General features: G+C 40.6%; 14 protein-coding genes and 1 non-coding gene across 28 annotated transcripts; 7 read left to right on the forward strand and 8 right to left on the reverse strand.

The window, feature by feature from the left end:
* Positions 1 to 2,756: 2,756 nt before the first annotated feature.
* On the forward strand, positions 2,757 to 2,828 carry trnaq-cug (transfer RNA glutamine (anticodon CUG)). The gene has a single exon. It is a non-coding gene; the product is annotated as a tRNA-Gln (tRNA).
* An 11,092-nt stretch (positions 2,829 to 13,920) lies between these two features.
* Positions 13,921 to 33,641, forward strand: hnf1ba (HNF1 homeobox Ba). The gene is made up of 10 exons (XM_068317432.1): positions 13,921 to 14,595; positions 16,478 to 16,677; positions 16,964 to 17,225; positions 17,324 to 17,538; positions 24,775 to 24,929; positions 27,068 to 27,194; positions 27,275 to 27,457; positions 28,367 to 28,485; positions 28,938 to 28,982; positions 31,641 to 33,641. The coding sequence occupies exons 1-10, from the start codon at positions 14,216 to 14,218 to the stop codon at positions 31,659 to 31,661; spliced, it is 1,707 nt and encodes a 568-aa protein (XP_068173533.1). The 5' UTR covers positions 13,921 to 14,215; the 3' UTR covers positions 31,662 to 33,641.
* A 7,575-nt stretch (positions 33,642 to 41,216) lies between these two features.
* On the forward strand, positions 41,217 to 77,827 carry synrg (synergin, gamma). Of its 7 annotated transcripts, none has more exons than XM_068317040.1 (24): positions 41,217 to 41,256; positions 45,473 to 45,513; positions 46,933 to 47,060; positions 47,462 to 47,589; positions 48,743 to 48,848; positions 48,931 to 49,042; positions 49,876 to 50,280; positions 51,614 to 51,880; positions 53,116 to 53,193; positions 53,348 to 53,544; positions 54,216 to 54,461; positions 54,554 to 54,693; positions 56,472 to 56,596; positions 57,278 to 57,340; positions 58,680 to 59,639; positions 65,289 to 65,840; positions 67,078 to 67,241; positions 67,408 to 67,461; positions 67,961 to 68,057; positions 68,253 to 68,401; positions 68,958 to 69,068; positions 69,197 to 69,235; positions 72,839 to 72,871; positions 76,721 to 77,827. In XM_068317040.1, exons 1-24 carry the CDS (start codon positions 41,222 to 41,224, stop codon positions 76,850 to 76,852), a joined length of 4,362 nt encoding a protein of 1,453 aa, XP_068173141.1. In that variant the 5' UTR covers positions 41,217 to 41,221; the 3' UTR covers positions 76,853 to 77,827. The 7 variants fall into 7 exon arrangements, with proteins under 7 accessions (XP_068173141.1, XP_068173144.1, XP_068173142.1 ...); XM_068317043.1 differs by having other exon boundaries at positions 51,809 to 51,880; XM_068317041.1 differs by lacking the exon at positions 72,839 to 72,871.
* Positions 77,828 to 82,157: 4,330 nt separating this feature from the next.
* Positions 82,158 to 89,207, reverse strand: dusp14 (dual specificity phosphatase 14). 4 transcript variants are annotated; one of them, XR_011035571.1, is made up of 4 exons: positions 88,964 to 89,207; positions 84,221 to 85,006; positions 83,174 to 83,222; positions 82,158 to 82,497 (listed from the first exon to the last, which is right to left on the reverse strand). XR_011035571.1 is itself a non-coding variant. In XM_068317382.1 (2 exons), the coding sequence occupies exon 2, from the start codon at positions 84,934 to 84,936 to the stop codon at positions 84,301 to 84,303; it is 636 nt and encodes a 211-aa protein (XP_068173483.1). In that variant the 5' UTR covers positions 84,937 to 85,006; positions 88,964 to 89,207; the 3' UTR covers positions 82,158 to 84,300. The 4 variants fall into 4 exon arrangements, 1 of the variants encoding a protein (XP_068173483.1); XR_011035569.1 differs by having other exon boundaries at positions 84,205 to 85,006; XR_011035570.1 differs by having other exon boundaries at positions 82,158 to 83,222.
* A 9,279-nt stretch (positions 89,208 to 98,486) lies between these two features.
* Positions 98,487 to 106,786, reverse strand: tada2a (transcriptional adaptor 2A). 2 transcript variants are annotated; one of them, XM_068317404.1, is made up of 15 exons: positions 106,674 to 106,786; positions 106,112 to 106,218; positions 105,966 to 106,025; positions 105,746 to 105,837; positions 105,197 to 105,354; positions 104,624 to 104,712; positions 104,301 to 104,373; positions 104,146 to 104,209; positions 102,814 to 102,857; positions 101,064 to 101,174; positions 100,729 to 100,800; positions 100,209 to 100,341; positions 99,749 to 99,792; positions 99,392 to 99,471; positions 98,487 to 99,199 (listed from the first exon to the last, which is right to left on the reverse strand). In XM_068317404.1, exons 1-15 carry the CDS (start codon positions 106,696 to 106,698, stop codon positions 99,014 to 99,016), a joined length of 1,338 nt encoding a protein of 445 aa, XP_068173505.1. In that variant the 5' UTR covers positions 106,699 to 106,786; the 3' UTR covers positions 98,487 to 99,013. The 2 variants fall into 2 exon arrangements, 1 of the variants encoding a protein (XP_068173505.1); XR_011035572.1 differs by having other exon boundaries at positions 99,062 to 99,199; positions 99,284 to 99,471.
* Positions 106,787 to 139,076: 32,290 nt separating this feature from the next.
* On the reverse strand, positions 139,077 to 170,082 carry traf4a (tnf receptor-associated factor 4a). Its single transcript, XM_068318130.1, has 7 exons — positions 169,604 to 170,082; positions 148,423 to 148,474; positions 145,774 to 145,878; positions 145,391 to 145,552; positions 144,242 to 144,403; positions 143,656 to 143,811; positions 139,077 to 141,730 (listed from the first exon to the last, which is right to left on the reverse strand). The coding sequence occupies exons 1-7, from the start codon at positions 169,744 to 169,746 to the stop codon at positions 141,098 to 141,100; spliced, it is 1,413 nt and encodes a 470-aa protein (XP_068174231.1). The 5' UTR covers positions 169,747 to 170,082; the 3' UTR covers positions 139,077 to 141,097.
* Positions 170,083 to 170,522: 440 nt separating this feature from the next.
* Positions 170,523 to 180,946, reverse strand: nek8 (NIMA-related kinase 8). Of its 2 annotated transcripts, none has more exons than XM_068317467.1 (15): positions 180,870 to 180,946; positions 179,846 to 180,051; positions 178,861 to 179,093; positions 178,612 to 178,743; positions 177,968 to 178,176; positions 177,765 to 177,844; positions 177,469 to 177,653; positions 177,001 to 177,148; positions 176,740 to 176,816; positions 176,026 to 176,143; positions 175,682 to 175,832; positions 175,069 to 175,232; positions 174,699 to 174,851; positions 174,075 to 174,233; positions 170,523 to 172,504 (listed from the first exon to the last, which is right to left on the reverse strand). In XM_068317467.1, exons 1-15 carry the CDS (start codon positions 180,914 to 180,916, stop codon positions 172,476 to 172,478), a joined length of 2,091 nt encoding a protein of 696 aa, XP_068173568.1. In that variant the 5' UTR covers positions 180,917 to 180,946; the 3' UTR covers positions 170,523 to 172,475. The 2 variants fall into 2 exon arrangements, with proteins under 2 accessions (XP_068173568.1, XP_068173567.1); XM_068317466.1 differs by having other exon boundaries at positions 177,469 to 177,659.
* A 6,929-nt stretch (positions 180,947 to 187,875) lies between these two features.
* tlcd1 (TLC domain containing 1) lies at positions 187,876 to 197,963 on the forward strand. Its single transcript, XM_068317226.1, has 4 exons — positions 187,876 to 188,480; positions 190,049 to 190,131; positions 191,681 to 191,763; positions 195,109 to 197,963. The coding sequence occupies exons 1-4, from the start codon at positions 188,275 to 188,277 to the stop codon at positions 195,508 to 195,510; spliced, it is 774 nt and encodes a 257-aa protein (XP_068173327.1). The 5' UTR covers positions 187,876 to 188,274; the 3' UTR covers positions 195,511 to 197,963.
* A 1,683-nt stretch (positions 197,964 to 199,646) lies between these two features.
* rab34a (RAB34, member RAS oncogene family a) lies at positions 199,647 to 206,108 on the forward strand. 2 transcript variants are annotated; one of them, XM_068317645.1, is made up of 12 exons: positions 199,647 to 199,790; positions 200,040 to 200,179; positions 201,027 to 201,105; positions 201,192 to 201,283; positions 202,154 to 202,222; positions 202,938 to 203,039; positions 203,139 to 203,203; positions 203,293 to 203,344; positions 203,515 to 203,596; positions 205,560 to 205,650; positions 205,786 to 205,893; positions 205,970 to 206,108. In XM_068317645.1, the coding sequence occupies exons 3-12, from the start codon at positions 201,031 to 201,033 to the stop codon at positions 206,035 to 206,037; spliced, it is 804 nt and encodes a 267-aa protein (XP_068173746.1). In that variant the 5' UTR covers positions 199,647 to 199,790; positions 200,040 to 200,179; positions 201,027 to 201,030; the 3' UTR covers positions 206,038 to 206,108. The 2 variants fall into 2 exon arrangements, with proteins under 2 accessions (XP_068173746.1, XP_068173747.1); XM_068317646.1 differs by having other exon boundaries at positions 202,157 to 202,222.
* Positions 206,109 to 206,748: 640 nt separating this feature from the next.
* zgc:174895 lies at positions 206,749 to 212,029 on the reverse strand. 2 transcript variants are annotated; one of them, XM_068317648.1, is made up of 5 exons: positions 208,457 to 212,021; positions 208,225 to 208,318; positions 207,840 to 207,986; positions 206,966 to 207,061; positions 206,749 to 206,884 (listed from the first exon to the last, which is right to left on the reverse strand). In XM_068317648.1, exons 1-5 carry the CDS (start codon positions 208,637 to 208,639, stop codon positions 206,751 to 206,753), a joined length of 654 nt encoding a protein of 217 aa, XP_068173749.1. In that variant the 5' UTR covers positions 208,640 to 212,021; the 3' UTR covers positions 206,749 to 206,750. The 2 variants fall into 2 exon arrangements, with proteins under 2 accessions (XP_068173749.1, XP_068173748.1); XM_068317647.1 differs by having other exon boundaries at positions 206,749 to 207,061; positions 208,457 to 212,029.
* Positions 212,030 to 218,676: 6,647 nt separating this feature from the next.
* Positions 218,677 to 222,397, forward strand: proca1 (protein interacting with cyclin A1). Its single transcript, XM_068317960.1, has 4 exons — positions 218,677 to 219,220; positions 219,305 to 219,437; positions 220,145 to 220,279; positions 220,383 to 222,397. Exons 1-4 carry the CDS (start codon positions 218,695 to 218,697, stop codon positions 222,112 to 222,114), a joined length of 2,526 nt encoding a protein of 841 aa, XP_068174061.1. The 5' UTR covers positions 218,677 to 218,694; the 3' UTR covers positions 222,115 to 222,397.
* A 10,590-nt stretch (positions 222,398 to 232,987) lies between these two features.
* Positions 232,988 to 236,803, reverse strand: LOC137596491 (dehydrogenase/reductase SDR family member 11-like). The gene is made up of 7 exons (XM_068317083.1): positions 236,538 to 236,803; positions 236,114 to 236,323; positions 235,452 to 235,546; positions 234,955 to 235,084; positions 234,487 to 234,579; positions 234,313 to 234,378; positions 232,988 to 233,688 (listed from the first exon to the last, which is right to left on the reverse strand). The coding sequence occupies exons 1-7, from the start codon at positions 236,667 to 236,669 to the stop codon at positions 233,647 to 233,649; spliced, it is 768 nt and encodes a 255-aa protein (XP_068173184.1). The 5' UTR covers positions 236,670 to 236,803; the 3' UTR covers positions 232,988 to 233,646.
* Positions 236,804 to 237,814: 1,011 nt separating this feature from the next.
* LOC137596492 (dehydrogenase/reductase SDR family member 11-like) lies at positions 237,815 to 240,937 on the reverse strand. Its single transcript, XM_068317084.1, has 7 exons — positions 240,756 to 240,937; positions 240,328 to 240,537; positions 239,794 to 239,888; positions 238,441 to 238,570; positions 238,289 to 238,369; positions 238,122 to 238,187; positions 237,815 to 237,976 (listed from the first exon to the last, which is right to left on the reverse strand). Exons 1-7 carry the CDS (start codon positions 240,885 to 240,887, stop codon positions 237,941 to 237,943), a joined length of 750 nt encoding a protein of 249 aa, XP_068173185.1. The 5' UTR covers positions 240,888 to 240,937; the 3' UTR covers positions 237,815 to 237,940.
* Positions 240,938 to 252,499: 11,562 nt separating this feature from the next.
* si:ch211-105f12.2 (RIMS-binding protein 2-like) lies at positions 252,500 to 254,531 on the reverse strand. Its single transcript, XM_068317323.1, has 5 exons — positions 254,254 to 254,531; positions 253,659 to 253,815; positions 252,887 to 253,020; positions 252,711 to 252,782; positions 252,500 to 252,631 (listed from the first exon to the last, which is right to left on the reverse strand). Exons 1-5 carry the CDS (start codon positions 254,473 to 254,475, stop codon positions 252,566 to 252,568), a joined length of 651 nt encoding a protein of 216 aa, XP_068173424.1. The 5' UTR covers positions 254,476 to 254,531; the 3' UTR covers positions 252,500 to 252,565.
* Positions 254,532 to 256,711: 2,180 nt separating this feature from the next.
* ywhag2 (3-monooxygenase/tryptophan 5-monooxygenase activation protein, gamma polypeptide 2) lies at positions 256,712 to 263,631 on the forward strand. The gene is made up of 2 exons (XM_068317322.1): positions 256,712 to 257,212; positions 260,320 to 263,631. The coding sequence occupies exons 1-2, from the start codon at positions 257,126 to 257,128 to the stop codon at positions 260,974 to 260,976; spliced, it is 744 nt and encodes a 247-aa protein (XP_068173423.1). The 5' UTR covers positions 256,712 to 257,125; the 3' UTR covers positions 260,977 to 263,631.
* The last annotated feature ends 7,190 nt before the right edge of the window (positions 263,632 to 270,821 follow it).

The following is a 270,821-nucleotide window of genomic DNA, read 5'->3' on the forward strand; positions in this document are numbered from 1 at the left end:
CTGCATCCCAAATGGGAGAGAGTCAAAAAAGATGTAGTTGATGTCATATAATCCTGTACGTACATGCTTCAAGTCACTCGCTGCTTAAACCAAAACAAGCTGGATTTTGAATTGCAGGAAGTACTTTGATAATGTAGAGCTGCTTGCTACTGCTTTTGCTTGGGTTAAGTGTCATAATAATTCACCCACTTCTTCAGCAGTAATTTTTCAGTCCAGATTGAATTTTACTGAATAATATTTGTGTCTTTGTTTGGCAACTTTACCAAATAACAAAATTAAAAAAACCCAAAAACAAAACAAGAAATCGAACTCCAAAAATACAACGGTTAGACAGATTTTTATCAAATGACTCAAGTCCAGTGATATTGAATCCAACTTATCTAATATTATGAGTGCATTGTTGCTTAACAACTCAAGGCCGCAGCAGCACATGATGTAAGGAACACATATGATGCAAATGTGAGTCAGTGTTGTGTCAACGTCCTCTGGATGTCACAAAAGTAAGAAGCATCCTCAGTGTATTTACTAATGATGAGATTCACAAGTACTTCCTATAATTAAAGTGTTGTTTAAAACGCATATATGCACATATACATAAATATGTGCATAGATATACAGTATATACAATGTAACATTGAGTTACATTTGTTGATGGGTATATATATGTAAGTACTGCTAAAACCTTTGCTTGCAGCATTTCAGCATGTTGTGTGATTGCAGATACTTCAGGGGTCACGAACCAAAAAGCATGGGAAACGGTCCCAGTCTGTTGGTACCTTACTGCATAAATCACCTCATGATTGTTTCCTTGCAAAGCACAACAAAGGGTCCACACAGCATTTGGATGTTAACGAGAACAAAGCAAATATCTGATAACTGCATTCCAGCCTCATTTCCAAATAAAGAGACTTCTTATCATGGTCTAATTTGTCACAAACTCTTCCCTGTAGGCGTGTGTTTGACTTCCCGGTGACTGCAGCAGCTAACAGCTACGATCTGATTCACTCATGTTCTTTTCTCAGGAGATTTATTGCATGGCGACACACCCTACCTGGACCTGGCAGAGTTTGTCTGCTCAAAATAAGGTCAGAGGTGATACTGTGTGTGTGGTTTTGTGTGTGTGTGTGTGTGTGTGTGTGTATGTGTGTGTGAGTGTGTGATTGTGTGCGTGTTTTTGTGTGTGTTGTTGTGTGTGTTTTATCTTTGTTATAGGTACACACCGTATCGCCAGTGTAGTAAAGCACTGAAAAACAAATTAAATCTCATAAAATAGACAAAATACGACAAAACATACACACACACACACACACACACACACACACACACACACACACACACACACACACACACACACACACACACACACACACACACACACACACACACACACACACACAGTTTAGCAGATGCACGTAAAAAAAGTGTGTATGATTTCCAGTCTCACACATATGATGCACAGGGAGCTGTTTGTCCAGTCTTTCACCAGGTGACAGCAGTGAGTCCAGCAAAATGTTCAGTGGATACCCCAGCTTCACATCCTGTATATAAAGTTTAGCTCTTTGTCCTTTAACAAAAGATGTTCTGTGTTCCTAAGTCTCAACCACAGAAATATGCAAAATAAAATACTGCTTTGGAGCTGTGGGCCGAACTCAAATTGTGTGGAGCTCATGGGTCGGTGCCTGGTTCATGCAAATTTACAGCTGGTCAGTTTAACAGTCGCTAATGGATAGCTAGGGGTTGTGGAACGTCTTCACATTTTGCAGTGTTTCAAGACGGCTGTGATCCCAGGAAGGACTGTGGACACTAGGTAACGGCATAACAAGTCTTTTTCTGAGAAGAGAAATGAACAAACCTTTTGGGACCCATTGACAAAGATGAGACAAGATGTGTCCGGGGACTAACATTGATGACACCACATCTACTTTAACCCCCAAAGCAATCAACTCTTTGTCCGGTTGTCATGCAGCACTTTTATTTTCATCACTCGATCTAATTTCTAGTTCATTTGCTTTCAATGACTTTCAAGGGTCAAGAAACCTCATACTGAAGGTTCTTTGGATAGTGAACAATGTTTTGTAATTTAAATTAATAAAGCTGAAAGTAATTCAAAGATGTTTAACACTTAGCTGCTATAATATCTGCTATTCAATAATAATGAACATTAGACAGAGGTCAAAGTTGTTGTTTTTTGCTTAAGCTTACTTCTTATGCGTTTCTTTTCATATTCACAATAATTTAAAAAGATAGACAGGTTTTATTTTACATGAACATCATGGTCATACTGGAAAAACTACATGCAGTGTTTTAGCACAATTTTTGAAAGAATAAATAAATATAATACAAAGTATAAATAAACATATAAATTAATACATGCATAAATAACCGTTACAAGGAGAATATATTGACGATTTAAAATTTACCTCAGCTCTAGACCAACGGAAACAATAATAATAAATGGACAGTAAGTTGTGAGGCTGTTGTGTTGTTCTGACTGGAGCATTGTCCAATCAGAACAGTCCCCAGTTAAAAACATCACTATTGGTCGTTAGTTTTAAATTAATAGTTAAAGAGTTCAGAACCAAAACAGTTCCCCATCCAGAACAGGTCAAGACAATTGGGCTAGACCAGGCATGGGCCATTTACGGCCCATTTGGTTTTGTAATCCGAACCGCAAAACTTGTTTAACCTACATAATTATTTTAATGAAATAAATGCAGTTGTAAAATATTTTTTACAGTAAGCCTTGAGACAGTTGTGGTTCCATGGTGTAATGGTTAGCACTCTGGACTCTGAATCCAGTGATCTGAGTTCAAATCTCAGTGGAACCTGAGTATTCCTGGGTATGACCTTAAACTGCATCCAGCCTGGGGGCAAATGAGAGCTGCCAAGTTCAGTTGCCCAAGACACAGCATTTTAACAACCGCAGGTCGTCTGTGATGCCCCGACAACCCTCCAGGGTTATGGCATAGACTAGGCTAGTCTTTAATATGTATGCTTTGGTGCCTGTAAAAGAACAAAACCTTTTATAGAATGTTTTTTACATGTCACTTGCATTAGTAAAAATAAACACTCCATCCATCTGCTCCTCAGCTGACAGATAGATAGTCTCCCTCTATGATGACTGGTGCAATTGCCTTATGTGAACTCTGACACCTAAAGGCTAACTTAGAAAACAGTGACAACGCCTGATTCTTCATCTAAACAGTATAAGATCCCTAAGATTCATAAAATTGTCAAAGCTATAACGATTGTCTTTATGCACTAACAAGACTGGGTTTTTTTGTGTTCTCAAGTTGCGCCTCACTGTTAGAGAAGAACTTTTTCTATGATGAATCAAAGACCTTGTTGTTACTTTACATCCCTGATAAGAGCGATCAGATCCCAACGTGATGAGCAGTCGTTTTCTGTTTTCACATGATGCCATAGAGATGGCAGGTTTACCCCCGTGCACCCTGACAGTGGCTGTTGCTTTAGCCCTTGAGTCAATATTGACACCAGCCAACAGTGGAGAGGAAGAAGAAGGGGGGGGGGGTTAGCCACCATATTATCATCAGCCACACATTCAGGCAGACTTCTGAAATGTTAAAAATGAAATTAATTAAATATGAAGGTAAGGACTGTTGATCCTCCCTTTAGTTTTTAATGCAGTCAGGACTTTAAGTGAATAATAAAAATACAGAAAAGTTATGATGCAGGACTCGCTCACCAGTGCAATGTCTCCAAGCATCCAAGGACGGGTTTTAGTTTACTGAACCTTCCGTTTGATTAATTTTCAGATAATTTTGGGAAGTTAAAGAAGAAAAAACACACCCTAGCTGGTTTTTACTTTGTGTCTTGAAAAAAACATTAAAGATGTGATGAATCCATGGGCAGCAATGTCCCTACATGTTCTGAACTGAACTGCAGAGGGTTCATGGCCTTTGCCATCAAATATCTCCCTCCCGTCTTTCCAGATGAAGGGAGTTGTAAAGGCTTTAAATCACAGCCATAATGTTTTTGCCACTGGAGTAAATGTAAGAAGAAGACTTGAGCTGACATCAGACATATCTGGATGCATCTTGGCTCAGTTACAGCAGAAGTGAGGGCGTATTGGCCTGTTGGGAGGGGGGGGGTACGTACATGACGCAAGGGGTCACGCTGCCCTGACGAACAAAATACTGCATCGCAGTATTCTCTCTAATGTCTGAGCGTTTGCAACTTGACGGGATGGAAAATCCCAAATCTGTTATGCCTGTTTGGTGTTTCTTATCAACTGCTTTGTCAGAGCAAAAAAAAAAAAAAAAAAAAAACCACTTAAGAGAGAAGTAAAGGCATAACCAAACAACGCTGAGACAGAAACCAATTTGCTGTGACTTGACGAAGAGCCAAACCTCAAAGCTGCTCTGATCTGACGTGAATTAACAAAAGAAAAGAGGAGGAAAAGCTCAATCTCTGGCTACACATACACCTCGTGCATGGAAAGCAAACACATTCGAGAGACTTAAAAGTCTCGGGCTTGATTCAATCCCACAGAATCACTTTGTCACACACACACACCCTGCTGCAGACCTTGTTGACAGAGCCAACACTGTGTCTGTGACACACACCACCAATGCTGCAAACTTGCTGCCACAGGCCATCCCAGCTCTCCCAGCACAGGATCACACACAGGTCATGTTTATGATTTGGGAGGAGTGGATGGATGCCAGCGTCTTCCATCACTTTCCTCTTCCTTAAGCTCACTTGTATCAGTGTGCTGCAAACAGAAATGTTCTGTCCTGGTCTTTGTGCCTCTGGGCCACAATTCAGCCATCCTCCAGTGATTCATGAGCGTATTGATGAAACCTGATTGGGCTGAAAGGGGTCAAAACTGATGCTTCATCTAATGAGGAGGAGCTCTGACACAATCAAAGGACGTGTGGACAAAACTGATCACTGATGGACTTATAACAGCTAATCGTATGAGGGACTATTATCATAAAATACACAAATAATTTGCATGATTAATGAGGGTTTGTGTGTGTGTGTGTGTGTGTGTGTGTGTGTGTGTGTGTGTGTGTGTGTGTGTGTGTGTGTGTCACAAACTACAATTTACCATACAAGTTACCGTACATTTTTCTTTCAGCCGTCCTGGTTGATTTGCATAGTTAGTTTAGCTACAGACAGTCTGGTTTTTTCCGAGACGAAAAATATTCTAACTGGCTGCTGAAGGATACTATTTAAATAAAATCTGTGTTCTTATTGAACACACAATAAGATGACACTCGTGTCTTTACTCCATGTTCCATGAATATAAAGCAAGAAGTTAGCTTAGCATATTTTTATTTAGACTTAAGAAGAAAAAACCCCCCAAAGTCTGATGATCCCGGTCCTCTGAAGCTCAACATGTTTAATCAGCGAATAAATCCAGAAGACATCAATTTTAAAATCAAACTCGATTATCACTATTTGTTATATTTCATGAGTAATTGTTGTTATTACTACTCATTTTTAGTAGCATGATTTTCTAACTATAATAGTTACTGTCACTTCATGAAAGACCTCTATGTGTGCAGCTTGCATTTAACATCAACAGTAAAATTAAGCTAGATTTCCCTAAAGATTGTTATCTTCGCAACATTCGCTGTTGAAGACCTTGGGTAAAATATGAATCAAGGAGCCTTTTCACACAACTGGAAAAAACATGGCCTCAACTTTTGTTGACAAAAATATTTCCTGGTCGGTGTCGGGATCTCAGACCTCAGTCTCGGACCTCAGTACAGGAAGATTCTTAATTTACTGGACATCTTACGTTTTTAGTTGAACACAATTCTGCAAGAGTGTGATGTACTTTTTAATAGAAAGCTTACTCCCACACAGCATATGAGAAATCAGGTGATGCAGCATTAAGAGAGACAAAGTCCAGAGAGAGTAGATTGAGGTAGACAAGAGGAGTGGATTATACACACCCGATTTACACCCGGAAGGCCAGGGTTCATGTTCTATTTAGAGGAAATCTGACATTACTTTCATGTTACAATTTTATATTTTGTTTCAAAAATATTTTTCAAGCATGTTTGGTTAGGTTTAGGGTAGAATTAGAACCTATTTGGTCAAGTTTGGAAAAGATATGGTGTGAGTTAAACCAGAACAGCAGACTCCAAGTTAAAATCACAACACTCGTATACAGATCAGGTAATCACGAAACAGCAGGGCGGGGCCAGGCAAAACTGTCTCAGGTAAAAAAAACAACAACAATGCGTTGCAAACATGTCATTGTTGCACTTTGGTTTGAAACTGATAAAACAAGTGGTTATAACCTGCTTATTATGCTACAGTGCTTTACAGTTGCTAGTTGGCAGATAAAACAAAACTTGAGGCAAGTTTGCAGTGCTAAACCAAGCTTATCAAAGTCTTCTCATTCTTGACATCAAACAAATAAAACTTATGTCCCAGAATGTAAAACTTCTCATGTCTAAACTTTATAACAACGGATGGCATTTAGGAAGGATCTTTAAACTTCTTCCTCAACTTAGATGCAAATAGCAGCAGGATTTGACAGCAAACACTCATCACCTCTCTCTGAGGCGAGGAGATGAGCAGTTGGGGGCTTACGACCGAGGTTAAGGTCCAGCTCAGCCGGTGGAACGGTACATGGCTGTTGGTTCCTGAACCACACGCACACACCATATAGCCCTTGCCCTCTCCATTTGTCACTTTCCAAATGTTCCACTCTGTGCACAGGCCAGGATGTGGGGGCGAGGATCAAGAGATCACGGGAGGTGACTGAAGACATTGAAAGCAGCCAAGTATGCATTGAGATAACTTAGTGTGTGTGTTGGAAGCTTCAATAAAAGGTATAAAACAGGTATACTCTGGCTGGATCTAGATGGCAAACCGACCATTCAGACCAAGGGATTAGATATAAGTGGCAGCAAATAAGATAACTAACCACCAAAATTAAAGGTGTTTAATATTAAACAGATATAACTTTGTGTTTTCACCTTATAAACACGTAGTGTATAAAGGCAAATCCCTTATATAAGATCTTGTACGTTTAACAAACTGCATCTGTGCATTTGATTCAATTCAAAAAACTAAATGAATGGGGGAATTTCAGAAAAATGGAAAACTTAAATAAATGCATACATGAAGGAAACAAAGACAAAAAATAATACAGATTGTCATAACTCCAAGATACACTTTTGGAAACTGAAATGCAACAAACAAAAAGCCTAACCTTGTTGGTTTACAACTGAAGGCACAGTTCCAAAACTAAGGGCATGAATCAAACATGGATTGACCTTTTCAGCGATTTGGGTGCAATTTGGCAAATTCCTCCTGTTTCACTTAGCTCACACGAACCACAAAACAAACATTTATTCAAAAGTTGATGGTTGTATCTTGTATCAAAACTACAGTGTTCTTAAACATCATCATATAAATTGACTTTGCATCTGCTGGACTGTTCTGTGCTAATGAGGACAGACAGGTAGAGACAATAGCCGGCAGATTGTCCCGGCCCGGATGGTCCCTGTCCTTGGTTGGTCAACCTGATCTGTGTGAAAGCGTAATGGCCAGTGCATGTTTCACGCTGCGCTTCAGTGCACATGCTGCTTTCACAAGAGGTGATGGTCTGTGTACTGGATAAACTGTTTTTGCTGGTTGTTATTATTTGTCGTTAATGGTTCACAGATTGAAATAGAGACATGTGAAAGAGCAAAAAAATTTATGCTGAACGGTTGTCACACAAAGGTAGCGGGAGCTTTTCCGTGAGTTTTGTATTTTTGTATTAAATTTATCAAAAAATCCTTCCCAAAGTGTATTTTGTTTGATAATGTTGGCATGAAATAGCTTTTTCACTCAAGCTATACATGCATATACTGTATATGTGTTAGACATGCATTTTTTAACATTGTGCTCAGGCCCCTGAAACAAAAACACAGCTCACTAGGGGCCTGTATGCATGCAAATTAGTACAGTACGGGGGAGGCAGAGTGACAGGTAGGGACTTCGAGGCGCGTCCCAAATGAGCAGCTTGTAAGGGGGACAGCGCCTTGCTCAAGGGCATCTCGGCAGTGATCGGGAGGTGGGCTGTCACCTCCCACTGCCAGCTCACACTCCGAAGATGGCTTGGTGGGCTCTATGAGCCACTGTCTTCCCAACAAAATGTCATATACTTCATATCATATCATTCATACCTGCATATCATTTCATATCCTTCTGTCATTTACCCACCCGTCTGTTTAAAACTCAACTCTATCTTGTTGCCGTTGTGTGATATGGTTTTATCACTCAGTTTCTCCCGCGGTGCACTGGCATCGTGCCCGGAGTGTCCCCCGCCTCACGCCCTATGCCACCGAGAAAGGCTCCGGCTCCCCGTGACCCGCTGCGGCAGATATAGCGGTGGTAATCTGAAGATGACTGACTGACTGACTCGGTTTCTCTGGTTCTTAAAAGTGACATTCCAGTCATTAACTTGTCACCACAGATGATGGAGCTGAAAGTCAGACTGTAATTTATCTGTTTTCTACCGGGTTATTAACTTCACCCACATAACACAGCGGCTGGTGCTTGACTCAACAGAACGAGGGGCAGCTTCAGGTGTATATCAGGGCAACTTTATGGTAGCACGAGATAACAGAGCAGAGCGGTGACTATAAAGACAACATAAGCCACAGTAAGGCTTTCAATACCAACATCTACAGGGGCAGGGAACAAAAAGTGCATTTAATAAAACACAAGTGTAATAAAATCATCCGCATTCCTGTTGAGGCCTTAAATATGTCTGCAGGACTCCACAGCAGGTTATGAACAACCTCCCTGAAACTTCTGGTGCTTTTTATTTCCTCTTGCATCATTAATTATATTTATAAAAGTTATATCAGTTTTTTATGTCTGTCTATAAAGCAGCATATCCATTAAAAAAACTCTTACTCATATGTATACAGCAATATTGCATATTAGTAATGATCAACCACACTGATACTACACTAAGTGTTTGTATGTCTAAGAAATAATTGGCTTGCTGTAAACCATCATACATACACACACACACACACACACACACACACACACACACACACACACACACACACACACACACAAACAAAAACTCTGTGGCTTCTGTGGCATTTGGTTCTAAGACAAGGTCTAACAAAGGTTATGTCAGTGAAAAAAGAACATCTATAGAGAAAATGATGTCTCTCTCTTACACTTTGTGGCAGAGAAAAGTTTTGACAATGTTTTATGAAATAAACAAATCCTATATCTGTCTGGCATTTTAATCAGATTCAAGATTATCTAATTAGGCTTCAGGACCATTGATAAGAGCCGATTACAAGATCATGGCAAGAGGATTTATTGTAATGCTAACTGTCTGTAAAACGTAACATTAACACCCCATAGATTAAGATTTCACACATCATGTCAAAATAACTCAGTAAATATCAAACTAAGCACACACAATGTATTTATGTGCATGGGGACGTTCATGAACATCGAGACTGCAGAAGTAAGGTCAGGTTGAAAGTTGTGCCAGCGATGTAGACTATAGACTTCCCTTAAGAGAAATCGCCCCTGTTGATGTGCATAATAATAAAAGATTTTCAGGTATGTATACTGTGCAAACTGGAAAAATGTTTACCAGCAATATCTCAATAATTCATAATTTTTCATCACTGACACGTTTGAAATGCAATGCAGACTAAATTGTGAATGAAAGTAAAAGGATTGGAGGGTTAGGATTAGGGTTAGGATTAGGATTTAGGGTCAGGGTTAGAACTAAATTTAAGGTTAGGTTTTAGAGTTAGTGTTAGGATTAAAGTTGGGTTAAGGGGTTAGGGTTAGGGTAAGCCTTAAATTTAAGGTTCAGGGTTAGGTTTTGGGTTAGAATTACGGTTTAGTTTAAGGGTCAGAGTTAAATCAGGGCTAGGTTTTAGGGGTTAGGGTTAGATTTAAGGGTTAGGTTTACGGGTTAGAGTTTGGATTAAGGTGATGGTTAAGTTAAAGAGTTAATTTATATACTTGAATGCATGGTGGCGCAGTGGGTTGCAGTGTTGCCTCATAACATGGCGGGTCTGGGTTCGAGTCCCGTTCTGTGCGGAGTTTGCATGCTCTCCCCGTGTCTGCGTGGGTTCTCTCTGGGTTCTCCGGCTTCCTCCCACCTCCAAAAGCATGCGCTTCAGGTTGATTGGCCAGTCCCTGATTGTCTGTAGGTACGAGTGTGTGTGTGTGCGTAGGTTGTCTGTCTTTGTATGTGGTTCCGCGGTGCTCTGGCGTCATACCCGGAGTGTCCCCCGCCTCACCCCCTATGTCAGCTGGGATAGGCTCCAGCTCCCCGTGATACAGCGGCAGAAAATGGATGGATGGATGGATGATCCCCACGGTAAAATGAGTAGCACACTTTAGTGTTAGTAACATGCATATACATAGATTAGTGTGTACAGGCCCTGAACACTCATACACACACAAGGGGCCTGTACGCATGCAGGGGGAGGTAGAATGGCAGGCAGCTCCTGCTTGGTGCTTGTAGGGGGGGACAGTGCCTTGCTCAAGGGCACCTCAGCAGTGCTCCAGAGCTGAACTTACATCTCCCACTGTCAGTTCACACTCTGGGTGTTTTTGGATGGGAGCGGAAATCGAACTGCCGATCTTAGAACATTGGAAGACCTGCTCTACCACTGAGCCACTGCCGCCCCTAAAGAGTTTGAGTTAGATTTCCACATCTGGAATCACAGGATTCTGGAGTGACTTTTAAAGTTACCTTTTCATTTTGATTTTCTATTTAATCTACACATTCTCATATAAAGCCAAGAAACAGGTGCGACTATAATAAGTAACACCATGAACAGGATCAGCAGCTCCAAACTTTTTGGATTTTGTAATATATTCCAAATATTCCCAGTTATTGTTATTCGGTTTTATTCCAAAAAACGGAATAATAGCTAAAAAACTGAATAATCGCCAGCCTCCTTCAAATCAACAGCTAGTGTTTTCAGCCAAAATATTTTCTGAAAAATTTACAAACTAAAATTTAATTGGGTTTCCTTAAACTGTCACACTGAGCATTCTTACATGGATGGGTTCAGCTATCCTTTTATCAGACACAGCTCACACCTGCATAAAAAAATTACAAAAAGTCAAATTAGACTTTTTATTTATAGAATAATTGTACAAGTGAAGGCAGAACGCCACCCTAATAAATGTGTTCTGAGCAAATATCTCCAAGTTTTATTTAAATCTTCATTACGCTGCCAAATAAGATCAACCTGAGGCTTTTATTTTGCGTAACTGGTCCAATATCATCATATTGTGATGACACAATTATTCAACTGTTTTTTGCTATGATTTCAAGATTATCACATTAACATGTTTAATATACACCACTTTGGTAACGTGATTCAGTAGACCTCAAACCAGTGAGATTATTTATCCTTTATCTTATTTTTTCATCAAAGGAAACAACATCAACTGAGGGTAGAAAAAACACGTCATTAACAACAGCTTAAAAAGTAGGTCAGTAAGCTAAATGCAGAATACATGCCTATCTATATATGTGTATGTGTGTGTGTGTGTGTGTGTGTGTGTGTGTGTATATGTATATATATATATATATATATATATATATATATATATATATATATATATATGGGGTCATATATACACACACATACACACACATATACTGTATATATGTATATATGTGTGTGGGAGTATGTATATACAGTGTGTATATATATGTATGTGTATATATATATGTGTGTGTGTGTATATATATATTCTTTTCGTTTTGGCTTTTCCCTTCAGGGGTCGCCAAAGCGAATCACTTGCCTCCATCTAACCCTGTCTTCTGCATCCTCTTCTCTCACACCAACTACCTTCATGTCCTCTTTCACTACATCCATAAACCTCCTCTTTGGTCTTCCTCTAGGCCTCCTGCCTGGCAGTTCAAAACTCAGCATCCTTCTACCAATATATTCACTATCTCTCCTCTGGACATGTCCAAACCATCTCAGTCTGGAATCTCTGACTTAAAACCTCTAACATGTGCTGTCCCTCTGATGTACTCATTCCTGATCCTATCCTTCCTGGTCACTCCCAAAGAGAACTTTGGCATCTTCATCTCTGCTACCTCCAGCTCTGTTTCCTGTCTTTTCCTCAGTGACACTGTCTCTAGACCAAACAACACCGCTGGTCTCACCACAGTTTTGTACACCTTTTCTTTCATTTTAGCTGAAACTCTTCCATCACACATCACACCTGACACTTTTCTCCACCTGTTCCACCCTGCCTGTACACGCTTCTTCACCTCTTTTCTACACTCTCCATTGCTCTGGGCTGTTGACCATAAGTACTTAAAATCCTCCACCTTCTTGATCTCTTCTCCCTGTAACCTCACTCTTCCACTTGGGTCCCTCTCATTCACACACATGTACTCTGTCTTACTGCGGCTAACCTTCATTCCTCTCCTTTCCAGGACAAACCTCCACCTCTCTAGCTTCTCCTCCACCTGTTCCCTGCTCTCACTGCAGATCTCAATGTCATCTGCAAACATCATAGTCCATGGAGAGTCCTGTCTAACCTCATCTGTCAGCCTGTCCATCACCATAGAGAACAAGAAGGGGCTCAGAGCTGATCCCTGATGCAGTCCCTCCTCCACCTTGAACTCCTCTGTCACACCTACAGCACACCTCACCACTGTCTTACAGTCCTCATACATGTCCTGCACGGCTCTAACATACTTCTCTGCCACTCCAGACTTCCTCATACAATACCACAGTTCCTCTCTGGGCACCCTGTCATAAGCTTTCTCCAGATCTACAAAAACACAATGCAGCTCCATTTGGCCTTCTCTGTACTTCTCTATCAACATCCTCAAAGCAAATACTGCATCTGTAGTACTCTTTTTTGGCATGAAACCATACTGCTGCTCACAAATGCTCACTTCTGCCCTTAGTCTAGCTTCCACTACTCTCTCCCATAACTTCATTGTATGGCTCTGTATTCCTCTGTAGTTGCCACAACTCTGCACATCTTCCTTGTTGGGCACCAGCACACTTCTCCTCCATTCCTCAGGCATCTTCTCACTATCTAAGATCCCGTTGAACAACCCAGTCAGAAACTCTACCGCCACCTCTCCTAGACACTTCCATACCTCTACAGGTATATCATCAGGACCGACTGCCTTTCCACTCTTTATCCTCTTCAATGCCCTCCTCACTTCCTCCTGACTAATCTTTGGTACAATCTGGTCCTCAACAGTCACCTCTTCTAGTCTTTGCTCTCTCTCATTTTCCACGTTCATCAACTCTTCAAAGTACTCTTTCTATCTTCCCATCACACTACTGGCACCTCTCAATAGGCTTCCATCCCTATCCTTAATCACCCTAACCTGATCATATATATATATATATATATATATATATATATATATATATATATATATATATATATATATATATATATATATATATATATATATATATATATATATATATATATATATATATATATATATATGTCAAATGTCAGTTAATAAGTGTCCAAGAGTACTAAATTAAATCGTTAGGATGTAGTTCAGGGTTGAATGAAATTCTGTAAAGTGGATTTGAGGTAAAAATATTGTCCCACTGTCGTCCGGTTTGTACACTACACACAAACGTATCGCCTACCACTGCGCATTCCATGTTGGCGCAAGTTGTCTATAAAATCAATATGTTATTTAAAGTTTCAGTTTGAGCTAAAACATGTGCTACACAGACACACACTCCTGCACACACTGCTTCTACAAGGTGTCGAAGAGAACGCGGAGAGACTGTGATCCGGCGATGTGCGCAGCTCGCCTTTCTTAAAAAGTCTTTAAGAAAAGCGCACACAAGAGTCCAAGGTCCATGAAAGTTCTGCTGATAAGCGGAGCCAATAAAAGCAGCCGTGCAGCAGTGTAAACACATGTCTACCTCGGCCCGAGAGGCCCGTATTCTGGATTTACATAAGGCTGCCATCAGCCGGCCCACTCATTATCATGTTTTATATCCCCCTGCGCTCAGAAAGCATCATGGCAAAGTTGCTCCATCCTCCCCTCCAACAGGGAAGTGAAGCAGCGTCCCGGAGCAGGTGTCACCGGCTGTAAACTCCCCACCGCGCAGGACCAGAGAGCAAGACAGGAACTTTACTTTGAATCTTTTATCGTTCAACCTGTAAGCCTGACTTTTCCTCTGCTGCAGCGCGCACCGAGCAGGCTTATGTTGTGTTTTTGATGTTCTCAAAAATGGTATCCAAGCTGACATCCTTGCAGCAGGAGCTCCTCAGCGCCTTGCTGGACTCTGGAGTTACCAAAGATGTCCTGATCCAGGCCCTGGATGATATGGACCCCAGCCCACCGAGCTTCGGAGTGAAACTGGAGAGCTTACCCATGTCGCCCGCCCCACCTCAGAGCGGCAAAATGAACGGAGGGGACGCCGATTCGAAGCCCGTCTTCCACACGCTCACCAACGGCCACGGCAAAGGCAAGCTGTCCGGGGACGAGGGCTCCGAGGACGGGGACGACTACGACACGCCGCCGATCCTGAAGGAGCTCCAGTCGCTCAACACGGAGGAAGCGGCGGAGCAGAGGGCGGAGGTCGAGCGCATGTTGGCGTAAGTGGAATAAAATCATATTATTTAAAGTTTAAAATGGAGATAAAACCTGTGCTTTAGTAGAATTAAACGACAAAGCTAAATCGGCCTCCCGACTCTCGTACAATTTACTCCAAATCCTCATGTTTATGGTTTTAAAAAAAAAAAATCATAGGCCTACAAATAATTTGCCCACTTATTTTTCTTTAAATCTTTCTTTTCCTTCTTTGTTTACAATTTTAAAATAACCCGCCATGGTTCAGTTTTGACATGCTGGTTACTAATTATCTAGATGGATTATTATTTCTTTACCTTCGCAAAATGACAACTGAACCGAGATCTATTTATTATTAACTATCGGCCACTCCACCTCTCAATGATAAAATACGGCGAGACGCATCACAGCAGAAAGTGAAAGCTCGGAATTTTAGAAAAGTTAAAAAACAACAACAGCAATATTAATAATAGCTATTATAATAATAATTATTATTACTATAATTATTAATATTATTATTATTGTTATTAATATTGACCAACCGTTTTATGATTTGATTACTTTGCCTTACATTATTATAAATTGTACATTCTTTTGTATAAATTTAACAATATGTCGATAAACCCATCGTGATAAAAAAACAAACAAACTTGTCATCATTTGACGCTCTTGTCTCAAATTAATTTTTCTCCCCTCGAAACACTTATTTTCACTTCATCCTTACACCTGAGGCTTTAACGAGACCGGAAGAAAATCAAAACTAACCCACGTGTAGTTAAGTTATTATTAATTTAATTCTATAAATCATCAACTGAAAGATACACAGTGGCGTGTGATTAGAGTGAATGGAGATCTGGTTATTCATTGTCAAAAGTTATAAACTAACATCTCCCACTTAACCCGCAGACTTATGCAGGCCTCCACATTCTCCAAAACAAACAGTCGTGTGTAGATTTGCTATAATTACCGATGTCAGTCTGGCTGGACCTGCTGGAGTCTGATAGTAGGCCTTCATTGTACATCCGATTATGTTTTACCACGCTGTCGCTCAGCCGTAGAAGAACAGGACGCCTAATGGATTATGTGAACGGATAATTTCACAGGTAGGATTCCGTACGTTTTAAAATAAATACAGGTAAACGAAAATTACTTTCAACAAGCTACATTATTACAAATTCATTTTTATTCATTTGTTTGTTTGTTTGTTTTTTTTAAATTGTACAGATAAATAAATGACTCCTCACAGTATTCTGACCTCAGATTTCAAATTATCCTCTCAGCATTGTACTTTAAAAATAAACGTTTAAGTGAGAAACTTTTGTTTAATGTTACACACATTTAACAAAATCTCTCTAACTTCACAGATGAAACAAAGTTGTTGTTTTTTTTAGTTTAGTTTTTTTTTTTTTTTTTACAATTTTTGCTTTATTTGGATTTTTGTTTCGCAGTTTTGTGATCCTTCGAATTTTTACTACACAAATTGACTTCAAATTTGTATAAACCTGTTTCTAATTAAATCATATAATAGGAACCGAATATCAGTTCCAACTTTCCAAGTTTGTAGGGTCAACTTGAATTAACCTTTAAAAATATTTACAGTGAATTGAACAGTGACAAATTGGTCTCCTGTGAGACATCTTGTAACATTACAACACATTTAAACTTACTGCCTTAAACCTGCAAGGCCAAAAAAAAAAAAAAGAATTTCATGAGTGTCTCAATAGAATATTTAAATATTTATACAACTAATACACCGTTTTTATTAAAAACTAATTAAATATTTTAAAGCTGTTTCCCTCTACAGGAATCATTTTAAATTTTACAATATTAAATTAGCAACATTAATTTTTTTTAAGTCTTCTTGGTGGTGACATTGCTGTGTTTTGTCTGTGTTTCATTGGAACCCAGAGAGGATCCATGGCGCGCTGCCCGCATGATCAAAGGTTACATGCAGCAGCACAACATCCCCCAACGGGAGGTGGTGGACATCACAGGGCTGAACCAGTCTCACCTCTCCCAGCACCTCAACAAAGGCACGCCCATGAAAACACAGAAGCGAGCGGCCCTCTACACCTGGTATGTCAGGAAACAGCGGGAAATTCTCAGACGTAAGTTAATATTTGAGTTTCTCACAGCTCGGCCCCAGCATGTAAAGAGCAGTTGGCCACTGCGCTGCATTTTGTTTGGCTTTCAAACTTGTTAGTATATTGGATTGTACAGTTCCTCATTACCCTGGATGATATATACATTCACCATCACTTGCGTTAGATCCTCCTAATATTGCTAAAAAGAAAAAAAATGATAGAAAAAAAACTGTTATTATATGTCAATAAGCTTTCTTCTCATGTTGTGATTTCAAATATTTTATTGAGTGCAACTTGTCTTATTTTACAGAGTTCAACCAGGCAGCTCATGGTTCTGGCAACAATATGACAGACAAAGGCAATCAGGATCCGGTGTTTTTTTTCCCAGAATTCAACACGTCTGGTCAGGGTCAGCAAGGTGACGAGATGGGCAGCGAACCCTCCAATAAAAAAATGAGACGTAATCGTTTCAAATGGGGGCCTGCGTCCCAGCAAATTCTCTATCAGGCCTATGAGCGGCAGAAAAACCCCAGCAAGGAGGAGCGGGAGACGCTGGTCGAGGAATGCAACAGGTACAAAATGATGACACATTCCTGCAGCTACCTAGAAAGAAAACATCACATATGAAATATCCATACAGATTTTTCACCTCGTATGCGTGTGTCCACAGAGCCGAGTGTATTCAGAGAGGCGTCTCCCCCTCCAAAGCTCAAGGCCTCGGCTCTAATCTCGTCACCGAGGTGAGAGTCTATAACTGGTTTGCCAACCGGCGGAAAGAGGAAGCCTTCAGGCAGAAGTTGGCTATGGATGCCATTACAACTCAGCCCCACAGCATCAACCCTCTGCTGTCGCCACATCATCCCCAGAACAGCGCTTCTCCTCCCAGTAAGACATGAACAGCACACAGATTGTCTCATCATGACACACTTTATTATATCATAAGTATGCCAGGACAAGTCTAAACACGGCTACAGTAGAATATCTATATTGCCTCTTTTTGTCCTTGAATGTTTATTCATTATGAAAAACTCATACATAAATTATCCACAATGCATTTTGAGTTTGGCAGTTATCACAACTAATACAGATGAGCAGCAGAGTAAGACAGATTTATCTGTCTCTAATGGAACGTCCCAATTTCATCTTCAAACTGAGACTCTCGGTTGTCCTACTGCTTTGTTCTGAGCCGCAGAAGGCTTCAAACAACAGTATCCGTCAAATGCTGAATTCAACCCAGGCGTTAAATAATAGGTGTTAACTAATTTACATACAATAGAGCAAAAATTGTGTAATATCAATTTTCTGAGGTGTGAAAATGCTGTCAGAATTGGTTAGAAACACGGCTGATGTGATCAGAGCGGCGGAGAAAGAGGGGATGAGTGATAAATGAGCGTGAGTGAGTGAGCTGAGCAAATGCCATTGTTATTCTGATCTTTGAAAACACACTGAGAACAATCCACATTGTACCTGCAATCTCCACTCCAAAGTCAGCACGGAGAAGCATGACACAAAGGGCAGCAGTCCTGTGACAGTCCAGGGTCAGGCCAGGGTCAGGGAGGGGGGAACACCCTCGACCCGATTACCTTGCCATAACGCCGTCATTTCCACGTTTCCTCCTCCCATGCAGGTTGCTAATGACTCTGCTCAGAGAGTTGCCAAAACAAGGAAATGCAGAATGTTATTGCTGTCACCATTTCACCCCGACCTGATGTTTGCATTTGAAGTAATTAGTATTGACTGAGTCTACCTGGTGTATAGGACATAAAACAAAGCTGATAGGCCTCATGGACCATTATCCTCCATGCCATCACTCACCCTCCATAAAGTGATTTGAGAGACTCACTCAGAGTCTATTGTTGTCCTCTTGTGTTCGAACACGAGGCACACTTTGAAGGGAAAACAAACTGTTTGCCTTGGCTTGCTCTTTTACCTTTGGATAAACTGGTCTCACTTGTGGATTGCCTGTTTGCTCGAGGATTTTTTTTTCTTCTTGTTGCTCAGAACACCTGACCAGACATTGACCTCGGGTTACAAAGGTTGGTGGAAGGGTCGAAGTTTGGCAGGAAAAAAAAAAAACCTGAGCTGGCTGCTTACAAGGTGTCCTGCTGGCATCCTTCTGACAACATCAGCTGGTTTTCAGTGTCAGCCCCTGGCCTGACAATAATATCCCAGCAGGGCGTCTCATTGCGTTGCTAGGGCATGGCCTGTATTATGCATGCTTAATGGACAATTAAAATCCTTTGCTACTACATCTCCCAGGCCTTTGATAAGGAGCTCTTCTGACTCCTACTCCCTATACTCTACCTCGGTAGGAGGTCCCATTGTCTGTGGTGTATTAGAAGACTGCAGTGACTGTAACCGAGGTTCATTTATCTCTGCTGGGCCTTCAGGAGGACTGATTTTAGAGCCTCCCCCATCACATTTATGGGCAGCGGTTTAGATGCTGAGGCTGGGTGCAGACTTGAATCAGCAGGAGCTGTCCACTGAGGTATGGGCTCTTTTCTGGCCAGACAGGACTGATGGCCTCTTCTTTGCTCACAGAGAAAGCCAGGCAACCCCCTCCTTAAGTTGCTACCACACCTTTGGTCATCAAGAGAGGTCACTGCGTGGTCAGATTAAAGAAACTCCTCTTACTTTGGGAGTTTTTATTGATTTTGTTACAGTTCGCTGGCTGGTTGGTTACAACCGGGTAAACCGTCAAACGGTGTGGCGGGCAGTTTTGGTCGTGGCCTCTTTGCTTTCAGAAATTAAGATTCCATAATGTGAGCCGGAATATGTGAGCACCTACGTGTGTTCTCTATGCAATGTTTAGATGTTGTTTATCTGCCAATTCTTCATCTATTTTATTTGACATATTTTTGCTTCAAATAATGAGTGTAAATATCAAGGTACTAAATATCATAACAAAATATCATCGTGTTGGAAAGGACAGCAAATGAAATTAAATGAAAGTACTATTTTTAAACAATAATATATTGAGGTAATTGTACGTGAGTACACTTGTACTGTGTTTGATTATTTATTTATTACTACATACCGTTTTATTTTAAACTATTTTTATCAAATATTTTCTTCACTGCTGAGAACATTTCAGATTAAAATGAGCATATTCTGTATTATTAAGAATATGTAGCATTCAGCATATACTGTATGTATGGAATATATTTTAATAATCAAATACAAACTCAAAAAGTAAATACAATGTGACAGTTTATGCAGATATTAAAGACATCTAACGCTCCAGTTATCTGGTGAAGCCAGCAGGCTAACAAGCTGGCCCCAGTCGTCCTGTCTCATAACCCTGTGACGGTCTGACTGTACACACATTTGCATTTTCAGTTGTTGAGATGAGTGTGAAAAAAGAGTTAAAAGAGAATGCAGTGTTTGCTTCCCACCCACAAACTTGTGTAGTTTCCTAAGCAAGTGTTTCTGAGCATCTTGTGTCTTCTATTTTATTGCCCACTTCTCAACGCTTTGCTCACATCAAATTAGGCCTATATTATACTTTTTATGGTTTTCGCAGTGTCTCAACTTTATTGGAATCTGACTGTTCAGAGTAGTTGCTCTAAACTCTAATAGCTTCTTAGACTGTTTAGTCACGTCCATTTCCTGTTGATCTGTAGCTCCAAATTCATGATCCATAAAGACTCAATAGACTAAGGAGACACTACATGGGCTGATAACTGAGCAAATAGCTGCTCCTAGCTAAAGCCAAAAACCTGTCAAAAAGAGCAATTTGAAGTTACTGTGGTGATTCTGACCTCATTTGATTCAACAGGTGTGAAATATGTACACCTTGAAATCGATGCTTCCAATTTGTTTTACTCACAGAAATCTTTCTGTTTGTTGCCTCTCATCAATTTTCTGATGTTTGACTTATTAGTTTCACAAAAAAGAGACTGTCTTTGATAACCACTGGAGATTTTGTATTAGAATTTGAGTGAGAAGTATTACATTATTAAAGAGTTCAGAAAACAAATTTAGTTTTCTCCAACAAAACTTGAACTGTTTTCCTTCATTATGAATAAGCATATGGCCTCTTAGATTAAAATTGTAACCGACTGCAGGGAATTACTGAAATTTCTCAAAATATAAATGAAGCATCATCAACCAACATTAAGGTTTGAACAAAAAAACAAAAGATTTATAATATTTACGTAATTGTATTGTTTTTACATGACAAGCCTTAGTGATTATTTTGTACCCTGTGATATTATTCTTTTCTGGATTTGATTTGATACATCCCTGGGGAGTAACACTGAAATTTTTTTTGTGTTGTTTGAAATAGTTGTTTGTACAACAACTATGTCAAATTAATTTTCATGCAGACATGGTAGCAAAAAATTTAAATTACTGTCAATTTCCCATTTAGGGACTAATAAAGTATGCTTCTTCTTCTAAATGTTTGCCAGACCAATTGATGGTACTGTTTTAAAATATAGTTAGATAACGATAATGGATAATTAAATTATAGTTCAGGTTGATTGGCCGGTCCCAAATTGCCCGTAGGGGTGAGTGTGTGTGTGTGTGTGTGCATGGTTGTGTCTTTGTGTGTGGCTCCGCGGTGCACTGACTACGTGCGCGGAGTGTCCCCCGCCTCATGCCCTATGCCAGCTGAGTTAGGCTCCAGCTCCCCATGACCCGCTACGGCAGATAAAGCGGCAGAAGATGAATGAATGAGTATGGTATTACTCAGTAATTTTTTCCTTCCAACAGCCATGCATAAAGCAGGTTCATATTGTCAGCTGTATTGTCAAAACAGTTTCAAACATAAGCATTTTTATGTCCCCAAAAGATGTTGACACGAAAAAAATAAAAAAGGTTATGATTGCATGCAAAGACAAAGCGTTTAATTAGTAAATACTTGCATGGGAAATTGACTGCAGAACCGGAAAATAGATGTTTGCTGCATAAGTAAGAAATTGGAATACTTTCACCCCCACAGTGAATTTTACTGCTGAGATCCCCAAATAACTGAGTCAATTTCTGTGTAGGCTAAACTTCATTGTTCTGCAAGTTGCAAAAATAGCAGACTCAGAAGTTCCAGATCAGATACAGTGGGGGGGGTGTTATTGGTGGAGTGCACTGCTTTCCTTCACCTCAGGCTAGCTAAAAAAAAAGGCAAACACATAGAAAAGATGGCCTAGCTCTGCACTTTCCTCTGTTCTGTCTCTCCCAGAGTCACAAAGAGTAGCCTGGATACGTCCTGCAGAGACCCAGGAGGTCTGTCATATGCAGGGGCACCACAATGAGCGCTGCCTGGGGTTGGGGAGGCAGGCTTTGATACTACATGTGTCACACAGGGATCTAGAGCCTTTAAAACAGCTCAAGATCTTACTGCCACTCCCCTTCTGAAGTTCCTGCCCTCCCCCCAGTTCTCTCATCCTACAGGACAATTCTCATTTCTGACGGTATATCCAAATAAAATGATCTTTACACACAAAGTCGGTTTTGACTTGGAGTTTGTCTCTAGAATATCTCCTGATTATGCTTGGATAGAATGTGGCATAGAATGTAGAAATCTTTTTTACGTAAGCCAAGGTTCCCTGCAGTTAGAGTTATTACCTGTCCCAAAGAAACAAAACTGTCCTGAATAGCATCCTTTTCTCCCTCTGACACTTAAAGAGGTCACCCAGCACAGAGATAACTGCCTTTTTATGAGCCCTCTTCTATGGGGGTCATGAGTCCAATGGACTCCTTTATTGTTCTGCGGCAATGTTTACAAGGCAGGCTTAACTGTTGTCAGGTTGCTACTATGTTTTAGAAGACAATATGAAGTCTGTGGTCTGAACAAAATGGAGGACAGGTACTTCAGAGACTGAGCTATGGGTCTGTGTCTTTGCCTCAGACATTGCAGCAGCAGTTGTATTTCAAGAAGGAGTCTGACAACATGTATTTTAGCTTAACATAAGGATTTTTAGTAGATGGGAACAGATTGCCTAGCTCTGTCCGAAAGTTAAGTTAAAAAAAAAATCACTTTATCAACACCTTATAAGGCAAAAGAAAATAGGCCTGTGCTTGTTTGAGTTCAGCGATTTTCTTAAAATCTATATTAACTTATGTGTCTTACTGAATTTTGGCATAAAAAATATGTGACATGTTGTGTACATACTCAAACAAATATCTGGACAAACATCTGAAAAGTTCCATTGATTAAATCACCGCTGCACAACGGCTACCTCGAAAACCTTTCTGGACTGTATGCCAGTAAAGCAGTGGTGATTGGACTGAAAAGGCAGTGTCTCTGGGCTTGATGTCAAGTTGTAGTTATAAACATACTGTACTGATGCACGTTAACATTTTGTCTGAGGCTCTAGAGCAAACTTTCATTCTACAGGAGTGATGCAAAGTCAATGACCCTTTGTCTTCTCTAAAGACCAAAACGGTGACAGAATGTTAAAATTTCACAAAGGTCAAAACATATTAGTAAAAAGTCTGATGTGAAAAAGTCTGATGTGAAAAAGTGAGGACAAGTAAATTTCTTTGTGTTTTATTTTCAGTGGAATCTCTATCATTGCCTTTTATTTGTTCTGATGCTAATACAGGCTTAAATGTTTAACCTTCTTTTACGGGAAACATTTTGTTATAATGACCATTTTTTCTGCCAAAATTCACCATTACTGTTCTCATACCATCTGCTACTGCTGTAATATGGCACAGATGTGATTATAATCATAATAATACAAATAACAAAAAGGATAAATTCTGTAAGAACTTCTCTATCAAAAATAAAGCTCCTGTGATTTTCTTGCCCTGACGTCTCGGGTAAACGTTCTGATCTGTAAACACATCCTGGTCCAGTTTCCACTGCTGACAAGAAATCAATGCCCCCCTTCATTGGTCACATTTGGTGTCAGTGCCTCCGCCTCTTTTATCTCAGTAGCTGTATATATATCACTGCATCCTGTCATGTCTGACTGACTTTAGCAGGGCGTCTGAGCTGACACGCCTGGGTCAGGGACGCGGGCCTTGGCAAAGAGGAGAGATCTGAGTGTAAACAGAGTCTGTCTCTACACTGTCCCTGAGGTGGGGGGGGGGTGTGCTCTCACTGTCAGTATGAGGCTGAGACCACACGACAAGAATCTGTTGGACATTGTTAGCAATTGTGTAATAGATACTCAAATGGGAGGAGGGGGGGGGGGTCAGTAAACGTGAATGAAGGTCCTGGGGGAGTGAAGAATGTCTTTTGGGCTCCTAATTAGAGACAATCAGCTTAGACACAGGATTGAGTGATGATGCTACAATAAAGATTTCCTTTCTGCCCCTTCATTATGCTCATGACAAACATAACTACATTTTCTCAAGTGCTGTTCTCGTTAAATAGTTGTCATCTCACTTTTGTGAGTTTTTTTAAAACCCAACATCATTCATATGAACACTTCATATGAATATCATCCATTAAGCACAGTGGTAGTCACCCAAAATGCCAAAGCAATGAAACCTAAGTAAATGAAACTAAATTAATTTAATAGATTTGAAAATGATCGAGGTTGGTGAATGATATAGCACAGGATTTCGCTGGATTGTAGTTATTTTAAATATTTCATAATATAGCTTTATGCAGGCACAAACAGATTAAATTTAACAAAAATATAAAATTGATCTGGCAAAGACCGTCCTAATTATCTTTTGTCCTGTCATCAATAATGTTCTTCTCAAAATTATTATTGACCCTCTGGAGGAAGTTCTACCCACATGTTGAGAAGCACAGGTCGGGATTACTGTATATGAAACGTCAACTACCTGGAGCGGAAAAGTCCTTCTAATATGTTTATCAGTATTACTAATGGGACAATGTCGTATCCACATGTCATGCTGGAGTAATTGTGGACATTGTCAGTGGTGTTCTTGTGCATGTTCAAGATTGTGATGGGAGTTTTTGCGGTGCGTGTACACAGTTCATGGCCTTGGCTGAGCTATGCAGATAGCCAGCGGGTCAGTGTGTTTGTTTGCACTGTTCTCCGCTGTCAGAGAGTCAAAAAAACAGGTGGTTAGTTGGAGAAACAGCAGTGTCGCTCAGCGCAAATTACGTGGACGCTTTACGTCTCTAACCTGTAAAACTGGTACGGTTACAGGACGTAGCAGCTGTAAAGTGAAACTAAATGTGTGTGTCTGTGGCAGTGCGTTACAGCCAGGGCCCCGGTGAGGTCACCTCCTCCACGACCATCAGTCACCACAGTAGCAACGCCATGCCATCCAGCCAATCGGTGCTCCAGCAGGTGTCTCCGGGAGGATTGGACCACAGCCACAGTCTGCTGTCACCTGACGCCAAGATGGTGAGTGAACACACCTGGTCCCTGGTGGCCTCAGATTAGATAAGACCCAGTCGGTGCTTAGCATAAACGAACAAAGCAGGTTCCTGAACCTCATGCATAGACCCACTGGCAAGAGCCAACAATTAGTATATTGTGCTGCTCTGTTTGAAAGGTGGAGCCGAGGTGGCAGGCCATGGCTGGTGTAGCACGAAAGCCTTCACCAGAGTGCACCAGAGATATTCATTGCTCAGCCAATAAACCTGACAAAGAAACATTCAGTTCTTATTGATTAAATGCCTCACAGAGAGGACCCACAGGTGGAGCGCTGCTTGTTCTGCCAGAGAAATGACGCCAACATTTGATTATAGGCCAAGCATTTTTTTTTTCTGCTTCACAGTTTCTCCCTTCTGCCCTAGTCCAATATTTGATCAGTGACAAGAAAAGCTGCAGATGGCCTTACAGCCTTCGAGTAGAGGTGCCACAGTACTTTTGATATATGATGCGAGATTTGTCAAAATATTTTGCTTGGAATCGAATTAAAACCTTCACGAACAAACAATCCAACCACTTACAGTGCATCTGTAAGTGCTTCACTTATTCCATATTTTGCTATATTACAGTCTCATTTCAAAACGGAATTTCTTTTTTCAATCATTAAAAGATCATAAAAAATAAACTAAGAAATCAGTTGTATATAAGTATTCACAGCTAAATACTTTGTTGATGCACCTTTGACCACAATTACTCTTTTTGAATAAATTGCCATAAGCTTGGCAAACAAATCTGCCCATTCCTCTCTCCAGAGATGTTCGATCAGATTCAAGTCTGGGCTCTGGCTGTTCCGCACAAGGACAATCACAGAGTTGTTCTGAAGCCACTCCTTTGATATCTTGGTTGTGTGCTTAAGGTCGATGTCCTGCTGAAAGATGAACCATCGCCCCAGTCTGAGGCCTTCCAGTTCCAGCCCCTGAAAAACATCCAAAGAGTGTGATGCTGTGCAGAAAGCAGCAGAAATCTTACTGTAACCACCTCCATACATGTGCCTAGAGAAAACCGTGTCTTGAAGGTCTATAGACAATTCTTTTGCCTTCATGCTTGGTTTGTACTTTTACATGCACCATCACCTGTGGGGCCTTAAGTAGACATGTTTGTGTGCCTTTCCAAATCTATGTCCAAATCTGAATTTACCACAGGTGGACTCCAGTTAATCTGTAGGAACATCTCAAACATGATCAGTAGAAACAGGACGTCCCTGAGCTCAAGTTTGAGCTTTGTGGCAAAGACTGTACTTACATAGGTGATGTCTTAGTGTTCCTATTTTTAATACATTTGGAAAAATTTGAAAAATTTTTTAAATCACATTATTTATTATATGAAGTTTTTTGTCATTATAAATCTGTAGAATTTTGAGGAAAAAATTAATTTGTTCCATTTTGTAATGAGGCTGTAACAGGAGGAAATATGGAAAAAATGAAGCCCTGTGAACACTGAAAGGATGCACATTATCTTGTTCAGGGTAATGCCCAAAACTGTTTGCAAACATCCCTATCAGACTAAAAGACTTCTACATTTTGGGAGATTATTTGAAATGACCACAGTGTGGGTTGTGTAGCCAGTGGTTTGTATTTACAGATGTGTCACCCGCCCATGTGTGCTCTGTGGGCAGCTGGTAGTCAGTTAAAATCAGCATCTGGGCTGCTACATCTGGGTGTAGCAGCCCAGATCAATAATGTACATCCATCACCGTACACACAGGTGTTGTTTTGTAGACTTGGATTGGATAAACATCATTTTAAAAAACTAACACGCCGGTACAAACATTTTCAGTATCCCACGCAAACACTCAGTCATCTGTGCTGACATTTCTTGTATGATTTGTTTCTCCGCCTCGTCTCTCTTATCAGTATTTTCTTATTTGTATGTATGTCTCTGAATGTACAAGTGGAGTTACACAAGCAACGTGTTGTTCAGAAAAGTCTGATCTAAGTCAACATTTATGTCTGTTGTTTGTTTAGCAGCAACATCTTTTTTGCTGTAAAATACATTAATGGGATTTAGCAGAGGAGAAGTTCAAACACTCATAACTTTGAAGGGAAAAGTCTGCTGGTAAAGGTGTCAACAATAAAATAATGCTGTTGTTTTATTTGCTCCTTTCCCAGATTTCAGGTTCAGGTGGAGGACTTCCTCCAGTCAGCACGCTGACAAACATCCACAGTTCACATCACAGCCATCAGCAGACACAGAACCTCATCATGCCTCTGTCTGGAGTCATGGCCATAGCACAGAGTGAGTTCTCTCTCCCTTCCCAAGACAAATCTTTATTCATCACGATATGGTTTAACAGAAGTTTTACTGTTCCTCCCCAGGTCTGAACACGTCGCAGTCTCAGACGGTACCAGTGATCAACAGCGTAGCAGGCAGCCTCGCTGCGCTGCAGCCGGTGCAGTTTTCCCAGCAACTCCACAGCCCCCACCAGCAGAGCCTGATGCAGCAGTCCCCCAGCCACATGAGCCAGCAGCCGTTCATGGCTACTGTTACACACTCACACAGTGAGTAACACTCAGCTCTGCACTGCTCATCTCTGGACGCAGGTGTGCTCTCTAAATCAGCCGGTACACCTACGTGTGAACTTTAGCTACCGGTTTAACGTCATGACCTCAACTGAAAGAATAAAGAAAAAAGATAAAATAAAAAAAGAATCATGGAAATGCCAGCAAAAATATGCAAGCATTTGTGGAGAGGGATTTTGGGACCTATGCGACCTGTTATTGTGTATTAGCTATGACTCTCTTACTTAAGTTCAATTTTGGTGTCCTTCATGGAAGCATCTCTACTAACATGACAAGAGAAAAAGAATGTTCTGCCAAGTTCCCCAAACTGTTTCTTTGTGCTAAAATTTGAAATGAAGCGTGAATTTCCACTTTTTTGACTTTGGATCAGATTTTACCTTTATTGGTATGTCCAGGAAATACTGACTTTCTTGCTCAAACATTGTGTTTTTTCCTTTGAGCTTTAAAATACGACCTTTTTCAGAGAAAATCCAGCCTCAACCCCGACTTCAACCTAGTGAAAGTAGTCCCCAACATACTGTACAAACACAATTGGTTTCCGAGGGGTTATTCATAAGTTGAATTGGTTATAGGTCATTATTATTTGAATTTCAAACTGTAATCACCATTTGAGGTCATTTCAGTGTAATTACTACTCCAAATAAAAAAATACTATTCCCTAAGCATGTAGCATGTAGCTTACCTTTAGAGTGAAGGGAGAGGAGGACAATGGAGGAATTATTGTGAGACAGAGTCAGAGTTGTCATCAGAGAGATGGTCACCAATACCACTATCTTTACTAGCCTTTGTTTTATCATCCATGATAAATAGTAAAGTATCCAAAAAGTATTTAGAAAAAAAAAATTGCAATGTTGAAACTGTGATTGCCTGTCTGAATTTTCTCTGCAGTGTATCCTCACAAGCAGGAGCCCCCCCAATATTCTCATCCGTCACGTTTCCCCTCGGCCATGGTGGTCACAGACGCCAACAGCATCAGCACCCTCAGCTCCATGTCCTCAAGCAAGACGGTTAGTCATATACCCACATTACATCCCATAATATCACAGTTAGATGCATGTTCTCACCTCTGTGTGGATGCCGTTGTCAGATTTAGACTGAAAAAGTCAATGTACTGTATAATCAGGAGCAGATGCACGGAAATCAACAGTATGTGTGAGATGTTTTTTGCAGTAATTCTTACCCTGTGCCACAAGTAGTCCTGTTCTGTCATCAGACTTAAAAAGTTCTGTAACTGTACTCATGTCCCCTGTTGGCACAGACATATCACCCTCAGCATGCTCTGATTGAAACAAACAACACAATCAAAGCACACACTAACAGCAGTACAGCACTACAATAAGTGTGTGTGTGTGTGTGTGTGTGTGTGTGTGTGTGTGTGTGTGTGTGTGTGTGTGTGTGTGTGTGTGTGTGTGTGTGTGTTATGATTGTGCGTTGACTTGTGTAATTCCTGTCACATTAGGATGCTCCTGTAAACAAGATGGTGCAACTTGGGGGTCTCTCCTGGGTAAATACAATTTCATCAGTTCAGTCATGCACTACAAATGTGTGAAATCACCAAAACTGCACACATATCAAATAATTTAAGCTCTTTTATTTAACAAAGGTTTTGTGTGGGGGTTCTTACTGATGTGTGAATGCATTCACACCACTCAAATCTGACAGAAGAGGCAGATACATGCATATGACCTCCTCAAAATTGTTAATTCTTCTTAAAGATCCATGTGATCAATCGCCTCTCCCCTCACCCTGAACACCTCTTCATTAACACTGCCTCCTTTCATTTTCCTCTCCCTGGTGAGAGTTACCTCTGCCATCAGGAAATGAGCCTTGCTGTTAATCAAAGTCCTCAAGCCTCATGTCCTGCTACTTTCCTCCATGCTACACTGAAGCTGGAGATGAGATCGCTAGGCTTGTGGGGGTAGAGGTTTTTTTTTTTTTGAGTAATTACACCTCTTCCTCTTTCCTACTTCTCCCTTCTCTCGGTGATCGCTCTAGCCTGAAATGTTGTCCCCTGTGCTTTCACACGCTCAATTTCCCACGCTGAGGTAGGACACTCATACCGCCAGGGTGACACCGACAGACTGGACTGCCTCCTGCGCCAGAGCAAATCTATATGAGGCTTACAAATAAAGATAAATGTTGGACCCACAGTGGAAAAATTCCCGGTAGTCAAAATACAAAACCACAATGTAAAATTACTGTAGATTAAATTTGTTCAGAATTCCCAGTCTAATCATGGATAAACACCTAAGTTCAAACTAGTACGTTGTTGATTAATTATAATAACTTCATTTTGCAGTTTCATTAAATCAAATCAAATCAAACTTTTATTTATACAGCACCATATCATAACAGAAGTCGTCTCATGGCACTTTAATCCTTGTCAAACTTCTAATTCTGTGTCTGTGAACCATCTTGTGGGTTTGATAAAATTGGATTTTTATGATTTCACACAGCATAATACACACAATGTTTAGAACCATGCTTCCACGACAACTAATAAGAAAACAGTGGCGTGTCTTACATTAACGTAGATAACAGAGACAACAGAGATAACAATGTACTTTAATACTATAATTAATGTGAGGAAACAGATCAATACAATTAAGCAGCCAAAATTTGCTGGTTGGCTGTGAACACACCTCTTAAAGTTAAGTTGCAGGTGAGACAGAAAGACACAGCTAAAGCAGCATCGATCAAATGAGAGAGTGAGAGAGACTCATATTTAAAAACAAAGCAAAATAAATTTTAAGTTTTCCAATGGGAATGTTGTCCAGACTGCTTAGTTTGTACAGCTTCATTTGAAAGAGTCACAAAGAGAAAGTAATCTTATTATAATTTGCATTATAGCCCTGATCTCTCTTTCTGTTATTGTCTGTATTCCACTGCAGAAAGGTTGACACCGGGAAACATCCAGAACACAGCAACACAAAACACAGAAATACAGATGGCAAACAGGGTGTCTGCAGAAACAGACATTTGTAGTGAGTCAGAAGAGATGATTTTTTTGTACAAAGCTATAGGTTATTATTTTAGTAAAGTTCTTTGTATTACGCATATAGCAAAAATAGTGAAAGGTGAACATGCAAACTCGAAAGAAAGAGCTGATAAGGCTGATCACAGAGGGACGTGCGGCCCAACAATTTATTCTCTGCAATAGAAGAAAATACCCAAAGTAGCATCAGCACGTTTGTTTTTACCCAATCCTCCAATCACTTTTCACAACTAATTTTTCCTCAGCTTACTAATCAATTAATCCAAACTTCCTGTCTGTTTATGTATGATACACATCTTTACAATCATGTCTTAATTTTTTAGAACTGTAAAGCAGCGTTCGATAGAGTAAATGTTATACAGTAAAAATATCAAATAGAACTGAATAAATGTACTCAAGAAAAGCAGGAACACCTCAAACCTTTTCTCAATCAAGGACTTCATTAATTGTGTTTCTGTGTTATTCTCCACCGGCAGCATCGCCTTGTCCATCTCCCAAACAAATTTTATTTAGAGAGCAATTAGCCAACAGACTGTCCCAGGTATTTCCTTATCAGGACTTTATTTGGATGGGGCAGATTTCTTCTCATGACACGACCGACATGCTCAGGCTTTATAACACTCATTGTTTGCCTCGAACCCTCCATTATACCTGGGTCTGTTTGAGACTCACCTTTGCTAAGAGCCCGACGTCTAATGGCTGAAGTCTTTGCTGCGGGTCAGCTTTATCAGGTGAAGCTGTTTGCTGCCCACAGGGTCACACCAGGGTCACCTGCCTCCACCCTAGAAGAGGGAGGAGAAAAATAAATTCTACAAACAATCCAAAAAAAGGGAGCATTTCAATGGAACTAAGGCTTCGGGAGAAGAGGGATGAGGAATGTGTTTGGTCAGGTGTGTTGCATGAAGGTGCAGGAGGGATGTATTTACCAGATGGGGAAGTATTAGTATAATTTGCCGATGTAAAATTTGCAATTCCACATTATAATAATACTGAAAATTAAAAAAATACCAACAGCAAGTGCCACTGTACTTAAGAATAATACATACCTCACTAAATTCACTTCCAGCTTTAGTAAATGTGTAAATTACAGATTATATACCTGTGTTACTGGACAGATTGTATTTATTGTTTTATGTAACACAGACCTCCCTCTCCTCCTCCTTTCAGTGTCCACTTCAAGCCTGGTGAGAGTGTCCACCTGACTTCCTTGCTGCCCAGCAACTGGAGCACATTTTTCCACCCTCTCACAGCGGTAGCCATGACACTTCTCTTAATAACTGGCAACGGCGTAGCTGGATGATGAGTCAGTCAACAAACCAGAGCAGTGACGACGATGGGCTAGGCAGTGAATGATGAGAAATGGGGACAAGGATGGAAAAAAAAAAAAAAAAAAAGACAAACTTGCTGCACCTGAAAGCGAGGAGACTGTCGGTCGCACACAAATGATCAACAAGGCTGTATGATTTAACACAATTTTTGTCAACACAGTATTCACTTTTTTTATGACCTTTTTCAAAGGAACAAAAACCAGGCACTCAAAACTGCGAGGACCTGAAGGCTCTGGTGTATGACACTGTGATTTAAGGAAACATGAAGACACACTGAAACTAACAGTTAAGCAGCTTCTGATGCTGAAAGACTCAACAGAGGCTGAAGTTCCTTGACAACGTTGAAGGCAAAACAAACTGCCTTGCACATCTGCAGAATTGTATGACAATCACAATAATCTGTATTGATCTTAATGGGCTTTAAAGGAGTCTTCCATGTTATTCTTTCATACTCAGTTTTCTGCACTTGCGTTAGTGCAGGTGATTAATCCCCTCTGACACTGGAGGGATTCATCATGTGGAGTTGTTCAATATGTATACTGTGATTGAAAAGACTTCGACAATCTTGAAAGGACTATGCAATGCGTCTATAGAGGTATGCAATTCTTTGTATAACTGGATTCTGCACAGAACTCAACAAATATGCACTATCAGAGTCACCAATAATTATTTTATACTGGAGCTGCCTGTAAACTAACACAAACGAAGACGTGTGTGGAAAAAAAACGCCAAAGAGTGTAGTTGTAGTGTAGATACAGCTTTATTTGTCACCCCGTCTCAAATGTTAGCCTGCAGTATCTACAACCCTGGTTTGCCTTGGATGGACTGACTCACACTCTTTAAATGTGGCCCTTCCCCTTCATGCTGTTTGCACACAGGTTCAGGTGAATTTCAGGAATGAAACTCACCCTTCCTCTTCCACTTCCTGCTCTATGACGAGGTAGACCAGCAGGATAAACATTGTCAATAACTCCTCATCACAAATGATGCTGTGGGAACTCCTGCAGTGACAAAATGAAAATATTCTGAAGTATTGAGACAGAAAACAGGTGCATTTGTCTGGTATATGGTGAAGGAGAGAGGCATAGTTTTAATCATATAGGAATCCACCGAGGAAGCTGCTGTGGAAAGAGGCTCCCACACTAGAACCATCAGGATGAGTTTAGATAGACATGGAAGCAAAGTGATGTCTCATGTCATTCACACAAGGTTGAACACCATTGGGTTGTTTGGGTTCATTTGCAACAACGGTGAAGTAATAAGACACTAGCTGCAAGGTAGCTAAATGATGAAGCAGTCGTGTCTGTGAGAGCTGGGTGTTTCTGTTCAGTTTAGTCAGAGAATGCACAGTTATATTCCTCCCATCTCCCTCCATTTGGCTTCACAAGTTTATGAAGCAGATTCACAGACTAAAACACGTGAATGTTTATGTCCATGTCAACTACCAAACACAACATGCTGGTTTAGCTGGTTGCATCAGGATGCGAAAGGTTGGCATTGGGTTGAAATCCATCAGAAAAAAAGTTTTATATTGATCAGCCAATGTTTTTATGTAACAAAATGCCATATCAACCAAACCCTGAATATTTTAAGTGTTGAAGATCCAGTCTCATGTTCAATATTAGGTCATTACATTGTTATTACTATGTTGGTTTGTGACTGTTATGGACACATCACCTGCCATCTGATCAGAGGGCACCCATACTTGTGTGACAGGGCATGATTTTTTTCCTCATAATGTATTATTTTTGTATAAAATTGAAATCAATCATAAATCATTATTTATACTTTCTGAGAAAATATTGATATTTCAAGTAAAGTTTTTTTTTTTCGAAAATGATTTCATGGTTCTGTTTATTTTTTGTGGAAAAACGATGACAGGATCTATCTATCTATCTGTCTATCTATCTCTCTGTCTGGGTGTCTGTCTGTCTGTCTGTCTGTCTGTCTATCATTCCATTTATCGATCTGACATATGAGTATAGCTGGCTGAGAAAAATAAATAGACTCTGAAGTTTATAAATCTAAAGTGCACTTTTCATCTCAGGTTCACTCTAACCCTAACCCAACATAATATTATGGCAGAGGTGAATTGATTATTCTCATCAAAAAAGTTTTACATGTAAGAGTTGACTACAAATTGAAATCTGATTTCAGGGAAACCAGGAAAAACTCTTTCGTGAAAACAAAACGTGACGACATTTGAAGTTGAATAGAAAATTACTTGGACACTGCAAGATGGAGATCTGGAAACCGCCTTGGTCTGTTTGGGCACATTATATCAAGATTACACAATAATTACTAAATTTTTAAGTAATATATTGAGATAATTTAGGGTCAATCTGAACTATAGTCAATCTGAACTATAGTATTTCAATATATACATTCAGCCGCCATAGAGCAAAATTATACTTCATTTATTGAGCCCTGATTTTGATCTCCACTACCTCCTTTGAGAAAAATCTTTAACCGTTTTTTATTATCACTTGTGTGTTGGGCTTTTAAGCTTGTTGCTGAAGGTTGCTTTGTGGTTCAATAGAAAATGGCATTGCTGGACAATGGGAGTGAACTCTGCAAGCTCAGATAACAATTTCATGTAGCTTCACACGGTAATGTAAAGCATTAAACACCTAATATCCAGGAGGTCTTCTCCATTTTTTCTATCCCTGTGTTGACCTGCAGCCATCAGGGACCCTGCTGAGGGAAGCCTTGTAAACCACTGATGTTGCTCTATTTGGTTCTCAATGGAGCCTTTGATTTTCAGACCCAGGAAGCCTTTAAAGGTTCGACCATGTCCCCTTTACTCTTTTCTCTAAAAAACTGAAATACCATGAGGCTCATTAGCATCTGTTAGAGTTTGAAATACAACACAGAATTCTTTAAAGGACAGATTTATTTATGCTGTGAATTAGGATTGGAACCACAATTGCCCATATGCTGGGTAGGTTTCTGGCCATACATAATTTATATTTGCTAACAGCTCAGTACTATTATTATAAGGTTGCTTAGTGCTGATTCAGAGAAGTACTGATTTTAGAGAAGTACAGAGAAGGCCAAATGGAGCTGCATTGCGTTTATGTAGATCTGGAGAAAGCTTATGACAAGGTGCCCAGAGAGGAACTGTGGTATTGTATGAGGAAGTCTGGAGTGGCAGAGAAGTATGTTAGAGCGGTGCAGGACATGTATGAGGACTGTAAGACAGTGGTGAGGTGTGCTGTAGGTGTGACAGAGGAGTTCATGGTGGAGGTGGGACTGCATCAGGGATCAGCTCTGAGCCCCTTTTTGTTCGCTATGGTGATGGACAGGCTGACAGACGAGGTTAGACAGGAATCTCCATGGACTATAATGTTTGCAGATGACATTGTGATCTGTAGTGAGAGCAGGGAACAGGTGGAGGAGAAAAGCTAGAGAGGTGGAGGTTTGTCCTGGAAAGGAGAGGAATGAAGGTTAGTCGCTGTAAGACAGAGTACATGTGTGTGAATGAGAGGAACGCAAGTGGAAGAGTGAGGTTACAGGGAGAAGAGATCAAGAAGGTGGAGGATTTTAAGTACTTATGGTCAACAGCCCAGAGCACTGAAGAGTGTGGAAAAGAGGTGAAGAAGCGTGTACAGGCAGGATAGAATGGGTGGAGAAAAGTGTCAGGTGTGATGTGTGATAGAAGAGTTTCAGCTAAAATGAGAGGAAAGGTGTACAAAACTGTGATGAGACCAGCGATGTTGTTTGGTCTAGAGACAGTGTCACTGAAGAAAAGACAGGAGACAGAGCTGGAGGTAGCAGAGATGAAGATGCTGAGGTTCTCTCTGGGAGTGACCAGGAAGGATAGGATCAGGAATGAGTACATCAGAGGGACAGCACATGTTAGAGGTCTTGGAGATAAAGTCAGAGATTCCAGACTGAGATGGTTTGGACATGTCCAGAGGAGAGATAGTGAATATATTGGTAGAAGGATGCTGAGTTTTGAACTGCCAGGCAGGAGGCCTAGAGGAAGACCAAAGAGGAGGTTTATGGATGTAGTGAAAGAGGACATGAAGGTAGTTGGTGTGAGAGAAGAGGATGTAGAAGACAGGGTTAGATGGAGACAACTGATTCGCTGTGGCGACCCCTGAAGGGAAAAGCCGAAAGGAAAAGAAGAAGAAGCTTAGAGCTGATTCAGATTTACAAGATAAACATCTCCTCTTTGAAGAAAGAAAGGATCGCCAGCTCTTCTTCACCTTCAGCCTGAAGGGAAATAATGACTGTAGAAGCAGATTGACATTATTATTATTATTGCATCCCGCTTCAAAGCGTTGATGTATTGTAATTGTCAGTGTTCGTGTATTTGTCTGTCCGTCCGTCTGTCGGTTGGTCTATCTGTTCGTTAGGATATCCACCAAATATCTTCGCAACCGTTGCAGATAGAAAGATGAAACGAAAAGCACATTACTCGGGCGGCAAAGGGGATGAAAATGAGATGATGACGTTGACCTTGAGAAAACGAGGTCAAGGTCATATTTCAACTTTTGTACACTCAGGATCCGGATAAGATAAAAAGGCGAGGGAGAAGGCCAGTGTCAGTGTAAGACCATAGATCAAAGCTTTTGCTTTGATCTATGGTCTTACACTAGCTGGCATAGGGTGTGAGGCCTACGGGCAATTTGGGACCGGTCAATCAACCTGAAGCGCATGCTTTTGGAGGTGGGAGGAAGCCGGAGAATCCAGAGAGAACCCAAGCAGACACGGGGAGAGCATGCAAACTCCACACAGAACGGGACTCGAACTCGGACCCGCCGTGTTGTGAGGCGACAGTGCTACCCACTGCGCCACCGTGCTGCCCTAATATTATTAATATTATTAATATTATTAATATTATTAATATTATTAATATTATTAATATTATTAATATTATTAATATTATTAATATTATTAATATTATTAATTGTTCAAACTAGTGAAACTGAAACTTATTACTGCAAATTATGTCACCTGTGTCATTATCATTAAGAAAGAAAATTTGCTCATACAAGCCACACACACACACACACACACACACACACACACACACACACACACACACACACACACACACACACACACACACACACACACACACACACACACACACACACACAAGGACCTATACAACATTAAGAGAGAGGGGTGCAGTGAAGGGCAGCCACGTAGTGCCCGAAGAGCAGCTTGTGGGTTTCGGTGCCTTGCTCAAGTGCACTTTGGCAGTGCTCAGGAGGTGAACTAGCACCTCACCATCCATCACACTCCATACTGAATAATAATATTTACATTATACGTGTATTAATAATGTATTTTATAAATTTCCTCAGTGGTGTGTTTGCGTTTTATTTCATCTGATTGTCGTTAAAGAAATATTGCTGTATCATAAATGTGACATTTCTGCTTCATATTATTATTATATTTCTGCTTTGTATTGTTTTATATTTAATTTTTACATTTTCTAATTTACACCTAAACATTGTATTTGTTATCTTTGAAGTAAAAATGAACTCTTAATGCCCTTTTTAAAAAAAATTAAAATTTATGAAAAGTTGATAATAAAAGATAATGTTGACTTGACAGGAATTCTGTGTATCTACAAGTCTATATTTACAACACAGTAGTGACTTTGTTTCCTTTGTCGTGTACATTGTGTCCTCAGTATAGTACATACACAAACATAAAGTGCAACCATCAGAGGTTATGAGGTTATAAATGATAAGAGTAAAGACGACACCATGAACACAACAGAGATATTGGACTCCATCCAAGGCTGGAGAGGTCAACCTGGGTAGTGAGATGTCACCCCGAGAAGAGAGGACAGGGACAAAGAGGCAGAAAGTGGAAGCTGCAGGTTGAATGTGGCCGTGTGTTTAGCAGAGCCAAAAGAAAGGACACTACATCAACTCCAGCTGAGGACCAAGACTACCCGGCAGGGGTTAAGGGTCAGGAGGCCACCCTCTGCCGAGGATAATTGGTCACTGCAGCCAGAGTCACCGTCGAACTCTCTACAGAGAAATACATGCACATGTATGGAGCTGTTCCGACAGGAGTCTTCCATCAACGCCCCCCAATCAAGGAGGCCTCTGTTGTGCTCTTGCACAGTCATGGAGATCAGTCGGGCTTCCGTAGTAACAATTAGCAGCCTTCGCCGTACATCGCCACCAGCACCACCTACAGTGACAGCTAGCCTGGACCCGGGAAAAGATTTGTGGCTTTTGATCCCAAGTTAATTCATTCAGTTCAATACAACTCATTAGCATTCACTGTTTTATGTTTAATGATGAATGTCTTCATTCAGTCTTCATCAAACACCATAAAGTCACTCATATACAGTAGAACACAAGTACTATGCAAAGTATAGCATTTTTAGTCTGGCAAAGAAAATATAACTTAATGAGGGTATTGATGACAATAATAACGTTTGATGTAGTCTTTATAAATCTTCTCAGGAAGCTCTCATATTTCATTATCACCTTGTGCAGCTTTAAGAAATCTTTTTTCAGGACAGAAGACTGTGATGCTTTCCCCTGAATCATGTAGGACTGATCATTGATATCAATATCAGAGATACATGAGCTGGTTCAGATGAATCTCTGCAGATGAAAGTGCGAGTCTGTTTCCGCCACAATGAGTCTAAATTCAAATAATTTGCATCTGAGACTGAAAAACTGTAAGAAGCCCTGGTCTGGAGGAATCCTGACAGATTGATGTTGTCATGCAGATGCTGTCAAAGGCTGGATTCTGGATGGTTAATGATTTATGAGGTCTGTTGGGATGCCCAGAATGGGACTTGGGTTAATATTCACCTTTTCCCGCCGGACCTCCTCTCTTGGGGGGCTGCCCACAGCCAGTCTGGATCGAGGGGACGCGACAGACTGACTCAGCTGTCCTCCAGCTAAACCCGGGACACACAGCAGGGAGGGAGCTCACGCTCTGCTCCGGGGGGGCCTGTGAATGGACCCAGAGAAGAGGAGGTGATGGAGGACTTGACGAGGCCTCGTCACCTTTTAATGGGTTTCCAATAGGAGCAATAAAGAGCATCAGAAATCATCCAAATTGCTGAAATGAGCTCACATGGGCAAACCAACCACACAGGTGATAAGTGAATTCCTCTCCACACTCATTTCAGTGGCTTGATTTGCTGAGGAGCTTGACATTAAATGTTGTCTGCTCAAGAGAGAAAGTTTTCCTGTGCTCACCTTAAACAATCTGTATCACAACTTGTTTACAAACCAGCCCTGGTCTGATATTCAGATCACACTAGAGTAATGAAGCAATTTAAAATCCATGAGTATCAGGTCCTTTGCTCTAACAGGAGGCATATTCTGTTTGGTAAAAACACTTAGAATTACAAAAACAGTTACACACACACACATATATAAATATAATTATTACAATAATAACATAATTAAAATAAATATTGAGAATTATAATAAATGTAATATGTAATTCCAATGATACTAATGATACTACTCTACTACTACTACTACTACTACTAATATTGATAATATAATAATAAAATAAAATAAAAATAAAAAATCAATAGGAAAACAATCACATCACTGCTTCCATCACCTGCATATAGAATCCTATAAAAACAATTTGTTACTGTTTAAGAGCTTAAATGTGTGTTCAAATTGAAACACCAGTTTTTTCTTTAGTTTTTGAGTTTTTAATTGTGTCAGTCTGAAGCCTAAATGGTTGCGTTAGCCCCTCTGTCATGTATAGTGACCCTGAATCATCGCTGCTGAATAGACCTGACTATAGAAAAGGTTGAGGGCAGAGCAGGTGATGGATAAGAACAGGGTTTGTCATCCGCTGCCTTACACTGCACTCATTAAGCTGTAAATCTTTCACAACACTCTCTAAGACAATGCTGGAGAAGCTTTTCTTGTCGATTCACCTTGTCAGTGGTGTAACAATGCAACTACAAACTGAAGCACTGTCAGTATGCACAAAAGCAGCACCACTTTAAACAGCCAGTAAAAATGTTTTACAAGACATCAGTGGAGAGATTCAGGTGAAATCAATACATGAAACATAAAATATCACCTTAACATACATCATCTTAACATACATCTTAACATACATCAAAATATCACCTTAACGTACATCAGAGTAATGTGTGACACATTTGAAAGCAATTAGGTAGACTAACAGAATGGTAGTTTGAGAGCATTTACATCTGCTAAGGCTGCAAAACATTTCCTTGATCTGCACCCTAAAATGATTCCAACTTAATACACACCTCATTCCCATTCAGGTCCACCTCTTTAAAAAAATCTCAATGAAATCTGTTTTGGTACTGAGAAGACAAGACAGATCAGAATCAGAATACTGTCTTGCTTATTAAATCCTAGACCCACTAAAGTCCTAAGGTGGAATGACATGTTTTGCCCACAGGTAAAATTATTGCATTTATATATACATAGATTTATCATCAGAATATTACTTTGGTGTATAAGGCAAGGTACTCTTAAGACATTTATTCAATTCATGAGTCACTTTTATACAGTATCAGTTTTATAAAACTTTATTTATGCATTCATTTATTTACTTACTTACTTAGTAATTACTTACTCAATGGCTTCGGTTCGGTAGACTAATAGTTGTAGTTTAGTATATAAGTCCTGTTAATGCTGCATGTGTCTGTTAGTGTAGTGTATGTCTTATGTCCTGTGATGTCAGTGTTTCTTTTTCTCCTGGTGTTTATCGAGTATTTATTCATTATGTAATGGCTGAGCAGTGGATATGTACAATTTCCTCCGGGATTAATAAAGTATCTATCTATCTATGTATCTGTCTGTCTGTCTGTCTGTCTGTCTGTCTGTCTGTCTGTCTGCCTGCCTGCCTACCTGCCTACCTCCCTACAGTGTACTGTACAGTGGACTGTGCTGTGCACTCCTTCGCAAGCCTTGTAAGTAAACAAGCTTAACACTGACATCTGTAGGTAAAAATTAGTCACTGCAGCCAGTGGTATTTTGTTATTAAGTGTTTTATTCCCTACGTTGTGTCTCTCGGGCAGTTCTACGTTCTCAGACAATGTACTTTTAATCTTGACAGTGGCGTTTAAATAATTCACGTTTTACCTGACACACGTGCCTTAGAATGTAAACTTTTCTAATTTAAAAAATACATTTTTTCAGTGTCTGCATTTTCCACATGAATCACAGAGTTCCAATCGTTTTTTCGAAGTAGCTTTGCTTTAAAGGTAAAGTGTGTTGAAAGGAGAAAATTGATATAACGGAAGTAGTTAATTCACGTAAGGTGAACAACGTGTTCTACAGTGAGAACATTTCTTTTTCGATATGCCACGTGGTTCAGGCGGACCTGCCTGAAAACTGTCTTGTGCCTGAAAGACAAAATTTAGGGATAAAAACATTTCTCTTTGATGACGTCATCCGCTTACTGCTGACTGCTTATATCAAGATGGCGCTGCGACCTGGATCTGGGGGAGGCAGCAGGTATTTTACCCCTTTAAAATCAAGCCTGTCGTTGAAGTGTGAAGAATTTGTGAAATGTCCGCCTCTGCGTGCCGGTTATCAACACGTTAACCACACAGGAGCTTAGGACCAGCAGCTGCAACTGGTTTAAGTTGTCGGGGAGGGCTGATGAGATGAGATGGCTGGTTGTCAGGTGTCACAGCTAGCTTTATGCTAGTCAGTGGGAAGCTAGCATGTCCCTGCTGTCTGTCAGTGAACTGGGTGGAGACAAACATGCATATACAGTATACTAACTACTTACATTGCAATATATTATTGATTGGTTATTATACCTGAAGCTCGTAGAATCATTGTTATACATATAATTATTGCAAATGAATGGACACACATCACTCCTTTAGCTACTCCTTTAGCATTGTTACTGAGTAGCTAGTACCTGTGTAGACAGGCCTTTTTTGACGCCTGATAGTGTTTATATCTGCTTTGACTTTCTGACTAATACATTTTCTAACGTGACGTGACGGATGGGAAGAAGTAAAGATAGCTAGGTGTCTTCTAACACACCAGCTACAGAAGCTTAATAATCCATCTCTTCAGCAGCCAGCATACGATACACTATATTTAATTACGAAGTATTTACTAATAATTCAACCTTGTCACACATACGTAACCCATCTCTCGAGTAAATAGTGTCACATACTATGGCTATGCATGAGTATCTCATCACAGCCGTATGAAGATGGGTTGCCAAGGAGATGAAGCAGCCAGACTCATGATTCATTCATAAACTGAACTCAATTAGCCTGAATAATGAATGTGATCCTGGTCCAAGGATCTCAGCTATCCAGATGATACTGATCTGACAGATGTAACTGAAGCCATTGAGATGACAGTAGAAGGCTGTGAGCAGGAGAAAAAAGGATGTAATGTAAAAACCTGGGGGTGAGCTGTGGGCAGCCATTGGATTGCGACTTGAGTCCAGTTCTGGTAACTTGGGTGTTGTCCACTTGATGTCAGCATATAGTCATATAGTCATTCATTCATCCATTGTCTAGACCCGCTTCCTCCACTATTGTGGGTCTTGGGGTGCTGGAGCCTATCCCAGTTGACTGGGGGCATGAGGCAGGGTACACTCTGGGTGTGACGCCAGTGCTTTGCGAAGCCACACATAAACAGATAGCCATGTACGCACACCAACGGGCAATTTGGTATCACCAATACACCTCAAGTGCATGTTTTTGGAGGTGGGATGAAGCCAGAGAGGAAATAATGACTCAATTATTACTAACAGGAACCTGCTAATGCTTGTTTTTCACTCCATCAAGACATTAGAATTTTAGTCTGTTGTAAATATTGCGGGTACTAATGAGGTGATAATAAACCTTGAATAAAATGAAATCTGTCAGGAGTGGAAATGTAGCCAGTGGAGCAGTGGAGGTTTATTTTATTTTATTTTTTGCAAAATAAACTATCAACTATGTACAGTATTTGGAAACCAAATCTTACAAGAACAGTTTTAGTACAAAAGCTTAAAAAAAATTTCCCCCAAATATAACAAAAAGGATATATACAAACTGCTAAAACCTAAGCATTTTAACATCAAGCATCTTTTGTGTTTTCTAGAGCTCACTTTTGCTCCTATGAACAGACAGCAGCTGCTGACAGCTTTTCTGGGGAATCTCGTCACAATCCTATCAGTATGAAGGCCTTTTGAACAAATATATCATTCCTCCTCCATCAAGAGGATCTGTTTGTCTCAAAGGTCACGGTTTTGTTTCATTGGTTCACAGAACAGCATCCAGAAACTTTTTAGGCCTGTCTGGATGGTATTCTGTGAAGTGCTTTAGGTCAGCAGAGCTTTTAGATAAATTTAGGCCTGAACAGAAATAACTTGGTCCCCCAGTAGCTGACTTTAATATTTTTGTTTGACAGTGGTTCTGTGTGAGGTTGGTGGGGGTTGTGTCAACCACTGATTAGGACCTCTGATTTCGTTTGTCTACACAGCGACAGCGATGCATCGCATCAATCCAGTGAGGTGATTGTGACTTCATACAGTCTTCAACTGGGACTGCTGACATTTCAAGTTGTAAATGTCAATATTTTATTACTATTTTTTCATCAACATTGTTTTCATTGCTCTGTTTAAATGATTAATTTAATGAAATTTAGGACAGCCTGAGATGAATGAGTTCATATGTTCAGAGTGAATTGATTTGTCTTAGTGTATGGTGGGACAGAGGCCTCGAGGTACGGTCCCTGTGGACATCTTAAGAAAGCCACACACTCAAGCTGATGTCCCTGGATTTCTTTTGATCACATTATGTGAGAAACATGAACAAACTCAGATATTGTGAAGAGCTTCAGATATAATTTTTTATGTTGTTTTATATTTTGAGATTAATTTTTATTGTCAATTGTTTGTGATACAACTGTTTACAGTTTCAGTGATGATCACCTTTAAACTCTTTCCTCAGTGATGTTTTTCTAAGGGATTTTCCCAGTATTTTCTTTGAAAGAAAAAATAATTTCAGCTGTATCTTCATCAGTGATGATGACTTAAACTCCTCTCCCCGAAATCTCCTTCTCTTTCTTTTAATAGAGTAATAACGTTTCTTTTTTACAGTTCATCCCGCTTCAAAGCGGTGATGTTTTATAATCGTCAGTGTTTGTGTGTTTGTCTGTTCCTTTGTCCGTTTGTTTGTTATTCCACCAAATATATTTGCAACTGTTGCAGATAGAAAGATGAAACAGAAAGCACATTACTCAGGCGATAAAGGGGATGAAAATGAAATGATCACCTTGACCTTGAGAAAAAACAGTTGGGCTTTCTAGGCTTGCACCAGGAGCTAGTATGACTGAGGCACTGTGGCTCTTTGTAAACGAATTGAGTAAGCCACAAAAAGCCACATTTTGTGTCCAAGACAGCGGCTTGCTATAATAGCAAGTAAAACTTACAAGTAAACATTGAGTAATATTTTGTATGACTGTATCTTCACATAGTGAGTGCAAGTTTTCAATTGTTGGGGGGTGTAAAACCACGCTCGTTGTGGGGATGTGTGTGGGGGGGGTACACCTGACAGGGGGGGTCCGGGGGGCCCCCCCACGAGAAATTTTTTAGAAAATGGGTTTGTTTTCCTGCATTCTGGTGCATTGTGAGGGCAAAATATTCTGTTCAGTTTACTTACAAGAATACACTGAAGTCAGCAGTTCAAGCTTAACTATCTTTATTTCTATCCTACTTTATACAGGTATAAATGTGAGATTGAACAATTGAAAACTTGCATTCACTATGTGAAGATACAGTTATACAAAATATTACTCAATGTTTACTTGTAAGTTTTACTTGGACTAGAAGACATTTTAACTTTGACTTACACCAGTGGTTCTTAACCTGGTTTCGATCAAACCCGAGGTGTTCGGTGAGTCGGTATCGGGTTCAGCGGAGACGGAGGTCAAGACAAAACAAACATACACAAATCACTTTGTACGTTTGAGACATCGTGTCAATTCGTGATGAAGTTGTTTGGGAACTGATGTTGAAAAGGTTGAAACTTTTTCTTTGCATAAGGCTTATTATTAGGTTTACTCCGTTCTTGTAGCATTTTCTTATCAGTGGATATCAGAGGGTATGTGGTGTTACACTTGTCGGTTTGCAGATAAAGGGACTTGGTTTCTCTTCTCAAAACCACTGGACAGATTTAAGTTTCACACATACCTCGTAGAGGCCCTAAAGTTGTGCATCTCATGTTTATGTATATTTCATCTTATATGATGTCGTTTGTCAGGTTGGTCACAAATAAAGTGAGGACATCTGTGTTCTTTGACACATATATTTGACATTTGTTTGGACAGATTTGGTGATTTCATTTTTATTCTTTAACATAAAGGTAATGTGGGAACATAGCCATCAGTTCTGTTTTTTTTAGATGGTCCATTTATCTAATTACTTTTTTCTCAGAAACATGTCTTGCAAACTGCAAATCAACCTGTACTCATAGATTAACCATGACAAGAAGTTGTGCACTTTGACATCTTGAATGTCCTACTCATTTAATTTCTGTAGTCTCCATGGGAATATGAATGTGAAACTTTATGTGAACTTATGCAAATGCTCGTGATGCAATTTCTTTTTCTCGTGGAAAGAGTTCCTCACAGATGCCCTAAAGTATCACCTTGTGTGTGTTTTACACTTAAGTATTACTGTCATAACCTATATTTCTTCTTTTTATCCATTTAGCTTTCTGTATCCTGTTGGAGGGGCTTTGGGTCCTCCTCAAGGTCAGTCTATCTGAAGTGAATATTACTGTTATCACAGAAAGTGTGTGTTTTTAATAGATTTGATTTGTTTTAATTCACAAGCTGATTTACTTTTTTTTTTTGCTGTGTTTTCATTTTGTGAGTTAGAGATGCAGTCCTTGCTGCAGGGCTGTAACAACACCAAAAACTTACAATGCAATAATGGCAACAATAAAAATCCATTAAGATAACAAATATACAGAGAATTTCAGTACCAGTCTGTGCATCAATTGGTACCGGGCTGCACAGAAAATTTGTGTGACTTACATTATTTCAATTTTATTCATTATCTGATTCTGAATGATGTTTTGTTTTGGAAAATTATCTGATTTTCTCCTTCACATATGTCAATGTTCCACTCGACGCTTGTCCATATGCTTACCTCAGTCACATGACTTCCCGTCTTACAGGGGCTGCTGCTGCCAGTAACACAGATTTTAGATTTTCCTGAGAATGTGGTTAATATCAGGAAAGCTCAACAATGTCTTTAACATTTATAAAGTTCAGCTACAACTAAGTTAAGTCTTTCGCGCATACACCAGATGAGTTAGGTGATCACTGAAGTATGTTTCAAAAGGCCAGACACTCCGGGGATCCAGCTCTTTTTGATGGAAGGAGCTATTTTCCCTGTCATGTAGCATCCTGCTTTTGCTCTTAGCGCTGAGATTGCTTTTAACTGACTGATGTCTTCAGAGTTCACTCTCAGCACTCCTCAAGCGGTTGCTTGCGGTCTGTCTCTGGGTCATTCAGTGTGATTGCTTCTTCAGCTCAGTTTGTCCATAACTGTGCCTGAGTAGAATGACCCATGCCCTTTCTGGTTTAATGTATCGTGAGGTACGTGGATTGTGTATTTCCTGGAGATGGATCTCACATGTCATCAAATTTCTATTTGTATGATTCGTAACAGCCTGCAACACTCCTGATAAACCATACACATACCACTGGGATAAGCATCTCAGAGGGGTCATTACATTCTCCCATTACCCATCTCATTCTAGGCAAAGTAGATTGTGTGTAGCCTCCTAAACAAGCCACTTACAATGTGTGGCTGCCCAAGCTCTGCCTGTCAGCTCACACAGTATGTGTGAAAACAAACACACTTTTCCATTTTATTCCCTCACTTCCCTTGTTTTGCTCCAAGCTGTCACAGTAATCACCAGAAAAACAGATTTGGTTGTTGCTTAGCCTCTGTCTTTTTCCAGCTGTCATGGAAATTGATTCGCAATTGTGAATCATGTCCAGACTCTGGAGGCTTTCTTTTTTTTTTAACTTCAGACTTTTATTGAGTTTTCTTCAGTGTACTTGAAAATGGGTTTTCTTTCATGTTTCAAATACAAATTAAGTGAACTGTTCTTTGTCGTTTCTGCAGTACATTGTAACTGTTTATATTTGTGTCTGCAGGCATGGTACCAATGCAGCAACAACAACAGCAGGCCTTCCCTATGGTTCCTGTAATGCAGCCAAACATGCAAGGGATGATGGGAATGAACTTTGGTGGGCAAATGCCCCCAGGAGCAATGCCCATGCAGGTAATCTTGAGAATCTGTATGGCAATGCACACCAGAGGTTTCATTGATCTATTTTAAATTGTCCGTTTATATTTGCTTTTGTTTTTTAACAAAATTTTCCTTTTAGTGTTTTTCTGACCGAGGCTATTACAGTATTTAAATTTGCACTACATGGGTTCTAATTTGTGAATCCATAACAATAAACAGGAGCCCTCTTGTATGGTATCCAAAGGTCCTCCCGGTCTAATCAGGCTGATCACAAACTTTCAAATGTCAACACATTAACAGACATTTAGTGTAGCGGGGGAATTTTTCGTAGTGGCATTGCTGCACTTATGTGAGCTTTTATAATAGTTTGACAGTAGCAATCCTTGTGAGAGCATTGAGCTGCTGTTTACATGCTTTCCTCATGTGTCCGACAGGGTGGAATGGCTATTGGGATGCAGACCCCTGGGATGCAGTTCCTTGGTCAGCCACAGTTTATGGGTATGAGACCTGCTGGACCCCAGTACACTGCTGACATGCAAAAACAAATGGCTGAAGAGCACCAGTAAGACATCTCTATGCTAATATGGTTCATGTTTGTGTGTAGTCTGTAAAAGCATGGTGGTCAATATCTGCACTTGTGCAATAGAACAACTGAGTAACTCCACAGTGAAGTTTGGAAGGAGAAAATGCCAAGTGTAGCACCTGCCTGTCACCACATCCAGTACCATAAAGCAGTACTGGTGCACTGAGTGTGGTGGAAGCGTCCTGGTTCTTTCACATGTAAATAATAATAAACATGGCACACTTTCTCTTCTTTTAAAGTTGGTCTTTGGGATGTCGTCCCTTCTCTCTTGTGACCTCAGTCAACTCTTAACATAACTATGTCAAACAGACACTAAAATACTGAAAATACCTGATTTGTCGTATGAGAATGAATTGAGATTTCTTAAACTTGTGTAATAATCTGTGGGGTGGCAGTAGCTCAGGCCACTGGGTCATGGGCTGGGGACAGGAGGGTGGCTAGCTCAAGGCCCATGTGGGTCAAAAACAGTTGACCACTGCCGAGGTGCCCTTGAGCAAGGCATCGTCCCCTTACAAGTTGCTCATTGGGTGCACCAAAAAGGGGTTACCTGCTGCTCTATGTCCCATTATTTACATGCTAACAGACCCCTCCTCCTCCTTCTCTTCCTCCTCCTCCTCCTCCTCCTCCTCCTCCCCCAAATAATGTCCTCAAAGATTATACAGTATATGGATAACTAAATGATAACATTTATTCTTATGAAACACTAGACGTAAACTCTCCAAACAATATTGTTGAAATGTCTTTCCGCATGAAGTTTAGAATTTTGATTTCTTCTCACACATGTACTGTATATACCCAACCTTACTTTGATACAACTGAATATATTTAAACAAACAAGAAAAGCACAAATCTCTACCAACAGAAATGACCTGATGCAAATTTAGATAAGTGTAGTCTGTGACAAAGAAATGATGATCTGTATTTTACTGTCACCTTCTGAAACACTTTCTTTTGAATTGTTGGTTAGTGCTTGTGTACATTTACTTTCAGTATTTAACCAATAAGTGGCAATGACTGTGATGATTGAATTATGATTATTCATGATTGATTGATAGTTTGCATTGAGATTGTAGTGTATATCAATATATTTATTTATGTGGCACTTCATATAATGTTTGCTGACTTCTTTCAGGAAGCGTCTTGAGCACCAGCAGAAGATGCTGGAGGAGGACCGGAAAAGAAGACAGTTTGAAGAACAAAAACAGAAGCTGAGGCTGCTCAGCAGTGTCAAGCCGAAGGTGAGTTTATTTTACTATTTTTCAAATCCTGCTGCCAATCTCAGCAAACAGTGATCTCCTGAAACTATTTATATGCCTTCAGACAGGGGAAAAGAGCCGTGATGATGCCTTGGAGGCAATCAAAGGTAACCTGGATGGCTTCAGCAGGGACGCGAAGATGCACCCCACACCGTCATCACAGACTAAGAAGCCAGGTACCTGCACATCACGGCTTTAGATGTAATCACTGGGTTATTCTGTGGTGCCTCCATCAAAACACCTTTTATCTATAGCTCTGTTTAAATGCTCCCGTCCGAGAATAATAGCTGGTTCAGATGCAGGTTAGTGTGACAACTGCGAAGCTGAAAACCAGACGAAAAACTGGGACTTTCCTGTCTGAGTATAAGACATGAAGCAAAGAGCAACACATGTTCCTGATCACACGTCTTTTAAAGCATTGTTTTCCCTTCTGCTTCCTTGTAGTAGTATCACTTTATATTTGCGGGTTGGTGTTTACCATAGAACCTGTCAGCACTTTGTACGAAGATTAATGCTTCACTCATTGAATCTTTTTCTTCATATTTAAGAAAAATAGCATTTTAAAGTGTTTCTATACATTAGAAGTTCAGAATTAACCTTTTCATCAGCATTAGGTCCAACATTATTTATGTCTGCGGGTTGTGAGCAGTTTCATTAAAGATTGATTTTTAACCTTTAAACTTGTAAAGTGTTGCAATTGAATTATTTACTTAATAATAATTGCAATAAATCAAGCAAAAATTACTCAATATTAAAGGCAAACATTAGAGACAAGTCAGAAAGAAACAAAAACTAATATCATTAAACTTTTTATATGAAGACCTCATATGTTTATCTTGCAGATTTCTAAGTTTTCATTGTTTTTATTTAGAATTTATTGTTGATATCTGGACAGAATTTGCTTTTGTACTTCTTCTAGTCCCCTTTGCAATTTACAGGCCATGGTTCATTTTCTATTGTAGAGTGTTTTATGTGTTGTGCCATCATCATTATTTTTTCACTTTTGCAGACTCATCGCCATCACACCCATCTGTCTCCACTCACTCCCCCCCTTCTGCTTTGTTGGAGGACAGTGATGATTTTACTGACTTTCAGGGGCCTTTAGACACCCCTTCCTCCTTCCCTCTGTCCTCCATCTCCGACCTTTCCACTCAGGCCCACGTCCAGCCTTCGTACGTTGCCCCAAAAACAGGTTTCTCTGAGGATGATGATGAATTTAGTGATTTTGTTCAGGGTCCTGTAAATACTTTCTCCACCTCCAACCTCCACCTGTCCACACAGGCCCAAGTCCAACCTTCACTCCCCCCATCTTCTTCTTCCTCCTCCCTCCCTCAGTCCCTCCCAGCCTCTGTGTCCATCCCCACTGTCACCCATCACTCTGCTGTCAACACAAGCTCCCAATCTACATTTCAAGGTAACTCTTCTTTTGCTTTAACGCCTCCCATCCAATCCTCCTAGGTCATACTGTACTTCATCATTTTCATTGGGAATGAACCTTGAGATTTTTATTTTACTGGTGTCGTATTTTGTTGCTGATAATGAACATTTGCACTGGTGTGTTTGGGTTTTCTGCTGGCTTTGGCTTGTGTTGCAGTGAAAGCATGCAGCCAGCACAGCAGATGGCCTGGCCTTGTTGCCTAAACCTTATAAGCCACCTAACATCCCAAACCAGGCAAATAAGGATGCAGAAATATTATTAATAATTTCAGTTTGCTGTTTTTTTAAGAACGATTGTTGTTAACCATTTAGCGTTTGACACTCGATCTACTGATGCTTTGTCTACTGATAAACGACCGACTGCAATGTTTCATCTGTAGTCTAATCTCTCGGTGTGCACAGTTGCTGCGTGACAGCTCTCAGCCTCTAGACTATAAATGATGGGACAGAGATCGCCTTCTGTCCAGTAAAATGCAACAGCTAGGCCGTCAAGTACCCTGCACCCACCTACCCCCTCATATATTTTTGACCCAGTTGTTTAGTACGTGCAATGAGCAGATTAGATGGCAGTTCTGCTTAGTTCTAGAGGATAAGAGAGATTATGAGGATATACTTTGCATCTTGATTTGGAAAAAAGAAAATTCTCTTGTTCAGATAATGTAGAAGTTATTCTTAATGACATCTGGCATGGCTTATTAATAGAATGTTATTCCATATGTGCAGAAAGTTAATGGACAGTGCAGAAAATACAAACATTAAGGGCAGTTTTCAGAAAGCCTGTCACAGATTCCATCAGGAACCCACAGTTTTTCGTCACTGCAGATTTTCCATCTAGTAGTACTTACTAAAGATAGAGACCACAGATGCAAATGAGACAGCTGCAGTTAATCTGATTTCCATCATATAATAAGATTTGATTCCAGAATGTTTTTATGCTAATGATGTGCAGTTCTTTTTTAAAAACTTCAAAACTTTCAGAGCCCACATTAAATAGTATTTTTGTTCCAGTGTCTCTCACTCCTCAGTTTAATCTGACCACAATCTCCCTTTCATAGGCTTTTAATTTTTAAAAAGAAGAAAATGAAACAAGAACAAAAATGTATTCGTGCATCTAATCTCCCATTTTACCTCAGTGGGATTCTTCACTAAATCACTGTTGTGTCTCTCACATTTCCTCACAGATTCTCTGTAAATACCCTTGAATATAGTAATGAGCAATTAAAATAAACTGTAATTGTCAATTTAGCCTCAAAATTGCAAACTTTATTGAAAAAGTGTGTTATCAAGAAACCTTTTCCTCGTTCACCTAGGCCCATCCCTGGAAGAGAAGCTATTCTCCTCATGTGATCTTACTGCTGATAAGATGGCCCACGTTAACTTTAAGTCCAGGACCTCTTTGGCTAGCATGGGTCCTAGAGCTAGAGTCTCAACCCAGTTTCAATCCAGCTCTAAATCCAGGAACTGGACTGTAGCCTCTGAGGACTTGAGCTCTGTCTTCATCACAGAAAAGCTACCTCAGGCAACCTGTGTCGCACCCTCAGCTGCTGACCCACCTCCTCAAACCAGTAGAAGCAGTGGTGAGAGAAGTGTCTGTTTTGTTGTTTTTTTTAGCCCTTACAGCTTCTTCTTCTCTTCCCTGCTTTGCTGCGATATTAAAACAAATAATGCAGTAGTTTTCTCTCTGTGCCAGGGTCACATTTTTACAACTAATCTATTATAAAATCTTGATCTATTCTGTCTCTTTGCTCATCATGATTTATAAGATATTGTACTGGGAATCGCACTGTTGAAGCCTGTATATCACCAGATGAAAACCACATTTATTTCTTCACTAAAATTGTGGTGGAGTAGCGCCATCTTGGACTTGCTTTCCCCGGTGTCTTTGCCTCTTTATAAGTGTCTGTTGTCTTATTTCTGACCGCTTCATACCTCTGACTTGGGGTGAAATCTCATTAGCGGGGCCTTCTCATGTTGGAGTTCTCTGCTTACATTGTGGAAATGGACTGTGTCTGTCGCGGTCCTGGTGTAATACCTGCTGACTCAATAAGCTGCTGTCTGTTGCCTCACTGTGTAACACCCTCTCAGCGAATGACCTCTGGTGCATGCTGACTGCTTTGGTTTCCCAGGGATGCAAATGTATTGGCAGGCGCCTCTGGGGTCCAAGCATAATGCAAGGCTGATTGTGCATGCCATTCGGCTTCTTCTTCTTCTTGCTGTTATTTGTTTGTCCGTGTGTGTTTTCTTGAGGGAAATCTAGAGGCTCTTCATGGAGGCCGGAGAGATAAGATTCATTTAACTGCCCTAGACTGATGCCAGTATTATTTGTGGCTGCCTGAATAAACAAAAAATGAGCCACTGCTTTTTTCTTTTTTCTTTTTATTCCTATAATGTTTGTTAGTCTATTTTCAGAAAATACATGTTTATTTAGGTCATTGACAGCTGTTACAGCCTTGTCTCCTCTCTCTCTCCTCTCCTTGAAGCAAGAAATGGCTCAGACACTGATTATAGATGTCTGAGTTAGGTGTTAGGTTAGGTTAGGTTTGATACAAGCAGGGCTCAGCTACCAAGAAGCTTAGCAAATCATATGACAGGATAAGGCTTTGTTAAATCATTGTCTTTGTGTGTGTGTGTGTGTGTGTGTGTGTGTGTGTGTGTGTGTGTGTGTGTGTGTGTGTGTGTGTGTGTGTGTGTGTGTGTGTGTGTGTGTGTGTGTGTGTGTGTGTGTGTGTGTGTGTGTGTGTGTGTGTGTGTGTGTGTGTGTGTGTGTGTGTGTGTGTGTGTGTGTGTGTGTGTGTGTGTTGTGTGACATCAGGTGTTGGCGTGTACCCACAACAAGAGCACATCCAACCCATGCTGCCAGCCTGGATTTACAATGACAGCCTGGTCCCAGGTAAACATTTTCACAGGAACAAATCCATTGTATTTCAGATTTTTATATTTTATATTGTGCACTTTGTTTTATCAAAACAAATAAAAATGCACTGCACAAATTCACAGCTATTTCTACTCCTCTCAATAATAATGCTTTGTTTTTCTTCTTTTAGAAATGTTCAAGAAAGTACTTGAATTTACGATGACTCCTGCCGGAATAGACACAGCCAAGCTCTACCCAATACTAATGTCATCAGGTCTTCCCAGGGAAGCGCTCGGGCAAATCTGGGCTTCAGCCAACCGCACAACACCTGGCATGTTGACCAAGGAGGAGCTCTATACTGTACTTGCACTAATTGGTGTTGCACAGGTAAACACAAATTATAGGCTTAGAATAAATTCACTATTCTGTATAATCTCCACAGTCTCTTGATAAAATCCTTACTCAAATTAGATGCAACTAGGAATGGGGAGCAGGAGGCGATTTGTGAGTTAGGTCAGGGTGTGTGAAGCATTTTACAATAAATGAATGTCTGCGTCCCCTCCAGCCAAGCTTGGCAAGACACTTCTTACCATTCTTAGCCTCAGCCTGTAACCATCACCCCTGGGATGATGACAATCTGCAGGCAGCTCACGAAACACCGCGTGCCATTGCTTCAATGTGAGGAATAATAAAACATCTTTAGTGATGTAAATCTTCTGGAGCCTTAGAACTGGGCATGACAAGGTGGATACTCTTTCGTGGAAAAAATATTAATCTGTTTGAAAGAAACTTTAAACTTAATATGCAAGAAACCCTTTTTCTTATAGTAGGTGCAGGGAAGTCGGTGTAACCTAACACCTGCAACTGTAACACTCCATGCTGTCACGAGAAGCCATCTTTAGACACCAGTTGAGCTCTATGGGATAGAGGAAAAAAGCTACAGTAAAACAGCTGATTTGTTTTGTTGAATTTGAATTTGTTCAAAAGAAGAAAATAGAAAGTATTTGTACAATTAAACTATATAGTTTTTCATTTAAAATCAATTTCCATTGTTTCAGAATGGCCTCCCAGCAATGAATGTGGAAATCCTCAGTCAGTTCCCTTCTCCACCTGTGCCCAATTTACCGGCCTTAGCTATGGCTATTGCCCCTGCCCTGCCCCAGCACCAGCAGCCCATGATGACCAAACCCCAGGTTTCAATTTCTATGCCTACACCTACACCACCAGTCATGTCCATGACACCTGCTGCCCCTCCTCAAGCACCCACAAACCCTGGCTTCATTGCCAGTTTCCCTCCGGCACAGGTAAAGGTGCCTTTAGTTCTTTGGGGGGTTTTGTTTGTCATAATCCCTGATCCACCATAATTCACCTCTTAATCACTAACGTATTCATTCAGGCAGCCAAAGTGGACGATGATGACTTTCAGGACTTCCAGGAAGCTCCAAGGGCTGGAGCAGCAGACAAAACCTTCACTGAGTTCCAGGGAGAGTTGGTTGGAAGTTTCTCCTCAAACCTTACACCTCAGCAGCAAAAGAGGTACAATGAAGCATGAACTGGATCATACTGAAATAGATTCTTGAATAATATGTTTTAAAATACAGTTTTGAATCTACAGTACATGGAATTGTATAGATGAAACCTTCACACAGTGCCGATTAACCCTATCACTGCCAGACAAATCTGGCTGTATTTCATAGTGTAACACAGTTGTTTTAGCCAGAAGACGTTTGACCAGCAGGATACGCTCAACAATAATAATAATAATAATAATAATAATAATAATAATGATAATGTGCTTAAAAAGCCAAAAATGTAATAAAAAATAAAAATATTTTTTCAGGGTTTCAATGTTTTCAGAAGTTTAACTGCCTCTGAAGAACTATTTACAGTGATATTGTTCCATCAAGAACCCTTCTGATTGAATCTCAATGCTTTGCATTGCCTATCATGGAAGCCATACAGTCAGAAACACTGTCCTAATGTCTTGTAATAACTTCCCCAGAATAACAATCAGTTTGGGTCACATTTTAATGAATCCATTTCAGTGGACACAAGATAAGCTCTTTTCTTTATATTACTTTTCAAACCCATATGAGAGAAGAGAGAAAGCTGAAAGGCAATTATCTGTTGAAAGACAAAGAGAAAGGAGAACTGAAGTATTGCATATCTATCGCTCTATAGGCGTTCTGTAATTCCCTCCGGTTTCTCCCCTAAAAATATACCCCTCTGTTCTGTTTCTCAAAAGAATTCCCCACAGTCTGAGATCACTGTCTGATTAAATGAGAGGCTGAGAACCATATGTTGGTTTGCCAGCTTGATCTGGCAAGAATAACTTACTGTCAGATGCCTTGCAGAGAAATGCTCTGAGGAAACTTAATATTTGCTGGAAAGCGAGCTTACTGATTTCCTTTTGCGCTCATTTTCAGCTTGGCATCAGAGAAGTTATGTCTGCAAAGAAAAGTAGGGATTTTTTTTCGCAAGTGCAGTTTTGTTTTTGTACCTAACAAGCAAATCAAAACAATGGAGTATTTTCATGTTATTGTATGTGTACATATGCATTGAAAAACATGCACTGTTTGAGACTTATAAGAATATAAGAATATTGATACAAGCTCTATTTATGGAAATTATGAAGCTACTTCCATCAGCCTTATAGATTAGCAAAGAGTAACTGGGATCCTTGCTCTGTGTAAAGGAAGTAAAATCTTCCTACTAGCACCTCTGAAAGTCAGTAATTAGGGGTTGGGTGTTGTGTTGAACTATTTCGTTGCGGAACCCCCTTCAGTCTTCAATTCAGGCAAGATAAAGCATATTGAACAGTGATGGTCATCTGTGTCATCTGTGGATAAATTAGAAGAGCCTTGGTTTGACAAACAGATGTTGGATATGTGAATGAGATTGTTCTTGAAATCAGAATAACACAATGACCAGCCTGTGATGGTATTTGGACGAGATGTCAATGAGATCTAACAGATGTATTCATAGAATATTAAAATAGACAAACACCTCTGTGACCCTCCTCTTTAGCATTCTGTGCATGTATGATATTATCTTTCTTAGCAATAGCATGAACAAACCAAAACATATTTAACAAGTTCAAGTTGAATCAGCTGCAGCTGATTCAACTTGAATCAGCTGCAGCATTAACTGGCTTGGACTTCATGAAAAGAAAAAGGTTTTTAAAAAGCCTCAGTTGGTCTCCAGACTCTTTGAGCCCTGGGCTAAAGCTCAGCTCAGGTAGCTCATGGAGATTAAACTTTACAATTGCACCTCATGCTTCCTGATTTCTGACTATAGCTATTGTGTCCCTGCAGTGCTCCTACCATCCTGACCCCAGTCACTGGTTCCTCCTCCACCTCTGTATCGTCCTCTGATAAGTATGCTGTGTTCAAGCAGCTGTCTGTGGATCAGCCTGCAGAGCCCTCAAACCCAGCCACAGGTAGCTTTTTGTCCTTCACACAGGGTCATGGTATGTCAGAAATATGGTATGCTGTCCATGAAATGCTTCACCCGGAGTAAACAGTTGTATTACAAATGTAGAGAAGGAAATAGAAAACTGCTAAGATGTTTAAAGATACACAGATAACGACACAGCTTCCCTTTCTGTCTTGACATCATAAGCTCACAAAGAAAAATTGTTTGTGTTACCAAAACAAGAACACATTTATTCCCCTGGTAGCTATCTTTGGGTTAACAGGAGTACAAGTAGGAATATCTGTGGAAAAGTGTTACCTCATCAATGTGTATATCCCTTCACCCCTGGGACAATGGTTGAAAGCTAACATTGAATCGACATCATTATGCCTCCACCATACGTTACATACGTCAACAGGAATGAATCTGTCTGCATATCCTCATTAACTGAAATAGAACTTAAATGACTTCCCTTTTGCTCAGTAGAAGGCATAAAGATGTGCATTTCAAAATTGATTGCTTCACGTTGCGTGCTATTTTCTTTTTTATTTTAGCCACATTTGAAAGTAAATTATTTTCATGATCATGTGCGGTTTATCCACATTAGCACCAAATTGCATGACTACAATAGCCAACTGCATTAAGACTTATTTAATATCTTATATTTGCTCTTCATGCTGTTGATTCTTTTCTTGTTCCAATCCAGATACTGGAGACAAATACAGTGTGTTCAGACAGCTGGAGCAACCTGCTGACAAGAAAACAGTTGGTAAGAAACTCAGCCACCCTTTAGTGCACATTCCAGTCTCTCTTCGTGTCTGTAAGAGAGCCACATATTCATATTATCAGTTTTCTGGTCAGATGCCGTTAGCCTCAGCTGGTCTCTGCAGCAACATGAAGAAGGGAGAGGAGAACTTTCAAAAGCAAAATGACTTCATCCTTTAAAAAAGAGATTTTAGTGATAGATTCCTTCTAATTAATTGTTACTTGGGGTAAATCTGCCAGGTCATTACAACGTCATGTCACCATTGTGCCATGTTTATACTGTTCCCTGTTTTGCTAGCCTGTAGCGATGATACTAGTATGTTTCCCGTCCCTGTTTCATTAGAACAGTTTCCGATGGGGACCGCTCTAACAACTCCAGTAAGTCATGCTTTGCAGTGACCTTTCCTTGGCATTGTCAGGCTCCATCTCCTTAATGAGCCCATTAGTTATCTCTTCTTCACCATACAAGCAGTTCTCCTTTCAGTCTATGCATATAAAATACCGCAGTGGATTAACAAGCGCTGAAACACAAGAACTCATCCTGACGGTTCGTCTGTGGGATTTACAAAAGTAACATGTTTTTAAGGGAAAGGTTGTCTTCTAAAAAATTTCTTTTGTTCTTTTTTAAAATGTCAGAAATTATTCATTTCAAAAATATCAAATGAACATTTTTTTTTGTGTTGATTTTTGAAAATGTCTCACTTGAGAAGAACCATTATCCTACATATATCGCAGGTCGACAAACACATTCTGTTGAACACTGTCAGCTAATATTTACTGTACACAGGATAAATTTAACTCTACAGTGGTAGACTTTTAACATACATGTTCCTGGGTGATTTATTCAAACCACTGTTTGGTTGTATCTGATGTAAATCTTAATAATTAAATTTACACTTGTTCCTGATAGTTATAGATGATAATACAGTATCATCAGCGCTTTAATGGCATAGTCAACAAGTTGGCTTTGCTTGCCTCACTGGGAGAATCTTTACAAGCAAATGTCAGGGATTTTTTTTTTGGTGTTTAGGAAACAAACTAATTTCAGTTTTGAGGATTGCTTTGTCGTTTCCTCATTCCATGGTAATGTGTCTTTAGATCACAGAACTTGTTTATGCAGTGATGTGTGCTGTTTTTTGGACACTGCAGTCCTTATTTCATCAAAAGCGTGGAACTTCAACATTCACATTGAGACAAAAGTAATACTTTTCCTTTCTTTCTTGAATTTGAAGTGACAATCATGGCTGATGAATCTGAGTCTCTATTGATTCAGTTTTGTGTTGCGTTTTTGCTTTGATTAAATTTTTTTTGATGATTGTAAATTGTTCTTTTTTTGTTCACAGGAGAAGGATTTGCAGATTTCAAGTCTGTCAGTGCTGATGATGGCTTCACAGACTTTAAAACGGCAGACAGCGTCTCTCCCCTAGACCCTTCAGAACAGACCAAGATCCTTCAGCCTGCCTTTCCTTCTGCTTTTCCAAGTTCTCAGTCTCTACAACATCTCCCGCAGCAGCAACAGCCAACAGTGTCTCTTCCTCAGCCCAAAAATGCTCTCAACATGGCTGACCTGGACCTTTTCTCTTCTATAGCTCCCTCTGTCCCTGCCCCTCCTGAGGCAAAAGCCAGTACATTCCCCTCGGTGCCTGTGCCACCCTCTCTAGTCCTTCTGCCAGGTGGAGCCAAACCTCCAGGGGGTGGTGCAGATGATTTTGGTGATTTTGCCCTCTTTGGCTCCTCCTCTGATGCTGCTCCAGCATCAGCAGCAGGAGGAGCCATGGCAGCACCTCAGGATGACTTTGCAGACTTCATGGCATTTGGCAGTTCTGGTGGGGAGCCTAAAGGTGAGAGCAGTGTGAGGGTTAAAGGGGAGTCGTCCTCTCAGCAGCCAACTCAGCAAACCTCAGACAAGTATGACGTATTCAAACAGCTGTCTCTGGAGGGAGGCCTGGCCTACGATGACACTAAAGAGAGTGGCGGTGGCTCCTTCTCTTCTCTTAAAAGTGACACGGACGATTTTGCTGACTTTCAGTCCTCCAAGTTCTGCACAGCACTGGGGGCCTCGGAAAAGACTCTAGTCGACAAGGTGGCCGCGTTCAAACAGGCCAAAGAGGACTCCGCCTCTGTGAAGTCCCTTGACCTTCCATCCATAGGGGGCAGCAGTGTGGGAAAGGACGACTCCGAGGACGCACTATCAGTACAGCTAGACATGAAGCTGTCGGACATGGGCGGAGACCTGAAACATGTGATGTCTGACAGCTCTCTGGATTTGCCGGGTCTCTCGGCCCATCAGCCCCCCGCTACAGGTGAGGAACTAGTGCGATTGCTGTGGTGAGGCACATAATTAGTTCCAAGGCCAGCAGTGGCCTTGTAACCACAAATCAAGGGGTCAAAGGGCAGAGCAATGAGGTCAAGTGAATTGAATATGCTCAAATACTGATGACACTACTTGAGTAACATATCGGATTAGATGTGTCACATCTTTCATTCTGCATTTCATCTTTCGTCTCATTTACATTCTTTTTGTTTTGTATTATCGCATCACCCCTTCCTTTTTAAATTCCACTCGTTGCTCCCTTCATTTATTATAGTAATGACAGAAAGGTCCTGGCCCATATCTCTATTTATTTTTGACAAAAATGATGATGAGTGCCTGGTTGTGATGTGTTGACGGTCATTCATCAGCGACGTTTCAGGCTGCGGTCTGCACGATTCAGATAAGGTCCCTGTTTCTTGCGTCCACACTGCAGTGGTGCGGTGTTCCCCTTGTGTCCTCAGGCTGAACAGTGTGCTGGTGTATGTGAGTGCGTGTGTGTTGTTGCTGTGTTGTACAATGTGAACAGATACGTTGATTGGTGACAGGTTTAGTGCAGGAGGTTGTTATGGTGGTGATCCTTTTGTTTCTTCTCGTTTATTTTATTACTGACAGCAATTTACCTCAGACATAATCTGAAAGCTATCATTCACCTTTTTAATTGCTGGCATTTGGGCTGCACTGAATAAATACCCCATAATAGCATTTTGCCTAGCTGCACACAACCGCAGCAGGTTATTTTGAAATCGAACAGCAATGAAGTGGTTCACAACAGCAGTGATATACAGCACGTCATTCCTGGAGGATAAAAAAAGTTTATGAATATGAGTGTGTATTTATATAGTTTCTATATGCCCGCTATTGTGTTACAATGCAGTATTTAAGACTTTACATGCAGTATTATTTGGGTTTCATGAGATGTCCGGATGACCTCACATCTATGAAACCGGAGTTAAAGTTTACCTATAACCTGTTGTCAGATCTTGTAGGTATATTCTGTAATAATCACGTTTCTCGCTTGGCAGGGCTTCATTTCCTCCTCCTTTTCAATGCTCATCATTTATTCATTCAACATCTCACCTTTCACATCATGACTCATGTTTCATAAGAAATGTAACCCAAGATGGTGTTTAATCATTGTCAAGTGAAATCAACAAATAATTTTTGTAATTTTTTTGTTTTTTAATTGAAAGCTTTGATTATTTGAGAACTTTGAAAGAATTTTCACCTCACAACAATGAACCCTTTTCACTCACATTCACTTTTTTGCACTGTCAGTAAATATTAAGTTTTGCATCATGTCTACTATATCATTTTCTCCAAGGGATACATAATTCCTCTTCCAGAGTGGACAAAAAAATGTACATATCCCCTTTGCCTTGTTTCAGTTTAGTGCAGTGGTCAGATTTTGGTTTGACCTGAAACAGACCCCTCAGAGAAAGATGATGTGTTCTAGCAACTGTCTATAGGGAAGCAGCTAAACAGTAACAGCACGATCCTTAGAAGCATTTACACAACTGTAACATGTCATGATCCTTCAGTCATTCATCCTGCATACTTGTTCTTGGAGAGACTGAGTTGTTGTTCATGTGCAGCAGGCCAAGCAGCTTGAGAACCTCACCATGCTCTCCACTGTGTTTCTAGACATGTACGGAATCTTAAAGAGACAGTATTTCTTTTACAAGTTTCCTTTTGAATCTGGAGCACAAAAGGAATCTGATTTTCCTGATTTATCGCTGTTATTTATGATATTTCAGCATGAATTACCATGTCTGGCTCTGCGGTCTGGCTCTCTGAGAACATAATGAAGTTAGTATTGCCCTTCCTGCCTTGCTTTTTTGCTGCAGTGTGCCTGCTTTCTCAATTTGTGAAATTGACAAGAAAATAAACCAACATATCTTTTTATGCATAGCAGTATTACAAGTTGTTTTTATCCAAGAGAAGAATGTATAGATAAAGATTTAATAGTGTATTTTTACTACTGGAATATTTGTTCTTAATATAGACAACTTCTTGATGTTGTTGTGATTTGACAACGGTCCATTAAATGTAGCTAACAGTATTAAGTAATACAAAAATAATAATTTCAATGTTTTAGGTTTACAATCTAAAGCAAGTATTTCATCAGTAATGGTGTGTTTTTATTTGGGGATCATACAGTTTGTGCACATTAGCCTGTTTTCACCAAACAATCACTGTCACGAGAGAAAAAGGATACTGTCTCTTTAAATCTGTTTCTGCAGCTGTGATTGGATGTAAATTACAGCCCTTTGTGGGATGTCAGCTATAAGGATGGCCCTCTTTGTTTCTGTAACCCTTTGAGTGCTTGAATGAAAATCACATTTTGTTTTGACAGTCAGTTTAATGCAGATGTGATCATACCAAATTATATGCTCTAGTTTGCAGTTAGAACAAACACCACCACAATTAAATTTCATTGCTGTAAAAAGAGCATAAAGATGGCAGCCTCTTTAAATCGGGCTTTTAACTCTTCACTGTTCCTTGAGTGCAGTTTGTAAACAGTCTTTCCTAAAAAGCATATTATCCCTCAGGTCCTCAAAGGGTTAATACTTCCTATCTTGTTTATCCAATTACTTTTTTAACCTGAATTTTCAAAAGCTCTGTATTCAAATCTTTTCCAAAACCACTTGTTGCTTTTCATCCTGATAGTAAAACAAAGGTTAATCTCCCCAGAAGTACTGATTTTAGTCTGTGCCTTCTCATTCTGGTTTTTGCTTCTATATCCTTGGATTATCTTTGTTTTACCCTCACTGTTTTCTACCTTTACTCCTGACTCTGCATGCACTTGTATTCTAAATGACTGAAACCTAATTTTGCTGTTAGTTTGACAAACCTCTTGTAATGATAGACTTCTTTCTCAGTATTTTGTGACCTTTCTCTTCCTCTCTCATGTTGTCGTAATAAATGTTACTGTTGGTATTGCTGAAATGCGTACCGTCTTATTTTTTCCTTTCCTTTCTTGAGAAGTCGTGAAGTGATCTAATGACACGAGGCTCAAAGCTGTAGGTCCTTGTCAATTTCACAAATTGCTTTTGTTTCTCATTGTTCTGTCTTGCAAATTAGGAAGGGTTTGAATATTTGATCTGTGTGCTTGTGAGTGTGTGTGAGAAGCAGACTTGAATACTTAGGTGGAAAGTGTGTGTAAGCCAAATAGCTCTGGAGTTTGAATACATTGTAAGGCAAATGGTGATATGTGAGCACAACATACTGTAGCAAACAGAGTAGATGCGGTGGTAGGAAATACCATTATTGGTGTTTGTCACCAATAACGACAACACGGAGTCCTACAGGAGGAATAACTGACCATTATTTAAAATCATAATCTTTTAATCATGATTCAGCTCTGACATTAAAATAAATGGTTTAGTCTTTGCAGTGTATTATTACAGGGTATGTATTACAGTATAATTAGGTAAAATATAGATGGGAGAATGCATTACAACAATAGAGTAATATCACCAAGGACATATTCTTATTGCAGATATATAGTGCAGATTGCGATGAAGGATCATTTTACTGTAATTGTGATCTCATTATTTTAGTAGTAACTCTGCAGCATAATATTAAAACTGTTATATCCAATAGCAAATCTCAAATTGTCCCCTCATAGGTTAAATTTGATCATTTCATGAGATATCTGAGAATTTGGCTTCCATTGTCGCACAATGGTGTTGAATAGTGGTGGTTAATGGTGGAGGTTAGTGGTCTTACTTGTGATACTTTTTGTGTGAAAGGTTGAATAAAGTTATCAGAAATATCTCAGTCTGATGACAATGCCCATGATCATCCTGGATAATTAACTTCTTTCTCTGTGGCATTTTTATTACAAAAACTGAATCAAACAAAAAGGGTCCTCTGTTGTTTTGTATATTATTTGGAGTGACACTGGAACTTTTTTTGAATGAAGAGGAATCATCAAATTTAATCTTTCAATCCTGTAGGTGCCACAATTTAAGATGCATTCACCTCCATTGAAAAGGATTGAAGACAGCAATGTCAAATAGATACTATATTTTAAAAAAAGAGAAATTCAAGTAAAACCAACTGCATGGCTAAATACTACCACAGGTAGAACTGATGTCAAACCTTTGCATAAACCTTTTGCAAACTATTTTATCATACTTCCTGATTATTTTAAAAATAAAATAACATTTCTATTCTTTGGCAAGTTAGGATCAGTACTTTAATTTCAGAATGTGAAACGTCAGACAAACAGAACACAGAACGATTACTCTGATTGCTTCCACTTTTATTTCTTTCATTCATTCCCATTGGGTCAGACTTTATGTTTAAATAAGGCATAGCTTTTATCTTGTTCAGTTTCAGTCAAATGGTATTTCACAAGCTTTTCACAATGTTTTTTTAAATTTGGACCATTATTTCCATTCCAGCAATGATGTAGCTGAAGCAGGTCCATAGAGGTACCAGATATTGTTCGGTAATTTGATTTTCACTTCAGACATACTGTATATATCAAAGTAATTAAAATAATTAAAATTACTAGAAAACATAAATTAACAAGGGTACATTTTTGTCATTTTTGAGAGACTGTTGTCATCTGGCTCCTTGACAAGAGAGAGAAAAATAAGGTGACTGGTTCCTGACCAGCAGACTACTTTTTTTTATATCTGTTCCTGAAATGAAAATCAAATTAAGAAACAGTATTTGGACTGTAAATATATTTGTACTTTTTTACTTCCCCACAACATCTCTCGATTGAGGACAGATTATTGAAAATGGTCACTCCAGCACCATGACTTTGTGGTGCTCAAAGCAATTTAAAAGACCACTTTTGGATGATATTTGAATTTCCTAGCTACATTGTTTAGATTTTTTTCAGCTAATTTCATTAATTTTCCTTCTTCACGCCAGTCAGTCTGCTGCTAGAAACATGATGCAGTGACCCCTATACTTCTTGCTAGCCTCCTCCTTTTTCTCAAAGCATAATGATAGTCTTTATGACCGAACAGTTCCATCTTTGTGTTGTGAGACCAAAGCACCTATTTTTAAAAACAGACAGTAATCACAGTGTGCAGTTTCAAATGGCTTTTGAACGATGGATTTGAAGCGGTGGTTTCTTTGTAAAGTGGCCTTCAACATTATACTGTAATTTGTCTGGTTTAAATGTGGAAAAAGATGCTTTCTACCTGCTTCCTCCAACCTTTACTATTGTCCTTTACTGTTATGCTGAGATTGATTCCCACTTCGTTCATTTCTAGGAAACAGAATGTGTCTCCCTCCTTATGGAATCATGAATTCATGGTCTTTTGGCGATTATACTTGAATACTATTTTTGCAAAGATGAATGGGATGTGCTATTTAGAAAGTGCTCCTAAAAGTGCTCCGGATTGCAATTTCCCATGATGACAAACGAAAGGGAAGTGGCTTTGAAGGTATAGCTTAAAGTGCATCCATTGGTTGACCTCAGATTAAATGCTTCCAAAGCCATGACCAGCAGGCAGGTTTAACTCATTGTATTTAAACTTCTGACCCACTGGAATTGTTTGACACACAATTGTGAATTTCTTGTTCCATGCTCCAAAGTGTCATCTTACCACATATCATGAGAGCATCTATGCTATTCCGAGGAACCACTGGTATATCTGTGTTGTCATTACAGAAGGAGACGACATTAAATTTGACCCTTTTGGGACGTCGGACCTCAGCACCCTGACCAACTATGACTGGTCAGACCGGGAGGAATGTATGCCGGGTGAGGTCAGACAGTCGCGGGCCTTGGAAGACGCTTCCTTTCCAACATTTGTGCCAATACAGAGAAAGGAGCAGACCTTTGGCAGTGCGGAAAACATCACAAACAGTTCCACAGAAAAGCCCACCACCTCCTTCCCTATTCAGGATAACTCATTGACAGATGAGAAGTTTCAAGCCTTTGCTGATTTTGGCTCCAGTGACCAGGGTGGTGTCAAAGCTGAGGATGATTTTGGGGACTTTGCAAGTACTGTTTCTGAAAAGTCAGACTCGCCCACTGCCACCGCTCCAGTGGGCCTAGATGGAAACCTGAGTGAAGCCCCTGATGAGTTTGGATCCTTCCAGGGGGACAAGCCCAAGTTTGGCAAGTCTGACTTCCTCAAAGCCAGCACTCAGGCCAACGTCAAGTCCAGTGAAGAGATGATCAAGAATGAATTGGCGACCTTTGACTTGTCTGTTCAAGGTGAGTAAAAGTCATCAGGTCCATCACACTTCTGATAGAAACTGAACTTTCATTCTTTAATCTGTCATTCATTAGATTGTAGAAACATTTTTGCAATGATCTGGTAGTATTTAATGAATCAAATCAAATTGGTGTCAAATCAAATGAATTCACATTTGCATCAAATATAATTCTTTTTCTTCAGATGGTTATTAAATTCTCAGCTCCAGTTATCAAACAGCTTAAAAAAGCATTTAAAAGGCAGAAAAAAGAAATATTGTAGATTTTAATTTTGTTAATTTATTATCAAAACATTAAATAATCAGTTGATTAAAATGTATTTTAGTAGCTTGCTATAGTTTTAATGCATAAATTACCAGAGCTGACATTATTTAAAATAAGACTGTATTCTCACTGTAAGTCAGCCCTTGAACCAAAAATGGTGCACCTACATTCAAGTGTCAAAAAGTGTCTTCTTCCACCCAACCCCCATTTATTACCCCCTCCTGATCTGCAATAAGGTTGTCAGACATTAGATGGCAGTGTTGAGATGACAGTCTGCTCTAATGACTGGTGAGATAGATTAGCAGGGGCCAGCAAATCAAGGATTTAAAATTAACTGAATTAAGGGTGTTGGTTTTCTGACTACTGTTTGCTGGTGTCATGTTTCACAAATAGTTTATTAGGGTTTGCCGAACTGTGATAAAAGCCTGTTTGCTGCATACATTTATCTCCTTGTGTCAGATTTAATTACTGGTGTGAAGAGGAGGCTTTACCTTACTCCTCATCGCCGAGTGGAAACCTAATCACGTTAGAGCTTCTGGGATGTGGGGAGGATGACGCATGTCTCTGTGGGTGGTGAAAGAGTTGGGGGGGGGTGGATTACCTGTGTCTAGACAACACACACACATATATGCACACATTCAATCCGGATGGTATAGTCTGGGTTTAGCTTGTGTTTGTTATGGTAACCTGCCAGGATTTGTCCATCTTTGAGTCCTTATAAATAATTCATGCCTGCATATTTGTGCCTCCTTTGTATGTAATTATTGTATGTCAAAAGTCAAGTATTTACTCATGCTGACCTTGTCTGGATAAAATTTGCTCCAAGTGAATGTAGAAAAAAGGAGGCAAACACACAGTTGCATAGCTCAACATGAGTTAATGCCGTAGATTACTGAATTTATAGAGTAAAATGTGAAAATATGTTTTGCGCTTGTTCCTAACATCATTCTCCTTCCTCTCCTCTTTGACTCAGGCTCACACAAACGCAGTCACAGTTTAGGAGACAAGGAAATTGGCCGTTCTCCTCCATCTCCAGCTCCAGAGCAGCCCTTCAGAGACCGCTCTAACACTCTGAATGAGAAGCCCACCCTGCCTGTCATCAGGGACAAGTACAAGGACCTGACTGGGGAGGTGGAGGTGAGGAGGCCCCTGGTGGAAACGCCACCACATATCATGTCGTTCATAAACACCAGATTTCCGCTAAATACTCAGAACCATGAAAAGCCACAGAATATAGATAATTGCCTCTCTTCTGTTTTGCCTGTGTGTTTGCTGGAGATAATTTTGTTGGTTGTTGTTGCAGGAGAGTGAGCGCTATGCATACGAGTGGCAGAGATGTCTGGAAAACGCTCTTGAGGTTTGTATTTGTTTTCTGTTTATAACCTTGACTTAACTGTTTGATTGATTGAATTGATGAAGTGTTTTCCAGCCTACTCACATTTTGTTTATGTAACTTTTGGGACTAATTATTTTCTTTATGTCTGCTAGCATGAATATTTAAATATTTAAGTTGTTCCCCAATAGGAGCCATAAGTCCCTCCTCACCTTAGCGTCAGAGGGAAATGCAACCTGAATCATAATGAGAACCGATGTATAGTTCCAATGTTTCAGTCGGTTTTACGCAGCGAGAGACTGAGAAATAAGTGTTTTAATGTTGTCACTGTCATTTCCGTTATATTAATGTTTTTTTAAATCACTTTAAGCCATATTAAACCCAGATAAAGTGTGCAGTTGTCTGCTGAAGTATAAAATTATTGACTTGTGACAAAAATTACGTCTAATTGTTACTTGATAATTGTGATGATGATGAGCAACATTACATAATTGACAACAGTCATCTGTCTTCCCACATTAAGGTCATCACTAAAGCCAACAACATCCTGAACGGCATCAGCAGCTCCTCCGTCTGCACCGAGGTCATCCAGTCTGCTCAGGGCATGGAGTACCTGCTGGGTGAGGAGGCCCAAACCAGACATACTCAGTTGCACACTATAAACAAGCCATGACAGCTGGAAGGAGCCTGTGTGCATCTTTACTTCCTGTGAAGGACAGACAGAGGACAAGCTGAAAACATGTTCAGTGTGATGGCTGATGTCTGCCAGCTCCGTTTCTAATTTACTGAATCTGTTTGTGTTTTCAATCCATCAGGTGTTGTGGAAGTGTATCGCATCACCAGGCGCGTGGAGCTTGGCATCAAGGCAACAGCCGTGTGCTCTGAGAAGCTGCAGCAGCTGCTGAAGGACATCAGTCGTGTGTGGAACAACCTCATGGGCTTCATGTCACTGGCCAAGCTCGCTGTATGAGCCTCTATTTAGAACTATTTATTAGCCACACGCAGGTATCCAGCAAAGAGATTTTTTGTGACACATGGGACAAAGGCACGTTACAACAGAGCACTGTGCTTCAATTCACAATAAAATGGCTGAACAATGAAATCCCAGTGAATCCAGTATTATAGGCCCGTTAGGTTTGAATCAATGATTCATTGATTAAGTTTCCGGAGCCTTTTGGTAAACTGGTGTGCAGATCAGCAGCGATGACAAGACTATAGATTTATTTAGCCAGCTGTCTGCTTTTGTCAGCCGAGCAGGGATGTTGTTTTTTCTTTTTCATGCTGCACAGAGCTGACACAGTAGCTCAAGGATGGAGAGAAAAAACAAATTGAAAGTAGTGTTTAATTGACGAAAGCATTTCGATGTAAATTCTTATTTTTTCCTTGTATATAAAGTTGATGATGCTTGGAGATGTTGCCTGTAAGCAAACTTATCAGAGCCGTTATGATAAGAATAGAAATGAGTGCATTTTGGCCTGCAGCAGGAAGTTAAATGTGTCTGTGTGTTTTTGTCTCTGTAGCCTGATGAGAGCTCCATGGATTTCTCCTCCTGTATTCTGAGGCACGGCATCAAGAATGCGAAGGAGTTGGCTTGTGGGGTGTGTTTGCTCAACGTTGATGCTCGGAGCAAGGTTTGCATACACGCGCCGACTCACACGCACACACACCCAATTACTATTGGTGGGAACATGTGTAAATGAATTTTGTACTTCATCACAGTGGATAATTGACATTTCTTTGACTTTGAAACGTTTTGCAGAGCAAAGAAGAAAGTGGTATTGGACGCCTCTTTAAAAGAGTATGAGTCAGCTATTTAACAAATCTCATTCCACTCTTAAAAATGGTGTTGTGGGGTTCTATTCTCTTCTTTTAAACCCAACTGGGGGCCAAAGTGACTGGATCACTTCTCTCCACTGTTTTTTATTTTGCAGATTGTCATGCAAAACCCAACCAATGAAATCATGTTCGCTAAACCCTTCCTCTTGCAGCTCCTGCTGCTCTTACTTAATTTTGAGGCAGCGGATCTGATTCAGACCAAAACAGGCTTCCCATTTCAAGCTGTTGACTATTGATTAGTAGAAATAGTTATTAGCCAAATTTAATCTGCCATAGCTCGCTCATCAATCAAATTAACTCTCTATGAGTTTATGGAAAAGGTTCGGGTACATCCTTCCGCTGACTTTTAATTGTTTTCTGTGTCGATGTGATAAAGCTGTAAAATTCAACTCCCAGACAAAACACTTTGGAATGTGCAAATTAACAGGTTTTTGGGGGGTTTTCCTTGCACAAAAAATCAGGTAGTCTTGCATAATTATGTTTGACTGGGAAAGTAAAAGATAAAGTGATCATTGTCCAACATGACAGTATGTAGCTGACAGAATTGTGGAGTTACTTAAGTGTAAACAAATACAAACAAATACAATAATGATGATACGATAATGATCAGGAAAGAAAGTCAATTATTATTTTAAATTTGTATAGTATTCTCCATTAGTCTCCACATATTCGGAAAATGACCTGTCACACATTGTTGTAGTCATGAAGTTTATGTGTAGAAATTAGTTTCATGTGATGCTCTTTGGTTTACTAATGCTAGGTTACAGGTGTAGATAGTAAGGAAGTTAGCCTGTTATGCTACGAAGCATTTTACGAAGTAAAAGAAAATCTTTACATATTTTCTCCTTTCTTTATATTTGGCAAAAAAGGCACCCTCTTCAACACTCTTTCAATTTTGGGTGTAGTACACCTCACTGAACATGAGCAGAAATCCAGAAGTCGACAGACCTGTCATACATTGTTAAGGTGACTAAGCCACGATTGGACAAACACTGTTGGGTTTTAGGGAATGGTCACTGTGTTATTTTTATCTCCCAGCCTTTTGGCAGAAAAAAAACGTCTTATGATAAGACTGTGCAGAGGAGGGCTGTCACTTTGGCACCCCGGGGTGCATTCTGGGATTGGTTCTTCAAGGTCACAAATGTCACACTCTATCTTGGAAGGGGTTCAATTTCTATTTTGTCACCTTTGTCGGGGTTAACTGCTCACCTCATCCACCTTCATCTAACAAACATTGGCATTTCTGATAACTGTTCAATTATTAACTCTGAGTTGGGCACTGTATGCAGAATTTCTCACCTCTACCTCCTGTCCTAGGGCGGTCTTGATTTGCAATGATGTGGGCTATTAAAGGCGCTCTGACCCTGTGGTTTAGAGGGCAGGATGGTTTTACTGATTGTTTTTCACATTCCCTCTGCTGCTCAGCCAGAGCCAGATGGATTGTCCAGGAAGGATATAGCTGGCTGAAGCATCTGAGACGTGAGCAGATGTGGCTTACACATTAGTCACAAGCAGGAAGTATAGCAGATAGACCTGCACAATCTGTCAGTGGTGTGCACAGAGGCAGACAGAAAATAATGCTCTCTTATTTATTCTCTGTGCCACAAGCATGAGATTAATAAGCCATCTTTTAATTACATTTTTGGCAGACTCACACTAGTAAGATTGCATAAATGCCAAGTGGAGAATAGCATTCCCTCAGAGTATAATGGAGTGAAAGATTGTCTTTAGCAACAGCAGACGGCACTGATTGTTGCATTTTCCTCTCATGAAGAGACATTGATTTGTTTTCCAACCAAAGATACAGAAGGGGGAAGATGTGGCTTCAAGGAAAGGATACCTAACAGTACCTGAGTTTAGTGGCTCCTGCTTAATTATTCCCTGAAATTTAAAAATGAAAAGTATCTCATTTAGTGCTACTAGTATGGCCAGAAATAATCCTCTTCACTAATGACGTCATTAACTAGAACCAAGACAGTCATAGACTGCAACATCCCGCGACACCCCTGACTTCTAAATTTTACCTTGACCTACTTGCATAGGTCAAAGATCAATGCTAGTGCTCTGACCTACTTTCATAGATCAAAGCAAAGCACATTGATCTATGGTGTTACTCACACTGGCCTTCTCCCTTGTCTTTCTATCTTATCCGGTTCCTGAGTGTACAAAAGTTGAAATTTGACCCTGACCTAGTTTTCTCAAAGGTCATCATCTCATTTTCATCCCGTTTGCTGCCCGAGTAATTTTGGTTTCATCTTTCTATCTGCGAAGATATTTGGTGGACTAATGAACGGACGAACGAACGGACTTACACTGACAATTACAATACATCACCGCTTTCAAGCGGGATGTAATTAAGGGATGCCACAGTTGTGTCATGCTCTTGTTTTCTGCTCAGGAGACGGGGATGGTCTTCAGCCACTTTATCTCATCTAGCTTGTCAGCAAGAAGCAGCGGCTTTTATGACATCTGAGCTCATGATGCTCCAGCATTTACGTCATGTTTATGTAATGATAAATGCTAATTTAGTCAATTACAAGGAGAAGTTTTAAGATGAATAATTTAGCATTTCTGGCTATTTAAATGAATGCGTCCTTCTGGAGTGCACACATTTGGACTGATTATTTGGAACAGTTTTTACCCAAGTAAAGTTTTGCAGCAGGGCTTACAGAAGTTTAGATCCACCATGCATCCTCAAATGTTCCCTTTTCCTCAACCATTACAGTATTTCTAAATCTTTTCTTGTTTACCATCTCTGTATCTGCGTGACTTAGTATGGTTCGGTTTAGCAAGGATCCTCGACGGTTTGTTGAAGTCAGAGAAATCAGTTGAATAACAGCAGGAAAAATTGGGAATCAATTAAGGAACAACTATTTATAGATCCTTCTTCTGTTATTGACATTTCTTTGCTACAGACTGATCTGTGCTGTTAAGCACAGCCACCATTACTGCTGTGGACTTAAATACATTTTTGATTGCAATTAAAAATAATGTATTTCGTTAAACCAAAAATATGATCGTATAAAAGTGGATTTTATAGTTGTAGCTATTCGGGTCACTTTGCCATCAGGCAGATTCTGCAGACAGTCAAGTTTGAGCCACCACTTTTTTACAAAGGCTCTAAGAGTACAATTGAAACTAAAGTAAAAGTAATGTCATAGGCGAGAGGCCTGTAATTTCAGTCTGTCCCCCCGTATCTTAGCTTGTGTTGGAGAGTGAGGTAACAATGACAGCCCAGAGAAGTCGAGCTCAAATTGGACTCAGTGTGTCTGAAGTTTGAGCTATATTCACAGGTTCGCAGGTAAAGGGCCATTGTAGTGATGGGGTGATGAAAACTTCAATCAAATCAGTTCACCAATCAAGACAGATTCTCATGAGGTCTTAAATGTGGAAAAGGTTGATTTGTGGGTTTCCTTCACATTTCCTCTCTGATGCTCTGGGGGTGGGAAGCTCTGTTTTGGTGAAACAGCTTATCTGAATGTTGGCTTTCTGCTCATTTTGTGAACACTTTGCTTTGGGCAATGCATGAGTTTGCCTCAACATGCCAACTCCTCTTTGCTTACAGGCACTGACTAAAGACAATGACAACAAGTTAAGGGTAATTATGCTTCTTTATTTGTTTCAAAGTATAGAAAGGCAGTGAGAAGGTTCAGAGTAGATGTTTATGTCACCCTGATAACAGTAACAACTCTGTAAAGGTCAGTGTTTTTTCTGTCAGCTCCAGCTTGAAAGTAGGAATACTAGTTAGAAATGGCTGCGTGGTGGCTTCAATCACAAACACGTCTGTTGTGTTTAAAGAGGTCAAATTGTACAGCGTTTGCTGCTGTGTAAGTGAGTCCATGGAGGAGTTTACGTTTAGAGGAGTGTATGGAATGGAAAAGGTTTTAGAGCGAGAGGCTCTGAAGGAAGGGAGGAGGTGTTTTAGTGTGTACTTTGTTCGACCACCCCATTTGGTTTTCATCGTCTCGCTCCAAAATTCTGGCAGTAGTGAGTGCAGGTTTGTAGAAACAAGTGGGCCAAAGCACAAAGGAGTCTGAAAGGAAATTGTTCAGGTTTGTGAAATGTGAGTATGTGAGAAAAGGCAGCCAGGAGAAATGTCTCATTCAGGTTGTGTTAGATGGTCTGTGCTGGAGACTGTGGGCAGGTAGAGATGCATCAGACTTAATGGTGTGTTGCTGTGGTGTACTTTATGTGCAGTTGTTGCTTTCTGCATGCTGCATCTCCCCTCTCTCTCTGCGTGGGAGGCAATGATTCACAGCACATGACTCATTCCTCTCTCTTGCTTCAGCTCACAGTTTTTCACCAGGGATGCAAACTCTTAAAGTGCACATCGCACACATGCACACATTAGCATCTCCTGATGGTACACAGTGCTACAGCTGAACTTTCCAGTGGGGGTCGTTTTGCCACATTGCAACTGATTTGAAATGCAACATGTTGAAGCAACTGACCACAGCCCTTCTGCATGCAGCCTGTTCATTCCCAGTTCATTCATTTGGACCCAAATCAGCTGCAGTTCAGCTACAGGTGCTCATAAAAGAGTTCCAACTTCAGCTAAAATAATCATTTTTACCTTAGTGAAAGTCTAGCATTGATAATGTGGGTTTCTATAGCATTCTGCTAATCGATAACTAAGGACTTAAACCTACTGTGACTCAACATTTTCATGGAAGTCGCCTGGAGAATACAGGTTTTTTTTTTTTTTTTATGAAATTGAATGAATATCTAAAGGAGGACCAAGAGGAAACATTTCTGACGGACAATCTAAACACTTCTAATGTATTAACAGGAATATTCCACAACTATTGAGGCTGTAAGGTGAGAGTGGACTACCTCTATACTATTAGACTCTGTCATATTGCAGTCATCACAGCAACCAAACTACTGTTACGTCATTTTCTACTCAACAGAATACACACTTGTCAAGATCGTACAGTTTATTCACATCACTTTTTAATGACTGCTCAGCTATTTTGGAACTTCAACAGAGGTAAAGCCAAAAACGTAAAAACGTATGTACCAGCCTTCTATTTACAAAAAAAAAGAAAAACTTTTTTTTTTGTGCTATTATTTTTATGTGCTCAAAATAACTGGTTGGTTTTTGTCAGGATTCTCTTTCCGTATGAGTCCAGAAGCTTTGGTGTTACACATGCTCATCCAAGTTAAAATGGATTCAGAGAAACCAACAACAGCACTGACTCCAACTCATTGGTGCACATTCACCCCAGTGGCTTTACCAGTTGCCCCTTTTCTTGACTAATGTCGGCACGCCCATCAGTTGCGGTGGTTGATTCTCAGTTGTGGCAGCTTCTTCATCCTCCCTGCTGTGATTCTTTTGTATTTTTGGTCATATAAGGCTGCTTCCAGCATTACTTTCATTATAATCGCCCTTCTCTTGATCCAGCTGCACATTTACAATCTGCTGTTCAAACATCTGCCCTAGATTGTAAATCAGTAGGGAGCTCTGGGTGCAGGCGACGCGGAAAGAAGTTGAGCATTGCTTATTTGCATACACTATCACGTCGTAACGATACAAAGCAGGTTAAAAATGTGCAAAGTTTGCTTATAAATTCTAAGCAAAACTTTAGAGCCAATCTTAGACACAAGATGGCTCAACAACTTGAGTCTTTGTTGTATAAGTAAAGCTTTATGCAAAGGTTCTTTGGTTAAGATGAATTTGTTAATTCAAAGACGGCATCGCTGACTGACCAATCAAAATGGATAAACTATTACACAAAAGCTGCTATTGTCCCCTTCACCTCAACTGCTCAATTAAAAAGACAGAGTGGCTCATTAAATATCAAATGAGTCGGATATAAAACCACCATCCAACATTTTAGGTTTGTTTTTGTTTTGTTTTTTGCTTCGTATCCATACTTTACACGAGTGGTTCTTAACCTTGGAGGTGCCAAACCCTGCCAGTTTCATATGCTCACTCACCAAACCCTTCTTTAGTAAAAAAATAAATAAAAATCAAATTTAAGACAATTGTGCATTAATGTCACCTTTTTCAAAGAACAAAACCAAGACAGTGCATGAACTCACATGAAATGACCTACCTGCAAATCAGTGTGACTTCTGCTGTTGTTATTGAGAGACCAGTTCAGATATGTGTGGCTTCAACTTCGCAAGTGCTACTATTATGTCATTTTTACAGCAAAGTCTGTTTCTGTTGTTTTCCATGCAGCTTATGGAAGTGTTCCTTTATTCTTGCCAGTGCGAGACTAGTGTTGCTCAACTTGACATTGCAAATCATGCAGAACGCTGACTCCCATCACGTTCCGTTATATAGCACATGTAAATTCACGTTGCACATATTTGTCTAATCACTTTCTTTTTTTGCTCAACATAGTTACTATGAATTAAAATATTGAGAAAGCAATCAGATGACACACCATCATGACAATAGAGTAAGATCTTAAGCCCGAGTCCAAGCCCGACCCGGCCCGAAATTCAGCTGGGTCGGGCCCAAAATGTCAATAATTACGTTCAGGTGGGGTCGGGCTGGATTTTTTAAGCCCAATCTTATGCTTGTCTACATGACAGGCATAAATTGACTACTGAATGCGCAAAATCCCATGTAGCACAGGTAGGCTAGTCGATATAGCGTGATCACCTGCAGCCAGTGATGGCTAAGGGGGGCGTGTCATCACGATTTGACAAGATGTGTCAAACGTACACAGTGATTCGTGTATGTTCGACAAAACACCCGACACATCATGTCAGGTGACCTACATCTCCGCCGAACCCCTGAGACCGACTCACCGAACCCCTAGGGTTCGATCGAACCCAGGTTAAGAACCACTGCTTTACACCAATCCTACAATGTTTAATTCTGTGATGATTTAACTTTGCCAGCAGAGCTCAGTCTCTTGTCAATGCAAGCTGTTTATGTGAGACGTGCAAGTGTGAATATTTTCCCAGAAAATTACTCCAATTTTTTTCTTTTCCCAGTTACAATAAAAACTGCAGCTCTAACTAGATAGAGCACCTCAAAGCAGTGCTCGTATGAGCCTGTATGCATTGATTGACAGAGTCAAAGAGGTGAGAAAGGAACACAAATAAAGTTGTGATGAAAGATATGATTTTTAATTTCAGGTTAGAACACCTGCATCTTCATGTATGAGGCAAATTAAGTAATTTATCAGATCATATTTCAAAAAGAAACGTGAGACTGACGTGACTCTGGGTGCAGATGCCTCACCTCAGTGCTTCACCCCACTTCAGCTGTAAAGGCTGAGATGCCTCGCACCTCGGCAGCATTGCTGTTTGGCTCTTGAATCTGTAGACACATATTGGCTCTTTCCAGTTCTTATAATCTGAGGTTATGCATTAATTTAATTCTCTCCTCCGATGAGTGGCTGGTATCTACCCCTCTTCATCCTTGTGCACAGATGGTCTATGGTCTCACTCAGGGCTGTAATATTTAACCCTTTCACTTTGCCAGGCCTTCAATTCGGAGACGGACAACTTCAAGCTGCTGTACGGGGGCCACCAGTACCACGCCAGCTGTGCTAATTTCTGGATCAACTGCGTGGAGCCCAAACCCCCGGGCCTCATACTGCCTGACCTGCTCTGAGCTGCGGTTGTGGCTGCCATGGTAGCGGCGTACCAGCCTAACCATCATCCAACAGGCGGAGCAGTGATTCATTTCTCACTGCATGGACGGACTGAGTGAAGGTTTAGGTCACAGGTTTTTAGATTTTTTCTTCACCATTGTGATTTGAGATCTGCAGGTCTGCTATTTTATATCTGCAAATGTCTTTTCTGTAAAGACGTAGCACCTACAGTGTTACTGTTACTCTATTTTACTTGCACAATAATTACCTAAATGAGCATAGATCAGTTTCTGTGGTCATATTTATCATTTACTTTGACTTTAAGATGATTTCCACTGATTCTCACTGTTCAGAATTCCTATTCTAAATGATATTTAAATTATTAGGTGTGCAATAGAATGAAAAACACTGGCTGAAGACATCTATAAGTATTTGAGTTTTTAAATGCCTCTTGTTGCTTTGTTTCTGTTTGAGAGGATGTGTATTCATGTCTTCCCCATTGTTCCCACTGAATCACAGCTGTGGAATCATGAGCTTATTTTTGGGACTTGAATTACATTTTTTGGGGCGGGTCTTTTTGATGGCACTCTGTGGCTGTTGTGGTTTTAATGTCTTTATGAAACATTTTATAAAATATTCAAACCATCTACATTAAAGCAGGCATCTTTTTCTTGAATGTGTTTAATGAACTGCTTTGGATGTTTTCTGCACTGTTTGAGATCTTTTTACACATCTTGGGGTATTTAAATTATGTATTTTGGAGGAGCAAAAAGTTTAACATTGGGTTGTTGAGGCGAAATAAATGAAATGTTTTGTTTTTATGTGTTCGTGGAACTGGAACTGGAAGACTTTTGCTGTGATACTGAACTTAAACTGCTGCAGTAACTTTTTGTACATTGCAGTGTACTGCGGTAGCACTGGAACTACAACTAACTGTAACGTGAATGTGATGTAAATAAATAAAAATGCATTCGGTTTATTTAATGTGTCAGATTATTATAAACCTTAAATATTTCTCCAAAACTAAAAACACAAGCGCGCGACCCACACAAGAGATAAAGCGGTTAGAGAAAATGAATGAATAAAACACAAGATCTTACCTGTACAGAATGGATTTCATTATTTCACAGCTGCCAAGCATTAGCATGCCTGGTTAACTAGCTCACTAACAAAAGTAAAATCCTTCAACATAGTAAGTGCTGTAGTAAAATCGTGATCTCTCTAGGTGAGGGAAATGATATTACATGAGAGAAATGACTGAGAGACTAGAACTCCTACTTTTTCGTCGGACAGATTAAGCTCATATTTACAAAATTTGACATCAATATCACACATTTCTCAGGAAATAATGTACGGGTCTTGGTGAAATGATTTCCAGAGAGGACGGGATTACTCAGTGTGGAAATAAAACTTCTGATTCTGCAGATTTGTGAAGTTCTTAATAATCCAATTATTATTTTTACAATCAGTGGGTTTGATTTTGACCTTTACATTGCATTGAAGGTGGTTGTCAGGCCTTAGTGGAGGTGTGTGCTCGACTGACTTTAAAGCGGAATTTTGAAATTTAAACTGAAGTCAAGTCGAACTCTTATTTCTCATGTCGCTTTTCTCAAATAACTCAGTTAGAAAACAAGAAAATTAAATCTCAACACTGCCGGTGCATGTTTCTGTACCACCAGCTGGTGGTCTGTGGGAGGCTTCCATCTGGACCACGAAGTCTGTTGTCAGAGCAGAAAAAGATCAGCCCGTTATTAGATCTATTTTCAACTTCTGTCCTGAAAGGACTGGATACTGGGTTTGAATGAGGTAAATGTAGAAAACAAAATACTATTTTATTGTACCGTGAACTGACATGGTGTTCATGTTGGCCAGTCCTCATCCAGACAACCTACGGTCTAAATGTATTTTTAATGTATTTTTAATATTATCTTTGCTGCTAGAATTTCAGTCTGAGAACTTAGCAAGAATGAAATCACTGGACCTCTTGCAAATTTAGTTGATTACCTGTCTACAACAACCAAAAACAGTAGAACTTCACATTTGTCTGTAGTCTAACTTTTTGACATACTGTCAAAACCAATGTGTAAATAGATAGATTGCACTGTTAGTTTGAAAAGCAATCTGATGTCCTTTTATTAAATTGCTTCATCATGTATAAACCTATTTCTGGTCACCATGCTAAGCTAACAGACTTGTCTTATTTTCTGTAATGAACAGTAGTAATATTGGTTATGAATTTACATTTTAACATGGGAACATTACAGATTTGAAATGAAAAATATTTAATCCATGTAGTTTTTGATTTAAATTGGGCCTCTTCCTCCAGATTCATGAACAGTGATGCACATTTTCCCTCTGTCATTTCACTCAATAATGTACTTCCTCTTCGGCCAGATAGGCTTCATCTCCATCACTTTGCAACATAATGGAATAAATTGTCTTTCAACAAGTCTGCCACGTTGAGCATTGACCAATCAAGTAAAATGTGTGGGGGCTCTGAATCCAGTCTGATTGTCGTTCTCACACTTGTGATCAGGTGTTCTCCGACATCCATTTTATCTCGGACACTACTGTTACCATCAGAAAATGAATTCCTCTCCTTGAATGGTGAACACAGAGATTACAGAAAATTACAAGCACCAAATTCAATTCCAGAATATAACTGTCTTTTTAAAGCAGAGTCCCTCTGTCTTTCCTGTGCCTGTCATCCTCATTCCTGTTTTTTGTGATGCTGAAATGACTGTTTTCACAGTATGACCTGATACTCTGCTGTATTTAGTTCTGCTCTATGGTAATTCATGTCCATAGTTGACCACATTATTGAAAACAGTGTGTAAATTCAATGTCACCTTTATCCAAGTGAGGAAATGCTTTTCCATTTTTAAACAGAGACTCTTAAAAAGCTGAAAAAGCTCCTGTGTTAAAAATACACAGGATTCTGCATACAGGTTGATGGGAGGTCAGGAAAGTATTTATATCCCTGTGTTCATGGTGAGGACCTTCATTCCAATGCATGATTTTTGAGGCAAATTGTGAAAATGACATTTGAATTTTTCAAAGTGATCAGTGTTAATGGTGGGCAGTGCGGTGGCGCAGCGGCTAGCGCTGTTGCCTCACACCAAGAATGTTCTCGGTTCGATTCCCTTTGTGGGGTTTGTATGTTCTCCCTGTGTCTGCAAGGGTTCTCCAGCCTCCTCCAAAAGCATGAAGCTTTAAGGTGAAAGCTGAATTGATCACTCCAAATTGTCAGTAGGTGTGAGTGTTTATCTTTTGTGTGAACTTTGATAACACAAGATTACCCAAAGACTGGGTAACAAAATAAAATATATGAAAATAATTGTAAATCATTACTTTCAAACATTAACAAAATTTAACCACTGAAATGTGACCAGACTGAATTATTTGAAAATTAATTTAGAAAAATTAATTGTTTGATTAATTGATAATAAACATGTTCATTGCAGAATCCCTAAAAGAATTTTACTAGCAGTCCATTTATAATTTATGGACTTTTACCATGAATGACCTTCAGACAGATGTGAGTCATTCTCACACCTGAGATGTTCATAACACTTGAATGAAACTGTGGCTTATATTCTTTACACAATGAGTCACACGAGATGCTGATTCAGCTACTCACTTGTTTCAATGCAGACCGAACTGCATCAGCCAAGTTGTGAATTCCTTGCAGTACGTGATGACCGTATTACCTGAAAAGCTGTTTTCACTGAAGCTGTGGTGAAAACAGTGGGTTGGGAACTGGCCTTGCGCATATCCTTGTTAAATTTCAAATGCAAGGTTTACTCTTATTGATATGGGAGTGATACTGTAGCTGGAGCAGATTATAGTGAATTATTAAAAGCGATATAATTTGAAGCCCAGTGGAGCCATGTTGTAATTAATTGCGGCTACAGCAAATGTTCACACCACATTTTGTGGTAAAAATAAAACCTGCACTGACATTAATTGAGCAGTGGTAATGTAAAGGAGTTGGCAATCAATCTGGCCAAAAAAATAGTATCATAATGACTTTAATGTTAATCATGATATGATAAATTACAATTGTTTTCAAAATTTGAAATGCCCCATGTGCCATAGCCGAATCTGAAACAGTTTATGAATTAATCCAGTTCAAGATGAAAACCAATATTGCATCCAAAATAGTTCTTTTGGCATTTAGCTCCTCATCCACCATGTCTTCAAGATTAATCACAATCTAACACTTTCATCTTGTCCACGATTAGACAAAAGAAACAGATAATTATTAACCCCATTGTTTCCAAAAGAAATATATTTTGCATATTTGCATTTACAATTTCTAATGGTCATACATTTTTTTCTGTGTCAGCATTTCCAATAAATGAGTGATGAATGATGACAACACTGACTCTTTAGTGTCCGTGTTACTGTTGCTTAGCAGCAGGGCTCCCATGGCTTGAATGAAAATGCCTTTGCAAGTTCAGTTTAGCATCACAAGAAACATGCAAACTGGGTCACGTGATGCATCATGTTTACCGTGTTACCATTAACTGCCATTAGAAACATGTTGTTTGAATGTCAACGTCTATTGGAGCTGTCACCCTGTGCATGTTGTGAGCGGCCCTTTTTGACTGGTTTATGAAATTTATAATGTAAACAACTGATTTAAAGAAAAAAAGGAGAAAAAAAGTCTAATTAAAATATTATGAAAATAATAACATCCCAGTTATTTGCTTAGTTGATATAATGTGACCCCCCTGCTGAACTTCAATGTTGTTGCTGATGCTGCTCTGCTGGTCTTTCTCTGACACCCAGGGTGATGAAAATGGCTTCTTTTCCCTGTCTTACATTCAGACGATGATGGTCTATTACTGGTGAAAGATGCATTTAAGCACTTACTGTCCAGAGTTTATATGCTTACATAACACAGCAAAAACAGAGGTGGTAGCAATGTGAGAAATTATATATTTCAAATTATATAAAATGTGTTTGCTGTATATAATTTGGGTATGACCTGTGCAGTTCCACTTTTGGCCAGCTTGTCATCAAAAGGCCATTTCTCTGCGGGCAATCATCTCTGGAAATTGTGGAGGGGAAGACAGATCGTACTCGTCAATATTTGCCTGCTGCTCTGTAATCCTGACAAATGAAAATGTACGGCAAACATTTCTTTGGCATCTGAAGATGTCTCTTGAGGAAAATGGATGGAGAAGGATGTGCTGCATCCCATTCATGTGAAAACATCTCAGAGATGTATGAGAGTAAAGAACAGGAACAACACTGACTCCAGTAGACTCAACACTTGGTTGTGTTTAAGAATTACTTCTTCAAATAAACACACAAGCATGAATTTAATTATTTTAATATAACTTTCTTAGGGCATGACATATTCAGGTCAGATTACAGAGTACACATCGTTGTATTGCTGATGATTATTTCCCCCTTGAGCTTTAGTTCATTTTTTGGAATCTCTATTAACATGATGTCGTGCTGCTGAAAAAGCCTCCGTTCTTCTGACCTCTGGGAGTTTTAAAATGCCAAATCTAAATGACCAAATTCAGCAACACTGCTGCTGTGGCTCATTCAACACCACCAGTATATTGTACTACTAGTACAGTAGACTACTGGTGTTGAAGGCTGCATTTAAAGCCCAGGATGATGATGAATTATCACAGGGTGGATGACTCTATAAGACATGAGAAAACCGTTACAATTATGAATGACTTTGATCATGAATTTTACTATTAAAGTGTATTATTATAATTATCCTTATATCTTAATATATTTTTGTACAACATAAACACTTAAAGACATGAATTCAAACGCAACTGGCGCTGAGACCACTTCACATTGTATTGCATCATCTGGGACTTCTATTCTAGACAGCAACAAAAATTATTGTTGCTGTCATTGTATGGCAGCCCAGAAGTGTCAAATCTAGGAATCTGATTGCATTCTCTCTGATTATTGTCCACATGACTGAAATGTTCTAACCAACAGAGCTGATCTGCTGCTGGTTTACAGGTTTACCTAGAAAGAGGCAGCAGGTTTTATTGAATGTCAGCTTATATCTGCGTATATTTTCTACTGTTTCAAAGAATCAATTAATGTTTGGCGTCAATAAATACGACATATCAACCTGCAGGTGGAAATAACAGGCCAAGAAAGAAAGTAAAGCACCAGTAAAGAAAATGAATGAAAGCATGACTGTCATGTAAACATAGATCTAAACAAAAAAGGATTCACAATCCTGAATCAATATGTACGTATTTAATGAGGGAGGACATTAATTTAAAGTGTTTGTCAGACCTTATGGGTACACACAGTGCCTTTACGGGGATAAAATGCAATGTAAATATTACCTTTGCTTGCGAAAACTCCACTTAGTGCCTTCCAGACAAAGACACACCACTGTAAAAAGAAGAAAATGATCACGTGTTCGCTACAGTTAACTGACTTACTTTTTCTTCATGGTGTTTAATGCAATATCATTTTTTTCTCACAATGTTTTTTTTGTGCAAAACCATACATTTTGACAGCGGAGAGAATATGCGGCAAAGTAGAATCGAACCACAAAGTGGGCTGGTTCACAAACTGAAATGTTTGCGCTTTTTGTCTTTTTTTCGGCAATCTCACTGGAACATGGAAACGAGACGATGCAAATAGAAAAGGATGAAAAATATTCTCTCAAACATCTATCATAGATCTACCAGTTCCCATAAGGTGGTAGATATTTTTAATACAGCATCCAAAAGCACTACAATAACATAGTGTGGTCACGGGATGGAACAGTCGACCCTGTGGTACACAGGAACTTTCCCTAAAACCTTTCACTTTTAACTTACATCTAGATTTTCACCTTTAAAAAAATGACAACCTAACATCTTCAAATTTTAAGTTAAACTGTGTCTTAAATATTTTTGCTCACTCTAAGTACATTTCAATAAAATACTTTATTAATATATTTTTTTATGTACACTTATCTTTAATGCTACCATAAATTGAGAGCATGCTGCTGCCCTTCACACAAAGGACGACTGTAGAACTGGCACAAAACCACCACACGACATCACGTCAGGAGAACAACTTCAGTCAAATCAGCGCCGGTCCTCCCTGGAGCTGGACGCACAGACCAGGACATAGATGGCACCCACTCAACACTCTGAATGCTTCATCTTGTTCTGGAGTCTGACATCATCGTAGTCCAAATCAATCTCCGATTGCTCCTGCCAGTTCTTGACTTGAAGTTGCGTTGCTCCTGCTTCACGATTAAACGGAGGAAATTGGTTGGACGAAAAGCAGCACCACCTACAACCAGTGATTGGTTTGACTCCTCCCCCTGTCCAAACGCACCAGTATACATTAAATAAGCTTCACACGGATGTACACTCACACTGATCTCACTTCACCTGTCCTGAACCTGTAGTCCAGGAGGCCAAGGAGGCTCATCTTTCCTCCATCGCCGTGGAGACGGTTGGCACAGCTTCTCTCAAAGGCCCCAGTATGGAGCCAGGCTCCTGCGGTCCCTCTCGTAAACATCAGGTATAACTCCGTACGGCGTCTGCACCATCTTAACAGAATTTCTACCAAACAGCTTCCTCTCATACTCAATGAGCTGGCGCCAGAAGCCGCCGTTGGGCCTGATGACAGGGCGGCGAGCTTTAACCCAGGCGTGAGCCTCAGCCAGAGACACGCGGTGATACTTCATGAGGTAAGCCAAACAGAGAGAAGCCGAGCGGCTCACGCCCGCCGCGCAATGCACCAGCACTGCCCCTCGCTTTCGTCCCACGCTGTGGATCTTATCGGCCACGCTGTCGAAGTACAAGGAGATGGGGGAGTGGGGCATGTCCGCCAGAGGGACCTTTACGTACTCCATGTGCGGCCAGTTGAAGTTGGGGAGCTCGATGGTGGCATTGACGACACAGGTGATGCCTTTGGACAACAGCAGGCTGCGGTTGGACGCCACGTTCCCCCTGCTGAGGAAGAGGTTGGGCGTTATTTGAGCGATGCCGCCCAGCAGGCTGCCGTTCTCAGGCAGCAGCCTGGGCACGGCGGTGGGAACCATCGAGCTGCGGTGGTGGTGGTGGTGATGGTGATGGAAGAAGCCTTGGCTGCGGGAACCCATTGAGGAATGAAGTGGATCGTAATCTTAAAAGAAGCTGAATCTTCAGGCGCTCATAGTAGTGAAATAGACCCTGGAACACACAAAAAGATTTCACCTATAATCTAAATGAAACATTTTTCTGTTTTAGAAACAGACCAACAATCATAGAAAGACCTCACATGTGGAGGTAATAAAACGCTTCTGTTTGGAAAGAAACCACAAGATGACTACAATCCTTTTTTTTTTGGATGAGTTTCCTCTCAAGCATGAAATGATCGTAAATCCCAGTCTTAAATTTTTTAGAACACCAGACAAGGGAACCGTTGAGAGATCAGCCACAACAGCTGATGAATTGAACGGGCTCTGACACTGATCCTTCTCTTTACTATGACATCACATCTATATATATCTACAGGATCGGTCTCTCTGGACAGCGTGAGGTTGAATGGCCTCACACTGAGATGCGCCTCCCTCTGCTGTGTGAGCATGGACACCCTGGAGACAGACCCTCACCTCATCTCACATTCACCCATCCATAGCCCTCATATACAGATTACATCTCTCATCTCGCTGCTACTGCCGTTAATGTTGTTCGGGATTGCACCGAGCAGCAGGATGGAAAATAATCATGTACTACATAATCACACCTAAATGTACTCCAGCTATGATATTTTCAAAAAAGTTTCTTAATCCAAACCCATTTTCTTTCTTGAAAATGTCTGATTAAAATGATATACAGTTCATGAGCTGCAACACGAACATGGAAAAAGCTAACCGTGCTGTAATTTGACATTTCTGCCTGTGTTACATGTGATGGAAATCGAGTGTGTTCACACTGCCGCCATCAGACAGCCTTCAGCTTCAGGCGTTGCTGCTCATGCTGTTGCACTTGTCGTGCATCCTCCACACCATGTGCACCGGTTTATCTGCCAGGTCTTTTCATTTTCTGCTAGTGTGGTTAACAAGACATGTGGGTCGACCGTTTTCAACCCGCAGAAGAGAAAGTTACCTGTTGCACAGATTCTTATTTACGCTGTAATCAAAAACATAATTGGAAAGACGAGCATCAACACGGTCTGCCTCACTGACGATGAAACTGTGGCGGAGGCTTTGTGAACCAACACAAATTGGTTCCTGCCCTCGGGACACACAAGAGGTTGTGTTTCATTTACCACGCTAGGAACCAGAAAAAAAAAAGGAACATCAGACAGTCACAGCTTCCTCATGTCAGTCATGTATTTAAACTAGAACCACGGCAGTCACAGACTGCATCATCCCCTGAATTCAAATTTTTACCTGACCTACTTGCATAGGTCAAAGATCAAATCTAGTGCTCTGACCTACTTTTCATAGATCAAATCACTATGATCTTTGATCTATGGTCTCACACTGGCCTTCTCCCTCGTTCTTCTGTCTTTATCCGGTTCCTGAGTGTACAAAAGTTTAAATTTGACCTTGACCTACTTTTCTCAAGGTCAAGGTCATCATCTCATTTTCATCCCCTTTGCCACCCGAGTAATGTGCTTTTTGTTTTGTCTTTCTGTCTGAAACGGTTGCGAAGATATTTGGTGGACTAACGGACGGACGAACACACGAACGCTGACAATCACAACACATCACCGCTTTGAAGCGGGATGTAAAAAAACAGAAGTACTGCTTTTGTAAGTTAAGCCTGAAAGGTCTGGTGCTGCCTTGCCTGATCGTTACTTTCTGTATGTTTATCACCGATCTTCCCGTCATAGTCTGGAAAAAAGGGTCAAATCTAAAAAATGGCACCTCCTGTCGAGGTGCCATTTGTCACCCTGTGCACCACTTTGTGTGATAGTTGCCGTGATCACACTGTGGTGTGACTTGTCCTGCCTTCTGATCCCCGCTGGTGATCCTGGTAAGCCAGTTACCATCAAACATGGATTTGTTTGGTAAAACATAGATTAGAGTGGAACAAAACTACACATTTCCTGCAAAAAAAAATCTCACTCACATCATTCATCATTCATCACAATCTTGACGCTGAAACAATATGTTGTGTAGCCTAAATAATAAATTCAACAAAACCCCCAACAAAAAAACTCAGCTTGGATGTTTTTACAGTCAGTGAGACAAACAACAGACATATCTGAATGACTGGAGACAAAATCTGGAAGGACGCATTTGGAAGAAGTCTCCAATAATTGTGGTATCTCGCTAAAACTGAAAACTAAGATCTGCCTCAGTGTGTAGCAGAAACAGAAGCAGCCACATCGATGGAGAGATGAGGAAGATAAAAGCATCAAATAATCCCTTGCCCTCTCCAAAGTGCTGATGTACCACAGCGCCAGGCTTTTCTGAGATTTGCTCCATCCACATGGTTATTTATACCCCAGGCAGGGCAGGAGTGAGGCTGCACAGAGCAGAGGAAGAAGAATTATGCAGAGGTTCTCACCACAGAGAAATGTACTGTACTGTTGTGGATAGTAGGGATACTGCAGCCAGCCGCCAATCAAATATAACTTTGGAATTAAAATCTAGATGCTGAGAAAGGTCAGTGGGGGACGTTCTGACTCAGTCACTCATCACCCTCACTCTTCTTGTAGCAAATCAAATCAAACTGCTATACTGTATATTTCTTCCATCAAAAAAAAAACCCCCAGCCCCCTCTTAATCATTCAAAGGGAGTCTGTCAACAGGTGGTCCTGCCTCACAAATCTCCTTATGCACATTTCCCAGCAGGGAGATTCCTCAGGAGTCCAATTCCACCTCCGTTAACACAAATTGGAAACGCGACACACCTGCAGGAAACCTAGAACGACAAAAACCTCAGAGCAGCACGCTCTCACCACACCTCAGCGACACGAGAATCTGAACTGGTATTTGGACTTGGTAAACATCAGATTCCTGCTTGACGCTCCCTCACACTGCAGAATGGGATGAATGAAAAGACTGAGAAAAGAAAAGTGGGAAGGGAGAGCGCAGACAGTCAGCATCTCCGTCAGAGGAGAACCGTTTATTCAGTCTGATCTATGAACGTCAATCTGCTGCCGTCAGTCTGGATGAACCTCATGAAGAAACAGCAACGTCAACAAAGGTTGTTGAGTTTTACATCCTGTTCCTGACACAATACAAATGACTCCTGTTTCCTTTCAGTTCTCCAGATACACACCAGGAAACCTGTTGCTGTCGTGGGATTTTCTTTTTGTTCCAACAGCCGAGCTTCAGGACAAATATAATAAATGAAGTGACTCTACTTTATTCTTAAACATCGACAGAATGACTCACTAGTCAAAAATCTCTAGAGACGGACTCATTACCTGTAATTGCAGCTGCAAGTAGTGAATGTGAAATAGAGCTGAATGATTAGTACATTTTGAAAATTAATATGCAAAGTACACAAAGGGCCTATTTAAAACCAAAAAGCCCTTTAAGCTCCTTTGAAAATAATATGACTCTGAAAAATCTGGTCACCAATGACTGATTAGTTTGATTAAGAATACAGTATAACATCTTTAATTCATTATTCAACGATTCGATCAGTTATATACAGAAACCTGAGATGAATCATGTGATGACAAAGCATTACTACAAAAACACTGAAAATCTAAACACAACTATAAAAAATTGAAGAATTCATCACGGAAAACTAAAAAAAAAAACAAACAAACACTTGCTGCCACTGTTTGGAACTGTAAACTTGAGGACTCCACAAGTTTAATCATTTATGATCGAGTCCTGAATGGGGGGGGGTGGGGTGGGGGACAGGTGCGTCTGCGCACGCGCACCTTGCCCTCGTGCGCGTGACAGGACACCTTCTCAAGTTCAGGTGTCGGAGGTGGAGAGAAGTGTAAGAACTATAATGAAAAAAAACAACAGCCGGATGCTTGTGTCACATCCAGCGCTGAGTCTAAAATCCCTTTTTCCCACTAGAATTAAAGTGATTTGATCAAACCCCCACCTGACACCCCCAACCTGAAGGGAAAACATCCAAACAGCCTCTGGTGTGAGTCTTTAAATGTAACTGACGCGGATGTTGTGGGGGTGAAGCCGCCTCCATCGCACCGACAACTCAACTTACCAGTCGACTCTCAGGCGGTCGGAGATGAAGGATTTCACCGCAGCGCGGATTCACGCGTTCACCTTCAGGCGCTCCGATCGCACAGACGGTCAGGGGGACGCCGGGAGTCTGGGCGGTGGGAGACGAGCCGAGACGCTCCGACGCATAACGTGGAAGTCCACTGAAAGACGAGGCAGCATGGGCGCATCCGCCTCTTCCTCCGTGCGGCAGGAGCGGCGCGTCCAGTGCGGTGCGGCGCGGCTCCGGGAGCTATGAGGAGCGATTAGTGCCGCGCGGACGAGGGGGCGGGAGGAGCGCGCCGCACGGGAGAGTCCAGGCTCTCCTATTGGAGGATGCAAGTTCACGATTAATCAAGCGCAACCCGATTTGTCTGAAGATGGGATTGAAGTGTAACAATAAATGTGAATATAAATAAATACCATTATAATAAATATAATTATTAATATCATAAATATCATTTATGGTGTGAAGATGAAGTGTTGACTGCTGACACAAAAATATATGTTTGGTAATCACAATCTGGGTATTTCTGACCTCTGAAACGATACCTAAACTCTGATGATTAGTCAGATCAATAAAATCCCACTAGACTAATGGGAATCAATACAGGTAAACGTAAAGAAAAATGTTTGTTTGGTAGATTTTGTGGAGAACTCTTTCTGTATTGAGTTGTTGGCACAACACTTTTCACACTCTTTTTTTTTGCCCCACCACCCATCAGTGGTTAGGAAAGAAAAAAAAAGCAAAACTTGCAGCTCTGTGCAAGAAGCTGACGACAGCTGACCGAATTTCTGTCATGTCAGACCATCTGACGGCTGGTTGGAGAGCTGATAAAGCTGAGACTGCTCATCATTACTGCTGCACGCTGCACAACAAACAAGGCCTGACAAATGTGGAATTCCAGCCAACACTGAAAATGATGAGGATCAAAACCTGGATGAAAAACCTGCCTGGTGGATGACCAGTTTAGGTCATTCAAGTAGGCCTGGATGGTTCCTGCAGAAGGTAGTAGGACCTTCTTCTATCAGACATTGGTAGGTATTCAAACCCAAACCTAACCATAGTTGGGTTACTTTAGATGCTGGCAATTGGTAATCTTGGTCAAGGTCCAGTCACCGCAGCGAATCAGCAGCACTCCTGCTCCGACGGGAGTTACATGATGTAAACCAAAGATGTGATAGATAGTCTCTCCCACCACATACTTCCAGCTGCTGTTACTTTTCACTTCTCTGTGAAGGTAATGGAAGTTAATTCAAACATCCGAGTAAACACCTTTCATATAGAACGTGTAGGCAGTGCTCCTCCTCTCTTGCTGGCATCAGTTACTCCTCATACTGGCTGTGTGAGGATTAAGCGCCTCCCTGGAGCACCAAGCTGAAAACTACTGATGGGAAGTGACTAGAAAACAATCACACTTCTTGTGTGGTGGTAGAATAATCAAAACTGACTGCTTTGCATTTCTGTTGGCCTTCATAATTCTGAATCTTTAAACGAATGATTTTGTTGAGTTTTAGATGTCATTAAAGTTGATAAATTCTCCTCAATGTTTCTGAAACTCCATTTCGACTAAGACAAAAATGTTTCCGTGTGAGGTTGATTTTTTTTTAGATTTATTTATGTCATATGTAGGTGTACCAGAGAATGTCCTTCATCAGTCTCTGACTCTCTCAGAAATGATTTTGAATAAAACTATGAACTTCAGGAGAAACTAATGGTGACAGTAAACAGGACTGTTTAATAACTTTGGTGTCAGAAAATCTTTGTTGCTTAGTCTCTAAAGGGAGACTGAGATCAAAAAGTGTCTGAGCTGAAAAGCATCAAGATATACAGTATATCCCCCACTGGAATCCAGCGGTGGTGGTGGTGATGGTGGTGGTGGCTGATTAACCTGCAGAACCTGATGAATGTGTGAAAACTGGGCAATGATGGAGTAGTGTAGGCTGCACATTACATCAGCATGAAAGAACTAGATGAGCAGATTTAAATCTGAGAATCACAGTCAATCTTTACAAATGTGACATATGGTGGTTTAAAGCCTTCTCTACTCTGATTGGTCAGTATACCCCCCCCCCCCCTCACTCCAGCCACTTCCTCAAGATCTTGTAAGGGGACACATTCCCAAACTAGCAGAGAAATATAATCCCACCAGTGCATCCTGGGTCTACCCCAGTGGGACATGCCCAGAATACCTTCCCACAGAGGCGACCTGGGGGCTTCTTATCCACGTGCCCCAATCTCCTGCTCCATTCTTCCTTCATTCCTGAACAAGACCCCAAGGCAATTAAACTCCTCCACTTGGAGCAGAAACTCATCCCTGACCTGAAGAGAGCAATCTCAGTCTGAAAAATAGATTAACACAGGTGATTAAATAAGTATGAAACCGAGTCATTGGACACAGGTACTGCGACAATACATTTCTACTGTGGTCAGATCCTCCAGGAGATGTTTCTGACTGTTCTTTCCTAGAATTATCACACTGGACAAGATCTTAGTGTTCTTACAGCACTTCTGGTCAGATTAGATTAGGAAAAAATGCACACAGCATTTGTAGTATGACCAATAAATCAACTCTGATAGACTGATAGATCAATATCTGGACAGAATGAAGTTCATAAAGGTCTTCTTAGCAGAGCAGCTCTACAACTCACAGACACGTGAGCGTGGCAGCGACATCACGAGCGGCGTTGTGTTTTATCTGCTAATAGAATCTGAAGGTTAACAGCCTCTACACAGACATCTGCACCACACAGCCAGAGCAGAGGAACACCTGATACAGTAAGTGAAACATTCAATATCGGCTGAACGCCTGCTGAGACCTGCGTGATCCTCTTTGAGGTCTTGAACTTGTAAAACCCACAGCGTTGCAATAAACAATGTGGGATCACGCTCCACGTGGGTGCAGGCAGTGTGCTTCCATTCCAACATGCTCCTGACTAGAAATCTAATTTTGTGTACTTGTGCTGCACACACACACACACACACACACACACACACACTCAAATGGGCGCATTACAAATTTAAATGTTTCACTGATATGGTGGGCTACAGACATGTATGGAAAACAAATATACCGTCCGGGTTTTTTTAGATCTGTTATTTCAAATCTCATTATGCCACGCCCTGGAGGAAACAGCTTGATGTCCTCACCGAGACAAAGGCGGTTCGACCATCGACTCTGAGACCTTCAAGACTGTTTTTGGATGTATTCAGTAAGGGACTGAATACATCCGTGTACAAAATCATAATTAGACATGCCTTCCAAAGTCAATCCTATTTCAAGGGCTCCTGGGGGAGATATTACTCTAACCGTAAACCCACGGCCTCTGCTAAAGAGTCACTCCTAATTATATTCCAAATTCAATCAACTAGAAACAAACAGCAGCGGTAACAGGAGGTGGACTCACAAATACTGCTGCAGAGGTGACTGATTCTGCACCACAAGGTAACAATGACGGCAGTCGTCGACAGTGATTTTCACATGAATTGAAACGCGAGGTATTGTTTTGTAGTATGGAGATGAGACAAGAGTTCATCCTGACTGAGTGTGTGTGTGTGTGTGTGTGTGTGTGTGTGTTTGTGTGTGTGTGTGTGTGCGTGTGTGAATGTAACGAATGAGAAGAGAAAAAAAGGAGTTGATAGATGTTTAATAAGGGTCTAACCTTGAATTAGAACAGTGTAAAGAAAGACACAGATGGATCGAGATAGAGAGGGAGAAAAATAGAGCTGCGGGCTGGAGAGACTGACTGGGGTTCACGCTGAAATGTCAGATGAGTCAGAGGCATTCTGGGTAGACGCTACTGTTTAATGTGACTCCACAGTCTGCTGTGGAAGGCTTAAAAATTTACAGTGACACCATCAACGTAATAACAAGCACCTGCAGCAACGTTCTGAAGGAGCTGTCTGCTCTGAATGAGCAGTCGGCGACATTGATTAACCCTGAACGCCTGTAACACCAGATAACTGATGGGCTCGGCTGTGCAGAAGGAGCCACGGCGATCTGAGCATAAAAAAATCCTTTGCACGTCTTCACATTCATAGAGGCTCGGTAACCTGGGATGCTGGTGACTTGTGTATTATGATCATAGAGATGCAGGGGAGGGTGATGGGCTGCTGATGCCACAGGTACCACCATCACGGCAGCTGTGGTGGCTGTAAATAGACACGGATACAGAGTATTGGCAGCATGGAGCGCCTCGTCGCTGTGATCACTGCTGCTCTGACATCACACACATTCACAGCCGTGTGAAAGTCAGACACACAACCTGTTAGCATCCGTCCACACGGAGAGAAAAAAACATACAGCAGGGGTTATCAAGTCTTTCCCCCAGCGATGGATCTTATTGAGGCTGAACTGATTGTATGGACTGGCTGCTTCTCCTAGTGGAAGTGAGTCAGTGAGGAGAGGCACGTACACAGATGAGGGGTGGGCGGCGGGGGTGAGGGTGGCGTCCCAGTTAGTCACGACTCTTCTGCCCAGAGGAAACGAGCGCGAGCAACAGGGCAAGTGTGTGTGTGTGTGTGTGTGTGTGTGTGTGTGTGTGTGTGTGTGTTTGTGTGCCTCTGCTCCCAGCTGCCCCACACCCCCTCCTATCCACCCCAGCTCCTCCAGTGTGCCACAGACCTGGTTGCCAAGGTTACCTCTTGTGTTGATGGGTTCATCTCCATGTTAATCACTATAGACCAACAATGGCTGAAGCAGTGTGTCTGTGCGTGTGTGCGTGTGTGTGTGTGCGTGTGTGCGTGTGTGTGTGAGTTTGTCCTTTAAGGGGGGGTTACAACAACACAGAGACATGCATCATTTCCCTTTTCCCTGAATTAAGTTCAAAGTTAATGAAGTTAAAAATCAATGAGACTCCAGCAGAAGAGAAGCTTTAAAACCAATGCTCTGATTTTTCTCAAGAGAACTGGATCCAAACACAGAAGCATCCCAGTTTTGTCGTCCTAATGATGAGAACATGTCTGTCTTAACCATGCACATAATTACATGGAGATATAATTGACAGCAGATTATCTCACATTTTAGTGGAGATTGTATCGTTTCCTCTTTATCTTGTGCACATTTTTCCTCCCCACATTCTTCACTATAAAGAAATTATAATGAAACGATTGAAAATGTTTATCCTCATATGGATAACCATTAACTTGTAGCATCTTATTTTTATTATTAAAAAACAGCAGACATCTACAGCTCACAAAGTCTAACAAAACACACGCATACACACACACACACACACACACACACACACACACACACACACACACACACACACACACACACACACACACACACACACACAAGCAATAACAGTTAAAAACCCAATAAAAAGAAGACATTTAGACTTTTTATTCTCATAATAATTTATCTTCTCCTGACAATACGCAATTATGTCCTCTAGAATAAACCACATAAGACAATATTTCTTTGATATTCTCATTAAAATTAAAATTTTATCTATCAGTGTGATGTTTATGAACGAAGGCATTCCTCTGTTTACATCTTTATTGCTTGTTGCGTATATGTGAGGTAACAGAATACAAAACGGGCTTCGGTTCATGTCTTCATCAGAAATCCTTCTGACCATCACAACAAAAACACCTTCAAGGTTGTAAGAACCTTAAATTCCTCCCAGATGTCCAGTGTGTCAAAAGCATTAAATTCTTTAATGAAGATGAAGCATTGGTTGGAATGAATTCCTGCCTCATAAACTTGGTCACCTCTTCCACCTCCCTTGCTTGGCAACTTTAATACTTTTGTTAAAACAAAATAATGCAGTCAAAATAAATTATATGTGCAACTTCTTTTTTTATGCAAACTTAATATTAACTGCTCCAGATTACTTCAAGTGTGTTCTTTAGGTGGAGCTGAATTCCCGATTTCTCCCCCATAATTTTGATAATATTATTTTAAGACAAAGTCTTTACATTTGTTTGGATTCTTGTCTTCTTAGTGTAAGACCGTCAGTTATGTTTTATGGAGGTAGTGTTGGAATAAATTAAAACGCCCTCTTAAACAATTCTTTGTCTTAAAGTTCATCTTCACTTTAAGAAAAGAAGGTCAGTCAAACTGGAAATGCATGACAAATTTTTCCTCCAGTGCAGCTGTCAAAACCTGACCCACATGACCACCGTATCTGTGAGATGCAGAAAAGTGGGAATCTATGTGTGCGTGTGTGTGTGTGTGTGTGGTTCCCACTAGGAGGCAGTGGGAGGAGGTGTGACGGTGTGAGCGTTCTGTTGGGGACACTGCTGACCATGAAGGTGACTTCACCTGCATGGCTGCACAGAACTCTCCAGTGACACACCATCACATCATCTCCATTTCAACGTGATGATGCACCTCAATGGTTTTGCGACATTTAATCAAAGAGGAGAATGAGGGCGTCCAAACTTAGATGATTTGAGATGAGCTGGACAACAGAGTGACACAAATGCAGCCCAAGTACTCAACATATATGGAAACTTCACAATCACATCGTGATGCTGGTTGTGAGAATGCAAGAGCTGGAGACAAATAGTGTGTGTGTGTGTGTATGTGAAGAGGCTGTGCGCGCGTGGGTTGAGAAATGCTGCATCTCTCCACGTCGACACTAACATCTGCTCCATCTGTTGCTCCTGCTTCTACGGCAACAAAGTAAGACCGGGATTAAACACACGCTGGAGATGAGTGTGCAGAGGAACATGCATCCTTCACAGTGAGACAGTACGGTTCTATAAATATAGAAAGGGTGACTATCCTGCATCTTGATCAGGCTACACTATTTATTCTGCCGCATGTGCTGAATCACAAACTTTGTGTAACACATTTTGTCATCTGCTAATGTTGTCTTGACTCAGTCAGCCAGAAGAAAAACAGAAGAGACTCACAGAGACACACACGTCCTCGGAGAAAGAAATAAAGCTGGTTGTGGAGACCAATTCAACTGCCAGCTCATCTCGAGACTAACTAGGTCTCTGCAGCAGAAGAGGCTGATCGAAATGAAAATAAATAAATAAAACTAATATATGAAACTGATCCTAAGTCACACTATGCAACACAAAACTGAATTTTCAGAAATTTAGATATATGCATTTAAAAAGTTTTACTAGTTTATTTTCCATTCTTTCCTTGACAGTAACTAACTTGTGAATTACCTCCATCCTGGCCCAGTATCCCAGAAATTTTTACATCGACACATTTTTTGCAGTAGTTGAGTGACTGAATATTCTATGATATATGATGTTCTTATTGATAAATATGTGGCTTGAGGTATTTGGTCCATTTTGCAGTCACGACTGAATCTGTTCAGTTTATCACTGCAGCATCACAGCGTGACGGATGGAGTGCTTCTAAACTCACCCCAAACGTCTTTCCATCCATCCATCCATCCATCCATCCATCCATCCATCCATCCATCCATCCATCCATCCATCCATCCAATCCAATCCACACTGTTGGATGCTGGTTTGCTGGACAACCAGTGTCCCCTGTGTCAGCTGGTTATGGACAAAAGGCAGGGTATATCCCAGACAAGACGCCAGTTCATCACAAGCAATTATTACCTTAATTATATGTTAATTGTTTTTGGTGAATTTACATGAAAGGAAATCCATCAAACATAACCTAAATATCATTCTATCCATGTTTGTGAGTTAGTTTCATATCCGTCGGGCTACAAATGAACTTTAGGTTGTAGCTTTGTCGCTAAAGCAGCTGTCTCTCTGAGGTCGGCGTTTGCTGAATATTTTGAAAATGTCTGTGTTTGTTTGCTTTCTGCACTTGTTGCACAGAGTGGTGGCTGTGGATGATTGCTTCCCTGCTATTTAATTCACTTCTATCTGCAGGATCTCCTGGTTTTCGATGTGAGTCACTCTGCACCAAGCGTTGTGCCTGGTGGTTCTGGTCTGTGTGCCTATCAGCTCACAGGGGGCTGCCTTCCCCTTTGCTCTGCTCCTCCTTGCTGGACCATTACAGAAGGTAACCTTCATCTCCTCTTCCTCACAGCGGCCAACTTTATTTGCTCTCAGGCTTCATTCCTTCAAGGTAAATGCTAAATATTCCATTGTGCTCGTCAGATGGTGTGCATTTGCAGTTTGGAGGTTATGAAGCCTTGAACATGACGCAGCAGCTGGTCATGTTTGAAGATCATAGCAAAGTCAATCAGTACTGATGCCACACGCTAATAAATCAAGGAGTGGTTATAATACAGTAATTGCTTCAAGTTCTAGCAAACGAGTAAGCTCATGCAGCATTTAAAGAAACAGAAGGTAATCGGCAGATTATTACACACTTATTACAAGGGTTAGACGATTGAGCCCTAAATTGGACTTCTGACCAAAGACTTGAGAAAGGACCCAGACATGCAAAACATGACTTGTGAGCTGACATTCAGACTCGTGTGACATCACCAGTGGTTTTTTTCCCTCCATACCCACAGATAAAGATATTCTGCTGCTGTTTATTGAAGCAAAGCGTTCAGGCAACCACCGTCACAGCTGATCTCACCGCCACCGTCGCTGTCTGGTTTTCAAGCAGTTTCAAAATTTCAAAGTTTTTTTTATTTCTTACTCAATATTAGTGATGGAATTAGGAATGGAAGGTTTCTTCATAAAATATGCACTGGGTTCACAGAATGCACATGAAGTGTGTCAGCAGGGTCTTTGTCTTTCCTCTTTTTCTTGAGAAGGGATGAGCTGCTGTCCATAATCGAGCAAGATGAAGCAATCGTGTGACTGTTGATTAAAAAAAACAAAAAAACTGTGGTTGCTTCATGCAAATACTGTAAGTAGAATGAAAAAATTCTCAATCGGTGTGGTGTTTGTTCTGATTCCTGTGACTCTGATTCCAGAGAGTTCATGTCGCATTTATTCATCAGCTCCCACCGAGCATCAAGGGACACTACCGTGATAGAAAAAGAAAATGAAAGGGAGGCGATCAAAGACTAGTTTGCAGAGGATGATTGGAGGCAAAGGTGTGACATGAGGAAAACTGTTTCCTGTGAAATGAGCTCCTTGTTTCATGTGAAATCCTGATGTCATCAGACACACTGAGGTGTGAGACTCATAATCTCGAATCCCTACATTTCAGCATTTTTGTTCAGACAATACTGTTCCCTGTGGTTCTTATCGTGAAAGCTGGATCTACCGTAATGATACGGCTGTTAGCTGAGGCTGATGTGACAACTGTTCTCTGGCCGACAGGCTGCTGCCTGTTCTGTTCATCACGGATCTCCCTCTCAGATTGACGAGGACAGCCAGGCCTGATCCGTGTCGCACATCCAGGATAAGTGTGCCACTGAATTTCAATGTCCTTTTTGACATTGGAGTTTAAAGCTGACGTGAAATAAATTAGGATAATTCTTGGGATCTTTGAGGTACTGCGCATAAAAGCACATTTTTAAGTTAACTATTTGAGACAAAGATGATTTTGTTGTAGGATATCTATTCATTATTGAATCTTTATTTAATTACGGTTCACTATTTAAAAACCATTTCAGATGTTTTGGAACTAAACCCTCCCCAGCTTATACACAAACTTCACTGAGCAGCGCCTTAAAGATTTAATTTATTGAAATTAAACATTGTTAAATACACCATTTCCATAATAATGTACAAAATTGTTGTGATTTCAACAAAATGTCCTACAAATCTAAAGTTAAATGGATTTAATTGGATCAGGAGGCACACCGATCCCACTACCTGACATAAATTCAAGTTGGTTTGATTCCCGGCTCCGGCAGCTTAATGTGTCTGAACCTGGCTGTTCCTTTGGGGGGTGAGACGTTGTCCTCCCCCACCACCATGTGTTTGAATGGGTAAAGGCTGAGTCATGTCAGGAAAAGATTCAAACAGCTGATCAGACACCAAAAACTACATCATCCACAAAACAGGGTGAAATATAACATACACACATCTTTTCAGAAACATTTTATGACAGAAGAAATAAATACATCCACCACATTTATATTTATTTTAAGAGTCAAAAACTTTCAACTTTCAAAATGTTACAATATTTTAAAGGAGCAGCAACAATATGAAGTTCTCAGAGAGCCAGTCCAGTCACATCAACTGATCCTAAGCTTTCGTGATGTGACCCTCTTTGATGAGGAAATCGTAGATTTTGCGCGTCTTGTTGACGTCGATCTTGATCAGCGCTCTGGCTTGCGCGAGTCGCAGCCCTCCCTGCCGCCTGCACTCGTTCAACAGGGCCTGCTTGTACTCCAGGTAGGCCCCCGGCACCAGCCGCACCACCTGGCACAGCTGCAAGCCCAAACACACCGGGGTCAGTAAGGAAAACAGAGCCTACGTTTAAGCCTCCATATTCCAACAAGCGTCTGAACTGACCTTTAGCAAAACACTTCGACACATTCCAACTACCGACTTCTTTTGAAGCATACTGATCTCTTCGTGTTTCTGAATGACCCTTCAGTGACGGGTTAGAAAAATGTGTACCTCTTTCTCACGCTCGTTGAGTTTTTCTGTCCCCGGCAGCCCCGTCAGGTTGAGAGGAGGAGCGCTTCGCCTGCCTGTTGCTGTGGAAAAGTAATTAAAACAGTGGTTCAAGCATCATGCAATCATGTTGGTCTACATTCACTAACAGTATCAGCCAGCTGATTCTTCACTTAGAAGAGATACAGGAAAATTTACAGATTGCATCTACAGAAAAGCAGTGAGATAAATATCCACGCCGGGTCACTTTTTTCCAAGAGTATTTATGGAGCGTGTGCATTAATGTGCCTGAGCCTCGGGCCATACAGACACAACAGACACGAGGGAGCACTGACGGAAAGGTGGAAAGAAGCTTCCTACCTGACACCGTGATTGTTGTGACAGCTGGAGTGATGCCAGCATCTCTGGAAACGGACAGAAATGCGTTAGCATCTATCTCAACAGTGTTACTTACACAGACACACGCACACACACACACGCTCTAAGCCTTATTTGTTATTCCCACTGTGAGTTTTCCATCCAAAAGAGATGAATCATCGCATTAAAGACCTTTTTTTAAAAAGGTAGAATAATTAAAAGAACTTGAATTCTATTAAAAAAAAACCTTGGATGAAAAAACAAGCAGCAGCTCTTAAAAAAAAAAAAAAGGCTAAAAATACCAAAAGAGGTTGAAGTGGATTGCACGAAAATATCAGCATCTGCTTTATTCATCTCAGCACGCCTGGCGCAGCAATGAAAGAGGTCAGCGTCTCCAGGGAGCGCGGCTTTACCAGCCCCTCTATTACACACTGGGTAACAAGCAGGAAGTTTGAAGTCTCACAGTGCAGCTTGTTTAGTGAGCCACTGCTGGCAGGCCCTCCCGTCCTGGATGTACTGAAGCACGTCACACAACATGGTCCGCTTCCTCCTCTCATCCTCCCGCATTCGATTCGCCCGCTCGTACACTTTGGCGCCTGAGAGCATTTGCAGAGAGAAAAGGAAAATGGAGACATCACCAGAAAGTACAGAAACCAAACCCTGCCTTTACCACGTGAAGGCAGGGTTTGGTTTTAATGTATTAATGTAAGGCTTACTGATATAATTTAGTTGTAAATCTGATTCTGTTCCAGGAGCAGCTGAATAAAAATATCCAGTCAACATTCCTGTTATGAGCTGTGCGTCAACAAACTAGCCAAACATTATAATCCCAAAAGCCGCTGTGTCATCACTCCAAATAATCACTGAAAGAAACTATAAAAGAAAAAGGAAAGAAGGCTATGAAACACGTTTTTCCTGCCGAGCCACACAAGGGTGAAAATAAGTTATGCTGAACAGGAGTGCAAAGGTCGAACTAGACTCACTGCAGAAAGACTTGATCCCTGCTCTTCTGTACTCCTGCAGCCGGCGGATCTCCCTCCTCAGCTCAAACTCCACTGGTGGAGAGGAGACAAAGGTGAATGCGTGCAAAGCGTGTCAAAGGAAGAGCTTCTCCATGTTTCTCACACAAAGCTAAAGATTCACACGTCTGAACACGTCATCCCACGCAAACAAGAAAGTTTAGTAAAAAATTCAGGCCGAATCAGATTCACATTCGTTTTGCTGCTGCTGACGACAGCCTAGACAGTCTTTATGCTAAACTAGAATAACTGAGTTAATTCTGTGTGTTTTCGTCGTGTGCAGTCAGGTAGATACTAACAAGCGTGGCTTTCAATGAATTTGTCGTGTTCAATCGGTCCGATCACTCGGGCAAATCGTCTCATGACATCATACAGCTCCTGCACCTCCTTGGGGTAGCATCGCTCCAGCACTGAAAGTAAGAGAGGACAGGAGTGAGTGGGCGGAGGATCCCAACAAATATAATACCAATGAGGAATAGGAAGAAACATCCATCCCCGGAGACACTTTCACACATCAACAGTTTATGATTTTTAGTGGTTCAAGGGGAACTGCAGCTGTACTTCTTGCTCAGATTTCGATAAAAACGCGTTATTACCATCGTGATCTCTTGAGCTCGCTGTTTGGGGCAATAATGAAGTTGTGACATCATGTGTCGAGTTAATCTACCTGATCTGACATCATGACATCACTTCTACATCATGGAACGCGACTGTTCCTCAGCGTCAGGATGCTGATATGATAGATTGTGCAACTTAAACTGTCATCCTCTGGTTCAAACCATTTTGTGTGTCTTCTACACATAATGAATCTAACATTAATTTCTTACTTGTATTCCTATAATCATATATTTCTGCATTTCGCTGTGCCAACTGCGACAAAGCTCATCTTCCTGTTGTTGTGTTCGTCATTTAGTTTTTAAACTCTTCAAGTAATCTGAGTCAGGAAAATTTTATTCAACTGTCAGAGCCGTCAGCCTTGTAACGCCCCCACCTTCCACTGATTGATCACACACTGACATGTGTGTGTGTGTGTGTGTGTTCACCGCCGCTCAGCTCCTACATCGGGCACCTGGAAGTGAGCTCTCGCTAGCAGTTTGGCACGACAAGTGAGGTCATACTCTAAACAAGGCAGTGGACGCACAACAATGTTGACTGCATCTCCAGGGAGTCATCAGCATTGGATTTCTCCATGGCTGCACACACACACCAACAAGAACAAAGGCCGCCTCCAATCAATTCATCCAAGATGCTCTTTCAGGACTTCAGATGGCCCGCTGCTCCAGAACAACAACGCTGGTCAACCTGCCTCCAGCAGTTACTGAGACGTGATACTGTGAGCCTCCAGGGCTTGGATACTGCCTCCATTATTGCATGTGACACACACACACACACACACACACACACACGAAACACAATCTTTGACAGTCTCCATGACAACCAGTCTGCAGCTCTACAGCTACTCTGAGTTCTCTTTTGTCTTGAGAGACTGGGGAGATAAGGGAGGGAGGGGGGGAGAGGGCTAACTGGAGGCAAACAAATGAAATAAAACATGACGGGAGAACTCTTAAAACAAATTTCACCGAGCAACGTGAGGATCTACGACGACAGGCTGGGCGGTCGAAGTGGGTCTTTATTTAGAAAATGGATTTAACAGGAAAATCCATTCACCGCAGCGCCTCAGCTTCTGTCGGAGCTCTCACGTAAAAATCTCAAGAGATGCAAAGAAAGACATTATGGAGTTCAGCGAAACCCACTCGCTGGCAGGCTGATCGATAAATGCTAGTTATTATAGGAGCAGTGGTCATCATATGCGAAGCAATTATGCAGTGGAGATATGTCCAACCCTGGTCGTAAATATGAGCTCTGTCAGTCGCCACACTCCTGCTTCCCGAGGGGTTGGAGAGGTTAACGGTGGTTATTAAGCCCGTTGTTTGCCTGCATCCATAGAAACGCTGAACAGCATTCTGGCTGGTAGACATTAGATGCCTCCCTGAGCTGCTATGAATACCTTTGCGGCCAAGCTTGTGTTACTTTCATGTGAGCACTTACTCTGGAATTTCCTCAGGTTGATTAGTCCATGATCTCGGACGACCCTAGCAGAAAGAGAGAAATTGAAATGTATAATTATCCTGGCTGCGTCTGAAAACAGAGAACATACAAATATCTTCTACACAGCAGTTGGACAATATTTTAAATCTGATACTAAAGTGTGATTGGTTGAAAGGCTGGCTTCCTGTGAAGGTTGGAGTTCAGGGTTTGTGTCGCCATCCTGAAGTCTCCCTGACAAGCTCTAACTTAACAGAAATAAAAAAAGAGTCATGGCCCCACATGCCTCCCTAGCCACACATGCCATTCCTCCCTTCATAGAGTGCAGACTCGTTGGAGTTGATTTAGTGATGGATGAATTACAGCAGCGACCGACTGTGGCTAAACATGAGGCTGAAGGTGGGGAGGCTTATCTAGAAAGCAAACAAACCATCAAAAGGAAGAAGGCAAACAAATGCTAATTCCATATCTTATGGAAGACAGCCAATCGGATGGCAGCCGGTCTATCACATGACAACAAACAGGGAAAAACACCATTTACTTCAATGTAAAATGACAGACCATGAATGTGATGCACAAACAATTGAAACAACAAACCCATCATAAACAGGCTCAACAGACACAGAATTTGTTTCAGAGCTATGTGATAATTAATCAGGTGAAAACTAATGCACTCATTATTACATTAAGAAAAAGTGGCAAATTCTCAAAAAACAAACAAGATGAAGAATGAGAAACAATTGGATGTTTATAATATTTGTTCTCTCCCTGTAATGACATTTCAATTGTGTTTGTCCTATTAAATCACTAACTGAGCATTTCAGTTCAACTTTAAATGTCTCCTTAGTTTATTGTTGTATAGTCAGACACATTTTATCTGTGAAGTCCAAAGATGTACATGTTCTATATACAGTATTTACGTTCCATCTCTTTTTATGTGTTCTGCAGTGTGTGTGAGATGCTCTATGTTCACCGGGAGAGAAGATCATTTTTACAATTTTGACAAATACTCAAGGTTGAATTTAAGTTTCAGTCATAAGTTACATGAAACGATAATTACTGTATGTTCGTGACTTTCAAACAATCCCAGTCTTAAAAGACCCATCTGCACAGAGCTATTGACAAAAATTTGATAATGACAAATTATAGCTTAATATTTAGAACAGAAAATGTATTAGCATCAAGAAATCACCAATTTCACAAAACTGCAGAGAACATTGAGACATTTAATCTCACAGGAGCTTCTAGCGCTCTCTACTGCCAGACAGTGGTCATTACATTTTGTTAGATAATTAAACTGTACAACGATGTCATTTTAATAAATTAAGGACCTACTTTTTCCTCCTTTGTCTCTCCTTTAATCTTGAATGATATATATCCACAACTGAAAGCTTGAGTGCTGAAACAAAACAAAGCACATAACACAATTTGTTTATTGTAAAAATGCTGTGGTTCAAAACATTACATTCTATTGACTGGTTAAGTCTCACCATGGAGGATGTCTGAGTCATCATCCACAAATTCGATGTCTTTCAAATCCCATTCTGCATAGTTGTCAAACTCCTAAAGGGACAATGAAAATTGATTTTCATCTGCTTGGGTTGATCGATGTTCACGCGAAGCAGATCAATAATCCCAGGTCAGTGTTAGATTTTTTTAGTAAAACGTAATAACAGGATGAGTCACTCACCGTGAGTCAACAATAAACAATAAGTCATTGTGTGAAAGAAATCAACACAGAACTGTTGACCGTGTGTGTGTGGGGTTTTTTTTGTGGACATACGGTAAATGTAGGACAAATGCATCCCCTGACCTCCATAAAGTCTGCTCTGGCTGGCATGTATCCAGCCATGTCCCGGGACAGCACCGAGTCAAATGTGGGCCTTGGAGGGTCATCAGTGGCTGCAGAGTTAAGAAAGCACAAAATACGTTCAAACCGAGTGTTGATTTGAGCACGAAAAAAAAACAAACTGCCACCTTCAAACTTTGTTCAACATTTGTTTTTATAAATTACTTACAATCTGGAGAACTGCAAAATGCAATGATTAAATTTAATGAGTTTCTCTCATTTTAGCAGTGGAGTCGACAAACTGCAGCACGAACATGACTCGGAAACTTTTGTTCTACACTGCGACAGATGGTGACCACAAAGTTCTTGACCGACCGCATGCTTTAATCCAACTGCTCTATCAGTTTTGCGTAAAATGTTAGTCTTACTTATTGGTATAATACAGTTCTAAAATCATTATAGATACAATCTCAAAACTGAATATGAATACTGCTTAACTGTGGCAACACATACCCAAAAAACTAACATTAAATTCTGTCTTTCCTGAGACATCAGAATTACAAAACCAATAATGAAGACAAGCATACATATACTGACGTTTGAAAGGAACAGCGCCCTCAGCAATGTGAGAGTCTTTCGTTTTTCCAAGGCTGAGCAAAGTAGAGGAGAAGAGAGGGTTGTTGATGAAGTTCTTCATATAATGGCTCTCACATTCCTCTTTGGTTTTAGTGCGCATCTGATACGCCACATCCTGCCTGGAAGAGAGGAGGGAAGGGGAAATCAGACAAATAAAGTTGCTAGGATGTATTGTAATTTGTTGTAAAAGGCAAATATTTTTAACATTACGAATTTTAAAAAATGGACACTTGAATCACCACAAATGAAGAGATTTCTACTTCTTTTGGTTTGAATTTTTCTGAAATTCAAACCAAAGTAACTCAAATGATTTATCAGTATTATAGCTAACAGTAAAAAAAAACCACAGCTTTAATTTTGTGTTATGATTTCGTCCCTACACAGAATCAGCCTCACAGTCCCCCCATTGGAATATTAAACTTTTGACAAAATTGTGTTAATTTTTAATTTCTGATACCAGCAGAGAGACACAAGACAGAAAGGGAAGCAAGAAAGTGACAAAAATCTCACCAGTTTCCAAAACCACAGTCCATGACCGCCTCAAGCAGAGCCATTTCTTCTTGTGCCGTCCATCCAGGTTCGAGTACAGGGAAGTCTGATGTCTGCATTGACAGAGGAGACATGAGCAAGGACAGATGATGAGTGGACAACCAGTGTCTGTGTGTGTGTGTGTGTGTGTGTGTGTGTGTGTGTGTGTAAGGTTACTGACGCCCATGTTTATTTAACTTACCATAATTTCATATTTGTGGTCACTCTCATGCTTCTTGTATTCAAATCCTCTGGTGAAACACTGAAAGTGATGTCAAGTTTAATTACAAACGTGCTCTGAGAATAAACGAGCTGAAAGCTTGTCATGTGGTTTTGTCACGTGCTCACCTGGAGGCAGAGTAGAAAAGGTGAGGGACCACATTCCGCACATTTGATGTACGGCTCGCTTAGATAAGACGAGCAACCTCTGCATGGTGGTTTATCAAAAGGATCACCTGAAAGGTACAATCATGTTCAGTGTCCATCCACCAATAAACACCGAGTCAACATTAATCTGTTAATCTGATGTGTTAATTCAGTGTGAACTAGCTACATTACTAGCAGGCTACATCGCTGCAGCCAACTGTAAACAAACCCACAGCATGCAACGATAGCCTTTGGGCTAGCTATGCTAACATCGCTTATAATGGAAAAAAAAAGTCAAGTCAAGCTCTGTTGCGGAAGACTATGACCGATAATCCAACAATTGACTGCACAAAGGGCTGTTTGCAGTGACAAATATTCAAAAGTAAATATTAGCTTAGGTGTAAACATTGCTCGAGTTTATGCTAACACGGCCAAACCAACGCTAGCTTGAGCTGTGTTCCTGCGTCTATCTTTCGGAAACTCTTGGAAATATGGGGACGGTTAGTTTCAAAAAGTTGCGGTCACATTTAATGTCAAAACTTACTTCCAATAGATGCAAGTCGGTCCATATGATAATGTTTAACGTGAATTAATACCAGAATGGTACGATGACCACGTCTTCTTCGCACCTTTGAAGTTTTCGTTTACGCAGCTAGCATACCCAGAATGCATTACTGCCACCTTGTGGACATTATGATGTTCGGCATTTGATATACCGGTAGTCCTGTATTCTGCTAAATAGAGATCACTAGATTGGTACAGTTTTAAAGCAGGGTGATTTGTGATTGTTTGATTGAGAGTTTTTCCAGCATGGAGTTCTCTTTAAAAAGCTCTAATGAAGTATGGCGTACTCTTAAACTAACGCATGCTGCCACTGCCAACATGATTAGGAGGTTCAGCGCTGACACACAGCTTTAAATCACAGTTTATCCTAATGAACAGTGCCTTTTCTTTCTGATAATAAAAAAGAAATGGCGAAAAATGTTCTACAGCTTAACAAGTACAAAACAGAGCTCCTAATGATTGGTAATGAAGCTAACAGATTGAAACTACAGTAATTGTGAAAAAAAATGGGGCTAAATTATTGTCACCAGGTAAAAAGACTGGCTACCTGTCTGCTTCAGAATCAATTTTTAGATCTCTGATTTAAATGGTTCATAAAACTGTCTGGTCTTAATTTATACCTAAAGTCAGAACACAAAGACATGGGGAAGCTGCTTTTTGATCATCACGATTCACATCTGTGGAACAGCCTCCAAGAGGACCGGATGTTTAAAAGCAAATATGATATGAATCCTTTTAATCCAACTTTTGATTAAATCCATTAATTCATTCATTTATTTTCATTTATTTGTTCTTTGTTTCACTTTTATATCTTGTGTTTGTCTTCAGTTTCAACTTTCAAATTCAACATTTTCATATTTTAATCATTTCTATAACCATAACTTTCTCGAGGACATGTCCTATATATCTGTCAGACAAGCTGTGTCCTGGTTCAAACGTTTTTGCTCATTATTTTGTCCAATTCAGAACACACCAAAATAAATAAATAAAAATCCAGAAATGACTTTCAAAAAGACAGTTTTTAATAACTGAAAGAACTTCTAGAACACCTTAAGGAAGACATGACTGCAGCTATTCTCCATCCTACCACATGGTGCTGATCTCACTCCATTTCTGTAAGAAAAATGGAAGAATAAATTGCATGTCTCCCTTTGTCTTCCTCTGAACCCCTATCCCCACTTCTGCCTAGTTGACTGTATGTCGGTCTGCAGCTGATCGAATAACAGCTGATGGATTCTGAACTGCGCAGTGTTTCACTCCCATGCTGTTTTTTTCCCTCCATAAAGTCTTCCATACTGCTGCGTCTTTTCTAATAGCAGTGCTTTCCTCAATATGGTTTGAAAAGAGCTTATTCAGTTTCCATTCTTGGCCCCCGAATCAACACAGCTCCTGCTCAAGGACCCCGTTGGTGACGGGCCGTTCAAGGCCCTGGAAAAACAAAGATATCAGAAACTTGATTCATAAAACTGAAAAAACTAAAACCGCATTCCTCTGAACCACGAGAAGTATGTGCAAATGTAGGTTTTCTTTTGATTTGGGTAAAAGGACCTTTTGATTCAGTGCAGATGTGACATCTACAAGGGGCGGCAGTGGCTCAGCGGTAAAGCGGGCGGTAGAGCGGGTCGTCCAATGATTTAAGATCGGCGGTGCTACAGAGGTGAGCTGACAGTGTCAGCTCACCTCTGTAGCACTGCCAGGGCACCCTTGAGCAAAGTGCCGTCCCCTTTACAAATTGCTCATTTGAGGTGCACCAAGAAGGAGCTGCCTGCCACTCTACCTCCCCTGCATGCCTACAGGCCCCCTTGTGTGTGTGTGATACAGGGGCCTGTACTCACAAATATATATGTATGCATGCGTTTGAATCATTAGCTAAAGTGTGTGTTCTTAATTTCCCTACGGGGATCAAACCAGTATATTAAATTAAAAAAAACAACAACAAAAACAAATAAATGGAAACACTTGATTCTCACATGAAGAGTGCGAGATCAGCAAAAATAGTAAATCCAAGTCTATAAATTTAGAACCAAAGGTAAAACATTTATCACTCTCGCATTTAAATTTTATCATATTCAATGCCCGACATTTAATGGTTTAATCTACGTGCCAAATGGTCTTCATTCAGGTTGTAAACCCAACTGCATACTGGGTTCACTCTGAGTTCTCTCCTTCCCTCTTTTTAGCCAGTGCCGTCTCCGTGAGGACGATCCACAGTGACAAGCGTGTGCAATGGAAGCCTACCACGGGTCCCATCTTCTGACCCTGTGGGGCTGCCTTAGACCTCTGGGGAGAAACTCAGTCAGCATGAGAGCACAGAGCAACACAGATCCTTGAGTAATAACAACAAAGTGGCCTCTGAAAAGACTGTACTATAAAGGGACACTTGTACCTCCCTCTCAGTGGAATTTCCAGCTTACTGCCAGAGCATTGTTTGTTTAACAACCCTGTGAGTGTGTTGAGAGTTAATTATCCATTATTGAGAACTGTGAAAATATAATGCGGAGTGTGTTGAGTTTTATTCTGACTTACTCAACTCTGAGATGCAACTACATTCGATTATTGAAGTTTTATAATGTCATGTTGGCTCCATGACATTAAAATATAATATTTATAAAGACACTGATGATGGATCCAACCTGAGGCTCTGGTGTGATTTGACTGATAGTAAAGGCACAAGAAAGCAGTGTCTTTATAGGTCTAGTTTTGTCACTTTACAGGAGTGTTGTTTAAGATATTACAGGCACTCAAGATTTCCCTGAATCGCAACTACATTATATAAAACAAAGGCAGAGAAGAGGGTATCTATTTATTCCTGGCCTGTTTTTCTAATGGGTTTTCCTACAGAGAGCTTAGTGGATTTATTGTTTGCCAGGATGATGACAGCTTGTGCACCAGTAGTTCACAAAAAACTTTTGTTTCCACGCTTTTCGTCATTCCCTCCTGCATATGGTGGAATGAAGACATAAATGAACAAAGATAATCATACAATTGCATCAGGAAGCTGATGCTTTCTGGAGCCCAGTGTCGGTGAGACTGGCACTAAGAGCCGGAGTCAGCATATGTGGCAGCATAGTGTATAAAATCACATCTTGGCAGTGAATGCAAGCAGAGGCCATTATCCACACGGAGACTAACAAAGAAAATAATGACAGCCTCGGACTGACATGTGTGCTCCCCTACGACGGCCCCCGCTGCAGCATCACTGCCTGTGGGCAGACAACCTGCTGTCTGCTTCAGCCACATGCCACCCCCGCCTACTCTCCTCTCACTTCTCTCCCTGCGCTGCCGATGCGTTCACACTCGGAGCAAAAAGGCCCGAAAGATTAAGAGCCGGGCTTCCCGGCCCCTCGCTCATCAAAGACCGAGAGCTTTGGGGTTTGCCTGCTTTAAGTGCGTGGCAGATTACAAGCACAAAATGCACACCCTGACCCTCATTACGTCTTTAAAAACTCCCCCTTTCCCTGTCCACTCCTTCGCCTTCACCCAGGCACTTCACAGCTGCTGTGATTTGAATATGAGCGCCCAGTAGAAGAAAAGAGGGCATCTGGCACACGCCTTAGAGGCAAAGAAAAGAGTTAAACTGCTCCTGTCATGGAAATGTTCTGAAACAAGATTAAGCCTCTTTAAAAAGTAAATAGGTAAAATGGACACAAGGCCTTGAATGGGTTTATACAGAAAACAACAAGGAGACACCTGGATGGTATTGATGTCCTCACAATAAATGACTGCAGGACTGCAGAAGCATAGCTTTTAGGACTGGCTTCATAAAGCTGTTTGGTACTTCTATTTTTAAGTTACAGACACTTGGAAGAATAATGTACTAATAGTGAATGAACATGCAAATGTTTGGGCAATTACAACTGAAAGGAAAATGTTCTTGGCACAACAGAACAAAAAATTGTGTGGTTTTTGGAAGGGACAATTGGCTTGACATCACAATTAAATAAAATACAGGGTGAAAATTAAACTGCATGACTTGGTAGCGGTCCAGTGTTTCCAGAGCAAAATAGGCATTTTTAAAATTGATCTCCAAAAACTGCACATGTTTTTCCCAGCAGTTACACACATTCATGGTGGCAGAGATGTTTTCTGTTGTGTTGTGTCTGATTAGAAACTTCTGGAGTCATTCTGATTCTCGGGTGGCTAAACTAATCTATACGTGGGGAGGATCTCTATAGATACTGGATCTCTACAGAGACTAGACATTCAGAGATAAATGTATATTTCTGGAAGGAGAGACATTAAATGTGACTAAACATATGAATGTGAATTGTGTTTCCTTGTTTAAGAATGTGTTTCAATGTTGAAGTGGTTGTTCATCAAGAGCAGTTTATCTGCTTTGAGAAGATTTTATGGACTGAACATAATGTATTTTCAATGCAATATTAGAGAAGAAGAGATTATTCTGCTGTTTAAAATGTGTTTTAGTTTTTAAAAAAAAAAAAAAAAAAGCTGTGAGGACCCCAGATGGGGAGGAGGGTTGACTTGCTGGATCGCTTGCAAATTTAATTGACGACCCATTTTCTAAAGGAAGCTTTCAGCTCAGATTTATTAGGCTACCTGCCCCCATCTGAGCGTCACTGCTAAATAATATACAGTTGCTGTTTTTTCAAGGCTGTTGTCATTGTGGTGAAAGCAGTTAATTCACTGCACACAGAGGAGAAGCAAGTCTCTTTTGGGATATGTACCATAGAATACATTTTATTTGGCCTGTTTTTATAGCTCTCATTGCTGCTGTAAATGTATTTCATGTAAATTAAAAGAGTTTCAGGAGAAAGGAATTCACAATTAGGGGAGGAGAGGTATTTGGAGGAGGGGGTTTTGAACTCAAGACATGGAAAGCAGAATAAATAAAATTCTGAGGCCATGCAGGTTTTAAATTATAGATATAATTTTGCATTACTATGTGATGTTCATTCTTTGTTATTATACAAAATTTTGAATTTGCTTTGACCTCAACTAAAGTTGTGTAGTTTATGATTTGGTGTGACATTATCGGACAAGCTTATTTACATTTTTAAAAAATGGCCCTTTAATGGTATCACAGTGGTGACAAAACAGACATTAATCAGGTTCAGTGAGACTGAACCCAAAGAATATTTAAACAAAATAGAACTGCAGGGATTTTGGAGCTTAACCTAAACTAGAGACTGGAAATCGGGATCCCTGGACCTTTCTTAATGTCTGAGTTGAAAATCTTCCAGCCTTATGGAAATGTGATACTAAATCATTGAAGTGCATCTTTAATAAATGAAATTAGACCCTTGACTTTTGACTTGCTTTGGCAAGCCTCATGTCCTAAACCTCTGAAACGGAATGACGAAAACTGTGTGAAGACATTTTATGACCACTCATTTAATCATAGAGGGTACAGAAGGTTTACTGACTCTCTGCTGTTAATCATAAACTAATCTTTGCTGAGTGAGAAGGTTTCTTTTGAAACACACAAAATGTAAGTGAGAAGACATTCAGAGAGTTTGACATACTGTCAGTGACCTTTAATCCTCAAAGGGAGTGTGCTGTTGCTTTCAAGAGATCCTCACGTGGTCCAAGTGACTCAAGGCAGAAATATGTGTCTTTAAACACAGAGTGTTGAAGAAACTAGATAAGAATCACATTTGTGTCATCGTGAGAACAGCTGTTAAACATCATTTTCCTGTTCTAAGAGTTTGTTTTCATCTGGACTTCCTGTTAAGAAAAGTTTCGAGTGGGAATCAAATGGCTTTTGACATGCAGTGTTGACACGGCTGATTTATAATCAAGCCAAGACCATAAGGTGAAAAGCATTAAGGCTGGTTTGAATTCAGTTTTATGTAAAAGTCAATAATGATGCCGAGCAACCTGACTTTCTTATCTCTAAAGTATCTAAGATGTGTTGGGTGTGAATAAATTAATGAAAATAGATGACTCCTACACAAATGTGTCATGGGATGTTCCCCCTACATATGTTCCTCCTCCCTGTGAGCTTGGTAGACATCCTCTCCTCACGGCCAAGGTAACACCGAGGAATCAGCATACTGAGAGTTTAAGGAGGTCAACAAATGGGTGTGGAGTGTCAGCGTTTCCCACGCGGCCTGCCTCGACTCACAAGCCCTGAGAAAACATGTGTCCGACCGTAGCATGGCAAATTCCATGAGGTTTGCTTGGAGGTTTTATCCAAAATGCACAGAGTCAGAGGAGGTTAATTAGAACATTCTGGGGAGCAGGACGACCCTGGTGGAGGAAGTATCCCGATTCTTTAGTGTGGGAAATACCAAACAGTTTTCTTTTTACAAAGAAAACTGCTGCATTCAAAACTACACATGAAGTAATATCAAAGTAAAATAGCTAAATATGTTCTAAAGTGGTTTCCTGTGAATAAAGTTTGGGTTTGAATGAAGTATCACCGTCAATGCTCCATTTTCTTTTACTATCACTGTGTGGCAACAACATTACCCAGAATGCCTCTCATCCTTTGACAATTCGGTAGCTGTGTTGAGCTTGTTGTGGCTAATGTAGCCTCAACCCACAAACCTTAATCAGAGATGAGGCGCGGCCTTTACAAGTCAACTAGCGTGATAAATCCTTTTTCCAGACACGCAGACTCTCTTCAAACACGTCTTAGTAAAGTTGAAGCGCATGAGGTGATCTGTCAGACTTCATGCAACTTTTGTCACATGATGTGTAAAACCGGCTGTTTCTAATAGTTATTGGCTGACCAGTACGTTTAGGGTCACATGATGACGTGATAATAAAATTGGGCTTATAAAAAATAAAATTCAGCTGTCTTAACCTGACACTGTTTTTGAACTATGGTAATGTCAGTCGAAATATTTTCTGATCAGTCTGGGTCAGATTAGCAATCTGCATGGATTTTAGTGAGATGTCTAACAACATTTATATTTATTTGTAATTAAATTTGGTGGAGATAATCATATCCCCCTCAGGATGCCTTCTAATAATTTTGATAATCCATGTGTATCGTTACTGCCTAGTACCATATCTCTCATATCTGTTTAATGAAAATTAGCAAGTATTAGCTCCCTCACTGTGGGCTTTTCTACATCCTTATATTTTGGTGTGCGGGGTCACAATCCAAAGAGGTGTAAACCTCATTTTAATTTCTAGCACTCGCCTCATAGCATGAAGGTTGTGGGTTCAAATCCAGACATGCATCTTTTCTGACTGAAGTTTGAATGTTCTTCCTGTGTGTGTGTGTGTGTGGGGGGGGGGTCCCCTCCAGAACACTGTCCAAAGGTATGTGATTTTGGGGAATCAGAGACTCAGAATTGCCTGTACGTGTGGATGCCATTTGTCTGTTGATGTGTCCGTCCTGATGACCCGTCTAGAGTGAACTCTGTTTCCATATCAACTGGAATATTGTCCAGGGTCTCACTGACCTTGTGATAAGTAAATGGAATGGCTGTCTTCTATTGACTTTAAGCCTTTAATGAACATTTTAAAACTGGAATAATGAGCAAAGAGCATTAGTAAAGCTAAAAACTATCCTGGTAACCTCGATTGAAATGCTCAGGTAAAGCATGAACAACTCAAAGCTCAACTTTAGTACGTACATTACTGTATTCCGTTATTTTCCACTACTTCAAGAAAACTGGTGAATAGAACAGGAACAGTGTTGCGAGAGCCGAGAGAAAAGATTTCTGTGGCTGGAGTGCGGAAATGTTGCCTTACCCACACAAAAACAGAAATGATGGACCCCACTGAGGCCAAGCCGTAGATGGAAAAAGCTCCCCATGTGAACCACACCGTATTTCCTATGTACCTCTTACGGCAGAGAAAATCTACCACAACACTGTCAGGACACATCAGCCTCTGGAACAGTGATAGTTTCCATGCATGGATTCTTCCAGTGGCGTCCTGGGCAGACACCACAGGCCTGTTGCTTTAGTCTCACTCCCTGCAGCCAACTCCCATTGGACGGGGCTCTGAAGACAATATCAGCTTAATCTGGGAGAAGAATGATGATGTGCATTCTTTGTTATCTATGGTGGTGTTTGGGATAATATGTAGAAATAACAGAGTGGGATCACGTGAGACAATGCAAAAGTTTACACATTTATTTTGAATGAACTGCTGTAGTGAGGGTGAGCTCATTGGACACTTTGCTTCATTTTAAATAACAAATAACATTAAAATTCAAAAAAGAAATTGTTGTGAATGTCTGTTTACAAAAACCTAGAAACAGGAGACATATTCTTTTCATCTTTTCATTTTTCATTAATACATTAATAAATACTGTTAATTACAAAAATGACAAAAAATCTAATTGTATTACTTACCGTATAAACTGAAAATGATACTTACTTTCCTGATGCAGTACAAAAGAAAGGTTTAGCTAATTTTTAATTTCACTATGTTGCTGTTTGTATTATTTAAAAAGTTTATGACTGACAAATGCGTTTTACATCTTAAAATTACGGAACATGTTGTGAAAATCTCTTTCTGCACTATGATACCATTACTGTGTCAGCTGATCCCAGATCTTGATGTCTGTGGTTTATAATAGTGTATACAACTTCACAGAATGTTGTTATCAACAAACTAAATAACGTCTGTCGGGGTGATATCCTCTGCAATTGTTTAATTTTTTTCTATGTTGAAAACATATTTTGTTGACATGACTGTTAGATATTCACTTTCAATCACATTACTCTACACCGTGAATAAATCTGAAGTAACTGGGTACATTGTAAAAGTGACATTGATCATAATCCTGACCTGCTAGACTACAACACAGACAGGCTGCGAGGTGGTTAATGTGTCATCACTATATTCTCTCTTTGCAGCGGTGAACGGAGTGAAAGTATTCTGGGGCATCACCTGCTCTTTAGAAGTGAATGTGTGATGAACTGAGCAGTGATTGGCTGCCAGGGTCAGAGCAGGAATGCGATGACAACAGCTAAAGAGAGAGACACCCAGTGAGAGACGATAAAGATGCATGCATACCCAGACATCACCAGTGTTCCCAAACAGCCACCAGTTCAGGGTCACGACCTGCAGCTTTGTCACTTTCTGCCACACAGCAGAGATGTATCAGACCGACCTCAGCATGGGTGTGCACAGCATCACTGGGGGGGGGGATTAACCAGCTGTTGAATACTGGAAAAAAGTTTAAATGACAGAGTGTGCTATTAAGGTAATCTGCTAATGGTTTATCGATGCACAGTAATATCACCAAAAAGTGCAGAGACATAGATGACATGCTTTTACCAATATGTAGACGTCACAGGGGCAAATGGGGCAAATTGACAAGTTCATCCCAGTGAGACAGTTTGTGAGAAGGAGAGATGAGTCAGGCGTTAAGCTTTAATCAGTCAGTCGGTGAAAAAAGTATGGCTTTTAAAAATTCCAGTGACAAATTCACAGTACTTGAAGTTGTTTTACCGTCATTGGAAATAATAGATCACAAATAACTGAATATAGCATTGAATTTAATTAACCAAATGATTGTAAATTGTTCTGATATTGTAATCTAGAAGAGGAATAATATAATAATGATATCCGTTTGACATCTGTATTACCCTAGAATGCTCTTAAGTTGGAAAAATTAAGTTAAACTAGACTGCTTATCAGACAGTTAAGTGTGTTCTGTCAGCTTATTGCTTGTTTTTTTATTAAATCTAAATGGCGTTACACTGGTGTAAATATCAAAACCAGCAGCCCATTTGTGATCAAACCATTCCATGAAATAGAAATAAGGTAGTCCTCAAGATACGATCATTCGACTTACGAATATTTGTAGATACAAACAACTGCGTGGGTTCCCCTTTCTACCACAACCAACGCCGTGATGCGTAACACCCCATAGATTAACATTTCATGTCATGTCAAATAACTGCAAATATCAGACTAAGTGAACAGTTTGCTCTGATGTTAGACTTCATGTGGCCTTTCTGGCTTTTCTGCTGACACAGTCGTCTGCATTGTTTCGTCCTTCTTTTATTCACATCTCTGTGAACTTCTAAACAGGAAACGAACACACAATGTATTTAATAACATGGGAGCACTCATGAACATTGAGACTGCAGACAATTCAGGTCAGGTTGAAAGTTTGGGTCAGCAATGCAGACTACAAACTTCTTTTATGTCACAGGTCATGATGGGCGAAAAATTTAATGGGACATTTTTAGACTCCCGGACATTTTTCCAGATATTAAAGTCGATAAAGGAACAATTTTGTTACCACATTCTAGGAGTCAGTAGGTCAGGGAAGACCGCTATGTGCATGTAGAGACCTGAAAAATGTGTTTTTCATTTTAAGACAGCTTTAAGAGGACCAAAATTATCATTAATTTGAGACTGAAACCTATGCATTTGAAAGAAGTAAGCAGTGACTTCATGATATTGATTGATGTGTGAGGAGCAGAATGCCAGTCAGACTCCAGTGTGTCTGGTCTTGCATTACCTGTATAAAAACAGTCCCACAGACAATTTGCACAGTTATCCGACTCAAAAAATGAGCTTGCACCCCAACAGTTGATCACACAATATAAAGAAATACGTTAAGGAGGAGACGTCCATAGCCTGCTTTAAAAAACATGAATACAGAGCCATTGTTTGTAAGTTTGGGAAAAGGGTTCCCACGGGACAAGACTTGACTCAAGACAGGGACTGTTATCAGGGCATTTGGGTTTGATCTGGCATGTGGTTCTCGTTGCTGCAGAATAGTGAGTGATGATTGTGTGCTGGTGCTTTAACTGGCCCTGGTCTTGCACGTGAGCAGATCAAAACCAAATGTTCCAGAGCAATTGTGTCTATGGGCTCGTAAAGTTGGAGCTGTGGCTGAAGAGCTGCCCCTGGCTCACACAGCTCCACAGAGTCCTCTATGGATATTAAAAACATTTACCCCGCCTCTTCCCTAAGCTGATGCAACATCGTAAAACTTCCACATGGAGAGTATTTTCTCTGATTAAGGGGTTGGGGAATTGTTGTTGAAATGGATCTACATGGATTTTTCTTAAAAAGCCCCTCTTTGAGTTAGTACAACAGAAGTCAGACAAGATTGGACATTAATGAATGTACAGAGACAACACTACTGCACGTCACTTTTAAAATAAAACTCTTATCTTTTCAATTCAGTGAGCTTCTTCCCTCCTTTCTCTGCAGAACTGCAGAAGCGTCCTGTAAGACATCTCTGGTTGTGAATCACTGACCTGCAGTGTGTGATGGATAATGACAGTGGAGAAGCAAAATACCGTCTGGGTATCTTTGCCAGCAGAAGTCTATGGTGTTGCTTCTGGGGGAAGCTTTCGCCTGGGGTCTCCTGGAAGAAGACCAGCTGCAGCCTACACACAGTACTGCTGAGCCTTATCTTCAGAAGCCATGGCTGTGATGACAGGCTGGCACATACAACCTGCTTTGTGTCAGAGACAGACATGGATGTGCATCTGCCTCCTCAGGACAGAAATATAATATTATTCGATGTTTACTGCTTTCGTAAGGACATCATGCGAGCAACACTTCCCATGAATCTGACTCTCTTGATCCTATAAATAGCATATTTAGTTATTGTTGATTTAAATTTTGATTGCAAAAAGAAAGGTAATAGGACATTAACATAACAGGATAGATCAAACTTTTTGAGCAGGCACTGGTGCATTTCAGGAGCAGCTGCATCGGGATTTAAGGGGTCTGGCGTTCTCGTGAGTCGTCAGCATGTTGTTAGACTAGGACGACTATTTCTGAACCTCTGCAGCTGTAGATGAGAAGTGTCCAGAAAGTCCATCTTTTGTGTCAGCTATATCTATTTCAGGGAAATGTGACACCAGAGACAGACAAGTGAAAAAGAGGTACGGATCTGACCTCTGAACTCCTGTCTGAGAGTAAAGAGACACAGTCAACACCAGAGTTTGTCAGCATGGACAAAAGGCTCCCACGCAGGTGTCTACCCGTAGGCTTAAGAGAATGTCAGACTTGACTGTTCAGTTCGTGTCTGTCTTCCACACAGATCAGCGGCGCAAACTTACAAATGCATTTACATAATGGATGTCAAGGGATGAAGAAGTGTGTACAAATACAATGCGTACATCCAACAGTAGACAGGATGACAGCTGCTGTTATCAACAGCCTCCAGCCACCTCCACGGTTTCTGTTTGTCTCATCAGTGGGTTTGCCTACATTGCTGATCCACTGAAACCTTATGAAGTTACACTTTCAAGCCCTGATAGTAAAATAAAAACACCTTCAATTCAGTCTCCTGCTTTTCATTCAGGCTGATTGAAACAAATCTCAATTGGATCCTGAATTAATCTCAACACTGAGATTCTTTTTACGGTAGGGAAGCCGATCGACACGCACATGAAACTATTTAGGGTTCAGTCTATGTTGAGTAAAAAAAAGCGGACAAATTTCATTTATATTTTGTTCATTCCGCAACATCAAAGAAGGAACTGCTTAGTTTTTTGTTGAATTCAAGTAAAGCATTATTATACAACGTTATGTACGACGAGAGATCAGATTCTACAAGTTAAAACCATTGGCGAGAAACTTTTATTCCTGAGGTGAGCATGAGTGAAAACTGTCGGTCGTAAAATCAGGCAGTTGCATAAATTAGAGGATGAAATATCTGCAACAGATGCAGTGAGATGATGAAAATGTGGCACCACATGTCTCTGCTGCAGAAGAAAGGTCATGACCCTAAGACCACCAGGAGCTGCAAACATTACTGAGAGGATTGGAATACAAGAGTCTGTCCCGTAAGCACATAGTTCTTAATACCTTATTGTTAACAGCATTGGCAGCTACAAAGATTTTGTGATCAGAGCGAAGTCGTTGGCTCTTTGTGGACGTCTGAGTGTTTCCATATTTTATAAAAGTGTGAACTACTCTGTGTGTAATTTTATGATACAACAAGCTATGGAATCAATTTTGTGTGGCGCTCGTCTTCCAAAAAGACCCCAGAGAGCAGTATCAAGAGAAACACATATGTCCTATTCCATGCATACGTCATTATTAGTTCTCCGTTCTAGAAAAAAGACCATCAAATGAAGGACATTTTCTGTCAGTACAGTGCTTTACAAAATGAATTTCATGATTTAAAAGACATGAGTGATAATGAAAATAAAAATGCAAAAATAAGAAAGATTTGTATGATGGGACCTTTTGACCGCTAACTCAAACTCAGAAAACATTTTTTCCTGCATTAGAACGGCTGAACAGCTTCCTGAAAGCTCAACTACATGCTGAGAGATTGAGGAACTCTGAAGTGTTTCTGCTCTCAACGGCAGCCAACTTTGAAATCCATCACTCACTTCCTGTTTATATTCAAGCTCAGTTTACGTGCTTCCTGTATGACCCAAGGGACTTCCTTCACAGCCGACTGGATGCAAGGGCTCGCTCAGCAGTCTTGCTTATCTGCTCGGCACACAGTGACACACGTTCACATAAAACACATTCCAGCTGTCGAGATTTTTGCAAATGATTAATAAAATGAATTTATTCCAGTTCCTGCTGCTGCTGACGCTAACGTATTACCACCGTAAAAAAAAGAGCTCTCCTGGTTTTTGATGTAGTGTAGCTGTTTGTTTATTTCTATTCTTCAGCCTCACAGGGATCGTTAACTATTATTAGGACCCATCAGGAAAGGCTGCAGGACTACCAGGACCACCAGCGACACCTCCACCCGGAGTCTGTCACGCTCTGTGCTAAAACAAAGATAGAAAGAAAAGGGTTCCATGAGTTATTGTGCGGCATGAAAGTGCTGATGAAGGCGCTAGAAGTGCTGAGGCTGCCCATAAAGTCAAACATTTCAAATCAGCCTCAGGAACTAATACAACTAGTAAAAAAATACTAAGTTGGTCAGGTGATGCAACTAAACGCTGCAGTCTGATTTTAAAGTTCTGAGACTCTTGTGGAGAAAAACTCAGCTGGTTTTCTTCTGTAACATTCCCCCCGGGCTCTGATAGCACAATGTTTAATTCAAGCTTTAACACTCAAGTTAAATGTACCAACTCCTTTACTATACAATAACCTGCAAAACAGGCACACTTCAGTTTCTCAACAGAACAGGTTGGCGACACAAGTGTAAAACAAAACAAGCATTAAGACAAACCACACAAGTCAGGTTTTATTTGAAAAGGTGAAGAGATTTAACACTTGGTCACATTTTTTGCTGTCATTCATGAATATTGATCTTGTCTAGACAAAGCTGGTGCACTTAGCCTGAGTGCCTGTGGAGTGGTACTTTCTTTCAAAGAGGTAGGCATGCAGCTTCGGCTCCTCATAAACAAACAAACCAAAATACAGCTTGAAGTGGAGACAGAATCCATCTGTGAATACCTGGATTCATTATTAATGAACTATCATGACAATATAGAAACTTTAGCGAGCAGGAATCATTTGTGTATAATGTATTTCTAATGTTCATATTATTTCTTTGGATTAATTGTTCACATATTATGCTGCACAGTGGGTAGCGTTGTCTCCTCGAAGCAAGACGGTTCTGGGTTTGAGTCCTGTTCTGTGCGTAGTTTAAATGTTCTCCCAGTTTTCCATGCCTTAAGTCCGCTGGGACAGGCTCCAGCAACCCCCCGTGACCCGCGAAAGTGGAGGAAACGATATGAAAAATGAATGAATGAATGTTCACATATTTTCTCATAATAATAAGCCACTAAATATTACGTTCTGTGGTAATGTGTGTTGCTAAAACAAATTCTAGTTTGGTAATACATGTAAATAATGTTAAAGATTGTTATCTATCTGCATCTATCTGTCTAGTATGAATGACCTCTAAAAGCTTCAACACATACCTGTAGTTGAAACTATGTGAACACACAGGAAACACGTTTGGTTGAAGAGGTCGTTGTGGCTTCCTATAAAACAAACGTTTCACAGCTTGAGAAACTCACACTGAACCATTGGAACCATTCAGGACTGTAACTTGTTCCTTGTAATTATTAAAATCAGTATAAAGTGGCAAAAAGTAAGAAGTTTTGTGTAATAAAAATAGACATGACAATATGTCAGTGGCAGGGATGTCACAATATTTTCAATTTGTCATTTCCAATTTCTAAACAGCAGCTGTTTCAAAAACCAAATAATACATAAAGTCATAGTTAATCAGTAGCTAAGAACATATTGTAACGTCCAGCAGTTTATAAACCGCTGTCTCCTGTAATACACAAATAAATTATTTAAAGGTCAGAACTGGATATTGTACAGTTGACGTTTTGGTCTACGCCATTTGTCTTTAGCATTATAAAATTCTTAAGTATTAAGGTGATTTCAAAATCACAGGTGGAGATTTTGGGATTATCTCCTCAATCCCAGCCCTGGTCGTTCATATTTTGCCTGTAGATTACAAGGAAACACTACCTGCCTGGCTATTTCTGAGGAATGTTTTTGTCAGCAGAGATCTGCCCATTAAATCTTCATTTGACATGCGATGTAAATCTGTTCAGAGAAAATCAATGCTGTCCTCCCTCCAGCAGATGAACGCTTGAGATGTTTCCAGATTTTAAAGACATATGTCCGTTTCTCCTCGTGAAGGGCATTTCCTTTTTGTTGTCAAAACAGCAGTAACTCCCCTACAAGAATAGGCATCCAGCTGGGGTCAAAGGTCACTGCCCTCGCTGCCCATCAGATGAAAGCTCCATCTGCAAACCTGCAGCTTCTGTTCAGACTCTTCATCCTCCCTCTGTTACTTCTGTCAAGATGAAGGTTTCCACGTGTTAAGCGTGTTCTCGTCATCTGTTTTGATGAATGTGACAGAAGATGGATTGAATCTCAACCGGAGGAGTGAATCAAATAATCAATCTTTAATCTGTCACCAATGAGGTCATTATGATAGTTCACGACCCTCCAGCTTCAGCATCTACTTTCTCAGCCGTCTCAAAACGATGACTCCCCTGAGATTTATACACTCCACCAGGACATTATGTGGAATTGTGACATTTTCTCACCACATGTTGACATATAACACAATAAACTTAGTTTGATCATTGAATTGCTAGTCATCCTAAGGCAGGAGCCATTATTTAAAACATTATCTTACTCTGTGAGATTTACAGTGGATTTCCAATCTCAGTGGAATAATTTTTCTTGTGGATTTAATATTGAATATCTGACCGAGAAGATATTTATTTTTGAGGACTAGTAACTGTTTCTAGATATTTAAACCTAGATAACATTTGTATGAGAAACTACAGTGGGACAGTTTTTGTGGAGTCTCAATATGAGGGATTTGTATATTCGTTAATATTCACTATATCTGATTGAAGACACAACTATACTGTACCTTGTATAAGAATTTCTTCTATTACATAAGAATTACATTACATGAATACATTACATCAATAGAAATGAACCCAAATAAATTCTACTTTTCGGTCTGTAATATTGAGGTTTTGTAATTGATGTAATTATGAGGTAAGAGGTGAACATAGATTTCTGAGCTTTTTTTTGTAAACTTAGAATTCATAGCGGAACTATTGCTGTCTTTTGGATTCCTATTAAATAACCCCTAAAAAAAGTATTTAGCTGGTTATCTGTGACTCTTCCATTCTACAATGCAGTACGTACTTTACTGTGTTTGTCGTATGAATTGTATCAACTCCATTGTGTCTGTTCTGTAAAAGAAGCTTTTTGAGATCTTAAAATAATTGGCAGAAACAAGATAAATGGTTCCAGAAATGAATGGCAGGGTCACTTCATGTCAGTTTTGATTAAAAAAAAAAAAAAAGTAGTCATTAATAAATGTAACTTTCACTATTTCACATGAGGTGAACAAGCAAGTCCTCAGCCCATAGAAGCTTAGATGCATCTCTGATCACATTTAACATCATTGACATAATTTGGAAAGTTTGTAATAACTTGCTAATAATAACTGTTTATGATCTTAGAGATCATATATGGAACGAATAAATATATATTTAGATGATCTATGTATATGGCATGTAACATGAAATATGTTGTCAAATGCGTCACTTATCCGGCCTGTTAGGATGTGATGCATCTGTTACCGCCTCCTGCCAGGCTGTGCTGATCAAAAAGGATTTAAATATTTACCAGCTGTAACTTTTTTATGTGGATTATCCAGATTAATCAGGACATTGTATGTGGACAGAAAAATTGTTGAATTTTACTGTTGTAGGCCTATTTTAAGCATCTTCATATGCAAAAGGCAGAAGTCCAAATCTAAAAATGACACTTTTTGTTGTTCAGGGTGGTGCTGAGAATCCTTCAAAGCCTCATGTACCACAAGATTCACTGTGGCAGAAAAAAGAATCTGAGATGTGAATGACCTCATCCTCATGTTTCCTTCCCTGAGAAAAACAGCAACTACAGATAACCATCTTTGACATTTCAAAGATCTCACGCCAACCCGTGTTAGCTGTGCTCTCCTTCACATGTACATCCTGTCACTGCGACATTGTTACGGACATGTATGACGTGATGCATCTATGCTAATATTACCAGAACTAAGTGTAGCTGCATTAAGAACATGATGGGAATGTGACACATCCTTGCTGACGCTCTCTTCAGGGGACTGGCAGCGTTGCACACTGTACAGCCACAGTGACTGGCTGTGATAACACATCATTATCTATTTTCAGCTGCCTTTTTTGAGTCCAGCCTGTTATTATGTATTCAGTGTGGAGACATGGAGAAGAGGGGTTATAGATAGGAAAGTGCTAAGGCACAGAACGTGAAGATTTCAGTGTTGATTGATAATTTCCCTCTTTGTCATTGATTATTGAAGATATGCTGGATTGTGATCTGGCTGCAAATTGTTCCTTTACTTTCGGGACATTGCTTTCTTGTTCTTTGTTTCAGATTCAATTGTGCCCTTTTTTTCTGTGAGTAAAAACATTCCAGATCCCATTAGGTGACAGAAGTCAGAGGTAAGAAGTTTTTAAAAAATTAATATATTGTCTGAATAAATATCTAAAAGAAAACCACGTGGTCCTATTTGTGTTCCATTCAGTTTTTCATTCAGATAACTCTTTAAAATGTTTGGACAGCATATTGTCCTGTTTAACTTTATATAACAGCTCAATCTTTCCAACTCAAGAAAGCAAAGATTATGTTAAGTTACAACCTGAGCATACCTTGAAACAGGACATCCAACAGTACACTGTCTCCTCACCAACCCTTGAAGGACCATCACCTCCCCGTCTTCAAAGGAGGTTTATAGAGACGTTGTTTTATCTAGTTTGACTTTAAAATGACTGTAAAATGACTTTAAACTTTAAAATGTTTTGACGGCAATCAAACACCTTTCAACTATAAGACGATGTGTCCAGGCTCTGGGACTGTTAGCGTTCTATTAAAGGGAGAATTTGACAGATGTTGTACAAATGAATGGGCCCAGAGGTTTACCCTTGGTAGGACAATGCAGACTACAATCCCTTAGTCGTAGGACTATTGAATGTGGATTAATCTTTTACTCTTTTTCCTGCAGTAAAAGTAAGTGCGTATGTAAATGGAATGTGTGATTCATGCCGAAGCAATTTCCTCCTTGGCGATCAATAAAGTATTCTGATTCTGAGTTAACTTTTATAGTGACACAATGGATGATGGAGTCACTACAGTGCGTTAAAAACAGGCATGCTTAATAAGGTATGAACTAGAGTAAGTTCTGGAAAGTTGAAGATGAGATAACCATGCAACTTACAAAAATGCAAAATAGACTTTATCTGGAGATCTCAAGTGTCATTCAGTAAAGCACACTGTCTGAAGTTGACACTGCACTTTAATCCCTCTGGTACATTTCCCTTTAGACGGATCAATAGATAAGAAGGGGTGACACGGTGGCACAGTGGGTAACACTGTCGCCTCACAACGTTCGCATGCTCTCCCCTTGTCTGCGTGGGTTCTCTCCAGGTTCTCCGGCTTCCTCCCACCTCCAAAAGCATACGCTTCAGGTTGATTGGCCGGTTCCAAATTGCCTGTAGGAGTGAGTGAGTGTGTGTGTGCATGGTTGTCCGTCTTTGTGTTGGGCTCTGTGGTGCACTGGCATCGTGCCCGGAGTGTTCCCCGCCTCGCGCCCTATGCCAGCTGAGTTAGGCTCCAGCTCCCCGTGCCCTGCTACAGCGGATGAAGCAGCAGAAGATGAATGAATGAATGAATGAATGAATAGATAAGAAAATAACAGAGTGATCCTGAAATTGCTACAAAAGAGCTTGGAGTAGCTGATTGTCTCAAAAACAATTGTTTTCCTTTCAAAAATGCCCTTTGTAATATTTCATATTAATGGATGAAATGTTAACATGGATTAACAGGGGTTAACTTTAGGTTTTAACACATTTATGAAGGGTTTTACTCAAATTATCCTCTAATTATGCATTCACTCTCAGCTCATTTTCACATCTTTCATTGTATTGCTATGCTTTAAATCCCATAACTTCATTAATTTTTTCAGGTTCATTTCACTTTTTGCTCCGAAGATAGCCACACAACCAACCACTGCAGTGTTTTTACAGAAAAACAGTCTCTAGTAAAAGACTATAAATGGTGTTACCTGTTTAGCAACAAATTACAGACACTATTAGCAATGTGCTGATGAATACTGGATTTACCTTTGCTTTGCCAGATTAGCATCTCCAAATACATGCAAATTTATGTCATGATTTCTAGATAGATAAATACCCAAGACTCCGACAGCTACCACAGGAAGCAAGTGGACACCGTTGGATGTAACTGAGCAAGCAAAGGCAGCACTAAAACACGGGGGCATTGTGGGCCAAATTCAGGAGGGGAAGAGTAGTCTTGGTATCGAGGCCAATTCACCGGCTTGGAACAAAGCCAATCCTGGGAGACGCAAGCTGGTGATCCAGGAGGTATGACAGGAAGAGGAAGCAGGAAGGCGCTCACTAGCTGTGGCACAGGCACAGCAAAGCCAGTGAATGCATGGGAAGGAATGGAGAAGAGAAGATTTCCTGGAAAGACCTGTGGGAGATGGAGGCATTCAGGGCAAGCTTTGCGTTGAACTCTCCAGCAAACCTAAGCCACTGATATGGAGAAGACCCCACGTGCCCACTATGTCCAAGTACAGCAACACTGAAGCCTTACCCAAGACACACCTTACCAAAGCTGTTCCAGCACTGATGCAAGACACTTTAACACCTGGCCTCCAGGTGTTAAAGTGTCTTGCATCAATGCTGGAAAGCCAACAGACAAGCATGAATGCCCTTCCTCCCCTTTCATCCCCTGTCGTTGGCAGGCAGCACCATTTATTTGAGAGATTCAAGGCAGCCTTGCCACTATGAGAACTGACACTGGACAGCTGGACAGAGCACGGGACTGGAAGATACTGGCAGACCTGGGCATGAAGCTCTGCTTCCCAACTGAAGTCGCATCAACCAATCTGCGACCAGACTTTGTTTTGGGGTCAACCTCACTCAAGCTTGTTAAAAGTGTAGAGCTCGCGGTGCCCTGGGAAGTGCAGTAGAGGAGGCCTATGAGTGGAAGAAGCTGGGGTACGCAGAGCTCATTGCAGATACCCAAAAAACAAGGCTGGAGAGCGATGGTACGTCCAGTGGAAGTACCTGCAGAGGATTTGTAACCACCTCGACATCCAGGCTAGTCAGGGAGATGGGAGTATAAGGGAATGCCCACAGGTAGGCGGTCAGGGACCTCTCCAGGGCTGTTGAGAGGGGGAGCAAGTGGAAAAAAGAAAGGGTCTGACCCGGGCCTTCAAATCACCTGATGGCACCTAAGGAGTGAATCTGTGATGCTGGGACTCACTGCTGAACCCTCTGGAGGTGACGTGGGCTGATCAACGAAATATCCATGAAAGAGGGCGTCATCACTCATTTGAACTTCACAAAGTCTCATCAGTGCAGTATTAATCTACTGAGGGATATGAACATCCAGTCCTACACAACTGCTCAGGTAATTCTGTCAATACATATACAATACACTTTAAATGGTGATAACATTTCTCTTCAGTTTATCTGTTTTAGTTATTTATATTTCTTTCCTTTAGGCGGGACGTTGCCTTTACGTAAGTAATGCTTAACTCAGGGTAAAATTCCGTTTTACAGCGAGTAAAAAATCCAGCAGCATTCCTCAGTCTGCTTTACAACAGCGACCAGCAGCAGTAAATGAGCACCATGCTGCAACAACAAGTCTTAAATATGCATTTTGTTTGCAGAGAAAACAAAGAAGGGTTTCCTAACAGACCAGTTGCTGCTTTTGTTGGGGTGTGGAGGACATTGCCCTGATAAAGTGTCGCTCGGAGCTAATTTACCTCATGTGCCTGAAACCCGACACGCCAACTGAGAGTGGAGGCACCGTGGACGGCTTGTCAGAGATGGAGAGGTCCCCAGTGACCCATCAATACACAACAGTCCAGCCTAATGATCATATTATTCATCTTCCATCACCCAGCGTCCTTAAAATCCAAAACCTCATCTGCTCCAGCACGCGGGCCACAAACAGGGGCCAGTAAACCAGAGGCCACAGGGGCCACATCTATAGATGTAAATTTGAAGGACCTTGAATCCAGTCTTCCCAGTTTCTTACCATATAGGCTGTCAGTTTCTTACCATTTATTTGGTGAGGATCAGTTAGAAATGGATGTGTTGTGTTGAAATACTTTTTTCAGTGTCAAACAGAAGTTTATACATGAATGGATTAAATCTGACAATGAGTCCTCAAAGTTGTGACAGGTTTTAACTTTTTTTGATGTGTCAATGCAGTTTTTTTTTCAGTTCTGACATAATAATCTCAGCTCAGATATTCAGTGTACTTTACTATTTCAAAGCTTTCAGCTCCATCTGAGAATCATTGTATGGTGAACAGTTCTGAGCTACTACTACTTCATACCCTGAAATAAAGGAGTAATCAACACAGAGGAACCCCATCTCCTGCTTTTTCTGCAGATAGCTGTACAGTTCCTACAGTAACTACACAACTGGTGGAAGAACAAAAATCACAACAATGAGCAAGACAGGAAAATCTCAGCTAGCTAATCACTCAGCTGGCCAATTTTAAATCATGTAAACCTAGAAAAATGTACTGCAGATCCTTCTCTCAGCACCCCCCCGCCCCACGCGGTTCCATCTTAATCAGAAACAGGCAAACTGGACGAGGTCCCAGATGTGGAAGACTGGATTATAAAAGCTGTTAACAATTAACATGCATGAGGGTCTGCCCTGCCTCAGTGAGAAGGGAATAGTATCTGCTTATGTTAATTTCTCGGGATTAATTTAAGAAGCTTTTGAGGGCACTTCAGTGGGAAGGATTTTTAAAGCAGAGTGACTCTTTTCCTGCTTTGTCAAACCAAGTGAAAACTGTCCCTTGCCTCCCTGAAACAAGTGTGCACTGGTATTGACGATCTGGGTTGTGAGCACTAAGCTCCTGTGAGCCTCCACACAACTGTACTTTTGCAGCATGCAAAGATGAATGTTTTTGTGAGTGTGTTTCTGGAGCTGTTTTGGGCCTCCCGCTGCTCACCAGATGTGATATTTCTGAGAGAAGAACTGCTCAACAAATGAGTATGAAGACGCAGCATTGAGAGGGAGGAGAGACCAGTGCAGGGAGACTGAAACGTGACCTCCTCCTTCCCCACCGCCCCGCTGTCCTCATTGCTCTCTGCTCCAGTCTGTGTGACACATAACTCACTCTGAGGAGTCTGAGCCTTCAAGGGGCCGTGTGGAAATTACTGGTGTGGGGAGGGGGGGAACTTTATGCCAATTCATTTCAATAGATTTTGTTGAGATTTATTTTCTCTTTAGTTCAGCTCATTAGATATGACATAAAATTTTAGGGACATTATTATCTGTTTAATAGTCCATCTCTTCCTTTTACCCAGGCCTACCATGGCCGTCTTCTTGCTTTTTTTTGTTTTTGTTTGATCCACTCAATTATAATGCCCCTTCTCTGTGCTGTCATTGTTCATTTAAATAAACCAATAGCAGCACAACATTGTTCCTGTGTGTAATTTTTATATAACATTCGGGAATTTCACCAGCAGAAGTATGATCTGTGAAAGCTCATTTAAAAGCTCTCTATGTATGAAAAGAAATACATCTGTTTAAAAAATGCACCCGTCAACACCCATTGGAATTGATGTGTCCTTGAGAGTCCAAAAAGAAGAGACAACAAAAAGTATTAATAGTGAAAGTAGCATGTTATTGTCCTGAATGGATTACGGCTACACCGCCAACACCACTTTTAGGTCTTACTGCTCCCTTGTTTTTGCATTTTGTGTGAATGTAAGCTTCCAGAAAACTTGTGCAGATACAAATTAAATTAATAGTGCAGAAGAAAAAATTATGTTCATACGATCCCCAAAGCAGAGCCAAACTATTGGGTCTTCTAATTGAATCAGTTTGTGTAATCAGTAATCAAATAGAGTTTGAAAACATCCCTGCAGTCATTCAACCTCTACCTGCTCAGATCTGCGACACCCTTAATTTTCAGTGGGTGAATTTCTTTATCATAGTAACTCTCTCCTCTTGTTAGGGGCCAAATATTGCTGATTTACATATGCAATTACTAGTGCTGAAGGGGTAAATTTCAGTCTGACAATAGTTGTCATGGTCCAAGAGGAATGCAATTAGTGGCAATTGTTTAAGCATGCCAGCCCGATTCAATTACTCGTGTGCAGCTGACAATTACTGGCTGGCTGTTTGAGATGCACGACTAATGAATGGCATGGACCACCATGCACTACTACATGCCTCTCTGTAGACAGACTCGCCAAAATAACAACCAATTTATTTAAGTAACACTTAGAATATCTGTGGTGTGACTGTAATTTATTCTTCTGAATGTAAAAGTGTAAGTGAGGACAGAAGCAACCAAGTTTATGTTGTTTGAATCACAATTAAGGCGTCATTCCAAATATGTATTAGGGGCAGAATCTGCTTAAATTGCACAGGCTTGGGATGGTTCATGTTTCCCAGCTTCATCTAGCCTGGAGACTGGATGATTTACTAGAGGTGGGAAAAATCTCCCAATGGAATGTTCAGGTTTAATAAAATCTGAACATAAATAAATTGTTAAGCAACTAAAGGTTGACATATTCAGTAGACTTTAAAGGTTATAATTTTAAAATGGAAAATGAATCTGTGGAGTTCAAATGAGGACGGCTCATCTCTGATTGAGAGAGGTGGTGTGAATGTTACATTAGATGCTCCCAGGAAATGCCTAAAGTTGACAATTTTTGAACGATTGATTGATCCTTACTCGCTGTACCATTAACTGGTCGTGTTCCTGAGGTTTCTTTAGCTGCGATTGATCTCTGTGTTTAGTTATAAAAGATCAGATGTAACATTAAACACACCCAAACCTTTTTTCAGAAGCAGTTTCTTTATTTTCTGGAAGATGGAATTATTCAACACTGTCTTCAATTTTTTCTGTTCTACTTTTTGATGACTTGTTCTCATTGTCTAAACGTCTGAATGGCTATATGTACAGTATATGTAACAGACGCTGTCGGACAGTTTCAATGATTGTCCACTATTGTTTGCTGGTGTTGAAGCAGGTTGTAAGAGTTGGTGATCTAGGTGGGGACAGAGTATTTGAAGAGGAAACAGATGCATTACAGGCTTGCATTGTTTTCATCTGATGCTGTGGCTGAGTTGCAGATAAGAAGTAAGTTTCAGTGAAATGAACACGGATGTTGGCAGCAATCAGCTTGATTTTCTACATTTTGGATCAGGATTGATACATCATATACCATTACGTCAAATGTTTTCTGCTGACATTTGAAGCTGGACCAGTGGTAAAGATTATTATTACTATTAGTGTTAAAATACTACTACTACTACTACTACTACTACTACTACTACTACTACTACTACTACTACTACTACTACTACTACTACTACTACTACTAATACTACTAATAATAATACTAATAATACTAATAATAACAATCATAATAATAGTAGTAATAATAGTAATAGTAATAATAATAATATTTTTTATTCTTTATAATTATTATTATCATTGTTGTTGTATGTAGTCCAATCTTTCCACTATTTTACCAGTTGTTGTTTCTCCTGTCTCTCTTTCAACCCAACCAGACAAAGCAGGGGAACCCATATACTGTACTTGATTCTGAATCTACTCGAGGTTTCTGCCTGTTAAAGGTTTATTATTTCTTGCCACTGTCACCAAATGATTGCCTGAGTGGGATCTCTGTTGTATAATATAGACCTGTGTCTATAATGAAGTGTTTTCAGATTACTTCTGTTGTGATCTGATGCTGTATAGATGAAGCTGACTCCACTTGATCATACTTGTAATAGAATACTTTATAACATTCTACCATTGAAATCGGATTGTCTGTCATTTTGTCAGATAAAAAAAAGACTGTCTGCACACCACTGCCCGTATTTCCGAGACTTCTTTTTTCTTTAAATTCTTCCTCTTTCAAACCTTAGGGGCAATCTTTTTGCCATTAAATGTCAGCTGTGTGTCAGGACAGCTTGGCCTGGCAACAAAACATCAATTGTTTCCAATTGGCAGAATTTCCTTCCCTCAGCCTTGGCTTCAGCCAATCAAAAGCCAGCATGGTAGAACGGAGCACATTCACACTGTGGCAACCACTCCACTCTCCACTCACAAACACTCCTCACACTGTCCTCTGTGTCTCAGTCAAATGGCTAAAATAACACCTAAACGTGAAGTGAAACTGGCCGTTCCTGCTGCTCAGGTTTAGGGTAGTCCTCCCTGACCAGGAGAGGAGGATTGCATGTGTTTTATAGTTTAATCTGGGTTTAGAGAGGCCATTTCCCCACAAATAACTAGGGCTTAGGGGTCAATATTTCACTTCAGGAGCTAAGGTTATCTCAGGGGTTGAGGGTGACGATTGAATGAATGAGACCTGAGACAATATGAAATCAGAAGCTTGTGCAAGGCACCATCCTCTGCCTATAATATGCTTTTTGGGGATGCTGTGATATTTGAGTTAAAGCACAGATGTGGGGATGAACCTCAGGAGAAGAGTGGGTGGTGCTGTGTCTTTTAATGCAGCTGGGTCCTAAGACAAACTACACTTATTTGAGTAACCCTTCCCTGACCAAACAAGCACACATCTGCACAGAGGAATAAATAGAGATAGTAAACATGTGCACGCCCCTTGGACATACCAGCTTGACACATTGTTCCATGTGTTTATTCCTCTTCTCTTTTGAAATGTCAGTGTTACTACTGGGGGCACCGAGGCTGTGAAGACGGGTTTAGAGGATAATCTTAACCAGACCATATGGTCAAGTCTTTCCTCTCTTTTTCCCACAAAAAAATTTCAAAAGAACTTTTTGGAGCCTTTAGATGGAACAGAAAAGTCACGTGGATCTGATTTTTTTTTTTCTTCAAATTTGTATTTGAATGGTATCTGTATCAGAGACGGCTGCTTGTGTAGCATCTTGAGGAAGTGGCGAACTGTATAATCCATACTTACACTATTACTGATCACTTCCAGTTGCTTCTGTCCATCTGGAGGCTTCAGCAATCCCATTGGCCACCAAGTCTAATCGCTGTTGACACAGGAAATTTAATCTAGATATCTTGGTGATGATGAAAGTGGTTGTAATAGGATTAAACTGGGCCTGACAGGAGTATGACATCGCTACTGGAAGGCATTTCTCTATGAGTATGGCACAGAATTATACTGCAGATAGGATGCAACCTGCTGGAATGGGAAGTTACATATTCATGTCATGACAGTAATGAAATATTTGTCACTACACTTCATAGACAAAGATTATGTTTGGATAGAGTTTGTGTCGGGGTTTTTATTTATTTATATGTATTAATCCACAATACATAAAATACAGTCATATTCTAGTCTCCTCTTTTACATCTGCTTTAGTCACTTACGCTGCTGTTTGGATGCATAAAATAAAGCATTATTGACACTGAAAAAGGTGCAAAAAATATCCAAATGTGTTCACTGTGTAGCAGATATGCAGTGCCAGAGAGGGACTTTAATATGTTAATCTTTGAATTTACCTCAATAAACATTAACCCATTTTATATAATTTGTAATTTTCAGTGGATTTTCTTTCTTATTTAAACACAATAAAAAATGTGTTTAAATTTTGTATTTTTCTTTAATGATATTATGAAATGAAAACTAAGTATCTTAAGATTAGCTGTATTGCTGCCTTTGTGTAGACAATGTTATGTTTTGCACTGTTACTGTTAATAATATGAATATCTCAGACATTCTGTCATATATTTACATTCAAACTGAACACATAAAAGTTATTAGAATTAAGTTTTAATTACCTAATCCGACTAATGCCTCATCTGTGGGATAAGAGGTTTAGGATAAATGGATGAACAAGACAGCAGCGTCATCATGTTCAAAATTCCACTTTCAGCTGTTGCCAATACCAATACAGTAGGGAGGGAGATTAAAAACTGCCAAAATAACCGATAACATTCCTATTTTGGTGAGATTATGGGTTTCATGGTTGGGGCCACAGAAAGTCATTACTTATGGGCTGCAGGCAAGGTTAAGATTATTGGCAGGTCTTCAGGCCAAAGAGATTAGTTTCAACAAACACATGACTGTGTTTGGTAGTGAGAGAATCCTGGGAAGTCACCTAGTGAACTGGGACTTCTGGGTGATTTTATTTAACTTATGCAGAAACACCTGTAAACTGTGAGGTTGAAACAAAAACACTGGGAAGAACATAATTCAGGCAGAATCAGTCAAACCAGAGACATGACAGCAGCTTGAAACTTATCCAAAAAGGGAGATAAAGACACAAATGTAAGCAGCATAAGGTTTTGTTTGGTAGTTTTTTTTCCAGCTTTTCAGGAAAAAACTTTTTATAACATTTACAGGTCTCCAAGGTTTTGTGTCTTTTCTGTCTAAACAAGGTGAGTAACACACACTTTGTTTCACTAGGTGTGACATTTCAGGGCCTGGTCGCCAACTATATTTCTTCCTTACTGTATGCTGCAGGTATTCATTTAAATTAACAGCATGCTAGTTGAGACTTTAACTTCATCACAGTCATAGAAGAGGAAAATAGAATTTGTGACCAATTGCAAGGCAACCATTCAGTATGAGAATTACTTTTCTATGCTATTTTCTCCATGTGAGAATAAAACTCACAGCCAGGATTTGACCCTCAAACAGACACCATCTGAGATAAAACAGTGCATGTTTAACTTTCATGGTCAATTGCACACAGTGGGCACAGGAGGTTGCTGGTTTGAGCCGGTGTGTCTGTAAAGGCCCTTCAGTGGCCACTGCTTACAGGAGGCGATGTTCATGATGACAAATCACTCCAGCTATGTGTGAACCTCTGGAGGCTTCCTGGTCATCCACATAAAACATTCAAATAAAGAATGTCACTCTGACTGTACTGTGTGTCCCTGTTGCTTAATGTCCTCAACATTATTCCCACATCCTTTACTTCTCCAGCAGATCTTCGATTTCAGGACAGTCAAAGAGAAACAGAAACCCTGCTATTGTAACTGAAGCTAAGTTGAAGCTAATATTAACTCTATCTTTGCAATTTTGGTAATGTTTCAGCTCTACTGCTCTAAAAATGAACATCATGCTACCTGCTCGGCCCTGGATGACTCCAGATGGAAGTTTATTTATTTTATATAGATAGAATTAGAAGAAGAAGAAGAAGAAGAAGAAGAAGCAGTATACTTTATTTATCCCCGCAGGGAAATTACACAGAATTACAGATATATGAAGAGGCTAATGTGCCCCTGAAGCTGATGAGACATAGATGATTCAGCAAAGAACCACCTCTGTAGAAATGTTTGCCATTTTGACGTAAAGTTCTATTTCTGTGCAAACATTAGAAACGTTCTCCATCGAGCTACTTCTATGATGTAACAGATTTCAGACGCTGTTTCCACCCGGTTTAAAGCTCCGTCCTGTGATAAGATGTACAAGGACAGCTTTAACTGTGAATGCATTGAGATGATCAGATCATACTTCTGAATGCAAGCCAAGCTTTGGGCTCTTCTATCTCTGTCTTTGGCGTCTTAATGCTCTACTTAATCAACTGATCGAGATGTGAGTGGCTGGTGGAGTACAGCTGTTTTTGGAGCTGCAAAATCCACTGAACAAAGCACATCTGAGATTTCTTAATCTGTGGTTTCATTGCAACCAACAACATGTTTCATCTACAAGTAAACATGACATAATTACTACTAAGATCAGTGTTTATAGCAAACATAGATTCTTGGAGTCATCTCTAAAAAAAAATAAATCATTATCTACAAACAACGATACTCACCACACGTCATGTTCCTGCGTAGCATAATGAAGAGAACGTGACTGAAACCAGTGTTGGACTACAAATATGCCATTGTTTTGGGAGTATTCTGGGATTCTTGTGATTTCAATGCATGTGACTCAATAATACATAAATAATTGTGAAAACATTCACTAGAATTAACCCAACAGTGTTAGTAACACATTTTTTGGTCAATCAGAGATTATGTTTGTGTTTTTGGGTTCATCTCGTCCAGCTCCTTCAGGTGCTTTCCTCTAGGGATGATGTGGTATCCGAGTAATGCAGGTCAGTAATTGATCCATTCCCTGCAGCACCGGGCTGCTGGCAGGTACCACATCGACTGACTGACCTCTGGCCTCGGGTCACTGTTTCTGGTCTTGCTCAGCTGGTTTTCAAAAAGGAGATCAAAACTATCAGTGACTGGCTGGATGGCTGAACATCAGAAGAAATCCATAAATCAATACGTGGGGGAGGCTGTCTTTCCTGTTCAAACGACAGAAAAAAAAAAATCCAGCTATATTTTTCTGGTTTGTCAGATTACGTGCTGTTAAGATGTTGATCCAGAGAAACAGGCTCGTTTGGTGAAGTCAGATGACCTCATGGTGACCACTGGGATCTATAACGCTATGCCATCCAGACTGCGAACTAAGAGACACGTTGAACTGAACTCTGATGCGGAATTGTAATAAAAATAATCTTTTAATAAGATATACAAGATCATCATATCCTGCAGCAGGAGATGCAACGTCAATGCTGGCCTCAACCCTACAACCCTCTGTAGACAAGCTACGAGGGGTTGTAGTGTTGGTTGGCTTGGTTGGTTTACGCGCACCACTGTGTCATCCTAGGTAACACTAGGTAACATTCTTGGTGCCAATCTGGGCAAGCAGACAGACCAAAGACTTTTTAAAAAATTTCTTTTAAAAAGCACATATTCTTGTAGCTCTAATAAGATTTTAGATCATAGCTACAGTGTATGTACAGTATATGGTTTTTTCAGATTCATCTAGACTCGAATCCCTATCCTTACCTTCTTTTATGTTTGAATGAAACCTGAAGCAATCAGTTTTTCTGGTGGAGACTGAGGGCTTCAATCTAAGGCTTTACTGAAAACTTTCCCCTTAAAAAGCATCCATGAGTCTGACAGGAGAATCTTAACTCTATGCTTTTCCAGTGCAGTCAACCACCTATCAGAGTCTTTTTCAGTCAGTCATCTTCAGATTACCACCACTGTACCCACCGCAGCGGGTCACAGGGAGCCGGAGCCTATCTCGACGGCACACGGCGTGAGGCAGGGGACACTACGGGCACGACGCCAGTGCACCTCGGGGCCACACACAAAGACATACAACCATGCACACACACTCATTCCTACGAGCAATTTGGAACGGCCAACCAACCTGAAGCGCATGCTTTTAGAGGTGGGAGGAAGCCGAAGAACCCGGAGAGAACCCACGCAGACACGGGCAGAGCATGCGAACTCCGCACAGAGCGGGACTCGAACCCGTGTCTTTTTCAATCAACCTTTATATAAGACTATTTTTGCTCACCCAGTGAATTTTCGTGTGAAGTTATGAGAAAATCTCTTACTTTTTGACTTTTTTTCCCTGCCATATGACACAGATGCCGCGAGGCAGAATTGCATGCATTCAGTATGAGGGACGACAGCATGGTACCGCTTCACAAACCACAGCTCCTCTTTGATGTGCTATTTTTTATGGATGAGGAAAACCTCATGGGTTGGGCCTTTCTCTGCCTTCAATACCACCACCTCCTCTTTCTCCTCCTTTGACCCAGCTAGCATCTGACTTTCAGCATATGTTGACCAAAGGTTGGGTGAGCTCACCAAGCAGGAATTACGCTGATGTGTGTGCAGTTTATGAAAACACGGCTGTATCTGCAAATCATTTACCAAGTAAATGTACAGTCACTTGAAAGAGAGGGAAGTCAAAGGCCAGTACTGTATACAGAGCTGCACGTGACTGCACTCCGTATGGGAAATGTGGAGCTAACATGTAATTAGCTGTTACTATTTTCATTCTGCATTAGCCTGAAGCAGAACAAGGTTAGTTTTTTTTTTTTGCACTATGTGCCAGGAAAGTTTGAGGCTGTCAGGCAGCCTCTTCAACTTCAACTGTGAGCTTTCAGTATTAATCTGAGAACAGTCAGAGGGATCTATCCAGGCTAAAGAACCCCTCCCTGAAATAAAAGAATGATTCCTCTCAACGTGGTACAGCTATTCTTCACAAATACTTTGGCAAAATCCTCAAAAAGTCATGGTATATGCTAAGAAAACAGATGTTGCTTTCACTTTAAATGGAAAAAGTCTAGTTGAGGTTACATGATGTAGGAAGAGTTTGGCCCAGTGATTTCACAGTAAGTGAAAAACAGGACTGTCCTCCTGGGGGAACTTTCACATTAAAAGCTCATTTTCCTCTTCCCTAAATCCTGCTGCACTGAACATCACTCAAACAGCAAGCTGATGCAAACTCCTGGCATCGCTTCAAAGTAGGGCTGGAGTCTGCCCACTTTCTTCTGGGATTTTACCTCCCTACATCTCGAACAGTAATGGCATAGAGACGACAAAAACATTGTGATCGAATGTGCATTTCACATTCGATGTTGAGATAGAAATTCAACTGACTGGATTCTGTAGTAAACTTAAGTACTTAATATATCTGAGAGGAAGACCACACACGACAAGCACACACTTGTATAACTAGTTTTCAATATTAATTAGTAGAGAAGATTTTAAAGAAAGACATTCAGTGCTTTGCGGTGGTTAGCACTGTCGCTAAGGAATAATGTTTATGCTCCCTAAGTCCAGGTAAGTGCCAGAAATCCTTCCTACTCATTATTTCACACGCCAGATGTTTCTCTATGCAACACTAAAAAGTGAAATTATACCCAAAGTTTAAGGTCCTCTTCAACTGCCACAATGGCTGGTGGTAAAGAGAGGTAAGGGCAGTTTGCAATAGATCAGAGAATTGTATGAACTACTTCAGCAGCACAAATTTTTTCATGAAGAAGCACTATAATAGCAAAACAGCAAGCCGATGGGAGTATTTTTTTTTTTTCTGAATGGAATGCAGGGATTAAAAGTCCTCAAACGAAAGGGATGGGATCCAGCCTAGTTAGAGCTGAAAATCAACAATCTGCTGACATTTTTGCTTTTCCAAAATCTATACAGTACAAAATACTACTCAGGAAAACACTGATAATATATGGTATTTTATTTCAATTAAGAAAAATTGACAAGCACTCATCAATCAACATATTAAAACATGTGTGCCACCCGTAAAAATGCACATGATGGCTCCCTAAAATAAATACTTTTAAGAGGAAATAATACAGACAGAATATGTGAGGCTCAAACCACAAGTACAAAGAAAGTATCCAAATGTCCAAGAGACGAAAGGGTCTGAAAATTTCTAAAGTCAACCCCGACTCGCCAACGAATAGTGTTTGTATAAAACAGCCAAGTATTTTTAAAAATACAGAATCTTACAAAAGAGTTTTATCTTCCCACTTCTTTAAATCACTGGAAAATATCAGCTGGTATTATGACAAGTAAACATGAACTTCTCCATGTATAATAATAAAAAGACAGAATGTGCTTCTGCATTTTTACACTAGTATTCACATACATCATAAGCGTACTGGTCCATCAGCCCTCCACCCCTTTGCCCAGGCTGTGATGCGGACAGGTGTTTCCTAAAGGGCTGAGACGCTCCAAACACACGTCGTCGTCACATTGTGTGAAAACACTGCTGACCATGTTGACAACAAATTCACCTCATCGATAACTACACCCTCCATGGTCAGGCCTTAAAATTCCCCTTCAGAGCCAAGGGTTCCTTGTGTTTATAGGTTATATTACCAACAGTGTTCACATTATCTGTATTAGAAAAAAAAACAATTTAAAACATTTTATTTTCTAACGGTCCAAAAAAGAGAATTAGCCATCAACGGGAGAAGATTTCAAGAATACAGGTTACAGTATAAAAACGTAGTCCAGGTGGCGACACATGAAGCATGCGTGTTGCCCCGTTCACCTCCAGAATCCTCATGCGAAGACATACTGTATAAAAAGGCCACATGGCTTTTTCTTCACTACTGAATGCAGGTTAGCTCCAACAGCTGGCCTCTTTGTCTGCTCTGCTCTTCAGAAGACCATGGAAAGGTGCTTTTTTTTCCTCCCTACTCATAGACTCACAGGGTCACTGTGAGGTGTGTTTGGTACATCTGCAAGCTACCAATGCTTTTTACGACGAGGTTGAATCACTGATAAAAGTCACAGACGGCTCCTGTGATGGGCTCAGTTCGCCAGAGACAGATCATCAATGTTTTTAGCACGTTTTTCAAAAAAATCCAAAAGTAGATGAACAGTAAACGTTGGCTGCTTAGCTTAGCCAAAAGTCACTTTTACTCGTTTTTAAATAAAACGTTGCTGTTTCCCTCTTTACTAGTCTTTGTTCTGAGCTAAGGTAACTAGTTGCTTTGGGTAGCATCATACGGAAAGAACAGACACGGCTGAAATGACCGCTGCTCATTCAACCGATACACATCAAAATGCTTCCTTAAAACATGAAAGGCCGAATCTGCCAATTCCTCACTGGAAAACACTGACTAGACAGTTGTGTACACACAATCCTCATGAGGTGTCTCTTACCGGGGGTTCTGTGTTTGCTCAGGGATCAGTGGGAGTTTTCTGTATGACTGTGTAAACAAAAGGTCGTTGGGCTTGAGCTTGAGTCTGCTGAGCTCCTTCTACTTCAGATGCCTTCAACAGGACCTGTCATACCAGTTTCTAATGATCTCTCCATGTGCGGAGGCTTTGTGAAGCCCTTCACCCCTTTCTTTATGCTTTCCATAATCTTTAGCATTTCTACTGCGGAAATAACAACAAAATATAACTTAAAATAAACTCTCTAGGCACTGTTTGATTTCAAAGGCTTTTTTGTTGTAGATTTTGAGAAAAGTTCAGAAAACATATTAAAAAATAAAATAAAATAAACACCAGAGAGTGATGGTTCATCAGACCAAACACTTTCTCCTCTGCGATACATCTAGGTCCTCCAAATCAGCTCACTAAGCCAAACAGACTCGCCTCAAGCTCTGTGGTGGAGAGGCTGTAAGGACAGAAAGCATCTAAAGGGTACGTTTTCAAGGTTAAGAGTCAATTCCAGTCATGAGTCTCTTTTTCCTTCATAAAAAACAAACAACGATGGGGATCTCAAGCCATTATCTTCTGGGGAATTTCTATTGAAGCCTTGACGAAGATGCAGTTGTCTCGGATGTAGTTCCTCTTCTTGATCTCCTCGTGAGAGATGAACTTTGGGTAGCCGAACCCCAGGGTGCTCTCGTCCAGTGAGTTCCGGCTGCTGCAGGGCTTCTGGAAGTTCTTCCAGTTGGGATCGGGATTGAAGGTCTCGGTGATGTGCTGGGGTTTGGAAAGCGATGGGTCACTCTGGTCGAGGATGGAGAAAGTCACCTTGTAGGAGAAGGGCCACTCCAGCAGGCTGTCGTACTCTCCGGGTAACACACGGATGTAGACGGAGAGGTGGGAGCCTTCGCCGCTGCCGTTACCGTTAAGGAAGGCCGACACCTGCAGCTTGTAGCCATAGCGGTGAGTGTAGAAGGGTGGGCTGAAGAACTCGTGGTTGCTTCGGAGTTTGGCCTCCTGGAGTTTACGTGAGTAGTCGTTGAGCTTCCAGATGAGAATGCCATCATGACTCACAGACAGCTCCTCCATCTCCCGCCGCAGCTCCAGGATCTCCTGCCGCTGGCGCCCCACCAGGTTACACATCATAGTCAAGTGAGACTTAGTCGTGTCTTCCAGGTGACGCCCGATCGCCAGTTTGGGGCACTGCAAGAGAAACAGCAGATTAACAAATTAACAAAGAAGAGATTAAGCATAAACTGCTGGAACATCAGATTTTTCACACATAAAGATAAACTGCCATCTGTAACCATTAGAACTCACAAAGCATCACACATCCAGTGATTCGAGATGGTTTTTACTGTATGTGTGAAATTGTTTTTTACCCTAGATAGATAGATAGATACTTTATTATTCCCGGAGGAAATTGCACATATCCACTGCTCAGGCATTACATAATATATATATATATTTTTCTCATGTCAAAATGCGTATGTTTACCTGACAACTAAATATGTCATATGTTAAACCTAAATTAATTCGGACTCATTCTTCCTTCACACGCCACCTTTGTGTCAGAAGGTATTAGTTTACTCAGCACCCCCCTGTGAGCCTTGACACAAGTGTTTTTTACATCCCTCTTCAAAGCAGTGATTTATTGTAATTATCAGTGTTCGTGTGTTCGTCCGTTCGTCCGTTAGTTAGTCCACCAAATATCTTCTCAACCATTGTAGATAGAAAGATGAAGCATAAAGCATGTTACTCGGGCAGCAAAGGGGATGAAAATGAGATGATGACCTTGACCTTAAAAAAATCATGTCAAGGTCAGTTACGACTTTTGTACATTCAGGGATAGAAATACGAGAAGGCCAGTGTCAGTGTAAGACCATAGATCAATGCTACTGCTTTGATCTACCTATGCACTATCTTTGATCTATGGTCAAAGACCTACCCTGGAAGTAGGTCAGGGTAAGTCGCGGGATGTTGCCGTCTCTGACTGCCTTCTTATTTAATGTAATACATCCATATGGTTGTAAATACCATCTACAATCTATTTTACTTCATCTTCTTGCTATAACTCCTGAATGACCCCTTAGAGATTTATAAAATAAAACTTCATCAGTAACAGATCGTCTGAAAGATGGCTAGGAGTCTAGGTGAAAAGAAACCTGGCAAACAAAAAATGTTTCCCATATTTAAGTTTTACATATTGTAAAACACAATATAAAATGGAATTGCAGCATTTGGTATGTTTTCTTTGTGACATTTAAAAAAAACCTCGATGTCCATATGTAATCAAAAGCCCTGAGGAATTTAAAACACACTTTCGTGGTCCCAATAAACAGAGTGCCACAGCTAGTATTAAGGTGATCACAGTGTCAGTCAGAAATACTGTAAGAGATAAAAATAACACCTGAGAACAGCAGTTTCAATATTCATAAGCTTCTTTACACAGAACTCAGTAAAGTCTGAATATAATGATCACATTCAAGGCTTTGTGTGTGGTATGTTTTTGCTTGGTGTTGTACATCAAGCTGTACAGATGCTTTGTGAGTTTTAGCAGAGAGGAGGAGGAGAATGAGGCTCATCCGCTACTCCTCCACCAGTGTGTCCACACATTCTCAAAATGATGGCAGTTTTAAAAATAGACAGTGTGCTGAAAATATAGAAGTGTCGCTCTCATTAAAAGAGACCTTACAGGCAGCGCCGTATGACTGTAAATCATTACTTTGCAAGACACAGGGAGGATAGATAGATAGATAGATAGATAGATAGATAGATAGATAGATAGATAGATAGATAGATAGATAGATAGATAGATAGATAGATAGATAGATAGATAGATAGATAGATAGATAGATAGATAGATACAAAAGAAAAACAAGCAGAGGCACTGCAGATTGTTCTGTAATGGACAGAATTAGAAAATCTTCAACCTGGAAAAATGAGATTAATCTTGTTTTTAAAATTATTTCCTTATTTATGTTTTCCTACTCATTTCCCGACTAAACAACCTCGTCTTGCTGACACATTTCCTTCAATTTAACGATCATCTCCTTAAATATTGTGTTTATTTTTGTATCTTAGCAACAAATTTCAAGATCACTTTAGATGATGCAGGTAAAGCCTACCCTGTGTTTGCAGCCGGCGTCTTTGAATGGGCACAGAACGAGTGCACTGCCACAGTTGTCTTTCACATGGTTAGCCAGATCCTCCCGGGCGATGTTGGGTGTGCCACACTGGTTTGGGCACTGGACAGGAAACCGAGGGCAGTGGTACTGGTGGTTCTGCAGCAACAGTCAGTGAGAGTGTTAAATCATCGCTGCCATAGTGTGAGTAATAAAAATTTATTCTATACTCCTGGGGTCAAAATTAAATGGCTGCAAATAAACAAACATCAACAGATTTATCCTAGTTTGTCTTAGTTCAAGGATGTACTTGTTTGTTTTCTTTGATCAATCCAATAAATATTCAGTGTAAAAATATAAGTAAAAGAAAAGTTATATCTCAATAGACCATAAGTGGCAGGATGGAATCCTCCAGTGAGCCACATTCAGATTGGTTTATGGGTACGATAGTGGCAAGAGTCACAGTTCAATAGAAAACTACATTTTGCCAGCTCAATATTGCCAAATATGAGGAAATTGTTGAACAACTTAGATAGACGTCAAGCATTTGGAAAGAAACAAAACATTCCAAGGATGAATGTAAACCGACCTGGATGGTATCGAAGACGAACTCCTTTCCGCAGTACTTGCAGGGTTGTGTGCGTTTGGGGCACTCGGCCATGCCATGCTGGGACAGCAGGCGACGCATCATCCTCGCCCCACACTTGTTCTCACAGTAGACGCTCTCCTGTGGACACACACCCTGGTGGTTCTGGGAGAGAAAGGAAACACATGTTTACAATTTGGACAAAGTTCACTTGAATATACTGCTGATAGAGAAGTAGTTCCTGTTTAATGAAATGGGGTTTATATCCTACAGTCTTCATAACTCAAATGAACAAAATATATAAATCTTGAACCTGTAGGTCGACACACATATGAGGTAAACAGTAAGGCAGGAAACACGTTTAAAAAAGTACTGTTATGTATTTTAGGAAACGATCTTCATCTCAATACAGATGTTTAATGTCACCAGTGCTTAATGTATAATAAAACAAACTGCTGCAGTTCTTATGTTTGAAGAGATTCATGACTTTTTTTCTTATTTTTATTGCATTTTCAAAAATTAATATAAAAATAAAGACAATGCTATATAAGCCCAAATGTCAAATATTACATAACCCCTTTAATAAAGAAATAGTCATTACTTTTCCACTTATTAAAATGACTGATTTTGGCAACCACTTGCATTCTACATAAAATTATACTAATCAGACTAAATACACATTCCACATCTATCAACATCTTTAATCATAAACTAATTATTAGGTTGCAGGAATTGTCGATGGTTTTGAATCGTTTGTTAACTAAACTGTACTACCAGTGTAAGAGTTAAAGGTGGATGAATGCTCAGGTAGCTGTGTGCAAACAGGAGGCCATGTGGGCCAGAGCAAACAGGGGAGGGAGCAGCACGGTGGAGCTGACAGAGGTGTTAGTGAGGAGGCGCTGAGGTCCTTCAGCCACTCGCTTAGGAAAACACATTCATTATGAAAGGCCCAGTCAGAGCTCATTTTCCATCCGCCAACACACATGTTATTTCAAAACAGCCCAGCACTCTCTGAAGGCAGCGACACGTGTGCATTACTCTCTCCTGCTGCTTCTCACAAAGACGTCTTTTATATTCCGATGGAAATTATGCCTTGTTTACATCGAGCTGTCTGTGGTGGAGAACAAAATCACATTTGGAGATGTTGTTTACCTCGTAGGCTTCACCCGTGAACTCGCTGCCACAAAACTCGCACTTGACCTTGCGCTTGGGGCAGTCGTGCTGCAGGTGGTCGGGCAAGTCTCGGCGCGTCAGCTTGACGGAGCAGCGATTGGGGCACGGTATCACGTTGAAGGCGCAGGTGGAGAAGTGGCCCTGAGGGAAACACAATGACAGAGGTATTAGACAGGAGTCATTAGACAAACACGCCCGACCACATGTTGGGCATTCAGCCAGGGCAGTGCCAGGAAAGGAGAGACGAGAATGAGTGAGGGCAGCAACAGGTGACATGCTAGCCAGTTTCTGATGAGGCAGCAGTGGAACACAAAACAGGACGGGTGTGAAACAGATCAGGGGAAGGGATCCACGCTTTTCACCTGCAGCTGCTTCATCTGTCCGGTCCAGCGGCAGCCCTCCTCGCTGTGGATGCAGCGGATGGGCAGCGCCAGGATCTGCTGCTCCAGTTCTGGATCCGGGTAGATCTGAAGAGGGAAAGGAGGCCAGATGGCGTCAGAGGAGGCGACCGATAGTGATGTAGAACTAACAGCGTTTCCTTATATCATAGGCGTCTATAACATGAGTGTTTTTCTTTATTTTTTTCAGGAGGATTTAAGTTTTATTTTATGTTAAAAGTGAATGTGTTGAAAAAAAGTTATGGAGATGCATTGTTTTAAGAGAACAGCCTTCAGAGGTATTAGATCAATCATGAGTCTTATGTCACAAATAATAATTGTCTTATCAATAACTTTTTTAAATTATTATATTATTAGTGTCTGCTGAAACTACAATATTTGGATTTCAACTGAACCAGGTGAGCTCTCCCCTTCTCCTTCCGCTCTTTATGCTAAGCTAGGCAAAAGTAGCTTTCTTTTTTGGATATTTCTGTTGTGCAAATCCAAAATAATTTCTACAACGACACAAACCTGCTGATTTCTACTCTCGTATGAAACAAGACATTCATTCATTCATTCGTTCATTGTCTACTGCTATCTCCGCTGTTGCGGGTCGCGGGGACCTGGAGCCTATCACAGCTAACTGAGGGCGTGAGGCGGTGTAAACTCCAGGCGCGATGCCAGTGCACCGCAACAAATCAAACAAGACGCTTGAGCTAAATGAGGGATGTTGGTAATGAGTTATATTGAAGTTAATGGGAGAGCGAAGGAAACGTTCCATCTTTGCTGGATCATTGGATGATGGGGACGAGTTAGTTTCCTGGCAAACAACCCAAATCCTCCTCTAGAGCACGCAGTCGTGAGATTTACAGCCCTGCTCTGCATCTCAATCCCTCACGCTGTTGTAGGAGCGCAGCACCGGGCAAACAAGAAAAGCCACTTTCTCAAAGTGACACAACAGCCCTATAAACAAACAAAAGCTCAACAACAGTCCAACTGTGCTTGGAACCAAGGGAGGCATTTGGAAAATCATTTATAATAAAACACTTCCCCTTGCCTCCCTCAATGTGATTAGATTAAATAAGTTTTAATTGGATAAATGCGCTCCATAGAAATGACACCGCTGAAAAAGTGAAAACTTTTTTGGTCGCAATAATCACATTCTTTCAGGGGAAGCAAATAAGGGGGAAATTGGGGCAAAACGGAACACACTCTCATTGTTTCAGTCATGGAATCTGCAGGGAGATGGCAATGATGACCTTTTAATAAGTTGGTCTCGGACAGATCGGGGGGTTAAGCTCTTTGGAGCTCCAACTTGGGGGTTTACGCTGTCTGCTTTAGCCATTGTTAATCCTACTGCGACCGGCGAAGCACGACGCTTTAACAACTGCAACGCTTTTGTTCTGTCATGTTTGTGCACGTCGTTGAAGGACAGTCTGCTCCCGCCAGCGTTACCACAACCCTGACAGCAGACCACCAGGGTGAGGTCCTCTGCAGGCGACTGGGAGCCCGCGAGGATAAATCACCAAATCTGACAGGTGGGACATGAGCACCCCCTTCCTATGGGGGTCCATGCTATTACAGGCGCCTTCATCACTCTTTGCACAGCAAATACACCTGCACTGGTGCTCCGCTGGAGCTCTGGGTTAATGGTTCCAGGACTGATTCAGGCTAACGCTACACAGCCGAATGGAAAAATTACAGCAGTCGATCTTTAATTGATGCCAAAAGCTGCTCAGAAACAGGGACAGTCCTTTACTCTCTATTGATGGGTCTCTCATATGTAGATCACACGAGAGCCCCTATCTTTGTGTTGCACCCCTTTCAGTGTTCAATAGAGAGACGTCCTGTGTGAAGGAGGTCTCCTCTCTGAATAAAGACAGGCACTACCCCCCCCCCTCAAAAAATAGGGTACAATCTGATTAACCGTCTTTAAATAGAGCTCATTTGAAATTTACACAGTGATCTTTCTATGGACAGTGGGAGTTAGTTAGGAATGTATAGTGGTTTAATTGAACAGTCTGCTTTCCCTTAATTTTCGAAAAATTCTGACTCTGGTTTACAGAACTGTGCGTCCAGGATAAATAAGCTTCCAAAAACTTACATAGAAATTCATTTTTTATTGCAGAATTTTAATGAAAACATCACCATCAATTTATTTTCTCTTCAAACATAGAAATTTATATTTTTTGGATTGCAATTGAACAAAATTAGATTCATCATTACATTTGTGTTGTTTGTCCTTTGGTATTCTAATTATTTTATCACTAAATTAGAGGATGTAAAGAGGCCACATCATGTTGTTGGTCTGACCAATTCTACTCTGTACACTTCCAAGATGATCTAATATCAGTATTTTGAAGACATGCGTGTTCTCCAGAGGATGAGTCCTGCATGATTCTTTAACTTCTTCTGCTGCCATTACAGGTCTAACGCTTGGTGGTTTTAACATCTCAGCCTGTTGGATGATTGCCTTGACATTTGGTGTGTGCTCAGATATTTACTCAACCATGAAACTAGCTTCAATATTTTTTTCTAATGTTAACTGTTATGACCTTTGAGGAAAGGGTTGTACATGAGTGACATACAATGATCAGAATGTTTGATGAGTGATGTATGATGTGTGATTCATACCTTGGCATAGTCCAGTGGAAGCTGATCCTCTGGACACTTGAAGACTCCCTCACTGCAAGAAGCAACACAAAAGTTTTGTTGTTATTATTAGGATCAAAATCTAAGACGCTTGCAGACAAAAAACAGTTTTGCAATCCATACTGACAATCAAGGCGAGGCCAGAATGATGCATTCTGGGACAGCCTGGAACACACATCATATTTTCTAAAAGTCACTGGCACAACACATTCCAGACATGCACAAGCACATTACTCAGCATCAGTGACAGGCAGCCATCAAAAACTGGAGGAACATGGACGTCAGGACAGAATTTTCATTTACCCTATGGGATGATTTCCATCACATGTTCACCAGCAGATGTGCAAAGTATAATTTGAGTTTAAGTCTGACCCTGACTGAGAATACCCGAGCTACAAGAGCATTCTTTTGACAGTCGGTAGGAGCTACGCGACAAAACCTATACTTATGTTTTATTTCATCTCTTCAATCTCTCATCACTCTCCACAGCACACAGACACACACACACACACACACACACACACACACACACACACACACACACACACACACACACTTATGCAAACTGCACAATGAATCACGGATTTGAAACACCGGCTTTAACGACTTTGGCTCTATCATTTTGTACCGCTTTGAGGATTTATGGACACAGATTTTTATTTACTACAGAGGAGAGTATGAAAAAATGGAGCCTGATTGGTTTATCTGTGATACATAAAGTGATGACTGATGATCCCAGCCACTTTTACAGTTTCTTTCACAGTTTAACAGTGTTCTACTTTAAACAGACTTCTGAATTGCTGAGAATAAACTGCTGCAAATGTTGCCATTTTGCTGAAGAGAGTGCTTCTCAGGAAATAAAAGACTATTTGCGGGTTTACTAGGACACAAATAAGAAGAGTTCTTTTTGTTTATTTCCTCCCCCTTTTAGTTTAACCCAAAATAAGACTTGAAGTCTTTTTACTACATGCACCCACATAGTTTTGGTGGCGCCACAGAGGAGCCCTCGCTGGCCTGTTTTATGGCCAGATGAGCGGGTAACACAGCTCATTAAGCAGACCCTCTCACAACATCCCAACCCTGATATTATCATGAAATATTCACACATGTAAATAATGGAAGCAGTAACGGCTGCCACAGAGTACACTTGCAGCTGCACAGTAAACCTGTCCAGAAGCACAAAGGTTATTAAAAATAGGCAGTCAGCAGCTGATCCGTTTAGACGTCTCTATCTGAGTCTCAAGCCGGCCTGATGTTTCTGGATCAGACGAAAGTTTTCATTTCCAGGACGACGACTTTGACTATTAATTATTTGTTTATGCAGCATTGATTTACTGCAGCTTTTCAGATGTGTGTGCAGCAGTTGTTTTTTTTTGCATAATCAATAAAATTATCTGCAGTTTGATAATGAAAATGATCTCTTCCTGCAGCGCTATGTTCTATGATGTTTCATTACGAAAACTGGGTATAGGGAATCTAAAGGCAATGAGGTCGCACAAAAATGTGTTTTGTTCAGGAGTCACATGCCCTGGGGCTTGATGTGACCTCCCATACAATGAGCCCCCTCCTGCCCCCCTGGCCATGTCTAAATCATGCTTAAACTAATTAAAGGACATCAGTGTGTGAACGTTAAGAGTTTGCTGCTTATTGCATTCATTTGGTTGGCTACGGTGTCACCTGACTGTGGCGCCCAGAGGAACATGTGACAGGATGGGAGACCATGTGCACTTTGCCCCATCTACCCAGCTGCTGTGAAACCAGGGAGTGTGTGCCGAAGGGGGGGATGGGAGTAGAAGTTAGGCCTGGGAGGGAGGGAGGGTTGATGAAAGGGGGATAGAGGAGGGAGGTTAATGCATGACAAGACAGCAATAATTCTCTTCCATTAGGGTCACTGTGTCAGCGGGGAGATGGAGATCTATTAAAAAGCCACAACGGGCAGTAAAACAGGGTCAATCGATTAGAGGCTACAAGGAGCCGCTCGGCATCTCGTGTGTGTGAAGTCATTTACAGAAGTCGTCCCCTCCACACAGGACTCATCCCATACTACAAGTAAAGAGAGCAATGCCTGTCCTCAAACCAGGCTGTGAGAGGAGATGCGAAGCGACAGGCCCTCAGCTCCATACAGGGGACAGCCAGAGGCCCCCTTCCAGTTCGGGGGGGTGGGGGGTGGGGGGCTGTATCTGACACGCAGAGAGGCAGACAGGAGAACAGAGTGTGGACACAGACTGTCAGGATGATTCCTCTCCTGGTCGCAGAGAAGCTCCAGCGACCACGCAGTCATGGGTTCGACTCGACTCTCACTGGACAGCGCTTAGTGACGGCGCATTAGCACTTGAAGGTGGAGCCCATGTGGAACGCAGCTCAACTTCACCTTCATTAAAAAAACTGGTCAAAAATAACAATATTACTATTAGTCTAAGGATCCAAAATGTGAACATTCAGGCTTTTAATGAGATCAAAACTGTTGTTGAGCTGTTTTGGTAGTTGGAAAGACACACACATTTCTGACAATCCTGCCTTAGGCCATAGATAAATCATAACAATAAAGGAGATGTTAATCAGCAAGACGTTAATCATCCGTTGCAGTCTAGGTCTCTAAAGATAAACATAACTGTCAAGGCGAGCCCAAAGGAAAAACTCCTTTTTGTGCAACTCTGCAAGTTGGAACTCATAACGAATGTAATGTACAATGAGTGTAACACAAACACTTGTGTAACACTGAATTGCCATAAAGGTGAGGGGCTGATAAACATGTGTTTTAGATTTGCGTAGAAAAGTTACAGTGGAATCAGCTTAAGACTAAATGGTATGTATTAATGACTTCATCAAACTTTCATCACCTCCTTCTGTCGGCTCGTTCTGGAGGCTCTGCAGCTGTTCAGCTGGAGAGACGCTCACGCTCGTGTTTAAATCAAATCCCCAAACCTCTCACACTGTTACCTCGACTGAAACACACTCGCCTCCCTCTGCGTGCACACTTGTCAAACTCGTCCCCCACCATCGGACCGTCTCCCTTTACGGACCGCTCTCTTCAACCAGCCTGAAATCTTCTTTCCAGGCACAGATTAAAGCGCCGCTCCTTCACGCCGCTGACACCAGGACAGCCCTCACAACGTTCTTTGTCATTCTGCACACGGCTCCTGACAAGCAGACGGTGAGATGTGCAAATCCCTCAGGTTTAATCTGAACGGAGAGGACGGATGTTTTTTTAAGCCGCGGTGACCGGCCTGCAGGCCGCACAGAGGTGACAGGTCGGCGACGGAGACCAGAGGCTAACCCTGAAACCTGCTCTGTATTAACAGACAGACTCCACCACAACCCCCCACCCCCCACCCCCCTCAGTGTTTGCAATTGTGGCAGGAAGGATTGTTTGAGACACACTAAACAAACGAATGAACACAGTCTGTGGCACGTTAACCCTTAAAACAGACTCAGATGGGATGGGGAGCTTTGTTTGAACCAGTCTCATGCTGCCAGCTTTTATGTTCATCCTTGCACTAAACCCTTTTGTCGTTTCAAGATTAGATTTTATATACACAAACAAAACTTTAAATTGTGCCATTGCCCTTGATGTAGCTGAAACAAAACTTCTCCTCTAAAGAGGTGAGGGGGGGGGGGGGCGACTCTCAGACAGAGTTGCTATAATCTCCCAAATCCATCTGGTTCTGAGTTTGTGCATGAGAAGTCATGACGTCTTTCAACAGAGACTCCCATTGTCAATCATGATGACCACAGATACTAAAGAGACACAATAGTGAGTAACTGATCTTCTTCCAAGTGGCATCATTCTGTCAAATATTCCAGGAGTTCTCTTTACATTTCAGAAAGCTGACTGTCTTCAGCTGACCTGAGTATTTTTGGGTTTTGGATCATTGTTTGGACAAAAAAACATCTGAAAAATGTTTATTTGAAAAGAAATTTAGGCTATGTCTCAGAAACCAAACAATAATCTATCGTGATTTCTGAATTTAAGCGTCGCAAATTTTATCCTGGGACAGATTCAGGCCAAATGTTTCCCTACTCTCACTATTTATACTAAACTAAGCTAATAGCCCACTGACTTTGGTGTTGGTATTTACAATATACATTTTAAAGACAGTCAGTTGGAAATTTAATTATAGATAATAGAGGGATTCAGTGCTGTAGCTCAATTGTTTAATACATGATATAAGATGAGGAGCCAAAGCTAATGAAATCAACTTTAATGCCACTTGAAGTGTGGAAAAACAGCCTTCAGACCTCTCGATCTTTTTCCACACATTCACAATTGATGTTTCACATAGATATAGATACTTCACACTATTGTGCAGTTCTGTATTACATGCCTTTGGACAGTTTAAGCTTTTCTGTTACAGAAACTTCACACATGAATTTAATTGATTTGTATGTTTTTCCAGTTGTCTCATTATAATCATTGTTTAGTTTCAATTTCTTCCACAAAAGAAAATTGAGAAACTGATTTTGAGCAGCTACGAGTGACACTGTCTGTTGCACCAGAACTCTGGAACAATTGTGTGTATTCACTCCAGAATAAAACCATTTTTGGGGTATTATATGTAACAACCTCTCCAACAGGTTGCGACGCCAATCCTCCTCATCCTACTAGCAGTATTAAAGGTCTTTATGAGCAGCCACAGTTCTAAATGGTCTCTAAATGAGGTGAAGTGGCTGAGGCTGGGCGTCTTCCACCTGTGGAACCTGATACTGTGTGAGCAGGGCTCCCTTCACCCATGGCTGGTTTGGCGTTGAGCCCAGCTCTCTGCAGTCCTTTTGTTCATCTGAAAAGGGAGGAGCAGCTTCGACTTTCACAGGAGTGTGATGACAGCCCACAGGTGGACAGAGTGCTCCGTCACAGGCCTTCTGTGTGGTGCAGCCACACGAAATGATGCTCTGACGGCTTTAATAAGGACAAAATAAACTGACCGTACCTTAATGTCTAATACTGGCTTAAGTTAGCATTTAGCTTGAAGTAGATGTGAATGTCCAAATTGTGATGAGAGAACATTATGAGTGATTTTTGGGGTGAGAATGTTTTTGTCAAATTTTATAAGACAGCAATTCACATTTTTGGCTGCTACTGCCATCTGTGGATCTAGAAAACAAATAAGTAAATAAAGCAAATTACATTAAAAAGTCTTGGGAGGACAACAGATTTCATTTTTACTTCTCTCCTTGCTGCATTTATAAATCCAGTTATGCTGTTTGTAACGTCTTATTCCTGACACTGGGATGACCCGCAGCCCTCCTGTAATTTTATAAAATTAATTAAAGTTCATCTGGGTTCTTAATCTTGTTCCAATCTGCCCTGATGTAACTTTGGAAAGAATAAACGTGGTCATTAATTACAGATCATTTTTCACCAGATAAAAGGTTATCTGATCCAACCTGATTTTGTATTTCTCTAGTTTGTGGGACTTTTCCCCCACACAGGGCACAGAGCTATTACTTAGAAAAAGACCTAAGAGAAAGCCAGTGAACACAGACATTATTTATTATACAGGTTCGCCACAAAGCACGGAGAAACAGGGAGGAATCCTAAAATTACATAGTAATTCTTGTCTGGTGCATGCACAGCTTTAGCCCCGTAAACATATTTGTAAAATAAGGAGTTAGGATTTGAGAGACCTGCTTGCTGAGTGTGGCAGAAGCCTAATATGACACCTGTAAAATCCCATTGGACATCCTCTTCTCATTACTAACAGCCACTGGCAGCTGCTTCACATGAAGTAACAATGGTTGACAGGCTGCAGGTCATGGTTATCAACAACACCAAAATAAATTACAGCTGAATCACTGTCAGACAAGCAGAAAAAGACTACGGGAAAATGGAGCTGCTTCCTATAGTGATAATTACACATAAGCATACAAATCAAGCAATGTTTTACTTTTACTTTGGCTCTATTATCTGCTTCCTTACCTACACAAATACTATTTTTATTGTGTTACTTTGCAAAAGCAGGAAGAAAAAAAATGTTGCAAGTGGAAGAAAGGCAATAGTGGTGCATGTGTGTGTGGGAGGATGTCTGGCCTTTTTCCCTGTCTTCCTCTCCAGCACCCAGTGAAACACAAACTGGGACCGTTTGTGGAACAGCTTTGGATGGTGCTGGGATTTTAAACTCTTCTTTGTGATCCTCCTGCACAGACGATTGTATGACCGTACAAACTCAGACTGTGTATCCTGACCGTCAGGACTCCTGAGGGCCTGCTTGCTCATGCCATCATTGCTTGTATAATGATATTCACTCCTCTTTGCAGTTCACCTCACTGTGCTGACATTTGTAAGCAGAAGCCATCTGTGAGGAAGTTCACACAGCTATAAAACCTCCAAAGGTTAACAATTCTCAGTTTGTTTTTGTAAATGTCATATTTGCAAGAGCACTGGCTATAGAGGCTGCTGAATATTATTTATATTATATTTTTGTGCTCATTTATTAATTTTAAACCCGGGTTAAAAAAGTTCTTATAATCTTTTTGCACGTTGGACATGAGACAGAAGGGATGGAAGGTTCTCCGTGTTTTAAGATCATAAATTACTCATATTAATGTATTAATCATCTAATTTTTTAACAAGGTTTTCTATATAGATAGGCTTGCTCTATTACACTTGCCCGAAAGCAGTTCTATAATTCCTGGACAGAAATATTTGCTTGTGTGATCATAAAAGCAGCTCTGAAAAAAAGCTGCTAAAAATCCATCCGTTTGAATTTTGTAAGCTGTTGGACAGAAACTCGTCAAACTGCTGGAGGTCTGGCCTGGACAAGAGGCATTAAAATGACATTAACATGAAAGTAAAGACGCCACCTCACAGAGGAGAAGCACAGGAAACGGGATGGGAGTGATAGAAGGAGGTAGAGAGGGCAGGTCAGAAGGAGGAGCAGACATACTGTATGTAGGCTGGCCCCCACCCTGTTAGATGCTATAATCCATCCTTAAGTATGTGAGTTGGGGAAACAGCTCACAAGTATGATAATCCCCCTCACACTGCCCCCCCCCCCACATACCCCCACCGAATCCCACCCTCCCATCAGTGTGATCAGGCTGTGACATGAAGCGCTCACCCAGCTCTTCAGTTTGTTTCTGCTGACTTCGTGAATTTACTGCCTTCATCAAAACTTATTTGGGACTTTCTTCTGACATGCACTTAAGATATTAGGAACAGAAGATTGGGTTGACATTTGAGGGAATAATTATAATTTGCTGCTTGACACCAAGTTAGATGAGGATTAATACCACAGCCAGTGAGGAGAAGAAAGGTGATAGACAGACTTTGTTGGGTGGGAATAATGTGACAGACAACCCTCTTAACCTGTTTGTTTGTTTCCGACTTCGAGTTTAGTACAAGTTAAAGAAAAGCTTTCATGTGTGAATTACATAACTCTGATCGCTGGATGCTTGCTGTTCCCTCAAGACATTGTGCTAAGCTAAACTAAATGGCTACCGTCTGCTTTAGGAACAAAGACACAAGAATCCATTTTCTCGTGTAACCTTTTGAAAGAATGTTAATAACTTATTCTATAATTATAGACGTCTTTTTAATTTTGTCTTGGAAGAGCAGCTTCTAATAATATTGGCTCAGGCTCAGTTCTGCCCTTTCATGTGGTACACATATAGCCTACAGATTATTTTTATCCTCTACTGCAGGGAATCAAATGAATAAACAACAAATGTAATATAATGCTGTCGGATCTTTTGTTTTATGGTCAATTTCATCACCCAGATTACAGGCTGTATGCAGGAGGCACAGGAAAATCAATCCACTTTCATTAACTGCTGCTGATCTGGGTGCTGGAGGGGGGCGGGGGGTCACTATAGCCGAGGTGCACGCTCGTGCACAAAGGCTTGCATTGCATTAAATGAAAGAAGGGCTGGACAGGACGTTCTGTATTTCTGATCTGGTTGGGGAGACGGTGTGTGAAGAGGTGGGGATGGTGGAGGCATTGCTCTTGGAGATCAGTCAAAGTCCTGAGCTCTAACATGTCACACACATGACAAGGACCTACCGGTCTAGGTGCTAAAAACAGCTGTCAGGCTTTCTGTAGGTGCGACATACCTCACTCTCCATTTTTATTTCCCTCTGTCACACATTTACAAGATTCAAATGATACAAAGAAAACACACACACAAACACACACAAGAATGCTTGACGGTTATTCATGAACCGAGCTCAAACTGAAGTAGTAAGATGCTATAAATTTCCCCAGACGGAGCTGTTTTAATCGGCTGATCTAATTTTTGTCTCAGCCTCGGAGGGCAGATTGCTGCTCCAAAGGGTGATCTGCAGCGGAGGCGGCTGGCTCTGGGTAGCCGTGGCGCTGCCACACTAATCTAGTGGAATGCCTTCACAGGACGGAGGCGCTCTGAGAGTGCCAAGTCATCTCCTGGCCTATTAAAAGGAGAGCTGTTTGGTGAATGTATCCATATGGCAGTGGAGGAGCAGTACTAGACGCGGCGCCTTCAAAAAGCATTTGTAAATCAGCTGCTAGAGCCGCAGTCATCAAGAAACACAGCATGAAATCTCAGAGCAAAAACAGATTAACTGTGGATGCACCAACACATTTAGGGTTATTGTAAATTAAAAAAAGGGGGAAATTAATGCTATGTATTGTCAATGAATTCTGCAATAATTAAGTATTGCCATCCAGGGGCAATTTCTGTAATCCTCAGGTCAAAATTAGCACAAACCCTTAAGACTTAATTTAATGATTATTCTGAATAGAATATTTGTTTAAAGCAACAGCTTGATTTTATTTCACTCTCTTTCTTGTTAAGATTCAAATGAAGAGATTGACAGGTTATGAGTGTCTGCTAAATATGAACCGCGGTAAGTCTTTTTTTTAGCTTAGCATTAAGGCTGGGTTCAGGTGGGAAAACTGAAACATTAGTTCAGATCATTGATTATTATATCGTCCTATTTAATCCATCCAACCTGTTTCCTGCTACAAGCTGACATGTTAGCTGTAGAATAGGCATGAAAAATGACTTCCTAAAACATAAAACTATTCCCGTAAGTTTCCAGAGGTATTTTAAATTTCTCTCTCACCTTCTGACTGAGCTAACATGTGGATGATGATCAGATTATCTGACAGATGCTTGGGATGTTAATGCCCTGTAAATCCACAGAACACCATATCACACATCATATAGCATCTGATTAACAGTTTACGTTGGACAGACGCACATAAGTCTGTCCTTCATGTAGGAGATTCACACGGGATTTAAATGCCATGGAAAGTCGCAGCGCCAGCATCCACTTCAGTCAATCAGGAAAGGAAAAAGAGTGCAGTCTCAGTTTCTATCCCAATTTAGTATCGATATACTTTAACTACATCAATCCTGACAACAAACCCATGAAGGTGTCATTTCTATTCAAAAAAAGATCCATGAAGCAGTCTGCATTTCAGCGTGAATGAATCATCTGCTTTCATATATTAAATCTCTGTTGCCCTCCATTAGCTGTGTTTTCTATTCCTCATTAAATGGACAGCAATGAAAGGACGGGAGACAAATGTCTCGTATGTGTGAACATACTAGGACAATAAAACAGATTCTCAGTCAGGGTTGAAGAATGAGGAGGAATGTCACCGGCTTGTTAGTTGGTCCTAACAGCTCATTTAATCCTTTGTAAAGACCTCCATGTGTTTTCTTGGCGGGGTTTGTTTCACCACTTTCAAAAATACAAAGGTCTGAATCTCTTGGTCCTTGGTCATCCAGAGGTTTACTTTCAACCACTAGAAGAAAGCCATGAATCAGAAAAAACTTATAGGTAAAGGTTCAAAATTTAGCAACACGGCCAGAAATATGAGCTCCTGGCACACGGAGACACAGAGGCATTGAAAGATTTAATCATGGATCAATTTTGTTGCAACTCCTAACAAGACTCACTTCATTTGTTTGACTCAGTGCCAAAGAGAGTAGTAGACACAGCCGACACGTGTTTACTGCATACAGAACTAGCGTGATACCCTGAGGGAAGCTCAGCAGCAAACTTCAATTAGAACTTTTCATTTAGTGCTGAGTGATTGTCACTCCTTTCAATATGAGCGCGTGTGATTTATTAACAAGCAGGAAATGAAAATAACACGTTATCAGCAACCAGAGAGAAACAACAGACACCATAACTTCTTATATATGAGAAGGGACTGTAAAGATTATAATTCTATTAAATGATGGCGTTTTATTTCACCTGAAATGAAACACACAAGTCTGCAAACCTGTATACAATTGACCCCTTTTGATTGGTTTGAAAGCAGTTCTGGCCTTAAGGCTTTCCTTGTATGTAAAACGGTTTTCACGAATCATTGTGGGTCCAAATCAAATTTAAATCCAGTATAAACTGGATTAAAATTTACACTAGAAATATGACACGCATGTGCTGCATGTGGAAGTCTGGAGAGTCCACGTCTCATCAGTAGGTCACTGCCAACGCAGAAAGAACGGCTTTACAGTCATTAACCAGCTGTCTTTACTGTTCTCCATAGATAAGTACTCCACCACCCCAATACACACACACACACACACACACACACACACACACACACACACACACACACACACACACACACACACACACACACACAAACTATTATGTGATAGCAGGTGTGGGCAAACCATTATCAGCTTGGCTCTGCAAGGGAGTTATTTTAGTCCGATCCCACAAGAACACCTTTGGAGTAAAATACGCCGTGCCCTCAGTGATGCATCCCCTTTAATTAGCTAGAGGTGGAGGAGTCCACTCCTACGTATTATTAACATCACAAACAGAAAATGTTTTAAAGTGACGACACGATGACTCAACCTCGTCGATTGTTTGATGCAAAACGTCGTGAAACGGATAAACGCACGACTTTTCTGCATCATTTAAACTCTGCCGGAGAGACTCGGAGGTCACAACGAACTGGAGACGGTGCAGAATAAAGATAATGATTTGGATTTTCCCTTGTCGATGTGTGTGATTCACCATTATCACGGCGGGGGAGCAAAAAAGCACAGCCGTGGGTCTGATGTATGACTCATTCATTTTCCTCTCATACATAAAAAAAAAAAAGTTTTATTACTCTCAGCCCAGTTTTAACTTCCTTCTGGGATGCAGCTCACCTCCAGAAAGTCAAGAAATGTGTCTCACTTCATAAAATAAACATGGCTTTTGATTAATTATGTTACATTTGAAGATCACTGTGATGGACAGTTTCATCTCCTGCGCTTGTATGTCCATGTTTGTGAGGCAGCAGTCTGCAGAGGGATGCATTGATTCACCAGATATGAACAATAACGCTCAATGCTTCTGCTATCCGCCCGTATGATCACATGTCAAACACGTTCTGGCAACGGCGTTTTCTTATCGGTCTGGATCTGTGAAGAGCACCCCCAGATTAAACACCCCCACCCGCCAAACCCCCTGCCTGCACTTCCCCTTCTACGGCTGAGCCACCTGCAGTCGTCCACTTCTCTGTTGTGTGGATGCAATTTCTTTCTTCAGCAAGGAGGGGTGCTGACGTCAAATCCTTTGTTTCATGATGCCTCGGTTGTATTGTTCTTTGAGCATGAATCTTTCAACCTGCTGCTGTTGCCGGGAGCAACAATGGAATGAATTACTATATTTTTTCAATCACTGCATTAAAAAGCAGCAGAGGAGCCAAGAAGAAATAGAAGAGCAAGCAAAAAAAGTGATTAAACATTCAAGAGAAGACATCCAAAAATCCAATTTATTTTCATTGCAGTTACGTTACATAAATGGGAATAAGTTATTTGTATCTTATAGGGAGGGGCGTACTGAAAAACAAGTAAACAAAGAGTGGAGGCGTTGCTGGGCTGCATTTGAACACATTTCCATTCCATTTACTTAATTTTTTTTTGAATAATCAGTGACAATTAATTGGCTGTGTCTCCTCAGTTGAGCACATTTTCTAGTTGTCTTTGTCCTGTGTTTTACTTCTATTTGGATTTAGCCACAAAAAAATCCCCAGAAGATGTGTATTTGTACTTTGGAAAATTGGATAAGCTCTTATGAAAACTTTCATAGACCAAACAAGGAGAAAACTAATCAAAAGTAATTGGAAATGAATAATGCAAACAATCATTTCTTTCCACGGGAGCTAATCTACCACCACATTCAAAGATGTGTCATTTGACTGGTAGATGAGCTATGGAAGTTGAGAAAACAAGCGCTCCTTCATCCTGAGCGAGCTGACTGAATGATCCATCTGGACGAGCGCCTGACGGATGACTTCCTGCGTGACCGGTGCTCGTGGGATCAATAGTTGGCACGCGTAGACGACGGAAGAAGACTAAACTTTCAGAGCATTAATGTGTTGACATATCTGAAAATGAGCTGCGAGGAGGAGTGTGAGACGCGACACAAGGGAGTTAGTGTACTTGACGTGGCCATTGAGCTGTTTGGTTAAAGGACCGCCCCAGCAAACACACCAGCTGAGGAGAGGAAGACAGAAGAGCCTTGGCAGGAAGGAAGGACTCATCGAGGGGAAGAAAGGCCAGGAAGGCTGAAGGGCAACTGAGCACTGACCTTAACATTGATGTGGCCTCTGGATAAATGAGTCCCATTTAGAGTGGGTTCGCTTCAAGTGAGGGGCTTAACCGCTTGACCGACACCTGTTGGGCTCCACAGAGGAGCCTTTCACTGAGGACAGGTGTCCCGGCCACCGGTCTCCTGCCTCGCTGTGCTCTGTCCTCCTCTGCCAGCTGCTCTCCTCTCTCCTCTTGGACCTCAGACACAGATTCCTCTCATACCTCAAGAGAACGCCGCAGCGATCACGCTGCCATAAAGACCTCCCCAGAGAGCGACAGGATGTTCATGACAAACCACGGCATCAGTCGGTGCTGCAGCCGATGCTTCCCTGTACTGTATGTGTAAGATTCTGATTCACCCAGAGGTTTCACTCAGATTCAAACGGCATCAACTGGAGAACACGACCAGTCATTTCCTGACTTCATACATTCAGTTCATCTCCAAACTGGGATTTGATAATAGCGGGTGAGGCTGAAACAGACTGAAAAATAACGTAACATCCTAAAAGTTCAAAGTGACATCTTGTCCGAAGATGGCGTGACAATACAAAGGAAAGTCTATAAATCAAATCAAATTTTAATTTATAATCTTTTAATTGGCTCCGTTGAAGGTTTGCTATCTCTGCAGCATGTTTAACACTCAGTTATCCACACAAAGCGTCCACCTGGAATCATTTCTATGGGAGTTTGAACATGTGTGTGTGTGTGTGTTGCTGTAGGCATGTGCCTGAGCACACTGGCGTGTTCAGTGACCTGTGCTCAAGATAAACAGATGGGGGGGGGGGGGCAGGCAAAAGAGGCTATAATTTTGAACTGAAACCTACAAATATCTGCTCTTTACAGACACAGAACTTTCTTGCAAAAGTCTCCAGGCGCTTATATCACAGTTTGCAGGGCGGCAGCATGAACAGGCACGAGGGCATGCACGTACTTATGATAAATATACCTTTAACTTTCTCACATTGCACACATACCGCACCACGTGTACGCTCTAGCCATGCTGTTCAGATATGGGCCAACTGGCTGCTGTCCAGCAGCAGCGGGGTTTGGTGACTGGGTCCCAGCATGCTCACTGTATGAAGTACTTCCCTGCATAGCTGGAATTTTTTCCATCTTTGTTTTGTCCAAAAGGCTGGCAGATTCATTTTAGAGGAGCCATAATAAAGGAGACAAGTTTAGACATGTCTACTGGCCCTTCACGGGGAAGCTGCACACACTACTTATCATCTACAGTACATCTACTACATAATTATTATTATTATTATTATTAATAATAATAATAAATTATTTTATATATTGTTATAAAATAAAAAAAAATATATAAAAATAAAAATATATAAATAAATAAATATGCAGTAGATGTAGATAATATTATTATCCCCTTCAGGGATTATTGTTAAAATTCCCAAAGGGAAATTAAGAATGCATTATTATTTGGTTTGGGAATATAAATATAGATATAAATCCCATTAATCCCAGTAGGTTACCAGTAGAGTTATCAAACCAGGCTAAAGTTTAAATCAGAAACCTATAAAGTGAATCTTGAATGTAAATGTCTGAACTCAGTCTGAGTTCATCATCCTGGATACCAGAGTAGGAGTTCAAACCACCAAAGAAACTCTTTAACCATTTTTTCCTTCCTGTGTGTCGACTAAAAAACAATGTGAATCAGCACATAAAACATTCATTCACAAACCCTCACAAGGATGAGTTTAGCTCTTTGTGTAAAATGAGTTTGAATGGTAATAACAGTAATTTGAAGTTATTCTCAGTGTGAGGTCGGGTTGATGGAATCTGAGTCACAGCTGAAAAACTTCCTACAACTGCAAATTGTATTTGTGTAAAACCTTCACAGTGTTCTTGGCTCCACATGAATGAAATGAGAGGACGACACGTGTTACTGGGTCCTCAGTGAAGTCAACCAGATTCCTTTTAAACTAACAAATCAGAGTATTTAAGGTGGATTTTTTTCTTTAGTTGCAGGTCTTTCAAAAGCGATGAATTACACTTGGACTGCCCATCACTAATACGCGTCCTCGTGGCAGACAGATGTCCTGAAAGTGACACGAGGAGAGCTGCTGCGTCACAACGGGGCACCAAAACCTCTCGTTGAGGAAAAAATCCACCTAGGATTCATCCACCAAGACCTTCATCCTGACACAAGTGCCTGCTCTTGTTTCTTTGTGTTTGCACACATAATACCATCTGTCACAATACAGCATCTCACAATAACATGTCTTTTCTGAGCTGGGGCCTCTGCAGCTGTGTGAAATGGTTGAGGCACTTTCTCTGTGCTCCATCACCATCACAGCTGCATCTCCAAGCATTCCAGCTTCCTCCCTGGAGAATCCCCACGACTTAGCCTGAAATGGACCTGCTAGCGTCTATCTGTCTGCAGAAACACAAACATCTCAGAACAGGCTCACAAACAAAGATGGTATTAAGTTAAGACATTGCTTCTTCTAGTTATTTCGTGAAAAAGGAAGCGGAAGGCAGCACTTAGCTTGACTTGATTTGAAATTAGAAGGAAATCAGAAGCATTAAATTCGCACAAGCTCAAGTTTTATTTTTCATTTTGTTTGTGTTTGTGTTCGTAAACTAAATTATTTGAATGTGCATGATTATTTAACATATCCAGTTTTGCAAATGCAGACTCATTCTAAACTAAACTATGGGTCAAAACTGCTGTTTGAGATTTTTTTGTGCTTCTTCAAACATACATAATTACTGACTATTGAATGTCAACATCCATTTCCGTACATGAATAAAACACTGTGATTTGACATGGCTTCCTGTTGTTTGGATGACATCTTCAGGCTTTCATTTTCAGCTTAGTGCAGTCCCTTTAATGTCAATCCAGGAACAAATGTCATTCTTCCCACAAGAATGTAGCTTTTTTAGATAGCAGATTTATGGTTCCAGTCATTTTTGACACATTGATCAACTGTTTCAAGGGGAAAACGGGCAAATTAATCAGCAATAAAATAGAGAAACTGAGCCAGCCTCTAGAGTAAAAGTTCACATTTTAAACAAATATCGTCAAAGAGGCTTTTTCACGTGACATGTCTGCAGCAGCTGCAGGTAAACACCCGTATTCGGGTTTAGAGATCAGTGACTACTCACATGATCAAAGTCCAAATGTGTGAGGAAATGTAAACCATTGGAACATTTAGTGAGGAGTTAGGAGTCACTCCTGCTGGAACAAGAGGTAAGGTGTCTACCTCTTGACTTCTGAGGTGCTGCACATTATGGGAGTGTGGATGCTCTTCTCCCAGCTCAACATTTCCTTTCCTCTATATGCATCTGGGCTCTTTCCATCACCACATACACATCAGTGGAACGAAGGCTCTGAGCACAGCTCTGAGACGCCTTCACAGACCCTGAAGGGCAGGACGAAGACTGAGGGCTTTCACTCAGTTGCACACAGCATCTGTAATGTGCAGCTCACTGACCACCATTGTGACCAGAGAAGGATGGGGCAGCAGTGAGGCCCCGAACTCTCCGGATACGGACCCAGGATGCTGGTGCAGACTCCTGGACACCTGCAGGGGACTGTGAATGTCTCTGTGATGAGGCTGAGGGACGGAGATGGTAAAGAACACACAGCCATTCATCAGCCATCCCTGGCATGGCTCCCATTCAGATACAGATACCTACTGAGACACAAAGCCCCAGCTGCTTCAAGTGGCAGACTTGGACTCCAATGAGACACAGCTCCATTTAGGCCTTTAAGAAAAACCCTGTCACAACCACTGAAGTGCCTTTCTATACATCCGTCTGCACAGTTACACACTCACTGGATGGAGAAATGGTCTTTATCACCACATGTTGACAAAGTGTGTGTCTGCTCTAATGTTTGATTTTAAATCACTTTGTATGCCTTTGCAGTCAGTCATCAGCCATTAATCACAACAACTTTGGTCTGCAAGGTGGTGATGGATTCACCAAAACATCTTTCAGTTAGAGATTTTATAGCTTTGGAGGTCCAGATTGATTAGAAATACATAGAATTAGTTTTCTTCTTAGATTCAAATTCACTAGTTATTACAATTTGCTTAACTTCGGATAAATAGTAGAAAAGGGGTAAACAACTAATAATGATAATACAAATAAACAAAAATACAATAAATTAAGAAAAAATACAAGTGATCTATGATCATATTCATTTTGTCTTCAGCTACTCATACACCTTAGGAGTTACGGGCTATTCTGGAACCTATCCCTGCTGGCTACAGGTGAGAGGCAGGGTACACCCTGGATGTGTCGCCAGCACATTACAGGGCCTCAAACCACTCACGCACACACTCACACCTAGGGTCAATTTGGAGTCAAAAATTCAGCTAAGCTGTATGTTTTTGGAGGTGGGAGGAAGCCGCAGAACCCAGAGAGAACCCATGCAGACATGGGGAGAACATGCAGACTCTGCACAGAAACGATTCAAACCCAGAACCTTCTTGCTGTGAGGAGACAACTCTACCCACTGTGCCACCTGGATTTTGTTCCGTTTGGGAAAAAAATCAATGTTGCTATTTCAGTTTTTTTGGCTCCTGAATGTTACTTCATGTTTATTTCCTGCTCTAAATCTGGCAACACTACAGTTGAGAATTAGAACCAATCCACTCTTACCAGTGCTTCATAGGTAGCTCTTAAATGTTTAAATTCATTATTTTGTGTTGCAATTAATGCCTACTTTTATTATCAACCTACTGCGTAATGGTTCCATCTATCAAGTGTCAGAAATACACTTTTTACCCTAACAAATGACTGTACAATAATTTAACACAAAGACAGCTAAGTGCCAAGTTGGTGTAGCTGCAGTCAAGTATTGTTATAAGATAGACTTTATAAAAGTGTCAAAAACCAGAAGAGAACTCATGAAGAGCCGTTCAACTGTAGTGTTTATAATGTGGCTGATTGTACATCAGGGCATTCAGGCTGTAAACACGTGGGCGCAGCCCGACAAGTGAGTATCACCTACATCACTTATGAGAGCAAACATTGCACAACATGCAAAAGATGTGCCAAAATTACAATGACTCACCACCCATTCAAAAAAAACAAACAAAAAAAACCCAAAAAGCCAAAAACAAAAACAGGGGAATAACAGCTACGAGAAATACTTCTATTGGCTCATTTGGAAGTTCCTTCTTTCTGGGGTCAGTCAGGAGTTGCTGTACTACGCGACTACATGGAGACCTGAAGAAAGAAGTTCCAGAGCCGGCCGAACCGATTACCCTCCTGTCAAAACTGTGACATAGTGAACTGTGTGGTCCCCACAGAGGTACGGCACTGTTGAGACTCACCAGAACCAGAACCAATGAGCAGCGAGGCCTGGTACTTGTGGTGTGGCCACAAGCCCTCGACTCTCCCTTATTAGAAGTAGTGTTGCAGAAACTAAACCGGTCAGCACACACTGAGGCGTTGAAGCACGACAGTGAAATGTGATTGCAGTGAGCTTTAGAGCTGCAGGGCTGGGCTGAGTTCGCCCCGTGACTCTACCTCTCTCTCAGCTGAGACTCCTCTCAAACATTCAGACGCTCCTCCTGTGGTGAGAACGCAGCCTATTAGCATCACAGGCTAAAACGCATACGTACACAGGAAGTGGAAGGAAGACGCAGCTTTTATCAGCTTGATGACACAGAAAAACAAAACCTTTTAAAGTGTTCCACAAAAATGTGATCTTTAAAGTGTAAGAGTACAGTATTTTCTGCACCATAAGGCGCACTGGACTGTCAGGCGCACCTTCAATGAATGGCATATTCGAAAACCTTTTCATATATAAGGCGCACTGTCGGTTTTTGAGAAAATTAAAGTCTTTTAGGTGAGCCTTATAGTGTGGAACATACTGTAGATATTCTCATTGGTCAGACAGACAGAGAACTGGGTATTAATGTTATGTAATAATAATAACTCGTATTATCATAGAACTGATGACTAAAACCAGTAAAGAAACACTTATCAATATTTAGAGCTGGAAACATGTTGACATGACAAACACCTATATCTGTTTGAATGTATTGTACTGCCTTAAATATAAGCATAAGTTAGAAATGAACTGTTTATAAACAGATAGGTAGAGAGGAGTTTCAGGATTAGTGTTGAGAGAAGATGATTAACCGTGAAGCAATGCCATGCAGCAGCATTCTTGGGCGGCGCGTTGAAACCGATCGGTGGACTCTGGAGGAAGTGATGGAGCTGTCAGGGCAAACAGGGCAGATTCTGCTGGCAAGCCCGGACTGGATGCCACACAGCCTTCAATAATTACCCAAAAAGGATCAACCCAGTGGCACAGCGGGCAAAGCACTAGCTAACTATTCTCTGTCAGCTTCAATAAACTCCAGCTCCCTTCACAAAAGATCCGAGCACTCAATGGCTGAGAGCTGGAAGTGGTCTCAACCGGCACACTTCTTTAATTAAAGAGGTGAATAAGCAGCTGGTCTCCTCAGAAGCTTCTGAAATGTCATCTGCTCTTCAAAGAAAACTTTATTTAACTTATTCAACCTGACAAATGAAGCAGGAACTCTTTTTTTTCATTCACAGAGACATTTCCACCTCTTATTTGGAAGGGAGGGATGGATAGATGGATGGATGGACGGACGGATGGATGGAGTTCATTGGGTTCACAGCCTGCATTTCCATCTGTAGATCACAGGGATCTCAGATAGGAATCGTCCCTCTCTTCACTAACATCTGGATTAGACAGAAAATGTTACTCAACAAAAACTCTGAAGTTGTGAAACCGTGGTTGGATTCACTCCGTTTGCATGTGGGAGTAGAAAAACAGCTTAAACCAGAGGGCGAAGGCAGAGGCAAGGAAGGATGATGCAGACAAACCGGCGGCAAACTCATTGATCAGCAGCGAACGCCGTCCCTCCCTCGCTTTTTAATTCATCTCAGTTCCTTCTTTTCTACCAGACGCAATTTGCTGCTGTTTTACGAGCCACAGGAGGTTTCTTGATGACTCAAGGTGAAAATTGGGAACTGACGACAGAGCTGTTCGTGTATTCAAGCATGAGTTCACTTCCCCATATTCCTTCTGTCAACCTGCAGACTCTATTTCTGACAGAAAAATCATTCAATATTCACAACTGTGATTAAATATGAATATATAACATTAATCATTGGAAAATCCTGTCTTACTTGGGTGTTTTAGCAATACAACTGTGCGCTGGATGAAGTTAAGATCGGTTTTTGAATTGACATAAAACTTTAGACCAGTCAAATCAAGTTGTCACTGAGTGTCTTTTATGGGCTGTAAAACCGGCTCTAACCATTAAAATGCTGTATTTATCTTCATTTGTGAGGCTTTCAGGATTTAACTTCTCGACTGAAAGTCAAACAAAAAAAAAAAAGCGCGAGACCGAGTTTCTGTTCTCTTTTTCTCTGTTTATCTTTCATTCAGCTCAACGTGCCAACATCAAGAGTTTGTCATCGGCTCCTCCATCACAGACATACAGTATATGAATGACTGGAAAGACGAGAACACAGCTGTTCTGTCTGAACACAAAACGTCAGCTTTCATTAATAGTACATGAATGTGGTTTCATCCAACCAACAGTCCAAGAAACAAAGACATCCACTTTATGACGACACCTCGATCCACAGGCGTATTTTATTGATTTTATAGACAATATAACAATGGGCAGAATCACCCATAGTGACAGTCATCTTTAGCTGCAGTTGTAGCACGGACTGTAAGTTAATGGACAAGTCACACGTTTTCCTCAGCTCTCATCCGTGCACCTAGATCTGTTTCTTCCACACAAACGAGACACGAGATCAGAGTCATTTTTTTCTGTGAACTCAATGAAAGCACAAACACACACCCATCCATACCTCAGCGTGTGCGGCTCCACTAGATGCCACACACTAAAAATAAATCACTAGGTTCCATCTAGCAGAAGTTTATTTCATGACAAAGTCCTTCTTTGCATGCAGGTTGTGCTGTAACACCGAGATCCGTCTTGAGTGTGTGTGTGTGTGTGTGTGTGTGTGTGTGTGTGTGTGTGTGTGTGTGTGTGTGTGTGTGTGTGTGTGTGTGTGTGTGTGTGTGTGTGTGTGTGTATGTGTGTGTGTGTGTGTGTGTGGTGGAGAGGGGGCAGAATGCCAAACACACATTCATAACAAGAGACCCATTTGGACTCAGCCACCCTGGTGTGTGTGTCTGTGTGTGTGTGTGGGGGGGGTGAAGATGCATGGGCCGGCTGCAGAACCTCAACATGAAACCATCTTTACCCTAAACACACACCTAGTAATAAAAAAAAGCACCAACTGATTAATAATTTCACAAAAAATTTCTATCTCATGGATGTTACAGCCACAACAACAACAACAACAACAACAACAACAACAACAACAACACATTTTTCCAGAACAATGACAACATCCAGATGAGGACAGCTTCATGTTGTGGGTTCCATCCCTTCTACATGGAGGTGAACCACCACCCCTCCAGCCCAGACGGACTCCTCGCCCCCATGTCCGCCTGAACACACTGCTGTGATCCCGGGGGAGGGAAGGTGAGCAGGACACACCTACACATCCTTTATTTGCTGTCGTCGCTCGGCCGAAGCCCGACAGGCAGTGATCGCCTGTGGAGAGGTGGATCTCTCCTCTGCAGACACACAACCACACGACCTACCTTAGGAATTCTTGCAGACAGGTGTCACAGAACCGATGTCCACAGGTAGACACCTGGACCGGCTCCCGCATCGCCTTGCTGCAGAGCGGACACTGGAAGCGTCTCTTCGGCTTCTCCAGGAACTTGTAATCAAATCCGGGCATGTCTGCTGGTTCTGTGGAGCCCCGTTGTGGGCCTGGAGCTGCAGGTTTACCGGTACAGATGTCCTCTACTGTCCCTCCAGTCGACCCCCGCACACACACCCCCCCCCCGTTCAGCTGCACTGCCGTTTATTATGGAGCCGATGAGGGGTTCATGTCACGTCTCGACTGATCGCGTCCGTCCCTCCTGACCGACGTCGACGAGGTGCTGGCCCCGGTACCGGGAGGCTGACGATCCGATGCGGATGCGTTGTTCCGTCCGTCCGTGAATGTGTGTGTGTGAGTGTGTGTGTGTGTGTGCGGGATTCGCTCTGCGGGCCTCGGTGCGGTCTGTCTTCAGCGGATGACACTCTGATCACAATAAATTAGCCCTCGTCTGTTTAGGTGCACCGAGTCCCGCCTCCTCCTCCACGCAGGAGGAGTCAAGAAGCTGAATCACACCGTTTTCTCTGTGATCTCACCCCACGGATCTCCAGGGGGCTTTGTGTCTGCAGACGGTCCGCCCGGTCACATGTATTACTTGTTTTTATAATTATATGAACTATGTTTTTTGTGTTTTTTTTTAATAAACACATAATGAGCGCAAACAAACCAGTCGCGACTGATGGATTTATGGAAAGAAATAGAAAATTTTACTAACGAGAGAGATAGGAAAGCTTTGTTAATTATAAGTTTTAAGTGTAATATAATTGTAAGAAATGATTAGCAAAACAAAAGCCTAGTCACAGGTGAGAGGCGCCCCCTGGTGGTAGAATACACGCACACGCACACACACCAAATGAAATAATGAGGGTTTATTTCTCGATGTAAAATAATGCATCAACACATGGGAATAAAATCCGTAAAATTTACAATGATGTCGGTAACAAATGTAAATGAATAAAAAAAAAAAAAAAAAAGCGTCCCGTCCTACAGAAACACGGAGCGCATCATCCGTGGATCAGTTTTCACCTGGCGTGTTGCCACCGGATTACATCATCATTACATCATCATACGAGACAACAATGTTAAAGCAGCATGTCCTCAGGAGAGGAGAGAAAACATCCTCACCCAACAGAGGTTATTTAAAAATACGTGACTTTTTAAAACCATTTTATTAGGAGATTGATGACAATATTCATGATTATTTACAGTCCCGGGAAATACATTAGATGGATTATTTACAATAATCATATCAATTCATAACAAGTCTGTGGAAACGATGGATTAAAGTGGGAATTAAGTTGACTGTGCGGACAGGATAAGACAAAATATAACCAGAAACATGTCAGTATTATATTATAGGCTAATTTTTCATCTAAAGATGTTGATGCTTTAAGGTCATAGTTCAATTTAAGTCACATCATGTATTCACAAATATCCAAACCAATAGTTGTTTCAGTACCTCTTGTCCCTTCCTATGCAAATAAGAAGTAAAAAGAAGTAAAACTATATTTTAAAAAAAGTTTTAACACCTCATCTGGATCTAGTCACATGCATTATATGCTGCACTGAATTTTACTGTATTTTAAATATATGAAGTTTGAGCTCATTTTATTGTTACAATAAAAAGCTCTGACATATCAAAGCAGTTAGATAAGATAAAATGTCAACTGGACTTAAATACAATATATACAGCACAAAATGACAACATGACACCCAGCTGTGCATCAACAAATGAATGTGATCTCCTCATTTAGCAGATGTAACATCAGCTGTGCCGACACACTAATGCACCCTTATAATCCCTTGTAATCACATTATTATACGTTCGATGAAGCGTTCCTGCCGACTCAGGACATTTACTTCACACACTTGAAGTAAATCTGAATGCTGTTGCTGTTTGAATGCTGGACGCGAACCTAAGTACTTGTCACACCTCGCCTAAGGTCGGTCTGGGGTCATGTAGATATCATCACTGGGAGGTACATAACTGGCTGGGATCAAAACTATGACATGTTGCATGTTATAGATATGATACAGTAGGTATAATTGATACCTTTCCTAAGTCTTCTTTTGGTTATAGTTTTCTATAACCCTGCTGCTGTTGTTATGCAGGCACCAGATGAGTGATTTACGACATAGGCATTAAGCGCCATGGACGATGTTCAGCCGGATCCTTAAGAAAACATCGTTATCTGGTTTGAACTCAACTGTTGAGGTGCAAATGTATGGAGAGCTAATCCGATAAGGCACAATGTGACCACTGGCTATGTGAGATTTACATGTTCGGTTCATTTCACTGATGAGTCACTAAACCTTCAAAAGGTTTGCACTCTTTTCATTTCTTTGTATTGTATCATTGTCCATCAGTGGCTGAAGGGCAGACCAGTTTGACTTTTACTGGTCTTTATCATGAAAATCGTAACTGAGAAAAGACAATGGTTCACAGCGTGAAAGCAGCATAATGACTTCCTGTAATCCTGCTTCAGAAACAGTGTTACAGCATTCCTTTAGCGAGTTTCTTGTGACATATACCTGCTGCAGAAAACTGGTTCTGTCCTTTTCCTCAGCTTCTCTCCACAATAGTGGAACCATCACATGAAACAAGGATTCATTAGTGGCGGAGAATAAATATAAATAAAGACAGGAAGACTGAGTGAAAGTCTGAGGCCACAGCTGCACTATGAAAGGAAATCTTTCAACTCCAGCACAGACAGGCCTCTGGGATGAGATGCTCAGAGGAAGCTGTTCTCCACCTCACACTGCCGCTGGGCTTCATCATCAATGCTGAGTGGACTTCTAGGACAAAATCATCTCGGGACAGGATCCTCCAGCAAAGCTGGAAAAACAGGACGAAAAGGGTAAGGATGAAATCAGCAGTCAATAAATCAGTTCCTCTATCAACAACAACACAAACTAGAACCAAGGCAGTCACAGACTGCAACACCCAGCGATACCCCTGAATTCTAAGTTTCACCCTGACCTACTTGCGTAGGTCAAAGATCAAAGCTAGTGCTCTATCCTACTGTCATAGATCAAAGCACTAGCTTTGATCTATAGTCTTACACTGGCCTTCTCCCTCGTCTTTCCATCTTATTCAGTTCCTGAGTGTACAAAAGTCGAAATTTGACCTTAACCCTAGTTTTCTCAAGGTCAAGGTCATCATCTCATTCTCATCCCCTTTGCTGCCCGAGTAATGTGCTTTTTGTTCCATCTTTCTATCTGCAACGGTTGCGAAGATATTTGGTGGACCAACTAACGGACAAATGAACGACGAACACACGAACACTGACATTCACAATACATCACCACTTTGAAGCTGGATGTAAAAAAACCGGGAACTCCTTGCTGATAGTTATTTTTAGGTAAATGACAACTTTTGTGGTTCAATCTTTGTAATTGTGAGAATATTTAATGAATTTAAATTACGCGCTGACGATTAGATAAAACAAGGAATGTGAGGATAGATAGATAGATAGATAGATAGATAGATAGATAGATAGATAGATAGATAGATAGATAGATAGATAGATAGATAGATAGAAGTCTGCAAAAAACAGACAAAACATTTATAAGATGAATCAATAATAAAAATAGTTGTTAGACTGCAGCACGTGAATTGATTTACCAAACAATAACGGCAGAATCAGACATCAATATAAGTTTATCCTGTTTGATAATATAGAGCAGGATTTTCACCAATTCCACAGCTGTATGGTTAATCTTGCCTGCAGAGGAAAGGATTAAATCCTGACGGTTCACTACTATCGTTTCTATTTTTCAAACAAAAATACAAATTTTCTTTAGTCTTTAATGAATCACTGTGATTGTGGGATTAAAACTGTCATCTTTATACACACACACACAGAGATACACACACACATATGGCCACTCTGCTGTATGTGACATGACATCAGGTATCATCTGGACTGTTGTAATGAAATGTTGCTGCTTTGGTCTAACTAGTATCACTGAACCTGATTTTTTTTGGAGCATCTGCTCATGTTAGTCCATGTTGGTCTAGATGTGATTTTGCAGGTCAAAGAGATGTGAGTTGTGTCAAGGTGTTAGTCTGGAATCTAAGTCCCAAATATAATATTGGACCAAATAAAAGACTGGCATGAAGATAAATGTTCTGCTCAACCAAAGCTAAAAAGTATATTTTATTGTATTGTATATAAATATGTGAACAGATTACACACACTGTGTACAAGTCTATGAACAGCGCTTTTGTTGTGTCTTTCAGTCTTCCGACTACATTTCTTCCAAACTGTGAAAGGAAAAACAGGCAATCTAGTGTCAGGTTCAGCCTGCCTTTTCTGTGGGGATTAATCCTCTCCAGTTTGATTTCACCTCGTCTCAGCATCTCATAGTGTTTGCTAACAAATAGATAATAAGTGAAATATTACGTTTCACTGCCAGCAGACTGTTGCCATGACAACAAGCCACTGATGTCACCACAAATGGGTGACTCTCATCGAGCTGGACTGCCTTTGGTATCCCAGAATCCTCTTCCTTCCTTCCGAGGCGGCCGCGGGCCCCCTTTCCCCAGGTGTACACCTCCCCATCTGTTGAGAGAAGTAGAGGAAGGAAGGAGGCTGGTCACAGTTTCTTCACAGGACAAACCTCAAAACCAATTTATCCACACACGTCTTTTAGTGACAGCTCTGGCTTTTCCTACGGCGGGAGCAAAACGATCCAATCAGTCAGAAGTCAAGGCTGAACAAAGACGAGCAAACAAAGAAAACCTACAAAACTGACTGCGTCCTCTACTGTTCTCCCCAGGGAGCCGACTGCTGGCACAATGCTCCTCTTTACTACAAGTACACACACACACACACACACGCACACACACGCACTGAACATGTGAAAACTGTGCTTAAGTGACATTCCCCTAATTTTAAATGATAAAAACCTTCATCATTCTTTGTAGCTGAAGATGTCACAGAGGCTCCTGTTCTAAAAACGCATTCAGACACAGAGAAGGCACACAGTCATCACATGCTACATCACATGTAGTCCTTTCTGCGTACCGGATCCAATCGCTAAGGTGAAAGCATCTCCACAGGCAGCCATGGTGATGCCCCGCAGCCCCGGCACCAGGTAGGGAGTCCGGCTGCTACGACGTGAACTACAGCCGATCTGACCGTGTTGGTTGCTTCCAAACGTAAAACACTGACCCCTCTCTGGACAAGGAGAACGTGGACAGGACTACATTCATATTTTTATATGTTAAATTCAACACTTTGGCTTCACTGAGGTTTAACATGCTGGAAGTGTTCTTAGAGAGCAGAACATCTTCACATTTGCTGCTGCCATAATAGAGACCAGTTTTAATTGCACTAAATAAAACAGAGCACTAGAAAAATGGGCTTTGACTGAAAGATATTGTAAATACTTTACCTGTAACAGCAACAGAATGGGCTGTTCCAATGTCGGTGTAAACTATCTTCTCAGTGTTGAGGGGGGCTGATTGGACGTGAGTGTAAAGATTAACTTCTTCCACCTGGTTTAAAGGGTTTGGTTCCTCTCCGGCTGTAATCTTATCCAGCCCTAACTTGTTGAACCTGATCCCAAAAACAGCAACAACAAAAATGGAAATAAAAAAACTGTGTTTATGCTTATATTTATTCTATAAAATGTACATTTATCACAGAGTTCTTGAAAATTCATATTCCTCTTTTATTGTTGCAGGTGTCTGCTTCACTGATTCTGCTCTAGCCTGAAAGAACTGCTGATGTGTCTGCTGTTGCTTCGTTTCACTTCATGTCAAAAACCTCAGACATAGAAGGAATAACCACCAAAATGAAGGTGTTATTCATTTTAAGAGAATATGGCCTCGCAGGTTGTGTGTAATAAAAGTGTATCAGTAGTGTGTGTAACCTTGTAGTACACATATACATGATGAAGTCATGAAGTCTATGGGAGGTAAAATAGAAATGAAATGATTTGTTGATGATGATTAGTCATGCTTACAGAAACTGTAGGTCAGAGGGAAAAATTATAGAACAATTACCGGTTGCTTCCACATGCCATGATGCTGCACTGGGTGCTGATAATCATGGAGCAGTCGACTCCACACACAACCCTCTGGGCCTCAAACTCAACAGGTAAAGTAACCTGCTGGGGTGAGTTGAAGGTATCTTGGGTGCCTAACCCGAGGCGACCTTCAACACATTAGAACGAAGACCCAAAAGTGAAGCTGTGTACTGAGATGCTGCTGTATTATACATATATGTCACCTTTAAATACTTTTATGAATCAGTCACGTACAAAAAAACATTTTAAAAAAAACACAACAATGAATGGATACTAAGAAAGCTTGAGCATGCTTTAAAACACCCAGTTGGTTTATATTACCATTGTCTCCTCTTCCCCAGGCAAACACTTCTCTCTCATTGGTCACAGCGAGTACGTGGGAAGCACCGCATGAAACCTGAACCAGCTCATAGCCGAGGAGTGCCTCAACTATTTTGGGCTGAGCAGCAAAATAGAAGAATAAAAGATATGTCAGCATTGTAGTGAACAAGAGTTTAATCCTAAATCTGTATGGAGGCACTGGCCCCCGTGGACAGTGTTTAATAGTTGTATGTACATTTAAATCATTGATTAAAACTATGAACCGTTGTTGCATGACCAACCAAAAACTACAGAATTCAGAAAATGTCTTTTGTAAGAAAAGTGTTTTTTTCTATAATTTCGATCCATCTATCCATTTTCTTGTAGATGAGACGATTCCAAGAATTTCTTGCACAGCTGTTTTGTTCGCATCACGAGTCACGAGTCTTTAGGAGTCTCTCCCAGCTCATTAAGGGGCTCTACAATTTCATTAACTGGATATTTTTGTCAGAATTATCCTTATATAGTTTAAAGTTTTAATTTCACATCATTGAATGTAAATAAAGGCGATAACTTTTGGGAGTTTTAATGAGTTGTGCGTAAAATATGTCTCACATTTAAACTCTTCAGGGTAAAGAAGGTAAAGTATTTTGTTTATTAGCTGAGAGTTTTTCTAAACAATTCAAAGGTAACACAACTTTAACATGAAACTATTTTCCTTGGAATTATTTTTACCTGTGTTACATCATTGAAGTTACCGTGTCCTAAACAGCCGTTGCTTCCACTTCCAAATGTCATGATGATGCCCCTGTCTGCAAATTCAAATTCAGAAGAAAAACAGCTGTAAGAAAAACCCATCAATCCATACATAAGAGCATTGAAATGCTGTCTTCTTGTGTGACAGCAGAGTCAAGGTAGGAAAGAGATTAATCATAGATATGCTGACCACATAGTCTCTAAATGGCTGTACTGAACGACAAGGGATGGCCCACCAACCTGTCATGCAGGTAGTAAACAGATCCCCACAGGAAACCGACTTGATGGTGACTCCAGACTGACCCTCAAGGAAACGTGAAATGAACTGAGGCTGTATCGGCTCCACGACTCCAGGCAGACTGGCCTCACCGGACCCCACCGATGGAGCCTGTGATCACAAACTGTTATTAGAACTTAGAATGTGAATCTAACTCTTTCCTGTGCAAGAAACTGAAAGATGTTGAAAGAGATCCCTCTGATCAACAGTGAGGGATTTAATTTAAGTGCCAATCACTGAACTGTTTAGCTAGTTGGATATTTAGCTACATACAAAACAGATAAATATGTATCCTGATAAATATTGGATAAAAACACATTCACATCAACATGTTGATCTAAGGCAGCAGGGTACTATAGCTTTCAGTGTATGATGGATCAATCACTACTTAAAAGCTTTATAAACAGGTTACAAATTCAACTCGCTCACACCTCCCATGTAATCAGGCGGCCCGACTTGGTCACCCCCATCCTCTGAGTGCGTCCCAGAGACACCTGCAGCACCTCAGTGTTTAGCATTGGCAGGCGGAGAGGAGCTGAGATTCCACTTCCCCAGGTGTACACTGAGGACAACGGGAGAGAATGCACCTTCCCTGATCCTGAACAAACTGATCCATCTGTTTCTGACCAGGAAAATTCACAATTATCATTACAGTCACAATAAGAACTCTCAACTTTTTGCAATTACAAATTGTTCTGCTGTCAAGTAGCAGTTCTGTGTGTCTGACCTCTGGACCTGTTGGTAGGAACCCTTCCTCCTGGTCTACCTTGTGGACCAGCTTGCACAGTAGACAGTGGTTTCTCAATCCTGAAAGAGGCAGGGTAGGTGATTTTTTTTTCAGACTACAAAGCAAGAAAGAGCAAATAAGAATACGCACTAAAACATAATCTTAAATTATTTTCATTGAAAAGATTGAGTATCATGCATTACCTGCGCATCTTGACATTTCCTATGTCTGTGTAGAGATTAAGCAGGGGCCTAATGCAGATGGGAAGAGCCATTATTTCATTGAGTTGAGGTCGTTTGGACGGATCCAGATTGAGCATGTTGAGGATGAGCTGACGAAGTTCTGTGCTGTACCGGTCCGAAAGTGGGGCAAATGTCCCACTCATGATCTTCAGCACGAGAGCAGGTAAATTCTGAAAGCCAAATAAAAGAGTCGCAAATAATAAAATTGCATTATACATTAAATATGTCAAAGAAATTCTCAATCCCCGTCAAAAGAAGAAGTATTCCACCTTAGAACCCCACTGGACGAACTGTTTGTGCAAACAGACATGGTTTCTGTTTCAAATGCAAACATACTCCATGTGAAAGTAATAATTGAACTCTGTTAAAATCAAACTGCTTTCAAGCATTATATGAAATAACCTGAAGTTTTCAAATTACGTTCTTTGAGAAATTGTAAGAATTTATCAAAGATGGTCTCAATACTGTTGGTCTGTTGAATGGTAGCTTTAATTTTCATTGTAAGCATTATGCATGGCATGTTAAACTTAAACGGGTAGCAAAAACACATATTATTTGAATCACTTCATTCACATGAGTGACAGATAAATGAATATTTTACGTACAGCAGCCTCAAAGGCTCTCTTAAGGCTCGCCAGCTCATAGAGCACACAGCCCAAAGCCCAGATGTCACTCTTCTGGTTATAAGGCTTTCCCTCACACAGCTCAGGGGATATGTAGCATGGGGTCCCAACCACCTGCAGAGGGACAAAAAACGAGCCTTTGATTTGTGCTTTCAATAAGATTAAACATACCAGGAAATATACCAGGAAATGAATCAGTCACAGCTCCAAACCAGAAGGAACTCAACTTACCGTGTAAGCTTTGCTCTTGCTGACAAGGATTTTGGAAATTCCAAAATCTCCAACTTTTACAATCATCTGATGCTTGTCAAGAAGAATATTCTGGGTCTTAAGGTCTCTGTGTAAGATAAGCTTGTTGTGGACGTGGTAGAGAGCGAGTAAAATCTGCACAAAGAAGTGAAGGATGGTGTCCTCATCCAGCAGAGAGTTGCATCGCTTCTGAATATAATCAGCCAAGGTTCCACCTGCATGAAAAGAGCACAGAGAAGAGAAGTGAAACGATTCTGATTATTACAATAAACTGACTGATAATTGATCAGTATACTCAGATATGTGCCCAGTAAGGCAACATCAAAACCTGAGAATTCAATAGGCTTTTAAAACAGAGTTACTTGTTTTATATGCTGCATGTGAATGTAAAAAGAATTACATTCAAAATATTAGTGTAGTGTAGTATTATTGGATTGTTTTTTTAATCCGTTACGAAGAATCAGTATGCAGTTTAGATCAAAAATGATTTAAAAAAGGCTTCAAGGTCAGAACTGAAGCCAGTTGAGTCGTTACAACAGAAAAGAAGATCCTATTAAGTAGTTTTCATGAAAGCAAGGCACATAACACAATATACTTTTATGTAATAATAATAAATATAAATATGCAGAGTTTACCTGTCAAACTTGAATTGAGTTTATTGTAGTTTAGGTAGCAGAAAGCCTTTAGATAACAGTTCAATTCAAGATCACCAAAACAAACTAAACTACTAGAAAGACAACAGGATAATGAAGAAGCTATGGGAGTATAATTAGGAGACACATTTGTGTTTCACTTTCATATATCAAATGTCAATATATCACCGACAGACTGCCACCAGATCTTCTGTTTGGTTTGACATGTGAACAAGACAAGGTGTAGATTCCAACTTCTCCAACAAATGACAAAGGGAACCATGAAACTGAACAAAAAGGTGACTTAATGTAACAAGATATTACTATAATCTTACCTGGTGCATACTCCATGGCTATCATGAGGGCCTTGTCTTCCAGGAAGTTCTCATAGTACTCTATGATATTTGGATGGCTGAGTAGTTTCAGAACTTGACACTCATTCTGAGCCGCCAGGCGCTCATCGCGGGACATCTGCTCCACCGGGATCTCCTTCAGAATGACAAAGGCGCCATCGCTGCGTCGACGGCACAGGTGAACAATCCTGACAGGAGCAGAAAAAGAAGGGATATTAAATGTGTGTTTTTCATTTTAAGTACATTTTCTGTATATGATATTTAGTAGTTGGGACCTGGTTACTGAAAAGTTACTGAATATTTTGAGCGATTTCAGCAAAGAATATATTAATAAAAATTGACAAGTTAATTGAAGAATTGGGGCTGAAAACGAGCTAGTGCTCTTTATTTATCCATTTTTACTTGGTAAAACTTTACTTACTAGCTATGGTAATTTTTTTACTTTTATTTTTACTGAATAAAGACCTACTTGACTTTGATGATGAATGAAACCTGATAATTTCACACATAACCTACCCTAACTCACACCCTGACTCATTTGAACACGTGTGAAAGCCACAAGATTATGTTTTTACAGTATTTTTGTCAACAGAAAAAAAATATTTTTTTTAAATAGTATTGAAAAGTAAATTAAAGTTTTAGATTTTTTGTTTTGTTTGAATGTCATGTCTCATTTGCAGAAATGTATCAGCACCAAATTTTTTTAAAATTAAACTAAAACACTAATTTTAAAAGGTGAGAATAAGGCATCGGTACCAAGGTCATATGAACCAATAGAAACTAAAATACAGCGTTAACACGTGTAGAAGGCTCACAGCCTCATCCTGCTTTCCTTCCGGTGTTCAGAATGACGCACATTTGACGCCTCCGTTAGTTTGGTGGGACAAACTGGGGCCTTTATGGATTTCTACACTTACGATTTCACGCTTCGACAACGTTTTCTTTTCCAAACACACAGTAAAAACAACAAGCGTTTATGTCAAACTACAAAGAATCCAGAGTTTACCCGAAAGCTCCTCTTCCGACAACTTTAATTTTCTCATACTTCTCCATCGCTGCCGCCGATCGTCTCCGTCGTCTCCTGGCAACCCGACCCACAGCTACAGGAAGCAGCGAGGGCAAAAAAGGACGAAGCGCAATACAGTTTTGTGTTGTTCATACAATGTGTGCATTTATCCTCTCAGAGGTCTGATGAACAACTGGTAAAGAATGTTATTTCGACATAGTGCACAAACTATTTTCTGGTTATAGTTTTAGTGACAATGACATTAAGGAGGTTCATTTTATCTGAGTGCTGTCCAGTTTCTGTGTAAAGACAACTATACTGAGAGAAGAGCAAAGATTATATTTCACAGTAGAGACACAAGTACAAGTATTTGTTGATGGTTTGATTGTTGTGATCATGACATGGAACCAGCTAAATGTTATTCAACCATCGCTGGTTAAATCATTTACTTCTACATCAGTGACAAATCCAAAGCATCAAAATCCATCTATCTGTCTGTCTGTCTGTCTGTCTGTCTGTCTGTCTGTCTGTCTGTCTGTCTGTCTGTCTGTCTGTCTGTCTGTCTGTCTGTCTGTCTGTCTGTCTGTCTGTCTGTCTGTCTGTCTGTCTGTCTGTCTGTCTATCTATCTACCTATCTATCTACCTATCTATCTATCTTTATGTATGTGTATATATATGCTGCATATACAGTACATTTTAATTTATCTTTATATATATGCATATATATAATCAAAGTCATAATAAAGGAAATATCTCCTCCAATGATTTATTTTTTCTACAGTACGACCCAAATCCCCAAAATACACACAAAAAATAACAACAGCAGTTTGTTAAAACCAAGACTTAGGTTGTTTCCAGAGAACAAGGGCGACTGGGGTAATCAGAGTAGCAGCTTGAGCATGGCCATCAGTCTGTCTTACAGTCAGACGCCCAGTGATTATAAAGTACCTTCCCCTTGTCTGAGATAGCAGGAAGGAGGCTGCATGAGCACTATTTCTCTGTAACAATGAAGATAATAAATGCTTTGTGCTGCGACAAAGCATTCTCTGTTTTGTGCCGAAGTGCATGCCTCCACTATTATCATCAATCTGAAATAATAGTATTTCACCACAAACAGTGATCTTCTAGTAATTGAACCCTTTCTCTACAATTTACAGATTTTAAAATGAAGATAGGCACAGGGAAGAGGGATGAGACAGTAGTTTCACAAACAGTGGTTTGTTCTTTCTCAGGGGTATAATATCTCCACAGAGCAGCGCCTGAAGGAGCCTCGTGGTACGCTACTCCTCAGACCAGCTTAGTTACATATTTGCCTTGTTGCCTGTCAAGAACAGATCTGCCTGAAGACAAAACAGTCAGTGAATAGGAATGCACTGTTTACGATACTGGTGCTGAGCCATAAGACTCTCGACTCAGGGAACTGGTACTACTTGGATATTTCTTCAGCAATGACAGGGAGTGGTGGGTGACACAAGCTTTCCTCTCTCTCACCTTTGAAAGGACATGTTTATGTCTCATTTAAGGCGTCACGATGGGAGAGAAACCGCTATAAATATAATAATAAACTGAACCATTAATATTCTATGACTATCTTTGCCTTATTTGTTGACCAAATAATGAACTCATAATTAAATTCTTATGACAATCCACTCAATAGATTTGTAATAACTTATGGTAATTTTCTCATTACCATCTCTGGTGTTTAGGCACCATATAAATTAACTGAATTGTTAACATTAGATATTTGGGGAGAAAATAGTCTTTTCTCTTGTTATGTATTAAAGTCATTAACATTTCCTATGCTTATGGGTCATACCAAGTAATCCAAAACATTTATGGATACACAATAGATGTAATAAATGAATCAATCCAATAAAAACATATATTTTAAAAATGCATTTAATAAATTCACCACTAAACCAGGCTGCTGTAACCTCCAATAAATGTGTGCCATTTGACCCCCTGACAATGAAATAGAATCTACTCTTGACCAGGACAGACATATTTTTGCCTATTTATTAATGATGTTCTCCCTGGAAATCAATTAACCCCTTGTGTATTTACTCTTTATTGACTCTTTGAAGTCAGTAGCTCTTCTCAACAAGCCTCAGGGGGAAAAAAAAATCCCCCAAAGATCACTGTGGTTCGCTGCTGAACGAGACGCACAGATTCTTGATCGACACAAATACATAATATTGGGAGACCTTAACATCCACATTGGAAAAAAAACCCCAAAACAACAGCAGCTACCAAAGTATGGTGTCTATGCTTTGGCAATTAGAAATTCTGAGCTGTTTCTTCAGGAATCTGAAGCCGTAAGGAAGTTCAAGTTTGTCAGTCTCTCAGTCTCTCACAATAAAACAAAACAACCATAAGGTAAACAGGGAACATAAAAAATTGTATTAGGTTACGTTTGTCTCTTTAACCACAGGGTGTTTGTGTTACTGATAAGTTTGTGCTGAACAAGATGCCTTATAGAGTTCATGTTTCATGCTTTAGGTCATATAAAGAACCATATAGACACATTAACAATGATGACTGATATCCAGTCCTCTCTCAATTCTGTTTTGCTCATGGCAAAACATGACTTTCAATAAATACATATTTATTTTGCCTAGAGAGTTTCTTACTTGATACTTACCTCCCCGCCCACATTGTTTTTATTGTACTTTCATAATGGACTGGACCAGAGTTTGTTGAAGACGTTTTTTCTTCAGATGATGTTTTGCTGCCATCTGGCTGCTTGTTTTTAAACTGTAGATCATGTCCTGGGACAATTTTTCTTTGGGACAGTAGCCAAAAACCATCAACATTGGTAGTGGTAAACCTGATCAGAAGGAAACTTAACAAACACAACACCAGATGCAGCTTTGCAGTGAACTGGTTTTTCCAAAAGTCATTGCTTGACTGCTGTAGGTACACATAGTCAGTATCACAGAGGAACATCTCTGCTTTCAAATGTGGAACTCCATAAACTCACATGACTGCTTCATGAGTTTTTGATTTTGGTTCTTTAGAAAGATGTTATGAGTGACTATCATCTTATAAACTTTTGATGAATTCCTGTCCTGCCCTAGCAGGAGGAGAGGTGAGAAGAAGGGAAGTCTGGAGAGTAGGGAAGCAGAAGACAGCAGAAGGTACCTGACAGCTGAGGATGTGTTGATATCAATACTGTGCAAGAGATAGAAGGGGAAGTTAAGATGGGAAATTACTATGGTCAGATCAACACCAGATGGCAGAATGTACCTGTAGGTGTCATAAATGCATTAATTAAGTTAAGGAATTAGGGCAAAAAGAAATGCAAAGCCTTGTGCAACAATAAAAGTGTTTACTGATTTAAAGCTTCAATTACTTAACATTAACTCACCTATTTCTGATTTAGGGACAGTATTTTTATTGATCTGTATTTCTTTGTAACACAAGGAACCAATTAATAAATGTGGAACAGATGTGAGAAAGGAACCTATGGGCCTTCACCTTTAAAGGAAAGAAGGAAAACATGAATCCTGGGTGTGTAAGAAAGAAAAGGATAAATGGCATAATTAGAGAAACATATTAGTCAGAAATTTTGGCAAATGTTTGAGCAATATAAGAAAAGTAAGTTCCTTTTGTGTGGGGTTATCTCTCATGCAGACTAGTGGTAATGGCAGATTTTTACTGCTGGCCTCTCTTCCTGGCTGTGAAACAAGGAGGCCAGCTTGGGGGGGGGGGGGGGGGGGTGTGAGAGTCACTTTGTGTTTATGCAGAGTTATGTCCAAAGAAGGAGGGAGTTACTCTTAGACTCCCCATATAACATATCATATATATTGTTGTGCAGCAAACATAAAAGATGGGCATTATTACACTATAATCATGTCTGCACATAAAACAACAGCCTTTAATGCTGATATTGCAAACAATATTTGATTCAGCTGATGTCTGTAGTCCACTATGAACTAAAGGGAAACAATGGTTTGATATTCCATTAAAGAAATGCATATCATCAAGTGAGAACACAATGAATATGATGAGGCTAAATAAAACAATAAGTTAATCATTGTAATAATAAGAGAATTGTAGTAAAGCATACAGAAGAAGAAAATTATATTGAACATAATATTAGTGGTTTTATATTATATTTGATTAAAATCCAAGTTGCAGAATTTAGGATAGGTTGAACAAAGTTACTGTTTACCATGTCAAATAATATTAGATACTATATTTAGAGTGCTGTTAAAAAATAATTTACCTCCTCAGCAGGAAGGTCCTATATGATTGTTTGTAAAAAAAAAATAAAAAAATTCCAGAATGTTAAACAAATGTCTGCTAATCTGGGAGTAAAATAAGCACAATCATCAGCACAAACATGGGAAATTAGGCAACGACTGAGAAATGTGGCTTTGCTGCACCTTTTATTAGTTCATTTTGTGTAACTGCTTACTCTGTGAAGTGGGGGAGGGCGGGTTGCTGGAGCCTATACCAGATGACTTTGGGCAGGAGGCTGGGAGCACCCTGGACAAGTGGCCCGTTCAGCCGGGCCATTCAATTCACGTTAACCATTCATTCATTCATTCATTCATTCATTCATCGTCTACCGCTTGTTCCGCTTACGGTGGGTACTCTAACCATGTGTGTCAGTGACGTGCGGTGAGGTTCATGGCTGGTGAGGCACTGACTTCATCATAATCAGATTTACAAACATATGAACCTACAGTGTTCACCATTTACGGTACTTAGCAACAGTAAGTGGGTTATGTTCAAAGCCTTGTAGCAGAATTATTTACACATACAAACTGTAACACACAAATAAGCACATTTAATTTAAAAAATGTTATGTTGTTAACTACATGTTTATATATATTATGTTTACTTATAAATTAAGTCTATGCTCAGCTCCTTCTGAACAAAAGCATCAAAAAATGTTGAGTTGAGATATGTAATCTTCCATTTTTATAGTAAGGCAAGGTGAACGGAAAAAAACAAATGAATGACTGCACTTGACTTGCTGCATAGAGTTTTCTGTCACATATTTTGCGGCCCAGGAGTCCCACGAAGAATCCCTGGGATCACCAGCGCCCCCTACCATGAGGCAGGAGAACTGCGTGCCTCACTTGGTGCCTTTTCACAGCAGTTTCAGGAGCGCTCAACTCAAGAAAGACGTTACACACATAAGGTTGTTGACAAAAAAAACACTGCACATTATATACATTACCTAAACTGTAGAAATTAAGTTCATATAGCAAACGTGTTATAACATGTTAATAGCAACATGAAGAGCAACATTACGGTCTCACTGTATGGCATGCCAGCACAGCTAGCCGAGCCATTGCGCAATTAATGGTGAGGCTTGACTGGCTGGTGCCTCACCACAGGTTCCGTCTCAGTATTTCAACGGTAAATGTGAAAATTCGGGCAGCACGGTGGCACAGTGGGTAGCGCTGTCGCTGCACAGCAAGACGGTTCCGGGTTCAAATCCCACTCTCTGCAGGGTTTGCACATCCTCCCCGTGTCAGTGTGGCTTCTTTCCGGGTTCTCTGGCTTCCTCCCACCTCCAAAAACATGCGCTTCTGGTTAATTAGCCGGTCCCAAATTACCTGTACAGTAGTGTGTGAATGTGTGCATGCGTGTTTGTCTGTCTGTGTGGCTCCACGGTGCACTGGCATCATGCTCAGACTTTCCCCCGCCTCACACCCTATGCCAGCTGTGATAGGCTCCAGCTTCCCCAGTCCCACTACAAAAGAACAACCGGATAGAAAAGGAAGGAATGAATGAATGAAGGAATGAATGTGAAAATTCAGCGATTTTGAGTAAAATAATCTAAAATTGGTGACGTTAAACGAAAAATAACTTTATAATACAAATACCAGGTCAGGACCACACGTCACTGCTGTGTGTGTGTGTGTGTGTGTGTGTGTGTGTGTGTGTGTGTGTGTGTGTGTGTGTGTGTGTGTGTGTGTGTGTGTGTGTGTGGTGTGTGTTTGTGTGTGTGTGTGTGTGTGTGTGTGTGTGTGTGTAGATAGATAGATAGATAAATAGATAAATAAAATGGAAGTGGAAACCTTGACTAATACAGAAATTAGAGAAGCTACGTTCATAATAATTGTTTCCATGCGCCCAGTCATGATTCTGCTGAAAACGTCATACAGGGTTTATGTCTGTTAAAACATGGACGTGACAAAACGCAGCACAATCCTGAGGAATGAAAAGAACATCTTAAATTATTGAAATTCTTGCAGTAAATGAAGGCCACGGGACTCGTGTGTTTACATATCTCTAACAGATCGTCGCTCCGGGGCGCAGTGGCGTTTACGCACGATCCACCAAAATTACGTCCCGCAGAACGCACGATGGGGTCAACCACATTGACCTGTTCACAAACCTGCTTTTAGTCGGAGCAAACTACAGGTTGCGTAATCGTAGGTTTGATGCGATTTAGTGTTCATGTCACGATGTTCTTATCTATCAAGAACGTTGGTGATTGACTGACAAACATCCGCTCATGCTTTCACCTTTGGTAGCAGTGCGTGTTGCATGGCTGCACTTTGATTATGGACGTGATAACGCCGTTTGATCGCTTGGAATCTGCACCCCTCTCGGTATAAATGTTAATCCGGAAGGTGAAAAAGAAATATAGCTGAGTACTGCTCTAAAAAAAGCTGTAAACTTTGTAGGTCAATAAATGGAACCCAGTTAGTAAAAACCTGTAAAGTAAAATGAGCTGCGGTGTTTTCTGCTTCTAGCTCAGCCTGAGGGTCACCCACGTGGCGCGTCTTATTTCTAACGTTATGTTATGTGTCAAATAACACTTTAACACGATTGTTTACAAAGAGCTGTGTCACTATTATAAAATATTCTCAGTAATTTGAGAAACTTATTTCAAGAAATTTATTCTACTCCTTATTTTTCCACATATTGGCAAAACTGGGCTTCCGTAAAAAAAATGTTTTTTAAAAAGTCAGCAGCTCCGCAAACTCGTTCTTTTCTCAACTGGATGACAGTTTGCGCCCCTCCTGGTCTCTCCTCGTTAACTAGAGCGGCGGCGCCACCCACCCCGCTCCTTTTGCGCCACTCCCCAACCTCATTCCACACGGAGAAGCTGGCTGAGGGCGGCGACGCAGAGCGCAACAAGGCGCTGCGTGAAGAAAAACACGGTCGCCCTCGAAGGAGCCGTGACGGGAATCCCCTGCAAGCCGAACTGTGGGAAGAGTTTCTCACCAACTCTTCACTTGAAGGAGAAATCATCTTGGTCCTCACCCCCCTGTCTGGAGGAGCGCTCCCATCACATTCCGCGCACATCTGTCAGTCACTGGAGCGAGGACACGTTGTCAGGGGCGTAAAGCTGTCCAAAGGAGGGGAGCGCACTGAGGGAGGCGGAGAAGAAACACCCAGAGAGAGGGAGAGAAAGGAGAGAGGGGGAGAGCAGAGGATGGACACCCTGGTGCCTGTACTGAAGGATCACCTGGTGCTGTCAGTGCTGGGGTTTGCTCTGGTTTTCAGGGGGGTTCACCATTTGCTGCGGGGGCTGCCCATTCCCAAAGTGGTGGTTCAGGATGACCTGCGCTGCTGGAAGTGGAGGAACCTGTCGGTGTCCATAGTGCACTCCCTGCTGACCGCAGTGTGGTCTCTGTCCTGGTGAGCCTCCATCCAAACATCTGGCTGTCCACACTGGGACACCATTGTCTATTCACTGTCCACATTGTGCATTGTATGTGGGATGTCTGTGTGTGTGTGTGTGTGTGTGTGTGTGTGCGTGTGCGTGCGTGTGCGTGTGTGTGTCTGTATGTGTGTGTGCAGCAGTGACAGTTTGTGGCAGCCCTGTTCAACAGGGTGAGTAGGGGGGAAGACAGTGGCATTTCTTTGCAGGGAGGGAAATACCACTGTACAGTTTGTGGCTGTCATTATCATTCACTAGTGCGGGTGAGTTTGTGCTTCATTTGGGAATAATCAGGATTAACCTTCAACTGTGGGCCATGATTATTCAAGAAGCAGCTTCAAATGAACTGGAAAAACCTGCTAGCACATGGTTGTGAAAGCATCATGAGAATCTATTCTTTGGGGTGGGGACGATGCATATGAGTCATTTTATAGTAGAAGAAAAAGTTTACACCATCTGAATCCTCAACCCATGTTGGTCACATTTAATATGCAATTTTGTTTAGTTTCTAATAACCGAAGGGAGGAAGGAGGAAGTTTACAGACTGAGAACGAGCGTCAGGGAAGCATGTGATGGGGTGCAGTGCTTTAGGGACTGCAGGTCGTGTATTAACAATAATTATGCTGTCTTGTGTTGATATTGGGAGGGGAGACATAGAAACATGCAGTTTGAGGTGTGCCCCTTTTATAAAGTAGTAGCAGGAAGCGATAAGACATTTAACAGCAGATATCCAGAACTAATACTGGCCTACAGGACATAAAACAAGTAGTAGTAGCAACATGAACTAGTTTGTTAATGTAGGGTTTAGAACAGGGGTGTCAAACTCATTTTCACCGAGGGCCACATCAGCACAGCGTTAAACAATGTTAAATAACTTGTTTAAGTTACAAACATTACAGTCGCACAGAAAAAAATACGTTTGCTTGTTGCTCAGTTATAACATAAAACCTTTTAATTTGTCAGGTTATGAAACCCACAAATCCAAAGCTGTTTTTAAATCAATTGATTGAACAGAACTGAAGAAGCCTTTTGGATGAGAGGCGAAACATCTTCAAGGAACTTTCTTAAAGTCCAGTTGATTGATTTAAACGACTTTGGATAACCATGACCTGGATAACTGAGAACCTACACAAACATCGAAACCCACAAAACTCCACCAATCAAGGATCAAACTATCCAAGAGAATAAAGACAAATAACATTAAACACAAGTTGGGAAATTAACTTTGTTCAGCATGTTATTGTCAGAGTTAAAATGGGCTGAATTACTGCTTTGTGGGAAATGTAGCTTTTAATCAAAGCACACTTTGACCTATTTATTTGTAGACAATCTGACCTTTTATGCTCTCGCGGGCCACTTAAAATAATGTGGAGGGCCACATTTGGCCCCCGGGCCTTGAGTTTGATATCTGATTTAGAAGAAAAGACAGACCGCCCGATGTTAATGTCTCGGCTCAGCCATGCCTCTTTGTCCAGGACTGAACCCATATGCATGTCTAGGTGACGCAGGTACAGACTTCTAACCCCCAGCATGTTTCCCTCCCCAGTGCGGTGGCTTCCCCAGAGACGCTGACCAATGTCCACTTATTCACCACCCCCAAGTCCTACCTGCTTGTCTGCCTGTCAACAGGTGAGTGAAGTGAAACACTCAAATATTTCAATGAAATGTCAGAAATCAGTGGAAGGTTCATGTTATACATCAGGTGGTGTATTTTATGTTTTTATTATTTTGTTTTTTAATATTTTGTCTAACAAAGTCAAAGATTGATCATGATTGGAGTGATTAATAAAGGGTCACATTTTCATGTTGAAGAAGCTAAAACCAGGAAATACTTTTTTTTTTTCCTTGGAAATTCTTAAAATATTTTTTAGACTTTTCTTCAATCAGTTGATTAATGGACTAGTTGTTGCACTTTTGCTAGATATCACTTAGGACAGGTTCTGATGGATAGGATAGTCTCTCTCACCCTTAAGCCCGACTGAATCTTCCTGTTTAGCGGGTGTAAAAACTTTACCTCCCCCCTTTGAAGTAAACAAAAGACGACCCACCCCTTCACCTGACTCTCCCAACACACCAATGGGCACCTCTACGTCACCATGGACACCACAGATAATCCACGAGGACTCGGTGGTCTGGTTCAGCAGTGCTGATTGTGCTTGAGTCCTTTATTTGCATCTTTGTGTTACCATGAAGAAGTAAATCTGTGGAGAACTGCCCTAACAACCGCAAACAACTAGTAACTCCACCGAGGCCCCAGTCCTCCATTCACCAGAGGTCGTGTTCCCAAACACAAGGGTCTGTTATACAGACAGACGTGCAGATAGATAGACAGACGGATAGGCAGACAGTTGTCTCCTTGGTCGTTGCTGTGTCGATCTGCGGCTGCTTGTGGTGACAACACAACACAACACAAAGTCGTCCACCAGCTTCCTGTACTCGCCCTCCCTCCCTGATACACCCAACGACTGCTGTGTCTGCTGACATTTTTTCAAAATTGTGAGAAATGATTGACTCACCTTTTTTTCAACAAATATTTATTCTCTGGGATGGACAACAACTGAGATAAAAGAGATCTGGCACCAATAAAACGGAACTTCAGCCGCGGAAAAGCGGCTGAAGATGAGACGATTGCTGTCGTCTTGTCTTCAAGAAAATGGATGCATGGATGAATTTTTTAAACACTAACACTTAATCATGTCGGGACGGTGCATTTACTGACGCATATCCCATTTGCAACAATTGACAGTTCAAAAAACATCAATCGCTTTTACTGTACACAACCTTTAGAATAGCTTTTCGTTGTTTTCCCACCTTAAAACCATGAAGTTGAAAGTTATTTTTTCAAGCAAAAGAGAAAATCTAACTAAACCCAAACAGGTGCTTTTTCACGTGTATGTCCTCTCACAAACATCTTGCTAAAAGAGTCAAGTTTTTCACCTAAAGATGTCCAGAGAGAATAAGGCTGATGCATTGCTTTAATACAGTTATGATAAACCAAATCTGAGCTGTAGTACAAACAATCATTGCAGACATGTGTGAATTATAAATCTACATCTCGTCCTGGTTTGCACCCTGGCTGTTTTAAGAGCATTTCTAGTGATACTAACTTCACTATCAGCTATATATATAAATATAAAATACATAACATACCAGCAACTGTCTTTCTCTTTCTTCATAGGCTACTTTGTGCAAGATGCATCTGACATTATCCTGACAGGGCATGCAAGAGTATCATGGGAGTTTTTACTTCATCATGCCATGGTAAGGCAGAATGATCATGACTATGCTTTCTCTTCTAATCTCTTAATCTTTTTTAATCAGGGTTTCATTTCTGGGTCAGATAAGACATTTGCGTTACCCTGAAAAGCTCCGCAATTCAAAAATAGAAAAAAAAAAATCATATCAATGATACCTTGACAGTAAACTTGTTTCCTATGGGTATGTTGCAAATCACATGTATTAGAAGTAACAGCCTAAAGATTTTCTGATCCTGATACTGATTTCAATTATTAATTGAGTGTCCCCTAAAACAAACAAATCCAAAGTGGAGCAATGATATATTGGATAAACAGGACAGACAGTGTTTGCCCTCTGTCTTCATGAGATACCGGCAGAATGATGTTTCTTTTATTTGTTTAGTTGTGTGTCCTTGAAACACCCTGTTTCATTCTGTTTAAAAACATCACAAAAAGTTAAAGAGTGGGCTCTCTTGACTCTTGTTTATTGACCTCATTAAAATTAAAAACCAAATTAAATCTATGAATTCAAACTGACTTCAATAAAAAATCAAATACTGTAGATTTTCATGCGGATGAAAATTTTTGTTTTAGTGAAGTGAAAAATGTTTAGCGGCGTTTTTAAAGTCATGTTAATATTTGAGTCCCTGTCCCTGTTTCCAGGCTCATATAGATGTGTAGCTCTCTGAATAGACTTTCTAGCTGTAGAACAGGTGGCGGCCCCCACTTAGTTTATCCAGTGCAACAGTCAAACCTGTAGCGACATGAAGAAATAATCGCTAGAGTCAAAGTCACATCATTGTTCATACAAAATCAAGGAACACCTGATGTTTTTTAAGTTCCTACTATTGGGATTTCAAGATGAAAATACGGCATCAACAGTTTTTCACTTTTTTATGAGCAGTTTATCAAAATCATGTGATTCACTGTATCCTAGAAACAGTTTATTGATAACTGTTGCTAAAGTATAGCATAGATCAGGGGTGTCAAACTCATTTCCTCTGAGGGCCACATCAGCATAATAGCTGTCCTCAAAGGGCCAGATGTAGCTTATAATTGTAACTACATTTAACTAAATGTAACTCAATGTAATGTAAAATAAATGTAAAATAAATGCAACCACTCCTTCATGTTAAATAACTCAGAATTTATTACTTGTCCAAGTTACAAACATTACAGTTATACAGAAAAAATTGTTTGTTTGCTCTGTTATAACAAATCTTTTTAATTTGTCAGGTTATTAAACCTACATAACTCCATCAATCAAGGATTAAACTCTTTGAGGGAATAAAGGAAAATAACATAAAACACAAGTTAGGACATTAACGTTGTTCAAAATATTTTTGTCAGAGTTAAAACGGGTTTAATTACTGCATTGTGGGAAATTAAATTTGTGGTCAAAGCACATTCTGATCTTTTATGCCTTCGCTGGCCACATAATATGATGTGGCGGGCCACATTTGGCCCCCGGGCCTTGAGTTTGACACATGTGGCATAGAGTTTCAGTAGGAAAGGAGAAAGTAAGAATAGAAAGAAATACGAATAGCAATAAGCGATTAATTATTTGCCTAAATAAAAGGAAATAAAGTACAATAAATAAAAAGATGAAGTATAGGTGTACCTCACTCTACATCTTTAATTGGTTTACAGGAGATGAAAAATGATGTATTGAGTTATATTGATTATTCTCCAGGCTAAACCAAAAATACAGTATTTTCTGCACTATAAGGCGCCCTGGACTATAAGGCGCACCCTCAATAGTTTGTTTGTTGTATAAGTTATTTCATATATAAGGCGCACCGGATTATAAGATGTACACAATAAAAAATAAATAAAATTTATTTGATAAACTGCAGCGGCTGTAGTTGCGCAATCCGTCCACTAGATAGAGCTGCGCTGTTCAGGCAGTCGATTGCATTCATGACTTCCTGACTACCTTGAATGGCCCCTATTGTTATGTCAATAAGCCATTCTGAGCCTCATCAAGAAAACCTGATCACTTGATCACTTTGCCATCTTAGAAAGAAGTCAACACGCATATTAAAAAACCTGACATTAAAACTGGTTAAATTCATTACGAGTGCAGTCAGTGCGAACAGAGCCGATTATTTCCTGATGTGAAGTTCGAAGCAGATATGTAAGCTCCGACGTTCGTCTTCGTTAATTAATTAAATATTGTTTTCGAAGTTCAGCTTTGAGGGTCTTTAATTCACCTTTATTCTCCACAGACTAATAGAATGGACCGTCACTAGATTCCAGATGACAGCACAATGGCATTTTTAAGACCAATTAAGTTTAAAGTGGGTTATTTCCGGCGCCAAATATTTAGTAAATACTGAGATCAGTCAGTCAGTCCAACTTTATTAATAGAATTGCTGAAAGTTCCTTATGTTTTGCTACGTAATCACCGGTGCTCCTACAGTCTGCTCTACCGTCTGAGAGCAGCTCAGTCAGAGCCGGGACTTCGGTGACGCCCCTTGACTACCGTTGTAAGGGGGCGTGGGCCCGAGTGCCTTGTGAGGGGGCTCCTCTGGTGGCGGAGTGCGGCATGACTGGTGGCCAGACTGCCGGCTTTTATTTCAGTGATCGTGTTTTTAACCAATATTAATATGAATATTAATCCATATATAAGACGCACCGGATTATAAAGCGCGCCACGGGGTTATGAGAAAATTTTAGGCTTTTAGGTGCGCCTTATAGTGCGGAAAATACGGTAATAGTTTCCAGTTTTGTGCAGTCCTGAATGGATTTTCAATAATATTTGGTCAATATGTATCTATTTTAAGCTTACAAACAATTAAGAAAAAATGTAATATAGTACAGAAAAAAAAATCTAAATTTACAAATACAATTTGGTGATGTTTACCAATACATCATGGACGCCTTATTTACAAGTAAAGGAATAATTATTATTTATAAGTTGAGTAAAACAAAGTAAACTTGATTATTATTTTTTTGTGCATTTTTTTGGGAAACCAACGTATAATCAAGAACGACGTAACTCGAAACAATGTAAGCTGAGGTATGCCTGCATTTGATACGCTACAGCATACACTGTATATTGGTGACACAGTAACGAAAAACACAGTAATGAAAAAGCAGCATGAGTACACTGTAATAGTAACGGTTTCCGTCCTGACTTGTAAACCTTCTTTTTGTAGACCAGTCCAGTTTATCACTAAAGTTACATACACTACCCAAGATATATTGTAAATGTTTTTAAAGCATATGACATGATATGGAGTGAAAATATAGAATCAAACAAAAAAAACACAGGAAGCAGAGAAAATAAAAACAATAAGTTTTCAGATGAAGGCGATCAGCTGTTGTAAAGAGTGACAGCGTCTTTGTGTGTCTGTCTCCTCTGCAGGTGATCTCGTGTTTCTCCTATGCCCTCAGCACTGAAGTGTATATATCCGGAGCTGTGATAGCGCTCTTTGTGGAGGTCAACAGTGTGACCCTGCACTTGAGGCTGATGCTGAAACTGGCGAACGCTAATTCCACCTCTTTGTACCATGTCAACAAATACATCAATGTGATTACGTATGTTGTGTTTCGACTGGGCGCACAATTCTACCTCACCTGGTACTTATTCTGCAATTACGAGCGGTTGGAAAGCGTTAAATTCTTTTTCTTTTGTCTGATCCTGATTAATATTATGATGCTGATCTATTTTAGGCGCCTACTGCTTTCTGACTTCTTCAATAGGGAAAGGAAATCTTTGGGTCAGAACGGGACATCTAACAATTCCAGAAAGTTTGTCACTGACTGAGGGACGTTTATAGAGATATTTTGTGTTTTTAAAGAGTGAGACATTTTGTGTCACTGCCAAAGAACAAAGGACACTAAACAGCTTTTGGTGGGGAAGGGGAGGGTTTGCTCAGGAGCTGTGTTACTGGGCAAGGTTAAAAGCCATACTTTAGGTTTTCAAGGTTAAAAATATAATGCAACACTGCTTAGATTGAGCTGGAAGATGACTTGACTTGAAAATTCAAATTCAAAACATCTCATTACGACTGACTGTCAGATCACTAAAATTAAATTTAAAAAAAAGTGAGAAACTAGATGCCAAAAAAGTGAACTCATTTAAAATCAACATACATTCAGTGACATTCCCACCAACCAAGTGCCAACATAGTGTGTACACAATGCAAGTAGACGTGGGGACCAATCTTCAAAATGTGACTCTTACACATCACATACAAACAGGGTTGTATTTAAATGCTAAAAGAACATTCCCATATGGGACGCAGACAGGCATCCACAGTGTGGCTGTCGCCGGCCTTTAACACCAGACCTGCCTCTATGACGCAGTAACATGTCTAAAAGGTAAAAGTGGGCAACAAATTTATTTTTGTAGCAACTCTGAAACACAGAAAAGGTCTTGCGGGTGTTCTATAACAGTTGACCTTCACCATTATGTAATCTAAAGGAATAAATCAATATTTCTGGAAGACCGATATCACTTCTATGTCTGTGCAGAAAAACCTAAAGCTACAGCCATCAGAGGGTGTGTCTAGGTGATAGTAGGTGAGCCCGCTCAGCTCTGAGCATTGATAAGAAAATGCTCCCATAAAGATGCAATTTACTTTTTATTAATTAATTAATATATAACATAGATTTTAAGCTAAGGTAACAGTTAATGACAGCAACCTTTTACGTTGAGAACAGACATGAAAGTGGTATCAAAATTTTCATCTGACTCAAAATCTTATTTCTCCAATTTTCCCAAAACTATTACGTGTATACTGCATTTAAGTTTTATCTAAAATTAAAAGTTTTATTTTACACTGAAAAACTTCTTCTGAGTTGCTGTCCTCTTGTGTGGATGGACTAAACCACAGCCAGCAGCCTAGTGTAGCTCAGCATAAAGACTGGTGTTGCTCTGTCAGACTGTTTCACATTAGTTCAAATCAAACAAACAAAATTCAAAAAATATTTAAAATAGCGAGCCTTAGAAATAGTACGGTGCATTTTGCTTTGTTTATTTGGCTTTGCACTGAGCTAAGTTAGCTACATACTCTTGTTTCCAGTCTTTGTGCTAAGCTCAGCTGTTTGGTGTAGCTTCACTAAACTGATACCAGGCTTCATCCAAATCGTCTCATCCAAAAACTATGAAAGTTAAGAGGCGCACGTACTGAAAATGTTATTCCATCAGAATGAGGGGGAAAAAAAGATTGAATCTTAAAATCTTCACTAGCAGTTTAACTGTATTTTGCCATATCAGTTGTCTTTGCAGTGTTTGTGTTAGCAGTGTTTTTATGGAGTAAAGCCAGGCAGCTTTCCACCTGGAGGGGCTCGTGGGTTGTGTGTATTTGTTAATATTTTCAAGTGACATGCTCTGATGGACTATCTGCATAACTTTTTTGTGCAAATTTATCTCTGAATGCTCAAGGACCCTTTGTGTTATTAAGATATGTTGTAGACTACTGTTTTATCTCAGACAGCTGGTGGCGAGAGTCTTCTTGTGTGTATATGCTATGTCCTCTCCCTCCAACTCTATGATGCCAGCTCCGGCTGAACGGAAGCTGAGTTGTGAGTGAACCAGTTTATAAGATGTAAAGCTGCTGATTAAAATGGTAGCACAAAATTTAATAGTCCTCTTATGAAATCTATTGTTATTGAAGACTGACTGAAGCTAAATCTTCCTGATATTTAACGGTTGAGCTCATCAAGACACCACGAGTCAGCCTTTTACTTGGAGTAATAGCAGAGTATCGTGTGTACCTTACTTACTAGCTTACACAGTCTAATGAGAAGTCTTCTTTTTTGAAGAGATTGAGTGACAGGTTTTTGATGACAATGTGTTTCCTTTTCCTTCTTTTTCCAAAGCATACGTTTCATTAACAGTCTCCAGTAGTGCATTCCTTTTCGATATGTTTCAAGTGGTAACACAAGCAAACACCAGTAGTGGACTTCAGATGTTTAATGTTCAGTACATTTCATTCCTATCATAACCAGCGCTAAGAAAGTACCCACTGATGTGGATGTGGAGTTCAGTGCCTTTGCCACAGTGCCTTTTGTAAAACACAAAAGAAGCACAGATGAATTTAATGTACCAATAAGGAAATAAAAGATATAGCACAGAAAAGTATCTCTATGCTTTTGTATGAGCTTGAACATGTTGTGAAATTAAGTTCTTTTGACCTTTTGTCTACGTTTGTGTATGTTGCTGAAGTGCCCACATTTTGGATGATTACTATTAAAAAACATTTAAAAACACAAGTATGTTGCATATTTTTGTGAATCAGTGGATCGAGGATGCATTCACTCCTCATTCATACTTGGGGACTGTAGACTACACATGTATGTCTGGGGCAGACTAACAGAAACATGGCAACCAATCCGTGCCTATTGCCTCTCCGACCACCACCAGAACATTCACACGTCAGCAAGTCCGTTGCTGGAGGCAAGAAGGGTGAGGTGTCTTGCTCAAAGACAACAACAAATAACTAGGTGCGGGAATCGAACCGCGAATCCTGTTATTATTGGACGTCCCACTCTACCAATTGAGCCACTGCCCCCGTCTATTTATTTTATTTAGGTGTAATCCCGCGGGGGAGAGGTACACATGGCAACAGCTGAGAATGAAGTATGAAAACATCGTTCACACATAAGATCAGACTTCTGCATCATCTCATGGGGTACCTCCGCATTGTGATTATGTTAGGACATTGTACATGTCATTGATTATGACATTGTACATTGTACAGAAAATATTAAGAGAACATTTGACTGTTCAGTTGTTTATTCGCCAACATAATGCTCTTTACACACACATAAATGTGCTCTCATCAAGTTCTGTTAAATAATGAAACATATGTAAACTTTTTAATTTTATTTAAATAAAAATTGGCATATGCACGTTACAAAAACAGTTCACAAGAAAATTCATACCCATCCATATACCAATATTATATAAGAACTGAAATCAAGAGCTGACATCTAGCTTTTTTGTAGGGTTTCCTTTATAATAGCACAAACTGCTTTAATTCTTACAACAATAACTGTGGCATTGTACTGCTTATAACTGCTTTAAGGCTTTCCAGGTCTTATTTTCTGTCTGTTTTAGTCACATGATAGACGTAGGAGTTACTAATTGTTGAACAAGAAAGAGAAATTAACAAGAAATGTAAGAAAACAAAGTAGTCTAATATTTGATGTTAATGGTAGTTCTTTCCACATTGCATAAGATTCTGGTGGAAAGCAGAGCGACATTTACCCTCCACTGAAGTATTAACACTTTCTCATGGCTGGCCAGCAGTACAAGGGTTCCTCAACGTCCACTGCACAGATTGACACAGTGAGATAGATGCTTAGTAAACAGCAGCGGCACATTCTGTGGAATTCAAGTACAACTGTATTTTTTAATGTCCTTCTCATGTATTCCCAGCTATTTGTTAAAGAAGTTAATAGAATTTACTTTCTAAAAATATAGAAAATAGATGAAGAAATTGTTTATTTGGACCACCAGATTAGGATGGCAGATCTGGAAATAGAAATACTGTACAGTACTGAAGCACAAGTTTGAGGTTGGTGATGGGTACAGGTGGTCACAGGCATCACTGCATCATGTACTTTTCAATTAAGGTTATTTATTCAATTGAGGTTAGGGTTATTGAAATTGTTGGATTTGATTCAAGTATATTTTAGTTGCAGGACTGTACATTGAAATGTTTTACACTGCTTTGTACGCTGTTTTAAACAAAGAATTTAAACATTTCATGATAGAGAAAAGAATTGGGTCCCCATCTAGTGGGCAAATTAAGGAATTGAATTGAATTTTCTTTTCCACTCAGATATACTGTAGATACATACAGATAGATAGATGGATGGATGGATGGATGGATGGATGAGATTTCAGACATGCGCAGACCAGAATTCCATGGTTACGCATGGCAGGAAAAGAGGAAATACAGTAATGGGGGAGTGGGGGGGGTTGTCTTTCCCGACATGAAAAAAATCTAGAAGTAGAACGATTCGACCCGTCCCAAACGTCCATGGATAGATACACAGAAGGCGACAGAGAGGAGAGAGAAGAGATAAAAACATGTGAGTGAAGGGAGTACGGAAGGAGAACCGTGTGGTTAGACTTTAAATCCTACTATGGTGAAGGCAGGAACCAGCATCTCTCGCCTCTGATTGGCTACTGGGATCCTCTGAATTTGTTAGTTTCATCCACGGGGGCGCCGGTTGGTTAGAATGCGGAACGCATACGAAGACCAACCAATGAGGAGCGGGGAGAGCGGTTTATGGCTTCTTTATAGTAGCATTCTTAAAAATTTGTCCTGTCGCTCCCAGAAATTCCGTCTTCAGCCCCGTCCACCTCGAACCGACGCGACCTGTCCGGGACGGTGTGTCCGCCTGAGGAGCTCCGATCCACCGCCAGCCAGCCAGCCCCAGAGACGGAAGCAGAGGACCGAACGGCCCGTGTTGTAGAGGTGAAGCAACGTCTCCAAGTCGGTGTGTTAGGAAAAAGTTGTGTGTGTTAACGTGTGTGTGTGTGTGTGTGTGTGTGTGTGTGTGTGTGTGTGTGTGTGTGTGTGTGTGTGTGTGTGTGTGTGTGTGTGTGTGTGTGTGCGTGTGATCGCGTGGTTTCGCAGAGAAAATGACGCGTTTTTCCAGGTGTGTGAACGGACACCTGAGTTTGAACCTTTGGGTTTCGAACCCCTGTGAACAAAAGGATCTTTTCCCGGCAGCAGGTTTCAGAGGAGATCGGTTCTGATGCTTTATTGTCTCGTCTGGCTCCTGTTGGCCTTGGATCTCTGCCCGGCAGGCTCCCTAAAGCTGAACAAAGTAGAATTGCCTGGAAAAATGCGTCTCGTTTGAGTGGAAAGTCATCTTCTGTTTCCTACAGTACCTGTAAAGAGAAGAACCATGGGTCCATTTGAACCTCTAATATATAATATATATAACAACAACAGAATCATGAGTTTGAGAAGTTGATTCACAGGATATAAAAAAAAAAGAAAGATTTATCATCATCCAAAGTTTTTGCATAACCAGTAAGGAACTGTAGAAATTACAATTAAAGTAGTATTTTCCGCAGTATAAGGCGCACCTAAAAGCCTTTCTTTTTCTCCAAAATCGACAGTGCGCCTTATAGTGCGGAAAATACTGTATTAATTTTTTGTTTCAAGTCTGTTTCTACAGTTTAATTACAGGGTTTATTCCACATTGTGTAAGTTTTGCAATAGTAAAAGGAATCAAGCCGGTGAATGGGTCTAAACTTAGTCCCTGATGTGAGATTGTTCACGCCGCTGTCTTTCTCTCACCGTCTGGCCTCAGCTTCATGTCTGTCCGAGTTCCACCCATGAGTGTTCTTCCCCCCGTCCGGAGGGATCGCATCATTGCTCAGCTGCCTCCGGTAAAACCAAGCAGCATTGTTCTTTTTTTTTTTACAGTCATCTACCTGACCGTGTCAAGTTTTCACACATTCCAATTGACTTCTAGTGTTTTAGGAAAGAGGCAGCTCAGCACACAAAGGAGGATTTCAACAACCAAGTGAAGACTGCCTGCCAGGAGCAGCGCACCGGGACTGTGGGGTGAGCATCAGGGAGCAGCTCCACAGGGCAGGATTAGCTAAGATGAGTTCAGAACGCTTCTTCATGCTGGAGATCAGTCCAGTGTTTGCCTCCAGCAACGTCTCTCATCAGGACAAACCCTCCACAGTGTGAAGTGAAGCTGAGAGTTGTCTGAAACTTTTCCTTCTTAGAAACACAAACATATTTATTTTATAACATTTTAGACCGATCTGGTGATGATGTTTATTCAGGACACTAGATTATCATCAGATATGAGATAGGAGACATGATTATAACCTAATCCGATGCCCTGTTTTGCAACTGTGATATTTTAAGAGAAGTTCACACAACTATCGACCATTTTTAGTTGTCTTACTGAAATATCACTGTTTTCAATGGATGTCAAAATTTCAGTGTAATATTTAAGCTTAAACGTATTCATGAAGAAAGTTAAGTTTATATCGCTATATATAAGAAGCAGGAGTATCTTATGTATATATTCCATTGGAAAATACTAAGTTGTATTTAATATCTTCTCAATGAATGTATATTACATCAATTTCAATGACTTATTTTTACTCAGAGATATTCCCACAACTTGACAAGTACAATGATGGGAATGTTCTATCAGGTATGCTGATGAATCCATGATGCAGAGTGTTACTGTGCCGGGAGTCACAGCGAATCAGGAGCTGTGATTCATTAATTCTAAAGACTAAAGCCTTTAGGTAGTCAACGCATTCAGATATTTCTTTGATATGGATGGTAAGAATCAGGAGTGTGAGGATGAGCTGGAGGAGAGGGAAAGGGTCAAAAAGGAAGAAAAGCTGGGTTTTCTTTTTTTTCAGCACTTATTCACTCGCTTGCTTTTGGTTTTTCCTGTCTTTCCAGCAGATTTAAAATCTCGAAGGTGATTGTCGTTGGCGACCTGGCTGTGGGGAAAACCTGCCTTATTAACAGGTAATCAATCGCTGAGTGTCTGCAGGCAGGGTGAGATGAAGGAGTCAGAGAACACATAGGAGGAAGAATAGTTACTTTATTCATCTGTACAGCTAGATTTGACGTCATATTTAAAATCACACAGTAGTTAATTGCACATGATCAGTCACTTTACATGAGTACAATTGTAAGGCAATAGAAGCATCAAACAGGATATGGAACACTTTAAGTAAGATCCACCCGCTTTCCCATTAAAATACTGCTTATACTGTATGTTAATAATGGTTCCAGCAATATGATGGATTTACTAACGAACAGTATATCTGTAAAAGGCACTGTTCTAAATAACACAAGCTTTTATTTTATAATTATTTTTATGCTAAGGATGTGTGCACCACCAAACCTTTTAATTTCATGTCAGAAGTGGCCGTTGTTATTTTACCGTTCTTTAACAATTAAACATCAAACATCTTCTCAAGTAGCTCTCGTAAGTATTTATGCAGTAGGTTTGTTGTATCTTAGTATTAATTGGGTAAAACCCAGTACATTTTTGGTGAATAGAATTTTTTTTATAGTACTCAAAACGTTAAAAAGGCTTTTTTTTCCCCCAAACATGCTGTCCAGAGCAAAAGTCCTACAAAAAAAATCTTTTTTTTTTGTCAAAATGGTTCATATTTGATGAATAACTAGAATATTGTCTTCAAATTTTAACCTCTTTCACTTCCTCTGTTGTCAGATTTTGTAAAGATGCTTTCGATAAGAACTACAAGGCGACGATCGGCGTGGACTTTGAGATGGAGCGCTTTGAAGTGCTGGGCGTTCCTTTCAGCTTACAGCTGTACGTCTGACGTCTTCATCATGATGCAGTAAAATAAAGCCTCAGGGCCTAAAGTCTGAGTGTGTCTCATGTGACTTGGTTCATCTTTTTGTGTTACAGGTGGGACACTGCGGGACAGGAGAGGTTCAAGTGTATTGCTTCTACATATTACAGAGGCGCTCAGGGTGGGAGCTTTTTATTTCAGTAACAGACTCAGAACAAAGGTATCAAAGACGCTCCTGAAACCATCCAGTAATATTTTCTTTTCTTGCAGTTGTGATTATCGTGTTTGACGTAAATAATGTTGCCTCTCTGGGGCACGTAAGGTAAGCTTATTTGTAATAGATTACTTTATTGCCCTTGACAGTTTTCATCGCAGCTTGACTGTGTGTGTGTGTGTGTGTGTGTGTGTGTCTGTCTGTCTGTCTGTCTGTCTGTCTGTCTGTCTGTGTGTGTGTGTGTGTGTGTGTGTGTGTGTGTGTGTGTGTGTGTGTAGGCAGTGGCTGGAAGACGCTTTGAAAGAAAACGACCCCACTGCGGTTCAGCTGTTCCTCGTCGGCACCAAGAAAGACCTGAGTGTATGTATTTGTTCTTAAGGAATGTTTAACTAAGGAGTCAGAGACTGAAACATCCCACAACACCCCTGAATTCAAAATTTTACCCTGACCTACTTTCATAGGTCAGGTTCATTTAATAGAAGACCCATGGTCCAACATGTAACTGGTGCATTCTATATGTCATATGATTTCAGAGATGTGTACCTAAAAGGTATAAAAGTGAAAATGGAACCTTGACCTAGTTTTTCAAGGTCAAGGTTGTGATCTAATTTTCCTCCCCTTACCTCCCTGAATATAACGCCTTTTGTTTCATCTTTCTGCCTTATCTGTTTCCTGAGATATGTGCAAAAATATCTTCTTCTTTTTCTTTTGGCTTTTCCCATCAGGGGTCACCACAGCGAATCAATTGCCTCCATCTAACCTTGTCTTCTGCATCCTCTACTCCCACACCAACTACCTTCATGTCCTCTTTCACTACATCCATAAACCTCCTCTTTGGTCTTCCTCTAGGCCTCCTGCCTGGCAGTTCAAAACTCAGCATCCTTCTACCAATATATTCACTATCTCTCCTCTGGACATGTCCAAACCATCTCAGTCTGGTCTCTCTGACTTTATCTCCAAAACCTCTAACATGTGCTGTCCCTCTGATGTACTCATTCCTGATCCTATCCTTCCTGGTCACTCCCAAAGAGAACCTCATCTTCATCTCTGCTACCTCCAGCTCTGTCTCCTGTCTTTTCCTCAGTGACACTGTCTCTAGACCAAACAACATCGCTGGTCTCACCACAGTTTTGTACACCTTTCCTTTCATTTTAGCTGAAACTCTTCTATCACACATCACACCTGACACTTTCCTCCACCCGTTCCATCCTGCCTGTACACGCTTCTTCACCTCTTTTCCACACTCTCCATTGCTCTGGACTGTTGACCCTAAGTACTTAAAATCCTCCACCTTCTTGATCTCTTCTCCCTCTAACCTCACTCTTCCACTTGGGTCCCTCTCATTCACACACATGTACTCTGTCTTACTGCGGCTAACCTTCATTCCTCTCCTTTCCAGGACAAACCTCCACCTCTCTAGCTTCTCCTCCACCTGGTACCTGCTCTCACTGCTAATGTGTAAAAATATCTCAGAATAGAAAATATCTCAGACCATAGATTAAAGCTAGTAGATCAAAGCACTAGCTTTAATCTATGGTCTGAGATAATCCTAACCCTAACCCTAACTGGACGAACACACAAACACTGACAATAACAATACATCACTGCTTTGCAAAATGTAATAAGGATGTTTACTTCATTCATTCATTTTCCTACCCGCTTCATCCGGTTGTGCGGGTCACGGGGAGGTGGAGCCTATCCCAGCTGGCTTAGGGTGTAAGGCGGGGCAAACTCTGTGCGCGATGCCAGTTCACTGCGGAGCTAAACATTAATTTCCATTTTATTTCTGAGAGGATAGTTTCAATATTTCGTTTTGTCAACAGTGGAAAATAAGAATGAAATTAACTGTAATAATGGTAAATTTTTCCCAGAGCCAGAGATAAAACCCCTAAATCCACTAAATTTACAATTACATAAAACCAATGACAGGTGGAAAAAAAAATGTTTAGCTGGAAAGCAACTTAAACGATTGTTTTCCTTCTGGCTGCTGGGGTTTGTACTACTGTATTCCTCATTTATGACCAGGATAATCTGAAGTCACAGTCCAGCAGTGGCCCGAAATGTTCACTTCAGTTCATTTAAATACAAAATTCCCCTTGTCTGTTTGAAATGACATTATTTGATAGAAAACAGTTCAACTGACTGTTGGTCAAACAAACGGGCAACCGGAAGCCTCGTATTTTGTTTTTGGACACTTTACTGTGTGATTATAGCATTTAAATAATAAATGCTAATTTATTCATTTGTTTTGAACAAAATCATTGTTTTACCTTTCAGTTTCATGTAATAGTTGATAAAACCTGTTCTTTGTTTTTTCTGACAGTCTCCTGCTCAGTACGCACAGATGGAGAAAGACGCCCTGAAAATAGCGCAGGAGATGACAGCTGAGTATTGGGCTGTGTCGTCATTGACAGGTGACTGCTTAGATGTACATTCAACTATTTTGATGAAACAACATTTTATAGACCAATGTATGTTAGTTTTGATCTTAGTTTCGTAATAGAACCAAAAGGCTCTTTTGACTGATGGTGAGTCTGTGTTTTCTGTAGGGGAAAACGTAAAGGAGTTTTTCTTTCGAGTCGCATCGTTGGCATTTGAGACCAGTGTTCTTGCCGAGCTGGAGAAAAGCGGATCGAGGCACATCGGAGATGTCGTCAGTGAGTATCTGAGCAACTCTGTAATCCCGGACATTATCTTTCTCAGCTTTAACACCCAGCACATCATCTGTTTCAGGAATAAACAGCACTTCAAATGATGTGCACGTTTCGTCAAAGAAGAAGCAGCCAAACTGCTGTCAGTAATGCAGGAAACGGTAACATTTACATCAAAGTTACAGACTGAACGTCAGGAGTTGTCTCTGTGGAAAAAGACCGTGGCTGCTCTCCAGCTCATGTTGGGTCAGAGAGGGAGGAGCTGCTGGGGTTTTACTGCCTGACGTGTTTGCCTTCAGTTTTTTCCTGGCCTAAAATTAGTATTCTCCAGCAAGTTATGGATTTTTGTTGTCACTGGATACGTCTGGAGTTCCAGTGACACAGAAAGTGAACAGAAATGTCTTTATACCAAAGAGTGATGTGGATGCTTACCTAAATTAAGGCTTACTGTATCTCAAACTCTGTCTTGCTGCTATAAGTTCTTTTGAAGCCTGTAAAACAAAACACTTATTTACTTCAGACTCTGCTTTTGCATTTGAGGAGAGAATGTACGATCTAATGCTGTTGATCACCTCCCAAAACCTTGGATTTATTTTGTGAGGGCCTTCACCTCCATTTTGGGATTGTTGTTGTAGATGTAGACTAAGGTTTCTGAATGTACGATGATTCATTGGTACTTTTTAAAAACTTTTTATTTTTTTCCACAATCAAATCATTGACTGAATTTTGACGATCATTTCTAGATCAGAAATTTATGTGTATGTCTAAAGTTCACCATGATTTTTGACATGCAATAACAAAATTAATAGTGTTATATAAACAAAATATTCCCCATTTCTTCACACTATATTGAAATGTGTGTTTCAGTTTTTGAAGGACTCGAGATACTTCTGGTCGATTTGGTTCTGGAGCTCATCAGGAATACATTGAGAGAATTTGTAATGTTCTTTAATCCACTTCCCTCCTTGTGTGTTCTCAATGGCTATGGCGGCCACACCTGCATGACGAAGAGTGTAACGTTTACTTTCAGATGATGAGGAAAACTGAAATAGGGAGTTAAAACTGAATTCCCACTGACCTACAACAGTGGCTCCCATCCCCTCTAACAACTGTATCGCAGCCTTCATGGTGCCTCCAGTCTCTATCCATTGGTCCACTAGCAGCACCCTCATACCTATACGGAGCAGACAACCCACTGCTAACACTGGATTTTGAAAGGTTTATAAATAATGAAAAAAATACTGAAATAATGAAATTAAAATTAAAACACTAAATTAATTCGTATGAGAAACAAAGTCATGTTAATTTAATTTTACAAAAAAAAATAAAAAATAAAATATTAAGGTTCAAGTGAAAAAGCCAAAGGAAACGAGAATAAACATGAAATGTCAAGATATTTTTGACAATGTTTTTCAACAGGGAACAAATGAAAGAGATGTAATATTCTTGACAGGAATAAAATGTTCTTTTCTGTTAAACACAATTGAAAGAGAATCTTCAAATGACATCAGAGATCCTTTAACTCCACATTAAGTCACTTGTGAACACCAGATGGCGCTGTGCTTTAAGGAGTAAGGAAGTGCTACAAAATCTGGTTATAAAGTTTCAAGTCAAAGGTTTGTGTGGCAAAGACAAAACAAATAATCGATCTGTTACTCAATCAGCAAAAGCAGCAGCTATTTTCAGTCTAGATTAAAGTATTAAGGAGCTCTTTTAAATGAGTTTTGGACTCAGAGGATTATTTAAGAAATCAATGTACCTCTTTCGCTTTCTGTATGGAAAGGAATACTTACATAATCAGAATGTAAAGTCATTGATCAGTTCATCAGCTTTCAAAAAAGTCAAAATAAGAAAAAAAGCAATATTTTTTAAAATATTATAACTTTATTTAAGTAATAATTATCTCCATAGACACATCTGACATGGTTAGAAAATAAAAGACAACTGGTCACCTGGTTTCAGCACGTCCAGCCGTACTTCCATAGTCTTTTTCCTGTCTGTGTAATCGCTGTAGCTCTGGGTTTGGGTGGCGACACAGAGGTGTCCTGCTTTACGGATAGCCAGAAAACCTTTCTGAAGAGTGGTGGCAACACAAGCCCCTGGAAATCATTACAATTATTCATCTATGCTGACAGAACCATATCTCAGTGTTGTCACTTTGCTAAACCTAGCTGTGAATGAAATACAGGTGTATGTTTTCACAGTGTTGTACCACATGATTCAGCATATCTAAAAATAGCACATATAGCAGAGGAGTTAGGTTTCTTACCAGAGAAACAGGCTCTGAAACTAACAGTGTGAGCCTACCATTTAAAATGAATGGATCTGTTTTCCTACCGAGAATGAATCCCATTGCATCTATCCCGACCACCAGGTCAATCGCCTCGTTGTTGAATGGACTCAGAAGGTCTTTGGTACAGTCTTCAAGAGCCTGAATTGAGTGCACGGACTTTTAACACACTTACTCGATAAAATACAGATTGTATTCAATATAAACTTAAGGTTGTCTTCCTCTGCAGATTTATGGCGTGTTGATTGTGTTCCCAGTGACGGTAGAGAGACAGTTTACCTGTGAGTTACAGTAGAGTCTGGATGGGTCCAGCCAGGCAAACTGGGGTCCTTTTGTATTGGGTGCCATCAGAAAGAGGTACCATCCTTTAGGTCTGTGTTCTGGGATAGCCAGCACGTCCATTTGAGAGCCAAGGCTTGTGTCTGGTGAATGAACTGGGCTGTTAAGCAGAGAGAGGACCATATTAGGTTTGGCTGAGGAGTGCCAGGCAGGGGGCCTGTAGACTGCTTGCTGAGATTAGAGTAGTAGAGGAGGGATTGCTGATTTCTAGCATGATTTTAATTTTGATGACCTATTAGTTTTTTATTAATTTTGACATGAAAGGACATCTGAATAATATATTAGACATATGAATGAACTTATTTTATATAAACATCTAAAAAGATCCAAGAATCTTGCTGATGGAATAAAATAAGGAAAATATTAGAAAAGTTAAATTATTTTCTTCTCTTTGTCTATTTACTCTCTGCCATCACCTCCATATAATTTTACATTAATTACATTGATTAGTGATCATGAATTTTTCAGCTTACCAGTGACACATCTATAACAGTGAGCAACCAGATGTTTACCACTTATTTGTCTAGAATATAAAAATGTAAAGTATAAAGTATTCTTTTCAGAATTGGATAGCTCTCTATTTGAAGAACCAAATTATTTTAAGTTTACTCTCTATCATTCTCAAACACATTTGATTACCAACATGACCAAAAACATTCTAACTGCTCAAACACTCCTCAACAAAACCAAACTGCAGTACAGCATCTGTCAAAAGTCGATCTCAAACTCCGTCCCTATCTCAATTTATGTATTATTCAAACAAACAAAAAGAACTTTTCAGAATTGTTTCAGTGCACTTATTTATAATGATAAGACAGGATGAACTGAGTTTGCACAAAATCAGCTGGCAGAAACGTTATAAAACCAGTGATAATTAACTTCACTCATCAGAACTTTTAAAGACATTGTAGGTAATGCACTTTGTCCAACTGTGTGGCTTAAACTGTGTGATAAGAACTGGCACCAAAGTTTTATTTGACCTCTTTATACCGTTCAAGTTAATCTGGGGACGAGCCATGCAGTGACGTCTTTTGCTGATATCTAATGCAAAGTAAGATTGAAGATTGAACTAAAAAGATTGAGAGCAAGCAACACATATGCCCCGGTTCTCAAGTCACTTGCATTCAACTATTTTCAGTACTTTAAATTATATTTGATGTTAAACTGCTGTGTACTAAAATACAGTGAGCTACAGATGGACTTAAGCTGCAAATGACAGATTGACAGGCTTACATTTAGACACAGAATCAGTGTGAAACATACAGAACACTGCCTTCTTAACATTTTTGATATGTTTAAAAAAAGGTATTACATGTGTATTAATGAGAACATTTATTAAAGAAGTCTAACGATTGAGCAGCAGCACTGACCTGAACGAACAGCGATTCTTGATCTACTAAAAATGTTTGTCCTCATTTGCAGCCTGTTATTCTAAATGCTGCCCTCAGGTCCAGTATTCACAAATACTGTATGCCTTCCTGGGGATTAGTATCTAAATAATCTGAACTCTGCAGCAAGTAAATATATCATCTTGCTTTATATTTTCCAGTTCTCAGACTGGAAAGGTTCTTACAGTTGAAAAAACATCTGACATTTCATCCCAGTTGTGTGGTATGCTACACAATTCACGCTGCGTGAAGGGATGAGTTTTCACTCCCTGCCAACAGAAACTGGACGTTCCCACAGTTTTATCCCATGCTGGTCATCATAAAACATATGCTGAGAAGCTGATGTGCTTTCATTTTGGGTCAGTGAGGGGCAGTGGTGAAAAGAAATGAGAAGGGCAGCTCTATTTGCTGAGGCACCAGTGATGCTGTGATATATGGAACAGGTACAAACCCAGGCAGTGATTAAAACTGAACATGTGATCTGAAAAACCTATTGTAGACGCTTTGGATCTTGCAAATCAGATATGGTGTCATGGCTCATCTACTACAAAGACATCCAAAATATGACTAGAGATTGAAGTTCACAGCAATTAAAATGATTTGAAATGACCTCTAGGGGAAATGCTTTAATTTGAAGAGGCACATGTTTGGCCACATGGGGACAGTATATAAAAGCTGTAAACCTGAAAGGTGATATTATCCAACTTTGTTCCATTTTTTTCTCACCCATTGGAAAAGGGCAACCAAGGATATTACTACTTGGAATATTCCACTTTTGTTTTTTCATTTTATTTTCTCAAACTAGTATGAAATGGTAGAAACAGCAGTAAAATAGTGGGAACAACAGTTGAAATAGTAAAAGTAGTAAAAGTATCAGCTGGAAATAACCTTGAAACTTTTAGAAATGCAATGTTCCACTTATATGCAAAAACATCACATTCACAATAATGACAATAAGCAACAATGTTATAAAACATCAACCCATATTTCATGACAAATAGCATAAAAATATGAATCATCTATACATCTATATAGCTCAATAAACATAACGAGCATTATTCATTCATCTTCTAACAGCTTGTCCGCTGACGCAGGTCGAGGGGAGCTGGCGCCTATCCCAGCTAAAGGCTTGAGGCAGGGGAAACCCTGGGCGTGACGCCAGTGCGCCGCGGATGATGAGCATTAATTAAATTCAAATATGTAATAATACCAAACATGATTTATCTAATAATATAATTTATCTAATAAATACCTCATTTACAAATAGGACTGTGAATAATAATTCACCAACAAGCCTTTGAAAAATATCTAATGCTGTAGTCTCAACAACAGAAACTACATCTCCCATCATTCCAGGCAGCAAACCAAGAAGTACACCTGCAAGTCAAACGTAAACAATTACAGTATTTTCCGCACTATAAAGCGCACTTAAAAGCCTATAATTTTCTCATAATCCTGCAGTGCGCTTTATAATCCGGTGCGTTTTATATATGGATTGATATTAATGTTAGTTAAAAACAAGTTAGCTGAAAAAAAGCCGGCAGTCTGGCCGGCAGTCAGGCCGTACTACACCACCAGAGGAGCACCCTCAGAAGGCACTGTGGCTGGCATACGCCCCCTAACAACGGTAGTCAAGGGGCGTCGCCAAAGTGGCGGCTCTCACTGACCTGCTCTCTGACGGCAGAGCAGCCTGCGGACAGCACCGGTGCCTGGCTACGATTCCGTAACAAAATATAAGGAATTTCCAACAATTCTATTAATAAAGTTTGACTGACTGACTGATCTCAGTATTTCGCAACCACTGTGGTACCGGAAATAACCCACTTTAAACTTAAGTGGCCTAAAAAATCCCAATGTCGAGTGTCAGTACTGGATTCTAGTGATGGTCCATTCTATTAGTCTGTGGAAACACACGGAGAAACTGGCATAAAGGTGAATGAAAGACCCTCAAAGCTGAACTCCCAGCCTTTTCTGAAATTTCAAGAGTCACTGCTAGACAAAGGTGCCTGGTGTGCTGCATTGATTTGCAAATGTAGTTGATACCTGTGTGTGTGTGTGTGTGGGGGGGGGGGGGGGCGGCGGATTTCAGGCTTGTGTATTCTGTCTGCAGCGACGTGCTGTGAGTGCTGTGCAAATACGTTACTTTGTAATTTGACTGTTTTTAGATAATTTTGTACTATTTTGTAGTACTTTTATCAGTAAATCTCAGCAGCTAAGGAAAAAACCCATGTGTGTTGACTTCTTTCTAAGATGGCAAAGTGATCAAGTGATCAGGTTTCCTTGATGAGGCTCAGAAAGGCTCATTGACATAACAGTAGCCGTTCACAGCTGATTAAAGGTACTCACAGCCATAAATGCTTCATCTAGTGGACGGATAGCGCAACTGCAGCCACTAGTTTTTTTAAATCTTTAAAAAAAAAAAATATGCGCTTTATAATCCGGTGCGCTTTATATATGGAACAATTATAAAATAAACAATTCATTAAAGGTGCGCCTTATAATCCTGTGTGCCTTATAGTGCAGAAAATACTGTACTTGTAAAACTAAGAAAACCAAACTATGACAGATGTTATGGAAAAGTCATAGATATGAGTGTTCTCTTTATATTTCACAGTTTAGGGAGTTCTCCACTGAACTGTTTTTACCGGATTAAAGTATGATCAAGAAGTACACTTTATAATAATCCCACAAGGGGAAATCACATTGTCACTCAGGTAGTATATACACAGCACACAAGGGGGCCTGTAAACATGCAGTTAATACACACAACAAACTACACACATTGGGAGGCAGAGTGACAGGCAGCGGCTTCCAAACGTGCCCCAAATTGAGCAGCTTGTAGAGGGGATGGCGCCTTGCTCAAGGGTGCCTCGGCAATGGCTGGGAGGTGAAGTGAGTTGGCCCCAGCCATCCACTGATGGCTGGGGCGATCTGTCTGCAAGACATCTGCTCTACTGCTGAGCCACTGCCGCCCCAAATCATCTACAAGTCACGACATAAGAAGCAGACGCAGGCGCAGTGCAGAGACAGATAGGTGACAACATAACAGCGTGCAATAAAAAGCCGACAAATAGACAATGGAATCGCAAGATTTATCAACTGGCTGCGTGCCAGATGGAAAGGAACCTAATTACAGTGAAACTGGCCCGATGGGTCACGTGGCCTCACGGCACATCTCTCAAAGAGACGCTACTTATAGACTACTGAGTTACCTGTAGCAATAAAATATACTGAAATACGCAAACAGTTAATGACAAGACAACACAAATATTAAAAGGTAACAGAAAACAAATTTATTTACTGATGTTGTTCTTTGACAAAAGCAACATCTTGATTTATTTCAAGTGCACTTCTTTTTATCTTGTGAATATGAAAACATTATTCAGTCCAAGTACTTTCCAATTTTTTTGTGGGATTAAATGCACATCCACTGGCTACTGTTATTGTTATCAGTAATAATAAATATTATAGTTATAATAAAATAATAAGTTACTAAACTTCACTTGAGTCACTCACCCCTAACCTGGAATTAGTTACTCTTTAGTCAAACATTTCAGACATTATAACAAACCCTGCCAGTGTATGCTGAAGATTATAGACGGATGAAACTAACAGAATCACTTCAGCAACGACCAGTGATGTAATGCTGAGACCTGTGAACCTGAACACTCCTCACCTCGACTGCACATCAAGATCCTATCCATGAATATCACATAAAGGGTCAAACATAAAGGGGCCCCACCACTCCCTGAGAACATGCGTGACTTTCTAAGGGGCACATTTCACACCAAAGTCATAACGGGGATGGAAAAAAGAGACTCACGGATACCTGAGTAACACACTGTAACGTGGTAGGTAGCATAAAGGTTTGAAATAACTGACTTGTCTCAGTCCTTCAATCCACTCTAATGAATCCACTATACATCAAAGGAGACTTTGACATAAAGCACATATGTCAAAGTTAAGGCTCGCAAATGAATTTTCTATGGCCCCTGGATGATATTTAATAATTATTAGGACTGGCCTGCAGGCCACTGCCGCCTGCTGGTGTTTTGCGCGCATCAACACTACATTTCCCACAATGCAACGGTAGCCCACGTCACTGCAGCAAGTGAGCCTCGGCTTCATTATTCATCAGCAATTAGAGCACAGGTAACTTTCAACTAACCCCCCTCCTCAAAAATGACTAAATGGAAAGTGGACGCTGAGAACAGGGGGGTTTCAAACCAGGTGCGGGTCAGACGACAAGTTCACGGAGGTAAAAGGTAAACCTGTGTGTCTTCAGTGTGGAGAGTGTTTGGCTGTGATGAAAGAATATAATCTAAGAAAGCCCCATCAAACGTCTCAGAAACACACAAAGACACAATTTTTCTTTGAAGGAAGTTCATCTTTTGTCTGTGTGTCTCTTGAAAATGTTTTCACTTGAAATTACTGGCAGAGCCATAAAAAATATTGTTTTATCCATTTAATTATTAAATAATATAAACCTTTGGTTCAATAGGCTATGTGCAATAATTTCCATATGTTTCAATAAATGTTGAACCAGTTCGGCCCTCAGCTTGAAGCAAATTCATCTCTTTGGGTCTCTGTGTACTGTATTTGACTTTGACTTCCCTGACACAAAGGGTCAAAAGTAAAGGGGCCCCACCACTCCCTGAGAACATGCTTGACTTTCTAAGGGGCATATTTCACACCTTAGTCATAACTGGGATGGAAAAAAGAGACAGAAGAAAAGATAAATAGTTGGTCCACCATTGAGAAAGCAGCTGTTCAGTTTAATAGCTGCAAGCTGTACAACTTAAACTGACAGAACTGCAGTGACTTACACTTTGGTTTGAGTCTTTGAACATTTAATGTGGCGTGCTGATTTAAACACAAGTTCCGACAAGTCATTTCACAGTTTATTCAACGGTTGGCTGATGGATGGCTGATTACATCATTTTTGTCTGCACATAAAAAATGTCTACATCAAAACATGTACAGTACAAATCAACTATCAACGCTAATATCTTACTGGGAAATAAAGCTATGCTTCCTGACTAATGCATCCTCTATGATGTCTTCTGTCAACCTAAAGATATCTGCTAAAACAAAACAAACAGACATTAAGGCATTCAGGAAAGGTAGACAAATATAAAAGCACTGCCAGAACAGCAGAACAGAAGGTTATAAAGTTCAGCTGATACTCACGTTGTGTCTCTTGTTCTATTTTCTGTTCAGAGGGAAGAGACAGGTAAGGCTGGCCTATATACCCGTTCATTATTGCAGGGTTGGATGTGTTTAACAAGGGATGTAATTAAAACATTAAACAAACTCAAGCCGTAAAGAGCTGCACTTTAGGATAGAAACTGTCATTGGTTTCATCACAGTAAGTCACAAAACACTCAGTCATTCAGTCTACTTCTATTATAAAGTATAGATAGATAGATAGATAGATAGATAGATAGATAGATAGATAGATAGATAGATAGATAGATAGATAGATAGATAGATAGATAGATAGATAGATAGATAGATAGATAGATAGATAGATAGATAGATAGATAGATAGATAGATAGATAGATAGAGCCACTTTAAACAATCCATTGACTTTTAAAAAATTTCTAAAGTAAAATTTATCAGTCTGCACATCTTTGACAAACAGTAAGTTTTGTTTTTTTCCTCATGACCTGGCCCAACTCGCCCTTAGACACTCTTCTTTTATGGCTTACTGCAATTCATTTACACTCATTTCCCCAGAGGAATAAATCTAACTTCATTCATGTTTTTTTAGTGACAGTCTTTCATGAGTCTTCCTTTGTACAACTGAGAAATGTGTCCTTCAGTCAGAAATGTATCTCCTGAGCTCCGTCATGCCGTGCCGCTCTGTGAACGACAACAAATGAAAACAACCTGGAGTGAATACAGTCAGGATTCCACAAGTGTCACCTTTCACTTTTTGGTTTTACTTGACTCCAAATCCAGGCAGCGTTCACTTTAATGCATGAGAAACTTTTTCATTCCTCCCTCAAGATAAGGTCGAATGTTGCATCTGGTGATTTTACATCACTTCTCTCCGCCTTCTAACAAATCCGATTTTAGTGCCATGAGTAGGCTGGATCTCCGCCTCTGGAGCTCCCCGTAAGACCAGCCATGTGACACAAGACTTGGCTGATTCCAAACCCAAACTGACCAGAGGTGATTCTTTTCTTTGGGAGTAGCGATTTATTCAATAATACAGAGGACTTTGCTCAGTAGTAATCAGCCGCATTGTTTAAAGTTTAATTTGCTCCCATGATCACACTATTTTACTAATTATTTTGAATCCATCAGAAGGCGAGAGAAAAATTTCATATTTAAAGATAAACCAGATGTTACAGGTGATTCAGAATCAAACTTTTGGCTCATTTCGATTTGATATATGTTCATAATTCCTATTTAATTTCTAACATATTATAGAAGTACAGTATATATTATATACTATAGAGGCAAATTGACTGTATTATTTTAGCATTATTGACTGAAGTGAATTTTTGTTGGATTTTGTATTTAAGTGGCACTTTGTTGCATGTCCACCCTAAGTACATTCCCAACAGACCACTTTAATGACAGTATTTTCAGGTTTATCCATCGAACACTTACAATCCCAATTTACTGTTTCTGGATTTGTAACAAGGGTGGCACAGAGAGCAGCACTGTTGCTTCATCGCAAGAAGGTTGAAAGATTTGAAACAGAATTTTTGGCCAATTGCCTATTGGTTTGTTCTGAGCTGAAACAGCATTATAGCATTTTCCATTTTATGTTCTACTCAAGAATTGACATTTCTGAACCAGTTAGAATAAAATAAATATAGCTCCCAAACCGGTTAATAATGTTCCTTGTAAATATAAATAGGGAGATAGCTTTAGGATTTTTAAACTGGCAATTAATGCTATTACTTACTACATTACATGTGTCCTATCCTACAGCAAACAGTACAGCAGCACTGGGCCATTGCTTTATGCAAGCTGCATCACTGTAGTTAACCCTATAGGACTGCCTCCTACTTAGAGACTACATGAAACAAGACCAGACAAATAAGACAAGACTAATTACTGTTATTTGTTACAAAACAGCAGATCTTCATTCTGCTTCTCCTGTAACTCAGTATGAGGAAACGGAAACAGAGCTATAGCGCCCATTTGAACACAAAGCTTGACAAATGAATAGATACTGTATACTGTATTGCAAAAAAAACAAAACAAAAGTATTTAAAGTCGCTCAGAAAGAGGCCTACATCTGCTATCAAATACTATAACAAATGGCACATTGTCAGTTTAAATGACATGTTAGGCTAAAGCTGACATTATGAAAATCAAAGAAATTTCTTACGAAAATTGACAAGACTACTTCAGTACACTGTAATAATCTACCTGTGCAGCTACAAAAACAGGCAGCATTCATTATTTTTGTTGAAGCCTATAACAATATGAAACACCTTGAATAGTTTTAACTGATTAGCACCTAAAGGCCTTTTACATTGTGAGTCACAATCCAAACCAATTATTCAAACAAATAAAAATAATGTTTTCCAGGATACTGTCATTCACTGATGCCATGAGTAATTGCTGCATCCAGAGTCTTTTACCATGTAGAAGCTGTTCTCTTTTGGCCGATTCGAGTGGACAAATTATTGAAGACGTCTGAATGCTTTTGTTGAATGTTTGTCTTTAAATTGCCGTCATGATTTCACTTGCATTTGTTGGTTGGTCATATGAAAAATACTGTCTCACAGGAGTCTTGCAATGTCTGCCCATCTAAATAGAATGTGAAAAGAATTCAACCCTAGTTAGTGCTAGTTTTCCAACATTGGCTTATTCATCACAGCCCATCAAAGTTAACAAACAGGTGAAATGAATGTCTCAATTACCCATTCTTTAAATATTATAGACTACACTGTTTACCTCTTATGAATATAATTGAGATCAGTAGACTGCTTTTTCCCCCTGACTTCTGGCGATAAGGTTCAACTTCTCTACTTTCTCATCATGTATTGAGTGAATGACAGGAAATGAAACATCAGGTCAGATATTTTTTTCAAGGACAAAAAAAAAAAAAAAAAAAACCTGTGGCAAAAAGTGCTAAAACATAGAAAGGGGGCTTTAAAAAGAAGTTTTATGACCACTTCTGCCTCAGACTATCCAGGCCTTCCAGTGAGCGCTGGTTGTGTGCGACAGCACCAACCTTTCTCTACATTCCACAATGAAAGAGTTTTATCCCTACATTGTGATTTAGGTCATCTCCAGTTCAGTGCTTGTTTTGTGGCCCTAGAAAGATGTCCAATCTCCTGGTTTGGCAAAATCACCCCATGCCTGTTACCATGGAAAGCTGGTGGAGCTAGAACCTCCTCCGTGCTTTTTCCCAAAGTAAATCTCTCCGTTTGGGGGCTGAGCTGAGGGGCTGGGAGGTAACTTGCGGTCATCTCTCATTCTGCAGAAAAAGATCCCAGTTCATGCTCTGCACGCCCACAAATTAACCCTCCGCTCTCCTGCATGTTCAACTTCATGGAAGCAAAGAAAAGTCATATCTAGTGTCAGAGTGTGTTAATGGTCCGTGGATGTGTAGATAAAGATACTCTAACCCGGCTGAAATTTGAGAAATCCAAAGAGCTTTTAATTGGGTTGACTCCTCCCAGCGTTTCTCTTGATCTCACTATCCATCACACCACTTCAGCGTCGCCTTTAAAGTGGGAGGGCTGCCCGAGCGCACCAGAAAACCACGAGGAGCTGTCTCTTCTCCGTGTGGTGCTGAATGTACCACCCAAAGCATCATGTGGTCGGTTCTCTTTGTCTTTCTGTCATATCTGGACAGAAACTTTGTTAAGGGTGACCACCTGAGCCGCGCTTTGGACGCGGAGGAGGACGGTAAAGGAGCGCTCTCCCTATTCAACGCCACGTTTTGCGCAAAACTGTCACCGGTGCGGGGGAACTTAGTCTATCAGGTGTCGGATGGGGCCGAGGTGGTTCACGCCTTCCTTAGTCCCGACAAGCAGCTTGTCAATTGCTCCATCACAATGAACCAGAAGAAAGTGAAATTGTTCATGCGCCAATGCATTCTAGGACTGAAGGACCGCAGTGCCGGCCAGGTGGACGCGCGCTTTGTGCGCTTGGATGAAGCCAAACGAATGTGCCGGGAGTTTAAAGAGAGGCCGGAGCGCATCGGTGTGATGGAGAGGAAACACGGAGATGAAGCTGAGCTGCAGGACAAGGTCGTCAAAAGATCTAAAAGAGGCTTCACTTACCCGGGAACTCTGTGGTGTGGAGCAGGAAACATGGCAGATCACTACGACCAACTGGGTAGGTTATCACTTTCAGTGTCAGAGAACTGTTTAACTGTGACAGATGGCAAAGCCTTTGACATTTCGGACTGTTATATTGCAGGAGAATTTGCACAGACCGACAGCTGCTGTCGGATACATGACCACTGTCCTCACGTCATCCACGCCTTCTCCTCAAAATATGGCTACACTAATTTCAAGTGGCACTCCATCTGCCACTGTACCTGTGATAATACGTGAGTTAAAGACAGTAGTATGCAGTATATTACAGTTTAACTGTAGTAAATGGAGACATCCACAAATTTAAAACCAAAGTTTGTGTGGGACGATGATTTCTTCCCAGCGTTGTGTCAGTGCTTGTCAATCTACCTGTGTTTAATTCATTAACTCATAAATTCAAGTGTGAAGTTTTGATTGGTGCAGATTTCTGTTTCACTAATGATGCAAACCTAACAATAAAAATGTTCACTGTGCACCAACTTGTCATAAGTGATTAACACAATCCAAATAGAGAACAGAACCCCATTCTGCACTGCCTCCTCAAACAAAATATATATATAAAAAAAGCAATTAGGTAACATTTGGATTAGCAAGCAGTATCCAGAGTTTTGACAGACAAATATAGCTATTTAAATAAATGCACTAAAATTACATGAGATAGTTAAATATAATTAATAGTAGCTGTAGTCATTTTAAAAATGTTAGTGGTCATATTTTCTCACCATATTGTCTTTGATTCCAGAGCCTCATTGCCTTGATACTGTAGTTACCAGTGCATTATATCCCAGAATATTTCTCATTTATTTACCATTTAAACTGTAATAATTGCACTACAAAGCTTTATGTATCAAAGTATATGTCTATTTCTTTTTGTGTTTGAATGACTCCTAAAAGGGACAACAAGACCTGAAAAATAATTTATTTTCTCATTCCCTCTCTTCAGGTTGAAAGATTGTCTGAGAAAAGTAAACGACACATCGTCCAGGGTGGTCGGTCAGGCGTTCTTCAACGTCATTGGTGTGCCTTGCTTTGAGTTTACCTATGAAGAACGGTGTGCAGAGCGACACTGGTACGGCATGTAAGTATCACCCTCCTCTGTTGTAAGTAGATTTGCAACATAGTGAGTTGTATTACGTTTGGAATCACCTCACAAAATCTCCTTTGCTTTCAATCTCCTGTAGGTGTAAAAGGTATGAGAAGGTTCCCATTGCTGTGATTCATGAGGCAGTCCCGTATGACTTTGGTGGTATTGACATTATTGATGAGCTGCCGTTACCTCCTCCCAAGAAGGCAGAATCCAAAGAAAAGGATGAAGAGGATATACAGGACAGCACAGCCCAGCCTTCAATGTCAGGCCCAGATGAGCCGTCACTGAGAAATGTTGTCACTGCTGCTGAAGACTTTATAAAGGTCCTTGCTACGGTCTCTACCTCCCAAAGCTCCACCACCGACTCTGATAAAGGTGAAACACAAAGCTCAGATAAGAAGAAGAGGAAGAACACAGGGAAGAAGAAGAAAACTGGCAAAAAACGCAAAGGAAAAGGAAAGGGAAGGAAGAGAAAGCAGAAAACAAAGGCAGGGGATAAGATAGAGGATGGAACTGCAGTACCCACCACTGGAAGCAAATCAGAAGAACTTAAATCTCTAAACTATTTCATCATTGAGTCACGCAAACATGAAGAGTCGAATAGGAACACCGACAGAGTTAGTGAGAGTGGATATGAGCTTGGAGGAAAAGAGGAGCCCTCAAATGAGGTCATGAAAGATGAGCCAGCAATGGATAAGGAGACTGTTTCCATGAGGTCACCGGTGAAAGTCCAGAAGAAACAAGAGTCGGCAGAAGAAATCCCTCTTTCTAGGTCAGTAATAAAGGCAAGTGTTCTTCAGAAATCAGAAACTGGCAGGTTAAGAGAGGGTAGGAGAAAAAAAAGCCAATCAATTTCATCTTCTTCAGTTTCATCTTCTGAAGAACTTGAAATGAACAAAGAAGATATTTCTGTCCCCACCACGATTGCACCAACCCTGGCAGCGCAGCCACAGCAACAAAGCTTCAGTAGTGACAGTGAAAAGCCTGTTGATGGCACTGAGAGAACCCCCATTAAGAGCCCCAAAGTCAAAAGGAACAGGTCAAAGGACAGAAGAGACAGAGAGGGGAGGAAAAAAAGGAGAAAAGACAGCCTGGTTTCTCCCATTGTTGGTGCTTCCAATGAAAATTCCTCTGTGGACATTCTGACAGTGATCCCTCTCACCATGTCTCCCACAGTATCATCCGTGCCCACCACAGGACAGACAGTTTCACAGAGGGGGAACATTTATTTAGGGACTGTAACAGATATACCTTTGAACACATCCTTTAGTATTCAGAAAAGAAATAAGTCGCAAAAGAAAAGACTGAAAAGCGTTAGCAGGGAAAGACTTCTGCTTGTTTCAGATGAAAACACACTTTTTTACAGCATTTCTGAAAATATTCCAGCTGTTCTTCCAACGCCAGCCGCAAGCGATGCATTGATCAGTCCTGCCACCCCCGGTGTCATTATCAGGCCTACAGAAGAGACACAAACCGACAGCGAGAGGAGGATTTTTATCACAAACACAATGACTTCTGTGGTTACAAAAAGACGCGGGCGGACGAACAGCCGGCAGAGAAAACACAGAGAGAAAGCTTCATCAGCTGCTCTCACAAAAGGGGAAGTGATCCTCAAACTCACTGAACAAACACCAATGACATTTACAGTCCAGCTACCCCAAACGTTTAAGACTGAAGAGCTCGATCTGCAGAGATATGTTAAGACCCCAGTGACCACTTCAACAACTGCTGTGATGAGTCCAGTTCAGTTATCCATTGAGAGAATAAGAGCACAATTCAGCAGGAAGAAGAGGAGGAAAGCAGCTCTGAGTAGAAGACCACATTAAGCCACAGGTTGCAAATATAGCAGCATGGGCTTGAAAAGGCATCCTGGCAGTCTAGGCCAGTTCCTGTCAATCACATGTGTGCCCATGATAAGTTAGAGTACACACTATAGTCATTTCTCATTCAGCACAGACATGGATAGATCGATCCCAAGAAAATCAAGTTTTGTAATATTGTATTCTGCATAACTACAATAATAATAACAACAAAGAAATAAATAAAATAAAGTTCCTGAATGATTATGAATGTATGTGACAGTTCATCTGCTTGTATTAAATGATAAAATTAACCCTAGTTTCTATTTTAGAACAATATTTTGATAGATAGATAGAAGATAGATAGATAGATAGATAGATAGATAGATAGATAGATAGATAGATAGATAGATAGATAGATAGATAGATAGATAGATAGATAGATAGATAGATAGATAGATAGATAGATAGATAGATAGATAGATAGATAGATAGATAGATAGATAGATAGATACTGTTCGTTTGTGGTCTGTGGCCTTCCAGCCGCCCCCCTGTGTTTTAAGTGGGGTCACATTCTCCACACAGATTATGTGTTCAGCATTAGGCTGCTTTCAGGCTGAAATCCTCCCAGTCAGCTGGCTCTCACATGTTTGCATGAGAGGAATTTATCTGGATGAGTTTGAATGAGATGTCGACAATAGAGCTCCATCGTATTAAACTTTATTTTGTTTTTTGTTTGGCTTGTTGGAGAAATATTTCATTTCATTGTCTTGTGTAAAACATTGGTGATGTGGTAACAATGAAGACTTTCATGTTTCAGCTCAAGTTCCCAGAAGTTTGGAACAGACCCAACTATTCAGACTCAGTGGAATTGACCAGTTGAATCTGTGATGAAAAACCATTCCTCACATTATGGGTGGAGGAAGTGGTTGGAATTTTCCACTTCCTCAGCAGGTTTTTGACTTAATATATTTTGCGTACTTGACAAGACTGCAATAGCAGAATCCAGATTGAAATGTTAGTATTTTTAAACCAGAAGGACTCAGGAATATTATTATTGCCACATAATTAACATTATTAATATTTATGATTAGACTGATGCATCTTTTTTTCTTTAAATTAAAAAAAAATCAGCATGCAGGTTGCATTTTCTATGCTCCTTTGGTCAAACTGGAATTTGTACGATAAATTACAACAATCTTTACATTCCTCTATACGCAGCAAGGAACTAATAGTTTCTTGCCTCAAAAATGCATCCCTCTTTAAGCTGACGGTTGCAGATTCTACAGCTGCTTGCTAAGACATACAGGAGAGCAAGGGAGGGGGGGTTGCATTGGAAATCTAATGAGCTGTGTCACGGAAGTCTCAAGGGATGGATGATGTATGAAACAGATGTATTTCTTGCAACTGGAGGTGCATTGAGGAGAATTCCAGATGAGCAGAATAAATGTCACCAGTGACGAGTGACGTCACCACATCGCATCCGTTTCTTTACAGGGTCCACATGAAGCTTAAGTGCTTGTGTGGTGGATAAAACATGTGGTTAATCCTTTCACTCTCTGACATTATGTATATGTTTTTTCCATAAGCGATAAAAAGAATCATGTTCCAAGATATGGTGGTATGGAAACGAATCATCCCAGCACTAGCATCTGGGGGTTTCAGAGGGACAGGAAAGTCTGGCTACACAAACTAAAGCAGCAGATCAATTAGGTCAGGCATTAAAGTTCAATACTGCCCTCAGTTTAAGGAAATTATACTCAAGCAAATATTGTCGGGGTTTTACTCTTAGCAAGACGCTCTTCAGTTCTTTAAGCTTGGTCAAGAGGTGTATCATCTATGATGAGACAACTTGTAGTACAAGAAAGGTTTACTGAAGAAGTTCAGCAGCTTACAAAGTTGGAGAGAATAAAGTGCTGGGCTCTTCAACAAATGCAGCAACAAAACCTCTGCAGAAGAGTCCTGAATGTCCATTGACAGTGATCTTCATAGTGTCTGGGTTAGACTCTCCGTGAGGGTAATAACATTTTTTTTTTTTAAATGTGAGCATTTCATAACTAACCATTAGCCTGACTCAGCCTCTTGTGTATCAGTCTCGTGTATCTGTGTGCTCTGTAATTTTGTGTTTAGAAATTTGTGTGGTAGACAAGGACTAAGTGTTGAACTATCTACTGTATGTTTGTGTAAGCAAATGCATTCCATTGTTTAATGGAAAATTCCCAACAATATTCAAAGCATACACGCAAGATTCTGTGGAAATTTATTAGGTCAAGAATCCAACAATCTATTAAACTCAGGGTCACTTTGTGTAGCAGGTGAAAGAAACATCATGCCAAGTATTTTGCCAACATCTGTGTAAGTAGTCAGGTCCAGGTTCAATGTTCATGGATGTTCAGTAACATCAGATACTTAATATCAGGTGGTGCTTGGCAGTGGTCATATCCTCTGAGCAGGAAACCGGAAAGGACTAAAACATCAGGCATAAGACCTTCAGCTTGAGGAAGGAGGGTGATGTGTGTGAGGTGGAAGTAGAGAGGTGTATGCGTGATTTTTTTTAAACGTAGAGAATTGGCTCCAGCTCCACGTGACCCGCAACAGCGGAGACAGTTATTGGAAGATGAATGAATGAATTAAAACAATATTTCACAAAAATAAAACAAACGAATACAAAGATGCTGGGATGGGAAAATGACTGAAAAGAATGAATGGAAAAAGTTGTGGCCGTTTACAGTGACTGAGAAAATGAAAAGGGTAAATGTAAATTAGCCAAACTGTATTCTCAGCCATGCCAAGAAGGAGGAGGCCTGGAGGTTTTTCGAAACTGACAGAAAGAGACATTCATTTGTTGCCAGTACACAAAAATTAAGATGAGTGTGGGGAATACAAATACAGAAATGAAATCATCTTGGATTTTTGTTTATGTTTCTTTTTCTGTTTTGAGTTGAAATTTACTTGTTTTTAATTTTGTTCACTTTAGAAATAGGAGAAATGGATTGATATAAAAGCATGCATGTAAAATGTTTAAATGTGTTTGTTTTAAAAATATTAACAGAATTTCTAGGCGCAGCCAGGATCCGGAAGGAGTCCGGTTTAGGGACAAAAGGATTTCATCTCTGCTTTTTGCAGACAATGTTGTCCTGTTGGCCTCATCAAACCTGGATCTTCAGTGTGCACTGGGACGGTTTGCAGCTGAGTGTGACGCGAGTGGGATGAGGAGCAGCACCTCTAAATCCCAGGCCATATGAAAAAGGGTGGTGTGCCCTCTTCAGGTCGGTGGAGAGTCCTTGCCCCAAGTGGAGGAGTTTAAGTATCTTGGGGTCTTGTTCACAAGTGAGGGAAGGATGAAACGTGAGATTGACAGATGGATCAGTGCAGCTTCTGCCCTGATGCAGTCGCTCTATAGGTCATGAGCTTTGGGTCATGACCAAAAGGACAAGATCCCGGATATAAGCGGCTGAAATGAGTTTCATCCGTAGAGTGGCTGGGCACACCCTTAGAGATAAGGTGAGGAGCTCAGTCACCAGGGAGGAGATCGGAGTAGAGCCGCTGCTCCAGCTGAGGTGGCTGGGGCATCTGTTCCAGATGCCTCCTGGACACCTCCCTGGGGAGGTGTTCAGGGCATGTCCTACAAGGAGGAGACCTTGACGACTCTCTCTCAAACTCTCCAGCTTTGTAATAGGGTGTTTGCGACCTCTACTGGACAGAGTCTGAATGAATGTTGGTCATTTTTGGTTGCCCACTGGGAAGCCACACTCCTTCATGTCATGTCTGGGAAATGTATGTTTGGGATCATTTACAGGGAACTGGGAATGAAAATCCCCAAATTATTGAAACTTAGAAAACATATTTTATATGATTTATAGAAAAACAAAGGTTGCACACATTTACACCTTTGGAGTGTGACTACAGCACTCTGCTTACATGAACCTTCATTAAGGGGTTTCTACAGATAGCAACATCACACCACACACCGGTAATGACGCAAGTTTAATGTTCAATCTTTAAAAAAGTTGATTGACTGTTAAGAATCTGACTGTGTAATTTTTTGTACAGTACAAGTAGTGTGCTTATCTTCATTTTACTTTACATAATAATTAATAAACTTCATTCCTCAAGTTCAACCTATTAAAATCCAGAGTCAGCTCATTTAATCCTGTTAAATACTGTTGGGTCTAAATCTCAAACACTTACTCAAAAACTGTTCTAAGCTAAACCAGGGTTATCAGACAAAGGCACCCAGAGAGGTTTCAAAGTTTTACCAGCTGCAGCAGGGAGAGACACAGAAGAGGTGCACTTAACTCAATCCGAAGTAGACTCTGACTCTGTCCCACCCGGCTGCTTTCTTTTATTAAAAAATGGATAGAGCAGGGTTAGATAAAGACGCTCGCAGGCGCCGTAACAGTTTAGATCACACACAAGGTCAAGAATAAAAAGATGTTTTTCTGCATGTCGGGAGTTAACCTGTGGTTATCTATGTTGGAACATTCTAATCGTCATCAAGGTTGCAGCTGTCTGCAGTAGGTGATTAACCAGAACAGGATGTTTGTTAGTACATTCGGGTGCAGCACTTCTAAGGTAGATTATGACACTTTAGAAACACACATATACTTCATTTGAATTTTAGCTTATCTTACATTTCCCTCCTGTTGTGGGTTTCAAACACAACTTGTCTCGAAAGCTTTTTATCGTATCATCATGGGAGAAACTTTTACATACAGGTGGCCAACCCAGGGAGGGGCGAAAAACCCTAAGCAATCTGGAATGGGAACATGGAGAAATGCACAGTTAGGGAAAATTCCCCTCCTACCCTCCGCATGGAGTGGCAGTCTCATGACCTGGATGACCTGTGGGAAAAGGGTGAGCCTGACCGAAGGCGCCACAATCGCTTAAGTTGCGACGGGTGCTTGGTGGTGGCTATACCACGCAGCAGGGGACCAGGTGGGTGCCTGCTCCCCCGACGAGGGAGAGAGTCCTTTAGACAGAGGATAGTTCCTCGTCAATGTCAGAGTCAATGTCCTCGATTTTGACAAGGTTGTAAGCATGGAGGTGGGCAACAAACATCCGGCTCACCATGCGTTTAGACATGGGGATCACACAACACGAGCAAAAGGCACATGTCAGGAGGAAGAGGATGACGACGGCGACAAAGGGAAAGATGAGTTTTACCAGCATCTGGGACCATGTGCCAGAGAAGAGCCAATCGAGCCAGCCGGCTTGGGGGTGAGGGTCCGCGGACATGGCGCGGCGAAGATTTGTCATGGTACGCATAGCATCGATGATGGTGGAGTTCTCGTCTGGTATGTAGGTACAGCAGGATTCACCGATCATTGCACAGACACCGCCTTGGGGGGCGAGGCTAAGATCGAGGGCCATCCTGTTTTGGAGAGCCGTGAGACGTATGGCTGTAAGTTCTTTGTTCTGGGCATCATTGAGGGTGATAGAGGCGTTGACAAAACTTTGAAGGCGATAGTCGATGGTCTCAAGGCGCAACATGTTTTTTCCTACTCCAACGTTGGGAAAAAGGGCTAGGAGGACTTTTTGTCCTGTCGTCCCATGTTTGTCTTCCGAGGGGACATCGGATCCCCAGATGGGCTCATGAGGCTTGAAATCCACATATCGGCGTCTTTTGGTGGACATGGGCAGGTCCTCGAGGGTCAGAAGGTAGGTGTGGTCAGATACGCAAACCGGCGCACAGATGGCAGACGAATTTCGGGGCAGGGCCATGCATACTCTCCAACCGCAGAGCCACCAAATCTCGTCCAGGGCGATGGTGGGAGTAGTAGAGGGGATAGAACGGATTGTTTTGCAGTGACTTGGAATGATGGAGCCTTTCAGGTTGGCTCCAGTGATGTTGACGCACAATTGAAAGCAGGTGCCATTGATACCAGTGCAGTGGTCCAGGTCATTGTGATTGAGAGTCGCTCTAAGACCTAGGGGCGTATCGTTGGTCAGACGTGGCAGTGGGGTATACCAAGGTGCGTTTGGGTCTGTGAGGGTGAGACCCAGGGTCTGGTTCAGGATGCTGAGGGAGTGGGTTTCACTGAGTGGGGAAGCGTAGAGGTGTGGTTAGGACACAGCGTGGGGGAGGATGGAGCAAACATAGCAACCAGACTTGTTGGCTTTGGGCTGTAAGGTTGGCGTACTTCCACCAAAGGTTGGCGTGGAATGGAGAAGGATGATCGGGGTCGTTCTCATTGTCGTGTATAGTCCATGTAGACCCGAAGTGGCTGGGGTCGTCGTGTGGTAGACGGCCGGGGCGATGAGTCTTTTAGCTGCTGGGAGGGCGGGGTTGCCTCTGACGACGGAGGGAATGGTTTTAGGTGATAAGACACAGACGCGAATGTGGAATTCTGGGTCTGGGCCATCTAATGCTGGGCACAGGCTGAATCTGACGCATCCTGGGGTGGTGGGCACAACTGTTATTACTGCGTGGGTGTCATTTGTTGACATCTTGGGGAGGAGCTGATGGTAGGCTCTGGCGGTTTTCGATACTGCCCATTGGTACTGATTGCCGGAGTGTGTTGGCCAATATGTGTAGAGGAAGACTTCACTCCATAGTTCCTCGTAGGGCTCTCCTTGGTTGGAGCCATAGTGAACCACTTGAGGACTCCTTGGTGCTCCAGCATACCACTTGAGGACTCCTTGGTGCTCCAGCATACCAGCAGCAGAAATCGTGGTATTTGGCTACGTCACGTCGTTGTTTATTGGCTTGTTTCCTCCAGGAGTTGCAACGGTAGTAGTAGGTGGTCAGCCCTTCCAAGGGGATGGTGATCGATGACTTGGTTCCATTGAGGGGTAGGCAGTATGTGTAAGGTTGAACACCTCTATCATAGCTGGTGGTGGTTGGGCATTCTGTTGCTTTGTACTCGTCCCCCCAGATTTTTGCTTGGATGTTCTGCTGGTTAGTTGGAGTGGCCATCAGGAGTCCAGTGGTTGTTACCAGGAGTTGCTGGACCTTCATTGTAATTCTTGGACCTTCTTGCAATGGGACTGGTGTATCCACGTGTCTCGTTCAGCAATTTTGACGGCCGTGGGGGTGGTGATCAATACTCTGTAGGGCCCGTCCCACTTAGGACTTGACCAGTTTTTTCTCTTGATCACCTTAAGCAAGATCAGGTCCCCAGGTCTCAGCAGCTCCTGTGTAGGCGACAGAGATAAAGAGGAAGGGGGCAGATCATTTGCTCTTTGGATTTCTCTTTTTTCAAAGAGTTTGCACAGCAATTCTGTCAGGGGATCGAGCTGGCCTATTTGTTCTTGTACCGTTTGACCTTCCAACAGTGGGAGGTTGAATGGTCGGCCGTGTACCGCTTCAAATGGTGTCAGACCTGTGTTTGTGGGTGTGATGCGCATGTATGTTTTGACTAAGTCTAAACACTCTGGCCATGGTTTTTTGGTTTCTTCCATAGTTTTGCGGAGTCGCAATTTGACCGTACCGTTTGTTCTTTCAACTAGGCCTGCACTTTGCGGGTGATACGCACAGTGATGTTTTAGTTCGATGCCAAGGTGTTTACTTATGTTTTGGACAATTTCGTTGACGAAGTGTGTACCATTGTCGCTACGAATGACGCGTGGTATACCGTGTTCTGGGATGATGTGTTTGCATAAGGCTTTGGCGACTGTGATTGCGTCTGCATGTCTGGATGGGACTAGTTCGACCCATTTGGTTAGTGTGTCAATCAACACTAGGCAGTACTTGTAGTTTTGGACTGTGTTAAGCTCGATGAAGTCCATGTGGATGATTTCAAATGGGTAGGAGCTGACTGGATGTTGTCCTCGTTTTGGTCTAACGTTGCCTTGGCTGTTGTGGCGGCAGCATGTGATGCAGTTCCTACAAAAGTTTTTGAAGAAAGTTTGGAGGCCTTGTGACATATGAAAGGCTTGTTCCACTATTGATATCATCCCTCCTATTGAGACATGGCTTCTGCCATGACTCAGCACAGCAATCGTGTGGAACAAGCTGCGGGGAATGCATGGTTTCGTATCTACATGGTAAAGGTCATTGGTGATGGTAGCACCAGACAGCATCCACGAGGTCTTTTCTTTGTCCGGGGCAGCCGATTGCATGTCTTTGAGGACTTCCAAGGGGATAAATTCAGGAACACGCGGTTTGGAGGCTTGATGGAGGTGCATGGAGATGGCGTGTTTGGCCGCAATCTTTGCGGCTGCATCAGCCTTGGCATTGCCTAGGGAGACTGGGTCGGTGCCTCGTCTTGAAGGGCCTCTGTATCCAGTTTTGGGAAGGGGGCAGTCCCGGGCAAAGTGACCTGCTTTGTTGCAGTTATAGCAGATGTCGTCTTGGGTAGCCATGCGGCGTGGGTAGCGTCTGCGGTCCTGGGTGGGACGGCCTCGGCCTCTGCTGCGATGGGCGTTTTGGTAGTAAATGCCAGTCGGCGCTGGGAGGTCGATCGTGGTGAGGGCGTCGACTCCTTCCAGGATGGTCATGAGTTTGGCTGTGGCACCCGAAGCTTTGCGTTTTTGTTGCACCTCAGTGGCATGTGTTGCCCACTGGATGATTTCCTGGACTGTGGCAGTCCTCCAGGTAATGAGGTGTTTCTGGATGAATCCTCGAATGGTGTCTTGCATGCCATCCATGAGGTGACTCTTAAGTTGGCTTTGGTAAGCACCATTTGGGTTTTGGTCATCTTGGAGGCCGCTATTGGCTTTAAAGACCTCTTCCAGGCGGGCTCTGTATTCCTCTACAGACTCAGAGGGTTTCTGGCGGCACTGGCGGATCTTGGAGTAGTCTGGGACTTTTCTGAAGGTTTGTTCCACTCTGTGGAGGACTGCTGCTGTCCTTCCGGCCAGGTCGTCTGAGTCGTGTGGGAGGGAGGAGCCATCGGGTCCGTTCGGGTTGAAGGGGCCTCGCACTCTGCTCCAGCGATGTCCTAGAGCCATTCTAAGGGTGCTTTCCATTTCTCTGCCGTTGAAGTGGTAGCTAAGAGCCAGGCTGCGGAAGTTCATTGTCCATTCTGTGGGGTTATTTTCGACGTCCCCAAGGCCCTTGCAGGCTTCGGCACATTCCTGCTGAGTCCATGGGCGGTGCACCAGGATGGTTGGTGGCTGGCCATCCGGCTGGCCTGTGTAGGCCGGATTTGCAACGGCGAACATGGGGTATTGGGTGACGGCTCCAGTTGTTTGGGCTGGGCTTTCGGGCCATGAGAGGGGGCCGTCGGCTTTGGGGAGTGGTTGAAACTGTGGGCTGCCTGTGTATGCTGGAGGGCTACTGGTGGCGAAGGGGTTGTTCATTCGTTGGGGTGAGGTTTGCATGCCCTCTTGTGGCAGCTCAGGATACAAGCGTTCTTGCTGCCTGCGGGCATGGCGGGTGAGGGAGGGTGAGCTATCATCAGGGAGGCGTGGGTTGGCATTTCTTCGGGGGCGGTTCGTTTGGGTCCGCCCCTCGAGGGTGCTCTGAGGATCTTCCTGTTTCCCATCAGACTTGCTTTGGCTTTCGTGGCGATCACTTGCTTCAGTCGAGTGTTCGGATGGCTGTTTGGGCATTGTCTCGTAGTCTGGGGAGATGCCCAGCGCAGCCATTGTGGCTGACTGTTTTGCCTTCTTTTTCTCGTCTTTCTCTTGGATGGCGAGGACTCTTTTTGTGCTTTGTTCGAGCCAAAGTTTGGCCATTTTCAGCTCCTCATCTTTCACATTCATTTTCTTTCCTTTCCTCAATTTTTCCCTTCGCTCTTCTCGCAATCTTCGGACCAATTCTGTCATTTCCTCAGAGTTCTTCAAACATGGGTCGAATCCATGTTTCTTGATCCATTTTTCCAGAAATTTACAGGAGTCCGCATGACATTGTTGCATAAAGCGGACGTCAGGTTTGGTTGCAATGTCTTTTGCTTGGGTCTGTCCCATGGTGTAAATGTTTATGTGTATGTGTGTGACTATGTGTGTATGGGTGGCGCCGGCGCGTGAACGGGCGACGCGTGTGAACGGAATAAACGCTTGTCCACAGATACAATCTGCCACACAGCACAGAATGGATCCGCTGATCCGATGTTAGTTTATCATTCACTCTTAACTTTCGCGTTTATAGCCAAGCAGTGGACACATCGAAGACAGACATGACATGAAACAATGATTTTAACACTTTTGGGTTCGAACCGTTTTATAGTGCACTTTTCCTTCTCTGGGCTTTTAACATATTTTCTGTGAAGGCTGGACCAACGTTTGATTCTTAAAATTTGGGGTTTCTTTATAGTCGACTCTAGTACGCGGAAACGTTGCACCGAAGACACACTACGTCGGTCTTGACGGACTTTTAACGTGTTTTGCCGCGGAATCAGTTTGAGACACCATGGGTTGGTTCCCGGAACTCGACGCGCACAGCCGTGAATGCAGGAAGATTCAGGTCCTAAGTCAACTCAATAGGTACCCCTTTTTTCCAGCTCTCACGAGTTACTTTACGTGGGAGGGGGCCCGGTCAGTCGTCCCAGACGGACTGAACCTATTAGGAGCTCTCTTGATTGTTTAAATTGGTATTTTATGGTCCAGCCTTGTAACACAACAAAATTTCACTTGAATTCTTTTTATTCGTTAGATTTTACCTTGTCTGATATTGCCCTGGTTCGCGGGGGGACCCGTCACCGGAGCTTCTCCTCGGCGCAGGAAGTCGAGTTTGGCCTCCTTCGGAGTGACGAACGTGGTTTGACGGAATGTGGTTTGGTTTGAGGCCTTCGCGTTCCCGCGTCGATTTGAAGTCCAGGTCTTGGGTCCCGGGTTTCGGCACCAGAGAAATGTTGGGTCTAAATCTCGAACACTTACTCAAAAACTGTTCTAAGCTAGACCAGGGTTATCAGACAAAGGCACCCAGAGTGGTTTCAAAGTTTTACCAGCTGCAGCAGGGAGAAACACAGAAGAGGTGCACTTAACTCTGTGCAATCCGAAGTAGACTCTGACTCTGTCCCACCCGGCTGCTTTCTTTTATTAAAAAATGGATAGAGCAGGGTTAGATAAAGACGCGCGCAGGCGCCGTAATAGTTTCGATCACACACAAGGTCAAGAATAAAAAGATGTTTTTCTGCATGTCGGGAGTTAACCTGTGGTTATCTATGTTGGAACATTCTCATCGTCATCAAGGTTGCAGCTGTCTGCAGTAGGTGATTAACCGGAACAGGATGTGCTTGTCAGTATATTTGGGTGCAGCACTTCTAAGGTAGATTATGACACATTAGAAACACACATATACTTCATTTGAATTTTAGCTTATCTTACAAATACTTAATCATATTTTCTTTTTTTCACCAATGCAATGAACAGTCTGTTTTTCAAAGGACCATTACCCTTCAGGTGAATGATCATATATTTGTAATTTTCTTAAGTTACATAAAAATTTCCAGTTGGACGAGGCACTTGCACTTCCTAGTTTGCAGAAGAAGAAGAAGTCACATGACCTGACCATAAGACTGATTAAACATTAATATTCTATCCATTCATATAGCTCCTCTATTAAGCAATATACAGTAAAGTCACAGTATTGTAGGAAAGTAATTTCACATGCAGTTAGCTACTCGGACAATTAAATTGTCAGTACAACATATCAGTAATAATGATACAAAACTACAACTCCTGTTCCACGTGTCGCATCAGGATGTCTCCAATCTAGAAAAAAAGATGTGAAAATGTTATCTCCTGGAGGGTATAAAAAAATCATCTGTTTGACCAAAGTTTGGCTGCAATTATCAGTCACCATAAAAAGCAGCTACTTCTATACCAGTAGTCATCAACCTACAAACACCGTGGATTCTGAGCGGCCGTTCCAGTATTATCTATTACATTTCAATCTATAATCGCCATCTGAGGTCATTTAAATGCCATCACTACTCTAAATACAGAAGTACTATTCCTTAAGACTTAACAGATACAATTACAGAACATAAAAAACCACACATAATGAAATAAAATACAGGCACATGTCGTTTTGAGTCGTTCTTGATTATACATCAATTTTAAAAAAATATGTGGAAAATAAAAATCAAGTTTACGTCATTTCACTCGATGTAACGGCTGTCCACTATAAATGTTGGCTCTTCAAATCACTAGAAACCTGTCAAAAGCACATGATAATATGCAAACACAGTGGTGCTGCTTGGTGGGGGTTGCGGCAGAAGGGGAACTGCTACAGTCGGATGTGGAGCTGAGCGTTTGCTCGTATTTTTGAATGTTCTTAAGTCGTATGTTCATATCTTGAGGACTACCTGAATAGTATTAATGAACATCACAAACCTGCAAATGTGGAGGGGCACTTAAGGCATATGTAACTGAATTAGTGACGTCTATTGCTTCCAACACCTGCAGGAGAAAGGAAACATGAAATGATGTGTGCTGCTCATATGGTTAAGTTCCGTTTTATAGTAGTAATCATCAGCAACTCAAGACATGTAGAAATAATGTCTTTACCGTAGAGTTTGTACTCTCAGCAGCAGCTTTATCAGCATTTCCACCGTAGAACCTCTCAAAGAAACTTGTCTTTACTTTGGCAGGAGATATACTCTACAAAAATAGAGAAATACAGTTTTAGTTATATCAAGCCCACCTTTGATGGTTCTGCCCAATTGGTAAGCTCAGTTGGTAACAAAGTGTATTTTCAACACATTTAGTTTGAAGTTTAAAACACATTTTCATCTTATTTACAGTTGCTTATGAGTATAGTGAAATCAAGACGAGGGAGATGAGTGTTGAAGATGCGCATATGGAGAGGTGCTGATCAAGCGTTCTCTGGAGAGCTCATTTCAGCAACATTCAGGCAGTTGACATTCAAGACCACGGATAAGTTTATGGCAATACATTTAAAATACAGTGTAGTTGGACATTTGGCAGCTGCCTGAAATTTATTAAAAGTATAATCTGGGAGCTTTATAGTCCTACTGTGACTCTGATGTGACTCTTTGCCTCTCGCAGCTCCTGCCTCAGGCCCTCAGTCAGAGCCGTCATAGCGAACTTGGTGGATGCGTAGAAATGGCTGTCGGCGTTATTGACGATACGATGTCCACTCATGCTGTGACAAAAGAACACAAAGAATTAGCTACTTGACTGAACAATGGAAAATATGTAAGTATTATTTGAGTCATGATTTTAATGGAGATTATCAGAAAGAGATCATTGATCTCTTTCTCAGTCTCTTGTTATTTAAGTGTACTGTATATCGCATCTTTAGGTTTTGTGCCCTGAAGTTAAGCAATCTGAATATGTCCCCTCAGGCTTTTCACTACTTCCTTTGATAATTTATGGACTTGTCCATAAAATAATGCTCAGCAGACCAATGAGAAATGAAGATTATCAACTGTGGCGCGGGAGTCCATTGCAGTGTTGAAGAAACTGCAACCAAAAGATATTTCACAAGCATTACCATGAATAAACTGTACCTGTTAATGTTAATGATGTGACCATCATCAACATTTCTTTCTTTCATTGACTGATATGCTTCACGTGTGCAAATACACAATCCCAGAATGTTCACCTATGAAACCAAGCAGTAAAGAGAAAATGTTGTTACTACCTGATAATTAAGATCATATCAAACATTTAACATACTGGCCTGGATATTTTATTTTTAATATTTAGGTTTTTAATGTAAATCTTTTCCACGTTATTTTTACATACTTGTTTATTTTGTTGCACATGTGGAACAGGGAAAATAACGGTCATTCTGTCGAAAAATGTGGTTGTGCTAGTTTGAAACATCAACATCCCATCTCCATCAACACGCGTGACCTATTTGAGTGTGAAGCAGTATCGGTAGGGACCCTGTCTATTTCAATAATTTTGCTGTATTGAAGACAATTCATAAGTCGTAAAAGTAAGAGGCCAGTTTATCAGGTTGATAACTTCAATTGATGTTTTCGGGTGTTAGCTATGGTATTTGGTTTTAGCTCATAACTGCAGTTAAACTAAGTAAATAAAAAAAACTAAAACTTTTGTTTCCCTGATTTTTAGCTTTATTGTTGCTAATTTCATTCTAACTTTAGTTTCTTGTCTTGCTGTGATATTTTAATAAATCTAGAGGCTGAAAACACAGAGGTCTCACATCTAGCATGTTCTTCCAAGCACTGGTTTGGCCACTTAACAAAGGCTCTGAATGACCACAGCCGGCGTTATTGATGCAAACATCTACACCCTTGTGCTGCTCCTTGATGGCAGCAAACATGGACAGAATGTCCTCCTCATCGCTCAGGTCACACTGGAAAGGCACCAAAACACCAGAGAGGCCTTCACTTTGACACTCTGCTGCCAGTTTCTGAAACAGAACCAAAGACAGAGACTGCGTTACGATTATGATCAACTTTGTAAAATGGAAGTCATTTACGTTAAACTTTGTCTAACTTACTTCCATAATCCACCCCATCAGACATTCATTTGTTCATTAAAAGACAGATGACTTAGGAATTGCATACGCTGAATGCTTTTAGATGTGTATCGAGCTTCAAATCAGATTTAAATTCGGAACAAACCTGCACTTTTTCGACATTCCTGGCGCATCCCATCACCTTCATTCCGTACCGAACCAGCTCCTTAGCGATGGACTCTCCGATCCCGGAAGAGGCTCCGGTCACCAGAGCCACTCTCCCCCTCCAGCGGTCCATCAGTCCCTGCGTACTGAAGTCTGAATCGCTCTGCAGCGGGCAGCTACTAGTGTCACGTGAGTTTCACTGAGGCCACGCCCCCTCGAAAGTCTCGCGAGAGGTTGTGCATCAACAGGTAGAGGACGAGCTCGTGCGCGAATATCTTACACGATTTGGAGGAAGTGCCTGTTTAAAGTTATTATGTTTTTTATATTATTTATATATGCTATTATGTTTATATATTATCGATATTATATACTGTATATTTCATTTTTTAATGAAGGTTTATATTCACAAGAAAAGGAAAGAAAAATCTTCGGAATTCTTTCAACCCACTCATTCCTGTCACCTGTGAAGCTGCAGCCACCTGCTGACCTCCAGTCAGGCTCCACTTGTTCTATTCTGCAGCTTTCTTGGACTTCCTTGTGATTTTGCCAGTTTATCCTTGATCTTCTGCCAAACTGTTGTAGGATTTAGATGATTAAAACTATGAATGTAGACTTCTCGCCTTGTGTACTACATTTGGGTCCTAACCACACCCGTTACACCAAGTTGAGTATCTATTGTCAAACAAAGTGATGATATTCGAAGTCAAAGTGACTTTTTTCTCTGTCACTTGTGTGTTAACAATGGAAACAAGTAGTTCTAAAATGTAGAAAATTACAGTAAAGGCAAACCACTGCGTTCGGTAATATGATCAACTTTGTGACTTGTTCCACATATAGTGGAATTCATAAAGATATGAGTAGTTTATTTGTGCATCTGTGAGATCACACAGTTGAAGTGGAAGAAACCTTTCTTTTCTTGTCCTGCTGGAAGCTGTCATTGAATTACTCTGTGGTTAGTTTGGCTCACTTGGACATGCACTCCAAGTGATGTGGAGCTTGAACCTTGTTTCCTATGCAAAGGTGTTTGTGATCGATACTGTTCTGTCCCATGTTAGACTTAAGTGTGAATTTGTTGGGGTATTTTTAGTCAGTTGACGAATGAGACTAGAGCAGTTTTCTTGGGGTATACAAATGGAGGGATCGCCAAACTTTGGTTTGGCGATCCCTCCTACATCCTGTAGTACCTTTTAGCTCATAACCACCACAAGTGGCTCACTACGGGGAGTAGTCGATGCTGTGGTGATGTGTTTCTGAATAAAGGCAGCTGATTTATAGAATTTAAAACTTTATTGTGCCAATCAAAAAATACAATTATTTCTGATTAATTTCATACATGCATGAAACCAGTGAGATGTCAAAGTTGTAAGTCTATCTATTTACTTCTCATACGGTGCAATAATATGGTCACTTCTCCACTGGCTGCATCATAATGTCCCCAATCTGAAAACAAAAATGTACGATAAGGTTACCTCATTGTGGTTATAAAAAATTAAATACCTCAGCAATTGTAAGTTGCCATGAAAAGCACGAAAATATATAGCTTACAGTAGATTCATACATAAAATTCAATGGGAAAATCACAAACCTGGACATGTGGAGGAGCGCTTAAGGCATATACAACTGAATTGGCAACATCTATTGCTTTCATCATCTGTAGGAGAAGTGAAACATGATTTGCTAATGTGGTTAGGATTCTTTTTATTGTAGTAATATCACCAGCAACTCAAAGAGATGTAGGAATTATGTCTTTACCTTAAATTTACTGTATTCATCAATCCTGCTGCCCTCTAAATTCCGGGCTAACTCTGTCTTCACTAAACCAGGAGATACACTCTGTAAAAATGAGTTTGTATCAGTAAAGATTATAACTGCTACGCAATGTTTTCAATGGTGTAACATCTTACTGAGGCTCTGATGTGACTGTTCATCTCTTGCAACTCCTGCCTCAGGCCCTCAGTCAGGGCCGTCACAGCGAACTTGGTGGAGCAGTAGAAATGAGCGCTGGCATTGTTGGCGACACGATGTCCACTCATGCTGCAACAAAATAACACAAAGAATTACCTTAAAAAAATCATACATAAAGCGCACTGGATTATAAAACGCATCTGAGAAATCATTTTCAATGAATGGTCCATTTTGAAAAAAATTTCATATTTAATGCACATTGGAAACAAAGGCTTTTAGGTGCGCATCGTAGTGCGGAAAATACTGTAGCTGATTGTTTCAGGCCTAAGCTTCTCCACTCACTTGTACAAGCAAACCTTGGTTTTCGAACGCTTTGGACATCGAACAAATCGGAATTCAACCAAAAAAAAAATCGATTTTTTTTTTTGTCTTGGAAGTCGAACACGAAACAAACTCAATAACATCCATCCTCCATCCAAAAGATGACGGTAACTCGTACCGGAATCTGCGTGGTGAATGATAAGCGGAACGAAAGTTTTTCTCATCCTTATTGAACCGGAACCCGCTACGCTCACCTGAACACACAATGGAACACAGGCAGATTACACCTGTCGCACTAAACAGAAAAAGAGCGTTATATGTACATGCAACCACTTCCGGGTACAACAGGAAGTCCCAAAATAAGAGCATCACAGGATCGTACTTAACACTTTCTCCTGTTTGCTTCTTTCTTTTACATTTCTTTGATATGTTTCCTTACTATACAATTTGATATGTAAAGGACATTATGAAATAACATACAGTACGCGGATACAGTGGCAGAAAATGGATGGATATTATGTTGAAAAAAGGTAGTTTTCTAGCGTATTGGAACGGATTAAGACCATTTACATTATCTGTAATAGGAAAAATGTATTTGGAATTGGAACAAATCGGTATTCGAACAGCCTGCTGGAATGAATTGTGATCGGAAACCGAGGTTTGCCTGTATTTGTAAACATGCTTATGTTTTTAATCTTTTCATTTCTCAAAGAGCGAAAACATTTGAACTACAAAACATAATGCCCACGAAGATCTGAATAATTTAGTTGCGGAGATACTCTGCCACCATAAATGCGTCTTGAGTTGTGTGATCTATCAACTACTTCAAGATAAGTTGATGTTACAGAACAAAAATCTGATGGGCATTTTGTTTCTACCCATCATATTAAAAATATAATCACCCAGAGCAGTGTCAAAGAAATAAATACTGAGATGACCTTTCATGAACAGACCTGGAAATATTAGAATCAAAAGATTTGGGCTTCACAAGCATGATGGTCACTGTGTATAATGACTATATGAAATTGTACCCGTTTATGTTTATGATGTGGCCATCATCAACATTTCTTTCCTTCATTGACTGATATGCTTCACGTATGCAAATACACAATCCCAGAATGTTCACCTGCAAAACATCAAGCAGAAAAGATGAGCGTCAAGAGAAGCTGTGCCATTATTGGTTGGTTTTTATATTTGTTGTTACAATTGCAAAAATAAAATAACTTCTTGGTATATCACCACTAAACTTTGTGGAGTAACAGCTAGTGGACCAGAGAGGAACCATTAAATGCATCATATTTTGGAGCAGATTTGAAGGCATGTGCAATTTTTTACAATTTTTGGTGTGTTTCTACTGTTTACATAATTATACAATTAAGACCTAATGTTATCACACTTTTTGGAGGGGTGGGGCGGGTGTCAGAAGATCAGATTGTTAAACATTATCAGAGTTATGTACTCCACTGTAACCAAAGCTGTAGTTGCTGATTAGAATGACATAAAATTTGTATCACTTTTAAAAAACAATCTCCTTAGTTTACAGGATAAAAACACAGAGGTCTCACATCTAGCATGTTCTTCCAAGCACTGGTTTGGCCACTTAACAAAGGCTCTGAATGACCACAGGCGGCATTGTTGATGCAAACATCTACACCCTTGTGCTGCTCCTTGATGGCAGCAAACATGGACAGAATGTCCTCCTCATCGCTCAGGTCACACTGGAAAGGCACCAAAACACCAGAGAGGCCTTCACTTTGACACTCTGCTGCCAGTTTCTGAAACAGAACCAAAGACAGAGACTGCGTTACGATTATGATCAACTTTGTAAAATGGAAGTCATTTACGTTAAACTTTGTCTAACTTACTTCCATAATCCACCCCATCAGACATTCACTCATTTGTTCATTAAAAGACAGATGACTTAGGAATTGCATACGCTGAATGCTTTTAGATGTGTATCGAGCTTCAAATCAGATTTAAATCCGGAACAAACCTGCACTTTTTCGACATTCCTGGCGCATCCCATCACCTTCATTCCGTACCGAACCAGCTCCTTAGCGATGGACTCTCCGATCCCGGAAGAGGCTCCGGTCACCAGAGCCACTCTCCCCCTCCAGCGGTCCATCAGTCCCTGCGTACTGAAGTCTGAATCGCTCTGCAGCGGGCAGCTACTAGTGTCACGTGAGTTTCACTGAGGCCACGCCCCCTCGAAAGTCTCGCGAGAGGTTGTGCATCAACAGGTAGAGGACGAGCTCGTGCGCGAATATCTTACACGATTTGGAGGAAGTGCCTGTTTAAAGTTATTATGTTTTTTATATTATTTATATATGCTATTATGTTTATATATTATCGATATTATATACTGTATATTTCATTTTTTAATGAAGGTTTATATTCACAAGAAAAGGAAAGAAAAATCTTCGGAATTCTTTCAACCCACTCATTCCTGTCACCTGTGAAGCTGCAGCCACCTGCTGACCTCCAGTCAGGCTCCACTTGTTCTATTCTGCAGCTTTCTTGGACTTCCTTGCAAAACAAAGCAGCCCAACTCTGAATATCTGTCGTCAACCCCCCCCCCACACACACACACACACACACAACAGCTGTACAGTCACTCTGCTGTCAGATGTTTCATAACAGGTCAATAACATGGTTTATCACTGCCTGGCAACCGTAGGTCTGAAGTCCATTCACTCTCCAAGTGTGTGTGTGTGTGTCTGTGTGTGTGTGTGTGTGTGTGTGTGTGTGTGTGTGTGCGTGTGTGTGTGTGTGTGTGTGTGTGTGTGTGGTCTGATAGTCATTTCAGTTGTCTTTGCAGAGATTTCCAGTGGATGACTCTTCGTTCAGCCATGGACTGATAATTTCTGCGTGTGCAGTACAACACACACTCTTGGATCCTAAGTTTAAAAAACTTGCAAGGAGAAATCCTGCCTCTGATGCTGTAATGGAGGTGAGGTCTTATCGTCCAATGAGCAGAAGACCCACTGAGTTGTTGGCAGGCCGAGGCCTTGGTCTTTCCATGCCAGGTGATCAGTCCATAAAGGCTGAGGCATCTCACTTTATTGAATGCCAATCTTCAGTGAGGACATTAAAACTACTTGATTCCTTTCTGTGGATTTGTTTGCAGTTTTTTGTTCATTTGTGAAATGAAAATGTTTGCTTAACATATTAAACAAAAGGAAGACCAGTTTTTTACAGAGTAAATGCGCAAAATTGAACAGTAAGGATTGTCATAAAAATACTGCACATGAAAGTATTTTCAACTCACAAACCATTAAGTTTTGCAAAGTTATTGTATAATGAAGGCCTACAAAAATCTTAAATTAAGAAAACTGTTCTTTGGGAGCCGGGCCAAAAGAGCCAACTCTGGCAAAGAGCCGAACATCCCATCACTATCAGTTGCTTTGTTAACCTTGCAGAAGTCATTGACCGGGTTGAAAGAGGTTGGAGCTTGTTTTTCTAGCTGAATCTAGTGGTTCTAAAATGTAGAATAAAAGAAAACCACTGAATTCGGTGATATGATCAATTTTTTGAATTGTCCCTCATATAGAGATTCTTAGAAATATAAAAAGTTTATTGGTGCATCTGCACACAGGTGTAGTAGATAAAAACCTTATTCTTTTTTGTCCCGGTGGAAGCTTTCATTGACATATGTCAGACACAGATTAACAGGTTCAATAACCAGAGAGAGAAGAGTGAGAATTACTTGAAATTCGCTGCATGTAATGTACTGACTGCAAACCAGTCAGTACATTAAATAAATGCTAATATCTACATCAAATACATTCAGAATTGTTAAAGAAAACCAAAAAATATGTGCTGTACACTTGGTGCAGTGCACAGCAATAGTTTTCACAAAAAAATGTGTCAAGGTTAGAAGGTTGGCTAGGATCACTGTAGAAAAACTGTCAGTTTGATATTTTTTGCAGGGTAAACCCTGTGTATTCAGAAAAAACATGTGAAAAAACATGGCGGATTAGAGGATCTGTGTTGCAGCGCCATCTGGTGGCAGTTGAGAAGGTTGGTAAGGTTGGGGTTTTTTTCAACCTTGAATAAAAGTTTAAAATGTATATAATATGAGACAGGTCCTATCTTTGGACCCTGCTCGGTTGGTTGGTTGGTTGGCTCTTTATCCCAGGCTGTCAAAGATGACTCAGGTGTAGCTGTTTTGGGATTTTTCTTTGAGGTGATTTTGTTTATTTACATCCAACATTATAGCATTGGCCATAAAATGAAAGTTGAATGCTGCATATTTATATATGAATATTATTATGAATATATTATGCAAATTACTATATTAGATTAAAATTATTATATAAATACTGTTTATTTAATATGCAATATACTGTATGTATGTGTACTATCAAAGTTCAAATATGAAAAATTCAGATATTCAAAGTAGAAGATTCAGCAGGATAGTTGATGGGCAATATTTTTTGTCAACTTTTTTTTTTTTTCATTTTGAAGCTATGAAAACAAAATTGTACATTACAAATGAAAATCGAAGAGCAGACTCACAAAAAAATTGTGGACAGATTGATGGACAGATTATTTTTGGTTAGTTACATAACAGCCACAGTATGGTATGCTTGTGCTAATTGCATTGCATAGAAATCATAGGCCCTTAAATGAAGGTTTGAAAGACTTCCCATTACACTATAATAGAGATATGGATATATGACCTTTAATATATACGTCCTTTAATATACAGTATGTGTCATGTCCTCCTATAAGCTAATCATTTGGGAGGACAGAAAATCAAATCATGGGAGTGGTAAGGTTTTCTTTCATGGAAAATGTAAAGTTGGATCACTGATCCAAAATTGCGACTATAGATTTTATCAGTTAAATTATTGCCGAAGTTGTAAAATGTATTTAAAGAGCCCCTAAATTTGAGTCTGCATGTGGTTGAATGGTGAAAAAGGCCTTATAGCACATTAATAGTCGTCAAAACAACAAAAAAATTGACTTCTGATTTGAAACATTCTTATGAATGGTCTGTCAAGTTGGAGTGAAGAAATACAAATATTTGTTTATGCATTATGATAAAAACAATGTTTCCTTTTACAATCCATGCTGTTCCCACAACGATAGTCCAACAAAGAGATTCAACGCATTTTAGAGAGCAGTTTTTGCCACCAAGAAACACTTGCTGTACATTTTAAGTATTAATGGGGACTAATAGTTGTGTGATTTAAGCATTTCTTTAAAACCAGTCACTGTGTACAAGATTGTGTTTTCAATTTACCAAGTGACTTGAACATGTTATTCTTTCATCTCAGGAGTCCAAGTCTTCAAATAAGAAATTTGACTGCTTTATTGATGCACTGAAATATATCAAACGTCCAGGTAAGTTTTATCTGCAAGTGTGGAAAAATAAGATAGTTGTGCATCAAGCCACATTTCAAATAAGGTCCTAAATCTATTGTGTATTGTTCCAGTGTTAGACTAAAGTGCAATTGTTATAAGATAAGACAATGTCGTAAAAGACCTTTTCTTACAAACCAACAATAAAACAATGCCATCACCTTGTACCTATTTGTTGTTATGAATAATTTAGGTCTTTTTATTTTTGCCCTATTAATTGCCCTGTTAATATTTTATCACAATAGGTAACAGCACAACACTGAATGGTGTGTCCCTGGAAATGTTCACACCTCGGAAGAACAACATGACCAAATATTTTCGCTATGATGGCTCTCTCACGACGCCCAAATGCGCTGAATCTGTCAGCTGGAGCCTCTTTGAAAACACCATTCCTCTTAGCAGGAAACAGGTAGTTATTGTCACAATATTGGAAGCTCCTCTCAAAGGATATCAGTATCTGCCTATGGTCCATTGAGCACTAATTAAACTGAATTTGTCCCTATTGAGACAAATCCGCCATCCATCCAACTTTAACTGCTTATCCAGATCCAAGTTGTAGAGGCCACAATCTCAGGAGGGATGCCCATACTTCCCCCTCCCCAGACACCTCATCTAGCTCTACTGGGGGGATTCCGAGGCATTCCCAGGTCAGCCAAGAGACGTAGTCTCTTGAGCGTGTTGCAGATCTTCCCCAAGACCTCCACCTGATCGGACATGCCCAGAACACTTCCACAGAGAGGGGTCCAGGAGGCATACGAAAATGCCAGAGCCACCTCAGCTGGCCCTGTTCCATATAGAGAAGAAGAGGCTGTACTCCGAGTTCCTCCCAGGTGATTGAGCTTCTCAGCCTATCTCTAAGGATGTGCTCATGAGGAAACTCATGAGGAAACTCATTTCAACTGCTTGTATCTGGGATCATGTCCTTTTGGTCATGACCCAAAGCTAATGACCATAGGTGAGAGTAGGAACAAAATCAAAAAGCTTTGTCTTTCGATTCAGCTCCTTCTGCATCATTGCAGCGATCTGTAAACCTCACGTTCCATCTTTTCCTCACTTGTGAACAAGACTCGAAGATACCTGGACTTCTCCACTTGGGGCAAGGACTCCCCAGCAACCTGGAATGGGCAGACCACCTTTTGCCAGCTGAGAACCATGGCCTCGGATTTAGAGGTGCTGATCTTTGTCCCATTTAGCATTTAGCTGTAAACTGCCCAAGAGCACGCTGGAGGTCCATGTTTAATGAAGCCAACAGGACATTGTCCGCAAAAAGCAGAGATTACATTCTTTGGTCCCCAAACTACTGCTGGCAATGGGAACCAAGCTCAGGCCCTCTCGTTCACTCCAAAATATGGCGGTGAGCTGTGGGTTCACAAGCAAGGCCACACCAGCCCATCGCCTCTCACTCTGGACAGCACCAGAAAAGTGTAGAGTTCAGACCCTCTGAAGGGGTTGGATTCCAGAGTCCAAGCTGTGGGTGGAGGTGAGCCAGACCATAACTAGTCTGTACCTCTCAACCACTCTTAGAAGCTCTGGCTCCTTTCCCCCCAGTGAGGTGAAATTCCATGTCCCAAGAGCCAGTTTCTTGGGACATGGAATGTAACCTCACATTGTGAGCCTCACACTGTCGACTGCCACCCAATCCTAATTGCACCCATCCTCTACTGTTCCTTCGGCAGGAGGTGAGTCCACCAGAGTTTGGGCCCACGTTGTACTTTCGGTATGAATCGTGGGCAGAGGCCTGGCCAACAGGCGTCATGCAAGCTCCAACCCCAGGCCTGGCTTCAATCGAGGGGCCCCGATTGTGTCAGAATAGCTCTTACTCTGTCCTGTCACCAAGCCCCTGTTTGCCATGGGAGACCCTACAGGAGCATAAAGCTCCCAACAACATAGCTCCTAGGACCATTCGGGCACTCAAACTCCCCGAACAGGATAAGGTGGCATTTCAATGGGGAGGTGACAAATCCCGCTGATCATAATTGTAACATTGAATTCTGTCAGTTGATCCAATTTGAAAACAATATTGATAAGCGCCTTTAATCTCTAGTATCACTCTATCTACCTTGTATAAGTATTGGATGTACTTTAAAAAAAACCTTTGAAATAAATACCTTTGCACCTGTCTTTTGTGATTTCAGCTCACAGCATTCTACCAGATCCAGTTTCCAAATGGAAAGCAGATGGTGAACACCTTCAGACCTGTGCAGCCTCAGAATGGTCGGCAGGTATATTATTCTGGAGGTCATATTTCCCTGATTAGTGCTGTGTCACTCATTGGGTCAGTGCTGGTGTCCAGTGCATTCTCCCTGCACATGTCAGCATAAAAGCTATGCTCAATTGTGTCTTTATGAACCAGTACTGCTGTCAATGGATTTACAATGTACTGTAATTCATGCAGGTTTAAATCTACATCATGCACTGTGTGCAGCTTTATGTAGGTAAAACAGCATTCTAGCTAGTGTCATAAACATTTTCTCTCTTTTTTGTTTATACAGGATGTAAGTTGTGTATGTAACTTGTACAATGAGTTACTTTATTCATCATGATTTAAGTTGTTGTTTTTTTTTAATTTCTAAGACAAGCTGGTCTGTGGTTCACTGACCAACCTGATCAATGATGTATTTTCTTTATCTTGCAATAAAACTCAATTTACAGATGACTGATACTACTGTAAAATGCTCACCTTATGCCTTTGCTGCCCTGTTTGAAAAGTCCTTCTTTCTTGCAGTTCAGTCTTCTGCCAGTGCACTAAAACAGCATGTGAGTCCACACAACTACTTTTATTTGGGAAGCATGATTTCCACATAGTGGTTAAGCAGTTAAAGAATGATTAAAGTGACTGTATGATTTCCATTGGCTTACTTCTGTTAGAGATGTAATGTTAAGGGTGTATTATTGGGGCAACACAATCTTGAGGCAGCAGAAAGCAAATGCACCAACAACCATTAATAACAGGGCCAGGATGCATCAGCTGCACCTATAAAATTACCTTAAAACACTATTCCTTGTGTGTTTATGGCAGAGAGCAGATACAAATTTATCATTTCTACTACTGAGGGATCAGTGCAGGTAATGGAATTATTATATTCCTCAATATTAACATATCTTTTCACGCACCCACATCCCATACTCTAATTTTCAGAATGATAATTTTCATGGCTGGTTTGAACTCGCTTAACAAGATCTGTGACATAAAGGGATGTGGAACTTCTCCTCTTCTTCTTCCTCCTCCTCCTCCTCCTCCTCCTCCTCCTCCTCCTCCTCCTCCTCCTCCTCCTCCTCCTCCTCTGCCTCATTATCATTCTCATTCTCATTCCCATCCTCCTCCTACTCATTGGAAGAATTTCAATGCATTTTCTCAATTACATCAGACAGGAGACTGTAGGATGATAGGAGAAGAGTGTCCACCAGACAATGACCACATTTCAGTCCATCAATGAGACAAGCAGTTTAAAGAGCAATAAGGGAATACATGATGGTACTCTCACTGATTTAATATAGATGCTAAACAGGTTATCGAATAATTAAGGGTACCATAAGCACAATTAAGTACAATAACCTTTGTGACTACTTTACACCAATTTATTCACCATTTAACCCGAAAGCGTAACCTGACATGTCCCGGACCAAGATGTGCCATGGATGTTTGACCATTCACTTTAAAGTGTCCACAAATCTTTTGAAACCATCATCATCATCATCATCATCATCATCATCATCATCATCATCATCATCATCATCATCATCATCATCATCATCATCATCATCATCATCATCATCATCATCATCATCATCATTTGCTTACTTCTGAATACATGCTGGACAATTGACCTTGTTCCAGAAGCTGACACGGATCTAAATAATAATAGATACATTGAATTTTGCAGCATTGCAGCCTGCTGACATACTGACATAAAACTGTCAATTTTATTTTGACAGTTTCCTCCCTCTCTTCAACTTGAGACGTCACATCCACTGACATCCCCTAGATGGCAACACCACTCAAGCTTGAGATGTGATTTTGTTTCATTCAGCTCTGGGCACCACGTGAACGGAGTTCATAAAGTTTTCATAGAATTAAAACAACAGCAATAGTTTTTCCATTCTTAAATGACCTGTGGAATTTACATATCTTTATTGGCGATTTGATAATAGATCCACATCCACAATGGAATATTAGTGTGTGTGTGTGTGTGTGTGTGTGTGTGTGTGTGTGTGTGTGTGTGTGTGTGTGTGTGTGTGTGTGTGTGTGTGTGTGTGTGTGTGTGTGTGTGTGTGTGTGTGTGTGTGTGTGTGTGTGTGTGTGTGAGTGTTTTAGACCTATCTAATATTCCTATCTGGATCTATCCAATTCTATTTTGCTGCTTTTATGCTTCTGTTAAAGAATATATTAAACTTAAATAATGTCCCGTTACTGATATTGTTTCTATTCTCTTTTATATTTTACATATTTTATTTTTTTACTGTATTTATTTTATTATAATGATTCTTTTAGTCCTATTTTAGGCTTGTAATAGTTATTTATTAATTTAATTTAATTTAATTTAATTTAATTTAATTTAATTTAATTTAATTTAATTTAATTTAATTTAATTTAATTTAATTTAATTTAATTTAATTTAATTTAATTTTTTCAGATATGTTATTATAACATAATATAACATTAGTTTTTTTTAGTTTTATTCCACTATTTCATCAGGGGGTTCCTCCACACTGGGAGCAGTGTCAAGTCTGCTGGTGTGGTTGCTGTCCTTGGGTCCAAGCTGGAGATTCCTCCCTTCTATGTAGGGGTCCACCTGACAGTCAGGGTGGCGGGTAGAAGGGGGGAACCTGGGTGCTAGTCCCTCTGGTATCACAGACTGGGGCTCCTCCAGGTCTGGAAAGCCCTGTTTCCTTGATCCTCAGCGCCATACCATGTCTCTGTATTTGTGTGTGTGTGTGTGTGTGTGTGTGTGTGTGTGTGTCTGTGTGTGTGTGTGTGTGTGTGTGTGTGTGTGAGTGTGTGTGCGTGTGTGTTGATATGTGAGAACTATCTATTCAGAGTCACCTGCTGCCAGCAACGTTTTTGTGTTCTAACACTTAGATGTAATGATTAAACAGTTGCAGCACTAAGCAGCAATCATTTCAAAGTACATCCACTGTTACCGTTACACAACCACTAATTCCCTCTTTCGGATCAATAATCAACAGTAATTAACTAGTTAACATAATCCAATCATCTTAGATGGTGACCAGAGAGGATAATAGCCGCCCTGTCGTGCCATTTGATGCTCTGCTTGTTTTTGGCACCTTGACACCATCGTTATCACCTTAAGCACTCAAGAGATCACTTTAGATGTAATCCTGTTTTGCGCAGAAATAGAAGTCTGATGCAAGCAGGTTCTTTAGCGCAACAGCGCTGAGATCATTTGCAGGATGCACGGTCACACTGGCCTGCTGCAGAGTCACTTCTTCTTTACATGGAAGAGACTTCACACTGTGGAATGATTATTATTACAACAATACAACCTTCTGAGTGTTGATATCTTGAGTGTCAATTCTTTGCAGAATATTTTGTCAAGTTCTGTCTGTACAACCTGTTATTTTCATCTGCTGCATTTCTTTTTGCATTTCGTCTTTCCTTCTTTTAATCACAAGGGCATATTTTCTCAGTTTGTGTGTGCATGCCCATCCCCCACTTCCTCTTGTTTCATTTGGTGTGACTCTGAGGTTTGGGTTGTCATGGCGACAGAGGACACAAGCCCGTTTCTGTTCTATTTGCAAAGTTTCTGTTGTTGCAAGCACATTGCACATTTGCTGGTGGGATAGGGAAGAGCCTTTCACCATCATACCCCACCCACACCTTGTCAGAAACACTCAAGTGTGAGTTCTCAGAAATGCAAACAAGACATGCAGCTCTTCCTGTAATCTGCACTGAGCATTGTAGACTTGCATGTATCTAAAGAAATGGCAGTCAAATACAGAAATGAGCTGACTCAGTTGATTTAGTTAGATTTTCTATAATTATTATGCTTTTTCAAATATCAGCCCCAACACTAGATCAATAAAAAGTACAGTGTCCTTAAAAGTTGGCACCCATTCAATAAAGCTATTAGTGGGAGCAATAATAATTTGCTTTGGTATCTCCTTGTTTCTATTTAAAATGCAGGTGTTGCCCCATTATTACATGTACTTAAAAGAGGTGAAAAGAGGCACCATCTTCAAATGTGTGTGTGTGTGTGTGTGTGTGTGTGTGTGTGTGTGTGTGTGTGTGTGTGTGTGTGTGTGTGTGTGTGTGTGTGTGTGTGTGTGTGTGTGTGTGTGTGTGTGTGTGTGTGTGTGTGTGTGTGTGTGTGTGACTGACAGGTGGACCCCCACACAGAAGGGAGGAACCCCCAGCTGGGACTCAAGGACAGCAACCGCACCAGCAGACTTCATACTGCTCCCAGTGTGGAAGAACCCCCTGAGGAAATAGTGGAATAAAAGCTAAAGACTATGTTATATTATATTAGAATAACATGTCCGAAAAATAAATAAATAAAGATTACAAGCATAAAATAGGACTAAAAAACTAATTATAATAAAATAAATACAGTTAAAACATAAAATATGTAAGATATAAAAAAGAATAGACACAATATCAGAACATTTTAATATAATCTTTAAAAGCAGCATAAAAGCAGCTAAATATCTACTGTATATGCATATGTAAATTAAGCAAGTTAACTTGTTTTTTCTACTGTTACACATGTAGGTTACTTCATTACATTCACTACAGAAAGACATGCATACAATATGAAGTATTATGAAATAGTCTAACTTAAAACATTATTTGTAGATGTCGTTATTTTTCTATTAAATAAGATTAAAATGAATAATAAGTTTTTTGTTAAAAACCATGAAAATCGTTTCAAACTTTTAAATTAAATAACAGGATGCTGACACGCTTAAGTAAGTTTCAAATACTGTTCCCGCCATATTGTGTGTGTGTGTGTGTGTGTGTGTGTGTGTGTGTGTGTGTGTGTGTGTGTGTGTGTGTGTGTGTGTGTGTGTGTGTGTGCGCACGTCTTGCACACTTGCATGCACAGCTGTGTGTGTATGACTGTTACTGGTCTTCCTGTATTCACCACGTGGTTCTGACAGGGTTAATAAAAGAACACACTCACTTCTGGGTTTTCTTTCTTCTTCTGACTGCAAACGCCGGTAAGACCCTGAGCGACTTGACTCAAAAATATCATTTTATTTGTGGCGAATTATTATTAAAATACATTCAAATAAGTAGGAATTGATGTGTCAATGAACTCTTAGATCAGCATAGTTTCAAGCAAAATTTCTGTGAAATACTGCAGATATAACTGATATTAGTTGGTTTATGTTAGGATGTTGTATTTTAAATTTACACGATGAAATCAAATTGTGCTACATTCAATTTGTGAAAACTTGTTTTTAGCTCATCATGACTGCTGTGTTTGAGTGACCAGACACGATGGATGTACAGTGTTGTCACCCATAAAGTAGAAAGCACTACTAAACGTCACTATACAGTGTAGTGTTTCCTACTTTATGGATGAGTGTACTGTTGGCTGCAAAGAGACCTACAAGAAGATTCTGACAAACCCTAAAGGATTTTAAAATTTGATAACCATTTATGAAATCTCATTGAATTCTTCTGCTACCATTTTTTTTTCATTTGCTGTGTCCAGTTAATTTATTACTACATGATTAATTCAAAGACAACAGTGATTGTGAAAGCTTGCGAGAGTAAATGTTTATTTTGTAAAATCATGTATCATTACAAACAAGCTTAAGATCTGCAACCAAAGAAGTCCATACAAATTTGTGAGTCTATTTTACTTCACTGCTTTATCGTTTGCATATTTACAATATGATTCCACATTAACTGTAAATGTTTCATTGGTTTTTCTAGATGCAAATTCCAGCAAAACAAGATCTAAAAACATTTCATAAAATTTCCATGTGTAAACTATGAAAGGATTTTATAAGGTATATGAACAAGATGTAAGGCAAATATGGACATATGGTATTACAATATAGATTATATTATTAAGGCTAAAAAAAGTAACAATTTATCATCATGTGAGATAAAAAATTTTAATGTAAGCGTGAGCTTTAATTTTTAGAGTGTTTAAGATACAATTCTGTATTTTTCTTCAGTAATTGATTTCCTTTTGATCTTTGATTAATTTTAATTGTTTACTTCTATTAAAGCAAGTTTCTGACATTCACTTCATTTTGCAAATTCTTGACCAATACAGTACTGGTAATACTGACAGTCCCAGGTTAACTGGTTACTGACTGGCATAAACTGGATCCATTGATTTGCAATATAAAGCCAGCCCAATGAGTGACATACGATCTTAAATTATATATATAGTGTATATGTGTCCACCCTGGTGCCTTCAGGGGCAGTTGGAATCTGTCAACACCAGGAGTTTTCTTCTATTCCCAGGGCAGCAGTTCTAGATAATTTGACGGAACCAAACCTCGCCGTCCATGGAGATCGCCCTAAGAGTCAGATGAAAGTTAAATTTGTGTGTGAGAGGCAGTGTAAGATCTAAGGAGAAATGTTTGAATTAACACTCACATAGTAAAATCCATCCTGATCCATGTCACCCAGGACATATATGATGTCTCCTGAATGGAAACCAAGTTCAGCCTTTGAAATAAACAGAGAAATGAGAGTTCACAGCGTGTACAACATCACTGCAAACCATTAACACGTCACATGAAAATAATTTCAAGTAGAATGACAAAGCGTACTTCACTGTCCATGTTGGGGGAACTTTCCCATGGATCATAGTCAAATAAGGCCACCATTCGTCGAACAACCATCTCATCAGGGATGCTGGTTGTGATGCTCAGATCCGGTGTTACAGACAGGTCTGTGGTCAAAACTGCACAAACAGTTCCTTGAAATCACTTGACTTGAAATGTAAGGTAAGTAAAAAACAGCCTTTCACTTCGTATTTACTCTACCCCAGGCTACCTGTGCTTCTAATAATAATCTGTAATTTATTAATCCCTCTTGGGGAAATTCTTTTTACTCTTCACACTCACTCAAGTACATATATGTGTTAATTACACACGAGGTTACAGGTTACAGGCCCCTGAAACAGACACAGCACACTAGGGACCTGTAGACATGCAATTAGTAGACACAGAGAGGACATATAGCGGTACAGGGAGGTGGAGTGACGGGTCATGTGAAGAAATCGCGCCCCAATGAGCATCTTTTAGGGGGGACGATGCCTTGCTCAAGGGCACCTCGGCAGTTGCTGGGAGGTGAGCCACCGTCAGCTCACTCTCCGATGGATGTCCTGGCGGGAGCGAGACTCGAACCCCCAATGGCTGGGTGATCCCTTCTTCAAGACGATTGCTCTACCGCCGAGCCACTGCCGTCCTTAGTAGCTATTCTGAGTAGCTTTGTAACTCTACTGTCATTCTTACAAATTTTCCTCCGAAACAACAGCTTCTCCCCTACTCTACTGTCTGCCAGTGCGTTAGCTCATCCTGTTCTGCAGAGGCTTGGTACCTGTGTTGTCCACAGGGAGGAATCCCTGCTGCAGGAGTTGATGCTTCAGGTACTCATCATCTACTGGGATTTCAGCCACCATGTTACTTGGTACATAACCAGACAGGCCGCCAGACTCTCCGTGATAGAAACCATCCCAGTCTTTATTTCCAAACACCTTACCAATGGAGAGAGTCCTTTAGCAGATGGACAAAATGTATATGTGTGTGTGTGTGTGTGTGTGTGTGTGTGTGTGTGTGTGTGTGTGTGTGTGTGTGTGTGTGTGTGTGTGTGTGTGTGTGTGTGTGTGTGTGTGTGTGTGTGTGTGTGTGTGTGTGTGTGTGTGTGTGTGTGTGTGTGTGTGTGTGTGTGTGTGTGTTTGATGCAGCAGGAGCTTTTCATTGAGAAAACAGTAAAAAATAAGTAAATAGATACAAAATGGTGGCTGGAAAGAAATAGAATACTTATATTTTTGCTCAGTTGGCTTGAACTTTGCACAAACAGGAAAGAGGAACAGGAAATACGCCTCATTCATATGAGATTTACGCCACAAAAACTGCATACCCTTTTATCTATGACAGTCATCGCAAGTTTCAAAACTCCATGTGGTTTTTACCTTGATTATCTGGCCTGGTACAAAAGGCAGCTCTTCTGCAGCGGTCTCAAAGTTGGGAGACATGGCAGCAGGGTTGTACGGATAAAGAGCCACAAAGAGTCGGACAGTGGGTCTGGACACTTGGCTTGCAGTCTCAAGTTCCCATTCTATAAGGTCCTCTGGAGTAGCAATTCTCACTTCATCTGGGAAGATTAGAACATCCAACTCCAGCCGTGTCTCCATTTACAGCAGCGAGGGCTCGACTGTCCACAGACAGGTGGCTGCTGGAGACAGCAGACTTCTCCTTAGCTTTATCCTAATTTGAGGTAACTAAGCCAAGCTATAAGGAAGGGTAATCCTCTTTGAGCAAGCGGAGGGATACATCAGTGCAGCATTGCTTGTTGCATTGGAAGACTGCGCCATGAAATGTTTAGTGTTGTATGAGAACCGCTACAATGGTATCTGAGTCATATATAACTATGTAGCTCATTTAGACTGATTATTTCTTCCAGTACACATTTGAAACATCCCCTTTTTCTGTGAAGGTTGTATAATTAATACGGCTCAGGGAAAAAAGGGATGGAATGGAAAATAGTCAGGTTTATTCTAAGTCATATCATGAAAAGAAAACGCCTATATTTTCTCAAAAACAACTACTGAAACTTATTTGAAATAACTAGTTAAAGAATGACTGTAAGAAAACTTCTAGTTTCTGCACAGGCTCTGGCCTTTCTATTGCCTAAATAAATAAATAAATAAATTGAAATCCCCTAATACAATTTTTTAAAAAATCTCAATTCCTTTCTATAACCACACCCTATTTTTTCAAAGAACTTGCAGTATTTACTTCTCCTGGCCCCTCCCACTGCTACTTTGACCTAGTTTACACGTAACTCAAAGTCAACAGTTCCTCTCTTGACCTGCGTCCAGGTCAGCACGTGATAATCTCCTCCTCTTCTGTGCAAGTAATTCTTGGGACAAGAAAAGATTAAAAGAAGTGAGAAGAAAAGCATGGAAAGACATTCATTTGGAACATCTGACGGTGAAACATGCTCAGGAATCACTCTTAACAATGTGATAAAATAACAATATAACATGAACATATGCAACATATGAATGAAACCTAACTGAACAACAACCTCAGAGTAGGAGAATATGAATTAGGAAATAGAAGCAGAACAGTGTACCATGTCATGATATACCATTATATACTGTACGGCATACAGTTAAATACTCATAGTCATTGTGGGGATAATATTTTTTAAGGGAAAACATTTTTTTAAGTAGGGACTGAATTGAATCACGGGATAACAGAATACTTTTAATTTTACCACGGTGGATCAGTGTGTCTTCACAAACAGCTGACCTTCGAACAGTTTCTTCTGTGTACCTTGATCCAAACGTTCAGCCTCAGAAAATCGCATTTCCCTTTATGGTCAGAAGGTGGCGCCAAAGACTATCTTTCTACGTTTGTGTGTGTGCGGGTTGTTGTTTTTTTACAGATATAAATTGAAATAAATTAATATATATTAATTCATAGATATAAATGTAATTTCCAGTCAGTGTCATATGTTTAGGATGGAAAGATATTGAAATAAAAGGATCTTTTCTTTTGCATTAAAACTGCAATACGTTCAACAGTTAATGGACTGCAGACAAAAGTCCTGGAATGTTCTCAGTAAACGTCCAGGCCACTGACAGATTATTTTAATTTTGTAATATTATGTAGATCATATTGGCACAGGTAATATTAATATAATATTTCATCTGCCAGACATTTGACAGAGGTTTATTTCTCTTTTTTTTGTAAGATGTCTTGGATGGTTTTCCATTAAACTGTCTCGGAGTGGATTTTGCACCAAGGAAGAGGATCCCTGTATGAATGCAGACCAATTATTCACATATATTTTATTTCAACATTTTAAACAACAATATAATTACCAGTATTATAGAAAATACATGTAGAATTGCCAATATTCTATCACTATTACAAATTTCACTTAGATTAAGCTCTTTACTTGCATCTGTGAGGTTAAAACAAATGTCTGTGATGGAGCAGAACGTTTGGGGCAACAGTATGGTAACATCAAATTTGTCTGTGATGGACAAATGTCTGCAAGTATGTAGGCCAGTTTGTAGAATCAGACATTATAAGGGAACTCATGTCATTTATCTATGAAAGGTAGGTAGTTATAAATTTCTACAAACTTCCCCAATCTTTTTTGCTCCACTCCAAAATTTTTATGTCATTGTAGTTGATGTGATACAATTCAGAAGGACAATCTTTTTAAAAAATCACTGACATTTTTGAGGAAAACATTTAAATATGTTGTCTTTATTGGCTTTTCAGTGGAAATGAACGGTCATTGCACATCACACTTCCACTATTCACCTTTTTTTAATAAAAAAACAAAAAACAAAAAAAACCAGCGCGGTAGATGCTGTGTCACTTTAGGACCCACGCCCACTTTTGTGCGCACGTCTTCCTCCGCAGGACTTCATCTCCCGCCAGGCCTTTCGCCCAGCTGCTCCCATCCATTCCCCTTTTACGCCCATCGCCATGCCTCTGCCTAGCCCTCTGGTCCCCATGTATGGAGTGTTACATCATTGGCACAGCAGACTCCCACCTTTCTGAGTGATGATGCAGGGAGAGTGTGTGAGGAGGAGGAGGAGGGGTGAGGAAGGGAGGGAGTGAGGCAGGGAGGGAAGAGAGGAGGAGAGGCTGCCCCGTCTGCACGGAGGAACAGACAGACAGCGAGGAACAGCTGCAGCACTAGGCTCGACTAGGATTTCACTGCAACGAGATTTAAAATATCAAATCATTTCACGCACCCCCCCCCCAAAAAAAAAAAATCAAGTCGATCAGCTCGATCAAAGCAAATATCATTGAAAAATGGTCGATCGCGAGCAGCTGGTGCAGAAAGCCAGGCTGGCTGAACAGGCTGAGAGATACGATGATATGGCGGCAGCTATGAAATCGGTGAGTACATGAAAAAAAATATGAATTCTGACTTGGATGTGGATGAAGGCGCTGCTGGCTCCGCGTAAAGACTGTGCGTAAAGACTCCGGGGTTACGCCGGCTTCATATGACTGAACAACATTCACATAAGAATTCATGTTTAATGTCTTTATTGTCTTATTTCCAGCCCGCCGACAGATCGGTGCGGTTGTTTCTTCTCAACCCGGTCCTGATCGTCCGCTCCTTTGGGCGGTGCCTTTCCGTCGGCCGCGCTGTTCATTGAATGGATATTACAATGGCATGCACACAGGCCTGAGCCTCATCTCCCCCCCTTCAGATCGCGTAATGGCTCTGCTCTATTGCATTTGCTTCGCCCCCCCCCCCCCCCACACCTCCCCCTCCTCTATTATACCCAATTTATAAAAGCTGCTGCCGGGAGCCATGTGAGGTGGCTCAGAAAAAGCGCACCAGGAGCTGCTGCCCCCCTCCTGCTCCTCCTCTCTTTGTCACACCAATTAAAATGACATACATTGTCTAAATCTCCTCCCTTTTCAGGTTCATTTCATTTCAAAGGCTTAGAGGTGATTTTGTGCATCTTATTTATTTTTATATTTTTAGATAAAAAAAATCATCCAAAGCAACTAGTTAACCGTTCTTTGCTCCAAACAAACGTAGGAGGCAGTAGAACCTCTCCAGAATATTCTTTGTCATATTGCAGTGAGTCAATATGATCAGGTCTGATTGAGGCTTTGCTTTCTCCTCTCTTATTCATGTTCTTCCTCATACTTGCTTTGCTTTGATGTCGGGGGCAGATTCCTCCTGATGTCCAACAGTATTTTGAGGTCATTTTGAGTAAACGGTCCAGATTCAGTTGTGAGAGGATGTCATGGGTGGCCTACCTCACAATAGCTTTCTCAGCTCTTAGTGGCCAGTATTGAGGGCTCAGCCTTTGTCTGCTTATTCTTTTTCCCCCCTCTGGTCTCTTTAAGAAATTCTGGGAACTGGATTCTCCGGATGGTTAAAAAAAAACTGCTGTGTCACAGCAGCCTGTGCTGGAACCAATAGCATCTTCGGAGGCCCACATATGGATTCAAACCACTTTGGAAAGAGGAACATTTTGTCTTGTGTTCCTCAGGGCCGTAAGCCCCCCCCTCGCATGGATCATTTGTCATGGAGGGTTTCTTGTAGCAGGAGGTGGGATGATGTGTGAGCAGGGAGGGATTCCTGTCCCTGTAAATAATCTGTCAGTGTGGTCCAAACGGGCTCTTTTGCAGGGGTGTGGACTCTCACCATCTAATCCAAGGGAATCCCTCACTGTTGCATCCAGAAAAGAAAAAATGGAGCTACTCAAGTTTTTGTCCTTCATGAAAAATATACAGTGATCTTTTTTTTTTTTGGTCAAGTGTAAAAATGTCATCTGCAGCTTTACTAGGAAGTTTATAGACTGCAGTTTGAGATTATTTTCAATCAATCAAACACACTTTAAGCAAAATATTTTCTTTTTATTATTATTTTCTATTATTATAATGATTTTCTAGAAAATAATTGAAAAATAATTGATTGACATGTGAAAATCAAAAGAAATTCAATTAAAAAAATGAAATCCTAAAGCATTCATCAAAAATAAATGAATCATTCTTTTATTTGTACAGTATATATGTATGCATGTATGTATGTATATATATATAATATAAATATATACATATACTTATACATACATACTGTACATATTAAAGTGTATATATGTGTGTGTGTGTGTGTGTGTGTGTGTGTATATATATATATATATATATATATATATATATATATATATATATATATATATATACAGTGACTGAGAGAGAAAGGTGATCTTTAATTTTTTGATGCGTTATCTATAACATGTTGTCAGTGGACAGCTAGAAACCTGCTCCATCTGGCTGTAGGTTTGTCCATTAAATGCGAGGTTTGTGCTTCAGTTGCGTGCAGGCCCCTCCATCTCTGCCGCTCGAGCTTTGCTCCCCACTCTGTGCATGACGTCAACGACCCTCCGCCATCTTTGTGCTCCTCTGCCTGAGCAGAGAATGTCAAAACTGAGAAATGAGAAATCGCATCAAGGAGGAGCTTTTCAGATGAAAAAGCAGCAGCCGATGCACAGATTTATTTATTTATTTTTATTTAATTTTAACTCCCTATAGGCTCTCTTTGACCTAAAGCCATTTTTCAACACATGGTTGCTTTTCCAATCAAAAAATAGCCTTTTCAAAAATCATCTATACATTGCGTTCTACATTTAGCAGTCTTACTCATAGTGATGTCATGGCTTGGCATGAACGACAGGTAAAAAGGTCAGCTCCAGCCAGAGAGAAGGTCACTGGGACACATGAACCGTCTGTGCAGCCACGGTTTTTGCTTACAGAGCAGCTGCCCTGGAGAGCTCGTGGGAACATTTTAGCCATCTCCAATCCTTCCTCTTGCCTCCCTGCCCTTTCCTCTCCCCACCCCCACCGCCTCTGACTGTCTTGAATATTTTTCTCACTAACTGACATTAGCTGGCCACGTGGCAGCTGGAGCTGCTGGTGCACTAAGCGAATGGGTCAGCGTCGGAAAATGGGTGCAACTTATGACTCGCTAAATGTTGCTCATCTACTGCGCTGTGAATCATCAGTCTGTCACATGGAAAAAGTGTCTCTTAACTATCAGGGCTGGAACTGTAATTTTCTTCACTGATTAATCCATCTGAAACCTTCTTGATTATTTAATTAATCTTTAATCAAACCCAACAATTTTTTTTTAAAGTCTAGAGGATGAGATGTTATTAATTTATTATTATGAGCATTAAAGCAATGGCAGAAACATGATTATTTGACAGATGGGTTAACTCACTGCAGGAAAGACTCACAATGAGCATCTTAAAATTGCTTCTAACCAACAATCCAGAAACTGAAAGGTTCAGTTCACAAAGATAATAAATTTAAAAAAGTAGAAAATCTGTACTTTTGTGGAGGTTGACCAACAAAATTCTGACAATCCCACCAACCAGTCGTCAACTGGATCTTCTTTGGTGTTGTTCATATTTTTTTTGTATCATGTTTAAACAGTCTGGTACTCTTGATTTAAAGGTCTGTCCTTCTTCTTCCTCCCCCAGGTAACAGAGCTGAATCAGGCCCTCTCTAATGAGGAGAGGAACCTCTTGTCTGTGGCCTACAAGAATGTTGTCGGGGCCCGTCGCTCCTCCTGGAGGGTGATCTCCAGCATCGAGCAGAAGACCTCGGCTGATGGCAATGAGAAGAAGATTGAGATGGTCAGGGCCTACCGGGAGAAGATAGAGAAAGAGCTGGAGGCCGTGTGCCAGGATGTGCTCAACCTCCTGGACAACTTCCTGATCAAGAACTGCAGCGAGACGCAGCACGAGAGCAAAGTGTTCTACCTGAAGATGAAGGGCGACTACTACCGGTACCTGGCTGAGGTGGCCACAGGCGAGAAGAGGGCTACGGTGGTGGAGTCATCAGAGAAGGCCTACAACGAGGCCCACGAGATCAGCAAGGAGCACATGCAGCCCACCCACCCCATCCGCCTGGGCTTAGCTCTCAACTACTCCGTGTTTTACTACGAGATCCAGAACGCCCCGGAACAGGCCTGTCATCTGGCCAAGACCGCCTTCGACGACGCCATCGCCGAGCTGGACACCCTCAACGAGGACTCCTACAAAGACTCAACTCTCATCATGCAGCTGCTCCGAGACAACTTGACACTGTGGACAAGTGACCAGCAGGATGACGAGGGAGGGGAGGGCAACAATTAAAGAGAAACCAGCTTTGAAAAAAAAAAAATATATATATGAAGGGCCGGTGGACTTTGGCAGCCGCTTTTGCCGATGATACTTCCGCAGCAGCAGTTCTTTATTTTTCCATGTGTTAAAGAAAAGAATCAAAAGAGAGGTGAGAGGGGAGGTTAAATCTTAGTTTAAAGATATATTGAAATATATATACAGTTGAAAGGGGGCCTCCGTCTTCTTGATTTTCTCTTTGACATTTGCCAAAACCACTGATATGTCAGTCAATCAGCCTGAAGTGGTTGTTGTTGGATTGAAATGGCAGCCTCACACTGGCATCGGAACTGATCTTGTTCTGTCAAGATAAGCTGCTTAGTTAGGTTTTTGCGTGATAGAGATGCATTTGAGTCACTTGAGAGAGAAAATGCTTGAATGGGAATGCCTCACAAAAATTAGTTTGCATTGGTTCCAGTAGTAGTGTATATCTGAGAAAGGGGCCCTGACAGCCATTGAAACTAAACTCACACCTACAATGAGAAATAACGTTTTAAACCCCCCCCACCCCCCAAGAAAAAAACATCAGTAATTAAAAAAGTCATACATTTAATTGGAGTGAAATGAGAGCAGGCCAGTTAAACTCCTGACTGAAGTTGATTTGGCATCAGATTAATCTGGTATGTCACTGGAACTATAGATTATTTTAGAGGTGAAGATTACTAAAGAAAGAGACTTAACAATATAAAACAACAAAAAAATGACAAAAAAAACAATTAAAAGCAGCTTCAGAGTTTGTGGTTTACTTCTGTGTTTGTTTTATTAAATGCACTTGCCTACTATACTGTTTCTTCAGTGTAAGATGATGACAACAATAATATCGATAATTCAATATTGTGCATGCTGGTGATGTATTTATATACAGTAGCTTGACTTTATTAACTTATACTGTGGGTGTTAAGTATTCATATGATTGAGAAAAACAGGCTTTGTCTGATGTTGATTTCTAATTTCTAATTTATTTCGTTTTGTTATGGTTTTTTGATTTGCTATACCAAAATGGTGATCGTAAAAATTGACCTGTAATGGGCGTTGCTATAGTGACATGCAATATGTGTATTTAATTTGTTGATGAAAGAAAAAAAAAAAAAAGAAAGATGAAAACTCGCCAGTGATCACTTAATCTTGCCAGCTGGTGTTTGTCACATTGAAGTTTGATTATGATATTTTGGTCTTTGAGCAGTATTTCAGTAATTTTTTCTGTCATGCTATCCAGTTTGAATAATTGTGAAATTTTCAGGCTCAATGTTTCTGTTATGAACTCACAAACCTGGACCATACATATTTGATTTCCTGACAGTATACTTTCTTTTTGTTTGTTTGTTTTTATACATTTTAGCTGTTCCTGAGTGACAAAATATCTTGAATGTGAGTCATTATGTAGCAGTTGCACAAGAACCGAAATAATAGCTATGATAATAAAAAAGAATATGACTAAATTATACATGCACCATTTCCATGGTGGGTCTAGTGTATTGTTGTGTTGTCATGCATAGGATAATTTGTTTTCAAGGAGAATCATTTCATAGAAAAAAAAAGTGTTTTTGTGCCCAGAGTACTGTATTTGCTTTCTTTCTGTGACTGTATGATTATCTGATATGCCTTTTTTGCAAGTTAACCTCCTAAGAAAAAAAGTAAGTAAGTTGGTACAAGCATGTGTGCACAATGTAATGTTCTCTCCTCAATGGTTCTACGCTTTTACATGTCTGACGGTACTGCTGTCTTTACTGCACATTGATATAAGATATTACACCAATGCACAAATGGAGTCACAGGGAAGGCTTACGCAACTTAATAGAATTGCTTATTGATCTTCAGAACAAATTATAAACACAAGGAAGCTGCTCAAGAGCACAGAAAGCTGCTGAATGAATTTATCTTAACAATGCTGCTAGTTATACAGATTATTACATTCATACATTCAAGGAGATGCAGTTCTGGGGACTTTTATTTTTTTTGGATAGATGACAATTTGGGGGATTTCATTTTTATGTCACTCATGAAGGCTTAAAAAAGAGAAACCAGATGCCTTAAGGTCAGTCAGACAACCTGGTTCATGTATGCCAATTATGTCACCATCATGAGTCAGTCTGCATGAGCTCGCATTGTATCTCACAGCTGCTTTGCTTTATTTTAAATGCAGTTGAAAGCGGATGGTCTTGAAGGCTCGCCATAAAAATAGCATGAAATCATAATGCCGATCTGCACGAATTCTCACACAGCTTATGAATATTAAAATGGAATCAAACAGCATCATTTTACTTTTTGTGTGTTACAAAGCTAAGATGGAATTGGTCATTTGTCGGTAAACATATCAGGAGACCTTCACTCATTGCCAAGAATACATACATGTGTTTCTTTTTTAATTAATTTGGGGGGGTTTCCTCCTCTGTGATTTGTGTTTTTTGTTTTTAAGTTTCCATTATTTTTAAGTGTTTTTTCCTGTTTCTGTGGCATGAAAATCCAAGAAATGAAAAGAAAGGAATTAGACTTAATTCACTTATCAACCAAAACAAGAGCTGACCTACTAGAAGTGAGCAAAGAAGGAGGGGGCGATAGTTGAAGATGGAGTACAAACTGTATGCTCTGAGGAGTTTTTGGTTGCCAATTAAAAATTTTTTGTTAATATTATTCTTTATTTCTTTTGTCTTTGTAATGTGGTCATTCGCAATCATACCATAAACAGCTCATCTCATTTTATTTTGCCAGTAAATTGCTGAATAGCATCTTTTGCGTTTCACGGCTTACATATTAACACAAAGGCAGTATGACCTCAGATAACCTCTTGCAGGTCACTTAACAGTGGTGTGTGTGTGTGTGTGTGTGTGTGTGTGTGTGTGTGTGTGTGTGTGCGTGCGTGCGTGCGTGTGTGTATCTATAACTGGGTGGTTCATCCCATCTGCACCAATGCATGTGTGTGTTGAGTGTCTGTGGGTGAACCTATGAGGTACTAGCTGCAGTGCAGACACACTGCCAGCTCACAGAGCGACTCGCGTACGTCTTAAGAGGCACTTTTCGAGGTTGCTTTGCTAATCATTAACTGAATTAGAGCACGGATTTAAGAATATTGCACCAAAGACTAGAGAGGAGTGCTGCAGTGAAATGAAATACATCCTGTCATGAAGAATAATGTAAGGAGAACCTACGTTTCTTTTAAATATACATGCAACCAGTGCTTACACAAGCAGAACTTAAACTCCAGGTGGATCAGTGTCATTAGTTGGGGGGGCTTCAGTTAGAACCGGGGGCCCATGGAATGACTGACAAATCAAAGTGGCAAACTGCTGGGTTGCTCCCGTTCAAACTGCAGCCTCTTGCTGCAGCCTGCTGCACTGAACCTTTCATGAGATGAAATTCTGTGCTTTGAGCGGTTCTCCTCAGCAGCCAATAGATGACAGGCTCTCTCTCCACAACCACCAATCCTGTTCCTGTTGCTAGGGCTGGAATAACTATCCCTCTCTTAGCTGGGCTCCTTGCTGCACTGCTCAGACACCTATTGCATCCTGTAAAAAAATGAGCACACAAAGCACACAGGAGGTATTAGGATTCAGCACCAGACTAGATTCCAGCTTGTGTTTTAATACAGTGCTACACTTTCATGGACATCGCTGTCATTGAGATTGGTGGATGTTGGGCGACATTACATCCTGAAGGCCAACTGACCAGAGTTGATGGACATGTAATTGCATCAAAACATGCATTTTAGTCTGTGAATTTAAGCAGTACTACCATCTCGCTCCTTATATAAATGCAGGATTTCTGTTATTTTATATTAAACACACATTCACATTCAGTTGTTCAATCAATGGGTAACCTACAACGCTGAACGACATTGTGTTTTAAAGGTCACGTTTAAATATTACATTGAAATGAGAAAATTGTTTTTTTCTGTCCATCATTTCCATTTATACAATACTCGCTCCACCTGATCACTTTCAGGACATGAAATGATATTTCTATGAGGGGAGGCCAGAATGAAAAAAAGGTTAAATGGTCCCTGAATCACTGGATGAAATTCCTCATTAGCATCAGTGGATGATCATTATGAGTCACAGTAGAATTTCAGAGAATCAAAAATGTCCTGATGATAAAATTAAATCTATATCTTTGATAACAGACTAAAATAGAAACCAGGCGTTTCCTGAAGATGATATATAACAGAAAAGCTGAAGAGGAACCAGGAATAAAATTGCTGCTTTCCTGTCCAGAGTTGCAATAAGAGGATCAATAAAGCTTTGCATGAACATGGGGAGAATAGGGGGGAACACTCTGCTACTTCAAACTGTAAGAACACCTGTCAACCACGAATCTTCACTGTTTGACCTTTTCTTGTTGGGGGCCATAACTTTCTAGGAAGCTGTTTACAATACTTTGCTAAGCTACGCGAAAGGATGAGTCACATGGTTCAGACATGAACACGATATCAGTCGACTCGTCTAACACTAAGCAAAAAGGCAAATAGCTACATTTACCCTGCAACGTAATTCCTTTGAAACTCAGATTTGGGGGTTTCTGCTAGCAGAAAATGATATCAACATTCACGATAATTACAAAAACCACTGACTGGAGCTCTCCTGACTTCCCCATCTTTGGCATTTATTGGGTGCGATTTTCCTCCTAGTATAGCGTCATTAGCATGGAATTAGCACTTCTTATTTAGTCCAGGAAAAGCTCTAAATAGCTGTGTTTCTTCTTTCTTGGATAGGTTGGACTTTTAGTGCCACCCTTTCTGTCCTTAGAATCAGGTTGCTGCTCTTTTTTTAGAAGACATGAGGTCAGAGAGGTTTTTTTTATCAAAGGTCATCACAATGTCACAGCTTTGTTGCAGTCCATTGATTTCCGTTACTAACTCCACACTGAATGCAACATTTCCTGCTGTCGACAAATTCCTGTACTTGAAGGTGTAAAAATCTTGTGCGACTCATTTTCAAACAAACCACATCGCTTTTCTTTGATCGTTCTGGTGCTTTGGTTCTAAAGTGACAGATTTATGGAACCAGATGCAGCAGCTGGATAATAAACAGCCTGTTTGACTCACAGGTAATTCAGAGTTGAGATGTTCATTGAACATTTTAGGTCTTATTTCAAAACAGGAAGAATAAAGATGGATGGCTTGTCTGTATTTGGTAGCCTGGAGGTGAAACATGGCAGTGCACAACCAATCATTCTTCAATCATATTACAGAATGCAGATGGGCCTCCACCAGACAGACATGTTGAATTCTGAAAAGTTTATGATTGAGGATCTGCTTCTCAAAGATGCAAAAAAAGGTAATAGCAATGCAGCTCCAGAAATATCAGCCCATTTGAGGTAGGAAAGGAGAAAGAAAATGGAGATAGAGAGAAAAAGGGGACCGATGTAGTAGAGGAGAACAGAAGAAGAAGGGACAGATCTATAAATAGTCCTCCCTGCAGCCTGCGAGTAGACAGTGAGTAGACCAGAGACATCGATGTGACAGCATCTCCACTATAGAGACTATGTGCTTCTGTATGGATGGTGAGAGTTCACCTCATCGGTTAAGAGAGTCTGATTCATCAGTTTTAGCCTCAGCTGAGCGGATACAGAGCATGACATGAAATCACATGCATACTACCAATAATCATCTCTGGTGATTTTATTTCTTAAAGTTCAATCCGATCCATGTTACTTTTTTTAATCACAGGATAAGGAGCAGCGCCGGCTCTTTCGAGCACAAAGACCGATATGCATGACTGCTGCAGAATAAATTATTCAAGCTAACATTTAGATTTTGTATTATTTATCAGAGCTTGCCACAACACTCAGCTGAGGGTTTTAAGAGACTATTTTTGGTGCACTTGTCCCTAAACATTGCAGGATACATTGCACGTGATAGGTGGCGTCCTATCAGGGTTTTTTTTTTTAATATATTTTTTTTATAGAGCTCTTAAATGAACACCCTCCATCTGGCTGAAGCACATGGCAACACTGCTGCTATTTAAGAAGCTTCAATAATAAATAATGTGTTGTTTTCCATGAGCAAATCGATTCCTAATATGCTGGATGTGAATTTTTATGATGGTTGAGGATTGTGGGACAATCAGAAGTTTGGAAAAGGTAAGTCTAAAATAATCAGCCCCCTCCCCCCCTCTTCATCATCCTCCTCCTCCTCCTCCTCCTCCTGTCTCACAGTTACGTCACTCTGCATGATTTTCAAGGCCTCCCATTGCAGGAGATTCAGAGGCATACCACGTCGCTCGACAAAATATCATCATCATCATCATCATCATCATCATCATCATCATCATCATCATTTAAAATAATGTAAGTATAGTTAAATTTAATCATTTCAATTCTTACTTGTATGAAATTCAAACAATTTTATCAATTTCCTCTGAACTAGACATCATTTCTTTGAAATTTGAAATAAATATCCTTTGTAAATCAATCATAATGCATGACAGAAAATCTAGTATTTTTTTCCATCTACTTTCCCAAAACAAATACCAGTCTTGTAGTTTATGAAACAGGACTGTACCCTTTGTGAAAATACTGTACTGTAATTTCCAACCCCAGATCCTGCAGACACTCAGAAATTCTCCTCCAGAAATGATATTTTATTATGGTAGGTTGACCTGGCATATCAAAAAAAAAAAGTTTTGCATTTCTTGCATGCAGAAGTGACAACGTGAGTCTTGCAAAAGCCCTTAATAAAAAAAAAAAAACAATGATGCCTTTCTGTTTTCTTCTTTTTAGCTTGCAGAAATCTATTTTCATCCTCAGTCACTCGTCAGAGGACAAGTCAGCCACTGACTTACTAATGGAGTCCAGCTGCAGGAGAGAGCAAAGACGATTAAAGAGTAGAAATTAGAGCCAAATGTTGTAAAAAGTATTTAGATATTTTTAAAGAAAAAGAACAGACAGATCCATTTTTATATAACATTCTTTTAACACTCCTAATTGTATCTTGAAGTCATTATTCAATACACTAAACTAATAAACTAATAATATAACAAGGCATCCAAAATGATTATTTACAACAGATGTGTGTTAGCCCTGTTACGTGTTGTGTCTGATGGTGGTAATGACTGTGGAAATCTTTTCTTAAAAACCCCGAACCCTTCTGGTTCCTCAGTGGCAGGTCCTCTAGCCACTAGAGTCTAGCGTGACCTATGACCTCCTCTCAGTAGAGCTGACCAGGGATTATCTGTGTGGAAGAGACCGCACACAGTCAAACATTCATTAAAATCAGAATACAGTATTGTAATAACTTTGAACTGTATTCAGATGTTTGTGTATGTTTTTTCTAAGTCATGCTTGTCATGGATGTTTTTAGATGAATGAATCACATCTGGCAGGTTTTGTGCTAATATAAATATGACCTGCATATCACAACATCCTCACAAGGTGATAATGGCATTATCACCTAATATAACCAAGACGTTGTTACTTTTGATCACCTTTCATTTGTAGGTTTGAAATAAAGATTTTTAAAAAAAAGGCAGACTAGTTGTCTTGCATTTCATTACAAAGCAGAATATTTCCCAGAGTCCTTTGTCTACAGTCATTCCTCACTGAGATGTCTCTGTGTACTTTCACCCCACCAACCATGCTTTGTTTTACAGTTACCGCATTCCAGGTGCCAACTGGTTGACTAATGATGTTTGTGGGTCTGTCTGATGATGTGGTGACTAATGCTGTATACGGGCTGTATGCGGGAATTCCCAACAGAACTGGAAGGAGAGGGGAAAAATGCATTACTTTGCAGCCTTGAAGGAGAGGTTCGGTTCAGTTGATAGCGGGCCTGTTGTAAAAGACGGTCAGAACGGGAAGAAGGGAGTGACGCGGAGTCTGCTGGGTCTGAAGGGATGAAATGTGGCGTGGTGACAAGAATTCAGGGTGGAGTATGAGAGCTAAGGGCCAGAATTCAGCTGAAAACCCTGTCTGACCTGCAGCTGGCTCTGGATATGGAAACTAAAGGGCAGCTGGGTGTGGAGCCAGACGCTGAAGCAAAGTTTCCGCTGCCCGTCCATAAAACAATCACACCACAGTTACAGCCTATAAACACAAAGGCTTCATTATATATTTTAAAGTGAACAAAAAAAATCAGCAGAATAGAACAGAAAATGTTGCATTACAGCAGAGCAATGAGCCCAGGAGAAGAGCTCTCATACAGTTAAGTTGCAAGTCTGTATGAGCGGAGCATTGTGCTGTTGCATGGCAACAGTTTCCAGAGAAATCTTTGGTCAGACTCTTCTTTGGTCTTCACATGACTGCAACGGCAGAAAAATGGGCTGATTGCAGGAATACAAATGGTCTCATGAACCATTTCAGCCAGCAGAGGATTAAGTGTTGTCTTTGTCCCATATTTCAGCAGAATTCAAGAGCAGCTGACATACAGAAAGCAGGAAGAGAGTTCATTCTGTTTCATATTCCAAACCATTTTTAGGCCATGTTGTACTGGAGACTATAGAACACTGGATGAGGTATTGATGTACGATTTACATCTTGTCTTCATTTGATCATTCCTACATCTATGAATCAGATAAGATAAGATAAGATAAGATAAGATAAGATAAGATAAGATAAGATAAGATAAGATAAGATAAGATAAGATAAGATAAGATAAGATAAGATAAGATAAGATAAGATTAAACAATGATTTACCCTGGATCAGGCACCTAAATCAGCAACATATTTAGACTTTTTAAATTGTCTTATATAACATCGTATGAACAACAAATATTAAATACGAAGGCTTTGAACACTGCCCATAATACATTACAGCACAGCGGTGGACTTGGCCTGTTTGGGGGCCCAGAAATCAGCTGCACCAGCTACATGCAGTGGGGGGTCGATGCCAACTTATTCTGAAGCGTGTTCTGAATCTGTTGTCCTGTTTATACAGTTTGGTTGTTCTGCTGTATTTTTCCAGAAATAATCTCAAGGACTATCTGCTGTCTACATCCAATGAAAGTTTATTTGACAGGCAGCTTTGTTGTGTAGCGACATGCAGAGTGGGGACTAAAGAGTCATTTTGTCATTCACTAAAGGTAATCCTCAACATACGAACACAACTGGTTCCGAGAGGCTGTTTATAAGCTGAATCGTTCGTAAGTCAAATGTTCATATCTTGAGGGACGACCTGTAGAGTGAAATAAATCAGTTAATATAGTGCCATATTTTCTGATTAAATCTCGTTTCAGTCATGTTTTTTTTTTCTTTCTTGGTTTATTGTCGAAGCAATATTTTTGAAGCCAATTTTGACTGTTAGTGTTTTAGTCCCACAACATGTAATAAAAGTGACTTATTAAAGCAGTAACCAGGTAAGAGAACACATACTAATAGGACTTCTGTTACACACTTACTTTAATAAGTAACTCATGAATATCCCTGCAAAGCTGCAGGTGATTGTATTTCTTGAAGAGGCTTGATGATGGAGTGCATATTATCATGCATGATGATAAAAATCATGTTATCATGATTGCTAGTCATCTTCTGACAATGCAATTATGTCTCAGTTCCAGCCAATCAGAGACTTGTTGACCAACCATAGATATTCTGAGTGAAAACCTGAATTGGGCTATACGGTATCGCCTACCACAGAAAAGTAATTAAGAAAATCGAATTGATTTTGATACTTTTTTGTTTCTTTATATGTTTTTTCTCATGGCAAATTGTTCAGAGTCACTTGAAAAAGGCTTCGTTTCATTATCTGGTTTATAGCAGATTTATTCCTTTGCAATACAATGCTGCCCTCTAGTGGTCTGGAGAATGAGGTGCACTGTGAGTGAGTTTGGGAATGCGCCTGCAGATTGGAAATTTTAGCCCAGCATCCTTGTTTGAGAGTAAAGGATAATGTG

Source organism: Antennarius striatus, chromosome 6 (genome assembly GCF_040054535.1).
Source record: "Antennarius striatus isolate MH-2024 chromosome 6, ASM4005453v1, whole genome shotgun sequence".
Classification (NCBI taxonomy): domain Eukaryota; kingdom Metazoa; phylum Chordata; class Actinopteri; order Lophiiformes; family Antennariidae; genus Antennarius; species Antennarius striatus.

Coding starts and splice junctions, on each gene's coding strand:
- hnf1ba (XM_068317432.1), top strand. CDS start 14,216: ATGTTCTCAAAAATGGTATCCAAGCTGACATCCTTGCAGCAGGAGCTC. Junction 24,930..27,067: donor TGTCACCTGACGCCAAGATG/GTGAGTGAACAC, acceptor CTCCTTTCCCAG/ATTTCAGGTTCAGGTGGAGG. Junction 27,458..28,366: donor TACTGTTACACACTCACACA/GTGAGTAACACT, acceptor TTTTCTCTGCAG/TGTATCCTCACAAGCAGGAG.
- synrg (XM_068317040.1), top strand. CDS start 41,222: ATGGCGCTGCGACCTGGATCTGGGGGAGGCAGCAG. Junction 68,058..68,252: donor GGGCATGGAGTACCTGCTGG/GTGAGGAGGCCC, acceptor TCAATCCATCAG/GTGTTGTGGAAGTGTATCGC. Junction 68,402..68,957: donor TGTCACTGGCCAAGCTCGCT/GTATGAGCCTCT, acceptor TTGTCTCTGTAG/CCTGATGAGAGCTCCATGGA.
- dusp14 (XM_068317382.1), bottom strand. CDS start 84,936: ATGGGTTCCCGCAGCCAAGGCTTCTTCCATCACCATCACCACCACCAC.
- tada2a (XM_068317404.1), bottom strand. CDS start 106,698: ATGGACCGACTTGCATCTATTGGAA. Junction 106,219..106,673: donor CCGACTTGCATCTATTGGAA/GTAAGTTTTGAC, acceptor TGTACCTTTCAG/GTGATCCTTTTGATAAACCA. Junction 99,200..99,391: donor TCAACGAGCGTGAGAAAGAG/GTACACATTTTT, acceptor TTGGGCTTGCAG/CTGTGCCAGGTGGTGCGGCT.
- traf4a (XM_068318130.1), bottom strand. CDS start 169,746: ATGCCCGGATTTGATTACAAGTTCCTGGAGAAGCCGAAGAGACGCTTC. Junction 145,879..148,422: donor TTCCACTGGACTATGCCAAG/GTATGAATCACA, acceptor TTCCCTCTTCAG/ATCTACCCGGATCCAGAACT. Junction 144,404..145,390: donor TCACGGGTGAAGCCTACGAG/GTAAACAACATC, acceptor TTTCTCTCCCAG/AACCACCAGGGTGTGTGTCC.
- nek8 (XM_068317466.1), bottom strand. CDS start 180,916: ATGGAGAAGTATGAGAAAATTAAAGTTGTCGGAAGAGGAGCTTTCGG. Junction 176,144..176,739: donor ACTTCAATGATGTAACACAG/GTAAAAATAATT, acceptor TTTGCTGCTCAG/CCCAAAATAGTTGAGGCACT. Junction 174,234..174,698: donor CACCTTAGCGATTGGATCCG/GTACGCAGAAAG, acceptor TTCTCTCAACAG/ATGGGGAGGTGTACACCTGG.
- tlcd1 (XM_068317226.1), top strand. CDS start 188,275: ATGGACACCCTGGTGCCTGTACTGAAGGATCACCTGGTGCTGTCAGTG. Junction 190,132..191,680: donor GCTTGTCTGCCTGTCAACAG/GTGAGTGAAGTG, acceptor CTTTCTTCATAG/GCTACTTTGTGCAAGATGCA. Junction 191,764..195,108: donor TTTTACTTCATCATGCCATG/GTAAGGCAGAAT, acceptor TCTCCTCTGCAG/GTGATCTCGTGTTTCTCCTA.
- rab34a (XM_068317645.1), top strand. CDS start 201,031: ATGTCTGTCCGAGTTCCACCCATGAGTGTTCTTCCCCCCGTCCGGAGG. Junction 201,284..202,153: donor CAGCGCACCGGGACTGTGGG/GTGAGCATCAGG, acceptor CTGTCTTTCCAG/CAGATTTAAAATCTCGAAGG. Junction 203,597..205,559: donor GCACCAAGAAAGACCTGAGT/GTATGTATTTGT, acceptor TTTTTCTGACAG/TCTCCTGCTCAGTACGCACA.
- zgc:174895 (XM_068317647.1), bottom strand. CDS start 208,639: ATGGTCCTCTCTCTGCTTAACAGCCCAGTTCATTCACCAGACACAAGC. Junction 208,319..208,456: donor GACTCTACTGTAACTCACAG/GTAAACTGTCTC, acceptor CACTCAATTCAG/GCTCTTGAAGACTGTACCAA. Junction 207,987..208,224: donor TGCAATGGGATTCATTCTCG/GTAGGAAAACAG, acceptor AATGATTTCCAG/GGGCTTGTGTTGCCACCACT.
- proca1 (XM_068317960.1), top strand. CDS start 218,695: ATGTGGTCGGTTCTCTTTGTCTTTCTGTCATATCTGGACAGAAACTTT. Junction 219,221..219,304: donor AGATCACTACGACCAACTGG/GTAGGTTATCAC, acceptor GTTATATTGCAG/GAGAATTTGCACAGACCGAC. Junction 219,438..220,144: donor CACTGTACCTGTGATAATAC/GTGAGTTAAAGA, acceptor CCCTCTCTTCAG/GTTGAAAGATTGTCTGAGAA.
- LOC137596491 (XM_068317083.1), bottom strand. CDS start 236,669: ATGGACCGCTGGAGGGGGAGAGTGGCTCTGGTGACCGGAGCCTCTTCC. Junction 236,324..236,537: donor GGAATGTCGAAAAAGTGCAG/GTTTGTTCCGAA, acceptor GTTCTGTTTCAG/AAACTGGCAGCAGAGTGTCA. Junction 235,085..235,451: donor CACATCATTAACATTAACAG/GTACAGTTTATT, acceptor CTTTTGTCACAG/CATGAGTGGACATCGTATCG.
- LOC137596492 (XM_068317084.1), bottom strand. CDS start 240,887: ATGGACCGCTGGAGGGGGAGAGTGGCTCTGGTGACCGGAGCCTCTTCC. Junction 238,188..238,288: donor ATGAATACAGTAAATTTAAG/GTAAAGACATAA, acceptor CTTCTCCTACAG/ATGATGAAAGCAATAGATGT. Junction 237,977..238,121: donor GCGCTCCTCCACATGTCCAG/GTTTGTGATTTT, acceptor TTTTGTTTTCAG/ATTGGGGACATTATGATGCA.
- si:ch211-105f12.2 (XM_068317323.1), bottom strand. CDS start 254,475: ATGGAGACACGGCTGGAGTTGGATGTTCTAATCTTCCCAGATGAAGTG. Junction 253,816..254,253: donor TACCAGGCCAGATAATCAAG/GTAAAAACCACA, acceptor TCCATTGGTAAG/GTGTTTGGAAATAAAGACTG. Junction 252,783..252,886: donor CCCCCAACATGGACAGTGAA/GTACGCTTTGTC, acceptor TTTATTTCAAAG/GCTGAACTTGGTTTCCATTC.
- ywhag2 (XM_068317322.1), top strand. CDS start 257,126: ATGGTCGATCGCGAGCAGCTGGTGCAGAAAGCCAGGCTGGCTGAACAG. Junction 257,213..260,319: donor TGGCGGCAGCTATGAAATCG/GTGAGTACATGA, acceptor TTCCTCCCCCAG/GTAACAGAGCTGAATCAGGC.